Source organism: Diadema antillarum, unplaced genomic scaffold, assembly GCF_040938485.1.
Source record: "Diadema antillarum isolate AM-2024a unplaced genomic scaffold, OU_Dant_1.0 seq00000413_RagTag, whole genome shotgun sequence".
Classification (NCBI taxonomy): Eukaryota; Metazoa; Echinodermata; class Echinoidea; order Diadematoida; family Diadematidae; genus Diadema; species Diadema antillarum.
The window spans coordinates 661,305-949,662 of record NW_027271399.1 but is presented as its reverse complement, the minus strand read 5'-3'; the positions used below and the strand labels follow the sequence as shown (position 1 = coordinate 949,662).

Here is a 288,358-nt window from a genome sequence, read left to right as displayed (position 1 = left end):
GAACAAAAGCGTTTTCTTCTTTTGCATGTTAGCATGGGGACGATAGTGAATTAAGTTCACCAAGATTCAATGTTTGTAAACAAGAAAGCAGCGCGTAGCAAAGACCTCAGATCGTTGTTATAGCACACGTGCATCTATTGTGGTAACATTTTAATCAACGCACTAACACCATCTGAACATACTGAACCGTCATGCCACACAATCACTGTGAAGGGGAAATGTTCAGCAACAACAAGAGCACGAGTATGTAGCCTACCATATACTGTACGCGCATTCATTCCGTGAGTGCCAAATACAAGCTAGAAACACACGCAATAAAGAAACATTGCAAGTTCATGAACTGAGGGACCTTTTTCTTTTGTCTTATATCTTAACAAGATAAAGACGTTGTGATTTCGGGTGCTGTTCGTCATTCCGAAGGTTCGTTATTCCGAAGGTTCGTTTATCCGAAACACATAAATTCCCTAAACCATAGAGGTTCGTTAATCCGAAAACGAAAAAAGGTTCGTTAATTCGAACATTTGCGGCGTTATTTCGAAGGTTCGTTAATCCAAAAGTGACATAGGGTTCGTCATTCCGAAGGTTCGTTAATCCGAAAATGAAATAGGGTTCGTTATCTCGAAGGTTCGTTGATCCGAAATGATATAGGATCCGAAATGATATAGGGTCCGTAACGAACCTTCGAAGTAAGTCGAGCTTTGTTTCATTTTCGGATTAACGAACCTTCGGAGTAACGAACCTTATTTCATTTTCGGATAAACAAACCTTCGGACTAAAGAACCTTACTAACGAACCTTCGGAATAACGAGCTGTAACCGTGATTTCATATCCAATTTGTTTAATTGGACCTTTTAAAAGCTATGATTGTATCGAATCATTGAAATGAAATTTAACGGCCTTCTGTCCGCCGTATCAAAAGTGTGATGATAAAGGGGATGTGCGCATTGTCATTCGAAATACATGTAACTACATGTAACTCTACATTTAAGTAATTAGTCTGATTATTATATAGCAACTGATTTTGGGATTGATAGTCACTACTGACAGTTTTTATTCTCGTAAACGGCACCTGTCAATCTCACAGGCGTCAAGTCGAAGCACTCACACGTCATGAATTGACCATAACGTAAAAACGACAGAACTCTACACACAAGAGTTCTGTGATAAAAACACGCTGGGCACACAAGATGAGTATGTTGGAACCACATGGCGCACTCACTGCTGGCAGGGCAAGCACGTGCTTTGCTCATCGAACTGATCGTTTTTATAGCGATCATAATATCGCTGCACAGCAGAGATTCGTATTCCAATGCACAGTAGGCCTACTCTCTCTCTCTCTCTCTTTCTCTAAAAAAAAAAAAAAAATGAAAACATTCACACTTGAAGGGGTGGATACATTTAAAACGGAGTCAATTTAGAGTGAAATTGGAGTGAATTTTGAGTGAAAATGTTCATTTTCACTCGGAGTGACCTCCGGGATCACTCGAAGATTTTGGAGTGCTATTGATGTAGCGCGATTCCGCTGCTTAAATGCATTCAGTTTTGCTCATAATCATTAATTTCATCCGTCTTTTTTTTTCTTGGAAAGCAAGCACTCCTTAAAGAGGGAAAACCCCGATTGGACAAATTGCGACGTAAACATGCATTGACATAGTTATGTGATACGTATAAACAATTTATCATGAAAGGAGAGAAGGGTACCTACAGTACATGTATCCAAGATAAACATTATGCATGCACGTGTAGTACCACTTCTCGGGGACTCGAGTGAAGTTAAACGCAGCTTTGTTGATTACATAATGCCACTCTGGTGGTTTCGCCATACCCTTCTCTCTCTCCTACGTTTTCTTTGTTTTCTCCCTCTCTTTGTCTTTTTTTTCCCCTACAAATCGTGTACTTTAAGAATAGACAGACGGTGTTAAACTTCAACTCAAGTGGCTTCTTAAGATCTGCGCCTCTTTCATCCATCTTAGGGACCGTGACACTATTGTGAATGACACAATTAAAAGCATCACACAAGGACTTTCACGCCTCGTTAGACCTTTAAGACTCAGATCTTTTTCTTTCTTTTTATGTGTGTGTGTGTAGACGTGGGCGCCATTGGGAAATATCAAGCTCGAGACAATAAGTGGCCACTTACAATATAATGACCGACCGATGTTGAAGGTAGATTAAATCAGTAACTAAGTCAGAAATTGGGGAACCAGTAAATAAATAGGCAGCGATCGACACTTCGACGGTTTGCCAATCTAATGTGCAGCGATCGACGTCGAAAGTGTCAATCAAATACGTTATTTACGGTCGACGTCGAAGGTTGGTAAAATCAGTAAGCAGCGATCGATGTCGAAGGTTGATAATCGGATGGGTGCTGTTCGTAATATTCCGAAGGTTCGTAATTCCGAAGGGTCGTTAAATTCGAAACACACAAATTCCCTAAACCTACAGGTTCGTTAATTCGAACGTTTGTGGCGTTATTCCGAAGGTTCGTTATTCTGAAGATTCATGAATCCGAAAATGAAATTAACGGAACAATATACCTTCTGAATAACGAATCTTCGGACTAGAGAGCCTTCGGAATAACGAACATCGGAATAATAGCTACCGATGTGTAAGGTTGATGAAATTATTAAATAGCGACCAATGTCCAAAGTTGATTAGGTCATACCGTCCGACGTTAGTGATCGAGAAAACTATAAAGTAGCGGCTGATGTCGAAAGTTGATAAAATAAGGACAATTAAATCAAATAGGTATAGCGTCCATAATGTCGAGATCAAATAAAATTGAGCAGCAACGAAGTGTCGAAGGTTTATGCAATCAACTTGGTATCGCACGACGTCGAATGTTAAGCAAAATTATCTGATTTATCCGACATTTGTTTTAGCATTGTAAAGAGGCTAAAGTTACCGTTATTCATTTCTGATCGCAAAAGCAATCATCCAACATTTACTAGTATTTTGACACCTTACGGAGCCGAATGTTACCGTTAATCATTTTCAAATGTTAAAGCAAACAACCGACATTCATTTTAGCATCTTACGGAGCTGAATGTTATCCTTTTTCATTTCCAAACGTGAAAGCAAACATCCGCTATTTATTTTAGCATCTAACTGAGCCGATTGATACCGTTAATCAGTTCCAAATGTAAAAGCAACAATCTGTTATTTATTTTAGCATCGTTCGGAGCAGAACATTACCGTTATTCATTTCCAAATTTAAAAGCAAGCATCCGACAATCATTTTAGCATCGTACGGAGCCGAATGTTACTGTTTTTTCATTTTGAACGTCAAGGCAGACATCAGACATTTACTTTACCATCAAACGCAGCTGAATGTTATACTGTTCTTCATTTCGAAATGTAATAGCAAATATCCGACATTTATTTTATTATATGGAGCAGACTGTTACTGCTATTCACCTCCAAACGTAAAAAGCAATCATCTGCCATTTTCTGGGCATCTTCCGGAGCCAAATGTTATTGCTATTTACTTTCGAAAGTAAAAGCAAACACCCGACATCTGTTTAATCATCATACGGAGTTGAATATTAGTGTTATTAATTTCCGAACATCAAAGGGATCATTCGACATTTATTTTAGCATCTTCCGGAGCTGAATGTTATTGTTATTTACTTTTGAACGTAAAAGCAAACATCCGGCATTTATTTTTATCATCGTACAGAGTTGAATATTATTGTTATTCATTTCCGAACGTCAAAGCAAAGATCCGACATTTATTTTAGCATCTTCCGGAGCTGAATGTTATTGTTATTTACTTTTGAACGTAAAAGCAAACATCCGGCATTTATTTTTATCATCGCACAGAGTTGAATATTATTGTTATTCATTTCCGAACGTCAAAGCAAAGATCCGACATTTATTTTAGCATCTTCCGGAGCTGAATGTTATTGTTATTTACTTTTGAACGTAAAAGCAAACAACCGACATTCATTTTAGCATCTTACGGAGCTGAATGTTATCCTTTTTCATTTCCAAACGTGAAAGCAAACATCCGCTATTTATTTTAGCATCTAACTGAGCCGATTGATACCGTTAATCAGTTCCAAATGTAAAAGCAACAATCTGTTATTTATTTTAGCATCGTTCGGAGCAGAACATTACCGTTATTCATTTCCAAATTTAAAAGCAAGCATCCGACAATCATTTTAGCATCGTACGGAGCCGAATGTTACTGTTTTTTCATTTTGAACGTCAAGGCAGACATCAGACATTTACTTTACCATCAAACGCAGCTGAATGTTATACTGTTCTTCATTTCGAAATGTAATAGCAAATATCCGACATTTATTTTATTATATGGAGCAGACTGTTACTGCTATTCACCTCCAAACGTAAAAAGCAATCATCTGCCATTTTCTGGGCATCTTCCGGAGCCAAATGTTATTGCTATTTACTTTCGAAAGTAAAAGCAAACACCCGACATCTGTTTAATCATCATACGGAGTTGAATATTAGTGTTATTAATTTCCGAACATCAAAGGGATCATTCGACATTTATTTTAGCATCTTCCGGAGCTGAATGTTATTGTTATTTACTTTTGAACGTAAAAGCAAACATCCGGCATTTATTTTTATCATCGTACAGAGTTGAATATTATTGTTATTCATTTCCGAACGTCAAAGCAAAGATCCGACATTTATTTTAGCATCTTCCGGAGCTGAATGTTATTGTTATTTACTTTTGAACGTAAAAGCAAACATCCGGCATTTATTTTTATCATCGCACAGAGTTGAATATTATTGTTATTCATTTCCGAACGTCAAAGCAAAGATCCGACATTTATTTTAGCATCTTCCGGAGCTGAATGTTATTGTTATTTACTTTTGAACGTAAAAGCAAACAACCGACATTCATTTTAGCATCTTACGGAGCTGAATGTTATCCTTTTTCATTTCCAAACGTGAAAGCAAACATCCGCTATTTATTTTAGCATCTAACTGAGCCGATTGATACCGTTAATCAGTTCCAAATGTAAAAGCAACAATCTGTTATTTATTTTAGCATCGTTCGGAGCAGAACATTACCGTTATTCATTTTCAAATTTAAAAGCAAGCATCCGACAATCATTTTAGCATCGTACGGAGCCGAATGTTACTGTTTTTTCATTTTGAACGTCAAGGCAGACATCAGACATTTACTTTACCATCAAACGCAGCTGAATGTTATACTGTTCTTCATTTCGAAATGTAATAGCAAATATCCGACATTTATTTTATTATATGGAGCAGACTGTTACTGCTATTCACCTCCAAACGTAAAAAGCAATCATCTGCCATTTTCTGGGCATCTTCCGGAGCCAAATGTTATTGCTATTTACTTTCGAAAGTAAAAGCAAACACCCGACATCTGTTTAATCATCATACGGAGTTGAATATTAGTGTTATTAATTTCCGAACATCAAAGGGATCATTCGACATTTATTTAAGCATCATCCGGAGCTGAATGTTATTGTTATTTACTTTTGAACGTAAAAGCAAACATCCGGCATTTATTTTTATCATCGTACAGAGTTGAATATTATTGTTATTCCTTTCCGAACGTCAAAGCAAAGATCCGACATTTATTTTAGCATCTTCCGGAGCTGAATGTTATTGTTATTTACTTTTGAACGTAAAAGCAAACATCCGGCATTTATTTTTATCATCGTACAGAGTTGAATATTATTGTTATTCATTTCCGAACGTCAAAGCAAAGATCCGACATTTATTTTAGCATCTTCCGGAGCTGAATGTTATTGTTATTTACTTTTGAACGTAAAAGCAAACATCCGGCATTTATTTTTATCATCGTACAGAGTTGAATATTATTGTTATTCATTTCCGAACGTCAAAGCAAAGATCCGACATTTATTTTAGCATCTTCCGGAGATGAATGTTATTGCTATTTACTTCCGAAAGTAAAAGCAAACATCCGACATTTATTTAATCATCGTACGGAGTATTATTGTTATTCATTTCCAAACGTCAAAGGGATCATTCGACATTTGCTTTAGCATATTCGGGAGCTGAATGTTATGGTTATTATTTTACTTTCGAACGTAAAAGCAAACATCCGGCAAATTACTGATACTTTTCAAAAGATTTTCGCGGATCGATTTCAGCTAATTTCCTTCATGTAGCCGATGGTTGACGGGAGAGTTTGATTTTCATATCATTAATTCCGCGCTGGAGCGCTCGGGCAAATGCGGGTGTTTAGACGAGCGTGAAAGTGCGGGCGACTTCCCTCGTCTGTACGCGTCCAAACGCCCGCGTATTACCTAGTACGCCCGGACGAAAGGGCTTCCCGCATTTGCCCTAGGGGTTTTCGTGACGTTTCCCGCGGTCGGCACTATATATATATATATATATGTATATATATATTCATATATATATATCGCTGGGGTGACAAGACCTTTTATCTGCAATTTTAGGTGAAAATGACTTTTTTTAATTAATGGTTAAATAATGGGTTAAGTGATGTCCTGGCCAAATCCCAACTGTCTTACTTCAAAAATGAAGCCACCACAGCATGTCGAAGGAAAGGCTATTCCATTCGGTATAGTGCTTTGGCCGCCATGTTTTTTGGCTCTCCTGAACATTTGACATTTTTGTAGATACGAGGTCTTGTCGCCCAAGGGCGAGATATATATATATATATATATATATATATATATATATATATATATATATATATACCTGTATGTCTAAAGGAGACACTCAAGGGAGACGTAAAAAGTAACCATTAAAAGGAAAGTGGCCACTATGGCGATTTCACTGTATAATGTATGCATGTACTGTACACAATACATGTACACACACTTGTACTTGTTAACTACAAGCATAACATGAAAACAAAGACCAATAAAGCAAAATATAGATTGTATTATAATGAATTTATTTCAAAAGCATTGGGATGATTGACAAAATTCTTCAGAACAAACACCAAAAATCAAGTATCTATGATATCCAGTTACTTCTACAAAATGTCATCTTTAAATAAAGTTGTGAAGATACGTATGTATGAAAAATATGTATCTTTCACAAGGTGACAATGATAGTGAAAATGCTCTTTGAGAGCCTTTAAATATGACTGTAAATGCAATTTATGTATTTGTACACATAGGCATACCATCCATTGTACTGCACATCAATAAAAATGAACATGCAAAACAGTAACTGCAAATATGACTGCACAGAATTGGTTTGGTTCATTGTTTTGGGTGTTTGTTTTCTTTTTGCTTGTTTGTTTGGTTTTTATTTTATCTGTTTATTTGTTTGTTCTTTTTCTGTATGTCTTGCTGTGAGTGGGTACATGTAGGTTAGGTACATGAAATTATATTACCCAGAAATGTTGTGTCCTGAATACAGAAAGAATCACACTATTAAAAGTAAAGTTATATTCATGTTTCAAACGCACAGCATAAGACCTGCAAAAACCATATTTTGACACCCTTGGCCTTCCCATTAGCTTCTGAATCTGTTAAACTTCAGTTGAAGAAGCTATGCTTTAAACGATCAGTACTTGTGCAAACAAAAAACACATAAATTTCACTTTAACATAAAACTGGTAATTCTGATAATGATGAGGTCACTCAAAGGATGAATAATTATCACCTTCGAAAACATCATCATTCCAATAACTGTCATCTCCATTATCGATGTCAAGCTAACATTATGCAAAAAGTATCATACAGAAAGAAAACATCACTCATATACGATGAGCACGACCTGTGATGCAGTTATCACAGATAACATGAAGTCTTGCATTAAGATGATATGGCCACTCTGCAGTGTCCCATCAGAACTTCAAGCATTAATGAAACATGTTCAAATTAACGTTAATACCGGAGAAACTGGCCAACTTTCTATTCCGTAACAAAAAACAGAACTTCAACATCACTTGTTCACATCGGAGTGAATAACAAAATTGCAGTCCAATGAAGACCATGTACGCTGCAATTAGCATGGAAATAAATGATAGCGCTTATCAAACACTATAAATACATGTAAAGAGATAAAATTGTCACAGAGCAATTTGTTCCTCTACGACACTTCAACTGCATGCACTCTATGTCTCTATCGTGAGAGAAAATAAACATTATTTTGCAAGTAATTTGTTATCGCAAACACAATGAAATACACATACATTATCATAAGATGAGTTAACTACACAAGTCAATTTTTCATACAAAAATAAAATATTGTACACTTTATAGACCCATGACCTGAGGTTCATTTCATGAAATACATGCAACTACACATCAAAATATAATAAAAAGTATCAAATCTACAAATCTCTTCATTCATTCAGTAAATATAAAGAAAACATGACATTTCTGTCTAACACATCACATGTCTTTGGAACACGGTAACATTCTCAATAAGTATTTCATATGATATTGCAGGATACACTGAGTTGAACAGGTAAATACTGTTTGTCACATGTTCACTTCAACTCATGGGTGAACATGCCAATACTAACACATAAATACCTACTGTATCTAAGATAATTAATTGTGACATTGACATTTTTCACAATGTGCTTCCATTTCATTTTCTTTTTCTCAAATGCAGAGGAATTCTTCCTTTGTGCAAGCCTAAGACCTCTGCTACATACAAATGGAGGTCTGCGTTGTAGGGAAATATACAACTCTGTTGGTTGAATAGAAAGAAAGTGACTGAATAAGAAATAAAACCATGTGACATAAAACAGATATACAGAGAATGACTGACAGAACCTTTTAACTTGCAATTCCTTTTAAAGTGAAAACATAGTTTTGGTAAGGGTTTGAGAACCCGTCTGGCACCATTTCATATTTGCTTGCAATACCTTGTACATCGAAAGAGTGTGCAAAGAAACTTACCTGGCTGATGCAATTTGCCGGGATGATGAGTCGTTTTGGAGTATTTTGAGAAAAATAATAAAAGTCGGAAAACCGACTTTTATTCCAGAAGGATCCAGACTAACTCGGTCTCAGGGAAAACTCGACCCTATCACCTCAGTTGCTGAGACGCCCTGTCTTTGAAGTTTTTGTTGTTGCTTATCAAGCATCTTTGATTGTTTTTAGAGGTGCTTGATAGGCGCACACTAATTTTGCATGCGCGCCAAAGAGGATGCACGCATTTGAACAACTCGGACCATACTGCGAGTAGCCAGAACGTGAAGTGCAAGTTTAAACAGGCCGCTCCCATAGTACAACACTGTACAATCCAGAGGGACAACCAATACAACTCAGCCCGCCGTCAAAGCAAGGCCAAGTTATCCCCGAGTCCGAGTTTAGCCTGACCCCGTTCAGGTAAGTTCTGAGACTGAACCTTTTTGGTTAATATTTTCGACGTTACCCATCAAATATCTTGTTATTACAGCGTTATTCCGCACATTTCCTAGACATACGTTCACATTTGGGAGTGAAATTTGACAACTTTTGCAAGTGTACCAGAACTATGTTTTGGCTTTAAATAGCTACTAGTTCACTTCACTAATTTGCATTGTTTGTTTGTTGTTGGTAAGCAGAGCTACAGTATTTCAGTTACATCAATAATCTTGGGACACCAAATTTGATATAATAAAGTTGTTGAAAAAATGCCAATTCTCTGGTAAGAGCATCCTCGTGACATTTTTCAACTCTCAAATTTCATTTGACAATATTCATGTCCTTCTGACTCGTGCACAAACAGACACAAAAGCAATCAAAATAGTTATGTTCTTGATCAAGGTGGACCTGCTCAGTGCCATGAAGATGATGCAAGTAGAATATTGTATAAATTTATCCTCTGCCACACATATGGTGTCATACTTCATTCCCTCTTACAGTAACTTGTGACACTTTAACTTGTCTGTAAATCCTCTAGATGCCCAATAATAATAATAATAATAATAATAATAATAATAATAACAATTATTATTATTACTATTATTATTATCATTATCATAACAAGGTTCAAAATTTAAGCAGTCTTTGATAGCTACAGGGCCATGACCCTGGGCATCCATTGTGGCCATTAGTGCAATTTCAACAACTCAGCATCAACCTGCCTTTAAGATTCCCGTCCCTCTCAAGGATTTATGCCTATGATTTTTTTATCATGGCTACAATCAGCACTTATTTACGTGAAACATGCCAATCAGTTGCAAATAAAAACAACTTTATGCAGGATCTATTCATTTGAATACTAGTAGATACGCAGTACCTGCTGCTATATTAAAGGGATAAGAACCATCACTGGCTGTGAGACTGGTGGATATCATGCCTGTCTAGCAATCAGGAGGTCATTGGTTCAAGTCCCACCCAAGTAGGCAAGCCCATGATTTTTAATCATGGCTATTTTACTGCCATACAGAGTAATTAGTGCTCATTTGCGTGGATGTACACGTAGGGCAATTTGTCAATCAGTTGCAAGAAAAACAACTTGATTCACAAATCATCGATTTGAATAAATTCATCAGCTTCCATACAACAGTCAGGGATTTGATCAATTTGACAGGAGGGAACTTTCTACAATTTACTTCACAAAACAGACACTATTAAAACAAAACAAGGAAAATTACATCCCACTGTTACTGCATAAAATAGAAGAAAAATGCAATGCAAACATGAGACAGGAGGTTACGAACAGTGTTGAACACTGGATAAATGCAGTATAAACACTGCTAAAGGCATACATATTTTTTTGTTTCTGTGAGTGGAAGACGAGATTAAACTAAAAGTATACTGACAAGATATTAAAGGACAAGTTCACCTTCATAAACATAAGGATTGAGAGAATGCAACAATATTAGTAGAACACGTCAGTGAAAGTTTGAGGAAAATTGGACAATCGACGCAAAAGTTATGAATTTTTAAAATTTTTGTGTTGGAACCGCTGGATGAGGAGACTACTACAGCTTGTGAGTCATATGCGTACAACAGTATAAAGAAAATGTAAAAGAAAATTCAACATATTTTCACTTTTTTCGCATAATAAAAGAGCTCTTGACTTGCCTCTTTCTAAAGGCAGGGGGAATAATATTGCCCATAACATTTGTCGGTAACGAGTCAGGGGAATGTGTACTTTTTTCAAAAGATGGAATTTTGTGAAATTCTCTTTATATTTTCCTTATGATTGTTGTACGCAAGTTATTCTTACACTGCAGTAGTCTTCTCATCCAGCGGTTGCTGCACAAAAATTTTAAAAATTCATAACTTTTGAACGGATTGTCTGATTTTCCTCAAACTTTCAATGATGTGTTCTACTAATATTGCTACATTCTCTCAATCCTTATGTTTATAAAGGTGAACTTGTCCTTTAAACGCATGTTCCTATTCATTATCATTAATCTAAAGGCAGTCAGAACTGAACTTACAGTACTTGGAATGATTTCAGTAGTGACCACAAAGAGATGAAATTCTTACAAATCTGAGTGAACATTTAACAAGAGACCATACATAATCTCTCATGATAGCAAAATAACAAAAAAACAACACTTCGTCAGTTGAATTACAAACAAAATGCTTAATCCTGGCATCTATGTATTTTTTCCTCTTGAATGCTCTCTTAAAGATCAGCCTCCAACTGTCTCAGAGGATACATTAAGACATTTTGTCCTTTACTTGACATATTTTGACCAGAGTTGGAAAAGATTTGGAATGGCAATGAAGGCAGAAGGGCAGAGACAATTTGATATCAGCAATACTTAAGGTCAAATTGGACTTTGTTTTTTTAGTGGTCACCCATCTGTACATAGCTGTCATCTGCCATGTGTGGCCACTAAACAGATCCCTCGAAGAGAAAATCTATTTTGGAGATCAAGTGCAGAGCAACCATCACTTTGTATCTCATGATAGATTTCATCATTTCTCATCACTAGTATCAACTTGTCTGAATTCAATGTGATGTGCTCTCTCACTTTTTCTGCAATGTTGACCTTTCTCTCAAAACACATTGCAAGTACTGATGAGTTACTGTAGGTGGCCAGATTTTTTCTAAAAAACAAGAGCTGTGCAATAGCTTCTGAATACCTGGTGACTATTTTCCTTGGTAGTGAAAGCCCTCTTGATTTTGTTGAAGTTGAATTTCAAACTGTAGTGCTGAAGACATATGATGGGGCTTTTCCCATAGGTCTATCATACTCTGGGTGCATCATTACTCATGGTGTCGTCTGCGTGGGGTCTCGCATCTGCGCACACGTTTAACTCTTGTTTGTTGGTCCCTGCATCTTGTCCCTGAGCGCAACTCAGAAGTTCCCTGTCCAGTTCGTCTGGTCTTTCTCTGTCGGACACTCTACCTCCATCGTGAATCTCTGCATAGGTCTCAATTCCATTAGCAGGGGGATGCACGTTCGTGTGATTAATGCCCTCCCCTTGCTCCGGCGCCGTGTTGCAATCATGGTCTGTACGCAGTTCAGGTTTGGCGTGTGTGCCATCAGCTTGCACGTAGGGTATATCGTTACATTCTGCCAGAGAGATGAGGTGAATCTTTGTAAGTTTGCTGCATTCCCAAATGTATCAAGCTTACAATCATTCAGTATCAAGTTATATTTTGTACCACTTTTATCCTACCCTACATCATTCTCTGCTGGTCCCTCCCAATCACTTCTGTGTTATGCTGTTATCTTGTTTGTTGGCCTAAAACCTGCTTAACTCTTTATGTGCCACGTTCGCACGTCCGGCTCAGTCGACGGCGTGCCAACTTCGCATATTCTGCTCAACAAACAAAACCAACAAAACTGATCGATAAATCACTAATCCCGCGGTACAATCAAAGCGTTTCTCGCGCTTTTGTTCCTCTCACATACGGCTTGCATTCTATGTGGCGATTTAACTATCAAGCGGCGTTCCCAACTAGATTTGCGTGTACCTTCTAAGTTTATGTCACTATTTTATGTGCAAAAGTCATGCCTTTACAGTAATGTAGCAATTGGTAATTCAAAAGAAAAATTGAAAATAGAATTGTTATACATTGTATATGGAAGCAAAGTTTGGTATTCCTCTAAACCTTGCTCACTATTATGTCCAGCTTAACAGAAATTTGTAGAAGTTATACAGATTGGAAAAACAGAATTCTTTCTCAAAGAATGACTACCTTCATGTCTCAGAATAACGTGGCACACAGGGGGTTTCCACCATGGCACATAAAGAGTTAAAAAGAAAGACATGTATGCATACATTCACACTTAAAATATGTTTTGAAAAGGCTCTTTACGGACACACATTGTACTGTGACACTGACAGATTATATTAATACTGATGACATACAAAAAGCTATGTACATTAAAGCTCACAAGCTCATAACAAGCTTAAAAAGATGACAAACATTGCACTACTAAGTGCATTTTAAATCCCACTTTTTTTTCTTCAAGCAAAAACTACGATGGGTAGGCTTCATTTTTTGTCCTGTATGAGACCCTAATTGACTATAGACACACATGGGATACTATTCAAACATCAATGAACTCCTGAGAAGACATATCTGTGTGATAGAACTTCAAACTCATCAGAGTTCAAGTCAGGACTCACTTTTTCTCCTCTTGCCGATGGTGGACGGGATGAGAGTGGCAAGGACGATGAGGCTTCCAATAGCAGCTCCCCCTGTGACATATGTCACTATACCCTTGTAGTAGCCAGCACAGGCAGGGCAGCAGTGCCTACGGGAGAATTACAGCAAAAATAACGCGTAATGTGCTGCAACATCATTGCAGGCTTTTATGACTTCCCTTTCACACCAATTCTTCACTTACGCTAGCATACAATGAGTTTATATTTCAAGTTCAGTACTTGTGTTGGCACTAGTGTCGACTCCCAAACAAATGTATTAAATCAAACACTGACAGCTTAACAACGAGGGACATCAATCATAACTACCACTCCATGCGCTAAATTTTCATTGTGTTTGCCAATGAAGAAGCTTGTGTATCTCCAACACAAAGAGTGAAACTATGAGGTAGCACAAACACCAGAACTGTCAATTACAATCTATTACCCCATGACTTTATGATGTATTGCACAGAGATATAACAGAAAAAACAAGAAACAAAGAGCCTACAGAACACATGAATTTGAGATGTGCATATCAATGGATATCACTGCACTGATTTCTGAAATTACAAAAATCATCATTTGCAGATGAAACAGAAACCCAGCATTAGTGCTGTAAAATAGTTCTGAAATGTGAGTTTGGGATAGAAACAGCCACTGCAAAAATCTGAATCCATATAATCGAAGTTAAGGATTGTTAAATACACAAAATGTAAACAATGGTCATAATAAGCATGCTTCCAGACTAAACCGTCTACAGTTATGGTTTATTGAGAAAGATGCTCATATGATTATCTCCTTATATTTTAGGCTTCATTGAGAAAATTTTATAAGGTAGGATGTTTTGTGATACAACAGACCCACACATATGCATCAAAAGTGATATCTTACACATTTTTAAAATTACTACTCCCAAAGGTAAGCTGGACCTTTAAGTGACTTTTCTTTCACTCATTATATACAATTTGTACATCTTGATAAAAATAATTGGAAAGTGTACGTAAAAGAAACTGCTATCTTTGCTTATTGGGTAGGGATGCACAAACTTTGCTGTGACCAAATCCGTTCTCTGAGGCTTGTAAGAAAGGAAAAGTAGAATACAAAATGATGCTTAAACACAACAGATACTCACAAACAAGGTTGCAGGAGTTGAATGATCTCCACGGCTACACCATTTGACAATTTGTCTGTGAAACTCATGGCTCCATAGACAAAAGCTCCACTTTCCTATGATTTGTAGACAAAAGAATCCATAGAAATTGTATTTAAAGGGATGGTATAGTTGTGGTCCAAATAAAAGGTGGATCCCACCTTTTATTAGGACCACTTTGTTTTGAATGTCTCAGTCATTTCAAAGCCAATTTTTTGTAAAGTAAACTTTGAATTCCTCTTGGAATCGGATGCTCATTCACACACACACACACACACACACACACACACACACACACAAGAAAAATCTCAAGCCCCATCTCAACCAATACTATACTATCCATTTAAGTGTCTATATTTCAATTCCTCATTAAGCTCAAATAATTCTGAAGAAAATCAGCTATCTGAATATCAAAATAAAAAGATTCTCACCATCTCTGGAAAAAAAAAAAAAGAAATTGAGCTCTGTAACATAAAATTAAATTGTCTTCTTTTTAATTCTATTATAGGGCATTATATCTGGTTTGTACAGTTTGGATGGCTGAACAAAAAGGAAAATTAAGAGAGACAGCCACACTTGGCCACTACAAAGAGTCAAGACAAAAAGACTGCTATGATTACAGAAAGCGCACTACAAGTTTACAAATAAAACTCAGGAGTTCGAGTTGATATGAAAGTTCTTGTATGGAAGTAGGGCATGAAGTTGCACACTTGTGACTAACTCAGTTTTACATAGCAATTCCACTAGCAGACGCAAGCTGCTTGCACACACAAAAAGGGCAATAGAGGAAACATCACCATTCAGCATAATATAAAAATATTGACTGCATCAATATCAAGATGTGGCTGATTTGGTAGGCATGCCGGGATCTTACAGCCATGTTATGACTCCTTTGAGGGGATAAAATCTATCGTACCTCACAAGGCTGCTGAACGTTTCTGAATACTGTGAATAAAAGGGCAATCATTGGAGGTATCTATGTCCTTCATACCTGCAAAGCCTTTCCTCTGAATGTCTAGAAAAATCTCCTTAAATATTAGTTTTATTTGAATAAATGCAAATACTGACATGTAAAAACATCTTCCAAGAATAATAACAAATAATATGAACACTTGTAATGCGCCGGTATCCATCATGAATAGATGCTCATGGCACAAGAAAGAGGCAGAAAGAAAAAAACCAGTTACAAAGAGGTATGAGAAAAGGAATAAAGGAAATGTTTACAAAAAAGCTTGTCTAAATAACCAGGTTTTAAGTGAGCTCTTAAACTCACTTAGAGAGGACAGATTACGAATGTTTTGTGGGAGTCTATTCCATAGGAATGGGCCAGCATACAGAAATGATCGATCACCCCAAGAATTATGAGTTTGTATATATTTTTTTACAACATGTAATGAAGTAGCTTGTGCATTTTTCTTGTTTGTCTTTTGCATCATTTTATATTTGTTAATGTTTCTATCATTAAATGATATCTTTATGTTATCATTATTGTTATTGATCAGCATAAGTTGGGGAATCTGAGTTCAAATTGGCAGAAAGAACACCGACAGGGACTCACCGTATTACGTCCAATCAGGTCAGCAGTCAGAGCTAGGGAGGTAACCAAAACAGTGGAACCCCCAGCCCCCAGTAAGATGGCTGCTCCGTACACCTCCAGCCCTATGTTAGGAACAGCCATCCACACGCAGGCCCCGATGTACAGCATTGCCCCAAGGAAATACGTCAGCTGGTGAGGAAACAGCAAAGCACAGGAATATCGTCACATTCACAGCGACAGTCTGTAATCATCCTGTGATTGTACATTACGACACAAAAAAAAAAATTATTCTACATCATTTTCTGATTTTCAAATTGTTTCTACCCTCACTTCCTCTAATTCTACTACATTCACTAACATGCTGCCTCTATTCTAATCACCCACTGCTTGAAATTTAGTAGCAGGTCGGTATTGTTGTTGGACATTCAATACACATATTTTTAGTACTAGCACACAATAATCTAACAGGCTGCTTTCTTGATGGCGATAAGCTCTAATTGAAGTAGAATTTGAAAGCCCTATTACTCACAAACATATCACTCAATATGAGATATGCCGACATACATTTTACTGACAATTCAAGCAACACAGGTAGCAAAGCAATTCTAAGATTCGTCAGTTGAGCCAGATCATTCCTAGAACTTTACAATGACAACGTGTGTCTGAGGCAATGCATATTTAATGTATGCATGGCAGTCATATCTCTGCCAGGTAAAACCCTCCCTCCACAAGTAGAAAGTCAGACGAACCTTTTTGCCACAGTATTTGTTTATCGGCTTGGCAACAAATGTAGACAGAAACCCACTGAAGTATACGACGAGCGGAACAAGAGCCACTGATTCCTGTGGAATAAAGACAAGTCAAATAAAAGAAGAAAAATTTTACACTATTTTCTTGGCCAAACAGAAGAGACACAATTCAGTATTGAGGGTGGTCATTACTTAATACCCAATTACATGTACATTTCTGGTCTATCAATCAATTACCCTACAAATGCTTAGGATGCCAGTTAACACAAAACTGAAAACAGCACACAGTAATCAATCACTTCAGGTTTAGACTTACCTTGTCTAACATGAGAGTATCTGTGACATACATAGGAATGTAGATCTGGGCGATGTTGACCATGAGCCTCGTGAACATATACAGCAGGGCTACCTGTAACAAGAGACAAAGGTTATAGAGAATGCTGTAAAAGTGGAAATTTTCGCGGTGTTGAAATTTTCGCGCATTTCACGCAACCAGATACAAGCGCGAAAAGAAAAGCACACGAATATTTTTGCATGTCATATGTGCCAGGGGTTAATGTCTTTATTCCGCGGAATTAAAAACAGCCAAGCACGAAAAATTAGTCGCGCGAAAATATTTGTATATAGCCACTGGTTTAGTCACAAAATATCTGATTAGCATCCAGTCCTCTATCAAGTGAATTTAGAAACACATCATACAAACAGGAGACTCTTGCACTTGTGACATATTTGTTCTTTACATGTAAGACTTACTATGTACCACTGAAAATAAATCATATGTGCCTATGAATTTGTACGGCCCTATTGCAAATTTGACACATACACCTATTTTATGACATGTGTAACAATGATATGCTCACCTCGTCAAATGTACAAATGAAGCTATCTGATATTTTGGTGTTTTGTGAAAACAATAAGTCATTTCAAAATTCTAAACCTTACCTTGTCTGGTGTGATTTCAATGAAACTTTTACAGTCCTACTTGTTTGATATTATAATATGAATCATTGACATCTTTCACTAGGAGCATAGTTTCACTCTAAGTTACTACATAGAATTAGACTGTACCTAGATCTCTGACCATCAAAAGACTTTGCTTCAGATGGTGGGGGGGGGGGGGGCATTTGTTGGACAAATTTGCGCTCAACCTATCAGTGGCAGCTTTTAACAGTTTATTAATATATATATATATATATATATATATATATATATATATATATATATATATATATATATATATATATATATATACATATATATATATATACATACATATATATATATATATATATATATATATATATATATATATATATATATACATATCTGACAAAATGCTTCACGAAATAACACCCTGACTTGATGGATATCTTCACTTCTGTAGCTACAAACTTTATGGCCAGTTTTACATGGTATTTGGACAAGAATGGGCAGGGAAATGCTATATTACTGTAATCTTCATACTCCCCTTCATCATTTTGTTGTTACAGCTTTAATATTCATCTTCTTCACTTCATCCCTGCTACTCACTCAACATCCTCACTTTCCTCCTGCTACTCACTCACCTTCATCTATTTTTCCTGCTCCTCATTCCCTTTCATCACTTTTCTACTTGTACTAAATCACATTCCTCACTTTCCCCTGCAACTCACTTGCCTTCCCCCTGCTATTTTCTCACCTGATAGAACTGGTGCTCCTTTAGCCAGTCACTCCACTTCATGCGCAGCTTGGAAGCACCCCCCTGGATGCTGTAACTCGTTGAGTCCTCCATCTCGCTGGAGGAACTCAGTCTTCTCCTCCTGCCTCTCCTGGGCTCTCGAGTGCCGAAGTGGAAGATGGCGGCAAAGATCGAGCCAACCCCGACAACAATCAGCACCAGATACTGCAGAGGAAGATTTGCAAGCATTGAACAACATTCGATTAATAAACACTGCCGATTAAAACTAGAAGACAATGCCATGTGGTTATGACATTTGAGTCAAATGTAGCTGGCAAAGCTACATGTAATAGCATCCCCCTATCTTTCAACATTTTTTCCCCCATGAGCATATGCACCATACATTTAAAAAAAACACATGTTCTCTGTCATACAGGGATACATTTGAAGTAAGTAGGCACTAGGCTGTGGTATCTTCAGTTAGGAATACACAGATGCCACTCCAAGTTTGTTTGTTTGTTTGCTTGTTTAATGTTTTCCAAAATAACTTTAAAAAAAAGTCAAGATATACAATGAATGCAAATGACAGAATCAAAAGCACCTCCCAGTCCACTATACCATTGTCATGATGTCAACAAAGTAATAATCATGATAATATACAGTAAAATCTGCCTTAAGAGGCCATCTGTCTGTAGTAGCCACTGAAAAATCCCCCAAGAGCCCCCATAGCAGCCATGACCAGCAGTCACAAAGTTTGTTTCCCGCAGTAGATATCAAACTGTAAATAGCAATCGCAGACTCGCCGCACCAAGCCACAGCCGAACCAATAATTCAGCAAGCTTTTTTTCTTTTCTTTTCTGCTTCATATCCCTATTCCACAGAGATTTTTTCTCATTGGTCACTCATCAGATGCCAGTTTTTTGCTCCGGCCATGCACCGAAGTGCATCCGATTGCAGTCTGATGAATCCGACTGTATTGGTCGATTATCAGGCCAATGTCAGACATGTCGCATGTGATCCTCATCAGACGCTCTTGCCTCATTGGATCACCGCCCGACATGTCTCACACTGAACTGATAGTCGACAAACACAAGTCGGATTTATCAGACTGCAATCTGACACACCGGTGGGTGGCCAGATGCAGAAAACTTTGCTTGCGACGAGTGACTGACGAGAAAAAAATCTCTGTGAAATGGGGGTATTACAACCATGCCTGCCATGTGTGGTGAACAGTTCGAAGCACGCTCCAGGGATTACAGCCTGAAGTTGAGAGCCCTCAGGCTGGGCAATACTATCACCAATGCCTTGAAACACAGGGTGCGTTTGAGCATTCTAAAGCAAACCAAAGCAAACTGAACTATGCCAGTTTTGGAGCGTTTGAGCGCTCTGTTGAGAAAGCATACCTCACGAGTTATTTTTAGAGGGGGTCACGCATTTTGTAGCGAGAGGGTCATTCACCTGGCTCGCTTGAATTACTTACAGATATCCCGAACAAAGAGAATGAACTCTTTGCATTGTGATGTATGTGCATGTTATGCGCTTTCTCACATACGAACTTTTGATACGCTTTTGGTACCCTTTTGCAGTCAGACCGCAACACGGCTGTTAATGAGCTCAAATAAAAAATTTATCGTATGCGCAGGTTTTTGCGCTTGCGCATGTCCTTCTCAGCACCCGAGATTTTGCGAGATATTCAGAGACGGAGTGCATGGTTGGCGAGATTCACTTATTGACGACATGAAGATCTACTATCCGTGACTAATTGACATGGTTTGTGAATATTTGAAATAAATCAGACCTTTTAATGCTTACATCACATAAAATGACCTTATGCTACCATTATTCTTATCTCTGCATTATATCAATAATTTCAAAACAACCCTAAGACAAACTAGAAAAGCACTCTGAGAGCGCACACCTCCACCAAGCAGCTACTTTCCAGCGATGATCTTGCTCTTCCCAAAGAGATTTTTCTCCTCTCCACCACTGGGGAAAAGCTCTTTGGGCTCTTCCATAGAGATCAGTGATTTCCACACCCATAGGTATACATGCTGAAAAATCGCCCGATTTCCCAATATCGAAATCCTCAGCTGCGCAGCGCGCTTCGCCCAGCTGCAGAAACTGGAGCACGCACTATAGTGCACGTTTGAAAACCTCAAAAATGCGCAGCTTGAACTCCCAAGTTCATCCTACCTGTCAAAATATCAAAATCCTTCACAAATTCCCCTAAAATTCTCGGATCACTACCAAAATTTAATTGTTTGTTACTTGTGTCATTCTCAACCTTTCTTGCTAGTTTCATCCAAATTTGAGTTATTTTGCACAAGGACAAACAAACAAACAAACAAACGGTAACGAAAACATAACCTCCTCCCTTGACGGAGGTAATCATGACAAGGCTTTCTATTTATTGTTCACCCGACCCGTTCCAAGGTTGAATCATCTCATTACTGATATTCAACATTTTAGGAATACTTGTTATAATAGCACAGTAAGAACTGAATTGGTCCCAACTCAGAAAACTATAAAAAATTGAGTCTCGTCGAGTAAAAATCATGGTGTGGCAATTTGAGATACATGAATGATCATGCGCTCCCAGGGTATCATTAGATTAATTACTCAGCGATGTATAGTGGACTAATATGGAATAATTATTGTAATACAAAATAGAGAGCCCCAAAGAACTCATGTGTGCAAAGTAACTGTTAGACCTTTTATTATTGATTAATATGCTATTCATTAATGCAACAGTTACTGTATCTTGTTGAGTAAACAAAATCAAAGCCAAAGTTGAGCTGTCGACCAGAGTGGACTGTTGTTCTTGTTGTTTACGTGGAGATCTTAATTGCAGTTGCCTGAGCCCGAGCACGTATCATACAGTGTACATCATGCGCGCACACACACACATACGTAGGATTCTACACTGTCATCTGCACGCAGAGTATTACTGTCCTTCCGAGAAAGTTCGTTCAACTCTCCACTCAGAGGGAAACTTTGGGCTTTAAAAATGAAACCAAAAGAATCCATCAACAACAACAACAAAAATAATGACAAAAAGAAAAAATTATATAAAACAATTTTTTTAAAGAAGATATATCACAGTCTCATCACAGATCCTCTAACAACATCAAGAAGGCTTCATACCCTAAACTGAGGGATGTCATCCGAATCTAGAGACGTTGAGACTTGATCCGAGTCCTTCTCATCTTCTTGCATGTGCAGCAAGAGGAACGTCACAAGGTAGACAAATATGCTGGACATCACAGTAAAGGCATACCTAAATAAAATAAAAGCAAATGAAAATAAAAAGTGATTCATCTTGCGTGCTCTTACATCACAGGAAGATTAACACTGACATTTTAAAGGTATACTTTACCATTTTCAGATGAAAGAAAAATCCAGCTTTAGTGTTTCAAAATAGTTCTAAAATGTGAGTTAGGGATAGAAACAACCAAAAAGTCAGCATAATTGATGTTCAAAGTATTGTTAAATATACAAAATGTGAACAACTGTTACACTTAAAAAGTTTCCCGACTAGACGGTCCACAGTTATGGTTTATTGAGAAAAATAGTGATATCTCCTCATATTTTAGGCTTTATTGCAAAATATTTACATGGTAGGATGTTTTGTGATACAAATGAACGACACATATGCATCAAATGTGATATCTCAAACATTTTTTTTTTTTAAATCACTGCTCCCAGTGGTAAACTGTACCTTTAATAAGCTGTTACTCTGCTTTAGTACAATGTACTTATACTGCAACCCTTCTTGTGCCTATGCATTTACTTTCACTTGCTGAGCTTTGGTACCATTAAGTAAATCTCTCCAAACTTCATCTTATTGTAAGTTAACAAGCCGACTTAGGTGTAGCAATATACATTAGTCCAATAGGAAGGCCATGCTGACACAGAAGGATTAGAATGATTAGGTATTCTTATCACTGACAATTAGTTTAGCGACATCTGTGACGATCAGCAATACTCCAGGACATGTGCAAATAAGTAAACAAAGCACAGTTTTCCATGGGTTAATTGAGTATCACAGTAGAATTCTTATTCAGTGACATCATAGAAGCATCTAATATGCAAGGGAAAAAAAAAACACCTGAGTGAGAAAAAAAAGCCCCTGCCCCCCCCCCCCCCCCCCCCCCATGATTAAGAAAGAAAAAAAACACAAATGGTCTGGTTCTATGAAGAAAAATGAAGAAAACTTCCATCATTTTTTCATACAAAATAATTTCTCATTAGTAAATGTTTATGCTAAACATCCAGGGTGGGTTTGATGACAGAAAAAGCATTCAGCCCAGCAGGACACTGTGCTACATGAATTTCTAGTACATGATTATATGCAATCTCTGCACATAGCACAGATGAGCTCACTTCGGCAAAACATACATGTCGGACATGCAACCCCAATTCCGACTTGCCTTATTGCATTCAGCTCAACCCTCTCTCCATCCATTTGGGTTAGCTCAGGGATGAGGGAGAGGTGTGAGATCTGGGTCGCTGCCCAGCCAAACTGGAAGATGACGATGAAGGGGGCGTAGTAGATGAACCTCGCCCAGTCCTCCGAGTTCTCACCCCCAAACACTGGCTGGAAGATGAACGTGAACGCCGCCAGCACACAGATGGTGCCTGACTCGGTTACATGAGGGAAAGAAAGAGATATATTACAGCTTGAGCACCTTCCGTAAATCAATTTCGACAACTCATAGGAAACAGAAATAGATGAGAAACAGTACGAATTTCACAGTGATTATGTACACCTTCTGCATAGAGCCTATCTTTATCAACATGTACAAATATTGTACTATGTGTCCTGTCTGCACTAAAGCTTGATATAAAGTCAATGACCATCAATTACTTGTTTTTCACTTCACAGGCTTTCCGTTATATGGAATGATACAATTTTCCCTACTTTATTTCAAACAGTATGTGGGGGCACTGAGGCATAGAGGATAAGGCTCTTGATTTTCAATTAGAGGTCCCGCATTCAAATCTCCTCAAGTGCCTACATCCTTGAACAACCTGCTTTTACCCACCATGTCCCTCTCAACCCAGGTGTATATTATGTATGGGTACCTAATCATTATTAATAATATTATTATCATCATCATCATCATCATTATTATCATAACCATTATCAGTATCACTGTTATCATTATTATTACTAACATCATTATTACCATCTTAAAAATGGCAAAGAAAGCTGACCACCCCCCCCCCCAAAAAAAAAAAGATAGAGTTATGACAATTCACTCTGAAGATAAGACGCATTCAAGCACAACAGATATCTGCCACACAAGCACAACTGCTTGTTCCAAAGCACCATGGCATGTACCTCAGAATAAGAAAATGGCAAAAGTTCTCTTTCTAAAAATATCTACTGACTTTGAACTTTAGACTACAGTAATAGTTAGAACATCAAACTTTTATATAGTTGTACAAATATCAAATCTATTCTTTCAGACTTTTATGCAGCAACCTCCCATAAACATAATAAAGAAGAAAATTACAGAAGAAAATTGACTTTGCACCCAAGTGTATGAGCTATTAGCCATTCAGGCACAGTTCGTCAATTTGAAATATCTGGGCAAAATTTCTTTGACCTTTATTTCAAAACAATTTTAGACTTTGACATTTGGACAGCACGTGGTTAAAGCAGGAACCTTTTCCAGTTTTAGTATTAACAAACACGATACTGATTGTTTATGCCACAGCACCTCATTTGTTCTTTTTTTCTGGCTTTAATGCATAAACAGAAAGTTGGGCAACACTCAGAATGCATCAAATGGTACGCACAGAAGGTTGTCATGCAATACCATTTGAAAATGCTATTAAGAGTAAGTAGACCCGCTACATAAGTACAATACAGCTAAACCTAGGCACAAGCATTAAATGCACAAATGCAGACCTTGTGACAAACACCAAACTACCCTCAGCATGGTCCCTACAGTATGATCACCATGAACCCCTCCCCCTCCTTACCGAGCAAGTGCCAGGATTTCCGGCGACCATAGTTGCAGCAGCCAGTCTTTGTCCTATCCGACTCGTAGCCAATGAGGGGAGTGCAGATTCCATCGCTGACTTGGCCAAGGAGCAGCAAGCCTCCTGCCATGGAGTTTCTGGTGAAACAAAAGATTTAATTGTCATTGTCATCGTCAGAACTGTTTTGCTTTCGTGACATACTTTCTGCCATATGAACTTTGATAAAGTTCAGTTCTTATAAATCGTGGATCTGGCTTGAAAATAAAAACAAAAAACAAAATCCACCTCCTTTTATTTTGGTGAAGAAGATGATGAGGGAGCAATGTCATCCATGTTAGTCATACATTTTGGTATGATTCTAAAGTTTATAGTGTAAAAGATTAAGACTTGTGTCTTGTCACTCATCAGTACATGTAAGCCTGTACGTATCTTTGTCATACAACCATTTTTTTTTTTTTTTAAGTAATTGTGAACAGTTCAGGTAAAAATGGCTAACATATGATTTTTTTTAATTTCCAAAATATATGCAGAATTTTTAAACATCATCCAGGGCATAACTGTGAGTAGTGTGACTTAGGCTACCTGGTTACTGCATGTGTGGTCACATACGGTAGCAATGAAACCATAATTCGGCCAACTTTGTTTATAACATTATCATACACTGTATTGTCAATGCAGTGTATGGAATTTAAATGTACTCACATTCACATGCTTGTTATCATAAAGGCATCAGGAACAATGAAATGAAACTTCTACATTAACAAAGATGAGCACACCAAATGAGAGGAGATGCCTTTAATAGTCTTTTCAGCTGAAGTCTTTTATTGACCAAATATCCAATTGCCTCCAACCTTTGAACTGACTAACGTGATTGAATCAAAGTTATAAACCCCAACTTACATATGTCGGAAACGTTCCTGTATTGGAGCAGGACAAACACAGTTGGCACCAAAGTTCACATTTCACTGTCTATACGGAAAATTACGATACCATCACTTTTGTTTTTAACCCGTTGAGGACGAGCCCCGAGTATACTCGAGGCAAGTGTCTATGGGAAATGCGCGTTGCAGGAAAATCAGCCTGTCCGCAACGGGTTCATGTGCAGGTGCCACGTTCCTAGGTCTATAATACAACTGTACCTGCGTTGTGAACACAGCCAGTATAATAGCGTCAAACTAATAATGGAAGTATAATGGTCCTAGTTTATCATCATAAAGCCAACTACACACACAGATCTTAGACAAACAAATCAATGTGTGTTCAGCATTCAGCTAGTCATACATGTAAATGAAATCCTGAGACAAGATATCGCACATCACATGCTTCACACCTGATTCATGCTGATAGAGCTCAACATTTTTATCAGCTTGTAAGCTGCCTCTGGTGATTATTTCAACAGCAGATCACCCTCTGCTTTTCAGTGGTGTTATATCACTGAAAGTTTGGGCTCTGATATCACACATATACACAGCTAAAATAAACCTACACCTGTACGCTCTGTCAAATTGTAAGCCAAAACCAAGAAGAGGCTTTTTGAGATTATTTTTCAAAATTATATCTAATTCTGTTTGGAAAAACTCCTGTCCTTTTCCTGGAAAAAGATGTTGGATATGTTATTACAAATGTACACAAGCTGTGTCAGATTTGGTGATCCCTATTCAAAACAAGACCTCTCTACTCCCCATAGATCAATCCATATTTGCTGGAGGGAAAAAAAATATGCACTGTAAGTAAATAAAATGACATCAAAATGCAGCAAAGCCGCTCTGCAAAATACCTACAGAGAAATGTACGTCAGCATGACATGCATGAATACTTACGAAAAAGCCAGCACTTTGTGGAAATATAGGAGGAGGTAGCTGAACCACATTGATGCACACAGGTCGTTCAGTACGTGTCCAACACCGTATGAGAGGCGTTGCGTCAAGGGGAGCCTTTTGGCTGGCTTCCTAGCCGTTTCAACCTGGGGTTCATCTCCAGCCATATCTCTTCCTTTAATGCGTCACGCTTTTCCTTTCAATGAAAACAACGAAGAAAAGCTCAACATGCAACTTCATGGAACTTTTTAAATTCTTGTTGTTCAGATCAATGGTTATGTTTTCTCAAACATGGTAACCACCATCAAACAGAATGCTGTTCTGTCAAGACACTCTCATTGAGTATTAGAATTTTCACACTGGAGCCTTGCATACTTATACCCATCAGAAAACTGCTTGACACAGCATGATACATTACAAGCATACACTGTAGGTGGGCAATGACAGACCAACACGTGCCATTATTATGATGGCTCTTGACAAAACAAGTCCCACGTGACATACAAACATATGATTTTTGCCGGCATGCAGTGACAAGTACCACTGCCGGTTTCACCACTACCTTAGATTAAGTTCCTGAGTACTGCACAGTCTCTATCACTCTCAGGAAATTATTTACACCCGACCAACTTGCAATCGGATATGACTGGTTTTTCTTTTTCACATTTCCTGATCAATTTAACCTCTCTTGGGCAGGGGAGGGGTGGTAGGGACATAAAGTTATCATACTTTAAAGGGAGATTTTTATCTAAACAGGGAAAGTCGTGGGCTCAATAATAATTTCACTTGTCATTCAGGAAATAGGTTAACCACCACTGGCTGATACAGATTGAAAAAGCAAATTCACTGATCAAATGATTACCACATTGTGGGACATACAGTAAATGTTGTCATTGACAACTTACCCCATGTATCCTGACATACAGTGTACTTTCTCAGTCATCAAAAATATGAGATACTGCTTCGTAATTGCTTGATGTCATATTTTCATATCTCTCCTGGAAAGTAACAACAATCATTCCCCACCTTGCTCATTTTTAACATTACATTGTAGGTTGAGAATTTTATTTACCGGTACATAAAATAGATTTTTATGTACTTGTAGCCGCTCTCAAGGTTGCTCCCCCCCCCCCCCCAAAAAAAAAAAGTACACAATACTCCTCTGACACCATTATCATTGAATATATAAATATGGTTTGAAGGGATCCACTTGGGACCATAATACTCGTTAAATATGAAATACCATACAAGCAATATGAGAAATATACAATGCACACATACATTGTAAGAAAACACATTTGTTTTTAGAGAGTGTGAAAAACTTTTCACTTTAATTGTGTACATCATCTGCACTGCATCCTTGGAGCTGCACCATATGCAGCAAAAAGACACACATTCAATACAGTTCGTACAGAGACTCCAACTCTCCCGCTTTCAATGGGAGATCTCCCGCTGAAAGCCCATTTTTGCAAAATCTCCCATTCTCCCGCTTGACATTTGATTTCTCCCGCCCTGGCCCTATCTATGTCTCCCACTTGAAATGATTTCTTCCTTTGCACTAGTGTCATCGTATGTTGAAAAATAAGCCTGAGATAGCACAAGAAAGCATCTAGAACCTTAAAGCTTCCAGGGCCCTTAAGCGAGCCCTGGACCCTAGCCGCAAGGAACTTCGCGCACATCAAGTTGGAGTCTCCCGTTTGCTAGGGGTTTCAGGCGGGAGAATCTCCAGATCAGAAGGTGCTTGGGGTTGGAGTCTCTGTTCGTACAGGCTGTACAACTTGTACTGCAGTTCCTGTTCACAGAGTACGTCATTGGCATTCAGCCAGTGGCGGATCTACAGTGTAGGCGGGGGTGGGGGTGGGGTGCATGTACATTGGGGGTACTTGTAGCTTCTTTTTTCCTTTTTTCTTTTTGGGTGAAGGGGGTTTATAACCCCACCCCACCCCCCCCCCACCCCCCCGAGCTTTTTCTCCTTTTTTTTTCTTCTTTTTTTTTTTGCTTGTTAGCGGAGAAGTAGCAGCATTAACAAACTTGAAACTTTTTTTGCCTGTCTTGTCCCAAACTTACCCCACCCCCTCAGTAAAAAGCTAGATCCGCCACTGCAGCCCATTCAAGTGACCAAATCTAGTCACTGCAATTGACACTTACTCTGGCTGAGGAGGTGTGGCAGGGAAACTAAAAGACACATGGTCATTTATTAAAGCAGTAAGCAATTAGTGTAATAAATGTGCATTAGCAGTCCAATGTGACAAGAGGAATGAAACATTACTTATTATTCATTTTCTTTGACTATTGTGTGTATATCTGTTTGTTTGTTCATTTATTTTGTTTTGTTCTGTTTTTTGTTTCTTTGGTGTTGGGATTTAAACCCCCTCCACCCCCCTTGAGCTTTTCCTTGCTTTGCTTATGTTTGTTTTTTGTTTATTTTTTTTTTCTCTTGTTAGCAGAGTAGTGGCAGCAAAAAATGCAAAGACCTTTTTTGCTTCTCAGCCGATTTTGGGAGAGAATTGGCACCAGAAAAATGTGAAGACCCTTCTTTTTTTCTTCTTCTTTTTTTTTTCTTTTGCTTGACATTAGGCCTACTCCCTAGCAAAAAGGTAGATCTGATCCTGTTGCCCATTCAAGTGACCAAATCTAGTTACTGCAACTGACACTTGCTCTGGCTGAGGAGGTGAGGCAGGTACTAACTAAAAGCCACATGGTCATTTAGTTTGTTCAAGCAGTGAAAGTGCCATAACTGTGCATAAGTAAGTCCTATGAGACAAGGAGAGGAGTGACATTTCACTTTTTAGATTTCGCATGAAGGTTGAGTGCCACTCCCATTAAATTTGAGGACACTCTCTTTAGTGTTTTAAAAGTCACATGTATTCATAAATCATTACCAGGAAAAGTTGTCAAACATTAATTGCACAAAAATATGTCACTACATGTACTTTGGCAATATTTGCCTGTCATAATCACACCTTTTAAACTAGCAGTAGGTCTTGTGTCTACAGTGTGCACTTGTACACAAACTGTACAATCTGATGAGGAGCGCTGTGATTTATGTGGTAAGGCAAGATCGGGATTCTGGGGGTACTACATTCTATATGTACAGAGACTCCCAACTCTCCCGCTTTCGACGGGAGATCTCCTGCCGAAAGCCCATTTTTTGCAAAATCTCCCGTTCTCCTGCTTAAGATTTAATTTCTCCCGCCCTGGCTCTGTGTCTCCCGTTGGAAAAGATTTCTTACTTATTGTCATCGTGTGTTAAAAAATAAGCCTTAGATAGCCCCCGGCCGCAAGGAACTTTGCGCTTCGCACACATCAACTTTGAGTCTCCCGTTTGCTACAGGGGTTTCAGGCGGGAGAATCTCCAGATGAGAAGGTGCTTGGGGTTGGAGTCTCTGTATACATGTACAGGACCTGTGCTTGCATCTTCGACGTTCCACCTTCATCTACACACTTGGAATGAAGCAATGCTGTACTACTATTAAACAGCTTGTAGTTGAAGGTACATGAAGGCTAATCACCCGTAATCCTCATGTGAACACAATATGTGATAAGGTGGTCAGTAGTCACTGAATCTTTAACCCATCGAGGACGAGTCCCGAGTATACTCGGGCAATTCTCTATGGCCATGGGGAACGCGAGTTGTAGCAAAATCAATCCGTCCTCGACGGGTCAACAGTCCAAAATATCAGGTGATTTCTTTGTTATTGGTGGTGATGTTTTCTGTCTGTTGTTGCTGTTGTTGGTGGTCTTTTTTGTCTGTCTAACTTTCTCAATTGCTGCAGTACAAATTTCTGAATCTTGTAAACTATAGGACCCAATATTTTTGCCCACCATGGGAAGGGTCAAAGTAGCTTGGGCTATATAAAGTGAAAGAAATGATACATGTATATTGTGTATGTATGATTGTGTACCTGTAATAGATTTGTAGGGTGCTGTTTTATGTTCACTGTACCTTTCATTGATAATTGTGATGTAAGATGTGGAGTGTTTCTATTGTCATGATTATTTTGGTACAATGTAATGTTCATGAAAACAAAATTTCTATGTCCATCATAGACCAATTTAAAAGATGAATGAACGAATGAACAAACGAACGAACGAACGAACGAACGAACGAACAAACGAACAAACGAACAAACGAACAAACGAACAAACGAACAAACGAACAAACGAACAAACGAACAAACGAACAAACGAACAAACGAATCAATCAATCAATCAATCTCAGGCTCCTTAAAATGATAAACATGACCACTTGTGTTTCTGCTCGATGCCTGATTGGGATATCACAACTTAAAAACACAACTTGTATAACGTCACTGGGGCGACAAGACCTCGAGTCCTCGTACAAGTTGTATAGATCTAACAGTTACAAAATGTCAAATGTTAAGGAGAGAAAAAAAAAAAAAAAAAACATGGCGAATGGGATAGCCTTTCCTTTGACATGCTCCTTTGCTTTGGCTTCATTTTTGGAGTAAGACAGTTAGGATTTGGACAGGACATCACATAGGGCCTAACCAATTATTTGACCGTAGCCTGCGTAGGCCCCCCTAACATTTTATACTCAAGTTAGGCCTACCGGTAAATAAAATTTAAAAAAGTCATTTTCACCAAAATTTGAGATACAAGGTCTTGTCACCGCAGCGACGATAAATCAAGTGCACCTAGGTACTTAAAAGCACTTTGAGAAAAGCATTGAAAAAAGATGAAATAACAAACAAAACAAGGGGGAAAAGAGGAGCCTCACAATGTTGTCAGTGGTTCCACAAAGCCGGTAAGGCAATCAGCTCAGCACAGCACAGCACGCACGCACCAGTCCACCGCGTGTGAGCACGAACCGGAGCGCTAGACCAGCCCGTACCCGGTCTCTCGACAGGGGAGTCGCTGCGACGGCGGTGATGGTACCGGTGCACAGGCGACGCGGCCTTGGACTGGATACTACGATCACCTGACACCGATATACTACATAACTCAAAAGTCTAAAACAAGAATGCGATAGCGGCAGATAAACATTCCTACGTTAACTCATTTTTCTGTGATGAAGAGGTTTACAAATCAGCATGACAGTGTTTATTTTTCGCAGAAGGCAGTCTTGTAAGGAGCGACATCGCGTAACACCGTCCGTGTGTACACGACCGATTAGGCCATTCATCCGTAGTAGAGTTTACATGTATCACTCGGCCTATGGACTTTTCGATGCTCTGATCTAGATAGTCCTCTTACAGCTCGAACACAGTGTTTGGTCAAGCCAGACCAGCTTTCTCCTTGATCCCGGCCCCTTCTACGTTGATACAGTTGAGGCATGCATGATGTCATAATACAATACCTTTGATTAGGCAGGGCCAGGAAATACATGCTTGGTACAGGCCTGAGATGGATTTCCTGCTTTTGATTTTCGGCTTCTCGATTCAATGAACTGAAAGGCTTGATTTCATTATAATTGTGTTTTGTTGAATCGTGGAATCTGTAATACATGTGATTCGATTTATCGTTTATCATGAAATTGTATTGAATATGGAATCAATAAAAGATTATGGAAAAACAAAAAAAAAGAAAGGGCCTACTCACAGGGCTTTCAGTCATTCACGGTCTTTGAGCGTCGTTTGCCATCAAGGCTTCAGATGTAGTAGATTTTTTTTTTCAGTGAGATGAATTTAGCTCAGTGTCCTATCTTCACAAAGCCATATACCTCACAAGTAACTCTTTTTTTAATAGATCCCAGTGCAAATGGTTGCAAGATTGTAAGATTGTATTGACTCTAGCGACCCACTCTCGGGGTATGAGAATACAAATATATGTGAATACAAAAATGTAAGTGATAATATACAGTGTACATGTGACAATAAGAGATATAAATAAACGTGTTTACAAATCAAGGCGTAAAGGACGTTTAACTACTCTACCACTATTACGTGGACACACATTCACATCTATAATTTACTTTCTACAAAACTACTGTGTTTCTTCTTTGGTTTTGAAGAAAACTGAAACATAATGATTCTGACAAATTTGGCTACTTTTTTCAAATGGCAAGCATTAGCTGAATTGAATAGATTGGCCATAATGCACTTGGTCTATACTGGCCGTCAAGCTACTAGGTAACTACAATAGTCTCTCTTTGCAGAAAAAGGGACAAACAAAAATATAATGAAATTCATCCCCTATCTGCAGATGAACATAAAGTACAATGTAATTCATCTGTCAGGCTTGCATCAAACCTGCCCTTATTAACAGGTAATCCATTAGATCGACATCTGAATTTACTTATAGTAATATAATCTTTCTTACACAGGACCTGTTAATACTTCTCAAACATCAAAGAAATTATCCTTAAACATTCTATAATTTGTACAAATTCTATTTGACCATATAATTTATGGCTGCTCTCCACTCTTGAATAAACATATCAAAAAGTCTAACTTTTGAAGTGTGTGAAATCCATGCAGCACTAAATCCACCCCTTGTGCTAACCACACATTTTCTAGCCCTGCATAATTAAAAGTATTTGCGATAAATAATAACCATTATGATTTTGACGGAGAGTGTATGTCTCCTTGTAAATGCAGAAGAAATTTCAAAATTGTACAAAATGTTTTGTTTCTTTTCCTTTGATTAATCTCAACCAGAATCCAGTCATTCGACATTTAATAAGGTTCAAACTTTGATACGGTTAATGCTTGCCATAGAATGCTTTTTTGCCAGAGAACTTGAAGAGCCTGGTTCCAGTGTGATGTAAAAGTAGGCTAATTAGGCCTATGCCAAGTTGTGATGCATAACGTCTTGGCTTGGGCCCGCAGTGAGCGCATGCTTGTCTTTATTCTGATGTTTCTCAGGCACTTAGGTTTCTTTCATCGTGAACATGTTTTCAAAATATAGATTATAAAAAAGAATGAAGTTGTCCATCTTGATGGTGATGCACTGACACAGGTATAGCGACAATATTATACATTTGCGTCTGATTTCTGGTGACATCCACCAGACAGATAAATCCTCTAAGGGCACGTGAGTCTATACAGTGATGATGATGATGATGATGATGATGATGATGATGATGATGATGATGATGATGATGATGATGAGATGATGCGGGTGATGATGCCAATGAAACAGCAATTGTATCGCGACTATAGTTAAACAGGAAGTGCTTCCAATTCCATCGTAAATTCTTTCTCATGCCAAGCTAACGTGAATGAAAAAAGAAAAAAAAAAGAAAAAGAGAATACGTCGAGACCAAGTAACGGGCGCACTAGAAAACAAAAGAATCATTGCGGCACTAAGATAACGTCGTAATTAAAGCATAAACTGTACAATTTGTACATACGATAAGTTTCTATGCAAAAAGACGGAAGCCACTTGTCCTCCAGCATCGTACATGTACAAACTGCTTCAAGAAGTTTTCCTGGGGGCATTTCATGAAGCGTTTTGTCAGATATTTCATCTGACAAACTGTTATAAGCTACCGAAATACTTAGTTGCATCTGATTGGCCAAGAGAAAATTTGTCAGACAACTTTGTCGGACAAAACGCTTCATGAAATGCCCCCTGTTTTGATAGTTTTCAGTTAAATCCTGATCGATGTACAGGCTTTGACTCTGACTAATTATACTCAATTCCTAAAAGCAGCACGTAAATGCAACTACAACTTATCAACTCAATAACCCCATCGGGGTCACTCACTGATCAGTATTAAAGATCTGCCGTGAAAACAACAATCTAATATGGTCCAAGTCAACTGGTCATCTCCGTTCAGTGACGTAAACTCATTTCTATACGAAATAATGGTGTGAGTAAACTTACAAGTACCAAGGAGGTGTCTCACCTCCCTGCAAGTATACGTTAAACATTATATGCACAAGGTAAAACCAGGGAGGTGGTCTCACCTCCCTGGTAAAACACAAACATCATAGTACATGTACAGAAAGATTACAGGCACCGCCAGCAGTTTGTTCAAGCAGTCTATACTGAAACACGAACTCATAACTACTTGAGTTGTTATTTATCGATAGCAGCCATCATGGGTGAATGTTTTAATGGCCGAATATTTAGGGTCGAGCTGTGCGAGCGCCAGCTGTGATTACTAGTATCTTCCTCGTGCATGCATGGTGTCATGTGTTGTGGATAATCATGTGACAAGCTGATAGGTTATCTTCAAGGCACGTGACGTATTTAGCTATCATATACTTGTAGACCATTGTTCGACCTGAGCGTGTCCTATCTTTGTTTGTTTTTGTCCTTTTCTTTTCTCTCTCTCCCTCTCTCTCTCTCTCTTTTTTTTTTGCGCGCGTAGTGCAGCGATGCCTTGCTAATCCAATGAAACGTTGCTGTCATTCCCTCTATAGATATACCTATCATGACATGCAACCACATCCTCTCAAAGTTTAGTCTAAACTTGGCAGAACTGTGACTGAAATAATCATTCCCATGCAGTGAGTTTGCAAAATATTTCCCACGTCCCTAGTACTGTATATCCTATAAATAGTGCACAATCAAATCGGCAGAAACTGTACAATTTGAGTTGTCATGTCACATATAGGTCTAATTTCACTTTTTTTTTAATGAGAACCTAGTTAACATTTCCTCAACCTCATAGTCTAGAATGTTCTTCATAACAAGTTTATGCAAATAACATTGTTCTCCAGCCATGCCCTAGAGGAGATCAGTGTTCTTCTGATGTCATATTAAATATTTTCTTAGAAATTCCTTACATCTTTTAATGACTTTACCATCGTGACATTGTGGCACAAAATAAGCGTCTGGAAAAAGGCAGCACATTTGAATTAGCCTAAACCTTTAATTGAAAATTCACAACTGTTCAGCATAGTTGTTTGAGTTTCCTCAGATTTTCCCGAGTGTTCCGCAAGTATACTGGCATACCTTGAATCCACACACATGTTTTGGGGGCATCCCCATTTGATAATCTGAATGAGACTTACTTCATTCTATACAGAATAAAAAATGGCCTAATTGAAATGCAAATCTAGACAATTGATGGAAGTCTTATTTGTGTTTTAGCATTTTTCACTGTGCAAAGTAATTAGCCTAATTCTCTTTTTTTTCTGTATGAAATAATGTAAGCTTAATTCAGATGTTAGAATCTTCTACAGTAGATTTAAATTTTGAGTCTTTTTTTTTCTTTGAACAAACTAAAGACTAACTTTAATCCAGCCTACCATGTTACATGGACTTTTCCCCGTTCTCTTGCAAAACTATATATGAGTTTTAGATTTTTGATTAACACATCATACTCACTTTACAGTTGTGAAAAACAAATAATTTTAATGATTAAACCTGACTTGAGATATACATTTTCTTTATATAAAAAAGAGAGTCATAGGCAGTTTATTTCTCTATCAGCCTACAAAAACTCGATCTATCATGGAAATATATGATCTCATTTTCTCATTCAAGTCCTTATTATATGCCCAAGTTCTTTGATATCATTGTCTTCAGTAGAACCCCAGTCCCTTTAATCACTGAATTGTTGAACACTAAATGAAGAGGGGTAATTAAAGAACCTAGCATATTATACTAGTGTACAACAAACACATTTGACTGTTATGTGTATTGAGACTCCATTTCCCTGCATGCCTTACTAAACAGATGGAGAGTGTAAATCTGCTTCATACAATCCAGCACATGTCGATCGGGGACCATAGAATGATATTCATCACAGTGACAATTTATACCTCCTGCCAATTGGCAATATGCAGACAAAGGATAAAACAAATGAAAAAGGGACAAGCAATAAAAAGATAAAGCTGTGGAAAGAGAACCTAATACACAGAGATTGAATACGCATATTGTATTACAACTTAATAGTTTCAGTTCAGTTTTCAGTTTCAGTAAGTTTTATTTCTCCTCTTGTATAGAACAAAAATAAATATGACAATATCAAATATATTCACAAATCATGGACATATAAACAGGAGTTTTAGTGCATAATCATGTAAATAATACATATATTTCACGACGACAAATCTTTAAGTATACAAGTGGAGCAATAAGCAAATAGAATGTAATGTGTGGTATAGGCACCTAAAGGTATATGTGTGTATAATATATATATATATATATATATATATATATATAGAGAGAGAGAGAGAGAGAGAGAGAGAGAGAGAGAGAGAGAGGGAGGGAGGGAGGGATGGAGGGAGGGGGAAGGGGGTTAGGAATTGACAGAATAACAGTGGATATAATTATGTTCCTTGGTATTTTAACTGCCAGATTTGGTTCTTCTTGAAATGTGCATTAGCATATTATACTCCTCCATTAAGGATTTATAGATTTTTGATATTGCTCGTTTGTGCAAATATCTTAGCAACATTTAGATAAGATCTAAACATGTGACTTCCAACAGATAAGTCTAATGACTGCCAGTTATAATAACATAGATTGTTTGCTTTGGTCAGATGGCACACTTCAAAATATTCTACCCTCCTTGAGGTACAGAGTGGAAGATTGTGTACACATCTTAAAGAAAAGAGATGCATGTACGTACAACTGGTGATAGTATATTCACGTATGAATAGCAAATAAGAGATAACTGACACTTCAATATTGAATGAGTACTTGTTTGTTAAAGATCATGACGACATGTGAATGTAAATAATGAGTTGGATAAAAGCTAGTCCTTTCATCATATGAATCTTTTAAAACACACACTGGAACAGTGACAGTACTGCTCTATGCTTTGAAGCCTGGGAATGTTAAAGTTGAAGCAAATCAGTTTATAACACTTTTGAGATGTTGTTAACCAAGCTGAAATTATGCTACTATCAGCTACAGTATCGTTGACTTTTAATGATGTACCATTATTATGGGTATACGTCCTAATGGCCACAAATTTGTTTGATACTGTGACACAAATCCTTCACTATATCATTTTTTTTTTTGGTTATTCTTTTTGTTTTGTCTTCCCTTGGATATAAAGACATCTCTTTACTTTTGTTCCTAACCTCAGAAAAAAAAATGGGCCTTGGAACAAATAATTTGTGAGACAATGAAAGGCATTTCGAAATGGCCGACACTTGTTTTCAGTTGATTACATTGTCTGTGATTCACAAGCATGATTTAGATTTACTTTTTATTTCATCATACCATATATACTGTTGTTGTTTTGTTTTTTAAGGTGGAAACTCTGAGGGGACATGGGAGCAAGACAATCTGGGAACAAAAGAGAGCACACATAATCATGCTCAAAAGAATTTTGTTCCATGACTTGAATATCTCCTAATAACAAGAGTTTCATCCATTTCTGTTTAATTCTTTTGTGAATACTCAAATAATGATAGTTAGGCCTACCATTAATAATATATGCAGCAAGATCTTATGACAAAGATAATGATAATGATAATGATGATAGTATTATAATGATCATCATACAGATAACAGCAATGGCGATAATTATGTAAGGAAAAGAAGAACAAGATCAAGAACTATAGGAGAAATACAGAATGGAAGAAAAGATGAGATGATGAACCACACCAAGAAAAAAAAAGAGCGAAAAAAAAACAACAAAGAACACCTCATGGCATCTGTCATTGTGATAGCAGTTAAAATTTATTAGTGATAACAATATTGATAAGATGCATGTTTCCACAAACAATATGTGACCGTGCCCCACAAAACGAACAAAAAGTTTGGGATCATAAAATGAATAGGAAAGTGCATATTCGGCAGTTATTCTACAACCCTTTTTTGCAAAGTAGTGAGATTAAGTATGCCTTAGAGGCCCCTTTTCATTTCTTCATAATTCTTTGCACACTCTTCACTTTCAATCCTGATAACTTTTGAAGAGATAATGCTACTGCTTTGAAAGTTGGTATGGACAGAATGTGTTAATAGAGCATGCTCAATATCAAATTTATCCAATAATCCCTTCATTGTTGTTGCTCCAATGGTAAATGTCCTGTTTTTTGTCCCACTCATTCCACAGCTAGCACGGTTGGGTATTCAATTCAATTCAATAGAACATTTATTTCCAGATCAATTCCTGTAAAAACTGTTAACAATTCAGTAATGATAAACTGGAGGTGACAACTCAGGTAAAGATTAAGCACTTGAATAGACAGATAGACCCTGTACTTCACAGCCTCTTTTCTCGCTTCCCACTTTTCCAGAGTGTGTGCTTTCTAACCAATATTAAGATAGGTTAGGAGAGTCCATTTCAGTTGAGCTATACATCATTGTATAGTTTATAGAGTCTGCTCTTTCAGAATCTGCCCTTAACTAAAAATCCATGTCTGGTAGAGTCTGCTCTTTCAGAATCTGCCCTTAACTAAAAATCCATGTCTGGCGAGTTTTTGTTGGTTTTGTGATGCAGGGTTACATATACTGATACCAAGCTATAACGGACGATCATTCAAGTCTTCTTGAGTTTGACACAAGATCACACATCACTTCAGCATCTTCTCTTCACTGTCTGGCAAGCATTCTTTACATTTCTAACACACATCAACAGACTCATTCCTTCCATTACACAGCTTTCATAAAAAACTCAACTCTCTGAGAAAACTCTCATCTATACAGTGACTATAAATGGTTGTTATATTCTTATGGCACCATTTTCCACTGAAGGTCATTGTGCCTCACCTTATTAATTTCAAAATAGAAATCAGAAACTTCCTTTATGAGAGGTTTAGTTTGGTTTGGTTTGGTTTCATTTTCGATCTGATAAGATGGCTGGATAGTCCATATCCTGGATTCCGCTGTATGCTGGTTTTCTGTGGGGGTCTCCTTACAAGTACTTGGGGCATACCATTCCATTGGGTTATACACCCTGCTCTTTGTAATGACATAATGAAACGGTGTCTTTTACTTGCGTGGGTTGTCACTCTCACACACACAGAACACTCCATGCCTACATGATGGCATGCAAATTTAGCCACTAGTTGCATAAAAAGCGTCTAGCACAAAATGTCATTGGACTAATCATCCACACTTTTTCATTAAATTCATTTCAGTTTTGCCACTCCAGACACCATTTTCATGTGAGTAAATCTGTGTTCTATGACATTCTAAAAACAAAAAAATGCAAACGAATAAACACATATAATTATACTGCTCTTTGGCTACCATGAATGCTGAAATGTTCTTCTCTGGATGCCACATGTGCAAATTTTCAACTTTCAACTTGCAAAACTTTTTCAATACCCCCAACTCACATTAACACACAGATCAAGTTTTGCTAGAATTTGACTATCACAAGTAACATTCCACTCTTTTCATCTCATCATATCATGTACCAGCACACAATTTCTCATCACAAAACACACACATTACACTTATGAAATAAACTACTCAAAAGATGCGCTATAATCGAGATGACAGAGCGAATTCTCTTTGTACATTTATTTCTTGAAAAAGCTTGCACTAAAGTGCAGCACGTGGCACAAAACATCACTCGATAGACATTCTGCTAATGTCTGAAATAAAGAACAAGTAGGACCAGCCACTGGTAATAATTCCACTACAGAGTGGCTTCACCATCATTTAGTAATTACTGGAAACACACTCATGTCACAACATCATACAATTTTTTAATGTCAAACATAAAAGCTGTGTATGCCTATTCAACACTTTATCAGCACGACAAAATGACTGGCTACATAAAATCTCTGCATCAATGGATACACACAAATCTCCTACAGTTAATTTTTTAATGTCAAACATAAAAGCTGTGTATGCCTATTCAACACTTTATCAGCACGACAAAATGACTGGCTACATAAAATCTCTGTGTCAATGGATACACACAAATCTCCTACAGTAGGTCTATCCTTTCACTTATTAACAAATGAAACAGTAAGAATTGCAAAATCAAATAAAGTAGCAAACCAAGATACAGTCGTAAGTACAGTTTTAAGTAGTGTTTTGCTATGGCAAAGTGAAAAAAACAAAGTTGAGGAAAAAGAATGCACACTAACTTGAGCCATTGGGGGCTTCCTTCTACGCATCAGTGAATGTACTGTGGTTGATTGTACTCACTTCGAGTGGCAATGAAGCAAGCTACGGCTCCATTCAAGCATGGTGGGTCCTATTTCTTTGTCCCCTCTCGTGAAAACACTTAGGGTTTGGCCCACAGACTCATATCTCTCGCATTACAACCTACTCCTTTGCCTGATTCACCAACATATAGGTTAGCATCTTTCCACAAGTTTGAGTCTCTTTTTTCACAGCATAAATGAAGAATTGGAAAAAGAATATCTTGGGATGGAAGTACAGTATATGGGCTATTCAAAGAATGATTACTGAAATGTTACACACAAGAATGTATTTCAAGCAGGCTGTATTTGCTTCTGAAGCTAAATCATCAACAATATAATAAGTAGAAATTCCCCAAAAAAATTAGAATATCAAAATGTAATGTCATTTGTCACATCACTTTAGCCTGAATATGATTTCAAGTTTGTGGTTTTTCTGCATTTTTCCACTTTAATTTGGCTGTGTATATAATGTATATATTTTTCTTTTGTTTATAAATATTTGTGTCTAGGTAAGACATTTTTCTATCTATCATATGTCGAAGCTCCCTATAAAATAACATATGATAATGATATGGTCTTCCTCATCCATGGTAGCCTTTTTAGTCTTGCCACTGCTCTGCCAGAGGGCCCTGCCATTATCATGAGCCTGTACAATCACTAACCAAAACCCCTTGCATGTGACAGAATATTAAACACAATCATGAAAGAAGCACAGATCAGACAGAAACAAAAATTCTACACAACTTTCCATTTACAGCTGTCACATCAAAATACTTTTGGCAGCAGGTATTTTCTCTATTGCCTTCATAGAAATCTCTTACAGGACCTTACTATCTAATCCACGAGGGATGGCACAAATCACCGGAAATGTTATTTCAGTACAGTCCTACGCCCTCTGAATGACCACTTCACTTGGGGTACAATGACAATAATACAAATGTAAATGGTATTTCAGTGAGGTGCACATAGTTCAGTCCTAACATTCTCCCTTCTTCATTTTAGCAATTAAACATGAAATAATTCATTTTTTTTTCAGTTTTAGTGACATCTTTACATCCTGAATCCTGATCATTTAGCTTTACCAGAAGAATCTTTTTAGATCTGAATGTACAGAGCTATAGATCTTCGTAGATTTTCTTCGCATCTAAAGAAACTGATTGACACAAGAGGACACGCTGATTTTTGTAGCATACAGGAGGTTAGCTGCTCTTTCCCGTACACTTATTTCACAAAATGGAAAACTAGTTGATTTCTCATGTCACACCAATACTTCCAGAAGTGCAAAACAGTTCTAAGCAGACCTCAATATCACATTAAATTCTCTGTCCTTCCAAATAATGGAGAAACAAAGATAAAAGTGCTTGTGTTACATACTGAAAACATGAGGAATGGTTTTCTCAATACAGGTAATACTGATTAATTCACCATGACTTTTTCCTACTTTTATACACAACAGCAACGAATTTCCAGAGGAAAAACTCTTACCTCACAAACTCTGTGCCTGAGTCTGGAGTGAAGATAAAAGGAATTGTCATCAGAGCAGAAAGCACACTTACATTGACTGTTGTAAGTCTGTGAATATGTGTTAAATGTCATGGATTCAAAACATGGCACATTTTGGTTCCTGTAATCACTGACTGTAAGATCCCTACAAGCGTGTTGCCACACACTTCATACTATTTAAGGCTTCTTTCCTGATAGGCCATGTATGATTTTTGAAACTAGGCATAGAACTATTGAAAACTACAAACTACTTATAAAGTGACACTTTGGAAAGTAACATAATCTTGAAGTGACTATCAAGCATGTATTTTGATAAAAGCAATAATCGTGCAATCAAGTGGAAACAGCCTGTGGTTCTTTGAATTTTAACAAGCCTACAGGTATAAACTGCCACAGACAAAAAAATGTTTTCTGCAGTAAGCACTCTAGAAAACAGCTAAATGTGATTGTCATAGTAATGTTTCATTATGTTTTTACATGACAAAAAAAATCTCTATCTTCCCTTTAGATAGAATATGCTCAAGAGTCTTACAAAGTATGCAGTTCATCAGTATAGTTATAAATTGTATAATTCATACAAATGATATCTACAGTGTATATTGCATGCACTTACTCACGTAATTCTCAAGAGAATATCCTTTGACGTTACTGCTGTGAGCACATGCACTATTCAAAGTAAGATATTACTGTTCAGAAGGAGCTTCATGATTTCACTCTTTATTGGCATTTTCACAACACAAGGATTGTACAATTCATGATGCAGTGATATTCAAAGATTAGTCTATCATAAAAATATTCAATCGATTTTAAATTTCCTTACAACACAGTCTGCCATAGACTTACAGTTGAAATCAACTTTATAATCGATTTTAACTCTTCATGAAAAACAGGACCCTGGAATTTAAAATAGAAAGTCATTGATGCACAGTCCTATTTTTACATTAATATTCTTGGCTGCACTGTCTGGCTTGACTACTAGTAGTACTTGACCGTAGACTATGTGTTGCTATATTTTCCAGTGAGAGGCGTGATGATATACAGAAGAGGTTAATGTCATAGTAATACATTTGTTTTGTTTCTTGTTGTTGTTTTTTTCAACATTTCTGTGTATATTTACTTAACATGGAGGTTTTCAGACTCCACTGGATGCAATAACACAGATCATTCTTTTCCAAAATTTTCAGTGATGCTACATTTAAAGATGAAGACAAAAAGAAAAAAGCACATGTAAAGTAACTGCAGAACTAATACATGTAATGACCACACACAATGAATCCTTGCAACAATGTACAAAAGCCAGTGACCAATTTGAATAAATTTGTAGATAAATTCTAGAATTGCACAAATAAAGAGGCATACATTAATGAGCTACAGTGTTCACAAACATCAAACCAAAACATAAATGAACATTTAACAACCAATGAATATATGCTAATAATTTTTCACAAATGACTCAAATCTGTAGAAAAATACGTGTCACAAGTTAGCAACTTACACTTTAGAGCTCTAATCTGAATTATAAAAACACATGCAGAATTTGCTTGGAGCATACATGATATATGAATATATATTTCTCGTAATTCTTTCAAAGATAATTAAAATGTATTGTCATTACGTATATCAGGTAAATCAAAAAGCATTTTCAAATATAGTATTCAAATATTTTTTCTATCAACAACTAATCTGATTCGTTTGATAATACAATCTGTGATATATAAAAAAATTTTCTCTAGCCATTTCCTATGTATGATTTGAGAGTAATTCGTAAATGGAAATGATTATGAAAGACTTTGGCAAATTACTATCATCCACAAATGGCACCAATTCCTCCCATACAAACTCAACATCTTGCTCTTTTAAAACTTGATTCCACACCACAAAGTAACAATGTCATGTAATTTACCTCACTGATTGCATATCTTGTGCATACTAACTGCAGTGAAGATAAGAATTGAATAAGCATTTTTTTCCCCCTTTTGTCGCTATGTCAAAACCAGAGTTTTATAGACCTGATGGTAATTGCATTCTAGCTTAACTGTCATTGTCAATGATGAAAACATATGGAATAGAGGTGGGCTTGCAGTACACGCCATCTTCCATGACACTAAAGTCATGTTTAGTTTATACCCCTAGCTCTAGACCAGCAGTAGCCTGAAAGGCATATACTGTAAATGCAGAAATTTCCACAGTACATTAATATTTGCGTATTTTGTGCTACTTTTGGCTAGTGCAAATTCTAAAACCCGCAAAAATTTCATCACACTTTTCTCTGCACATTGTGAATGGGTTGACAATTGCGCAGCGCGAATTCAACAACCCGCAAAAATATTTCAGAGTCGCTGGGCGCGAAAAATTAATCACGTGAAAATATTGACGTTTTATACTGTATGTCAGTTTGGTGACCACAATGCTAAATCATGAAGACTTCAAGCATGATGATACAATTGAAGAGGGAGAGACCAACCCCCGGCTCATCAGCCCATGCGATCATCTTTGCCAGACATCATGACCCAAAAAAAAGTACTAACTTAAAGTGAACCTCAGGATTAGCTGTCTTTGCCCATACCAGAAGTGTGAGGAGCCCTTTACATTCCAAATGGTTATCGGGAGTGCGGAATCTCATTTCAGAAGCGTTCCATTTGCTACGACAACACCGATTCCACAGTAATCATCATGTCAAACATCCATATGACACATGACTGGATACCCTTTAAAGACTACACAGGGAATAACAGAATATTCAAGGAATGCAATTTTAACTCAAAAATTTTGACCAGAAATTGATTCCAAAACATGATGCATGCAATTTTCATGCTCATTTTATCACAGAGAGATGAAATATTGAGGCAGTCTTAAAAAACAGCTCGTCATACTGTGTAGGTTAAACCTGTTAACAAGCATTTCACACATCATATGGGACTGTTTGGTACAATGTCATACTGCAACACATATCCACTGCATGGAGTCATATGGAGGCATTTTTTGCTTTATGTTTTCTATTTTATTCATTCTATGCTGTTCTCTTTATTTTGTTTTGCTTTGCTATGGAATTGTTTTGAAAAGTACATAAAATTGTTAAAGAACTTAATAACGAACATGATGTTAGCCTTTCCATGTAACACATTACATAGGGTCTGACAACAAAAAAAAAAGTCAAATTTTGTGGCTTGATTTGATGGTAATTACTGGTCAATGAACTTGTCATTCAGAAGCTATTCTATGATCCCAATGGAGCACTAAAACAGAAGGGGAAATATCGTTTTCAAGAGAAGTATGTATGCAAAAATGTCATGGCCATTACACATAGAGCAAATTAATCTCACGTTACGAGTTGAATCTGGACACAGTATTCTCACTCAAAGTATCATTTTATTTAGACAAAATGTGGCAGAAACTGGGAAAACTGCTAACAAAGGGTTTTCCATTTTAGGTGTACAGATGATGATGATGATGATGATGATGATGATGATGATGATGACGGTGATGATGACGGTGATGATGACGGTGATGATGACGGTGATGATGACGGTGGTGATGATGGTGATGATGGTGATGATGATGATGACAATGATGACGATGATGACGATGATGGTGATGATGATGGTTATAATGATGATGATGACAATGAAGATGAGGAGAATGACAGTGCATGATAGTGACGAAGACAATGATGATGCTAATGATGTTAGTGTGAAGACAGTTGAACGGAATATCGGAGCCTCATGTGAACTGTCATAAGACATACATCCAAATCATATCATAGATAATATGAGATGCAATATTGGTACAAGACTTATTTCATGTATCGATGCACTGCATGTCTCAAGTGCAGAAATCATCGCAGTGATTATGAGTGGAGTTTTTCATATCAGAGTGCCGTGACCTGCGAAGGCAGTGCAAGACACTATTTCTATGACAGATAGAGAATCAAAAATGTTTTGGTTATATTACATAAAAGATTAATCTCGAAGATTCTGATTGAATGAAAACTGAAATTCACTATATCTGCACAGCAAGTATAGCACACTGCATCAATAATATTTGCTGTTTGTGACATTAGAATTTAAAAGTAAAGAATTGTGTAAAAAAAAAACAATTATCTTCCCTTGAATGGAATGACTGCTCACCGTGTCACAGAAACATTCATATAGTAACCACCCTTGATTACAATACTTATTTTGTATATGTATATCTACATCCAGTGAGTTGTGTATTTCAGAAGTTTTTCTGGCTAATAATGTAGAATTTCTGATTGCATACAACATTACAGCATACACTAATGAATAGTTAAGTAGCTCTTTTAACTTCATTACTGACTCGTATGTAAAATAAAGAGCATTCCATTATATATCTTTGCTAAATCTTTTTTAAGTGCAGCTGGAATTTAAAAATTATAAGGTATGAAACAGTTGGCTGGTAGGTTAAGGAAGGGCCATGCAGTATAATTATATATTTTGTGGTCACATGGCCAAACTCTTGTTACTAAAACAGGTAAACACGAAATGTGAATACAGGAGAAATCTTGTGCATTTGTGACCCACATCAGATAATTTCAGCAAACACAATTGATCATTGTTCGGAGGAGTCAATATTGCAGCCAGTCATCACAGCGAACATCACAGTATCTATTCTACTGAGAGCTACCGACTTCTCTAATACGCTGACAATTGATTCTACATCAACATATCTCTCTCTGGACTTGATTGAAGCGGTGCACAAGAATTTAAAAAAAAAAATGCACTTGGACCTTTTGTCTATAAGTAAGTGGCATTCTCTTCATTTAAGTAGGATGAACAGTATATACTTACGTTACAAACACAAAACACTTCTTTGAGGTTTGCTTCCCTTTTCTTTTTTCTCTCTCTCTCTTTCACAGCACATTAATTTATATGTTAACTTCTGTGAATAAAAAGAGAAATGAAGACATTTTCTTTTTCTTTTCTTTTTTAGGAGAATTTTACATCCCAGTCATATTTGTCCTGAGCATTGCCCAAATAAAAGAAAAGAAAAGAAATAAACAAACACTAACCCAACTAAGATTTGATGAATACACATGCAGCAGAGTGCTGTGGCGTCTGTGAATCAGGGAAGTACATGAGTGCCAAGCATTTGGGAATGCATGATGAAGTTGAGGTCAAAATATGTGCACAGGACAAAACTGATTGTTGCAACGTCTCTCCCAAGCCAACAATATTTCCAGAGTGTAATTTCACCTAATGCTGCTCCAATTCCTCCTACATGATTTGACCCTTTGTGTGTAATTTGCACAGAAACACCATGGCATTGTACACACTGTCCAAAGTTATGGCATAGAAAGGGTTAAAGCAAACACAATTTTCTCATCATATACACACAGGAAATATGATGACTGCAAATGGACACATGAAAACAAAACTAAATGTCTTACAGTTACAGTACTTAAAAATACTGCTCTAAAAGAGAAAAATGTGCATACTTCATAATATGATCAACTACTACACTACACAATGACTGTTGCTGTGTGCAGATTTTGAAGTGAAAAACAAAATAAGACTGTACTGAAGTTCGGCCAGTTCGCTGACAGCTTGTTGATTGAAAGGCCCCATAGATAAGTTTCACCACTTATGATTGTGATAAATGATTGTGATAAAATAGTATTGCACAAGAATATTTGTTGGCCATTTTTACTTGAAGTCATCATCTTCATATTTCTCTCACCCAAACAACACAATGCACACTTGAACGTAAGTAACTAAGGCCTGTTTGATGACACGACATGACAAGTTGTCTCGTATGTGACACAACGAGAACATCAAAACATTATGAAGAGGTATGAAAACAAAAAAAAAGCTAAATATACACACAGAAAATTTACTGTACGAGCATGTGAATTGAATCACTAAGACTTTGTGTATGATAACATGGTAGTAAGTCTTCTGGCTTTTCTGAGGGCCAGTTAGAGCGATCATTTCTCACAAGAAAGTCCATCAGACTCAGGCTGGTTTAGCAACCCCTACTCAATACTGTCCATCAAATGCTGCTGGTATGGTGCTTTCATATCATACTCAAATTACTGCCATCATCCATTTGTATTGCATTGCAAACTATTCTGATAGTACATTAGAGAGAACACACGATGGGCAAAATTGCTGATCGAATAATACAGAGTAGTAGCACCGGATGATTTTCCTCTAAGATATGGTGCATACAGTACAGTGAGAATGAATGATTAATCGATCATGCATTCTCAAAAACAAACAAACAAACAAAGACAAGATATGATCTCATTTGTCAGGCAAATATGACAAAATCATTAACCATCCACGGCGGGATTGCCGAGAAAAGCGTCCATTAAATACAGAGACAAAAGCTTTGTTTACTCCTCTGCCTCCATACTCTGTGTGACCCAGAGTCTCTGAACAGGCGTGGTGGTCCCTTGCATGGACTCTGTGACGATCGGTGGGATTGGTAGGTGATGGTGATGGTGGTGGTGGGAGGGGGGGGGGGGGGTGGAAAGGGCATATGTTGGATGAAAGATGGGCCCTGTAGCAAGGCCACAACCTTGGCTATAAGTCCTCCTTTAACCCCTTCTGTGGTGTTGGTGACGGTGGTGGGTTGGCCTCGCTAACTCTCCCAGGGGCCTCTGTCCCCCCTCCTCCTCCTTCTCCTCCTCCCGGATCACCTTGAGGCCTCTTGTGGAGACTACTCAGAGAGGATTGCACCTGGGCAGAACAGTAGAGGGAGCATCATCACATAGGGTCATCACATAGGGTCATCATCACATAGGGTCATCAGATGATATAGCTTCTTCATTCATTGCATGACATTACGCAGGCTCTCAGCATAAACAATGGCCGACATTAACAACAGACAGCTGTCTTGAGACATGCATTTCTCATAAAACTTGAGATAAATTTTCCACTGGATTTGATTATTTCTACACAGCTGTCTGATATTAAAAACTTTTTGTCACTACTGGTTTTTCATGATTAAAGGAAACATTTAGAAAGATTCAATCTGTCAATTACCTGCACTGAGCTTTTCTCAACAGATTAGCTCACCCATTTACTGCTTGCATTTTTTTTTATTCATTTTTTTTTTTGGAGGGGGTAGTTGGCATTTGGCAGAAGTGACATAAAATTGACTTTCAGTAAGAAGAAATTACATCCTCATGCACCTAATTGCACAAAAAATGGTGTGCATATGGGACTGTCTATTTGGTGTACCAAAACTTACTTCTGTTTTGTTTTTTTCTTTTATTGGTTTATTTGTGGTGGTGTTGGTGTTTCCTCCTTTTATTTGAACACTGATTTCTTATCACTGGAGGAGATGTTGATTGGTATGAAAAACAGAGCCTACAAAGAAGGTGTCTGACAGGTGGACATCTTATTCACAATCAAATATACCTATTGGCACAAATGCAAAGTATTTTCTTTTTCTTGTACTTTATACCACTTTTCTTGAGGGGTATTGTAACCACTCATGCCAAAGTCAACACATGATCACTAAATCTAAGTTTAATGATCTATACAAGCTTTAGGATTTACTGCATTGACACAGAACTCGTGACGGCTGTGGTCACATGCTCTTTTGTACACTAATCTGCTTTGTAACATGTCATGGTACGTCGCATCACAGCTCTCGGAAGTCGTTTGCGTTTTTACATTCATCAGCCCAGCCCTAGCCCTCCTTGACCACTGGGGGGAAGTGTTGGCGGGAAGCACTCACCTGTAGCAAAGCTTGGAGGTTTGCTGTCAGCGTGTCCTGTATGTGGGATACCTTCTGCTGGTGTTTGTGCTGCTCCGCAATGAACAGATCTCCCATGTTCCCCATGCTGCAGTTGAGATGAGAATAAATAAAAAACAGTGAGTGTATTGCCATGATCGAGGGAGTGGGCGGCATCAAGATTTGACACAATCAACCATGATGAAAACAGCGACTGGTGGTGGGAAAGGGGAACTTACAAGATATTCCCTCTGAAAGGTTTGAAACACTTTTTAGGGACTTGTTGCCTCCTTTTAGAGCAGCATTTCAAATCATGATGTTAGAATATTCTACATAATTCCAGGCACCATAGGTCACCATCTATCACACTGCATGGGCTAATATAGTCACAGTATTTTGAGAACACATACTCTCAACACCAACTTTCAGTGGTAGCCATCACATCTCCACTAGTCTCCAATACTTGAAGACAGTCTGGAGAAAATGCTTAATTTCCAACAAAAATCCAGCCCAGTGTGCCCAAAGCATTGCTCTTTGAGCCTCATATACTACATTCAAGACATGCTCCTACGATGAATCACATATAATTTCTACTGGCATCACTAATTTTCAGTCGCTTGGTTTATGACATTAAACAGAATACAAACAATCTTATCTTCTTTTCATTGAACTCATACATTGTATACGGTAACTGTTCTATTGTTTAAAATCATTTTCCATTTGTTTACAAACAAATTTCCTACAATGAGAGAACATTATGCATGTTTATCAAATCCCACACATGTACCTGACTATCTATACCCACATAACATATCACATTAAAGCATTGCCTATCAGAGTAGGGTACATCATGAACAAAATCTATTGGACTTCCAGAATCTCTTGAGTGGAAATAAAGATCTTTGTGTTGTTACATACCTATAGACTACAAAACTCCAAACTATCAATGATTACATAATACATGAATATACCAAATTTTTTCTCCTTTTTTGTGTGTAAATTCAAATAACAAGAGAAAAAAAATAAAATTTTTCATATTCGACAGTGGGGTACTTGTCGATGCAGGTACAAGAGCTCACCTCTCAAGGTGGACGGATTCGTGGGGCGAAGTCTGGGGGAGGGCAGTGGTGTGGGGCTGTAGCCGCCAGATCCTGATGGTCAGTACTGCTGCAGAGAAGGTCAGGCACAGGAGACTGGAGAGGACAGAGGCAAGACAGACAGACAGAGGGACAGACAGAAAGACAGACAGACAGACAGAGACACAGAGATAAAATGGAGGAAGAAGAGAACTACAATGAATAACAGAATACTTACACAATACTGTAGCACAAGATAAAAGAGAGAAATATTGAGCCATAGTCCACATGAATGCATGACAATTTTGTCAGTATCCTAGTTTCCATATTTCCAGTATTGATTCAATAATTTTAACAATCTATGCACTGTACATGTAGCTAAGAAGTAAAATTTGAGAGAGTTAATTTGAAAGTAATGTTGTGTGAGGCTGGGTGTGTTCTTTACTATCAAGCAAACTGAAACACTCTTTATCATAATACCTTTAATACTTCCCAAAACAAAAAATTGATCTGTTTATGAATTTGGCATAAAGATAATATGCAATGAAACTTCATATGTTAGACTGTACCATAGTTTGGCATTAATACCTAAAAAAAAAAAAAAACACACACACACAGTTTCTTTCTTTTTGTTTGACAAAATCTTGGATTTTGTCATGTTAAAGTTATCAGAAATAATATCTTTCCTCATTCAATTACTAATTGCCATGAGTATCTTAATCAACTGATGTCATGACATCAATATCAGTGGAAAAACTCTAATTGAATTACATTCACACACAAAAATATATATATCTTTTTTTCTTTTTTTTGTCAAATCGCATCCCATGAGCAGCATGTGTGAAATATGAAGAGTTCATACTATCTTGAATGATATTTTACAGCACTCAAATCCCATGCATACTTCTGACGGACAGCTGGCTAGTTGTATTGTATATAGATCGGCCTGTCATAATGTTTGCAAAATTCTGACAAATCTTTATGATATCTGAGGGTCACTATGACAACTACCAAGACTACATCGCATAAAAACCAACTGATGCATTTGCAACTACGATACATATTCATAATATGCAAAGTAAGCTGGGAGACGGTAAATTTCAATCCCAGTGTCCTTACCGTGAAATGTATATTGTGCTGACCTCAAGGTTGAGGTATCATCTTCCTGTACATTACCTTTAATGTCACAGCATATGATTTCACATGAGTCTTGCATTCACGGAATCCTAATGCAATTGCTACGTGCTGCGTTGGACTCTCTTTTGTCACTTTTCTCTATCAATCCATGTCATTTTGTACTTTACCTTTCCTTTTGTTTTTGTTTGTTTCTTCATTAGAAAGGCATGCACTCGTTTTGTAAACTTCAGGGGGATATCAAAACCATACATCTCTTTACATGTGGACCCTTCACACTACACTTGACGCCTGGCCATGTCCTCAATGTGAACCCAGGCTTTCAGTCATGAAAGAGTGAGCTTTAATTCTGCAGGTTATTGATCTCAATTTGCATGTGAACAACTTTATTGCACAGTACATTCAGATAGTGATCTTAACTTCAAGGACAAGCTTGTAGTAAAGTATGGGGTGCCAAGTGTTGCATGGTTTCTTTTATCACAAAATTATTTTTTTCGTTGACAGGTGACAACATCAACTTTGGTTAAAATAGTCATTTCATTGACAAATTGTAATTTCATTGGCAAAATTGACGTCACTTGTCAATGCAAGAACTATTTCGTGACGAAAGAGACCATGTGATACTTGACTACAAGCTTATCCTCAAAGTTACCTAATCCTCGAGGTTAAAGGGGATGGCTAGTAACTGATCAGTGGGAATCAGTGGGAATGCTGGAGGATGATTTTTCCAATCTTTGTGGGATTCATTTAAGAGTACATTATATATCTATTGTTGTGTGAAAATTATTTGCTTCAGAATGGTCTCATGTTCAAGTAATGTGCAGTTTAATGTTTCCAGGTTAGCGTGCCTGGTCAGTGACGGGGCATTAATCTGCATATTACTTGAATATGAGACCGTTCTGAAGCAAATAATTTTCACAGAACAGTGGATATATAAAGTACTCTTAAATGAATCCCACATGGATTGGAACAATCATCCCTCAGCATTCCCACTGATTTCCACTGATCGGTTACTCGCCATCCCCTTTAAAAGATCACCATCTGAACAGAACTAATGCCATGCGCAATGTGTTCTGACTTGTCGACCCGACAAGCAACAACGATATCCCTCATGTAGTAAACCACAGCGATACGGCAGAGACCACTTACAGGATTCCTATGAGAAGTAAGAAGGGTTGGTACTGAGGTAGCCTCTTGAGGGCGCCCCCCATTCTCATGATAGACTTGAAGATGCTGACTGAACACAGCACTGGGGAAGGAGAAACAAATGGAAATAACAATATTTCATTAAAGGGAGGAACTTTTAGGAATTTGTTTTAGAAGAAAGATATTGACAAGACCACAACACTGTGCCACTGTTAGCAGGTCACTCCCGATGACTGCTGCTGAAATATTTTGTTTGATAGGATTTATGAAGATGAAATACATGCATTTTAACACAGGAGATCTATACATACACACACAAAAACACTGAAAAATTATTATCATTATTATTATTATTATCACCGTTCTTATATAGCACAGAAAGATGCTACTAAATCATGACCATGGCAAATGATTACAACCACTGTGGTTTAGTATGATTATATAATGTCATTTTTTTTTTTGAACAGTTAAGGATTTACACATTTGGTAGTGAATGGTCAAATTTATTCCCAATATGTAAAGTTCTAAAAAGCAAGAGAAACAAGCAATACTTCCTACCAGCAAAACTATGGATGTGAAGGTGAGTTTTTCATCATCTTGAATTTGATATTTCATCATATTACTTCAAGCCACTGCTGTTGATACATCCACGCAAAAATACACTTCAGGATGGCTAATCATGATGAGAACATACAATCTGGTTGGCAAGCGAAGCCATATGTATTATATTCGTCCGGTAATAAGATGAAAAAAATGCAATGATTTGCGGATGATACAAAAATGGTGGAACCTTTTGGTATCAAATCATAACAGGAATAGGGAGCAGCAAAAACAAAGACTACATATAGACAGGATGCAAAACTGTAACTGCACCAGGAACTGCCACAAAAATAAACGAAGGTGACTTGTTCTGTTATTTCACACTCCTTTCAAAAATGTTTTTCTTTTCATCTGCCCTTCATCCCAACTGCTCTCTGTTGTGACCTCAAGTCAACAGTGAAACTGAAATCTGTGTGTCAATGCCACAGAACATATCACTGACGGATCCAAGGCACTGGCATGTGGTCTTCCACTCACTGTGAGCGAGATGGCGGTGGCTGAAGCGAGAGCACCGACTACGCCCTGCCAAATCTGCCATGGAATGTGGGAGGTCGGAGGTCAGGCGCAGTTGCCGCGGACTATTGTGATGAGAGGAGGACAAGTCGCTGCGGAGATCTGCATGGGCGGGGTGGAGGATGACAGAGAGAGGGCGAGGATGCGGGGTGGAAAGAGGATGGGAGGTTTGAAATGGAAGTGGATGTTGATTCATTACTGTGTATTATGTCTTCAATAATGACAAGTTACATGATCATAATGCCAAGTCACATGATCAGCATGCTTTTGTAGGAACATTATACCCTAAACATATTCCCGGTATGACAAACTGGGTCCCATTTCATAAAACTTGTTATCAGTGACAACTGCTACATTTCTATGACAAATCTGCTCTCAGCCAATCAGATGCAAGGATTTCAGTAGCTTATACCAACTATGACAATTTGACACTGATAACAAGTTTTATGAAACGGGGTCCACATTGAAAAGGGAAAAAAAACCCTTGATGTTATGATTACCAAAAAAAAAATGATATAAATGATATTAAAAAAGAGTGTTACTATAAAGCATGGAAATGACTGAACATGTTGATAGATTGATTACATGACTCACAACCTCCTGTGAAAATGAGATTAGTGATGAACAAGCCTCCCACCTTTCCAGGTCTCTCGATCTTTGGGCAAATGATATGGCAAAAGTGAAACATTTTACTTTGGACAGATTTATGAAATGCTCAAATAAAGCTGTCATGGCACTCTTGAAAAGGGAAATTTCATCCAGGCAGTCATTATGTTCCTTTATATGAAAACAGAAAAGAGAAGCAGATCAGTGAAAACTTGGGACAAAAATTGGACTCATGAAAGAGTAATAAATTGTTGAAAAGAGTATTTGGGATCAGACAAAACTTATCCTCTGGGGAGGATATGCCAAAAATTATTTCTCTAATCATAGACCATGAACAGGTCTGAAGAAAAATTCTCTCAAGAGCAAAATGAAAATTGGTGAATTTTTGAGTACAAGCCACATGGAGAGCCTCTTAACACCTAGATCACACACAGCTACCAATTTGTCCTACTCTCCACACTTTCAAAATATATATATTTTTTTACTGTATCTAATTTTCCCCAAAATTCGTACAGGTCTACTTCTCTGATTTTTCTGCCATCTTACAAAGCAACATGATATCAGGATGAACTTTCCCTTTAATCGGTCATCCTCGCATGCATGGGGTAAAACATGAGATGGACCCCCTGACTGGAGGATGATCCTCCAGTCATGAGGAGAGTGATTTGTAGCACCCCTTACCTGACCGCCTGGGAGATTCCCGTCTTTGGTGAGCGCCGACCGACGAGAGCATGCTGCCATTCTGGATCTCATTGGCATTGCCGTCTAGACCATCATCGCTCTGTGAACTCTGGAAGAAGCAAAGTGGAACATAAAAACAAAGCGAAAGAGAATTGAAATAGAGTTCCAGTACATACATTTTATTGAATAGAAGTGAATTTGTAACACACTCATATTTGCACTGTCAGCCAGTTTGGCGTACATTCTGTGCATGAGCAGATACATCACCTGAGAAAAAAAAAATAACATGAGACACAGAATTGTAATATGAGTAATGGCATGGACAGTGCCTGACTTCTACTACTGGTAGTTTCTCAATCTTGTAGTGAAAGAACATCTTTCAACATCCAAGGAAGCTTGTTTACATAAAAGCGAGTTGGAATACATAAATGGGTGATATCTACAAACTTTATAACTGTTTGTTTTGATGGTGTAAAATTTGGGGTCATTTGAATCATTGCTCACTGATGAGTGATGGAGTGACTTTCAGTTGAAGTTTACAAATTAAAAGCTGAAAGCCTTACTGAGGTCAAGTAAACAAGAATTCAGAAGTAGCTATATTGAATTGCAACTGAAATGACAAAAGGTTGAATTCAAGAAAACTGAATTCAAGCAATAGTCCAAATTGAGCAGCATAAAATATATACTGGTATCAGTTCAAGTTGTGGACCAAATGAAGTTGAGGTTAAAATGAAATTGAGTTATTGTTTGAATTGATAAATACTTTAAGCATTAGTTTTCACATACATGTCAATGAAGGTATTTAACAAATTTTGAATATCACTGAAATGGATGTACAAGATGTGGAGCAAACAATGTAGGTTCAACTAGTACAGTAAACCTAATCAGGGTGGATGTTTCAATTGAGGAAAACTGGACTTGAGTCAGTTATCTGGTCATGAACTTAGGGGTAGTATGGCATTTAATCATTGTTAATGGCATTACCAGTTCTAGTAATTCTGGAAAATACTTGCGTTATACCGACTATTTCAACCTATTGGGTGATTTCAAGTTTGGTGCTAGTGCTGGTATCAGTGTCATTGAAACACTAGCACCAACAATAATCCTGAACTGGAAATCAGTCGGTTTTAGCAGGATGACCTCAAAATTATGGTGTAGTTCCAGTGGCTAGCTTGACTCAGAGCTGAATGTCATCCGCTGAAAAAAGCTCCACCATACTTTTTCAAGATTTTTTTTTTTTTTCAAAGCACATCACACTCAACACATGGCCACACAAATCTATGCCTGGAAGGAAAAGTCAGTTTGTCGTATTTCAGAGATGTTACAAAATTAGTGGCAATTTTATTCTAATTTTCCCACATCACTTGCCTAATACAAAGCATTCATGGCTCTAGTTTTTTATATTTGACTAGAACCAAGTGCAGTCATTTTCAAATTGTGTAATTCCTACGCAACTTCACAGTGGGAGAAAGATAAGACTAGATAAGACTAGTGTTGGGACTCTATAATTGTGAGTGGCACCACTTGCATTAATATGACCATCTGTATTGGAGCTTCAATTTGAGGCAGTCGTTTGGAAGATAACATCAGTGCCAGCACTAGTACCGAACTTGAAACCATTCCACCTCAACAAGAGGAAAAAGAGTGACACTGCAATTTGAACCGGTACATTTGATACAGTCACGCTACACCTATCGCATTCCCATAACCTTTGGAAATGCCCAAAACTAACCTCGTCACAGTTATCAGGAATGTCGTCTCCATCACTCTCGCCTTGCTGGCTGGAATCGGGGGTCATCGACTGGTCGATCCAGTCATGCGTGGAAGAGAGGAAAATCAAACAATGGCAATTTTAACTCTATTAGAAATGTTTGTAATAATGAAACAAAGAATCTTAAACCACAAATCCTGAATCTGTAACCTGATTTTAAAACCACAAAGCTATAAAAAAAAATGTTCTGATAGATGTGTAAATTTTGCTCCATGCCAAGTTTGATCACGTTCTATTACTTATCACACTTCTGGAATCTCTGTGTTGATGAAAGGTACAGTAATGAGCATGAGAAGCAACATCATTTCCAGCTGGTTATTTCTGTGTACTGCAGTTGAGAATACTTTTTAATTCAGCAAAGTAAATACACAATTACACTAACATCACGCATAGCAGATTATGAAGAAATTATCACATATCACAAAATGCAATTTGCCTTTTTAATGTTTGTGAAAAAAACATACATACCAGCAGAGCATTTAATGTCATGGCGTTATATTGTACCATTAAGTTTGACCTCTGACCTTTGGATCAACCTGCCACACATGTAACAAGTAGTAAATTTGTCATGTATTACAGTTGAAGATCACACTTTTAAGTTTAATGAGATTTTGGCAAATGCTTCTTCTGTTGCAGTATACACTACGTATAAGAAAACCATGTGATCAGAAAACAATGAAAACCAGAAACTAGGTCCAACTCAAACCTATGACATTCTTCAGAGATTTTACAGAACTTTCTTCTCTCAACAGCAATAAAATGATTTCTTTTTCCCCCGAATGTATTTTTTGTGGTTTCTTCATGATTATAACATGGCAGATGAAAATGAAAATTGAAAAAACAAACACACCAATACCCGGTAATCTTGTTTCCCAACACTAATCACTGCCTTGCAGCAACTTTTTAAGTATGAATACATGCACTCAACCGACTAAAATCCAATCTCAAGCAGCGGGATGCCACTGTCTTAATTGCACCTTGCCAAGCCTTACTGTGGGCAGGACAATCTTTTTCCAATTACCTCTGTCTCTCCCTTGGCATTCTTCCAGACTCTGTACAGGAGTTGATAGGTGGAATGTCTCGAAAGTAGTGATCCAAATATATGCTGCAACAGAGAGACAATTTAGGAGAGAGAACCAAGCAAGAAAGAACAATCAGAACGGTAATCTTGTAGATCTCCACTCAGACACGCCTGCAGATGATTGGTTAAATGTATTGAAAGTGGCGATCTAAAAATACGTGCCAGCTGAAAAGGCAATAACACTAGCGGGACATTAAAAGACAAGCACAGTATTAAAGACGAGTCCATTCGAACATGTTTGGTGATATTAGTCGGCATCACCTTTTGTTAGGTGCTGGCCACCTAGATAGTTGTGATGTTGTGTGAGATCTTTAGCAAGATGGTGCAATCATATGTTTACAATGTTACCCTGATAGGGTAGCAGAGCTTTACAACAAAGGACTGCAAAAATTGCAGTGACTTGGTGGGGGGGGGGGGGGGGGGTAGAACTTGATACTCGATCCAGAATCACAAGTTTGTTTACTTTATTTAAATACATCTGCTCTAAATAAAAAAATTTAAAAAAAAATGTTATGCAGCTTGAAACTCTTATGGATTTTTTTTTCTTTTTAAGCATGTTACTAAACTGTCTCTTTGATTTGATCTCTATATGCTTATCTCGTCTCCTGCTAGCTTGGCTGAATCTTTGTTCTTTGAACTTACGCCCCTATTTTTTTTTTCTGATGATTGGATTGTTTTCTTTTCCTAGCATGTTCATTTTCTTTATAAAATTGGACACAACGTTTTTCACAGGAAAGCTAGAAGTATGGAGAATTCAAAATATTGTATCCAAATCACAACATCTATGCTCTATCAAACTATCATAGAATCATGACAAATCCACAGAATGTGGATTTGCCATGTGTCAAGATTTATATCTTGTAATTCTGAGAAGTGGCTGCAGGAGATCTTAAAGCGTGAATCCAGAACATTTTACATAACTTTTAATGAACACACAGTACAACTGTATAGCTGGAAAGGCAGAGTTTTAGGGAAATTGAACATAAGATAAGAAAGAAAAGGAGTTTTAAAGTTTTGCATGATCCTGAAAAAAAAAAAAATGAAACAAAAAGTTAGAGCTATTATCAGTCCTAACCAGGCATATATGCATGATAGATGAAATGATGACATTACCACCCGAGATCTCTCCCACTAGTGTGCACATTAAAATATCATTGAAGTTATGCCCTTGGAGAAAAACTTGGCAACTATATACATGTATAACCCTTTTTAATCATTGACTGTTGTCTTTCCCAGATTGTTACAACACAACAATGATTTTATGTGAACGATACAAAGTTTGTTTAGCTGTTCCATTCAAAGAGAAAACTTATATAACATGAAAATTCTCTGCAGGTCATTCAATGGAAAATCATGGGGCAGACATCAATCAATTCATCTAATATGCATGCATATTTGTGAGTAATATCACTGCCTTTCTAAAAGAAAATGTGAGAAACCAATGCAATTTCATTACATCCCCACTTCAAGTTTTTATGAAAATCTACCACTCTGATTGGACAGTTTCACTCTTCACAGAGTTAAATTTGCACAAGGAATGGAATCACTCTTCATGGTTACAATCTGCATACAGCTATAGATTTACGAAAAAAGGGGGGATATGCAAGAACATGTGGTGGGCTTACATTTACATTGCAAATGACTTTGATATGAAAGGAAAATGAACATAGAGAGCCGAGGCATACAGTCGGACAAAACAAACTACCGCGCACAAAGAGGTGCTTTCAAAGTATTCCATGAGCAAGCACAAACTTTATATTTAATCTTAAATCATTCTGTACAGGTTTGCTTTGTTTCATTTTGTTAAACAAAAAACATCAATCACCGATGTGCAAGTAAATCCTTTCAACTGGTATTTATTCCATCTGAATGCCTTCTGCTGCTTTATGCTAAAGATGAATAATAACTCCTGAGAAATTTTGCTGTCAGTTCTGATTTTCTAATAAATATCTAATGTCATTTCCAATAAATTTCATCAGATAAATAAGTCTTTCCCTCATTGTGTAACTTCCATTCTGTCAGAGACTGCTGTCCTCTGCATTTTTAATACCAGCTCTCGGCATTTCCAAGTAAATTTAATAACTTGACACATTAGATCGAGGGGGGGGGGGGGGAGAGGACATTTCATGATTTTGCTTGCAATTTTTCTCTCAGTATCTTGCTTCACTGCATTGATTGACAGAACTTAATGAAAATTATGATTTCATATGTTTTTTAAAAGAACAATTTCCCAGAATACCACAAAAGGCATCAATACTTTATGACAATGCACTGCCCATGTCTAAATGCATTAATTATTTATCTTTAAAAAGAAATAATCATCAAAGTGGCATTTTCAATACAAACTCAAACAGTATATGTTGCTGCAACCAACTGCCTAATACAGAAATCAAGGGAGTATTGTACGTATAAAGGTCTATGGGGATTTTAAAACCTGGGACTATTAAAATGGGTTTATAACCAAATGAGGAAAGAAAAAGGGCCAAGATTTAGTCATCAAACAACATATCAACGTATGGCTAGTTCATTTTCAATAACGTCTTTTTCAAAGAAATTGACAAGTCTTTCTAGAGAGTTGATTATATTAATTGTTATACCAATCTATCTTGGATCACATGTGCAATTACATATCACACACTTATAATGACAAACTCTGAATCAGAGTAATCACCATTATACTGGTATGTGGTGCAAGGTGAAAATTTTCTTAATTTTCATTGTGTAAGAGTTTTCTTCTGTAGAATTATATTAAATCCACAATTTGACATCTTCCTCTATAAATAATCAAACATAGAACTTTTTCGGGTCTATAAACTGACTATTCAAATATCTATGCTCCTCATATTCTTGTAACTTTAAAGGGACTTTACAGTACTGGTTGAGGTAGGGATTCATGTTTTGAACATTCCTAAGTGAGATAATGAAAAGCCTCCTATGAAATATGAAAGAGCATGTAATTTTAAGAAGGATTCAACGTTTATTTGATGAAAATTGGTTTTCAAATGGCTGAGATATCCAAAAAAAAAAGTGATCATAATAAAAGGCGACATGCCACAACTTTATTAGGATTTCTTTGTTTCACCTTGTTTTTGGATATCTCAGCCATTTCAAAACCGATTTTCATCGGATAAACTTTTGATACCCCTTAGAACTGCATGCTCTTTGACATCTCATAGAGTGGTTTTTGAATATCTCGCAAAACGTTAAAAGCTAAATCTTCACCTCGACCAGAACTGTACACACTCTTTAAAGCTTACATTCTCCATTATCGAGAGTTACATTATACGTAAAATTGTATGTATCTATCAGATTCATGAGACATCCATTAATGCACAATCTACATATGTAATAGAGATGTTTACCGATGTTTGCCATGCCCCCTCAGACAGGGTCAACAAGAGTTCAGAAAACAAAAGGACATTGTCAAATGCACATCTAGTTGTGCTCTGCATTTGAATAATTCTAGACACCAGTCATAAATCTTGCAAAGCAGAACAATCATGATGTTTACCAAGTCTTTTTCCTTCTCATTGCACCTCTATTGAATATACATTCTCCACACCGCAGTGAAATATTTGAAACCATTAACCACAAATGCACTACTAGGCACTTTCTTTCACACATGTCTATCTTTGGAACTGAAATCTTTGGGTTTAAAAGCTGATCAATTTTAATAATGGGGGATGCCTGACAGTATTTGTTATCACAATAGCAGGCTAACATCATTTTGCACACAGGCAATGTGGTGGTCTTTAGACCTCAACACTAATTTGAATTTTTTGGGATATCAACAATGTGTGCTTGTGTCCTGAATTTAATCACAGGGTGAAAATTTTCTGAGGCGAAATTTAATATCAAAACAATCAGAAACTATGCATAGCGATATTTCATGTTTGATTTCCTTTTTTATCATTATTTCTTGAACAAATAAATCTTTAGGTGACAGGGCCAGATGAGGAACTCATGCTTAATGAGATATAATGACATACCATAGAATAGCAAAAAGTCAATTGCAAACAAATTATTATAGAGTTTCATACTACACAATGACTCCTTCATAACAAATTTTCTCTGAGGAAAAAAAAAATGAGACAATTCAGCATAAATGGTCTAGTGTATTGTTCTGCTGTCTGCTATTTCTGGGTGAATTTGAGTTCAAAAATTCAATGAGTCACATTGAGGTCACACTGTTCATACTGTGAATCATTTAGAGAGAAAACTGCACTAGTCTGACACCAGATTGATTTCCTTTTTGACTGACTGTGGCCTGCAGCCTGTACGTCAGTTATCATGAATCAAAAGAAAACTGTGAGCCCAGATGCATAACATCTGTGCTATTACGTCTCTTTCATAATCTATAAGTTTAATATTCAAGTACCACATCATCAATGGATTTGAAAGCAGCCTCCTAGCAAGCAACAGCCCCTCTACCAAAAACAAACAAACAAAACAAAACTGTCTTCCTCTTTCATATCTAATATTCAACCAGGTGAATTGATCCTTTTTGATTCTTGATGGATTTATCACAGATGCAGTGTACCTCCCCAAACTGTTTTTGTTCTTGTAGCTGTTGTTATTGTTTTTGTTGTTGTTGTTGTTGTTGTTGTTGATTGTTGGACTGAAGTCCAAGTTCAATAGGTCAAAGGGACAACTCCAGGTCAAAATAATTTTGAGCAAAAGCACCCAGCAAAGGATATGAATGTCAGACTAAAAAGAGGAAGGGGAATGTGGAACTCAGTGAAAAGCTATGTGGGAGGTCAAAAAATGTACAAATTCTGGTCATCGATCAAATTCATAATCTCTCTCTTGAATCTGATCTTGGCAAGCCATTGCAATATTCCCCAAAGTTTCTTCTGTGGATAGTATATAGCTAGCATCAAAACAATACTGGTATATTTTCATTCATCAACTGAATTGATGAAACATGGGTGCACTCATTCTAATCATTCACTATAAATGTTGACTGTAGGCCCTGTCATTTATATTGATCTGCACTGCAGTGATGCATGTTTCCTCAAAAACACAACACAACTTGTTCATGGATGAAATAATCCACACATACAATGTATCTGTTTAACTTTTCATGGGGGAGGGGAGGGGGTGTCAGTGAAACCTCATTCATCCATGTTGCCTTATGGCTCATCACCATTCTGAGAGCTACAATTGTTGACAATTAAGGCAATTCAGCATGAGCCATTTGTATCATTGCTTCTTTTCAAACCACTTTCCCAAACACCTAGACAATAACCTTTCCCTTTGCTCTGTGGTAAACAAGTGGGTTATGGAAAGCACAGTGCGACAGCAGCATCTATCAGTGTCTATCTCGTTGTGTAGCAGGCCACTTTAGTTTTTGAAGGTACGAGTAATTATGGCATGGCTGCTCCTGAACCCGTGAGGACACGGAGAAACAATATTGGATATCCACGAGGGATGGGCGGAGAAGGCTGAATTATCACTCTCAGGAGTGTCATTTACAGCCGACTTTATACAAAGAGGTATCATTGCACACATACAGAAAGTGGGTCGTCAATATCTCATACACACAGTCACTCTAATTCTCAATACACAGCTGGCCCAGGGGTTGTGTATGTGATCAAAGCACTCTCATGTATTATAGTCACATGATCTGAAAACCTGTTTGCTTAGTTTTGTTTTGTTTTGGTTGGTTTTTTTTTTTATTGTTTGGTTGTTTTTCTTTGTTTGATTGTTGTTGTTTGTTTGTGTGATTGTTTTTTGTTTTTATTTGTTTGTTTGTTTGTTTGTTAGTTTTTTGTTTTTTGTTTTGTTTTATTTTGTTTTGTTGTTGTTGTTGTTGTTGTTATTTGCTTTTACATATGTTTTTAGACCCTCCAGTCAGGTGAGATTCTGAGTATCACATTACCCCTCCCTCCAAGGGCTGAAAATACATTTATGGGGTGAAAGTTTCTCATACCAAGTGTAAAAAGCAGTGTTCATGTTGATAGACACAGGCTTCACAGAATGCACTCATTTACAAAACATCAAGAGGGGATTCTCGGAAAGGGGGAGGGGCTAGGGTAAGAACAAATTCAAGGAAAGTTCCTAGCATCTGCAGCTCCTTATAAGGATACAAACACAGTTTCACTTCCAAACCATTTTCATTTTGAAGCATTATTTGAACTCATAAATCAGTCCCAAAGGCAACTGAAAAATAAATTTCATAATTTCTAGGAAATTATGGGAAAGTCAGTAACCACTTTTCTCTGTTACAACTGAACCTGACAGCCAGTATGTGGTTTAACTATCGCCTGCTATGTGGCATGTGCCATTTTGCCAAAAATCCGGTGGAATCTACAGACAGACATTAGTAGAACATATTTAGCAGCATTCACACTTATCACACACAAGTCACAACTTCCAAGGGGCACATGGGGTCATGGACAACTGCACATTAAAATTTGAAAATGTTTCCCTGAAGGTAGACAGGCAATGTCGCAATAACTGCTACTTTCACTCAACTGTCACTTAGAGGGATGTAAAGATGCTATTTGGTATAAAATAACAGCATTTGCCAGAGTTTAGCTTGAATGTAGAACTTTGTAGGGCAGATTATTCTGTTAAAATTCTTGTATTTTATTGGAGAGTCAAATGGTTCCATTTTTTCAAATATCATCTTCAAGTACATGTATATGTAGACAGGTCCACTCTATTAAATAGATATTGTCCCATAATGACAACAAATTCAACATTGCAAAGAAGCTAGTAATCACACTGATGCAGTGTCGGCATATTTCTCGTCAAATACTGCCTCTCCCACGTTTCGCCCATAGTGGTAATAGCTTTATAGTTCTCTTGACTAAGTCCATAACAGATATCTCTGAGTAAGTTCAGAATAGATATAACGACTCATCAAAATGATGAATCGCAATGTGAGAAGGTAAGCACATTAGGACAGTTCAGGCCAAAATCTGATAAAGGGCATTCTGATTACCAGGAGGGGAGGGCCATTATTTTCTACTGAAATACGATAGTTTTTGTATACCCACCTTTTCTGTATCTGTGTGGATTCCGATGGCATTTGGGACGACAAATGCAGTCCGCTCTTTGGTTATCCTTGAGATTGTTTCAAATCGCAGGGCAATCTGGGAAACAGAATCAACAAAATCATCTAATCAAAAACGCTCTACGGATTTCCTTCCATTCCCTCAGTAAAGTATGGAAGATAAAAGCACGTTCTGTTGTATTGTTTGTTTGTTCGTTGTTCACAGATAACTATCGAAATACATCCATTATGTTGGTGGAATGCTATTAACATAGGCACACATTGGACTGCACACAAACAGATTTGCCCTTTCTGGGACTCTGTATAGTGTAGCCAAGACAGGTTTAGATTTCATACTGTATCAATAGAAGACAAGGAAAGAATACTGTAAAAGTGGATATTTTTGCGCGACTAATTTTTAGCGCTTCACCAGATGAAAAGAGTTTTGCATGTTCTTAATTCCGCGGAATCAAGACATCAATCACTGGAACATACGGCATCCAAAAATATTCGTGCGCTTTTATTGTCACGCTTGTTTTTGGTTGCGCGAAATGCGTGAAAATTTCAACACTGCGAAAATTTCCACTTTTACAGTAAATGTGAGACATGTTAGAATCCATTTAATGTCATCAGTAAGGAGAACAAAATGTCGGCAAATTTTTTACTAATTTTCCAATCGAGCAAGCATGCACTGTAGGTAGGAGGGCTGAGACAGTATGCCTACCGACATACTACAGGTGTAGTTGCACCCTTCTGAGAGCTCATGAAGACTGTTGAGGTTTTCATTTTGGAACTAAAAACTTAAGGCTACAAGTGCATGACAAATGGTTACTGCAAGATATTTCACGACCCATGAATGGGTTATGTGATTGTTCTCTGCATACACCATGCAAACAGAGTCTTTTAAACTTTGCACCCTTCAGCAGTTTGCCACATTTCCCTTGCCTTTCATAATGAAATGGTTTTCCTACATGGAATGACACATGATGAGATACCATTCCATTACTTTTTTTTACAAACATAGTAATATCGTTCAAATTCAAATTCATCATACATCATACACAAAAGTTTGCTATGTTGTAATGATGAATCACAAAATCTTGTTGCACGTCCTGTCCCATGAAATTCAACAATACTGAAAAACACAGACCAATCAACATTAAACCTCCTGCACATTTTCCTCTTGTTGTTGACTCTAGATAGTCTTGTCAAAAGTCACCCATAAACATTATATTTTCCTCTGAGCATTGAATTTTAAATTTTATCACATATTGACTCTCTCTAACAAATGCAATGATCCCCTCCATCATCATCGACAGTGGAATAAATGCAAAGCTCTAAAGACGGATTCATTTTGCATGTGACGGTTTCGCCATACTTCGACATGGGCTTTAAAGGGGCACAGGTGGTCATAGGAGATGAGCAAGGGAGTAGCGTCCCTGCGCACAGGGGACAAATAATGGATGAGGGGCTCGATGAATAGATGACGTGGCCCCGGGGAGGGATGCAGAGGTGTGAGACCCGCATCTCTCCCTTTACACGTGGACTGAGCAGAGGACCAGGCTAGGAGGACTTTCTGATACATCAGGAGGATGTTTAATGAGGATGAGGGTAGGAGGTATAGAGAAGACTCCAACATCAAGGTGGAAAACAATGACTTGAAATATAGATGAATGTGTGCGTGTGTGTGATGATGTGTGTGTGAGTGCCATGGTGTTTGTGTGTGTCATGGTGTCTGACTCTGTGTATGTGTGTGATGGGGTTTGTGCATGCATGTGTCTTGGTGTCTGTCTATATGTGTCATGGTGTTTGTGTGTGTGTGTGATTGTGTTTGTGTGATTGGTGGTGTTGTGTGTTTGTAATGGTGTTTGTATCATAATGATTGTGAGTGTGATGGTGTTTGTGTGTGCATGATGGCATTTTATGTGTGCATGATGGTGCATACAGTGTATGTGATGGTGTTTGTGTGTGTGTTTGTATGAGAACTGTCCTATTCTTGAAACACCAGCTAGTATTACAGGCCAATCTTCGTGGTGGCTCATCTTTCTTTCGACCTCCTTGCAGGAAATCTCTGTCTGTGAATTTTGATCTTTTTATCCACCCAAACTTCTTCTTTCAAGTATAGTCCCGCACTTCAATATTGCAGTGGTACCGCATTTCTCGCATATCTTTCTGATATGAAAATCTCGAGATACTGCCTCTTCATTTCTCCACTTACATGCAGCACGCTGATCCTGACTGTAGAGGCCAGGTAAGCTGTACATATTTTGGGGGTAACCTCGAGAAAATGCAAGGTTGACCTCTGCTTTTGTTTCACAATCATGTGACAAAAAGCACAATATTACAGTCCTGCATGGCCAGATTTGAAAGAATATCATTACAGGACTGACATTTTGACAACTGACCTTCTTGCATATTAATTTTCTGTCATAACAGGGAAGCAAATACATTGTTCCTCCAACACCATACAAACATGCCATACTGACAAACAGGCATGTTCATTAATTTCAGCAAGAATTATTAATTCATTCTGATGGCCTCATCAGTCAAGGATATAATTCTCTTCAGCCAAATGGTTTAATATCTCGCTTAGGGGAAAAAATCTTCCATGATGATGAAGGGGTGGTGTGCAACTGCAAAGCCAAAACCATATTTTCACAAAATGATAGCACTGAGGGTTTTTTTCCCAAAGTGATTCACTGTGAATTTTTTAACAGCATGGATCACAATCTATATTTCAAAATGGCCTAAACACAAAAAAAAATATTGGAAGAAGGACAAGCTACAATGTATATCATTCATTATTGGTAGCTGGTAATTTTTGTCTTCAGGCCAACAGGCAATGCTCAATGGTGAAATTTATAGGACATATTTACTGCCAGATTAAAACTGTATTCTCATTTCCCAAGCTATCAAAAATAGGAGAAGGTGATATATGAATAGAGAGACACCTACAACAGATACATCAAGAGTGTAAGAAAATAAGTTAAGAGAGAGAGAGAGAGAAAGGAGGGAGGACAAGGAGATATTATACAGACAAAAAGAGAAAAAGAAAGAGAAAAAGAAACGGATGGCTATATGTGTTTATTTATGTGTAAGCAAGGGACAGGTAAAGATACACTGACAGAAACATGTGAACAACCCCTTTAGATGAAAATGAACTTCAGGTGTTTTTATGTGCAGCTGGTAGGTTGTTCTGGGCATATTCAGCAAAGCTTCCCATGACAGCTAAATTGTTGGTGCTTGAGGTTACACCTGCTACAAGCACAATGCGGGTTCATCTGCAATTGTGCTTAAAAAGGGGTGGATGTTAGTCTACAGTTAACTTGAATATTTTCTCCTATTCCCTCAGTAAAGTATGGAAGATAAAAGCACGTTCTGTTGTATTGTTTGTTTGTTTCTTGTTCACAGATAACTATCGAAATACATCCATTATGTTGGTGGAATGCTATTAACATAGGCACACATGGGACTGCACACAAACAGGTGTGCCCTTTCTGGGACTCTGTACAGTTTAGCCAAGACAGGTTTAGATTTCATACTGTATCAATAGAAGACAAGGACAGGATAAATGTGAGACACGTTCGAATCCATTTAAGGTCATCAGTAAGAAAAATAAAATGTCGGCAATTTTTTTACTAATTTTCCAATTGAGCAAGCATGTTGGTAGGAGGGTTGAGATAGTATGTCTACCGACATACTACAGGTGTAGTTGCTCCCTTCTGGGAGCTCATGAAGCCTATTGAGGTTTTCATTTTGGAACTAAAAAGGCTATAAATGCATGACAAATGGTTATAGCAAGATATTTCATGACCCATGAATGGGTTATGTGATTGTTCTCTGCATACACCATGCAAACAGTCTTTTAAACTTTGCACCCTTCAGCAGTTTGCCACATTTCCCTTGCCTTTCATAATGAATTGTTTTTCCTACATGGAATGACACATGATGAGACACCATTCCATTACTTTTTTACAAACATAGTAATATCGTTCAAATTCAAATTCATCATACACAAAAGTTTGCTACGTTGTAATTGATGAATCACAAAATCTTGTTGCACGTCCTGTCCCATGAAATTCAACAATACTGAAAAACACAAACCAATCAACACTAAACCTCCTGCACATTTTCCTCTTGTTGTTGACACTACAATGTAGATAGTCTTGTCAAAAGTCACCCATAAACATCATATTTTCCTCTGAGCATTGAATTTTAAATTTTATCATATATTGACTCTCTCTAACAAATGCAATGATCCCCGCCATCATCATCGACTGTGGAATAAATGCAAAGCTCTAAATACGGATTCATTTTGCATGTGAAGGTTTCGCCATACTTCGACATGGGCTTTAAAGGGGCACAGGTGGTCATAGGAGTAGCGTCCCTGCGCACGGGGGACAAATAATGGATGAGGGGCTCGATGAATAGATGACGTGGCCCCGGGGAGGGATGCAGAGGTGTGAGACCCGCATCTCTCCCTTTACACGTGGACTGAGCAGAGGACCAGGCTAGGAGGACTTTCTGATACATCAGGAGGATGTTTAATGAGGATGAGGGTAGGAGGTGTAGAGAAGACTCCAACATCGAGGTGGAAAACAATGACTTGAAATACAGATTAATGTGTGCGTGTGTGTGATGATGTGTGTGTGAGTGCCATGGTGTTTGTGTGTGTCATGGTGTCTGACTTTGTGTATGTGTGTGATGGGGTTTGTGCATGCATGTGTCTTGGTGTCTGTCTATATGTGTCATGGTGTTTGTGTGTGTGTGTGATTGTGTTTGTGTGATTGGTGGTGTTGTGTGTTTGTAATGGTGTTTGTATCATAATAATTGTGAGTGTGATGGTGTTTGTGTGTGCATGATGGCATTTTATGCGTGCATGATGGTGCATACAGTGTATGTGATGGTGTTTGTGTGTGTGTTTGTATGAGAACTGTCCTATTCTTGAAACACCAGCTAGTATTACAGGCCAATCTTCGTGGTGGCTCATCTTTCTTTCGACCTCCTTGCAGGAAATCTCTGTCTGTGAATTTTGATCTTTTTATCCACCCAAACTTCTTCTTTCAAGTATAGTCCCGCACTTCAATATTGCAGTGGTACCGCATTTCTCGCATATCTTTCTGATATGAAAATCTCGAGATACTGCCTCTTCATTTCTCCACTTACATGCAGCACGCTGATCCTGACTGTAGAGGCCAGGTAAGCTGTACATATTTTGGGGGTAACCTCGAGAAAATGCAAGGTTGACCTCTGCTTTTGTTTCACAATCATGTGACAAAAAGCACAATATTACAGTCCTGCATGGCCAGATTTGAAAGAATATCATTACAGGACTGACATTTTGACAACTGACCTTCTTGCATATTAATTTTCTTTCATAACAGGGAAGCAAATACATTGTTCCTCCAACACCATACAAACATGCCATACTGACAAACAGGCATGTTCATTAATTTCAGCAAGAATTATTAATTCATTCTGATGGCCTCATCAGTCAAGGATATAATTCTCTTCAGCCAAATGGTTTAATATCTCGCTTAGGGGAAAAAATCTTCCATGATGATGAAGGGGTGGTGTGCAACTGCAAAGCCAAAACCATATTTTCACAAAATGATAGCACTGAGGGTTTTTTTCCCAAAGTGATTCACTGTGAATTTTTTAACAGCATGGATCACAATCTATATTTCAAAATGGCCTAAACACACAAAAAAAATATTGGAAGAAGGACAAGCTACAATGTATATCATTCATTATTGGTAGCTGGTAATTTTTGTCTTCAGGCCAACAGGCAATGTTCCATGGTAAAATTTATAGGACATAGATATATTTACTGCCAGACTAAAACTGTATTCTCATTTCCCAAGCTATCAAAAAATAAGAGAAGGTGATATATGAATAGAGAGACACCTACAACAGATACATCAAGAGTGTTAGAAATTAGAGTTAAGAGAGAGAGAGAGAAAGGAGGGGGATAAGGAGATATTATACAGACACAAAGAGAAAGAGAAAGAGAAAAAGAAACCGATGGCTATATGTGTTTATTTGTGTGTAAGCAAGGGACAGGTAAAGATACACAGACAGAAACATCTGAACAACCCCTTTAGATGAAAATGAACTTCAGGTGTTTTCATGTGCAGCTGGTAGGTTGTTCTGGGCATATTCAGCAAAGCTTTCCATGACAGCTAAATTGTTGGTGCTTGAGGTTACACCTGCTACAAGTACAATGCGGGTTCATCTGTAATTGTGCTTAAAAAGGGGTGGATGTTAGTCTACAGTTTATTTGAATATTTTCTCCTATTTTTGCCATTTTCAGCCTGATTCTATGGGGCTTGGTGACTATAAGGTTCACAAGGCCGACTCATACTAAATACATTTAACATCTCCAGCTGATCGTAGCAGGGGAGCAAAAAGGTATCAACATAATGCTTGCAGGGTTGTACCTTACTCTTTTGGATTTACCATTACCGCAAACCAGAAAGCAGCCATCTAGGATCTGATAACTTTTGTTCTAAAGCAAGTCACAACATGCCAATATTGTCAGAGTGTAGCACTGAATTTAGAAATGTCATGTTCCAATCCAACAAAGACAATGAAATGACCCAGCTTTTTGGAGTATTTCAATCAAATTCAAAGGACAGAAATAATTTTTGTATGCCAATCAATCATAGCAGATATTGAAAGAAAGGAAATCTCATGTACACTGTAGGTGACAAAGTTCATTTTGAATCTTGCTATATTTACAGCCAGGTTCTTACACCCACATGAATGTCAGCAGTTGTGATAGTAGTATTGGTATAACCTACAAGAGAACATATTTTTCATTAGGTTTTGTTCATCAAGACAGTCCGGTTGGCTGGATTATGAAATTTTTAAAAATACATCTAATCTTTCCTCCAATTTCAATTCACGAAGAATTAACATCATACATACTTCAATAATTCACTTTCCATCATGTATTCTCTCTGTCTATTTTGGGCACTCCCGTCGATGAAACCCAATCTCTTAGGAAGTCAGAGCAGAGAAAAGTTTCAAGTGGCTGGGACGGGGAATGGTAAGGAACTGGCAGAACAAATCTACCTTCATTACCAGCCGCACTGACAGACAGCCGTAAGATGAGAACATTGAGAGAGTACAGTCACCCCCTACAGAGATGGGACCATTTCCAACATCATAAGGCAGGCTTTGGACCTGGCTAATGTTATGGAGTTGGCAACTAACATTCCAGAGAGCAGAGCCAGCGAGATTAACATCAGAGACTAATTTTGAGAGACAGTGGAATTTTGCTCTCATACCCGACATGGTATACAGTCAGTGGGGATTAAAAGAAGATAGCTGTGGATTAAGAGATATCTTTTTTTGAAACAAGAGTGAACATTAAATTGTGGAAATTCTGTACTGCACCAGAAACTGCTGACAAATGTGTATTGATTTACAAGAGATACTATCCAGATAGAAATGAATGACTAGATCTTGTCTGATCGCCACCAGGTCCCCCCCCCCCCCCTCCACCAAGATAATGACATTGCATCTGTCACTATGCAGTGCTCAGCATTTTTAAACTCTTCATACAAGTGTACTGTGTTCTGGCAAATCCTGACCTGTCTAAATAAAAAAATTTAAAAAAGGCCGTGGTAGTGGGCTCAAAAGCAAACCGAACAGTACCATGCATCACCATGCCAGATTGAGAGCATTTCAGCACTCTGTGGACATAGCGTATAATTCATGAGTTATGTTTGAATTGAAGTTAAGAGGAGTCACACGTGTACCGATGGGGTCAGGCACCTGGTTACTGGTGTCCTTAATATTAATCAACTCTTTGTACTATGACGTAGTGTGTGCTATGCACATATGGTATGGTATGCTTTTGGACCACTTAGCGTTCAAGCCCTCTCTGGCATGGTGTGATACGGTACGCTTTGTGAGCACATCCGGAAGTGGTCCACTTTTTTGGCACGGTTTGGTACAATATGGTACATTTTGGGAGCATTTGAGCGCTTCTCTGGCACGGGTACAAGTACGTTATGGCATGCCTTTAGGAAAGCGCTCATAAAACACACCCACAGTCTTACCTGCTTTTCATACATGAAGATGTTGGAATGGAAACACAACCAGTTCTCTGACACAAAGAGTCTTCCCTGGAGAAGAATGTCTTTGACTAAGGCACAGGAATACGCTGTAGAGGAAATCATAAAACAGACATAAATTCAGAGTCAAGTAAGATTATTAGCTACATGATTAGAAAACTTCAACGGTGTGATGGATGTAGTTGTATAATATAGCATTAACAATAGTTTATATATATCTTTCATATAAGTTTGATGCTATGGTATATTTGCATGGTGCTCAAACTAGATGAAAGAAAGTACATAGATACTTTTAATTACTGTAATCTTTTTAACTCATATATTTGTCAGCTAACCAGGATGAAGTATGATTTAAAGTATCAAGAAATCTTGTCAAAAATGTCAGAGTCTGAAAACAGAGGTCTATTAACTTTTAAGGTAAAATACATTTAGCCAGCTCAACTTTAATCAACTGTGCACACACACAAATTCAGAGAATTGAGATTGCATTAAAAAAAAATCACCTTAGCACCCATCCACAAAATGGCAAAACTCTTCCGAGTAAAGCACAAATGAAGACATGATGGGATAGAAAATGGCAATCATGCACTCAATGATTCATTCAAAGCCATGATGCTTAACATATTCTTCGTCTCACCTCATACATCACAAGCCTTTTGCAATTCAAATGCTTGCCACAAAAACTTATGATGCAATCACTATTATGATGCCCACAACTAACATGTGAAAATACTGAAATGTCTCTTGCATTTCAAAATGCTGTTCAAAGTTAAACATCACCTACTTGTGAATTCACAGCACTGAGGCCGGGGCCCCAGTTCATACATCACCCTTTATGGATGGCATGCTTTATTAATTGCCGTGTCCAACGCAACACCTAGGCAATGGCTTATCCTCACTTAAAATTTCAGTTGATCTAAAGATGCCTGCAGTAAGTGTCTCTACAATACAATTGCATTTCCCTCCATGAAATGAGGTCAGATATTTACTCTCATTTCAAGCCAAACTAATGCCTGTTAATGAAAACCCATAGTTTAAAAAATCAACAACAGATGGAACAATGCAGCCTGGTAAGAGTTACTGATAGTTTGTTGTTGTTGTTTTTTTCTCTCAGTCTCCCTCCTCAATTTCCACAATATTTCTTTAATAGGTGACACAGCAGAGACCATACATTCTGGCTCTATAAATGAAAAGAAGACAGACTACAATTATGTATTTTTACGTCGATCTCTCTCCTCAAACAGCCGAGACATTGCTTCATGAGCTCTCCTCGATGAAAGTGATTAACATTCTTCAAATCTTAAATTTGCAGATGAAACTTTGGCAATGGCAGACTGGCAGAAATTAATTCAGATTATTTCATCTCTCTCACACTAAACCCAAGCTGTCGGTGTGGGAAGAGAAGACAACGCAGCATCTCTTATCACTTCACCCAAGAAGACGATTTATCGGTGTCTGAACTCTCATTCTCAGTTTACAAGTTGGCCGTCATTTTGCAGATTATTTCTGATATTTACAGTCCGTCTTTGCGGGGCTTACAGAAACAAATTGATCAAATACCTCCACATGACCTTTCGAGTATAATGACTTGTGCTATTTGGATGGCTGAAGTCATTCGTGTGATAGCTACAGATGGGTCTTTTCTGAGCTGCGAGGCAATTTTCATCAGTAGGATATAATGGCAATGCTCACTTTTCAACTATGGGGTGAAATGAATCAATAACCATGGTTCCCATGGCAACAAAGAATGGGCCGCCTTTAGGTCACTCGGTGATCAAAGAGGCACGCTACATTTGTTCAGAATGCAAATTGACAGGTTAAATATGCAAGTCTGGAGAATCTGTGCATACAACCTGCATCAAATGAATGCAGGAGGGTTCCATTCTGTTTCGATGTTGATGTTGTTGTTGTTGTCTATAGAATAAAATTTATAATTGTCTGTACAATAAAGGTTATATATTGTCAAAAGAAGATGCTGTTGAGAGTTTATGTACAATGCATTGTCAAAACTTTGCTGTGTCTTTAAATAGCCACATGTCGTGTCTTTAAATAGCCACATGTCGTGTCTTTACATAGCACTTGTAATGAGGTCCCATCTCAAAAATTCCAATGATGGATAATTACAACTGCGTTCATTTGGAAATCGTGACTATGGGATCTGAATGTGATTCCAAAACCTGTTTGTTTGCTCTTTGAAGAATAAAACTGACAGGAAAAAAAATCAATATGATAGATGTATTTATCTGAACAAATAAACAAGGCATTGAGGTGAGTTGTCATCCTTTTTACAACCATCTCATGAAATGTGTATGTTGGAGAGATTAACCACCACAACGTCCATCATCTGGTCTGGATTTCTTTTTTTAATATGGAAACAAAATCAAATTTGTGGCCATGCATTACAAATAAAAAACTAATGCAAAAACACTGATGGTTCTTTTGGAATATTTGGATTTTACTTCAAAACTCATCAGCCTTATATAGCACAATACGAAGAGTACACTGAAGGTGACCTACTTTTGACAGCCAAAACAAGGGAGAATAATCGGACACACTCCAGAAACAGAATGCGCCCTAATTTCCTTTGCTCATAACACAGCTGCAAGTAATCATACAGTCCTGGCTAAAACACTTGTCCGAAGTTGCCTCTGACACGCAATGTGACAATATACCTGCCGCCGTTGTCGCTAGCGATGCAAATTTTGATAAAAAGTACCCTGCACAACTGGCTCTTGTTCATATCCGTCAACAACTGTTCAAGTGTTTGATGACATTTCCTGCAGGCCAATTTCCATATCAAACATCAGGTATTAATTCACTCTTTTTACCCAAAAAAAAAGAAAAGCACTTACTGCTGCCTTTTAGCTTACAGTGTATGCATTTATTCATTAACAAATCTGATCTACTTTCTTTTCTTTCTTTCTTTTTATGCAGGTCCAATATCGCTCCGAGACAGACAGCTTGAAATGGGTTTCAGAGTAACTGGTGCAATCTGGGCCAAAATTGATGCCAGAAACTGATGATTTGGTTGGTACAGTATTATAACTTGGGAAATAACATTTTGTTACGTGGAAGCTAGCCGATTAAAACAAAACAAAACAAAAACAAAACAAAACAAAACAAAACAAAACCACATAAACACAAAAGTATTGTAATTATAATTGTTTGTACTATGTCGGTACATCTCATTCACCAGCACCTTACTAGAAATTACTCTGATCTCCCTCTAGCTCTCTCTCTCTCTCTCACACACACACATATCATAAAATTTTACGTGTAAATATAGTATGTATGTTTGTGGGAGACAAAGAAAGATAAACAAACTACTACATACCATCTGATATATTGGGATAGTCCATTATCTATTCTCTTTTTTTACTTACAATATGTAAAAACTAGCTACAACCAAAACAAAAAAACAAGGAGACAAAAACAAACTACACTGTACAACAAAACAAGATGACAGAGTAAATACTTACAATTTATGACAGGTTCTGTGTCGGGAACACAGGGGAACAACTTGTGGAATTGTTTGTTGCGGCTATCATGGCCCATCTGTAGAGAAACAAGGCAAGAAGTATTGGTCAAAGAAATGCCTTTAAACATCACTCGACTGGAATTCACTATTCCCTTCAGAGCACATTGAGCGGCTCTTTGGGACTGTCTATATAACACAACTCCTGCTGGTAACTGATCTGATACATCAAGTCATCAGTATGAGTGGAAATGGATTGGTCAAAGCATGCTGAATAGTAAATGGATGTAACATTCAGTGAGTAGAAATGAGCCATTGGTTTCATCGCATTATGACACTGAATGGACCGCATCCTCTCCGTAGCTGTCTAAGCACGGATACATCAACTCTCAAAACACCATGGCACTGACACGAGCCTACATCACATCTCTAGCCACTAAGTAGGAACTGGGTGCATGTCTGTGTCTTGTCCACCAAGCTACATTCATCTGTTTCTCCGTGCCAAACTCATTGACCCATCCATCCATCTATCCATCCATCCATTCATCAATCCATCCCCTCATTCATTAATCAATCTATCTCATTATTTATCCAGCTATACATCCATCCATTCAACCACCCACTCATCCATCTATCTATATATTCATCTATCTACCTATTCACCCATATATCTATCTATCTATCCATTCCTATATCTGGATCTATATCAGTCTATATCTCTATCTATCCATCCATCCACCCATTAATCCATCTATCTATCCACATCTATCCATCCATCTATTAGTCTATCTCTCTATCTACCCATCTATCTCTCTACCCATCTATCTATCCATTCCCTATCTTTCTGTCCATCTCTCTGCAGTACACTTAGCCATATTTGCATTTATCCATTAATCCACTTTTAAACATTCTATATGGTATATTTGGAACACTGTCAGTTCTCAAAGAATATGAAAAAGAACTATCACATTGCATCTGGTCTGCTTGACTGCACACCATCCACATTTCTCAAGGTCTCCATGGCGACTTCATACCCCAGAATATGAGCCCAGATGATGACAGTATAAACATTTCGATTCCAATTCTACATACACAGATAATAACAAAAAGGAATCTACAGTTTCTCCATGCTGTGGACTTGACAATTATGCTTCGTCATCTTTGAGGTGTCATCTTCAGCTCTCCACACAGTCAAGCCCAGGATCTCTCTGACACCCAAAGCTTTTCAGCAAATAGACATCGAGGCTGCCATTAATTTTCTCTCACTGTTTTTCTATCGCTGGATGCTCACTTCTGTTTGCGGATGAGATTTACTCGCGTCATCCCACATTGATCTGTTAGATTGATCTGGTTTTTGTTGTTCGGTGGAAGCACAAATATTTTCAATTAGCTTCCATGAGCACTTCTAACCTTCACTCCAAAACACATCAGATCAGTATCCGGAGTATCCTGAGAACTATTTGCTCGTTTTTACTCTGAAATAATTCCACTCCCCATGGTCTTTTTGTTTTTTGGCATCAATTATAATTATAATACTGCTAATTACTACAGTACCACTGCTGGTATTACTGTCTGAAATATAAGCTAGCATGTCATACAACAGTGCAAGAATGGCAAGCTACTTTTAAACATCACAAAGGCTGTTGATTACAGAGTTTAATACACATTATTCTCAAGGCAAATGGCAGTTGAACTTGCAACTGATTGACAAATTTCCCTGCATTGATATTTGAATAAGCATCAACTATTCTAGACAGAAGTCGCCATGATAAAAATTCATACGCATACATAATCGGGTTGGACTCAAACTAACGATCTTAATAGACACATGCATGTACACCCACAGACACAGACACACACAGACACACACACACACACACACACACACAAACGGTCAATTGACCTCACTATATGATGCGGTATTTGGTACCCCACTGCACCAACTGAAAATTCACCATTTTGCTGCATTATCTTTTTTTTCAGTGCTCTACCCTAGATTGACAAAAAACAAAACAAAACTAGTGAAGGTATTTATTCTGCACTTTTTGAAAGGAGATTCAACTGTCATAGTAATCTCAAAGCAATAAAAATAACACCAATTTTTTTCCTCTCTTTCTCTGATTACTGTACTGAATGGTATTATGCAAAAGCCCTGCCACAAGAGTGGCAGCATAGCCTAAAGGCAGCGCATGTACGTGCAGCTCAGCAGCAACACTCAACAGCAACATCAGTACCACAGCAGTATGCAACATCTGTCCAACACCTGTCCACGTACATAGCTGGTGGATTTAATACAATGGTCTCTATCTGAATGACTGGCTGAAATTACAATAACACTTTCTGAAAAGATCAAACAATTATCATTATTGTAATTACATACATTACACAACATATAACAGGAATGAATTGTCATTGGGATCGCTACCATTAATCACTGCAATTTGGTTGCTATGACAGCAGTGGACAACTGTACATTTTAACCCCTTCCTTACTGAATTCCGAAATCCCCATAGACTTAATACACAAGCCACCAGGTTCCCGTATGGAACGGGTTAAGAAAAGGAGGTGGTCTGAGAACACGGTAACCAGGGGTACATCAGTAACCCGGGTTATTAGTATGCCGAATCATGGGTGTATTGTGTGCATGTACAATGTTAACTCTTTATGTACCACGTTCACATCCCCAACTCAGTCGACAGCGGGCCAAGTTCACACATTCTGCTCAAATGCACAAACCTAGCCAAACTGAGTGATAAATTGTCAAATGCCACAGTACAATAAAAGCGTTTCTCCCGATTCTGTTCCTATCACATGTAGACACTTGTAGCTTCCATTTTATGTGGTGATTGAATATCAAGCGGAGTTCCCTACTTAAGAGTGAATTCTAAGATTCTGTCACTGTTTTGGGTGCAAAAGTCATGCCTCTTCAATAATGTAACTATTGGACGATTGAAAGAAAAAGAATTACAGATTTATCATATAATTTACATAAAAGCAAAGCCTTTTCTCTACAACTTTGCTCATTAAATATCCACGGTAACAGGAATCATAAAAGTTACATAGATTTGAAAAACAGAATGTTTTCCCATTGAAGCACGACTACATTGGTGTCTCAGAATAATGTGGCACACAGGGGTTTCCACCATGGCACAGAAAGAGTTAAAGGTCTTTTGAGATCATGGCGGTGGTGAGAGGGTTAAACAGGAAGAAGTCATCTTACCTCCAGCTTGGAGACAGCATCAGTGAAAGCCTTGGACACCGAGTTACCGAACGACTTGGATCTGGGTAGCAAACAAACACAAGATAAGAAAAAAAACAACACAATGTAAGGCAAGTCTTTGATAAAGTGATGAATACTCTAGGCCCATTCTCAGTAAAAGCGTTCAAATGCGGAATTTTGGTGTCGCCGACATTCCATGACAGTTTGCGGTTCCCTGAAACCTATTAGATACTATTTAAATGTTTATAATATATCACGAGGACTTTATTTGTTAAAAATAAACACGATCAAATGCAGTTGTCTGCCTTTTTGTGTAGAATTTTGCTGTTAAACTTCGTTAAGACCCCTAAAACGCAGTGTCGCCGGCTATTTCAGAATTATGTTTTATTGCTCCTCTCCGTCCACAAACACATTTTCCAAATATCATTTTCATGGACGATGAGCATATCATATGTGCTAATCACAATACTCAAAAAGTTCCAAAATTTTTATTGACTTCTTTTTTATAGCCTTTTGAAACCTGTCGCCAAATTCACCGCCAGATACGTTACCAGTTTCTTTAGTGTTACAGCATTGCGAAAATAACAAGACTATGCAATGACCCTGTGTATATGAAACCCTGAGGATATACTTCATACATTGCAAGTACTTAGATTTTTTGTGCAACAGCTCTTTATTGAGAATACGGTACAATGTTTGAAATATCGATTTTCTACACTTTTATTTGGACAGATACGTTACATACTTTTCACGCCACCCACTGCGACAGATATTGCAATGTCAGACAAATTGCATATTATACATTACTCCTCGGAATGACGCATCGATTCAACATTAAAGTTTAGTACAAGTGAGAAATATTTGGTAGATATCGCTCTCATAATAATATGATCGACCATATACGTTACCACAGATACGTTACCCCAGATACGTGACCGAATTTTGCTCATTGGTCTTGTGCTTTCTGGGGATCAAATCTGGTCAAAATTCATCCCTACACATTACATGCTTCGTTTTGTTGGACCTCAGGATTATATTCTTACACCAAAAGGACAGAGAGGTGAAAAAGAGCAACACTTCCACATGATTTTTCTTTCTGCGTCAGTGTATCACAACTTAATGCCATGTTTTCCGACAGATACGTTACCACATAATCAAAATGCTGAAAAGAAATTGTAAATGTTTTTACAAACAAATCGTTGTGTGCTCATAAACTCCAAAGTTCTATTCTATAAAACCCAGCCACTTTCATATTCTATGCAACAACTTTGAACGTTTATTTTACAAGACGAAGCTAAGATTCAGCATATCAGTTTTTTTGCTTTTCAGATTTAGCAGATACGTTACGTATAATTCAGGGCACCCACGGTGACAAATAATGTTATGTAAAACAAAGTGTTCATAAAACAATTCTGCATAGAATGACGCTTCCATAAAAAAATTAAAGTTGTGTTCAAATGAAGAATATTCAGTAGAAATTGCTCTGTAACTTCACCGACAGATTCATTTACGGTACGCCAGATACGTTACCAAACTTTGAAAGAGTAAAAAGTAGTTTATGAAACGCTTCCGAGAAAAGTTTCAGTGTTCTGTTGCATATTTATTCTAGTGTTTTTCAACATATGAAGAACTACTCAAGATTCATTGATAAGTTGAACAATTATTTATTCATTTTCATTAAAAGGGATGAGCCAAATACGTTACCATAGGTCAAACAACTGTTTAGCATATCGAGTTCATAGAGACTGTACCTACTTCCTTCTAAGTGCCTGCAAAAATATATTTTTAAACCTTGCTTGCATTATCCATCAAAACTTAATGAATATTTATAGTCAGATGGATAAATACATTCAGACGTAAGATGCGAATACTCTGTGAATGAAGAACTCAGCTTTCACATTTAGGGCTCTTTTCCACTACATTTCATAGTTAAAATATTACGTTCAATGTTTAAAATGGTTAATTTGGGCTTACATCATTCGTTTTTACATCAATTCATGAGGTAAATAATTAAACAGGTGATATTTATTAATTCATACACAACTAAAATTATTACTTATATTTTACCAGATACGTTACCAAAGGTGATTCGATTTTTTCAATAGTTATTTCCCCAGGAAAGCAATTCATATTTGTTTCCTGTGGAAATTGCAGATCGGATCGTTCTCTTTGCATGATTTGTGGGATTCGAAATTTTATTTGTAAGCGAAATTTGCTAAAAATGCAAAGTGAATCTTAAGGTTATATTTCATTTCAGCAAAAAGCATATTTCAACCTACCACACAGAAATAATTTCTACCAATTAGCAAGAGATGACAACATCTTTACCTCTTGAAAACCCCCAATATCTTTAGGGGGGACAGATGTCTTTTCCTGAACAGAAATTGGATCAAAACAATCAATTTAATGCAGAGTTAGGAGTCCATTACAACATGTAAATTTGCGGTAACGTATCTGATTGGTGATCAAAAATCATATATGATGCTCTATTTCAATTCATTTTTACTCAATGAATGGCCATCATTTAGAATGTTCCACGTTTTGTTTCGTATTTGACCGGTTTTGAAGTTTCCGAAAACACATCTTTGAATGTATTACTTTGTGGTTGATTTTTCGGTTTTACTCACATGGAATTTAACACTTAATCTGAGAATGGCCCTCTAACTACACGTAGGCAATGGTATCGATGTTTGTCTCAGACCACAGACTGAAAACATCATTTCTCAGAATCTACATTGGAGGAAACTGAAAACACTTCACTGCAAAAATAATTTCAGTTTTCATATTAGTAGAAGCTCATCTGTATTTAGAGAAATATCTTGTATTGAGATCAAAAGTTAAACGACAAATTCAATTTCAGTTTTCATTGCATACTATCAAACATAAAAACAAAAACAAAAAAAGGTGCTGATCAGGGATTTTCATTGGCAAAATATGGCAAGGTCATTTATGATGCTCATGAAACTCACCCCTTTTGCAAACTACCATTTCCTGATCGTTATGTCAACAAAACCACCATTCAGATTCATACCTGAAAATTACCCATCAATTAATACCCATTTTTTTTATTTGAAACTGGATGCATTTCAAGTCATAGATATAGAGCTGATTCCACTTATGGATATACTCTATGCCCACAGGAATGCATGATTTTCTTTAAAACATTGAATTACAGTCACCAATGCTCAACAGGGAAAACTCAGGAGCAAGACCAGTGTCCAAATAAAGTGACTGTCCTCAATAACAATAACAGAAAATAAAAAAAAAAATCAGAAATTAATTCATCTACATACTCTGGTACCAAAATACACACACCAACACATCAAACCCAAAACTTGTACACACACAAATATCACTGACAATCCCAGACTGTGTATGTACTCATATGCATTCATCAAAGACAAGTGTTTATATCAAATCTATAAAAATGGCAAACTTTGCTTCAATTAATGTATACAATCATCAACGTTCAAAAAATATCAGCAGGGCAATTCCATGGGAATGTGGACATGGCACTGAAATTTCAACTTTATCATATTGCAAAAGAATTACTCATTATGTATTACCCATATATTGAAGTTAAAGAAACTCAAAGAATTATATCAATCGGTCAAATATTTCCCGAGAAACAGCTACAAATGTTGAAGACAATTTTTCAGTCATCCGAATTGCTAAAATGCATGCTTAACTTGATATAATTTTATTTTAATAGAAAAATTCTACTAGCACTTCAATTAATTTATTTTAAAGAAGCAAATTGGTTCTACTTCAGTCTCCCATGAGGAAATTTTTATGCCACCTTCAGAAAATTCTAATCACCACATGTGAAAGTTCAGCCCTTGAGCCATGTAACGCGAGTTAACGACACAAGAAATATTTTTCATTCTGAAGGAAGCAGTGGAGGTAATTTGTTGGGAATCATAATTTTCTAAATTCATCACACCCTGATACTGTACACAGGATGTTGACTTGAATAAACACTGTTATCACATTAAAAAATGTCAATGAAAAGTGTAACGCGAGTTACCATGTAACGCGAGTTACCGGCATGTAACGCGAGTTACCAACTATAAACACAAGTTTCCCCCAACATAAGCAAATTTTAGCACTTAATTGAGCTAGATTGTGGTGAAAACAATCAAATGCAGTGCTATACACACTATGCTGGACTGAAACAAAGGAGGGCAGCCTAATAAACTGTGATTAGCATCAAGGCCACTGATCACATGCCACATTGAAGAGTCTAGCCTGGCTTTCACTGCATACTGTACATGTATCCAGCAGTGAATGAGACCATTAGATTTATCTTTTGAATTGCCTGCATCAGTTCTACAGAATTTTTATTACAGAATGCTATAAAGCACAGCAAGTGTTGGTTCTAATCCTTGTTCGGTGGTCTACTGAAGATGACACCTGTCCGGAGATCAGGAGGTTGTGGGTTCGAATCCTGCTCAAGTATGTATGCCCATGATTTTTTATCATGGCTACTAATAAAACACTGATCAATTCAGTGAGCTTATTAATGTTGATGTAGGGCAATTTGTCAATCAGTTGCAATGAAAACATCTCAACGGAAGAATTTCATGAATTTGAATAATTACGCAGTACCCACTGCATGTTATAAGGATTAGAACCAGCACTTGCTGTCGGGCGAAAGCACGGTGGTCTAGTGGAGATGACACCTGTCCGGTGATCAGGAGGTCGTAAGTTTGAATACTGCTTGAGTATGTATGTACGCCCATGACTTTTTTATCATGGCTACTACTAAAACACTGATCAATTCAGTGCTTACTTACGTCGATGTAGGGTAATAAGCCAGTTCGTATACACTGTAGCTCATGTACACATTGGTACAAATGACCTTTCTTTTTTCTCAGTTGGTTCGGCACTTCACTTGTTTTCAAAGCAGCATAATGCATAAGCTTGCATGACATAACAATTCATGGAACTTCTGTTCAAAAAAAGAATGAACTTGCATTTTGTAGATCAGGGGATCAGAATACTCCCATCAGTTTATAATTTAGCAGGCATCCATTTCATTGTTTTGTATTGAATGCAGTAACAGCTTATTTCCGTTTATATTGCAAAATACCATTCTTGCTGTCAGGTGGATGTGCTGGCAAGCATCATTTAGATAAGGATCGCATGAATAATCATCGCATCACAGATGCTTATGTCAGTGAATTTACAAACCAAAATGCCTGTTCGTACAAATGATCTTTTTTTGTTCATGCACAAAGTGGAATTACGAACTGGTCTTTTTGTCAATCAGTTGCAAAGAAATGTACTAGTTTTCACTCCTCACAAAGATAGGATTTGAATTTTTGAAAGATTGTAAGCTGTTTCGTAAACTTGTATATACTGTAGGGTTTGATACTTTTATGTTTTGTTTTAAAAAGACTTTCAACATTTTTCATCTTTACACTCTGAAACTTACAATGTGATAATACACCTATATCATCTAGTATATATTCAAACATATTCAAGGTCTCTATGAGGAGTGAAGCTCTTATTAGTCTTAAACACACTCTTCTATTGGGTTTATTAGTAAAACATTTGTTTAACATTTATTCGTTTTACTATCTACACAAATAAGCATCTCTCAGATTATTCAACACAAGATTCAGTGCCATCAGAACAATTGTATGTCATCAATTTGTGTCACCCTGTGTTAGTGGACATAATGTAACGCGAGTTACCGTAACGCGAGTTACCGACATAAAGGCTCCCTACATTTTTCCAGGTCATTGTTACTCAACTTTGATATTGTTAATTTATGAGTCCTAACCCACTATCAATTCAAGGTAGGAAAACTTTTATCAAGATTGTCTAGTATGAGGAGACTTTCCAAAAAGAGGTCTTCATAGAATTGACCATGTCCTTTTTGTGTAACGCGAGTTACCGAAATTAAATGATTCAAGAATCCCAACATGTTTGTCCTTTATTTTTCTTTTTGGATTCATTTAGTTGGTGTATGTCTACATAACCCATGATGAAAAAAGTAACTTGTAGATCCTACCAATTACAAAGATATTGGCACATTATCCCCAAAATGTACCCATTATTTGTAACGCGAGTTACCGTGGAATTGCCCAGCAATATCACATACCAAGCCATCTCCAGACAAAAGGATTATCGGTTGTATACTCAATTCTGTCAGTTGCTAGTGACAATGTACATGACACAATAAATTTCAAAATGCATCATATTTCTTTGCCAGCTCTGTTATTGTAACGTACAGCCACTGTCCTACCATTTGAGCACAAGATATTATTTTCAAGACAGGTCGAACAGTAGAGGTACAGTACTTTATGCCAATGAGCTTGGTTGCATATGATGCATTGTACAGCACTGTGTTCTGGGCTACTGGCCAAATGGGCAAGCAGGCACAACACCTCTGAGCAAGCACAATTTGATTATTGAAATGAAACTATTCTTTGGCTCAGAGTGGCCCAGGTAAGATTTTGACTACTAACTGAAGAAGAGTTTTCATATGCAATGACACTTTTGATCACTGAAAGATATTCAAAAATGCTTTCATGTTCTAAACTTATCAATGTTAAATGCCATGTGACTGCATAATGCACATTTTTCTTCTAAAATTTTACACCATGAAGTACCAGTTTGCATCATACTGTGCGCTTTAAATGCAATTTTCTCATTAACTTGGGCCACTAATATGTTGGGATTACCAGTGGGTCTGAAAATGTTGCAAACTTCACTGACCCACATGGGTAAATCATTTCTAACAGCTAAAAAAGAGGCTGGCGATAAAGCTTATTCAGTCAGCCATACCTAAATACAGGATATCTCCGCAGGGTGCCACATCTCACCAAGAGAGGGCGAAAAGAAACTGCAACCCTGGGGCCGTGGCGGGGCAGGACTCCATGACTTTCAGGACCTCTCCTGCTACTAACGAACATCTACGTACAACACTTGAATAGTCCTCCAGGCTACTCCACAAATGCTGCCTCTCCAAAACAAGCTGACTGCACCAGTACACACACTACGGGGCATCCCCTCAATTCCTGCTAATTTCACTCCAGCAGTTCCACAACTAAGCTCAAATATGCAGGAGGGAGGAAAGGGCAAAAATGATCCACAACACTCCCTTAACACAGCCGCTCCATCAATGCTGTGAAGGTAGCATTGTCAGCCAGGGTATCACAATAGAATGTTGCACACAAATTAATCTTCGCTGGTTTCTGACAGCCCATAAATGCTGATGAAAATATACATAATGATGAGGAGTTCTCTTCCGCATGCTAAATATACGCATGACTGCCGCACAAATTCCTGGTACAGTTCTGTACCACGCATCATCCCCCCAGTGCAATATTGGCACAGTAAATAGAAGCGAGAGAGATGACTGAGCAGAACTGAGTAAACATGGTGCCAGTATTGACATGTGCCTGTATTTTGACAACCATCGCCATTCTATACGCTATCATACCAGTCTTACTGCTCGTGGAAGAAACAAACTCCCATCCACCCCACCCCCTTTGTGGGCAACTGAATATAACGGTAATATTTTTTTGTTCACTTATCAAAGCATGATTGCTAATCTACAAGAGGCACCAAAAGGAAATACAAACAGGTTCTTTTAATTAGCACTTCAACACTGACCCCATTTCTACCAGTCTGTTCAATTCTAGCAGCTAGTGCTGGATAGATTCATTACATCATCAAGTACCATGTATCTAAATTGTTAAATGCATCAATCTTCTTTATGCTACAAAGCTCTTTATAATTGTGACATGTCTTCTCCAGTGGGTTCAGTTATGCAAACAGGTAGTATGTATCAGACATGGGTTCTGACTTCATACAAGGTTCGGTTTTGGAGGTGAAATTTCCCTTCATAACCAAAACTAGTATGAGTACGAACCCTCCTGTGGAATAGTTTGGGATAGTCTATGTTTCATCCATTCAACAGGGATTTAATAGAGATATGTTTGGTTTATGGTGATCCCTGTATACTTTCTTGGCATGGTGAAATTGATCACTTTACCTCACACTCAGAATCACAGAGTGCCCCGCCCCAAGGGGTGGAGCGCACATGTGTCAGGAGTCTGCTTCATTATACTTTGTGTATGCCATCCCAAAACCATGGGTTACAGCATGTATCATGTGGAGATTTCTTTGAACTGCATTGAATCTTGTATATCATCAGAACTGCAGATTATGGGTATAACCAAGCCCATAGCCCAGCTCAAGCTTGAGATGAAATACACCTACCTTCAGATCGACCTTCCTTCAGATCCACCAAGTCAATCCCCAAGCAAAATCAATGTGAACATACTTCTATGCTTTGTTAAAGACAATAAGAACTACCTTATGGTAAGCTTTTAGTCTTTCTAAATGATGAAATGCCACAAACACTAACAGGAAAACAGGTTTCTGAGCATGAGCAAACTGTTCAGTACACCCAAACTTGCACACACTGTAGCTCTATTAGAATCATAAGTCCCTTTTCCTCCTTGACAAATAAATACCTTGTCTACATAGTCACAGCTGATCTTCTTCCCATTCTGTGTTCCCATCATGATAACTCGGTTCTCTGAAACTCCAGGAAGACATTATAAAGACATGATGTTTGTACATTCATTGTGCTCATTGGCACTCCACTTCAAGAGCACGTTGACCAACAAGTGTAAGCTGCCAGCTGCTTACATGCACACAAGCCTTGCGATGTTGCTTTGTGACCCTAGTCTAGGGTAAGGAGCATCCGTGTACCATGCCGATCCATCTCTTATGTAATCCTGAATCCACCCTGGACAACGACAGTGACTCTGCACTCTCATTGTGCCCCCCCCCCCCCCCCCCCAGCTCTGTTAGTCTCAAGTTCTAGACCTTGTTGTGCAATATCGCAGCATGGGTTCCCAAAGGCATGCTGTTATTATGGGAGAAAAAACTGTGGAATGCAGCCTGCTATGGCACAAAATGACAACAAGAAGGAATTAGGATGTGAAATCATGTGTTTTGTTTTGTTTTTGTTACGGTATGAGAAGAAGTATACAGTAAAACAGTTTCTCTGACAATTGTGCTGTCATATCACAGTACAAACTGATCAACATTTGTGGATAAATGACATTTTCTTCCCTACTAATTTTGTGACACTAAAAGAATTGAAGTGGTAAGCATAAGAAGAGAAAAAAGAGTCATAGGTGCTTGCATAATCCCTGAAATATTAGTCATAGAATTAAAAAGTGTTAGGTCTTAATCTCTTTAAAAAAAAATGGAACAGTTGTTTCATCAATTAGTGTTTACTCATTTGGCACTCTTCAAGTTTTTGCTAAACAACATTTTTTTTTTTTTTTTTTGCTTTTTACATATTGTTGTACTGAGTACGTACATGTTGGTAAATATCCTTGTCAGATTTTTCCCAAATATCCTTCTTTGAACAAATTTTCAAAAGAGAAACACTCAAAATTGGTCAATCTGTGTACAAATATGCCAATAAAGCAAATAAAAATCATTGTCACAGGAGCAGTGTAGATATTCAGTGACATTTACAAAGAATGTCATGATACATGCTTTACTGACATTCAAGAATTTGCAACTTGGCACTTTGTCTGATATGGCTCCAATCAGTGGTAGGTGATTTCACCAAATATCAAGATTGAGTAGGTCCTTCTTAGGTTCCATGACATTTGTTCCTTTGACAACTGCTCCCATGGAATATCTGCACGCTTAGCCAAACAGAAAACATACCCACAAATATAACCCTAACCCTAATCCTAATCCCTCACATCAAACTAAACCTAAAACCCTATAACCACCCTAACCCTAACCCTAAGTCCTTGAAGAAAATAACATTAAGAGCAATTGTCGCAGGAGCACATGTCATGTCACCCCTTTTTAGGACCATACTAACATCCAAGAAAGAATACATGGTATATGTGACCCTGCATCACAAGACATGGATTTTTAGTTATGAGGAGATTCTGAAAGAGCAGACTCTAAGCTTTAAAATGATGTATAACTAACTTTGTAATTCAAATGGACTCTCCTATAACAAAACCCATCTAAATATTGGAAAGAAAGGACACACTCTGGAAAGTGTGAATTGAGAAAACAGGCTCTGAAGTACAGGGTCTATTCAAGTGCTTAATCTCTACCACTGTAAGCCATGCTAGCTTGGGATGAATGGAACAAAAAACAAGATGTTGACCATCGGAGCACTAACAATGAAGGATTATCAGATTAAACTGAAATTAAGCAAGCTTCATCAACACATTCTGTAGATGATAAATGTCAACTTTCAATGCAGTAGCATTATTCTTTCTAAAGTTATTGGAGTTGACAGTAAAGAGTATGGACTGGGATTTTAAGAAATGAAAAGAGAGGTCTATGATAAACACCTAATCACAATATTCCACCAAAAAGTGTTCGAGAAAAACTGCTGAAAACACAAGTTCCCATTTGTTTTATGATACCAAACTTTAACATAATGTAGAAGAAGACTTGCTCTTTCAGAAAATATGAAAAACTAAAAATTGGTTAGGTTGACCCATTTCACCTATTTCCAGTCCTCACACACAATTACTGCGTGCGATTTTTTGTTTGTTTTGTGATGCACGGTCACATATCATACACCATACACAGTGAAACCACTCACCACTATTAAAAGAAATGGTCTACCACCGTGGAAACTTTCAAAGAATGTATGCATTACATACACATTGTTGGTTTATTTAGCATCAACTTTCAATAGGCCATTTGGCACAAGTTCTCTTATAAATCCAAAACATGACATGTTTTTGTAATGTGACTCTCTTAAGATAGGGAAAACTTCTGACATGTTTTCCCGAAAGGTAAGTTACACTGAATATGATATCATACACAGAATGCACAGCTTATGAGCAAGCCAAAGTAAACAGCTATAACACTTGTCATCACATAACTATGTACCTTTAAAAGGACTGACACAATAAGGATGTGTAGAGCTTTGAATCATGGATATTTTCCTTTATATTCCACATGCTAAGAATCTTGCAATAGGATTGGTCAAGAGCTGATCACATGATAAAACATAATTTTGCCCATCACATCACCTGAGAAGAAAAGTTCGTTACACTCTATGATGACAGTCATTTTGTTTCGCTGATCTCTTAGTCCACGCAGTCCTAACGCGTGATATAACTTACAATTTTGAGTACGCGGGAAATAAAAGTGCGTTGCACTGTGGTCGATCATTTGACCTGGGTCAAGTGATAGACCACAGTGCAACGCACTTTTATTTCGGTGCCACGCGCGGGGCACGGAGCAAATTCATTGTTTTGTCATCTACGCGCATACGTCTAAAGTAAACTACATAGCCTAAGCCCTGAGAATACCCTAAGACAGCTCAAATGGTTTCAGATGTGAAATAAATGGGAATATCTAGGACCCTAGATGTAGAATATGAAGCAAATAATCAACTTTTAGTTTCAGGCAATGAGACAAACTATCACTTCCTCGGCGATCTGAATGTGTACGCTATCTTTCCTCAGCTGCGCTTCGGAAGATAGCTACATCCAGATCGCTTCGGAAGTGATAGTTTGTCCCATCACTTTCACCAACATTGATTATTTGCTTACTATCAGTGTACCTCATGTTTCAGTAATATGATAAATTTTGTTGTGGTTACAACATTATGTCTTCCTTATCCTCATATCCTCATATTTTCAAGAGCCTTTTACTGCATATGTTGGTCGGTCCAGCAAACTCCTTGTGATTTTAACAGCATTCATCATCGCTGTTCTACTCTGACATCACAAATTGCTGTAGTCTTCCTATCCAACAACAGCAGTACCAAAACTTTAAAAATTAAGACCTTCTAACAGACTGTCAAATTTTCCTCAAACTTTACTGCTCCAATAACATTTCTGCATTCATTCAATCCAAGCACATATGCATGTACATACATATAATGGGTTTCACTCCCTTTCAAGTGTGACACGTACATTTGTGTGTTCATGGACCTGTGACTACATTGCATTTGTGTGTCAAAGGCTGCATTTATTATCTTTCCCGTGTTTGAAACGCGTTTCAATATATACCCACTATCAAAACACATTCACAAAGGCCTTTCGGATTGCGTTTCTCGAGTTGGTGCATTTATCATCACTATCATTAGTTGAGAGGGAGGCCTTGTCACTGCTCAGCTCCACTGCGCAGTTTGACCTGAGGAATGAAGATGTGTACATAAAGCAGTGGTTGGCTTGGGCAGGTCCGGGCTATAAATGCACTTCAACTACAACTTTGCATTCATCATTTCCACAGAAACACATTTCTGGCTCAAATGTGTTTGCGGTCATATTTTTTTTCTGTATTCTAACCCCATAATCAAATCAGCTTCGCATTTATTAACAACCCAAATCTTCCTGAAAATTGTTTGGGAACCTTAATTCTATGCCAACAGTGAGTTGATAAACGTACCCAAGAATCATGCATATAAGAGCACGCCACCAGTGAATCACTATAGGTCTAAGATTTGCCTTCTGAAGTACTTTGAGTATAAATAATATTTTTAAAATGCCAAATATTTCATGCCTACAATACTATGCAAATTGGGAGATTGTAAACCAATGTCACCAGTGGTTGAATTCATGATCAAATATCACACTGACTGAGCAACACATAAAGCAGTATCATTCCTCTTCAGGAAAAAAAAAATGTGATTTGTAACCTTAAAGACAAAATAAAGAGCATTTTTGTCACAGGAGGCAATATTTTCTCACTGTCTGATTTTGCTGAGATTTGATTTCACGTGCAGCTCTGTAAAAGAAATATTTTGCTTAAAATAATGCAAGTAAAAAAATTCAAAGAAAATGAAACTACAGCTACTCTCTGGCAGGACTCAGTCATTTTGTCAAAGATCAATTGCACAATAAATGTTCTCAACATTGACAACTTTTCTTTTAAAGATACAACTGAGCTGCAATAAATAAGTAACAGTCACACTCATTTTACTGTACCAATGTGTGACAAGAGTTCACAGAGCAACCTGCTTGCATTGTGTGTACGTGTGCCAACAAAACTCATACTCAGGTCAGTCATTCATGTACACCGGCTGGTTATGTAACAAAACAAAGAAAAACAGATGAGAAAAGGCAGTGATACATCAATAATTCACGTCCCACTCTCAGCTTTCTGCTCTGGTGTCTATTCATACACACAGGGTTGATTACAAAACCAAGGTGTCAGATAATGACAGTACAAAGCAATGCACAATACAAACTTTGCAATATCAAAGTTTTATGCAATGGGTCACAAAGGGCAAATCAATTTCTAAAATTAGAATATTGACTACTGGCTTTACTCTCATTCTATTTTGCCTATTAAAGTCATAATCTTGGATTGATCTATCTAATCCCAAAATATTTGATACTCTCAGTCAGATATCAGCAAAGCCTATGATTTGCACTAGTATCTTGATACTGAACACACACACACACACACACACACACACACACACACACACACACAAAATCCAGCTGGACAATAATTTGTATTTATTTGCATATCATATCCTCTATGTGATGGCATCTATGTGAAAACAGCACTGTATATCATGATCCATGTATGACAAGCTCCATTTTATTTCTCTGTACACATATTTTTTTTTCTCAATTTGTTTTGAAATAAACTGGACCAAATCAAATGCAATGAGGAGAATCAAATGACATGAAGATAAAGTAACTACATGTGTGTACTACACTATACAGGGTTCCCCTATGGGTCAAAGTACTATTTCCCTCGTTTATGAAAATGGACTCTTCGCACTCATCTTTTTGCACATCTCATCATAGCGGTCAGTAGAAACATGAAAAAAGCGATGAAACAATGATACACACTGCTGGCAATTTTGTCAATGAACCACTAATCCTAGAGATGAAACAAATACTGTATACGCCATACATTTGGCGAGTGTAAATTTTTGCAAATCGGGACTTCCCGACGATTTCGCGAGTGGTTAAATTCGCGATCATGGAGTACTGAACTGAACGGAGAAATGTATACCCGGTACATGTGCGTCACATTCATATCGACATCAGAGTCAATTTTTTTTCTTGTGACGAGTGACACATTGTGGAAGCCGGGCACCTTTGAATGTTTGTACGGATAAATGATGCCATATAAATGCTGTTTCATCATCATCAGAAACAATCGCAGCATGAAACTTTTGTGAATTGGAGCCAACAACCTTTTTTTGTGGCATGAAACTTTCGCAAATTGTTGACGATGAAAAAATTATGGGTATATTACATGTAATGGGTTGCATAGACAAAGACTTTTGTATGTACTATTTTACTTTTGTATATCTTGGCTCCTTTTGAATTTCGCATAGGTTTATGGATGTGAAAAATTTCTGGTTTAACAGTATGATGATTTGATGCATTAGTTTTATTGCTGCAACACCATCTCCAATATCTGACAGGGAAGCATGTCAGAACCAGGGAGGTAGAAGCCTGTCAGAACTATGGTTAATGTTTCACTAAAATGACCGTCCCCAAACTTCCTTGCAGTATGGACTTTGACATGTTACTAGCACCGTGAAGACGCCACACTGGTGTACAAACTTGCTGACTCACCCGAGTTGCGTCACAGACTCAAGTATCTCATGACATTGATGATGACATTGAGAATCATGGGATTAACAAAGACGCGAATTAACGGGATACAAATCTCGAGATGTGCATCGAAATCCAAGTCGCAGGATTTTTGCCTATGTGGACATAAAAATCCCACTGAATAGCATGATCAGCATTGCAATCCAAAGCCCCAGAAATCTTGCTATTATTTCGAATCTATTGCAATAATTTGAGAAATAGTACAATAATTAATGCACACCGTAATATGAGTGAACGCCAGAGCAAAATTTTTTTTTATTCTGTCATTCAAAACACACAAGACTGAATAGCGCACAAACACGAGGTCAGTTGGGTCACCATTTCAGAAGGTTTCAGGCATGCACAGTTTGGTCAACAAATTATGACAATTGGCAATTAGCAGGATACTTCTGTCCATCTGAATGGGTGCAAAATATCTTGAGATCTTCGGATTGAGTTTTGTCTGAGTGAATGCCACCATTAAAACCAAGCCAGAGACAGATACTTGACAGACGGGGTGATTGAAAGGGATACTCTACAAAGTGACTTCTTTGAACACATATCATTTTGCTTTAGACTTTAGACAAACAAAATAGATCATAAAACCTGGTAGGGACCAGTCAGACAGACCCCTCAGTCTCCAGTGATCCGTCAATCTGAATAACTACCATACAGACATACACTATGGATTTCTGCTTCACTTGTCAAACACATTATGACTATATACCAGCCACAGTCTTTATCACATAAATATGCTTACTAATGATTGCAAGCATTCTTCTTTAACCCATTAGTCACTGGAACACCCAAAACTGCCTGTCCATTCTATGCTTTACCATTTTCTTATTTTCATATAGATAGATATAAGTATGCACTTTGGAATTACCTATATGACATACTATTCTCTTGTTAAAGTCTTAGGCTTTCAAATGAACATAACTTATAATGGACAAAAATAAACAAACTATATAATAGAGAAAAGTAAACAGGCAGTGAGCAATTTCCTAATATTTAGAATGTTGTCGGAATGAGAGCAATATTGCTGTACTTTCCAGTGAACCATAGGCTTTTCATGTACAAAATCTTCAGTGGCTAAAGGGTTAAGTTCATGGATGTATTGATCATGCAGAATATGTGTACATAACATGTATGAATTTGCATACGGAAACTGAGAGGGACTTTGTTCCTTTTTTTTTTGTATAGAAAATGTTCATCTGCATACTGCAACAACAATAACAAATGATTTGAGTCAACTTAATAATTATTCATCAAAAAGGAAGTGTAATCTGATCATTTTTACAAGAATATTTGAAGGAATTTTTTCTTTCATTCTGATTTAGAAGCATTGAAACTAGATCATCTCTGCTTGATTTGTGCTAAAATCAATAACTAAACCATTCCTGGACCACTTCAGATGAAGAGTTTACTGTTTTCTTTGAATGAAGCAGGTATTGGTTGCTGCCACAAAAGAACCGGTTTTCTTTACATCTCTATTTAGTAGTATTAATACGAGGAAAACATACTATTCACACAGCCCCTAAAGCCCAGCAAGTATATTCACTCACACACACTGATTAGAAGAATCTTTCGTTGTATTCCCCAAGATAAATCATCTCCCCCTGTATTGTATAAATAGATTGACAATAAATCATTATATTTCCTTGAAAGGTGTATTTCATTCAAGACTCTGCTATACAGGCTGAAAAATATGTTCCGCATGTCTACAAATGAAGCAGGGTTTGGCATCTAATAGAGAAAACAAATGAGGTTTTTATAAGTGACATGGGACTACAATACATACATATTATGTGACCATCCACATGATGCTAAAGTAGAGTAAACGACAGTCAAGGGGGTAATGTGAATATAGATTTATTTCTTTCCTGTGATTACGTTTGAATGATGCATTACAAATTATGACTTGTACCCTATATTTCACTAATCTAAATGTACTGGCTTCCTTCGGTGGTATATCGTACAAATTTGTAAGAACAGAGAAGAGTTATCATTTAACAAACTATATAAATGCACAAAACTCATCTTGACAAGTGAACATGTTAACATATATGCCATTCTTTCAAGAGATTTGGAATAGAGCTCTGTAAGATCTTCATCAATGGTAAAGTTGAATAATCTTAATACACCGGTAGTAGTTATGGCTACTTCCTGTATGGGCATGTTTGTACTTTACAGCTTCCTCTTTAGCATCATTTTTGTGCCTGGGAATGCTCTCTACTAGTTCAATGCCACTGAAAACTGACAGGATTCCTCCACACAGGTGAAAGTGAATCCAACAAAGGGGATGTCTGCATCATGTTACAGTGCTCTGTTGTGAAGCAGCACAACAATTTTGTCAGAGCAAAAAAATATGTGGAATCTCCCTAATTATGCATAGATGCACTGTGTCAAGTGGGTACAGTTTCCAATGCACAGTACCACCAAAACAGCAGCATACACAGTAGCAGAGACTTCTGTTTCTTAAATACAAGTTCAAGGTCAACAAATCATTTCATACCCCATCCCGTAGCTTATGCTCTATAAACAATATGCTTAAGACAACAATGGAAATACATTTAAATCTTAGTTCAAGTTTGAGAATTAACCTTTTTTTCAATCAGTCAGACCCTGACAGGACTCAGTTTCTTCACTGATGTCATTTCTATTTGAAAGCTGATAGTCTGGAACGAGTGGGCTAAAGCACTTGATAAACTCTGGTAGGCAGACCCACCCTTCATACGGATACATCAAGAATTGAATATTCAGTTTGCTAGCCTTTACCAGACAGAGATAACAATAATTGATGGGATTAGTATGCAAATGGAGTAATGAAAATACTTGCTTTTTAGAGAAAAGCCTTTTCCGAAACCTCATGGTGTGCAAGACATCCCTATCACTGGGATCAAGCTTGCTCTTGGTGTACACTCAATGACCTCCTTAACCTGTGTGCCCAGGTAATCCCTCATCCATCAAACTTGCCAAGCTTTTTTTTTTTCCTATTAAAACATGCAATGAGTGTCCCTTCTCCCTCCTTGACCTTGTTTTAAGTAAGAGAGTTCATTCAGGCATAACATTTCCACCAGAAGACCACAGAGACAGGATAGGGGTTTAAGGGATTAGATTATCTCAGCCTATTCAATGACATTTCACAGATACCTCTACCAACAGGCAAAGACAGAATGCTGCTTCAGTGGCCAGGATGTATCAATTGGTGACTGATGTAAAGTAAGGGCAGTGGAGTATTCAAACTGGGTAGATAGTTTGATTTAGTTTTATTCTCTCTTTCCCTTCTTTCTTTTCTTTTCTTTTTTCATAAGAGCCAACTCCAATTGCAAAGGAGCTCAACTTCACAAGAGGCCATTGGTATTTTGGGGTAGGGGGAAAGATCATGGATAAACTGCCCTTTTTTCATGGCATCCATCATCCTGGCACAGCTTGAATCCAGGACCTACCAGTGAAACGACCAGGTTGTAATCAACCTGAAAAGAACTATCCTGATTACAAAACAAGTGCTTAATTTGGTTTTTCCTATCATGATTACCTACAATTAGGCAAGAATAACTCAGCAACAATGTCCAATTATCACCTTACTGATTACCCTTTGTCTATTGTAGTATAAAGATAGGCTTCATTAGCTTGAGATTTATCTTGAGATAATATGCCAGTCCATAGACAAAATTTGTCCCAATCGAATCAACATGGTGCCCATGCTCCAAACTTCTGGGATGATATCCCGATTGATCGTCGTTGAGCGAGTGAAGATGGATGACACAAGTTTCAAGATAACTGCTCTATCCCAATCAGATATTGTCTTGAGCCAGCAAAGCCTGACTCATCCTGATCAAGTTTGAATATACATCTTATGCAATGAATGCATGATTTGTGAAGCCAATCTCTGTACGAGACGAAAAGCTGGACATGAGAAGACAAAGAATTGACTAACATGAAAGCCTTAAAAAACATATCGAATACTCACAATCTCCATTTACGGTTTTTCTTGTGATTTCTGCCAGAATGATGACTAGTGTTCTGTACATCCTCATCATCCTCCATCATATCGAGGATATCCATATCCATGATGACTGACACTAATGGTCAGTGTCCAGCGGGCACTCTTTTAAAGGGACTTGGGATGAATATTGTATATATTCTGATATAAATGCTGCACGGGTCACATCGTCCACATGCTGATGGTCAGCTGGTCAAAGAAATTTGAGTGTTTGAAAGCCATTGGCATGTCTATGAGGTCGTGAAGATAGTTGGTAAAGCGAAGGCTGCTATGGCAGCAACATAGGCTGAGCAGACTGTCAAGTTTCAATCAACAGCTCCTGAAGCATAATATTCCCTGTTCAGGTGAGGGTGCGATGAGAGAATGGAACCGGATCAAGATGGAGATCACACCAAGCTTCACAATAATGAGACTACAAATGCGTCCAGTCAATGGTTGCAGACGTCTGTGCGACCCTCTCTGGAGGATCTCAGCCCCAATGGAATATTGCTCTCAGTAGAAATTAAACTAATCAAATGAGATTTTGGTGCTGATCATGAGCAAACATTGGAAGCTTTACTCTTGGTGTCAAGCAGCTATGTAAATTATGAAGAAATGATGAATCTTAGAAATGCCAGTAGTATTTGTGGAAGAAGCTAAACATTGTATAGCCAACTAGTATTGGCATCAAATCAATATGCAACTATTACTTGTCATATGAATGGACTTATTTGGCCAAGTTCACCCATTCTCTGAATTTCTTTGTCCAACGCTAAGTCAAAGTAAGATTTAAAAATATCAAATTCCAATGTCGAACTTGTAGAAGATCACTGGAACTTTGGTGGGGGGGGGGGAATGTGTTGCTCCTTGCACCTCTAAGTTCACTGAGTCTTAGAAAGGAAAGAAAAAGTGTATCACATCAAAGATGATGATATTCCTTCAAAGGTCTCCTGAAGATTGCACAAGGATGGCAAAGCAGAATTCAAAGTATTCCCAACTCCTGGCCTGACACAATGCTGCCGCACCTTGTTTTGGCTCTACTGTATATACTAGCTGCACTGGCAGCAGTGTGCCATTTGGCATGTCCTCTCAATGAAGATAAGTAACAAACTCTGCAACACCATTTGGATGCTACAAAATTAATGAGTTACTTATTGGAGACAGAAGTAAACTAACTGGATAATCCACTACAAGTATGATAAGCACTTCTGTTTAAAGACCCAGAATATGACAGTTGAACAAAGGTCATTTAGCTTCTACCAAGCCTCTCTCTCTCTCAATCTTTCTCTCTCTCTCTCCTTTTCTGCTCCTCCCAGAAATATCAATTTGATAAATCGGGTTAATAGTCAGCATGTAAATGGATGCGCTCAAAAAGCTAATCAGCAATAGCATGAAATATCAGAGTACTCTGATTAAATATTAATCTGCAATGATGCTAAAACCGTGCATATGGTCATTTTTAATGCGTGCCTTGGCACCCGCCAACTTAACTGCAGGAAACATTGCACTGCATGACATCATCACGACAAAAATATTTGTTATGTCAGTCCTTTTTAACCTTGTCAATATAAAGTATGAACTAATTTAGTATGAAGCATTGCTTGTTATTGTGTGTTTGTTTGTCAATACATATTGCTCATGTACAGCAATAGTACGATAAGGGCATTTGCACAAGACAGAACCAACCCTCAATACAATGACATTACCTGTGGGACCATGTGTGCTCAAAAATATGAGTGATTTCAGGTCTTATCCAGCTGGCTAAAGAGTCGATTTACTTAAGGAGAACATGGAACATTGAATGATCGCTTAAGACAAATTACACTATAGAGCATTTTTACTTGAAAATAATTACAATGTTGCCAGTCCAAATGAGTTACAGTCTGATAAGAAAGAGTAAAATATTACGACTTCAGCGGTATGATTTTGATCACAATCGGTTCCGCTTATTTTTGAGGAAACAGTTCTTGAATGGTCAATATGAATATGCAAATGGCAAAGTGAACATGTCATCCCCTCCCAACTTGCCACATAGTTTGTACATAGAATTTTGAAATATCCAGTTTATCATTCAAACGCAATTATGCCCAAGGCTCAAATCCTGATATATATCTATCTGATCACTATTCTGAAGTCATTTAACCAGGAATGAAATCATGTTTCAGACTTCAATGACAGAAACATTGAATTTTCATCATTTTTTGTACATGATCAATGGAAAATTATGAGGGTATGACATGGTCAACTCACTCATTTGCATATTCATATCGATTGTACAAGAACTGTTTTGCAGAACTCAACAAAACTTCAAAATTTCATAACTTCTTTATTTTTCATGCGATTTCAGTCAAATTTTTACCATTGAACTCGTAAGATATTATTATTCTTTATCAGACTAACTTATTTTTGGACTGGTTTTCCCCTTTAAATCCAGTGGGTTTTTTTTTTTTAAAGATTGTATGTGTACTATCAGCTGCCATTTATGCAAAAAAAAATACAACAACAACATTTCGATTTACTACAGTAAGGAAATCACAAAATTCTGCACATCCCCCCTCCCCCCCCCCCCCCCAAAAAAAAAAAATGAATAAAAAAATGGATAGAGCCTGTATAACCTGGTGATTTCTTTTCTTTTTTTATGTGTAGCATTGCTATTTTAGTTTGGCACCTCTGGAGTGAAGGCACACTAGATGAACAGCTCAATAGTCAGATGTGATTGGTCCAATAGCCCCCAAAACTATATATTCAGTTTATTAACATTGTTGAAATATCTATTTCAAACATTTTTTCTCATTAGAATCTTTACTTTGGAAAAAAAAAATGTAAGTACTTCCTTATAAATTTGAACCAAATCAGCTGGAGTGTTTATCATGCGCATATCACATCAATCAATCAAACTCGCTCCGGATATTTCATTGAGCGCAGTTCTGTGAAAGATTGCTTTTCTACCTACATTTTCATGGTTTTTAATGATAAATTTGGCTCACAATCACAGATATAGATCGAGCTACCTTATAGCAAAAATGCACCACCATATCATGCTATAGACTAAGGACTATAGGCCTAAACATTACCTCACTAAAACCTGGAAATCAGATTTGAAGCTTCATGCAAGTTTGATTTGCCATGAGTCAAAGTGGGCCAGAGTGCAATTACAATGCAAATGCTATACGAGGCATCCCTTAAGGCCCTTCCTTCTGAGAAGTCACTGTCACTCATTATCACATAGCACTGTCCCCCCAGTCCCTTTCTGATGTCCTTGTTCATATTACTACAAGCAGACGTTTTCGGTGCTCCAAATTCTCCACTGTCACACAAAGGGACGATACCTAGGATACATATAAAACGAGGAATGTTCGCCTGCATTCTAAGTTTGCAAATTTTGCGGGAGCCGAGTTTTGCGAAATTGAAATGCAAGCTTAAGATCTTGTACTACACTATATCCATTGAATGTTAGAGGCAACTCATACAAAATTTCATGCTGCAAAAAAGGCCATCGGCTCCCATTTGCAATAATTTCATGCTGCTAAAATATTGTTTTACAGCACCAGTTTCCTATTCACATTTCTGTAATAACATTTTTGTAATAATGGAGGCAATGTTGGTAACACTGTAACAAAGGTGCAGAGACTATGTGCAACCACCGAAATCAAACCACTCATGCTGCAGAAAGGGGCAATCATACGCGCTTTTTACGTTTGCTTCTTTGTTTCATCAGTGTAAAAATGTTACATCTCAGACCATCATCAACTTTTAATACTACGTGCAAGTGTGTGAAACAAGAGACCCGGGGGTCACGCGCTCACCCGAGTATCGCAATTTCATCTTCCATGCATTCTTGTACACTCTTACCTGAGAACATTGGAAACTTAGGTCTGCATATGGATCCCCCCCCCCCCTCTCAACTCCAGGGGGGGGGGGGGGGGCAGGCAGCCCTGGATCTGCAATGAACAAACTTGGAACTAAAGTCATCAATGTACAAACTCATGGTATTAACTTTGCTTTATCATTTCTGGTTCTAAGAGTAGAAGATTTTAAATATTCCTTAATGTGGGGGTGGGCCCCCTAGGGACCCCCCAAGTGGGACGTGGTGCCCATTTGAAGGAATCGAGATTCTATCCCTCTAGGGATGCTACCTGCTAAGTTTGGTCAAAATTCATCATGAGGTTTTCAAGAAGAAGATGGAACATGTACAATTCAGGCCCCATTAAAACTGTAGGACTCCTCCCCATCCCCTCTCCTGGGTCCCAAGGGGGGGGGGGGGCACCCCTGATTCCGCCAATTCCATGAACAAACTTGAAACTACAGTCATCAATGTACTAAATCATAGTATTATCTAAGCCCTATCACTTCTGGTTTTGGAGAAGATTTTTAAAGATTCCTTAATTTTAGGGGGTTTGGGCCCCCTGGGGGCCCCCCAGGCGGGGCATATATAGTGCCCATTTGAACAAATTGAGATCCTATCCCCCTAGGGATGCTACCTACCAAGTTTGGTGAAAATCAGACATGGTGATCTCAAAGTGAAGATGAAAATGTACAATTTAGGCCCCATTAGGACCCCTTCCCACCCCCTCCCCTGGGTCCCAAGGGGGGCACCCCTGATTCCCCCATGAACAAACTTGAAACTACAGTCATCAATGTACTAACTCATAGTATTAACTAAGCCCCATCACTTCTGGTTCTAGAGAAGAAGATTTTTAAAGATTCCTTAATTGTATGATGTTTGGGTCCCCTTGGGGGCCCCCCAGGTGGGCCATGGTGCCCATTTGAACAAATTGAGATCCTATTTCCCTAGGAATGCTACCTGCCAAGTTTGGTGAAAATCGGTCATGGGGTTCTCAAGAAGAAGATGAAAATGTAAAAAGTTTACGCACGACGGACGACGGACGATGCACGACGCACGACGCAAGCCGGACGAAGAGCGATCTCAATAGCTCACTTGAGCCTTCGGCTCAGGTGAGCTAAAAAACTGTTCAATTTACCACTAAATCTCATCTCCATGTGGGTTTCATTTTATAAAGCAACTTACAGTTCATTGTGATACACAACCACTGCAGTCTCCACAGTACAGCAAGGACCTGTCTTATAAAGACTTGTGATAGAAATCAATCACAAGTTTTTTGAGAGCTGCAATGCATGTTGCGATTGATTTGGGGACTTGTGATTGATTTGAAGGCTTTATAAGACGGGGCCCAGGTTGGTGGTAAGCAATATGAAGAAAGAAAAAATAATAACCACAGGTTTCATTCAGATTTGGGTTCCGTTCACCACTGCAGTCTCCACACTATAGCAGGTTGGTAAAAAAAAACAATACGAACAATTTGTTTAAAGGACTTTGATTCAGATTTGGGTTCCATTAAGTTTTGTTTTTGTGAATATCAATGGGCCTAATTTGCCAAACCAGTAATATGTGTGCCTTGAAACCCTTGGACAAATAACCTTTACCCCTTCAGATTCAGTCACATTATCACATACAGCATTGTTCATAATCTGAGAACTCTGTTGACAGTATACACCAAAGTTGGCCTTTAGCAGGGTCACTAAACTCTAGGTCTGCGCATTCACACAAGAGAATCATCAGTCTAAGGATATGGCAATGCATTAAAAAAAGTGTTGTTTACACACATGTGAGGCACATTATTTTGCGAGTTTCAACAAGAAAATATCAACATATAAGGTCAATTTTTGCAGATCATGACAGTTCAGGATTTTTTTTTTTTTTTTGTCCTTACAGAAGAATTATCAGTTTCTGCAGTGTACTGCAAATTCAATTCTTTATACCAATATATTCTATGCATACATGTAAACAAAACAAACTTCCAGAAATTGATAGTACAATTGATCTGAATTTAAAAGTATCTTCTTCTTCTTCTTCTTCTTCTTCTTCTTCTTCTTCTTCTTCTTCTTCTTCTTCTTCTTCTTCTTCTTCTTCTTCATCTTCTTTTTCTCTCTCTTCTTCTCCTTCTTCTTCTTCTTCTTCTTCTTTTTTTTTTTTTGGGGGGGGGGAGGGTGAATAGACCATCTGTTATTTAGTCTGGACTTACATGTCTTAATCCCTCTACGATGTTGTGTGGAGCAAAGGGCATTCATTTACATGTTTGTTGAATGCTGAGTTCAGTAAGCTTGCATGCTATAAACATGAGTATTGCCACCACCTTTACATCAAGACAATGCTCTACAGTGCAGTACCTGATTCACTCTAGATAGTTACGAGAATATAATTCTGCCCTTTCCTGTTCTATTACAGGGATATTACTGATACAATATCTTTTGAATAAAAGCAATGAAACAAAAGCAATTTCAAAGAGCAAAGTATAGACATCTATGCAAATTTTAGTTCACATCATAGCGGCAAATAATGGCACTGCTATGACAGTTCTGTTGTTTGTTGGTCTTCCAAATATGTCAGTCTGCTAAAACCTCAAAATAGTGATCCTGTTTATATTTGCGTGATGTTACTTGACTTGCTTTTGTGGCTGCTTAGCAAACTGTGATTACAGGAACAAACAAGTCGATGGGTTGATAATGCAGTGTATCATCACTGTGTGACCGGGGAAAGAGATATATCGCTATCATATCTCCAACTTCTGCCGCTGAAATGATAATGTCAACAACAAGAGGTGCGTGCACGAGATAGGGCGTCTACCCTCTCACCTCGAAAGCTGCACAGCCAAACTTTGTATGCCACTTGGTAGATAGAGAGGTGAACAGCCTTGCCAAGTCATAGTTTTGCCACGCATCACCACATTTCAAGATTTCAAGAGAAATGATTAGATATTTCTCTTTTCATTTGAATGAGAAAGCACATTGGGGAGAAGGAGGAAGGGTAGGTAGGCAGATGATTAAAACAGGGGGGGGAGGAGAACTCATATTGTTGTCTTTCAAAATAAGTATAATGACTTTGTTATTTGTCATCTTAATATAAAAGAAAAAAAATATGTACATAACATGTATAAAGTATAAATTTCTATTCTCTACCAAGAATATCATTTGTATTCAATTTCATTTGCATGGCATGTCATAATACATGATACAGTCCAATTTCCTTGTTTTAAAAAAAAATGTCAAAAGATTGGGATACAGTCAAATTTCCTTGTAAAAAAAAGATCTAATTTCAAGCATTGATGACTCTTTTCACTTTGGAGTCATTTGATTTATTTTGGCTGGAATTCAAAGTCCCTAGCTAGTACTAATAGTGAGGCACAATAAATGATTTCTAAGCAGTTTTCATAAAAGGCCATCTAACATGGTGACATTCTCCTGACTTTGTGAGTCATGGTTCTATTCACAAGACTGAAACTTGTTCCACTGCTGATTTGTCATCTATAGGTTGATGTTTTACCCACGCACACAAGGTACCTTTTCCAAGCAGTCTGCTTTTTTTTTCATGGGTATGTACAGGAAAATATACAGTGTAGGACAAGGTCACTGGATAACACACTCACACACACACACACACACACACACACACACATTTACATGCAAAAAGAAACATTATAGTACATACATTGTATATAACAGAACAACACTACAAACAATTGAAGAAAAAAATCATTTCTTTGGTTTTTGTTTTATAATGCTTGATCTGCCTTTGCCTTGATGGTATAGACAACTGTGGTTGAAATGTTGCAACTTTAGTAAAAATTAAATAAATATATCTAGATAGACACATACATACATACATACATACATACATACTTACATAGGTAGATAGATAGATACATACATACATACATACATACATACATACATAGAAAGATAAATAGGTAAAAAGATGAATTAATTAATTAATAGACAAAAAGAAACTACTGAGTTAAAAAAATGAATCTAAAAACTGACATATCATGACCAGAAAAAAAAAAAAAGTGACAATATTTGCCCGAAGAGTTGTTTCCTCTAAAACTCCTCAAATGAGATTATGAACCGGACATTGGAGATGACATTAATCAAAAGAATGCAGCCATTTCCATGTTGAGCATAGATACACCTTCTGTGAGCATAATATGATGTTTGGGGCTGTAGCAAGTTAAGAGGACAATGCTGAAAAGGCTCCCATCACTCCACAAAGGGAGGTGATTTGACCAGGGAGGTGCCCTGATTTGACTCAGTTATGAGCGCGTATGCCTCCAAACCCAAATGGCACGGGTTTGATTCCCGAATCTAGTTGAGCAATGTGTGTCATTATACCATCCCCTCTGGCACTGCAGATAAAACACTTGGTCCCTTGCTTGTTGGAAAGGACATCAAATGGAGGTTCCATGTGTGAGTTATTCATGACTCACGCATGTAAAAGAACCCACTTCATTCATTCATCACAAAGAGCAGGGTGCTAGCCAAATGAGGAGGTCCACCTACCTACCCACACAAGAAAGATGGGCGAATGACGGCAACCCCTCATGGTTCACCCTAGGTGACTAGCAATAGTCAGCAAAGTGTATCAACCAGGTACATTGTACGAAATAGAGAAGAAGAAGATTCTACAAAGATCCTGCAGAATATCAAGGTCATTAGTGAGAGCATCAGCAGGTGCAATCACATTGGACTTACCATGGTAACAACCCATTCCTCCCACAATTCTAGAAGAGCCTCCAATGCCCCTAAACAGGATTATTTTTGCAGGTGGACAGAGAATTACATACAGGTTGGTAATCCACCTGAGCAAATACAAAGTACTCAAAAAGTGCATGTATCCCCTTTCCACGGTCAACTCCATGTGCCATCAAACAATGCAAAATATTTAATCAGGCGTGAGATATGAATAGAGCGTGTGCTGATGGGTTCACAAACTCTTTTGTTTTACACAAAAGAGGCACCTGAATGGAGTTGGCGTAAGTCAGAATCAACTGAGCTCAAATTTGATGGCTATATATACATCTTCATACAAGTTTATTAGCAAAAGAAGTGCACACTACATTGGAAAAAAGGCAAATAATACTGCAATACATGCAGTTTTCAAACAGAAAGAAAATTGATATCAATAGAAGAAACTCTAATCTTTATATCAAAGCCATTTTCCTAGGCAGCATGACACAAATGAACATGAATTTAGGCCACAAATGCAGGCACTCTCGTCTATATTTTGGGAACCTGGTATACCAGATTCCTCAGTTGACGCTATGGTAACCTGGTATACCAGGTTCACGTAAGGAACGGGTTGAATACCGAGGTAATTTGTTATCACTGCTCTCATTGACAAAATATACCAAAGTAATTTCCTTGGTACCATTCTCATTCATAAAATACCGCAGTATTTCTGGTAAGCATTGCACATGGGCATATATCTCCAATGGGAATAGTAAGACACTATTAAAGTATGTCAGGTCACATAAGAAATACACCAATGGAACAATGTATCTCATGACAAGATTCACACTCAAATCTCACAAACATGTTCTGTGATGTTTGAATTACCACCCAAATACCACAGTATTTCACGATTTTTTTTTTAAGGTAATAGCATTCACACTATGAAATAATGCAGTATTTCACCCTCAATGTGAATGTATATAGTGATATCAATTCAAATCTTTTATTCTGCTGCTTTGCTGCAAGATCTCCAGGTTCTTTCAGATTTGTCATGAATATTGGATATGTCTTCTCAAAGACTTCCTCCTTTGTGTACGAATTTGCTGTTCCACACTATACAGGGAAGCACAAGAATTTCTCACCATCAACAACTAAGCACTAAATTCGGACACATATCATTCTGCAGAGAGCAAAACTATAATGCCGTTTTGTTTTCACTTTTCATCTGCAGATAAGCCTGAATAAATGCTCCTGGTGGCGAAGAAGGCAGGATTTACAGATCTGTGCATTGCTCTCAAAACATTTGTAACAATCTTGTGTAAATATCCCAAATGCAGTTGTATCAAGTCACAAGTTTCCTGAAGAATCTTAAGTTGCAGGTGCATATCAAGATACAGAAATAGAGCACATCCAGCAAAGTCAATGCCTAGGTACGTTTTCTGCCTCGATGCACACTCTTGATTTTGCCCTGCAAGAGAGGGAGTTTTTTCCTAGTAGATTGAATTTGAATAGAATTATTCATGATCAAGAAGCTGCTGCTTCTAAGATGTCACTTTGTGCATTACATGGACTTCTTTGGAAATGCATTAGACGAGTACCATCCCCTGGAAACACCTGCATGGCAGCGTGACAGCCAATTTTAAACATGTCTGTAAAAGAAAGTGATCGCGTACATTGAGTTGATACAAGTCCGTCTCCTCCCAATCTCCCCCATTAAAAAAAAAAGAATATCATATGGTATGTTACTTCTGAAAACCACCAACTTCCAGTGATCTTACACATCACAGCTATAACAAATATTTACGTTCTTTTCCAAAGAGTTGAGTCATGGTTTAGCAATGGGCATAGAATGCACTAGTAAATGAAGCACAGGCGCTATATTGATCAGTGTTTAACCATGAATAACGACGCAAGTCATATGTACACACATACAAACATACACACATATAAACAGATTCATACCAGAGCACTCGCTCAAGCTTTCGTAATATGAGGACCTGTGAGATGCACTTTTGTGCTGCTCTTCTGTATTACTTGTTTTGTTACCCATCTATTTTTTCTAAACAACTGAGATTACCTGTACATACCAGACATGCATTTCACTCATAACTATTAGGAGACGGTGCATCATATCTTGGTAAAGCTGGCATAAGGTCGAGACATAACATGTGTGGCACAGCCCAGCCAACTAGACATGGACCCAGAGTATGTTGTACATTTATCTAAAAGACAGCTATCATTATTTACTGAGGATGGGGAGGGATGGCACTGAAGAAAGGGATGTTAAATCCTTGAGGACGAGTCCCGAGAACACTCGGGCAGGTGTCTATGGGAAATGCGTGTTGTAGCAAAATCAGTCCGTCCTCAATGGGTTAAGAGAATAAAGCACAGTGGGGAAAAAAGTTGAAAAGGAGACAACCCATAAATAACAGACATACTACACTCCATCACTCTCTCTGAAGCCATATCTTGGTAAAGCCAGCAAAAGGTCAAGACACAGCATTTGTGGCACTGCAAAGCCAGCTACAAAGAAATGGACCCTAAGAATGTTCCACCTATATTACGTCTTGCCATCTACTTTTTATTACACCTCAGGCTTCTAGTTAGTCCTCACCATCTCATCCCTGGGAGAGGAGAAATATTTCATGTGCTACAACAGAAGAGAAAATGAGCATAGCCAAATCAGAAAACTTCGCACTTGCATTTAATTCTACAAATCACACTCATCTCACTGCCCAATAGAGTTTACACGTACCCTAATCAAAGACCCAGTTTGTAAGCTGTCTGCAGTGGGCACTCTTCCAGAATAACTTTTCTCCCTTCATTTTCATGACTAAAAGTTAAACTATCTATATATGCATGCAGATATTGACATACGTACAAAGGAACGAGTTGGAAGGTCCCATTTTCAGGGCCCTTCATTTTATTCTCCTCTCTCAGCTCTCAAGAACCTCTTGGAAAAGAGCTATACCCAAGAAATTAAGCATTTCCTTTGAAGACTTGTTAACTGTACCACAATGAACTCTATACCACATCAAGCCCAGTATCATCTTCTACCTGGACCACCATCAGTATGCATGAAACAGTCAACCCATTTTCTATGCTTCCTGAATCAATGCTAATTGAGGCTTCTCCATGGCATCCAGCAGCTGTCACAGTTCGCCTAAGGCTCATCCAGTCCAGCAATATTTCATTTCATTGATAATAATTATGGATGGCTTGTCTTTAAATTTGGTATGAAAATATTCAAATTCATTGTATATTTTACAGCGAAATCTATCCAGCGAGTGTATAACTGAATTTTCATATATTGATCTGTGAGTGTTTTTTTGCAAATCTGAGTGCCATGAACACTTTATAAGGGCAAGCCTCTCATAAATGATGAAATTTCTCTCTGACTGATGGATGCAGTATGCATATACTCAGCATTTCAAAAAAAGCTTCACAAAAACCTCTTTTGTCTGAATGGCTGGTTGCCATGGAAATTCAGAATCTTTGTGGTGGGAGAAAAAGAGCAATTTAATGCAAAATCAAATCCCATCAATTAGTCACAAATGGCACAAACCTTCCGTTGACCGGGAAACAAGCAGCCGACAGATCGGGAGAAAGTTCCTCCAGGCTGAAGGCGGTCGGCAGTCCTGAATTGTTGATGGCAGAGGAGATGGTGAAGCACGCCATGTCGGGGGATGTCGTCGCAAAGTCCAAGAGCACATCATGGAGGTCATTGACCAGCACAACCTCCTCATCCTCATCTTCGTCGCCTGTCTCGTGAGGGCGTGGCAGCTGGCTGTCGTCCGAGGCAGGGAGGGATAGGTGCGGGAGGGATCGGGGAGAGGAGATGTCCAAATCTGGAATGGCCGTGTGATCGATCATGGCTTTCAAAGTCTCACATTGTATCATCACTGATAGCACCACCAGCTCAGTACTAAATCATTGCTGTCAACCCTAATCTTCAAACAATTCACGCGGCTTCCACCATCCAGGAAAAGCTGTTAATGTTTGAATTCTGACAGAATGAGTCTTCTTACTTTTTCAAACAATTTAGCACTCACTTAAAATTCTGCACTTTTTGTCCAAGTAAGTTGATCTTCAATTCTGCTGACTCAAGATTGTAATCTGTTATAAACATGCCCGTTTGCTTTGTTATGACTCACATAAAACTCAGCACATACAGCTAGAGTCACAGTTCACAGTGATAAGGTACATGACGTCGCTTCCAAAGCAAATGTTACCCTCAGAAGCACATCTGTTCAACAATGACCTAACAGCTGCCTGAGCGCCGCCCTCCTGGGTGTGACCAATTCACTGCAACGAGTAAATATAGAACATGGCCTGATCCACAACAGAACACTGGGGTGCAAGATCAGAATATCTATGTTAATAATCCCACAGTCCAAGCAGTAACAGCCTCACTCTCGTTCTGGAAATGTATCATTTGATCACAGAATTTTTCAACAGAGATCAAATTAGTTCTTACCACTTTGAGCAGAGACACCTGTGATATGAATTATTTTTTGTTATCCTTCGGGGTTTCCACATTAATTAAAGCGTCCTCATTATTCATGACGTATTCAAAGATGTCATCAGAACCATGGAGTTGCGAGAAACGTTCCTTTTCCTCAGATACACATTCAAGCTTTCCTTCCAGTCAGAGCTGGCATGTAGTCCCGCTGTATGTGCTTCTGAGTAGTGGCAATTTGGTGTGGTGATCGAGCACTGAAAAAGTCCCTTCTACCGCAAATGTACATAAATTGCTCGGCCGAGTCCAGTCACTTCCTCTCCATGAACAGTGTAGGTTGGGAAACATTCGAGACCTTGCTTGCTGGTTTAACCCGCCACTTGCCAGCAGTCAATGATTTGTAGGAGTCGAGCGACGTAAACGGCCTAATGCAATACTTCCCTGCTTTCCTGCCTGCAGAGAGCCAGCGCTGTGCCTCAACCTGACGCTGTCTCATTGGGGTCTCTCTTCCTGCCAATATTAGTCAGCTACTGAAAGTGAATTTCAGCGAGGGCGACATCTAAAACTGCGCTGTCCTTTAAACAATGTTTTTCCCGTAACATTTCAACACAGTAGTATTGTTTCAAAGCCCTGCGATTAACCCATAAAGGGTGAAAGATGCTATTTTACTCTGTTGCTTTCCTCTTTTCAATCTATTCTTCCTTTTATTTTTCTATACAGCGGTACATGCACACCAACAAAGTCATGGCATGAAACATGAATTATTCTTGACAAATTTCACGCCGTGTTGTAATTCTCAGAGTGTAATGCATTAAGTTCTTAAACAAAGCCGGCACGAATATGTGGTCCTTGTCATCTTCTATCGACGGTGTGCAGGGTATAAGTTCGACACAAAAGAAAGTAAAACCAGACCCAATAATCCAATAATCACCAGTTGACCTTAAGCTCATTCCTTTCCAGTTTCCTTGTTTCTTTGCAGTATACGGAGATACTCAGTGACATTGATGACTAGTGCATGATCACTTCACTCGGCAGTCAAAAGGGTGAAAGGAATGGGGAAATCACATTGAAATGCACCTCATTGTAAGTTGGCATGGACGTCCCCTCTCACAGAAAATCCAGGTGTCCTTTTAACGGACTCCCACAAGCATGCCACTTGGCACACTGCCGATGCTTACATCTGGTTTAATGCTGCATTCACAGCTCGGTATTTGATGTTTCAAAATATTGCTCAGTGTCTCAAGAGCAATACCAATCTTAAAAACTCATTGTTATCACTGCGTCCGCCATGACACATTGAAAAAATAAAAGACCAAAGAAATTGATGACAAGAGAACCAGCGCATATCCACTTGATGCTAATTGAAGTAGAATAGAAGGCAATTTGTGGAAAATGTCAATGTATGAGGCTTTGCTCTGTCCTCATTAATGATGCAGCCCTACTCTTGCCTGCATTACATTTCTCTCTCCATTACCACACACTGAGTACGATGCTGAGGGTCTGCAAATTGAATTTTGTGATAATGAAATTATGGTCTGATAGCGGGTGTACAGGCTGGTGGGAGTGCACCAAACACACACATACACACATAGTATCTGTGGAAGCATCCACTAACTGATAATCAGTCGACACGGGAGATCAGCATGAGAGATCTAATCAATCACCATCTCTGATGGCTTGGCTTGGCTGCCTCCGTGCAGTGGTTCCTCATTTCCACACTGATCGTTGAATTTGACCGGCTCCCCCATGTGACACGTAGGGGGACGACCCCAATGCGCAGAATTCCTGGCATCGGCGTTCATATTTAATGGCGCGTGCCTGAAAAGCTTGAAGTGATGGGGGGAAGTTGCCTTCATCAGCTGTGTGGAGGTGTGAGCAGCAGCAAAACGAGCCAGCCGGGAGCAGAGACGTCGACTCTGTGTACAGACGAATGCTCACATATCATCAGCGGCTGATCCACCCTGCCCCCACAGCTCACAGCTGCACGTATCACGTTGTTCCTCACTCACACAAAATCCTCCCTAGAACTGATCATTCTCCGACAATATATGACTGCCAGAACTAGGGCAGATGAAATACAGCCGAGGCCCCCTACTGTCTGTTGTAACTAGGGGGTGCAACGGGGCATGCTTTACCTTCTCTGCTGACTTCTTGACAGGAAATGATGGTATAGAGCCATGCAGGGTTTCCCAGCCTGAATGTAAACATGAGTGCTGCTTGACCCGATGTCTAGCTAGCGTACGGACGTGCCTGCCTGTGCGCTGGCTTTCACCCACTCAAAGAAAGTTTGGGTTTTTTTCTTTTCCATGACAGCATGCAAATCGAAGTCCAAGGCACGGAGCACCTCACGGGGCTTTACACATGTTTCAAAACGATGGATGCTAAAATTAGCATGCTGCTCTCTCTCTCTGTTCGAGATCGTTAATGCATGAAATGGCCACAGCTAATCTAATTTTTTCCCCCTTCCACATCAATGCACTGAAAAATTACAATATTTCACACAGGTTGGTTTATCTCTCTTTTTTCCTCAGTGAGAATAGATCATGCTTGAACAGGTATATACCACATCTATTCCAACTTGTGTCCAACAAAATGAGAGACTGAAAGTTAGAGAGAATGCCAGTGAGCAAGAAATATGAGTCTTCTTCCAAGCCAATCTTAATAGAGCATGATATGTATGTACATACTCCTAACAAAGCACTGTCACTTAAGGAAAATGACTTAGGGTTTATTATTCTTCTTTCATCTCCCTTCTCATTTCTCACTTACCATACAAGGCCAAGATATACTGTAAAACATGATATATTCGCGGCATGAAATTTTCGCGAATTGGAGCTGACAGCCCTTTTCGTGGCATGAAATTTTCGCGAATTGCCACTGGTGTTCAATGCATGTAGTGTAGACAAAAACTTTCGCGTGCATTTTAATTTCGTGAATTTTGGCGCTCGCGAAATTCGCAAAATTAAAATGCACGCGAAAATTTCTCGCTTTACAGTACACCCTGGTCACAAAGTAGATGAACCCTTCCCTCCCCCTCCCCCTCCCCCTCTCCCCAACAGAGGTATAGTTGTACCCATATCCTTTCCAGAAAAGAAGACATTGGTTTTAGGGAGCAGTTTCATGGCTGAGAAAAGTCCCATGTGTGTGTATGCACATAAACATTCACAAGCAAGTATGCATACACTGTTCACACAGACAAAAATATTGTAAACATCAATACTTTCACACCTTCTTTTTATTTTTCACCAAAAGAGGCATGACAAATAAATAATTGTGGGTTGTTGAACTCATACTGCACAATTGTATGTTTTCATCCATTCACAGAAATGTCGTGCTGCCCGATCCATATGAATGTTACGGCCCGCACAGAAACTACGAGTAGTGCACACACACATGCCATAGGATACATGCACACATACACACATACACACATACACACACACACACACACACACACACACACACACACATACACACACACACACTCTCTCATACCAGAGATGCATTACCGACGAAGCCTAGATTCAATTTGTTCAAAATGTGCAGAGAAAATTAAGAAGATATTTTTGCCAGTTCTAGAATTCGTATTAGCCGAAGGTAGCGGGAAATATGCGAAAATTAACATATCGCAAAAATTTCCACATCAGTACCAGCTGACAGACACAGAACTCATATAAACACATGCATATGCCACCTATACACACATACACACATGTGCAATTGTCATTATCACATTACACATAAACCTTTTACATCATTCATAATCCTGGCACAGGGCAGCTGGCTGGCCCACCACTCATCATCAAAGTGTCATCAGTATCTCCCCCGTAGGGCCGAGCAACTGATCAAAGACCAATCTCATGAATAGCTAAATATTTGGCAACTCACGTCGAACACAGGCGCACACGAAAGGCTTCTGCTGCACTCCAAAACAATTGTAGCTAGTACAGCAATTTAATCAAAATCGTGACTTCAAACTCAAATATAGGCTTAGGTTGGTGACTTGGTCACATCAGTTATGATATATTTCTCCCTATAATTTATGCATTAAATTTGTTATTTCTACTACCAAATGAACAACAGGAATTATTTCAGTTGAGGTTTGATGTAAACGCACAGTAAGCGGGAAGATTACTCACTGCAGGTTTCTCATTGTAAGGTAACTTGCTAAATGTTAATTTATATCAAAATATCATACTGACACTGTGTGTCCTCTGCAAATATTCTGTTTCATTTTATTTTTGGTTTTCATTTAGAGGCTTGGCGATACGGTGCAATTAACCCACCAACAGCTTTTGTCCTCGCTACCTAATTTGCCCTCAGTAGACGTGGCATGTGCACATGTTACATGACACATTTTCTATTTTTTTTCTCTCTCTTTTTTTTTTTTTTTTGATTTGGCTACAAAGTAGTTGTACAGTTGTATGCAGAGCACATTTTGATTCTAATTTCAAATTGAAACAGGCTTTCTCTTGTAATAGAAAAAGATATCACAATTATATTTCTGTCCATTTGTTATTATTGACGTTATCACAGCAACTATCAACTATCATTATTATCATAAGATTATTATTATTATTATCATTATTATTATTACTATTATTATTTTTATTATTACCATCATCATCATCATCATCATCATCATCATCATCATTACTACTACTATAATTATTATTATCATTATCATCATTATCATTACTACAGTTCTGTTGATAAGCATGGCAATGCAGCATCAAAGTGTAGACATGCTTGAGATACAATTGCTTCCCACTGATTAAAGGTGTCCTTGATCTAGTCTTCCAGCAAGCTAGTTTCAGCTGACTGCTGAAGGTAACCAAAGGCCACGCGATAACACAGGACACGTAGAATTAGGCCACATTACATTTGATTGGCCGCTGGAAATATAGAGAGTGGCGTGAGACACAAATACACCATCCATTATCAAAGTGTGAGTTATGCAGGGAGCTTTCATTGACATTTATAGCTCTCTCCTATAACAACAGCACAAAAAGGTGTGCCAAATTTTATGAGCCCTGCTACTGTATATGATGATTGTCAGTTTATATGGGACTGTGTAAATGCACACATCCCTCTAATTCATTACACCCACACTAAATTCAGGCATCATATATCAAAATTCCACACAGTATGCATGTTATGGTTTTATCCCCCTACCCATCAGCTATAATTATAATGATTGTCAGTTTGTATAGGCCTATGTACATGGGACTGTGTAAATGCACACATCCAATTGTCAAATTCATTTCAGCCACACCGAATTCATGTCATATGTTGGAATTTGAAGCAGTAAAATGCATCTATGGAACTTCACCATCACAATGACAAATGAAACACTTCCACTTATTTTCATCTTTCTATAGATCTCAGACTACAAACTTACAGTCAAACATGCATCTCTGGGCAGCTTAAGCCATAAACATTACCTGTATCACATTAATCAGGTTCATATGTAGCAAGGATATCTCAGTACCATGTGTAAAATTAGTTCAATGTAAATCATTGCCTAACAGTATATACTAATCGATTAGGACATCTGAGAAAACATCATTTGTAACAAAAATATGCTTTATCACAAATATGTGAACTACCAGGTCGCCTCAGCTTCAGAACAGGGGCAGTGAAAGTCCTACTTCCACTCAAAACATCCATTCAAAATCGATTCGCCACCTTCGTCCCACCATTTGGAATTCACAGGAGCCCAGCATTCGAAAGTCACAATTTAACAGGACGTTCTAAAAACAATTGAAAATATTCTTCTTCACTAAATGCTAAATGTTAGTTTCAGTTTGTTTCACACTTGATCCGACCAACGGCGTAGCCAGGATTTCATCTTAGGGGGGCGGTTAGTGTGCGAGGGAGCGAAGCGACCGAGCCCGAGCGAGCGGAGCGAGCGAGGGGGGGGGGGAGGGTGTGGGAGGGTGGTGTCCCTCCTCCCACGGTAAGAACTTTTTGCATTTTGATGTTGTAAATGGTGCAATTTGATGCATGTTTTTGCGCGTTTTATCGACATGAAACAGTCCCCGCTTGTTTATGGTAGCAGTTTATTTTGATGTAGATTATTATTGAACAGTTTGCCTATAAAAGGGTATGATTTAGATACACTTCTTGTATTAATTCTTTTCACTGAATATCATAAACGCGACTGAACCCGAGCGAGTGGAGCGAGCGAAGGGGGAGGGGAGGGTGTGGGAGGGGGTGTCCCCCCTCCCACGATAAGAACTTTTTGCATTTTGATATTGCAAATGGTGCAATTTGATGCATGTTTTTGCGCATTTTATCGACGTAAAACAGTCCCACTTGTTTAAGGTATATAGCAGTATATTTTAGTGTAGATTATTATTGAACAATTTGCCTATAAAATGGTATAATTTAAATGCACTAGTCTTCTTGTATTAATTCTTACACTGAATATCATGAACGCTGTCTGTTCAGCAATCAAACAGAAAAAGCATGCACACGAGGGTGTATAGATAGGGGCATATCCCCTGCCACACGAAGGTGATTTTGCGTTTTCAGACCTGAAATTCAGCGATCTGGTGCAAATTTTTGGTGCAATACTTTTTCATCGAAGTGTTAAAATCACGGAATTTAGCTCTTATTCCGAATGTGCACCATCTGGGTTTATGTATAAAGTCTAGTGAGGTAGAGCTTAGGGGAAGGGGGATTCCCCCTCCCGCTCGTGGAGCTTTTGCGTTTTTAGAATTGAAATATAGCGATCTGGGTATAGCCACAGTCTACTTCTATGCATGGCGGGGGGGGGGGGGGGGGGCGAGCAGGGACAAGGCGTGGGCGAGTGTTATCTCCACCCTTCCCTTCCGATGGAGCTTTTGCCTTTTTAAGGTTGAAATTGAGATATCTCGTATACGCATATTTGATGGAATCAACATTTGGGAAATCACCCCCCCCCCCCCCCCCCCAAAAAAAAAAAAAAAAAAAAAAAAAAAAAAAAAAAAAAAAAAACCTGATGGGGGGGGGGGGGGCTGAGGGAGGAAAGGGTCGATTAAAAGGGGAAATTCCCCTTATACATGAGGGAACCTTGAGTTTTCGGAATATAAGAGATAAGTCTTGTGCACTCAGAATTATTCATAATTTTTTGTAAATCTAAAAAAAAAGTACTTAGCTAGGGAAAGAGGCACAGAGGGGGAGGGTTTGGGAGGGGGATACCCCCTCCCAAGCACGAGAGATTTTGCATATTTTGAATTGAAATTCAACGATCTGGTGCACACTTTGAGTGAAATATTAAAAAAAAAATCTCATTTGATGAAAGGTTGCAAAGGAGACCCGCTTCATGTGCATGCATACAGTATACACGCATTTTTTTTTCCGCCTCCCAAATCCCCGGTCCAAATCTTAGGGGGGGCGACCGCCCCCATCACCCCCCCTGGCTACGCCAGTGGATCCGACACCTATATGATTTACCCAACAAGCGTTGCAATTTCTGTCATTCTCATGTGCATTCCAACTCTTTAAAGCCAGTGTGATCCATCACTGCTAGCCTTTGAGGATTTTACAGGACACCTTATCTTTCACTTTACTATGCTTCTCTTTTCTTGTATTCTTTTTGTTATCTGATTTGCTACCGCCTTGTTATGATGAACTATGTCATCCCTTTCTTGTGTGTTACATGTGAATATGCTTCATTTTGTCTTTTTGAATTGCATATAGTGTAAACATGAAAAAACTAGAAATGTCGCTACAGCGACTGGTTATACCCCCGCCAAACAACATTTCATAAGCTTTAGTCAAAAAACTGAGGAAGTAGTTAAATCTGCAAGATCTTTCCTTGATCTTCTGCCATTAATATGCCGTTACCATGGCAACATACTTTCGGGTACTGTCGAAAAATGCGTCTGCACATCTACAACCAAAGGCAAACATCTGTACCAAGTTTCATGGAAATTGGGCAAAAACTGAGGAAGTAGTTTGCAACACAAAATTTTCCATCATTTTGGCTCATAATATGTGAGCTGTTACCATGGCAACATACTTTTTGTCACTGTCAAGAAATGTGTCATGCTGACCTATATCCTAAGACAAACATTCAATATGAATTCCATGAGAATTGGAAGAACACTGAAGAAGCAGTTTTGCCATGAAGCATTTTGCCCTATATTTTACCAATAACATGCCGTTACCATGGCAACGCACTTTTTGCCACTGCGGAAATATGTGTCTTGCACATTAACATATTCAGATGAACATCTGTACCTAATTTCATAAAAATTGATCAAAAACTGTGGGAGGAGTTCGCGACACAAGATTTGTACCCATTTTTGCCCATAATATGCCGTTACCACGGCAACGTACTTTTGGGTACTGTCAAAAAATACGTCTTGCACATCTACAACCCAAGGCACACATCTGTGCCAAGTTTTATGGGAATCGGTTGAAAACTGAGGAAGTAGTTAGCGACGCAAGATTTGCAACGGACCGACCGCCCGACTGACCGCCCGACCGACCGACCGACCGACCGACCGCCCGCCCGACCGACCGCCCGACCGACCGCCCGACCGACCGCCTGACCGCCCGACCGCCCGACCGCCCGACCGCCCGACCGCCCGACCGCCCGACCGCCCGACCGTCCGCTGATTCCTATATACCCCCTTCAAACTTCGTTTGGCGGGGGTATAAAAAGAAGGAGAGTTTTATGCTCTCAGTCTATATCAAATAATATCACTCATATTGCCTGCTTCTTCAGATGAAGAAATATAATTGTCTATTTTATATTGTTTTACATTTTATGCTGATCAGGCTACTCTGGATAAAGAATTGCAATAAATAAATAAACAAAAAAATAAATGACATATCACTTGAAATGGTAAGATGCTATATCACAAAAGTGTGAACACACTAACAGTTGCCTCAGCCTCAGAAGAGGGGCAGTGAAAGTCCTACTTAATATGACCTACTTCTTCAGATGATATATCACTTGAAATGGGTAAACGCTTTATCACAAAAGTGTGAACACAACAACAGTCGCCTCAGCTTCAGAAGAGGGGCAGTGGAAATCCTACTTAATATGACCTGCTGATTCAGATGATATATCACTTGTAATGGGAAGACGCTATATCACAAAAATGTGAACACAACAACAGTCGCCTCAGCTTCAGAAGAGGGGCAGTGGAAATCCTACTTAATATGACCTGCTTTTTCACATGATATATCACTTGTAATGGGAAGATGATATATCACACACAAAAAAAAATGTGAACACAACAACTGTGGCTTCAGCTTCATATTTATAAGAGGGGCAATGCAAGTCCTACTTAATGACTTGCTCCTTAACACATCATTTGCAATTGGAAGATGCTTTATCGTAAAAAATGTGAACACACTAAGCAGTCACCTCAATTTCAAAAGAGGGGCAATGGAGGCCCTAAATGACCTGCTTCAGGCTTGAAACTGGGCTCAGGAAATGGATGGAAACTCTTTTTCGTTTCCCGTCATCTGTCGATGTCTTCTTTCCCAGTTTGAATTCTCGACAAGATGAATACGGCCACAAGGCAAATGGAAATGTCAGAAGAGTTCATGAGCTCTATAAAAGGAAATACTAAACACACACACACACACACACGCACATACACTTTAAGGAAATTACATCATCTCCATATCTTTGACTCTCATTTTTGTTTTGTTGATTTTATCAGACCTTGTACAATACATCTCTTTTCTGTTTTACCCTACTTTTTGCTTCATATATCAACCTGGCTGTACCTCATTTTCCTCAGCAGAGATTCACAAAACACCTAGTATGTAACTAGTTAGTTTTCCTGGTCACTTGGAATTGCACTTCAATTCAGTAAACTAGCTTAAACATTTCCAGGCTTGGTGAATTATTTCATTATGTGTTGATTAATTCAATTTTAAGCAAACTCGCTCTCTAAAATAAAGAATAAAAAAACAAAAGATTTAAAAAAAACATGTAAGCTCCTTCTGAAAGCCCTAGAAAAGTTATGACATGGAAAGTGATTCGCATGCTTGAAAGATCTTATTACTATTACTGCAGCATGTACACTGGCACTGGAATGTCATTGGTGATACCAATGAAATCTGCCATTGGCTTTCTTGGTTTAAAAGCCAGTAACATTGGACCTGTTCAAACATAATATTAACAAAATGTGCTGTTTGGACCATGATACAGATGTGAATGTTTAGACTGAAGCTCACTTTCTACTACAGTGTGTTGTTTTCTAACATTCAAATGCAAGTTCAAACATCCATAGTCAAAACCTTTAACCTTTAAAGGCACTGTTTACCATTTGCATATGAAACAAAAACCCAGCCTTAGTTCTTCAGAATAGTTCTGAAACATGAGTTAGGGGTAGAAACAACCAGTGTAAAAAATTTAATCAGTATAATCAATGTTAAGTATTGTAAAATATACAAAATGTGAATAATAGTTATAATAAAATTGTTTCTAGACTAAAATGTTTACAGTTACAATATGGTTTAATGAGAAAAATAGTGATATTTCTTAAATTTTAGGCTTTACTGGAAAAATTTTATCTGGTAGGATGTTTTGTGATACAACTGACCTACACATATGCACCAAATGTGATAACTTGAGCATTTTTTAAATCACTACTCACAAAGGTAAACCGTACCTTTAAGGCATATGTGTGAATAGACCTAATAAGGTTATACGGGTATTAACCTAGGAGAACATCATTTTCTTGTTGGATGTGCCAAGTGGAGGGTTCTGGTGATCAAACAGCCTTTCCTCTTCACTGTACAAATACCATTTGCCCTGACGGGTTGGGAGGAAGAGACTGACGGAATATCATGGCATGAAGATATATTATTACAGCTCGCTGCCTCTTGATTATCCTATACACATCTTTTAAAGTTCATATTTCCAGTATGTGAGACTCAAATCTCTCTCCTTCATCTCTATCCATCCCTTTCTCCTGCCCTCTCTTTTTATCTATCTATCTATCTATCTATCTATCTATCTATCTATCTATCTATCTATCTATCTATATGTGATCCTCTTTCTTGCCTTGCTTTTTTTTTTCTTTTTGGTAATTGTACATGGAATGGTCATACTCTGTGATGCAGTATTTAGTACCTATACGTATAGAGTACCAAGTGAAAATTTGCCATTTTGTTAATCTTTTTTCCATTTTTTCCATGAGATGTGCCTCAGTTCCCCCCCCCCCCCAAAAAAAAAAAAAATAATAATAATAATAATCATAATAATGTGTGTAAGTTCATTCTAAAGCTTTAATGCAAGAATATTTTGTCATGTATAAAAGTGATCTTAACACAAAAAGAAATGAATGCTAAACATCAAATAAGTCCTGTAATCTAATCACAAATGAGATGTGCATTTTTAATCATACAGAACAACGTGTGGACAGTTTCACTCTAACTTTCATGTAACAAGACAACTGACAAGAACATTGGTCATAATTCATTTCATATCTTTCATAGATTGTGAAAAGAAAGGGCTTCTCCTCTCCACTACAACAGGAAAAAAAACACCACCAAAATTGATTAATAATCATCTCTCACTGTACAATAGAAAGCATTACAGAATCCATAGACTGCTACAAATAATGTATTACAGACTAAATAATTATAAGTGAAGATAAACCATCCATGGTCACTCTAAGTTTTCTTTCTGATATCAAATACTCTTCTATTGGGAAATAAAAGGCAATAATGCTACACAAAGTCCTTTAGGCTACCAACATGCTTCTAAAGTGTTGATAGAAGGACACAATATTCCTCAAGTGGTAAATCCACCCAATCAGCACTCAATCTATAATACACTGTATCCACTTACAATGATACTTGTCATAGGCTTGTGTAACAATTAAAAAAAAAGAATTTCATATCAATTGATCTAATATCTTCTTCTTGATGCATATTGCATTTATTCAAATGATTGGTTGGTCTCATCAGTGTTTGCTGGGATTATTGAAAGACTTCAGTTCCAAGAAAAAAAAATAAAGCTCAAACTAGGGAGCAATTTTTGTAAAGATTCTTCCTAGATATATACAAATACACCAGTCGGCCTGTGTAACTTGTCATATTCCTATATGAACTGATGAGCACAAAACCTTAAACCAGATGAGGAATATAGCATGTATTAGTCATAGGAAGAGTTAAAGGTCCTGTTTACCATTGGGAACAGTGATTTTAATAATTTTCAAGATATGGCATTTGATGCATATGTGTTGGTCTGTTGTACCACAAAACATCCTTTCATAAAAAAATTTTGCGATAAAGCCTAAAATATAAGGAAATATCTGTATTTTTCTTAATCAATCGTAACTGTAGACGGTTTAGTCTGGAAATATTTTTATAATAACTAATGCTCTCATTTTGTATATGGTCAGTTTTACAGTAAAGGGTGTAACTTTGATGTGGCAAGGGTCAAAAATTAAAGTTGTGTTTCCATTTTTATCTTTGCCTTTATTTCATATAGGAATGTCTATATTTTCAATATTTTGTCATTCCAGAGCTTAATTCTTAGGCTAAATATGAAAAATGAAGTGACTATTATGGAATTTTAGATAAATTTAGGTAAAAACAACAGGAATGTTTTGGTCACCCACAGCAACCAAATGAAGATAAATGGTGGATGTAATGCAACTTTTCATTTGCTGTGAACATATATTTGAAATATCAAAACACTTTTCCCCCAACAGATATTCGCTCTTGCAATTATTTGGATGTGAACTTCAAATTCCAAGGTAAAAATGGTACCTGACAAACTATTTTTAAGTTAAAAGAATGTTCTAGGAGCAAGAGCCACTCTAAACATAGCCCTAAATTATCTCTTGGTAACAAACATTTATCAACCCAAATCCCAAAGAAATTCGATTATTTTTGACAAAGTTGAAATTTTCAGACTTGTGAGTTTCGGAGGCTTCAGTTAACAAACTAGTGTGTTTCGGAGGCTTCAAAACTGCTAACACAAAGTTCTAGTCCTGTATTCACTTAAAATAATAAAACTACTGTAAGCAACTATCACTACATGCTAGAATAACAACAGGGCATCAATAAAATGTGAATAACAGTATACAGATGTACATTTTATGGCAGTGCATAATGTTTACCCTTCATACAAATTGTACTTATTATTATAAGGATATTAGCTTCCACAAAAGTGAATAACAAACTGTGTACACTTTGAGCAATGCTCAGTTCGAATTTATGACATTACATGAGGCAATATGATTCTAAAGGAAACTGCAACAGTAGCAATAAAAGTACACTGATTAGGAACATCTTTTTTTTTTTTTTTTGCGGCTTAAAGTTAGCAGCAACGCATGTTTCGGAGGCTTCATCATGACTGTTAACATGCAAAAATGGTCCATGTTAAGGTGATATGAAGTACATTAATGCAGCTGATTGTTTCCAAATAACTAACAATGTTGTAACATGTAAAATAGTATTTATTTGTATGCAGAAAAAAGACTTTCCAACATATATGTTAAGAGACAAAGAAAAATATTTTAAATCTTTATGCTCAGTTGTATACATACACTGTATTTGCATAGTATCCATGACTTTGGCAACGCAGAACATGATTAGGCTACACACATGTACAGCTGTATGCATTTGTCAAACTTTTCATCATAATGCAGTAAGAATTACTTTCAATGAGTTAACTGGAGCTATAGACTTAATGCAAAGATTATGTTTGCTTGCTTTATAAGTGCAGTTTGTGGGATGTATATTGATATAAACCACCCATCATAATTGTTTTATAATTATACATTATGTGAAATCAATTTCAACTGTTGATGAGAAAGGGATAGAAAATAGACTATGTGATGGCATGACGGTTAGATTACAACATAGCATTGTAAAATATAGAAAGGGGAAAAAAGGCTTATAAACATTCTTTTGCATATGGACCATGCCTGATATCCCCTACTATAGCTATCAAATGCAGTGACCATGGTCATAGAACAGCAATCTTAAACACCGATCAGCCATTCCATGTAAGGGTCATCATCAAACTGTCATCATCAAAATGGAGTTGGAATTATAATCAATATATTGGTGATATTATCATGGAGCTCACTAGAAATTGAAATGGTCAAGATCCCATTCATCTTTTTGAATCGCCTCTTGAAAAGATAAATGTACATACCCTAAATGAATTTGAATTTAAAAAAAAAATGTTGACCAAATGTATAGTTCCCTATAATATATGATAGTTAGAATTTTACTTTCTTTTTCTGTGGTATACAAGTCACCCCTGTTTCATATCATTTTTTTTTTAATTCTTCAAAGGCTTCTTTTTTTATAGTTATTTTGTAAAATTCCAGTTTGTGTGACTCCTGTGACAGCTAGGAGGCCTGTTTTTGAAGGTACGCATTGAGAAATTGCTAACAGAACTTTTACTGTTTCTAAAAATGACAACCTTTTTAGCAAAAAATTAAAAAGCAGCAAATGTGTTTAAATATCTAAGTTTGTTAGAAACCCACAAGTTTGTTTTAAATAGTATATGAACCCACAGACTACAGTTTTAACCCTTTGAATTTCAAAATAGTTAGGGGCTTGTAACTTTTTCCAGAAAAGCCAGGACTAAACAGATTATAAAGATTTCAATCATTTCAGTATTGTTCTTCATGAACATAACTTCTCCAGTCACCCACCCATGTAAACTACATGTACCCCATGGCAACAGGCTATTTAAGTAGAGGTCTATATGTCATTTATAAACATTCCTATCCCAACCATTACTGTCCATTTACTGCACTGAGAACTACATCCGCAAACATGTCATAGAGTCTCACACATGTATGCAAAGAGATGTTCGTATAAACACAAGTTACATTTTGTTTAATCAAAAATAGTCAAGTGGTCACTGCCAGCATGATAAAGCATGGAAAATAGGGTATAGTATCAAGATTGTGTTGCACCTAGCATGCATCAGATCTGACATACAGATTGACATGAAAACCTGTCTGAATGAAGTAATCAAATGTCAAAATTCCAAAACAGTACCCTGTGATCCAAGTCACACCACAGAAATGATAATCTGCAAGATGTTAGCTATTTTCAAATCCAATCACAAATTTATTGATTAATTACTTTCCTCCAAATAAGTATTGGAAATGAAAGCCAAAGAACTTGTTAAGAAATGGAAAGCTGAAAAAGTCAAGATTTTAGTATGGCAAAAATAAATGCCATGTGAGTAACAATGGAATGGATTTGTCAATGGGTTATAAATGAACACTAAATGTAAAAGATTGTGTTTCGAAACTATTACACTCAGATGATAGTGAGTCGAAAGTGTAAAAATCCAAAAAGTATTTTTCACCATTTGGTCTTGATCATGCATAAAAGATACAACCTTAAATTCAAAAGTAATATATTTCTTAGTTACGTGTATGCTTCCCTCTTGAATAACCATCTATTAAAGTCCTTGAATCTTCAGGACAGGAATAGTGTTCAGTTCTTTAAAAAAAAAAGTGTATTTAACACTAAATAATCAAGTAATTGTTTGGTCTTCATTAACAAAGTCTAACCAGTCAAAAGAGTGATACAAATATGGTCACAACACTTCAACTTCTCTCAAGAGTAAAAATGAGTTATCCAACTTAAGAACATTGATGTATCCACAACTACTTGCTTTGTTGCACTACTGTTGCATGATGTGGGCATGCATGCAAGCTGGAAGTCACTTTCATTACTCACAATATCTAGCCTGTTCCATTGTTTCAAAAGGAAACCTACAAAATAAATGCTTTTCATACATTTAAACAACTATCTACACCTTAATTGAGGAATCATTAAGTCTCATTCAGTCCAAACAGTTATTTGATAGACTTAGAATTACAAAATTGTAATCAAAACATTCCATTTACATGCTGTTAACATAAAATGAAGCCTCCGAAATATCTGGAAAATTAATTTGGTATGCTGTATGTTTTTATGAAAATCATGTATGTTATGTAGAAAGTGATGGGTAAATTGTGTCTTTTTTGGTTGATATACACTGTTTAAACATATTTGTGGGGCAACATCCTCATCTGCTAATATCTTGTTGCTGAGTGAAAAGGTGAGTTATGTGTGACACATCTGCACTGTGTAAGAAAAATAGGTAAATCGTATAGTAAATCTATATTGGTGAGTAAACAAAGCAGCCAGAAAACTTAATGTGATTAAATATCTTTAGATATGTCATAAGCGATCATTGGGTGGGTGAACAATAAATCTAATTTGATTTTGTCCAGAGAAAATCACAAAAATGGAGTGTTAACATCCTTTTGAAGCCTCCGAAACCACTTTTTCTCTATAAAGTGTATTAGCTCAAAAAATTATTGCAGTATCATTATGTTTTTATTATTTTTGTTGTCTGTCCATGTCTGTTGATGATTTCATGGCATAATTTGGGGCAAACACTCAAAGAATTTATCAGAAATGTCAAATTAGATGTTTTTGGTGTTTCGGAGGCTTCAATGCATCTCGGAGGCTTCACGTGTTAACGGAAAATTTGTATTGTCTCCTATTTTCAGAGAGTTTGGCGGATCTTAACTATTTTTGGTCTATTAGGTTAGGGCCCCATATCCTACATTTTGACATCTAGATTAGGTTGCTTCCCTTATCTATATTCATATTATTTGACCAAACACTTTGTTTCGGAGGCTTCAAAACTGCTAACGGAAATTTCACTTGATGGAATAAAATTATCACAAAATTTCAAATAGCCCTAGAATCAAGTAAACTTTGATGTAAGTCTAAAGTTTAGCTGCACCTTACTATTTTCAGCATAAAAGAAAGTAACCAAAACACATCCACTGATCATTACTGTCCATCAAAGTTTGTAAACAATTGTTAACGGAAAATGAAGCCTCCGAAACCTCAAATTTGAAGTCATAGTATTCTAAAATAAAGGGCCAGATACAAACCAAACTAATTTGGTCATTTCAATTGACCATACAACTATGCTTTTAACATAAAAAATTAGATCTCTGCAGTTGCTGTAGAAAATTATTAACATTTCAAAAATGTTATATAAATTTCAATGCCACAAAATAGTCATTTTTAGGGTACATATGTGACTGTCAAAACAAAACGCATCAATACCTGGACCTGATTATGCTACCCAAGGTGGCTACTCATAAGGTGACTCACATGGGAAAAAATCTTTGAGATCTATAAATCTATGTGTTCAGGGTGGGCCAAAAGGCTAAAAATTGAAAGTTACACCCTTTACCGTAAAACTGACCATATCTAACAATACTTAACATTGATTTTACCGATTCAAATTTTTACAGTGGTCGTTTCTATCACTAACTCACATTTTAGAAATCTTTTAAAGCACTAATGCTGGGTTTTTGTTCATCTGCAAATGGTAAATTATGCCTTTAAGGATGCTGTCAACATTCTATGCAATTACTGCCATTCCCCATGAATGTGGAACAGCATGGACCCTTATTGTGGTAGGTTCCATAGTGAAAGTTGTATGTCTTTGTCATCTGTGGACTAGAATGCCCGACTGATATATGATGACGTTCATGTTATTTTGGTGATCGATCATATACACTGAATGTCCTGAGCTATCCTCACACCAATTATCAATTCGAGCTGCAATAAATGTGCTGTATTCTCTTTTAAACCTGTCATATAAAATGCACTGCAAATGAGGGTTACTGCTCTAGATATGGTCTATGAGTCTTTAGTTTCATTATCACTTGGACAGTACAAAGACACTGGAAAGATCTCTGTCTAGAGCCAGTTTGCAACTGATCATGCAAGTAGGTGATTTTATACAATGTCCAAGTAGATCCTTGTAATTTGATTGGAGGATTGTTGGTGACGTGATATTCAATAAGTACTCCATTCAACGCGCCGTGCAATTTTGGTTCTATTTTTGCATGCAACTTGGTTCGATTTTTTCGTTCTATTCCACGGTTTGAGAAATTGTACGGTGTTGCATATTGAGGATCGCGTGCAGCTAACGCAGTGTACTTGAGCGGTACGTGCATGCGCGTACGTAGGCCTATGTAGTGCTAGTGTACATGTATGAGCGCTAGTATAGCTGTAACCTGTATCTACACTGATTGCACAAGCCAGAAAGAGAATCGCAGTGGATCCACATGTAAGTATGGCTATATTTTTCATACATATATAGACTTCTAGGCCTACTTAGACCTACCCAACAATCCTCCAACCAAATAAAGATCTACTTGGACGTTGTATATATCAAATAGTGTATGGTCTTTACTCGGATGAGGCGCACTATTCAACTCGGCTTTGCCTCGTTGAATAGAGCTCCTCTATCTTTCACCTCGTGCGAAATCTCGTACCATTGCATTCGTGACCATTCACTATTTGTATACTATTCCCCACGCAGCAGTTATCTCACAAATTTTGATCTGTACGTACAAAAGTATTATCATTTTGCATCTCTGGTAAAGAAACATAAACTTGCTGTGCACATCAATAATAACTACAGAAGTGATGACATCCGCAGCAGGAAAATTTATTTTGATGATGCAAGAAGATGATGATGACTATGATAATGAATACGTCCTTGATATGCTGGGGTCGTGGCTCTCTACCACTGAGAATATAGACGTAATGTCATATTTCTGAAACATTGTCCTACATGGAAAGGTTTTCCCTCTTGCATTTGAAATTCAAACAGAGCAGATCCATACTCTAAGGGTTCTTCTGAAATTCCACGACCTTGCCTGTCAGGGCTGAAGGTCACGACTACTGCACCCACTTATCCCTCCCTGACACTGTGTGGTGTGGAGACACCCTGTCCTGTCCACCCCTACCACCCCTCCCCTTCCAAGGGACCCCTTGCTTCTGGATGAGCCTCTCTCATTAAAAACACGAATATGGAGTGATACAAAGTTCAATACTCAGGAAGACAACATCAGCATGTGAGGCAGAGAAAGAATGTGATGACAGTTAAAACAGATGCCACATCATATGATATTGATGTGTTTTTGACACTTTCTTCTTGGCTGCTTTTCACACTTCAGGCTTTTTATAATTCATGTTTTCTTAACTAAGTTGAGAGTAAAAAAAACAAAAAAAAACATGATGGACCAAAAAATTCTTGTACACTTTTAAAAGCATTTGATAGCACACTTGAGGCCGATAAAATCATGATGTGGAAGATTAATGCGACATTTTTAGAACAGCACATTCTTGAGACTAATGCCACTGAGATGATGCATGGCTACTTTACCCCCACTGCATTCAAATGATATTTCCACAGTGAAGTAGGCCTACTATATAAATGCAACGAATATCAAATATCACACAAATCTTCTTGAATTTTTAAACCTGATGATATCATGAAATGTCAAACCCTTTGAGATCTATTTTGTTCAGAGAACATGATTATCATTTTTATTACTCTTAAAGGAATCATTCCTCAGACTCCTGATTACTATTCTTACGAATCACATCTTACTTACTAATGGGTCATTACTGTCAGAATAATAAAGAGTCACTATCATTGTTATCCCAACTGTCATTTTTATAAAGGCAATCCCATTATAGAAATATACACAAGTGAAATCAGCATGATGGCAACTGATGGTATTCTGTACCTCTGAAATCAATTCCTACATGTTGTTTGATAAATGTAGCACTGTGGCAGCAATGCAATGACCCTTAACTGTGGCATATGGTTCATTTCTATTTTGTTTTTGTTTTGTTTTGTTTTTTGCTTTATTTTCTTTTATATCTTTTTTGTTACTGTGATTTGCTCATCCTTATACAGTGACTTCACATCCAAGGTAGATAGCAGTCACCATGGTAACCTTTAATGCCCCCTCCCCAGAAGTGTAAGTTTTTTGTATGTTTGTTGTTGTTGTTTTTTCCTATACTTTGCTATAAATGTGGATAACTGAGCCATATCCTGCTCCAACAGATGACTGCTGGTACCCTCTGGCAATCATATTATGTTCACACAAACCACTTAGCTCATGCTAAGCATGAGTGCGTTTATTTGCTTCGAAATATATCTAAACATTGCAGAGTAGATTAACAAATCTATGTACTCCCCAACCCTTTTTCTGCTTAGATTATCGAACGAAATAAGTTAATGCTTCACAAATAATTCTCTATGCCAAAGTCAGTATACTTTCTTCTAGAAAATCTTTTCATCTTGTTTGAACTACCCATACCTGAGTGTAAGTGTTGTATCTGCAGCTGTAGAAAGCATTCACATTTACCCACGGTTGCACAATTGCTGACTACTTTTATGAGCAGGCCGAAATCAAGATTTGATGCATTCAATATTGTGTGCACATGAGCAATGATATGGAAGACAAAAACTTTAAGCCTGAAGGCAACATGATTGCATGATCATTTTGTTAACTCAACAGAAAAAAAAAGTTCCCATATTGCTACTTTTTATGTTACAGCATCATTTCATGTTATCATTCTTGAAACGCCATACATATTGCCAGCATAACATTCACAATTAAAAAATACAAGAAATAACATCTGTTCCAAGAGAAAACTTAATAATTCCCTTCTTCAGATATGATGTTCCACATGTTTGTATCAGTTGACTACAAAAAAAAGAGAAAATTACACCACTGCAAATATTTGGCATGTACAATATTGGTTAGATAACCAAAACAGGGGCTATACCGCTGGGGTATTTTGTTTGTTTGTTCATCTGTTTTGTTGCATTTGGTTTGAAGAGTAAGAGAAGTGAAAAAAAAAAATCAGATGCTAGTACAGAGAAGAAACAAGATTTTCTCTCTACAAATGTAGATGAATGTAAAAAACAAATACACAGAGTAGCACACACTCATTCTCAAGATCTGATCACCTTACATGTGCAATTCTCCAACAGGAAAAGACACACAGTGTGCAAAGTCACATGAGATATACACCAGATTACGATCGGCATTTATTTCTTAACAAGATTCACACTCAAATCTTGCATGCTTACGTGGCGCAAAGTTTGAATAACCACCGTAAATACGATGGTATTTCGAAGTACTCTGCATTTCATCTGTGTTCAAATTAAGGAATACACATTAAACTGTGGTATTTGGCCATACATGTGAGTGTATTATCGTTAATGTAAATGTGAATGTAAATGGGGGGTAGGAGCATTTGCAACAGCTCAGGAACACACAGTTAGTCACAGTGATGCTATCTTGTATGTACATTGTGCCTGCACTGTCGCTTAAATTACGGCAAACTGATGTGCAGTTCTTGTTACTGTAAACAAAGTCAGGCAGAATATATCAAATTCCTGCCTGTGTCAACAGGCTTTGACAAACATGACTTTTTCATGCAATATCTTCCGCATCAGACAAAGTGTGTTGACACTAGCAAATTTCAGTCCTTCAGATGCTTAACTTGATCTGTGGGTTTTTTAAATGTTTGGATATCAAGTATAGATAAGAGGTAAGGAGTAACACACTAGTGTTAATGGAGACTTCTAGATGTTTTAGTAATTAACTCTTTATGTGCTTGACTCAGTCGACGATGGCATGTCACTTTCGCATATTCTGCTCAAACACATAAACCCACCCAAACGATCGATAAATCACCTAAGCACAGTAAACTGAATTGTTTCTTGCGATTCCATTCCTTTTACATATATACATAGCTTGAATTTTATGTGGTGACTGACTAGCAAGTGGTGTTCCCTACTTTATTTGCATGTAAATCATAAGTTTTTTTAACTGTTCTGGGTGCAAAAGTCACGCCTTTACAGTAATGTAGCTACTGGTTATTTGATAGAAAAACAATGTCATACAAATTGCATCAAAATAAAGCTTGGCATTTTCTCTACAAGTTTACTCAATACATGATCAGCTTAACAGAAATCTGCAAAAGTTACATAGATTTGAAAAACTAAATGTTTTCCCACAGCATGACTATGTTGGCATCTCAGAATAATGTGGCACAAAGGGGGTTTTCCACCATGGCACATAAAGAGTTAAAGAGTTCATTGTAAACCTGCAGAGTTTTCCAGGACTATGTATCGATTGCTGTGCATGACAGAATTTCATAGAAGCACTGATCTCGGACAGTAGGAGACGGCTGATACATAAAGCAGCTTATTTAGAGTGCTAATCATCCAGCATGTGGATGAATCATGGATTCACGGTAATCAAAACCCTAATTACATGTCCCAAGAGTCCCTACGGGTCTTTCAGATCAAAAAATTATGAGGCTAATGTCTGAATTCTGAAAAAGGTCAGGTGAATTAAGCTGAGGAAAAATTATGTGTTCTCTGAAAAGATGAAAGTGGCTACAATGTGCACACACAGGTCTGACATACATTGTAGCAGCAAACAATCACGAGGTGCTGTATACGCAGAATATTTCGCGAGGTTTTTATTTTCATGCACTTCGCGAGTCAGGTGTTATTTGTGGACTTAAAGACACATGAATATATTTACTATAATCCCGACATGATTGTGATGTCCATGCATACATTTCTCCATTCAGTACTGCACTCCCCAATTGCACCTTTAACTACTCACAAAATTGTCAGGAAGTCCCAATTCGCGAAAAATTAGACTTGTTAAATATATGGCGCATACAGTAATATGATACCCAATCTGAGAGCTGCTTTTTCATATTATATGCTGCATTACAACATGTGATGTCAATGGAGTATGATTGATAAACACTGAGCCTGGTTATACCACATTCGGAATCATACGCGTGAAATAGATAATTCAGTATAATGTATATATGTTACTATGTGTAAGATGATGCAGTGAAACAAATCATGGACATTATACCAGAGTGCATATACACACAGACCAAAGAAATACAAGCATATCTTTCCACCAACAGTTAGAATAATTAAATGTGAATTCTGTCCTGATATCATGTTGCTCATGTATGAAAACAGAAAAATCAGAACTGTAGATCACGGAATATTTTGGGAGGAAAATAGAAACAAAAGAAGCTATGAACTTAAAATTTAGAGAGCAAGAAAAGTTTGGTAATGCTGTGTGGCAGAGATGTTGAGCAGTACTCAATTCCATTTGTAAACAGAAAGTCTGGTGTTTTTGTTGTTGTTGTTGTTGTTGTTGCTTTTTTCATACAGCGCAACGTATAGATCAGGATGGACTTTCTCTTTAAAGCTTGTAGATGATAAATAAATCTTTCACACACACACACACACACACACACACACCAGCACTGCACACTAATACAGGTTCAACGGTCCAGGACCATTAAAGAATCACTGTCGATCAAATAACTTTTATCAGGAATGGACAAGTAAAAAATGGAAAAACTGGGTACCTACTGGTCTGACAGACAGGTCGGACCTGTAGAAAAATGGGCTACGGGGTGCAGCCCTGCACATGTATACAAGAACAAACACACACACAAACACACACACACACACACACACACACACACACACACACACACACACACACACAGAGAGAGAGAGAGACACACACACACAGAGACACACAGAGACACAGACACACACACACAAACACACACACACTCACACACACACACACACGTACACTGATACAAACAAAAGAAGACCATATACTCTGTCAAATCAACGCACCTGTCCAGTTCTTGGTGCTGCCGTCTCATGTAGTGAAATGTCTTGGCCATCAGCAGATTGTCCTCCTCCAAGTTCTCATCTGGGTCCTGGTACTGAAACGGGACCGCATCACCAAATCCTCCATCTGCAACCTCATCAATCTCCCTGAAATGATATCAATGGGGGGAAAAGGGCGGGGGTGTAATGTATGCACCCACTTAATATCTAATGTATCTAATATGTATTTTAAGTCTTTCTGCTTTGGTGTAAAGCACCTTTAGCATTTAATCAGAATGGAAAATGAGGTTATAGACATTTAATGTATTATCATTACCATTATTATCTACTACACCATTTTTTAACACCATTTTCTAGTTTTCAATCCACCTAAAATGAGAGATTACCAGTATAAGTTTTCAGATGATATATTGACATGCAGAAGCACGGGTGTTGGGTAATATGTTAATCTTTGCATTAGATGATTGAAGACAGAAGTGGAAAGGCAGCGGTGTGTGTGGGGGACATTTACTGCCACATTCGGGAGTGTTATGGGAGATCTGCTGCACATCAATTAGAAAATTAAAAGCATGAACAAATTGAAATCCTTGATATCATGGAAATATCAGAAGACAGAATGGTGATCGGCTAAACCTATCAATTCATGGGGAAATTCTGCTTCAGAACTGATCATAATTGTCCTAATTGAACTTGCAACTGTGAATTATGCTGCGCTGGAGAAATGGTCGATTAACTGCATCTGCACAAAATAACAAGGACAAATGGATACTTCCAAATTTGAGAGAGAGAGAAAGAGAAAAAAAAAGAGAGTTTTAATTTTCTGAAATATTTTGTCAAATTTCAGAACTGGTTATAAACTTAGAGATTTAGGGGCTTGTGAATGTGATGATAATTCTGCAAAGTTGGCTCAAAAGAGAGACAATTTTGTATATTACCTAATGAAATACTACATGTAGCCATGATTTATGATCAGAATGGAGAGATTCATACTTCAACATGTGCTTTCTTGGACTTCAGTAGAACTCCAGTGCAGTGCATGATAGTGATTTCAGCTTGTGCATGGCATTGCTGTCAGTGACAGATGCACCTGGCATTTGTCGTGAAATAATCCACGGATTCAGCCAAACCAAACTCTGCCACGGAGCTTGAGAAACTTCCTCTTTTAACTTCCTCTAATTTGTGTGTGTGTATGCTTGCTCCTACCTGGGCAGGTGCACCCAGGCCAACAGGCATCAAAATCTCTCCCAGTCAAACGTTCAACAGTTACCTATAATACCTGGTAACAAATTTATGTAAAATTGTTTATGAAAGAGATACACTTCCTTTTAAGATTCCAAAAGTTTCTTCAGAGTGCACACAAAATGAAAGAGTTACTGTACGAGCTGAAATTTTCGCGGTGGTTTTATTTTCGCCAATTTCGCGAATTGCCTTTGAACTGAAAAAAAAATACCAACGTGCGAATAAGTAAGTTCAGGTAGACCCTCGCAACCGCGAAATTAAGAACACGCGAAAATGCCTTCCAAGTAGCAATTCGCGAAAATATCTGTATGCAAAAATTTCAGCTCGTACAGTACACTTTGTACGGTTTTGTAATAAAGTTAAAGGGCCAAAGAAACTACACTAAATATATTTTCACTCATTGTAAAGAGAGGCATCGTGGGAGAAGTTGGTTTGGCATGCATGATAACTGTGCACACATGATAACTTTAACTTGTTAACATAGCACTTTTCTTCATTTCACAAAAAAGACAAATATATTGAGTAGAATGATATAGACTCTTGCACAAATAGAAATGCAAACATTTCCACTTCTACCATGAGTGAGAAATGAGTGAAGAGTTAGAGTTTAATCTACAATGTAAATCTTAGCTTTTAATCCCTTTGCATCTACTACTGATGATAAGAAGTGTTCTTTGAATTTTGTTCACTTTTGCAACATATTCCAATGCACACAGGAGGATGTACTATAATCTAACTCTAGTGATGCTTTGTATTATGTAATCACTAGCACGACGTTCTGCATGTAACTGTTACTCTGCCACTACCTCAAAGTACCTTCCAATCACCAGGGGGAAAAGAAAATATATATTATTTTCCCCCTGTATCAATTGTTTAGTGGCCATGAATAAAAAGCCTTACAATCTTCTGATAATCTACCAACCGAGTACAATCACTTCATTTGCAATTGAGACCTTGTTGAAGGAGATGTCATGTATTACTTCGGCAAGATTGTTCTTCAACCCTTAGGCAGTAAGTAATTTCTTGCAACATAAACAGTCTATTCTCCAATAAGAAGAAATAATAAATTTCACAATACAACAGGAGATTATAGTGAAGAAGAGAGCAAAACAGGGATGATTATAAAAGACCCAGACAAAGAAACACAAACATTATATACAAGAACACCTAACTCACACACACACACACACATGTATATATACAAACATGAATAAGGGTAGGTAGGATGGCACAAGGACTAAAAGTAAGCGACGCTCAATGTAGTATGAACATTACCTTTAATAAGCAGAGAAAAATCAATCTCTATTGTGTGTTAAAGGCAGGTTACCAACACAAATTTAGTGTTGTGCAACCAGGACACATATTCAAATCAATCTTAAATTTCACTTTATTTTCAATTTTCTTCAACAGAACATAAAAGTAAAGAACTTTGGTATACATTGGTTGATGGCAAGATGAAGATTAGTTGAGGTAATTAACAAATTCACACATGCTATAGTGTTTGCAACTGATTGCTACAGTGTTTCAAACCTGTTTTGAATATTTCACATGCATATTGAATAGTTCAAAATATTCATTATATTACATAATTTGAAAATCTTGAAAAAGAAGTAAAAGCACTCTGCAAGCACTTGCTTCATTTCAATGCTGAAACTATCTGCGAATCGTTCAAAATACAATACCTAAAGAAGAATTGTCCTCTAGTTTCTAACCAAGAGGTCATAACAATGTATTGTAACTACAGCCAATAACAACTAGTAATTCTCATTTCAAAAAATTTCTTCGAGATTTTCGTTGGAAAGTGTTTACATTTTGACTCTCTAATTTGGGCAGGAGAGAAGAGGGGAAGGTTTATCAAAGTCCAAATAAAAGTCAAGATAACAAAACCAAACAAAGCGGGGAAATACACTAAAATGTGTGTCACACCCGACTCAGTCGATGGCGTGCCAAGTTCTCATGCTCAAACGCATCTAAACTAACCCTCGACAAGTCGTCAAATGTCACTATACAATGAAAGCGTCTCTTGCGATTCCATTCCTGTCACAGGTAGCTTGCATTCCATGTGGTAGTTGACTATGAAGCTGTGTTTCCTACTGGATTTGTGGGTAAATTGTGAGTTTCTGTCACTGTTTTTGTGTGGAAAGTCTTGCTTAGAACTACAAAATGTAGCAGTTACTAGTCATTTGAAAGAAAAACAATCATAGATTTGTCATACAATTTATATCAAAGCAAAGCTCAGCATTTTCTCTAAAACTTTGCTCATCACATATCCAGGGTAACAAAAATATATAAAAGTTACATAGATTTGAAAAACAGAATGTTTTCCCAAGGCAAGACTGCATTGAGGCAAGCACTGTCTCAGCATAATGTATCACACAGGGGGTTTACACCATGGCACATAAAGAGTTCAGTGAGATCTACTCCAACATACAGGAAATGGAAGGACTGATTTTGCCACAACACGCATTTCCCATAGCCCCCTGCCCGAGTATATTCGGGACTCGTCCTCAACAGGTTAATGTGATACTGGAATAGTTGGACCAATTCTTACTTCTTTCTGATAAGTTATACTAGCATTAGTTTGGTAGTATTGTGCATAGTTGTTTATCTGCATTGGATTAGAGAGAGAATTATGTGCTCTACAAATTTGAGTAATTTTCCTGTCTATTTTTGCAATTCTTTCTTGTTTTGACTAATGATAAATGTGTAGCAATATAAAGCAATGCATTAACATGTCATATTTTTCATGATTAAAACATATTATCAATTACTAATGCCATGATAATGGCATAATCTAGCCGCTGGATGATAGGTCGTGTCAACCCTTTTGTAGGCTTGGGTATTAATGTGATGGATTTATACGTAATGCATTGGACACTCCCTATATATAAATGTGAAAAAAAAAGAATAGATGTTGAACCTTGAAAAGTCCATTACACTAATTGCAATGTGTTTGTCATCTGTTTGATTTGAGGAGGCTTCCCAGAATACTGGCTACACAAAAAAGAACACTTCAGCCTTGGTTATTTTAACAAACACGTATACAAACACACACATTATCCTGTTTATTTTGCCAGTATGTTTGGAATATACTGACTTGTTTACGGCTATTTCACAAGTGGCCGAATACACAAAATAAGAACCACGGTGACAGAATTAGGAATAAGAAATATCCCTTTTCATGAATTAAAATTTGTCATTTCAAATGCTAGAAAAGATATACAAGCAATTGTGGTAAAGGAAGAACTGTTGGGGGGAATGTGTGCCCACTTGCACAATGTGTGATAATAGAAATATTGCAAAATATACCATAAATCCAGTGAACAAAATACTAACAAACATCCATAATCATTGCACTATCCACTACAACCATAGCAGATCATTATTATTCATTAACAGCAGTATAGTATATTCTAAAAATGGTTTCCCTTGACACGTTTTTGATCTGCAGGTAATTTTTTTTTATGCAAATTTCATTCTGATGACAACAATGGGCAATTATCAAAGAATTTTGTTTTCAAAATTCATATTTGCTGCAGAGTCTTGCACTCTCAAAACCTCAGGATCTCTAAAATGTGTTTTTTTTTTAAGTCTCATTCTAAGTAACAAATTATTTGAAGGCATAAATTAGTTCTATGATAGTTTGGGGTAAAACTTGAGTTTTTGGTAACTTCTTACAACTTTTCTAGAGAGTTGGCAGCTTTGATGGAAGTTTGTTTCATTCTCCCACTGATACTACAGCAAATTAGCAGTATACAGTTAAGGAGTGCTTATAAAAGAATGAACAAAAAAAAAAATTCTAACAAAGAGGCAACTGTAGAATGTAGACTGAAGTCCAAAAGGAAACATTTTGAAAGAGTTAAGAAAGCAATCTTCGAGGTGACACAAGTCAGTAAGTTTCATTTTGTAGAAAGAAGACATTCAAATTACCATAAACCAGTGGTACAAACATGTCAGATTATGGCCAATGTTTGCCAAGCTGTTGATGGTCTTTTGACAGCCTTGTATAACATTATCATCAGCTGATAAAAACAGACGGGTGTTATCACAATTTTGAGGGGTATTGAGTTATTGGTATCACATTGTAGAGCTTGGGTGTCAATTTTATATTATTTTCATTTTCACCAAATATATAAAAAATCAATACCACAAGGGTATAATTTCACTCAATAGTTAGAGCAATGCTTATAAATCTACTCACTTTTGATTAAGTAAACTTTTTGTTTCATGAAAATTGATTGTTTGTTTTTTATCTATACTCAAATCTTAGAATGCAATAGCGCCTTTCTGGCTCTCAGCTGACAATATCAATATATCATCTATCTTCAAATCTATTTTGGAAACAACAATAAAAAAGCCACAAAACTTACCTGTCATCCTGGGAGAATCTCTCTGACACGGATGAAAATTGGAACGATCCCGATGCCCTGGAATGAAGAATAAAATGCCTCATAAAGTCTAACAGAAAATTACATTCATTAACACTTCATGCCATGTGTGTATGCTTGACTCAGATCATAGTGTGTCCAGGCCATATATATGGTCTACTTGGACACTACAGTGCATTTTAAAACAGTTGGTAAACAAGAGAGGGCAGTACATCACAAGTGTTATGTAAAATGCTCATTCATGTTCACCGCACCTGCAGTGCGTGAAACAGCTGTGCATGCAGTCAAGCAATACTATGAGAAATATCATGCAATAAGAGATGTATGTATTATTGTGACAGTCCCACTGATGTAGCATTGACAGGAATTTATTTTGAAACACACACAGCTTACAAAACACGAATCAACAGCAAATGTAATAAGTGCACATACAGTATATTATGCTCGCATTTTGAAAATAAATAAAACATTTTTTGTTTGTTAAAATGTTAAAATGTGACATGTTTATCAAAGTTTAGATCAGCAATTGCAATCTTAAAATTTGTAAAGATGGTGATAATTGACAAAAAAAGGGGAAAAAATCAGCCATGGGACATCTTTTGTTTGGGGAGGGGGTAGGGGAAGGGGTCCATACAAAAAGTGGCAATCCACACTTCTCACAGCAAAACCATATGGTAGTCTGAGATACATACTTAAAATCATACATCTTCTGGTACATTTCTTGAAGCCCTAGATTGCTTGTGAAAGAGAGTGAAGACCTCTGGAGATAACCTAGTAGCTTCATTATTATAGTAGATTTCAGGTGAAAAATGTAGCCATTTTAGCCTTTACCAAGCAACTCATTTCTCACTTCATGCAGTTATCACTTTCAAATGATTATGTGATCATTATATGGACAGAAACAATGTTTTATTAAAGAAGTTAATTTAAACTTCTTGAAATCATTTTGAAGTACAGCAATATCGAGGCAATTCTACACTTTACTAAACCAGTTAGAAAATGATAATGTGCAAATACTGTTGGGATCGATGTAGTGGCATCTGACCAAATCCTTTGACCCACAATTTGATTCACATGCAAAGTTCACTGCAATTGGTCCCGATCCAAAATTTGATCCTACAAAGTTTTTATTTCTGCAGTAGTTTTCTTTCAAGAGAACACTACCTAATTTCACCAATGCTTGTTATACGCTCAGTCTTATGTGGTTACGTCAATCTACACATATCCCGAGCAAAAGATCCATTCAAACAGAAGAATATCAACCTTGACATCAATTTACTCAAATTTCTAAACATTGAAGAAAGTTGGTACATCGTAAGTCTGGGACTGGTGTTTAGAATTACAACACTATGCATGTTTTCCAGGAGAACACATACTACATGTACACGGCATACAGTAGATTTACAGGGGTAATGGCACCATCGGTTTCAAATTGACAAGTGGAGCCAAAGTCTAAGATGTGTTAGCACTCTAACAGGTCTCAACCCATACTTACAATAACTGTATAGAGTTCTATCTCATGAAACAGCACATGCACTGACTGTGTTTACATTGATATGCAATTTTATTGCTGGTTCATATATTTGCCACCATAAATTGATATTACGGCATATCTTTATTCCACATAGCTAACAAATATACTATTACGTGTTTCTGACGTGACCATGACGTACATGTACGAACTTGCTTCTTTCATCCAGAATAAGCAATGTACTATACCATATTTTGGGGAATGAGGAGGTCATCTAATAGACATTTTCGCCAGATGTTGTTTTCATGAATTGACACCGAGGATACCGTAATGCCATAGCACATGGTGTGGCGTTTTTTTCACATGTTGTTGAATTTGCAGTCTTAATGTGATTTGCAAAATTCACGAAATTACACCCTCGAGAAAATATTAGCAACAACGAAATTTTTTCAAATAATTATCAAAGTTGGTTACTTTACCTCACTTTAATACATTTTCATTAAGATTCTAGTCAAGACATTTTGAATATGTCTCCACCTGACAGAATACATCTATTTTTTTTTTCAAAGATTATAGAAAGATAGGTGAGTATGATGCTAACCCATTGAGGACGGGCTGATTTTGCTACAACACGCATTTCCCATAAACACTTGCCCGAGGATACTCGGGACCTGTCCTCAACGGGTTAAAAGGTCTTTTGTCGACTTCAACCATAAAGGGTACAGCTTTAATAGAATAAGTAATGCCATTTTACAGAATACCAATGGCATCCTTCACAGACGCCTATATGTAATGGAATATCAAGATACCCTGAGGCAATATGGTGGTAATTGTCGCATCTCATTCTTTCCAAAATACTCAGAGAATTATTCAGAGAAATGGTGCTCATGAACACAGCTTGTATATGTATCAAAACACAGTTACTGATTAATTGCTGATTTTCTTGTTTCTTACCTTCTCAGCCATGCAAAAATCTCACTCAAGGCTGGATGAGAAGACTACTATAGCTTGTGATGTCACATGAGTACAACGATATAAAGAAAGAATAAAGAAAATTTAACATATTTTCACTTTTCTCGCATAACAAAAGAACACTTGACTTCTCTCTTTCAGAAGGCAGGAAGAATAATATTGCCCTTAACATATGTCAGTAACAAGTCGAAGAAATGTGCACTTTACTCAAAAAGTAAAGTTTTGGGAAATTCTCTTTTTATTTTCTTTATATGGTTGTACGCATATGACATCATACACTGTAGTAGTCTTCTCATCCAGCAGTGACTACGCAGATACTTTAAAAATTCATAAGTTTTGAACAGATTGTCCGATTTTCCCCAAACTTTCACTGATGTGTTCTACTAATATTGCTGCATTCACTCAATCCACATGTATATGAAGGTGGACTTGTCCTTTAACAGTGATTCTCGTAAATACATGCAAATCCATGTAAACAGGGTGTAAGTACCACAGTATGTTCTTCATCAAAATGTACCAAAATAGCCAAACACTCAGGGAAGAACAAAAATAAAATGGATGATTTAAGTTACCAAAATATGAAACACACTGATTTCCAGGGACAATGCACAAAATAATCAAGAATTAAATGCATCTACACATATCATGCACTGACAACAAACTAAAAAAATGGCATCCCACAATTTATTACGAGTTTGAAAAATACTCACGCTCAACAAAACTCAAACATCAGAGACAAGACCATGCGTGCATTACTACCAGAAGCTTGATTATGACTGATCCATGTTCATGGAGGGACTATATACACTCTGAGATTCTGATCTAGAAGACACTTAAACGGCAGGCAAATTTACAACCCAAAATATGGCATGGAAAACAGAGACATATCAAAACCTGGTGGAGTTTGCACTTCAAGTTTCCTAGCAACTCATTGAGGTATGATAGTTTCAGTGTTTGCATTTTGAAAGAGAAAACACGAGAGACATCAGCAAGATGAGATGGTTGGAAAAGAAGTAGGTATTCAAACACACAGTATACAGCTTGGTCACATGACTTAACGCAAAGTGTGGTGGAATAGAAAGCCGGGGTTTAATGTTGACAGAAAGTCTAGCACACAAGAGGCATATAACCCTCTCTCATTTGCATATGTAAATATGCAGAGAGTTTGATGGAGCCCCTGTGCTCTCCTGATTAAATATGCCCACAATGGCCAGTTCATTTTACAACCACCAGTCACTATCCCTGCTGGAAGACTTGAGTAACTTATGTTCTTACTCTATACTTCATTAAATTACATATCTCATACTCTTCTTGTTGCATATCACATGATGTGGACAGAAATTCCTCCCATGAATGAAAAAAATCATTATGGCATACTCTGTACATGTATGTTATTCCACTTAAGTGCATACCTGACATTCAACCTCATGACATGTCGCTTTAATGAAATTAGATTATTAACCCATTGAGGATGAGTCCAGAGTATATTCGGGCAAGTGTCTATGGGAAATGCATGTTGTAGCAAAATCAGTCCATCCTCAACAGGTCAAAGTTGCAATGCTTTGGTGGCAGTTTCAAAGCTTAAAAGCACTTTATTTCATGCTTTCATATCAATATCAATATAATTTCTTTTATGTCTAGAGTTCCTTGAAATTCACCTGGGTATAGAAATCAATAATTGATGCCCATGAGAAAGGTATATGGGCAATTCCGCAGTTAGGTGGACATGACATGGATAAAAGAAATGTGCCTCTTTATCTTACTCTTTAATTTAGGTACCAACTAATGCCATGGATGTTCACCAATCATTAAGGTCTTTCAAATTCAGTAGATTTTATTTTTTGTATTTATTGATTTCGCGAGATCTAAAACCATCATTTAAAATGTACATGTGGGACTGGGGATGCTGAAATTCACTTAAATGCAAATTACAGTGGGTTCCTTTGAAATTTTTTCCTCAAAGTTTTGCTAATGGGTAAAAGATGAATACATTTAAATACTCCAGAAGTCATGTGACATTTTGTCAATTACAAAAGGGTGAAATGACCTGCGGAATTACTCCGGACAAATGTAACGTTACTAACCGTAACGTTACTAACCATGCTTTTGGGGGTCTAGCTAAAAAATAATTGGTCGAACTGCTCAAAAACTTTGTGTGAACATTCGTCATGATGCAATAATTAAAATTAATGCAACACTTTGTTTGAAGTAACTTGAATTTTTGCACACTTTTTGTTACAAGACATTGATTTTTTTGTCATGTCCTTTTTTCGTAACGTTACTAACCTGCCCTTTAAGCTGCCATAGCAATTCTAATATTTCATGGATTGTATTCATTCTTTTCTGTATCATAAACCTGGGAAGGATGAACATGTTTTTGACATAATTTTGACTTGAAATGAATAAATGGTAATTTAGTAGTAAAAACAAATATCTGAATTTGTTCAAATGTAACGTTACTAACCGCGGAATTGCCCATATGATCTAAAATCTAAAATGTTACTTGATTGTAACACATCTATCCTGGTCTTCTATTTCATGTAAAATAAAATTCTATGTTTAAGCTGATTTTCTCAAATACAACAAAATAAAAACAAAATAGAATGAAATAAAATCTTATGCCCAGGGGAAAGAGAGAGAGAAAAAAAAACCAGAATCCCTAACAAAATAAATACTAATACCAACCTGATTACAGGTTTCCTATCTTCACACTTACATCCATCTCTATAAGATATATTGTACTTTAGCTCTTCAGACAGCTTCTTATCAGAGCAACTGAATGTTGTCTGTGATGTAAAAATGAGTATGTAAAAGACACTGAAAAATGTACCTCATGTCTTCTTAAATCTCATCATGGAAAAAAATAGCAGCTCTCCTATATTTTATATGCATTAAAGGCATTATTTACCATTTGCAGATGAAACAAAAAACCAAGCTTGAGTGCTTGATAGTTTTAAAATGTGAGTTAGGGATAGAAACAACCAAAGTAAAAATGTAAGTCAGTACGATTATTGTTAAATGTGCAAAATGTGAACAGTAGTTATTTAACAAAACAAAAAAAAAACTGTTTCCAGAAGAAATCGTCTTCAGTTATAGTTTATTGAGAATTTGAAAGTGAGATTGAGAGTGATGTCTCCATATAGTTGAGGCTTTGTTGCAAGTTTTTTATATGGTAGGATGCTTTGTGATTTGATCACTTACAAACACGTATCAAATGTGATAACTTGAACATTTTTTTTTAAATCACTGCTCTCAATGGTAAATAGGACCTTTAAACCCCAATCAACCACTTCAGTCCCTCACAGTATTCAACTCACTCTGAGCCCATGGCAGCCCAGTTACCATCAAAAGAAAAAAAAAAGTAAAAGCTCCAAATTTTGAGAAAAACAGGAGATGGAGTAACAGAAGTACAAATACAAGAAGCTCCAACCCTGCACCATTTCTGACAGCACCAAGAAAACCCCCACGTCTTATCGCAATGAAAACTCCAGAGATGAAATATCAGGAGTACAAATCTAAAAAGGGGAAAAAAAAAGCTCAAACCCTCCATTGTCATGGCAACGTCAATAGAACCCTGGAGTCCGATAGCAGTGATGCGCTGTCACATGCTTTGGTATCGTCACACATCACATAGAAGCCAACTTCCAGAGTGCACCAGACGGCAATATTTCTTTCTGCCCTGTTGCGAGCACTCACTGAAGACAGAGACTGGGGATTCATGGCCACAAGAGGGGGCAGTGACACTTTTAAGAAGCAGTTAACTTTCAATGCCTTGCCTAAAGAAAATACAAAACAATACTCAACGGTATTGCAGTTGATTATCTTCTTGCAGACACACATATGCTATTTATACAAAAGGAAAAAAAATGAATTGCAAACAAATTAAATGTCTAAAATTGCATGCTGTGTGTCATATCTGTATAAACAAACTTGATCCACTCTAGTCCTGAATTACATTATTTGTGAGGATATCTAATTTCTTTCTTTCTTATTTTTTTTTCTGCTCAGAGGTTTTCATAGGAAGTCTGTGGTTTCATCATTCACAGTCTGCATGTGTTTTCTGAGTCCATACCAAAAGGAAGTCCCTCTGAATTGAGCAGACATACAATGCAGTACATAGCTTCAAAATGACTCACATTTTGTATAGGACTTACCAAGGCCAACCAAAGTTAACTAGTTCTAGTCAAGCTGATATTTTGATCTTCATGAATTTTCCACTGTCTATTCAATTATTGTTGACACCACAAGATCTCAATGGGGCTCAGGATGGTCCATTCAGTATACAGGTATGAGACATTCTGGGCAATCTTCCAGAATAGAAGGCACATGACTTGGCATATCCAAACTTGCCTACATCAAATACACAGTACATGAAATCTTTTATTGAAAGTGGGGTAGGTATGGTAACATCTCTCCTTGTATTATACCATCATACTAATAAAATGACGCTACAGATCACGTGGGGGTTGTGATTTGCCAAGGGGTGTTCACCAATGAATAGCAAACAGCCCCAATATCACCAGAAATAATTCTCATACAAATATTCCACACCCACAACACCAAAGCAATTTCCTTCCTAACTAATTTCTGACATATATCAAGAAAATGATCAACAAAATTAGGAAGATTTCTGAAGCACATACATGTCAAAGCCAGTAATTCCTGTTTCTGTCTCAAACTGAAATGTAACTCTGATCATACTAACATCTAGCTAATCTAAACACATAACTTTTGGTTACATTTTACCCAATGCATTACCAAAAAAATGTATATCTTAGATTTGTTCATCTATATCATTTTTTTATCAATATAAGTGTTTAAACTATATGTTAGGAGAATGCATCCAAAGAAGAGATTCAGTTCATAACATACACAGTGAAACCATGCAGCAACAGCTGATAATAAAGTGCAAATTTTTTATCAGACAATACATTCTAAAGGAGGGCAATTCAAGTTCACTGATTCGTTGCCAGGGGTCATATGATTGTGAATTATGGTTTTCATGGCACTGCAACAGCTGCTCTTATCACCCCATGTCTTTCCCACTGGCAGGGATATCCCTGTGCTGTGATGCGAATGCACTGTACACACCACACCTCCATTCCAATTTGTAGATGAAAAGAACAAGGGAAAGTGACCAGCGGACGGAACCAATTCCCACACAGACACACATGCATGCCCTTGGCAAGTCTGAGCGCACTGTTCAGGAATGGAAACACTCTAAACTGGCTGAACGTGACCAAAGCGTCACAGCTTCTACACTCGAGTCAATGAATGCATGTAGGTCGTATATAGTCCCACGCAACACTCTGTGATTCCTGTGTCCCATATGGTTAAATGCACCACTTCACACATTCTCTCAGTGCTTATTACTGGTTTCTGTTTCTTCTATTTTTCTCTGACAGGATGGTAGCACATGTGAGTCAGCTTAAATCTCCTAATTCTGATGAAGTAATTTGCAGGTTTACTGTTCACAGTTTCAATCAAAGACAAATGTCTCGAAAAGCAGCATTATCAAGCTAGATATCTTTTAATAACGGAAAACGTTTGGGCAAAGGAGAAAAATATTCATATCTTGTATGTGTGAGTAGCTCAAAAAAGATCCCTAAGCATCTGTCAGGTGATTTCCGTCATGAGACTGAAACCATACGCTAGCCATGAAATAAAGATTTTTTTTTTTTCATTACCACATTAAAAGGGGAATTCCAAACAATTTTCATATTTTCACATCATGTAGTAACTACAAATCAATAGTGCCAAATATAGATTTGTGGAGTTTATTGTGGTTCTTGAGCAGAGAAACCAATATCTGAAAAACCAAAAATATATCACACTGAACAAGGATGACATAGGAGACTCACATATTCCAGCAATGTAGCAATGTAATTCTATTACATTACACTTACAATACCACTTGCTTAACAACTTCACCTGTGTAGTATTCATGCATGCTTTCTTCTCTTGTTCTGCTTTTATAAGCACCCAATCCTGCATTGTAATGGTGAAGTTCCTATGCCATCATCCATGTTCAATGTGATTTGTTATGAATTTTGAAATTATTCTTATTCCATATCCCAATCACTATAAATTCTGTAACTCTGTACCCAGTGACACCAATTTATAGATGTTTCAATGCAAAAGTCTGAAAATCATACAGAGTTCTTCTTTAACATTACTTCATGCATACTTAGCACAATTCTCCTTCAATCACCTTCATATCTAGTAATAGAGTACCAACTGATGTGTGATATTATATTACTAAATTATTACCAGTAATTGGTAGGGACACTGGCTCTAAACAACCTCACCTGACCTGAATATTTGTGAACGCTATTGTTGCTAACCATCCTCGCACCTGGTTCCAACCCAAGCTATAACAAAAGAATGGGACATCATCACTTTGGTACTCTATACAGGTCATAACTGCTTATGATACATCAGAAACACAGCCAACAGGGGTGGATCCAGGAATCCACAAAGATGGGGCACAAAAATATTTCTGATGCCACTTCCTGGTTTAAATTAAATAGCTGACAAACAAACAAAAAAACCCCAAGAAACAAAAACAAAAAAACAAAACAAAACAAATAAAAAAACTGGTGCACCCTCCACCACTCCCCCCCCCCCCCCCCCCTCTTCCCGGATCCACCACTGGCAACCAATCAAGTATCGGTATGGTTCAGATCACCTGACTATATGTTAATGAGCTCAATATTTTTCAAAGGGTGCTGTTGGAGAGGGGGCCATTTATCATGTTTGTCATGCAAAGGAAGAGAATCAATGAATTTGTGATGCAAGAAATGAACAAGGAGAAACACTGGAATATACTCAAAGACAACCTTTATAAACTCAACAACAGGATGTGGTTAATATGACTTTTATACATTACAGGATCAGGACACGATAAATGCACTAACCTACAGTATATGATGTTATTTTGTAGTTGCTAACAAAATCCAATTACATAACGTCATAAGTTCATAAATGCAAATTGTATGTGTATCTATCTATATCATGCATCTGCAAAATATATTCATCACATTTACAGATTCTAAAGCTAGTACAATATTACATGAGGTTATTTGAACAGCCATTAAAAGGTAACAATCGTAATTTCCTTTCTACGGTCTAAGGCATATTCCAACAAAACTGCAAAATAAAATAAAGGTTATTTCCTGCTACCACAATGAAGACTTAAACATAATTCTTTGGTATGTCTTCTGCTTGGTTGGGTTGTGGTAAGTTTTGTTTGTTTTTTTCTCCCTGAGTCATTCAGACATAATTGTTAATGGTCTTATTTATACATCTATCACTTTTCATTCAAAAATTCATTTGACAACCACTGTTGAGGTTTTCAAATCTTTTATTTGATGTTTCTTAAACAAAGTCAACAAATAAGACACTGGATGAACTTTTATTCTTTGTTGTTGTTGTTGTTGTTGTTGTTGTTGTTGTTGTTGTTGTTGTTGTTGTTGTTGTTGTTTAATTTGAATCAGATTTAAAAAGTAAAGCTATTCATCATTAGATAAAACAATACATCAACATTGGCTACTCCTTTCCAATCTGTACAGGACATGTGGAAGGAAATCCAACTTTCTAAAAGTCATACTTTCATGCAAAGGGCTTTAAAGTTAATGGTATACTGTTCAAACTGATACAATCACAAACAAACAAACACATACACACCATTGTCACTCAATTTAATTGCTTGCATATTGCTTGCATATTTCAGATAAAAACACTGGAGGGATTATTGTATCCAAAGAACGATGAATTTCACAAGCTACTGAACTTTGTTTTTTAACACGTATACCCACTGCCGTTTATAAGGTCAATTCTGTGGTTTATTCATGAACTCTAACAATAATCGTGATCAGATTGTGATATTCTACATGTGAAAGTTAAGGTTTGGCAGTTATTCTTTCTTTCTTTTTCTTTTCTTTTCTTTTTTTGCTATTCTTAGTCAAAATCCAAAAAAAACTTGTAGTACTTTCATCTAGGCATCCTGTCTCTCTACTCTGTGTCTCATTGTCATTTACCCTAAATTTTCATCATTGTCCTGGGCAATGTTTTGCTGTATTAATATTGTTTGATTTTGTAGTGTTATACACCTTTCAATACTTTCATTTGCTGTTTGATTAAAGTCAATACAGTGATAATGTATTCACTTTAAAAAAAAATACTGAAAGCTGGAAATTGGCAAATTATATGGACATAAGATGCATTGCACATGATACTAAAGTCCAACAGGAAATTGGAGCCTTTAGGCTTTTTGTGTGTTTGGTGGCAAAAGGTCACATATAATCCTTGATTCTCCATTACCATGAGCAATTTTCTATCTATATTCCAAATTATGCTTGCGTTATCAAGCCTGCTACATTGAAGGTCATATGCGTGCACATGCATTTAAGCAGTGTGTTGATATGAAGCAGTGAGATGTTGAAACAACTGCACCAAGGATCCATAATATCACTAAATTAAACCTCCCATTATCTCCCAATTTAGACACTTAGATTCCTAGGGGCAATACTAATTTCTTGACTAAAAGCAAATAATGCAATAAACAAGCATGCTTTGTTAAATAAGTATACGTATAAATAACTCAACTCAGGGAGAAACCACAGACAGCAAAAACATTAGTAATTGAAGCCCTGAAGATGAGAATGGCCTAAGTTGAAATTTGGCTGTCATTTCTGGTGAATGTTTGTGAAGTAATGCAAATATTCTGTGAAAATCATTCAGATAACTGCTTTACATTTCAATCTGTACGCACAACACTACTTGAATAATTAGAAATATTAGGATGTTATTGTTGGTGTTTTTTAAGTTTCTCAGAATTCTCTCTGATGGACTTAGGTCTTTCTTACATTCAGGTATTCAATTGTATCGAAACATGCCATTACGGTTTATATGCTTGTGCACATTGCGTGTTGATGATTGCTTTTCTATATCATCCATCATTCTCCTTCATTCCGGCAGGTTTTGCTGTTTAATTGTTTGATTTGGCATCACTTTTCTGCTGTGTGAAACCAGCATTTTCATTTATGGTGCTTTTGAAAACATGACAGGGAACATAATGATATGATTTTGTTCAAAAGAATAGAAAGGGACATGAACAGAGAATGGGTTGCTAAAATATGTCTGACTACATCCAGACTATTGGCCACATTTGTACAACAATGACATATATGAATACAAATGTACCTGTGATAATGTAAATAAACAACTTTATAATCAACAAAAAAATATACAATTCAATCTGTACATCCTCATATATGCAAAACACACATTGTTATTCAATACCAATCAGCATTCAACTTCACACGGTTAGAGCTCACAAAGTGTCTAGGAAACACAACAAGGGCCTTAACTGATAGGCTCTTTGTACATCTTTGTATTTAAACAATAAAAAAACATATGACACAAACTCTAGATGAACTGTGCAAAATATAGATGACCATAGTGATAACAACAAAATTAAATGGGGCAAATCAGAACATACATTCATTTTCCCATGCTTAACTACAAGGCAGTATGAGGTTAAATCTTGCATTATAATCTGAAAATAAATAAGGTCTTCTAATGGAATAAGGTGGCTATAGTGCATCATATAGGGGAATAAAATAGGCCACAAGTCTAGAAGGTATGATCACATTGATTTGTTACAGCTTTTTATATTGACCACATACGGTTTCTAATTCTATAAGGCTGCCTGGTTACATTTATTCCAGATCTTTCTTTTTTTTCTAGATAGAAAGGAAACTTTGTACAATGCTTACATCTGTACAGAACACATCCACTCACAATTATATCATTAATGTAAGGAGACTCACAATATATTTAAACAAGCACAGAACACTATTTTAGATAAGTAGAGGTATATTTTACTAAAAAACTACAGAGTACACGTGAGATAAAATTGTGCAAACTTGTATAAGATTAAGTGTGCAATTCAAGCAAACCAAGGGGAACCTCTAATCCAACGACACAGAAGAGTTAAGTAATTTCACATCAGATCAAGACAAGATTTATTAGAACACAACAACAGCAGTCATTCACATTGCAAGACAAAAAGGAAATCTGATCGCAACAGGGTGGAGGAAATAGTTTGCGGAACGAAAAGAAACAGAACCCACGTCACGTCACGTCACGTCACGTCACTCTTTGAAGGGAAAAGCGCTAGGGCTTGTACTCACAATTTATGATCCACTAGCAGCATGATAGCCAATGTGTTGTTGACAAGGGAAGCCGCTACATGCTGGCTGTAGTTTGGATCTCGTTCGTCCTCAAGGACACCACTTCCACCTGTTAGTGCGTCCTTGTCACCAACAACGTCAGAGTCCCTGCCAACGTCCGATCCAGGGAGCCCGTCAGAGGGGGGACAGGGATCCAGCAGCAACTGGTCCGGGATGGGCGGCAGGGACACCTTGGTCGCCTCCAGCAGAGTGGGTCCTAAAAAGCTCTTTGTGTCATCCTGGTTCAGAGAGCAAGATTCCTGTTTCATGTCAGGACTAGGGCTTTCTTCATTGGGACTGGCAGGGTTGTTGTTATTGTTGTTGTTCTCTTCATTTGACTCTTGGCATGTTTCAGAGCCTACGACTGCATCTCCGCTAGTGTCTGCACTGGTTAATTCTGTCACACCAGAAAGTTCTGATTCTGTGCACTTGTTCATGGGATGGCACAAGAGATTGGTGTCTATGTCATCCAAGCTACACAAATAGGATGACGCGTGCCCCTCTTTTGCCCCCAGGCCAATGGTGTCATAACTGATGGCTGCCTCGTGTTTGTTTAATGATCTGAATTCATTATTCATGGTTTGGGCAGAGAGTGTAGATGTCAGCCCGTAGTTCACCAGCTGAGCCTCCTCTCTGCCGTCACCATCACCACCACTACCACCACTGCTGGACAGACCTGTCAGCAACTCCACATTGAGGGCAGCATAGCCTTTATCCATCACCTGGTCATTAAGTGCTGAGGGACTATCGTGTGTTGGCAGAACTTTGTGGGATGACGTATCTGGTGAATGTTTGGAGAACTTTAACTCCTCTGCATCTGACATGGCATGACTGTCAGTCTCAGTGTATTCCTCCTGACTGCTCTGGTGAAAGAGTTTTTGTGAGGCCAAAATACCTTCCTCATGAACCCAGTTTATTGGCACATCTGTCTCAAGTTCACTGACCTCTTTCTCAATCTCATCCACATCAATTTCTATTTCTGGGGCATAATTTTGGCTGTCCTCTAGGCCACAAAGTTCAGGAGAAGAGGATGCCGTCGAAAACTGGGATGGCATCAGGGGCGATGTGTCAGACGATGATGAAGAGGAAGACACATAGCGTTTCCTGGAATACCTGGTGTAGGACTGATCATGTGGGTAGCTTTCACGCTTCTTGAAGACCGCTGACAACTGCGTTTGCAGTTTTTTTAGCTTTCCCTGACTAGGAGGTTCTGGCATAGACATAATTCTGGTCTGTCTTGTATGGCGATTTCCATTTGTCTTCCACATTTCCAGATCTTTACTACAAACCTCGTACTGAGCTGCCATCTGTGAAGAATTCCTTGCCTCCGTTGTGTCCAATTCGGGATCAGACTTTATGGGTCTGAAGGCTCCTGCCGGGGTACGGTCACCACCATCCTGAGAACCAATCGAAGTCATTGTGCTGGACTTTGGTATGGTCAAAGTTAGTGGCTTGGCTTTTACAGGCTTGTCCTGCTTTTTTAATTTGTTCAGAGTATCTTCCATGCTGTCAACATATGTCTTGCCCCTTTTGAATCTACTTGGAGCCAGAGATGTCCACATTCTTCTCTTTTGCCCCATGTTTGTCACTAACGTTAATTTGTCAATCTGACAGAAATACTGATGAGTCCAATATTCATCTGCTTTCACGGGATCATACATATAAAATCCGGTCTGGATATCACAAAATGCTGGAAAGTCTATAGAGTCACAGCCTTTTTCACAGAAGCGCTGGCAATCACCATTGAGATCGAACAGAATGTCGCTGATCATGATGCTCAAACCACGAGACAAATGCCTTTTCATCGCGCCCAAGTTCTGAGGTAGCATTTCTGGCATGCACACTCGCGGTTCATCCTCACGGAAGGGATCGTACACGTGAACAGAGTCTGATGAAGTGTTTCTGTGCCAGACAGTGCTTGATTGAGCCTGGGGGCACACGGATTGCAGGCTGTCAGTTTCATCACCCTCTGGGTATTGCCGTGAGTAAGGCTCTTCTCTCCCAAGACTCATGCAGTCTGAGGGCTCTCTCTCCGTGGCGTTTTCACCCATACTTCTTGCCGATCTTCCAAAACTAGTCTCATATTCCAGACTTTACCTTGACAGCTTTTTTTCAAAAGATGAAATGCCGTCCCCGCTTCACACTTCTCTCACTGTGGCATGATCAAAGATAAGTGATACAAAACCTAAGAGTGAATTACTTGCCTAGGGTTGGCAACGTCACACACAGAATGCCAGCTCATTAAATGCTAAGCTTGCTGAGAAAGCAAATATATTCGCTTCAAAGCATAATCCCCAAAATTCTCCCTCCATAGGCAAATTTGCCAGCCACTTCTGACTTTACAGACTGCCATTGTTTTTATTTGTATCGTGAGCTTTGTTGACCATGCTTGTCTTGCATGTTTTGCAGGGTTGTGATCATATTACCTGCTCGTGAAGTTTGGCAGATGAATTGCAAATGAATTCTGTACTGGAAAACCCATACATTTTAATTGATATTAATGATAATACTGTGTTATCAACTCTGAAATATACCTCTATGCAGTTGAGAAAGAAGAAAGGAAAGATGGAATTCTAGCTGGGAATTAGTCTGAGGGAGCAATTTCTATACTATACCCTATTACTTGTAAGTAGGTCAAGTAAGCAGAGCCTACCCTCAATGCAGATCTGCTTTATTAGATGAAGAGACTGAAGATGCATGGTAATAGGTTATTTTCAATTGTGTGCAGTATAAGGAAATTCACAGAGAGAAAAACATTTCAACAAACATAAAACACAAATACATAGTACTGCTACAGTAGCAATTTTCATCTGATTAAGTCTTTCACACTCAGCTGAAGACGATGAACATCATGTGTTTTAATTTGTTCACTTCTGACATGCTTCTAGTCATTACATTAATTCATGTTGAAAAAAAAAAATCCCAGTGAACAACATAGTTGCACACTATTTTGGCATTACCCTAAATGGAAAAAAAAAAGAAGAAGATAAAATCTGACACTGCAGAATTCTGTACAAATATAAATTTTTAGTTTGTTTTTAAAGATATCATTAATTCAATAGAGGATAGCAATCCCTATATTTTAAAAAAAGAATCATGATTCCATAAAAAAGTGAAGACTGCTTGAGCAGCCATCATGATTGATAAATGATATGAATATCATACCAATAGCTTATACTTCTGATGTCTGCATGAAAAGATAAATCAGTCTTATTTGTTAGAAAATTTTTGTATCTGGAATGTCAGGCCTTTCAAACACTATGCTTTTATAACTGATTCAAAAAGAAAAAATACATTCCTGAATTGGAATTGTGTACAGACCCTAACAAAATTTTCTTTCCTGGACTTTAACATCTGAAAAATCAGGGCCTTTGCATCAACCTACACTGGATATGAGGTGAATACAAAATTATCTTCTTCTTCTATCTTCTTATTCTTCTTCTTCTTCTTTTTGTCAAAGGGAAGCAACAGATGCTTCATTATCAACCTCTAAATATTCTACTTTTCATCATTTCTATGTACAGAGCGTGAGAGTTGTGGGGTTTCAATTCTATCACACTCATGTAGTCTAATTTACATCACAATTTGCGGTCACTGTCATAGTTTTGGTAAACTGTGGTAAAACTTCAGAATTTGTCTAGATTTAGTAAAAACTCTCTGTGTTACATTTGTTTGGCTCTGGATGCATTTCTTTTAAATTAAAGCCATCATGAATACAAACAGCAAATTCATTTTGGTCATACAAAGGTATGCAAGATGTCCTGCTGGCTAAGTAATAAACAGTCTTAGCATTAACCTACAGGTGCACTTCCTGTCTTCACTCAACTACTCTCAACTCATCCACCTCCTCTCCCATGTGCCCCCCCCCCCCAAAAAAAAAAATGGCTAAAATTCCTTGCCAAAATAAATGTCAGTGCAGCCCTAAATCAATTTAAGAACTAAAAAAAAGTATGGAAGCTTTATTAGATTGCATCCTGTATGCCACTTAGTATTTCGTGCTAATGGACGTTCAATGCATTGTGAAGGGAAGCGAACACAAATTTATGTTAATGCACAACCTTCTTGCAGTTTGGACACTGGTCATACTTTTCTTCTTTGTTTTAGTTTTATCCTTCTTTTCCAGTAAATGCCTTTGTATAAAACCAAGCAAGCTACTTGCTTTTCCCCTTTACATGAATGCAATGCCAATGACTATAGAATAGTGGATCTACACACAAAAAAAATATAGAAGATCCCATAAATTAAATGTAATTAATTTTTTGGTCTCATCAAATTATGATTAAAAGGAACAGAAAAAAAAATATATATATATATGAATTATGATAAAATGCGCAGTTCCTACGATAATTTGTCTTCCCTCTGTTATTTTGCTTATGTAACAAGTCAGTATCACATCTAACAAACTATTAAATGCAGCACATATTCTTGGTTTGAAGAGCTCAATCTTATTTAACATTATATGTCTCATGGCATCAGGCAAGTAAATGTGAGCATTAAGCCAGCAAACATTTGAAAATGTTTTTTGTATTTGAGAAGATAGCCTGACATTTGATTTATACCATTATTTATTTCGGAGAGATTTACCTTGTTTTCACTTAAGATATCAAATAAAATTGACCCGAACTCAAATTTTAAAAAAAAGGTTCAACAAGAAAAAAAAAATGAGGCAGCATAATTTATGTAAGAGTGTGTCATCAAATCATTTGCTAAATATAATGCTTTAGTAATAGCATCCTAATCAGGAAAATGCTTATTCATTCACATTTCTGCATTTTGCGTTTTTCTACAGCCACTAAATAGAAAAAAAATAATATGGCATCTTTACATTATCTGTCATTGCAGTCATCTACAATTGAAGGCACTTGGATAAGGATGAATTAATTCCTGTATGTTGCAAAAGAGCTGAATATTGCAACAATGGAAACAGGTTGATAAATCATGTTAAGTCAATATCAATGAAATTACAAGATAAATTACTGTAAAACACGATATTTTCGCGGCATGCAATTTTCACGAATGGGAGCCCACGGCATTATTCGCAGCATGAAATTTTCGCGAGTTGCCTCTAAAATTCAGTGCATTGCCACACACCAGGGTGTATCTTTCTGCACCTACATCAGCCTTGTGTCAAATCACAAAAACAACTTCTCACAAAAATGATTTATCATGTGACTCCCTCATTTAAAAAAAAAAAAAAAAAAAAATCTGTATATAGCAATGAACATATTAGCTTTTACAGCAGCACAGTATATTGCTACAAAGGGAATATGCCAATAAACAGACCAGTTCAGTTATCGATGGTTCAAATGACCCCAAATTTTAAACCATCAAAACAAAATAGTCCTGAAGCTAGATATCACCTACTTACTTAATCCAGGTTGTTTTTATATCAACATGGTCCCGTTGAATTTTCAAAATGTTCTTTCACTGCAGCGGAAAGAAACCTTTCAGGCGCTGTCCAAGACAGTGTTCATTACAACTCTGTGTCTCTTTGTTTTTCTCTCTGCACCTTTTTCTACTTATGCACAGAATGTAAAGTTCTGGACTGGCTTACTGTAAAACTAAACATTTTTGCATGCATGAAACTTTTTGCAAATATTGCAAGGAGCCACAATTTGTGAAATAAGATGCACGTGAAATTTCTGTCTACACAAGTCAGTAGGCTACATGTAGTATACTCATAAATTGTCCATGGTTTGCAAAAGTTTCATGCTAAAAAAAAAAAGAAAAATCAGTTCCAATTCACGAAAGTTTCATGTCAAGAATATTTTTGGTTTTACAGTAGTATGTTGAGTCACTGCTTCTTGATATACCATCTTTATTTTCCAAAAAGTGATGCTAATTCATTCATTTACACTGACCAAATTCAAATTTATGCATTATTAGCAAGGAAGGTGATGAGAAGCGATTAGGATTGCATGTTCATATAAAGTTGTTAATTTTTTTTTTCCTGGGTTTTGTTCTGTTTTTTCATGACTGGCATTTTGACAATACTATTGTTGTAAATTATAGTTAAAAAGAAAATGCAAAATTGCTTATGTTACTAAAATTCTGTAACACAGTTTTGACTTCAATAGGCCATCAAATGCATCTAAGGCTATGGGAATTTTAAAAGAAGCCTAGGTAAAGAAAGTCAATTAATGATTAGTGCCTAGTGTTGCTGCCTCAAGGAATGTTGGCAATGATAGAAATGCCTGCACATACAGCTGTACATCTGCAATGAAAATGTTTGTAACAATCACTGCACTATTTGTAAACATCAAATTTACCATCCAGCCATGTTTCAATCCTTCATATGCCACATACAAATAAACTTGCCACCATCCCTCCCCCCCCCCCCCCAAACAAAGCCCATATTCATGTTTAAGAAACATACAGGGTACTACACAGTGTTGTGGCACCAGACATGTTTTCCCCACAATTGACAAAACAGCCATTGTCCATGCTCATTGATCATAGTGGATGGTATTGTATGCACAATTGATTCTTTCATACTCAGATCAGTCCAGGGTCATTTTCTAACTTGCAGCCTGAGAAGTTATCTTTTTCTGTCATCTGATGTCTCTTCATAACTTTCCTACCAGAAAACACCACAACCTATAACCCTCCAACCCAAAATAACCATATTTCCATCAACATCAGTGAAAGACAAGATATATATAACGCTGTAGAAATAGTTGTATGCATATGATTTCGTGTACCTATTGAACACACTCACTCACATTGTCTAATGAAGTCTTGAGTCGGCTATCACAGGTGCATTCAGGCATGGCGTCATGCTTGAATGCACACTGCCTAAATGCTTGGGCACATATGTCGCCAACGATTCATGACTTCCCGTATTTGATATTCATCACAGAGGACAGGGGATGTAAATAAGCAATGGCCGAGTGCAGATATGTTGGAGTCTGTATGGGATGGGGGGAGGAGGGAAGATGGCGCCATTTCTCTGCTATTCATCATTAACACCCGTTTGAACACGGGGTGTGATGTTTCTTTCGGTGATCAATCTTCTCGCAAGTCCCAAAATCAAAAAGTCATCACTATGAAAAGACATCAAGAAATGGGGAATCTACTGCCCAAAATGATTCATAATGAGAAATATACATACCCTGCATCTAATAGGGGAATAAAATAAATCATGACTAAATTATTTTTGAGCCCCACATTCTTAGATAAATAAATGACAGAACTTGGCCGAGACTTTACAATAACTCAAATGCCAGGGGATCTTTACAAATAAAACATCCAGCCGCTAGGATTTTTTTTTTCTACAATTGTCATTGTCATTGTCATCAATGTCATTGTCATTGTAGTTGTCATTGTCATTGTCATTGTCATTGTCATTGTCATTGTCATTGTCATTGTCATTGCCATTGTCATTGCCATTGCCATTGCCATTGCCATTGTCATTGTTGTTGTCATTGTCACTGTCATTGTCACTGTCATTGTCACCCTTTCATCTCATTTGCTCCTCTCATATCAGGAAAAGCTCATGAAGCAATGTTGGCCTGAAACCAGCAGAGAGAATATCAAAATTTTAACCTGACCACACATCCTTGCACATTGTAGCACCCTTTTGGCTGTTTGCATTTTGGTAATTTGTTCAGGACATGTGGTACAATGTAAATCATAATCCATCTTGCTCACTCAGACATTACATGTACACATTGATCTATTTCCAATACTTACAAAAAAGAGTGATCAAAAAATATCACAGCCCTTTGGTTTCCCTACTCAGTACTCATGATCATACTGAAAATGACAATACCTCTAGGTATATGTATCTTCAAGCAAGGACAAACGAGAGCAAAACTTTTGAATAGGTGGGTTGTTGATTTTTTTTTTTACAGTAAGTAACAGATTAATAGTCTAAGGTATAAATATACATTATTCTTTACTACAGGAGACATCCCTTGCAGAGATGTTTTATTGGGAAATCGACTAAATGTTAACTGATCATACAGTTTCCTAAAATCTGTTGTGGTGAATGTGGTCAAAATGCATTGGATTCAGAATGTATTAAAATTAGTATTAGTATGAGCACTGTGGCATGGTGGATAAGACTCCCGACTCCCAATCGGAGGAACCGAGTTCGAATCCCGCCCAGCGCTTACATCCTTGGACAAGATGTTTTTACCCACTGTGTCCCTCTCGACCCAGGTGTATAAATGGGTACCTGGCAACGCTAGGGTAATAATAATAGCAGGGCCCTCTGGTAGAGCAGTAGCAACACTGAAGAGGCTACCCTGGGTAAATAAGACCTTATTATTATTATTATTATCATTATTATGAGCAATGAATATTAGTGGATTATCACAGAGCAATTCACTTTCATGTGATCTTTCTTTTGGCAGCATTATGACTTCCCACAATGAAACAAGGGAGCACAAGGATGGAGAAAAGTCTCACATGCTATTACCCTGGCGAACCACTCTGAACATAACTTTCACTGACCCATCAGGAAAAGTGGTGCTATTCTAGACTACAGCAAGATATGCACACACACACACACCAAGAAATATGCACAGACATTATGAATCTTTCATGGTTGAGTCTGACATGTAATGTGTCCCAGTGTTCCTTTGAAATAAATCCCACATAATGGTGTGCTCATGTCCTCCGCCTACACTCTCCTACAGGTCTTCACATGGCAGCTGGACTGAATATTCATTATTTAATCGTATGTCATCCTAGACATTCTGAGATAGCTCCCACGCACTCCCGGGACTACTAACTGTCAACAAGTAACTGGTGAGTTATATATGCAATATTCAATCATACAGATGGATGTTCGTCTTTGTATGGACGACTGCAGCTTTGTGTTCACCTGCGGGTGTCACTTATGTATTGTAAATAATTTATGCACATTACTTGTAACAGATTCTTTATCCTATTGATTACCACAAAAGAAGAAGTTGTTGTGAAATGCTCAAGAGTATAATATTCTTTTTTGTCACTTCTTCTATATTTCACCTTAGTAGCAATAACATGCTTATTTCAACCCTGTAATGACATTACTTGCTTCAACCCATAATAGCAAACATAACAGTTTAAAACTAAAAAGGGGGATGATATTTTTCAATTAGAGAGATCATTATCTAATCAGTTTATATATTTGCAAAAAGAAAAGGATAGTAAGCACATATCTAATATTCTTTACGACCCAAATTCTGAAGAGTGATTTTTTATCATTCAAAACAGAAAAAAAAAAAAACCTTTGAAGTTTAGATGCAGCTAAGTGTGTGAGAAGTTGGGCACTGAAACACAACTGGGCAACTGGAAACACTTTATTATCATGCATACAGAGTGAAAGTTTTGAGTTTTACAATATTCCTTGGATATCAAGTACAGACAGGGGATTGTATCACGCATACAGACTGAAAGTTTCCAGTTTTATAACATTCCTTGGACATGAGGTATAGGCAGGGGACAATCAAGGTATGGATGTTGAGTCTTTGATATAATAATTTCAGCTATTCTATACACTCAGTCAAATCACTTTACTCTGCATTTTTCTCAGCTTGAACGTCTGAATCTTGATTGGGGTACATTGTATCTTGGTGATGAATTGTTATAGTACATGACTCTCTAAAGAGGAAATCCACCCCAAAAATGGATAAACTTCAAAAGAAAGAAAAAAAATTTCCTACAGTACAATACAAAAATGACAAAAAATAAGAAATAAGGAAGATATGACATTTTGAATTTTTCTTCAGAAAACATTTCTTAGCCAGCCCTTATGAATATTCAAATGAGTGAGCTGATGATGTCATAACCTCTCCAAATTCACACTAATTGTCATTTTTAGCTAATACCAGGAAAAGCATGTTCCCATACAAGATATATCAGAGGTAACACTTGTGCTCTTATATTTTGGGTGGTTTTAAGGCAAGTTTTATATCTATACCGCTGAAATAAGAGATTTTTGTCATTTCTGTATACGAAATGAATAAGAAATTGTGAGAGCAAGCCATCGTCAACTTGCTGATTTGAATATTCATAAGGATTGGTCACAAAGTGTTTTCCGAAAAAAATGTGAAATTTAAAAATGTCATATCTACCTTATTTCTTACCCAATATTTGTCATTTTTGTATTGTTCTGTAGGAAATATTTTTCTCTTTCTTTTGAAGTTTATTTATTCTAGGGGTTGATTTCCTCTTTAAAAGATGGCATTCACCATGCCATGTCTCTGAAATAAAAGCTGTGCCAAAAGTTATCATGTGTCACTCTAAAACATCCCCTCATCCCAACCCCTGGATGTCTTCCCTTTGACCTCCTTGCCTCTCCTTACAGGCATAATTGTTCATTCTGGACATGGATGCATCAGTCCACCATGGTGAATTAACGCAGAATTCATTTGCCCGTGCCATCTTCCAGATCCCCCATCAGGCACGGCTGTAATAGGCAACAGAGTGCAGCAGGAGGAGGAGGAGGAGGAAGAGGAGTCGAAACGGAGCAGCGGGGAAAGTTGCCTGAAAGTAATCAATCCTTACTAAAATATTTTTAAAAAAAGATCGAATGCAGAGGTTACCACTAACTGACTAAAATATGAAAAAGAATGCACAGGTTATTATGTATTCTTTGGGCACTAAGCCCTATGAATACAGATTTATCTTATCAATGAATTTGCTTTTGTTCTGTGCCCTCTTGAGAAATCATCTCCCCATTCATACCCCACTGCACATATTCCTTCTTATATCTACTGCTGACAATATCAACGGACATGAATACATGATGTCAGAATATGTACGTATTTTCTTGCAGGTTGGCCTCATAATTTAGCCTTCTTACACATTTATTGGTGTGCTTTTTTAAGTTTCTGTCATTTTTCAAGTATTTGGGCACAGATACAACTAATCAACCAAGGAGGACAAGCAAAAAGCTATTACTTTTATCATTTACCGAGAACAAGTGTGAAATAAAGGTACAATTTTCCAGGGACAAGAACAGAAATTGGTGAATTTTTATATACCAACCAAATGGCGAGCTGCAAAACACCTACTGTACATCACACAATCATCACACAGAGTTGACGATTTCCCTGGCTTACTTTCAAACATTGTACAGTTTAAAACTGTTTTTGTGTGTCTGATTTTTCAAAAATTGTTACTGATTTCATTACTTTTACTTTTCTGTTTTCATACAAAGAAACTTAATAATCAGAATGGAATTTCCCTTTCAGGTCTTTATCAAGATAAAAGTTAAGTTCAAGCACAGGCTAATCATCCATAGATGATGATCAATAAGAGGTTACCCCTTAGACTGCAATGAGCATCCACATGACACATACAAATAGTATTACTCTTTACGATTTAACTTTCAAGCTAAAGTCCCATTCAGTGACAAAAACACAAAACCAGATATGGCGCCATGACCCCAGTCCTAACACCACATGAAAATACATTTGTGCAACAGCAGCAATAAACAAAATGATGGTATTGATATCACAGTGTTCTGCACACAGGGCATGTGTACTGCATTTATGCTCTGGAGGTTGATCCAGAAGCTAAGGGGAAATAGGGTTGACAGCTCTAGGGGTCACACTAACTTTCAAGTTTGTTAAAAATTGTAAAACCAGAAATTTTTGCATGCATGTAACTTTCACAAATTTCATTTAGGGGACCAAAATTCGTAAAATCAGTGCAAGAGTGTATCTAATACTTAAACTAAGGCTTACCATTAGATCATATAAAATGTTGCATACATTCATAGGGGCAATTCCGCGGTTAGTAACGTTACATTTGAACAAATTTAGATATTTGTTTTTACCACTAAATTACCATTCATTCATTTCAAGCCAAAATTATGTCAAAAACATGTTCATCCTTCCCAGGTTTATGATATAGAAAAGAATGAATACAATCCAATAAATAATAGCATTGCTATGGCAACTTAAAGGGCTGGTTAGTAACGTTACGAAAAAAGGACATGACAAAAAAATCAAAGTCTTGTAACAAAAAGTGTGCAAAAAATCAAGTTACTTCAAACAAAGTGTTGCATTAATTTCAATTATTGCATCATGACAATTGTTCACACAATGTTTTTAAGCAGTTTGACCAATGATTTCTTAGCTAGACCCCCAAAAGCATGGTTAGTAACGTTACGGTTAGTAACGTTACATTTGTCCGGAGTAATTCCGCAGGTCATTTCTCCCTTTTGTAATTTACAAAATGTCACATGATTTCTAGAGTATTTAAATGTATTTATCTTTTACCCTGTAGCAAAACTTTGAAGAAAAAATTTTAAAGGAACCCACTGTAATTTGCATTTAAGTGAATTTCAGCATCCCCAGTCCCACATGTACATTTTAAATGATGGTTTTAGATCTCGCGAAATCAATAAATACGAAAGATAAAATCTACTGAATTTGAAAGACCTTAATGATTGGTGAACGTCCATGGCATTAGTTGATACTTAGATTAAAGAGTAAGATAAAGAGGCACATTTCTTTTATCCATGTCATGTCCACCTAACTGCAGAATTGCCCATAGACTACCTACTACAATTGTACTTCCACACTGCTCACACTGCTCACCTAGAAATAATCATAAGGTGCTGCCTTTGAGATGTTTGGATTCTTCACCACTATAGTGGACTAAAGGATACTGATAAGAATTAATATCAAACTTAATCCCTTTTCCCCTCCCCCCCCCCCCCGAAAAAAAGAAGAAGATAAAACAACATGAATCCTGTACTATCTGAGCTGCCTGTATAATGCTCTTTAGATATCTGAATACAAGATCTGACTGGTACCACATAACACAAACTAAAACAAACAAATGTACTTTAGATAGAATGAGCCTATGTATTTTGCAAACAAGTCAGAGTTTCTTAAGGTTTTTAGAATTTATACTAATTAACATATAGTGTGTTAAGTATGATGCTGCCCCTTATGCAACTTTTTAAGACTGGTGTAACTTATAATCTAGTTGAGCCACAAGAGCCCTGCTCGTTCACTTTGCTATATTTTGAACATTTCTCACTCCAGTACAATAAATCTGCCTTTAAAGATGGGCCATCCCTTTTGCATTCCTTCCCAAATAGCACAGAACATGATATATTCCACCAGAATGACAAGACTAATATTGTAAAGCTATAACACTTCTGTGATATTTGAGGGTTGTCAGCCGTTAAAATTCAAATAATGCACCAAATGCTCACCGTAACGTATTCTGTGTACGAGGCACAGCTGCATGTACTAATCCTCCTGTGGTTGTAATATGATACTTATACTTCAAACAAAAGATATGCATGGTAAAGCTGTCAGAAAGGAATAATTCACTAGCTTCTTTTACTTTGTTATCTATGGCAAATAACAACACACCACTTACATGAACTACATAAGTGCATCACACAGGTCTGTAAAACTAGACTAGTAGTTTAGATTTGTAATTTTTTTGTGGTACGAAAAAATTATTCGAATCTTAACGGTCAATTTAACTTTCATACAAATAAACACCCTCTTGAGTTCAACATTTACAGGAGGCTTCCAAATAGCGTTTTCTTCAATACCTAAGTGTTCTCACCAAATTTTCAAAAATTTGCATGCAAAAGGGATGATATGACTTTAAATTCAGTGAAGTCTTCTGTTGTTGTTGTTTTTCTCATATATCAAGGAATGCTTTATAAGACAGGGATTGGGATAAGGGTGCATTTTGCTGAGACATGGTGCATTAGGGTGCATTTTTCTGAGACATGGTGTATTAAAGGCAGCAACACCTGAGGGGTCCCGTGAATTCATTATTGATTGGATGCCAGATCAGAAGTAGATCTGAAAAGTGGCAAGGGACACTACAATTTGGCAGCCTGTGTTGACAATACTTTAGCTTGGGTCTACTGAATTCACGACACTTAATACAGAAAGCTGAAAAAAGAGCAGCATCTACAAGACTCAATTTTCAGCATTCTTTTTCATCAGATCAATCTCTTTTTTCTCTCTCCCAATCTCTACCCCCCCCCCCCCTCTCTCTCTCTCTCTCTCTCTCACTTCATATCTCTCTTTCCCCCACATTTCAATATCCCTCTCCACACTGTCGGACAAACACTTATTACTACTTATTACTATCTTGAACTTGAATAATCACGATCCGGTCAACTCTCAGGAGCTAGCGAAAAAGGTGGACCAAAATTCACTACAGTAGATGCTTTGTTAAAGGGTCTTCTAAATAGTATGTAACAGGTACTGTAAACGTCAATATTTTCGCGCGATTAATTTTTCGCGCTGAGCGGCTCGAAAACATATTCGCGGGTTCTTAAATTCGCGCTCCGCAGCGGGTTAAAACACAGTCGCTGTTTTCATCCAGCGATGCCAGCGTATGAAAGTGACGTAGCGAGCGGCGCGAGTGTGAGTACAAGCGCTCAACTACGTAGTACACTGTACACGTAGTTTACTCGATACATGTACTGTAGTACTAGTACTGTAGTCGCGGAGATGTAGCACACCAATCGGCCATGGGCTCGGTGTGTGCGGTGCGTGCGATGATACTGCTATATGCGTAAACATGTCTGTACTACGTAGCAGTATCATCGACGAAGCGCACGCAATTCAGGCCCGTTCAAAATGTGCATAGAAAATTGCGAAGATATATTCGCGCGTTTTTGAATTCGCGCTAGCCGAACGTAGCGCGAAATCCGCGAAAATTAATGTACCGCGAAAATTTCCACGTTTACAGTAAATGGCTTATCACATATTTCAAAAAATTTCAATTTCTTCATTGTCTCATTTACCATAAGTGATTCTCTTTGTTTTTGCTTTTTGAATATGAAAATATAATATACATAAATGTATTTTTTTTTTAATTGAGTCACCTAAACTATTACTCTCCCTTCCTCATATTCAAACACAGAACAAGTTACAAGGTTCTATGTCTTACTAGCAAATTGAATCTTCTGTTTTTAGCATTTCACATCAGTCTGTTTTATTTTTTTAAAGAAGCTACATAAATGCCATCTCACAACAATATACTTTCTTCCACGAAGCAAAACGTTTATTTTTACTTTTCTTCAGACCCCCCTCCCCCCTTATAAAATATAAGAAATAATGTTAAGACACCCAACTCTTTCTACTTAGGACAATTCTTTTTATCAAATCCTACACACATGACATGTGCACTGACTTCTCAAAGACTGATATACTGATATACAGTGTGAGTCTGAATTTTTAGACTCATAGAAAAATCTAACATGTTGCTTGGAAGTATGTTTCAGGTTTGTCTGTCCTGAGCTGTTTTTCCTTTTCTTTTCTTTTTTCCCCTGAGATAATGTTAAAAGCAGGTATCTTCAACTTATTTCATTGTCTGTGTTGGAGAGTGAGACTCATGCTCACAGGAAAAGGTCACATGTTCCGTCACCTTAGCCTCATGCAATTAAATGAAGCAGGCTGACCTTACCCAGGCAAGATGCAATAATCTCTCTAACGCCCTTCTTCATTTGCCTTCTAATTCTTGTGTATCTGGCTATCAATCTGTCCGTGTATTTATCACCCTCTGACATGGTGTTGATGCAAAATTAAATCCCAAAATAGCTTGCATGGTTATACTTTATCATGTTGGGCATGGAGGTAGCAGCATATGCATAAAGTTTACTATGCAAGAAAACAAACAAACAAATAAATACAAACATACACATTTAAGCAGCAGAAATACCATGAGTGCTAACAAAGGTAAAAATATTTTCATCAGATCCGCATTCTGACAAGGTATACACTGGTTAAACCTCCCGTTTTGGTGTTGCTTTGTTATTGGGCCATCAGTTTTATTCCAAGGGCACTTATGGACAGTTTTCATCTAAGTAATTAGTTTTTACTACACAGAACAGTGAGCACATTGGTGCTCTGAGCTATTGAACATGCATGCATTGAGAGGCTATGAGGCTACATCGCACTTGTAACGGGCATTTGGATACATGAATCAGGCATAATGTTGATTGATAAGACAACACATAGGCACTAATGAAAGTGGAAAATAGTTATGCTGTAGGAGGATATTCCATTAATAACATGTAATATCTAAAGTACTGGGTAAAAATGTTTCAGTGGTTTTACAAGTAACACCAAATGCCATTTTTTCTTCACACACAGGAGGAATACTATGGCAAGGCTACATGCCCACTCTCTTGGGTTTATTTATTTCTCACCTATTTGATTGAACTTAGACTGAACAATGGGGGTATATGGCAGATAAATTCATACATCATTTCCTTAAATGCAAGATGTCAATATTGTACAAGAGCATATTACAATTTATCAGGCTACTGTAAAACGAGAAATGTTTGCGTGTATTTTAATTTCGCTAATTTCGCAAGCGCCAAGATTTGCGAAATTAGAATGCACGCAGAAGTTCTTGTCTACACTATATGCATTGAACGCCAGTGGCAATTCGCGAAAATTTCATGCCACAATTAAGGCCGTTGGTTCCAATTCGCGAAAATTTCATGCAGCGAATATATCATGTTTTACAGTATGCTCCACAACTATTTTCGCTAGCAGTGCAGCCTTAGTAGAGAACAGAAATGGGGGGGGGGGGGGGTAATGGCAATGGTTATGTGTGTATGAGACAAGAAAAGAGACCTGCCCAGCATAAATGGATTCAAACCATTATTCTTTGGATAGCCAGAAAAGCACTCAGCCAATATATCACATGATCAACATGATTACCACTTTTGCTTAGAGTGGCATGACTTCCGAACTTAATGTTAATCGCTACTCTTTTGAGTCTGGAAATGGTATTTTAGGAAGAAGCAGAGAAAACATTGGAAAATGTTCTTTTTATGTTGCCTTTATGCGGAAAGGTAATTTGATAGAAGAAAATACTTAGGAACTGTTTGACATACATCTTAGTATTACCATCACTGTCGCTGAAACATTAACATGGATACTAAACATAGCCTTTTGTAGCCAGACCCATGTTAGTATCTGACTAATGTTTTGTTGCTTTAAATGATAAAGGCTAATCTGTAAAGAGGCGCTTTATGATGAACATATTTCAGAGTTAGTGCATTGAACTCGTGTAGAATGTATTTATAACAATCCTTTTTGCCGACTTTTTCATGAAGTGACCCGATTACCAAAATTGACCAAAAAAAAAGACTTTCCACACATCTGAGTAATCTAATTGCTATATCAAGATCTATGACACGACAAATTTTTTAAACCTCAATCTCAAGCACAGCGTAATAGTCAGATACAGGTCACTTTGTTGAAAAGCAGACTAAGCGAGTCTTAAAGTGATTTGATCGCATCTCAGTGATGGGTACATGCCGTAAATCAGCAAAAGGCATTATCTCTTTTGCACCGATCAACCGACCTTGTACGGTACATGCATTTTGTAAACTGGCCGTGGCCATACAAAGGATTGCTGTGAAACTCTTAAGGACGTCAGAAATCAATAAATTTACAAATTGTAAATTGGCACTTCATTCCTCTTTGTGTTAAATCCATATATCATGCAGTAATATCATATCAATATAATATTGACTATTAGCCATAAAGTTCATAATGACTGTATTCGACTCAGTCCTGGCTTCATACTCTCCATCAGTATAGTCCCATATTTCAAATTCTGTGAAATAGTAGGGCAGATATGTAGCAAAAATTGCTCGAAATGCTCACATCCGGCGGAAAGTATGAAATTTTGCATATAGGGGTATTTTGGGGCGCTGTTTTCAAATATTGCCGGATCCAAGAGATCTGACCACGGGGTCGGCCGCCATTTTGAATTCCAAAATGGCCGCCATCACGAGACAAATTCAAAGATCCCTATCTTCAGTTCTGAATGACCTGTTGCACCAAAATCTGGTATACAAGAGCGTTTTGACACATTGAATTTGATGACAGATTGATTTGGAGTGTCTGACAAACATCGAATGGCCGCCATTTTGAATTCCAATATGGCCGCCTCGACGAAATATCCCAAATCCCTATCTATATTTCTAAGTGGTCGGTGATGCTGAAATTAGGTGTAAACAAGTATTTTAACATACTGAGTTAAAATATTAACTGATGTGATATGTCTGACAAACACAATGCCTGCTATTTTGAATTCCAATGTGGCTACGAAGACAAACATCACGACTAACATTCACGGGCATGTCAAAAAGTGCAGTAAAAAGGAAGCATAATACACCTTTCACTTACGTCAATACAGAAGCGCTCACTCTATCAGTTACAAACGCGCGCTCAATCAGGTAGCCTAATTTACAAACCCGAGATAGAGATTGTCAACACTCCAACATAGCAACTTTGTATAAAAATTCAAATTGGCTGCCGTGCAGCTTGTCAGATATATCAAATAAGTCTGTTATTGAAGTCATCATATCACCATGCTTTTATGTATCAAATTCCAATGGCTAATGTCATTCAAAACTGAAGATAGGGATCTTTGACGGCGGCCATATTGGAATTCAAAATGGCGGCCGACCCCGTGGCCAGATCTCTTGGATCCGGCAATTTTTGAAATCAGTGCCTCAAAATACCCCTATATGTAAAATTTCATACTTTCCGCCAGATGTGAGCATCTTTTTCACATATCTGCCCCACTAAAAGTGGAGATGAGCTGTTCAGTTATACTTATTAAATATTATAAATGTTATACAGACCAGCAAACTAAATATGCAGTAAGGAAGGGCCTATGCTTTGTTTCTTGCCCAGCAATTGAATGATATGTTCTGCCATCCTATTTGGTGAAAATAAACTGTAATTGTACAATTTGAATACTTGTATTCTATTTGGGAATTTAAAGAGGAGTTAGCAGACAGTAAGGTTAGGATGAATTTCTCAAATTCCAGAATCTCCAAAGAGTCATGGAATTTCTAGTTAATTAGCTAATATCAAAAATTCTATCTGGTAGAGGAAAGAAGAAGGAAAAATGGAAGAATACAGAAATTGACAAGTTCATTCAGTAAGTGCCTGAGGTTTCAATTTATATTACAACATCTATGTGGAGCTACATGCAGGTAATAATATCTTATTTATGTCTCTAAACAGAAAATCAATCGGTTTTGCGGGCAATTGTACAAATGTATACATGTGTAAGTGCTTGCAGCATGGAAGGAGAAGAGTGGTGTCCTTCAAAAACATCGCTTTTGTCACAGCTCTGTATTTCATATTGCATTCCTGTGTTTTCATCATAGGCTTTTGCGAAAACAACAAGATACAAGCATACACTTCTTATTTCAATAAAAGGATGCGGACAGGCTATTCTCCAACACCTGGTTGCTAAATATAAATCTGTATATATCTCATAGGTCGGAACAAAAATCTATAAATTTCTTGCTGTAGTGTTATTTGCCTTTATGGCAACAAAGCCCAGAAACAGAGCGGAGTCACATATTGTGATGTTTTTACTGACGGTATGTTTACTGCATTTCAATATCATGGCTTTGGGGTTTTTCTAAAGAGTGGTCTAAGTATCAATGTGAGAATGAAAAAAAAAAAAATCCTAACACAAGTAATATTTTGTATACATACAGCATCCCAGAACATTATATCTCATGAAAATTGACAGAATGTGAGCTGAATCTCATTCAAAATTTGAATAGCCAAGATGGAAAGAACTGTGGCAAAATAATCATTTCTGTAAAATTTGCCCTATGTTCATATCTTACTATGACTATATTTTGATATCAATATTCAAAATTGATAACTACCTGTATGACTGATAGTAATATATAAAGGAGAAAAGCAGTGCAGTGCAAAATGTTTTTTGTTTCAGTTTGACACAAAATTTTAACAATACAGAAATTTTTCAAGATGTAACCTGTTTCTCTTTATATTTGTTTTCCTCTAGAACTGCACTATCAAGAAAGCCTGAAATTGAGGTAAAAAACTGAATTTGTCACAGAAGTTCACATTGACAGGAATGTAGAACAATCTATCATATTACAGTGTGAACATATGAAGTCTTCTTTGAGCCTGCACTTGTATCAGGATGACACATATATATTCATTGCTTTGATTTGTGAGAAATAATTGAGATTAATGTCAGCAGAAAGCGTAACATCCTGAAAACATTATACAACGATTCACAGTCTGTTGTTCTTTTTGAAGGAATATCATGGGGCATGAACTTCTCCTTGAATCTATTAACATCATTTATCAAAACTGAAATAAATCAGTATCAGGAAACAGCTTTCCTCTTATTTTAGTGCACCATCAAAAAATTTACATTTTTCCAAATTGACAAACCTCCATCAACATTTCACCTCTGTGTTGCATGTCTAAAAGGCATATCCCAAGTATGAAATATCAATCTCAGAAGTATAAAAGTGTGAAAATGTCTAGATACTCATAACAGCCTTAATACATGATGGTATCAAGGAAATCAATCTGTCTCATATTAATCATACAGTATGTATATGTAGTATGTATGCATTTTAAACATCATTTGCTATAAAGTGACAGCTATTCATGTATCTTATACTCCTATTCAACCCATTGAGGACAAGTCCCAAGTATACTCAGGCAAGTGTCTATGGGAAATGTGTGTTGTAGCAAAATCAAACTGTCCTCAACAGGTCAACAAAAATCACTATACACTCAGTGTAGACAGTTAACAGCAGGCCTATAGTCTATACTTTTTTCCTGTAGTAAGGTTCAGTCTTTTGTATTTCTAAGCCATATACATTCATAGTGCATCTTGCATGAGGCAAGCAAGAAGAACAGGAATGTGGGTAATTTGGCAATATAAGCAAATTGTTGATAAAGGTCATCCATGGAGTATATAAATGATATACATAATGGGATCATACTGCTCCCACAAGTATATGTGACAGAGAATGTTATTTGTTGAAGTCCAAAACAGTTATTTATAGTCATGAGAAGAAAAATAATTTCTATCAGATTGCTATCATGGTAAGAGGCCCGTCTACATCATACATCTTGGGTGAATTCAAGGTCTAAGCAAAGAAATCTTTATCAAGCTAACCCAAATTAGAACCACAAACACTGTACCTGAAATTTCACTTTTTAACCATGCTTGCCCAGTATACCCACATCCTGTTTGAAATTTTCAGTAAACATGGTCTGCGGAAATTTCCTCGTGATTTCGTTTCAATTTCAGCGGCTCACATGACCATGAAAGCAGTGGAATCTCTACAAACAGTCAACAGCCTAAGAAGAAACAGTCTCCTCTATCTCCCAGACTGTATTGAGATAATGCTGTGGCCTTCATCTCATCCTGTGTGTTACTATTCAGCACATACTATGTGATCTAGCAGTCACAATATAAGTATACAGAGTACAAGTGCTGTATAAGCTGTTATTTTCGCGTACTGATATTTTCGCGAATGAGGAGGTCTCGGACATTTTTATGAGATATCGTTTTAGTGAATTGAAATTGAGGCTATCGTACATGTACAATGTACTATAACACTTGCGCATGGCGACATTTACGCGTGTTGTTAAATTCGCAGTCCAACAGTGATTCAAGAAATTCGTGAAAATTAAACCCTCGCGAAAATAATATCTTATGCAGTATACAGATTCTTTAAAGCTTTGATTTAATTGAAATTGGTGGTAATATCATACAGGAAATGCACATAATATTGCATTTTTGACAATTACGTTGAGGTATCTGCTGGCATAGCACTCAATAAAAATGCACATTAAATGCGATTATCAACGACAATGAAATAGTCTGTTTTCTAAAATAGGATGTGCACAAATGCACCCATAAGCATTAGGATACAAATAGCATTCAAAATTCATGTGCTGACAATTTATTTGTATGCGCTACTTGTTCATTTTTTTTTCCTCATGATTGAGAAAACATCTGTGTGGCATTAGGACATGAAGTGCGACATTAGGGTACAAAGTGCGAGAATTTTGAAATTATGCAATGCCCCATTGCTTTCATAATCATGGTCTATTGCAGCAGGCCCTGTCTTCAACCTTCTGTAAACATTCTTCCCCTAACTCTCTCTTTTCCCCACTTTCTTTCTCCCTCACCCCCCCCCCCCCCCCCCCCCTCTGCTTGCAATGGAAAGGGTCCAGCTTACTCTTGGCAGTGATGTGTAATAATCCATGCTCCAAGGCAAACATGTCAGTCTTCTACCCTATTTCACCTCGTCCTTGAAGGTAGCCATATATTGCATGTCATATCTCAAATCAAACATGCTCAAAGAGAATGACCGTAACTACAGCTTCTATTGAGCAAGCAATGTTTCACTGCTACTATCATACATGTTTCTTGGCACTTTTCAAATGAACATCGTGAACAAAACCTAGTTAGAGGTGGGAGGATCTGACGACTTAAATGATGGAGCACATAATGAGAGTTTATGTGTAATTGGTTGGGGCAAGGTTTCAAACTGTCATTTATCCTCATCAAAGCAACAGATATGAGGCAATTACTTCCTCTAAATGCAATTGGCTCATCAGCTGTATTTAGGTCCACGACCTAATTTTATACAGCCATATGTCTCTATATTTATAATCTGACATGGACATTGCAAGCACAGAATTTGGTGAATTGCTTTCCAATGAAACATGATATCTGCTCACTCTTCAAACACATTTCAAATAGGTGCTCCATGTTACCTTATAGATTTAGCAATCTCACTCTAGTGCTTCCCAAAAGCATCAGATTGTTAGTTTCACTAGAAACAAGTCAATATTGTTTATAGAGTACCAAAGTGTGATGTCTATTCATCACCACGGAAACTGGCTCTAAACAATACAGCTTCTCCTTGAACAAATGTATGCAAACACTATTGTTACAAACCATGCTTGTGTACACAAAACCTAAGCTATAACAAAAGATTGTGACATCATAATTTGATACTTTATAACAGTACCATCTTTTGTAAATTATACAAAACTAGCCATAATTCAAACTTTGTGCAGTTACTGTTTTTGACCTATAGAGAGATGTGAATGTTGTACTGAAACATATCTACACAAGATACTACATACAAGGGATATCTACACTAGGTACCCTATAGTACTGGTAGCCATAAATTCTTTTAGACCTTCCTCTACCTGGTCTGATAAAGGAGAGCTTCTACTTATCATATTATTGAGATGAGAACTTTCACTTGATATCTCCTCTTCCTCCCATCCTCCCTCTCATCCTCCTCCTCCTCCTCCTCCTCCTCATTAAGTTTAGCTGGAGACAAGTGCTCCCAACTGCTCTGGTGTAAATCTGACATTTCAGTGAGCTGTTCAACAAACACTTGAAAGGCTTGAACCTTCCCTAAATAACCCAGTATGTGTTTTGAATGTCAGTTTAACATCGGTCCATAACCATCCAAAGGCTCCCACTGCAAATCAAGAAATTTGCACGTTCTAGGACAAAAAGTTATATCACACAGCGAATTCGCCCTTTGCACTGAGTGAACATGAGCAGCGAATTCACAGCAGAATGATTACTTAATATAAACTTAAGGCAGAGCAAGTCCAGTAAAAAGTTTTTCTCCCAAAACTTTGAGAAACTTGTGAACAGGGCATATCAAATTTGATGTCATTCTGCATGTAACTAATAAGTTTTATGGCACTTTTCTTTTCTTTTGGTAACAACAAAGAACAAAAAGTATGACTTCCTTGAATGACAATGAAAAAGCAAAAACACTATCTGCATTGAAAAACGTTAACATTGGTACTGTCGTGTACCTTGTTGACAAACATAACTACTTGGTCCATTTGATGAGTATACATTTATATCCAATACCATATAGAGCATGCAGTATGTCTTGCAGTGTTTCATGAATTAATTTCATGAGTTGACTTATATTTACAATTAACTTGAAATTATTACCTCAAATAACACAGGTGTGCTGTGTATTGTCACTGAGGTGGAAAAGCACTATTTCAAAAAAAAAAGAAGGAATAAATCATATTTCTTGTTCCATCGATGAAATTCTTGATCAGGAATTCAACCACTCAAAACATGAAGTGGCATATCCAATAACATGCAAATTACTCAGATGGTACCACAAAGCAAGAGACTTGAATGAGTATTACGCCATAAACATTGCATTTTAGTGAGTATAATTTTTCACGAATTAGGACTTCAAGACAATTTCGTGAGTGGTTAAATTCACAATCATGGATTTCGATACTATTAAACTGAGATATCACGTCCCATTTTGTGTCGGGATCAGAGTTAACATTTTCACTTGTTTGTAGATTCAGGATTGGCTCTCGCAAAAGTAACAAAAATGAAAACCTTGCAAAATATACGTTGTATACAGTACTGAGGGGCATTCTTAGTTTGGTTTGAAATGATTTATGTAAAAATAATTTTTCTATCTTTGTCCTCTTTCATTCAAACTTTTAGTAAATTGTAAATTTGATAAAATGGAAGTGCAAAGCCACCTCATGTTCAAGTTACTGTCAATTAAAAAAAAAAAGAAGTGAAATGAATGAGACAGAATACTAACATTTTTATCAAAATCAGACATGATAGAAAGTTATGGAATTTAAAGTTCCATGTATGTTTTTATGGGGAAGCGATACTGGTTGACACTGAGCTACAATTATGCACAGATTGCACAACTCTCCAAGTTTGGGCACAAAATATCACGGATATGATGTTTTTGGTCAGTGACTAAGTAGCTACAGCCCCTTACCCCCTACATGACATCATAGTTAGATTATTCTGACAGTTCATTAAATGTGATTTCATAGATGCGTTATCAAATTCTTTTTCATAAATTCCATGTATATGTGGGAAAGTTTTAAATGGCAAAGATTTTGTGTGCAGGTAATTGGGACACTTAAAGGTCCTGTTTACCTTTGGGAACAGTGATTTAAAAAATGTTCAAGATGTCTTTTTTGATGCATATATTCGTAGGTCAGTTGTATTACAAAACATTCTTCCATATAAAAATTTTGCAATAAAGCCTAAAATATAAGGAGATATTACTCTTTTTCTCATTAAATCTTAACTGTAGATGGTTTAGTCTGGAAACACTTTTATTACAACTACAGTGGTCTGTTCACATTTTGTCTATTTTAACACACTTAACATCGATTATACTGGTTCAAATTTTTACAAAGGTTGTTTCTATCCGTAGCTCACAATTTAGAACTATTCTGAAGCACTAATACTGGGTTTTTGTTTTATCTGCAAATGGTAACTTATGCCTTTAAAGGCCATGACATAACTCTGTCACATAATTCTGTACAATATACTTGCTACTGACATAACTCTTCGGTAAAAACAAATGGAATTTTAAAATTCCACTGTGATTTTATCGTGGGTCAAACTCTGACGTGACCTCTACCATTGCATTTGTCGGACTCTACTCTTATTATCAATTGACAGCCACTATTGATGAAGCATAGAACTGCATTTGATTTCAAGGACAATTCAAGCGCAAAGAAAGTTGGCCCAAAGGAAAGTGGCAAATCAATACTACTGATTGAAAATTGAACTGAATAAGAAACACATATATTCCAATAATGCTACAACATGTTCATGTGAGCTGAAACCATCATGACATTGTTTACCATCGCTCTTCCAACATGAGGCATATTTTAAAATTTGCAAATCCAATTAGTGACAGGCAATTTCAAATTAAATGATCTCCCTCTGATTGTGACTTTTAGATTTAATTTTGTCTTCAACTTCAAGAGTGCACACAGTGCCCTCTCATTTTTTTCAAAAGAGTTGTTGATCTGAAAGGCTCACATTATAAGATTATTACATCAAAGCATGCATTGACACATAGAAACTTACCAGTGCTTTACAATACTCTTTCCAATGATATTCTAACTTTAAAAAAAACTAACTAACTACAAGAGCTAAATTACTGAATAACTAACTCCATCCCTGAGTTAATACTGTATACCCCATATATGTCAGGCGAATTGGAACAAGTATTAAAGACAACTGACATTTAAATGCAAGCGGTTGAATTTGCGATCAAAAACCGCAGTGACAGAATGAGAAGCGTTAACTGTAATATGCCATATATTTAGCGATTTAAAGCAAGAAAAGCGTGCGCCAATTGTGTTTCCTACCCACTGTTTGTGCGCAAATCATACAGGCATTTTGGATGGAATGCAGTTGACCTCTACTTCCCAGGTCAAACAGCGCAAAGCAGCTGCGCAGTGACAACACTTGAATCTGGATTATAACGATGGTTAGATAAATGCAGCACCCCCAAGAATTGTGTTTCAAACCACTTTCATAAATACCATTCGAAACATGTATCATAACGTGATTACCTCTCTCGAGTTTGATAAATGCAGCTATCTGTGACTCACAAAATTTGCAATTTAGATGTGACCTATACTAAATAGGTACATTCTATCTATTAAATATGAAATGTAGTCTTCCTGGAAAAATATGTTATTTGCATTAGAGAGTTTGTCCGATACTGGTACAGATAAAGGGCAAAGAGTGCATTTCAATGTCTGTGATATCTACAATAAATTCCGCATTTTATACAGAGTGAGGAATGATATAGCAGTATGGGAAAGTGTCAAATACACGGCATTCTCAGGAGATTTATGAATAATTTGTCGTTTTCCTTTCTGTCGTTTTTTTTTTGTTTTTGTTCAGTTCAGCTCTATCATGCAGATAGTTTCAAAGAGTCAGGAAAAGGTGTGTTTACCAAATCTCACTTACAATGCATGATTATGATCTACATTTAAGCAATGAATGATAACAATATATTACAGAAGGAAATCAGAAAACTGTACATATTACAATAATATTGAGGCTGATAAGCATCAAGTAAGGCAGGTTTATGATAACATAGAAAATGTCATGATATCATGAGTAACAATTACCAAAGGACAGTAGCTGACTGAAACGCTCCATACGGAATTGATGTCTAAGCGATCCATGATCAGTAAAAAATGAACGCATGTCCAATCAATTCACATTCTAACCAGATGCAGAATGAAGAACAGGGCAGAATCAACCTTTCTCTGATGATTTGGAGGGGGAAAAAAACAGGTATAACAACACACAGGAAGATGCAGCAGACAATATCGATGACTCAACCTCCAAATGTGAGAATTATGCCTCCCAGCAGAGATACGTAGCACTCCGAGATTTTAGCTTTCAAATGGATGATGACCAGGAGCTCACAAACTTTTCCCCCCAACATCCCCGATCGGCAAAACTGGCCACTACTACTACAGCCGCTTGACCACTGGGCTGACTGAAATACACAGCCAGATGGACGTCCATCAATTAGTGAGGAGTGGTAAAAACAGGACCCGCTGGACACTTGCTGCTGTGAATCCAACTTTGACATCACAATCCTCACTCCACAATCGAACGAGAGACGGAGAGAGGAAGAGAGCTTACATCTCAGCCTCTCATGCCCTTTCACTCGTGTTTTTTTTTTTATCTCGCTGCTCTTTCTAGCACCACCAGCAATTGTGAACTCTCCGTGTTTTCCCCGTCTTTGATCTCATTTGGAGGGAAACGTGCTTCCAATATTTGCCACACCAGGCACTGGCATGATAAGTGCATACCTATGCCATGTGCAATGATGAAATAGAGATGTCAGCATTTTTGCTGGTATCCAAGTGCATGAAATTTTTAAATAAAAGGAGATGTCACTTCAGTGGAGGGGAATAGGAGGTGGTCGTGTTCGAGAACTCCTCAACACAAACCATAGAGACCATCCGAAATGATGAAAGACGTACGGCGAAGGGAGAAAACACGCAATTACCACAAGGAACAATGATGACAGAGCTCCTTCCTCTGGCAAGAAGAGAAAACAGGCGCACTTGTTTAAAGGGAGGAATCACTCAAAACAGCAAAGGCTGGATTCACAGCAACTCCCTTTCTTGCCTAGTGGAGGTCTGTACAACATTCCAGCATGTATGAAAATTATTGTGGGGCATTGAAGCACAAAATCAGAAGGAAAATGCAGTTGTTGAGAGATGATTCTGAAACTACACAGAGTACTAAAGAGTTCACTGGCAGTGTGTATGAACACACAGAAGAGAGAAAAAAAAAATTGAATCCAGCTCCAAATACGCGATGCAGCAGCACGGGTGTGTAGATCCAGCGGCCTCTTCAGAGTGTGAGTCAAACAAGCAAAGGCACGTGTCTCACAGAGGGAGACATTACAGCGAGGGGAGGGGGTGGGGGAGGGGGGGTTGTTGGAGGAAAAACGATCAAACTGAGTTACTCCACGCAGCAGTGCTCTATTACAGGAACAGCAATGGGGAGAAAAGACTCGTATGCAGGCACATACTCATTAATGGGTATGCGGCAGAGAGGCGAGATTTAACAACCTGCACACTTCTGTAATACTCTCCATAATGTGGGTGTCACTCACTACAACAGGAAAAGTCCCTATAACACATCTGAAACAAAGCTACAAACTTGTCGGTGATGCTTGGCATTACATATGCAGACTCCAGTACCCACAAGGGACTGATTATCACAGACTGTTGGGGACTTAATCATGCAATCAAGGAAGAAATTGATGGGAAATGAAGAAAAAACAGCAACAACAGCGAAAGCAAGAGACAATACTGTCTTGTGGTGTGGAAATGGCTATAGAACATACCAGGGTATAAAAACTCTGTTCATGCATGGCTATCTTGACAAATTTGGTTTCTGCATGCCATTTCAATGCATAACTTTTTTTCCTCTTCTGGAAACTGTCACAAGAGATAGGTCTTACCGATACAAAACTTGGCCAGCAAAACATGAACCTTGTAATATCTTTCGTGCCTGTTTGCTGGGGACACATGATTCAACCAGACCTGGATATGGCTGATCAATTCTGGCTTATTATTAAGGTATAATGAGGAACAGGACATAATCACTTGTCAGTATTATTATCCCTTAAAAGTGCAACCTCAGTTCACATTCATTTAAAGGTAATAGTGTCTGTTCCTTTGTTCTAAAACTCCTCAGATTTTGCCAAAATATCTATTTCCAATTGAAATAGGCATTGGAGTATCATGGCACTACACTTGTAAGTTACTGTAAAATGAGGAATTCTCGCGCACACTTTAATTTCGCGAATTTCGCGAGCACCAAGTTTCACGAATTTCGCGAGCGCCAAGATTCGCGAAATTAAAATGCACACGAAAGTCCTTGTTTATACTATATGCATTGAATGCCAGTGGCATTTCGCGAAAATTTCATGTCACGAAAAAGGCTGTCGGCTCCAATTCATGAAAAATTCATGCCGCGAAGATATCATGTTTTACAGTAAATATAGACCTTCAAATAAGATAACTTTTATTTCCAGCTTATATGTCATCAATTTTGAGCATATGGATTATTGAAAATCACAAAATAAGTCAAATCCACAAAATGACATTTGCCTAATAATCTAAACGACTTAGGCACAGTTCCAAGCTTGCTGTGAGTGCCACCCTTCAAATGACTACAAAAGTGATATTAATAATAATGGACAAGAACAAAATCTATGGACATTGACCCACTTGAACTAGACCTAGGTCACAGGAAATGTTTTATTAAGATAGCAAAATATATGAATATATATCTATATACTAAGTTTCATTAGGATATTGTTTGGCTTTGAGACATGAAAATACATAATTTCTATCATATATGCTCACATGTCTTCTCTTTCCCTTAATATTCTAATAAACAAAAATGTAAACAGAACAACAAGGAATTGAATTTGCGATGTATCAAGTTTATTTCACTTTCTACTTTGTGATTTCTCCATGTACCTGCGACATTGACACATTGAACATCACAGTACAAACCTGCAAAGGTCAAACTTCCTACAGGGTGTTTCTACATGTACTGTAGATGCTCGGATGTCATGCACACAGATCAAAATAATTACCACAACATGTTGAGCAATGTTCGAAAACCACTTGTGCATAACAATAACATACAATCTACTGTTATTGCTTGAGTATTTGCACTTCACATGAATTCTTGACTGTATGAATCAAGGGGTTGGCTGAGTGTGTTTTCTCTCTGTCATTACTGTATACGCCATATATTTCGCGAGCCTAAATTTTCGCGCATCGGAACTTCCTGATGATTTCGCTAGTGGTTATCTTCGCGATCGTGGAGTCCTGTACCGAATGGAGAAATGTATACGCGTATGTCACATTTATAGCTTGATTAGAGTCAATTTTTTCGTGTGTCTTTAATTTCATGAATAGCACCTGACTCGTGAAATTCGCAAAAATAAAAACTTCGCGAAATATTCGGCACATACAGTATATTGTAACTGCACAAAAAAGGATCCAAGCAACAACAACAACGAAAAAGTGTTGCCAGAAGATACGTTTATATTCTGTGAGTCTGACAGCAAGTATCCACTCTTTGTTTTTCCTTTGCAGACAAGAAATGCAAAGTCTCTCTCTCTCTTCCTGAGAGTGTCTTGATTGAGTTTTGTCAGTCTCTGGTTTGTCACACTGAAGTGTGGAGGAGGGAGACAGCGATATTACATCTTGTCCCTTTCTACCCCAATCTGAGTGATCATGGTACGGGCAAGACCTGACAGGCATGGCTAAACAAAGCGCGCAGAGTGTAAATTTCCTCCTGATCGCTCCACCGCACACACGGTACAGAGGAATGATGGTCTCGTAGATGGCACACACGGGTCATTTTGTTTTCACCGCAACATGATCACGGCCTTTGATAAGAGTTGTCCAATTTCTTCTTTTTTCTAATTCTATGAGCACGTAGGGATAACTCCGTTAAGATTTATAAACAAAAAAGAAAAGAAAAAAAGAACAATACAGAAGTGTCATAAAGAGCAGGTGAAACTTTGAATGGGATTTGATGAACGCACGAGTATGAGCTCTATTTAAAATGATAATGGTACTGTTGACATTTATGACATTGTAGTATATCCATTCAAAAAGGGTGTTCGAAGTGCTTACATTTAAATGTTCATGGTAAGATACTGTGTTTAGCTTTAACTGATGGAAGAGAGATAAGAATGCTCTGTTACAATCAGAAAATCACATGAAAAAGAGGAAGAAGCAATGGATATGGACAGTTGTACACTGGAATTCAAATTTGATGGAATTTTGGAAAAGAATGATACCAACAGCGGTGCCTCAGGCTAAGCAAATTTGGTACACGTACCAAAGTATCCAATGTATTAATTCACTCCATTCCTTGTCACCGAATCACACTTATTAATCAAAATTAACTGCTGGTATTCCAGGCATGCATAGAGACCACTGAATTTAACTACCCTAGGATACAATATGTACAAAAATCATGCAATATTTGCTACATTGGTTGACCTCATATTTTCCTGGTGCTTGCTGTCTTCAAGATGTTCATATCTTCATAAGAAAGTTTCCATGGGCTCGACCTTGCTTCCCATACACTCGAGCGCTCTGAAGTAGTTAAAGAGGCATCCCATAAATTTGTTCAAAGACACTGAAAATCTTAACAAGGCTCACTGCCTCACAACTTGTGCATTGACCATGTGTACAATATATGCAACATGTACGTGAAATAAAAACAAACTTATTCTTTCATGTTAGAACAGCTAATTCTGATTTGGAGATAAACACTAAAAATATGACAACCAGCAATACCTTTATTGGCTAGCATTTATTGGATTACTAACTTTTGTCTCTTACCTCAAGTATGGGCAGTGAGATACAATGTATAAAGTCAATCCAACAATGGTATTACCCCATCTTTGTAAATCACCTTACTCTCTGTTTTTTCATATCTGGTTGAAAAAACAAAAATACCACTAAAATTCATGCCTGTGTATTCCATGCCTATTAGATGTCAAACCTGGTTACCACCACAAACAACAAACCACCACACTGAAAAAAATTAAAGTCTGCAGTATTATGGCTGCACGATTGCAATACGAGTTCTCTTTTCCCTAGCTGTATCAAACATTAGTGAATGATGTATTTGTGAATTTGAATGTCTCAGGCAAAGCCAGGAATTGTCACAACCAGGAAACCAGGAATAAAAGTGCTCAGCAAAATATTCCAAATGAACATTTCATACAAGAGCTTGCTATATGATGGTAATAAATGCAGAGCATTCTAAATGAGTCTGCATGTTTTCATCATATTATTCATTATTGTGTGTACATCGCCACAATGAACATTTTAACACAAATGCTTACTAAATGATGGTGACGGATGCAAGACAGATTAAATGAGTCCGCATGTTGTCCTTGTATTACTGCGTTACATCAGACTTGCAAGGCAATTGCTGCGGGTTTGTGTCAAATTGCTGGAGATGCCAAAAATCTTTGCCCAAGACTGGTCACATTTGGTGAGCACTGTGAGAATCCTCCTCTGAACCGTGACAACAGGGCAACTTTGTAGTGATGAGATCTCTAGTGGAAGTGCGTACACATCCAGGTAACAAGCAAAGTCGCCCCTTTAAATTATAGTTTCAATTCCATTCCAGAGGTTGGTAGAATATAATCATCACGTTACCAAATTCCCTCGCATCTTCCTGTCGGCGGCCAAAGCCCTCATCATAAAGTGCATTACCCATACTCAATGATTCATCTGCACATGATGAATTGCATGATAAAATGTTTTGCGGGATGGGGGAGGGGTCAAGGCTTTGATTATTACTGGCACTAAGCTAATTAGCTAATTATGTGGCATACACGGATAATTCATATAACCTACTATGGATGGGACTACGGATGGGACTGTACAAGTTGTACTTGTTGTGGAGTTTACTGCAGTTGGTAATACAAGCTATGGTGTCAGGCACAATACGAGATATTACATCCCAGCTATTTCTATTCCCCCTTATGATAGGAGGACTTTTTCACTATTGTTGATATAGTAACTATGGTAACCATTGATATGGTAACTAGATGTCAAACGGAAGTATCATATTTTCACAGCATTTTGTATGTACAGCATTAAAGAATTTTGTTTGGTATTGACATGCTCGGGTTTAATGGCTGATACACAAAAAGGTCCTTGCTATTAATGCAAATGGCATAATTACAAATTAAACATATTTAAGAATTAAAAAGAAGACACAGAGCATAGCAAGTCACATAACCATGCCCTCAATACTAGCAGATGGCATATTATGTATGATTTATATTTCATGCATCCTAGCTCAACATCTAATACAATTCCTACAAAACTTTTTAAAGGACAGTCACAAGCCATTCTAGGGCAAGTCCAAGATAATGCGCACGTTACGTATGGGACATTCAGAGACTTTTATGACCTGAAAAATAGTGTTAATGGCCTTTGATCATATTGAACTTCATCATGGTGATTGATATCTAGGAGAAGTATAAACATGTAAAAAATTGAGAAAAATGACCTTGACAATTATATCCTAGAAGAAAAAATATGTGCCGTTACGTATGGGACCAGAAAACTTTTGTTTTTTTGAACATTTTTTTCAACCTCAAAACTCTCTGAAAGTATTTCATTCTACAACTTGTTACTCACTGTGATGAAAGTCACAACACTCAAGATTATCACAGGTAAGTTTCATGTCATTAGGCAAAAAGCTCTAATTACAGGTTCTAATTACAGACAGACATGACGTGTTACGTATGGGACAGTTACGTATGGGACAGTTTGTCCCCCATTCATTTAGTGTGTGAAGAACCATGTTTATGGGTATTTTGCATAATTGTTGTAGTAAAATCAGTTGAAACTACTCAAATACTGATCCAGATTGTCAAGGAAACATTATTCCCCGAATATTCACCATCATAATCATATTCAATCATATTTTTATATTCTTATGACCAACCTGAGTATGCATGCCCTTTGTCCCCCATTCGTTTAGTGTGTGGAGAACCAGTTTATATGGGTATTTTGCAAAATAATTTTGCAAAATACCCATAAACAAATTTTTGCATAATCACTGAGGTAGAGTCAGTTGAAATTACTCAAATGCTGTTCCAGATTGACAAGGGAACAATATTCCCCATATATTTACCATCATAATCATATTTAATAATATTCTATATTTTTTATGACCAACCTGAGTATGTATGCCCTATTTTTATCAGGATACTTACTACTGAAAAATTGACTAGTTTAAAGTGTTTACTTCCATTGATGAAGGGCAGTTTGCCATTTAGTTTCAATAAAAAATGACTTGACACAAGAAATATTAATTTTGATAAATAAGCAATACCTGCTGCATGGAACCCCTACGATCGAGTAGATATATGATGTCTGTCTAGCAGTCAGGTCATTGATTCGAGTCACACCTCAGTATGTACACCCATGAATTTTGTCGTGGCTACTATTGAAACTGAATAAACTGACAATTTGTGTATCACCTGCAATAAAAAAGAATTATTTTACTTTATATATTTTTTGTATATATCACAACCATTTCAAATTGGATCTCTGTCACATAAACTTTGAATTCCTCTAGTCTTTATAGGATTGTATGCTCTTTATAGTAATTCATATAATTGGTTTCCAATCATCTCATTAAATGTTGAAAACTGAATCCCCATTCCTACAAAAACTATACCATCCCTTTAATGCTGATTTTTCATTTTGTATTTTGCCATTTTCCCCTCCCCCTTTCTGAAAATTGTTCAGTCAAGTACATGCATTATTTCAAGTGTCTAAAACTCAAAAAGTAGCTACAATGTTGGGATGCTTTCTTCAGGATGATTTACCATTTGTGTACTGAGAGACCTTCCCAGCTAGCTACATGCATTCACATGCATTATGTATATGGATGTCCCATATGTAACGCATTTGTCCCATACGTAACATTATTTCAACGCCTAATAGAATATATTTCTTTTACTGTTTTTTTCTTTTTTCTATGGTATTTAATTTCTCTAAACAATAAATTAGAACTTTCCAAAAGGGCATTAAAATATCCGAAGCAATTTCAGAAAAAACCTAAAAAAATGACCTCAATTTGTTACGTATGGGACATCTCATGATAGGACACGAGCTAATTTGCATAATCATTTGCATAATCCCTAAATTTTTATACCAAGTTAAACTATTTGATGAACTTCTTATGTCCACATATTGATCACATATCATTTGCTTTCCTTTGAATTAATATGAATTTTTATAAATGTCCCATACGTAACGCTGTGTTTCACATTTATGCAAATGAAGCCCTTGAAATTTGCATAAACTTACGTAATATCATTTTTTCCTCCATGGAAATCAAAACTTCAACTCATAAGCTTCAAAATGATACCAAGCATGTCAATATTGAGCAAAGATGAAATTTTGCCTTCTGAGGGGACCTTATCTTGGACTTGCCCTCTAACAAACAAGCAAATTACAGTGATGACTGACCCATTTTTGACAAGAACAAGAAAAAAAAATCATTGTCACAAAGGGGAAAAGTGCTAAAAAAGAATAATGCAGAACATGGGGTGGGGAAAGAAAGAGCAACTGTCAGGTCATGAAGTCACCGGTGGTTACAGCCCCACACCTGCATGGTGACAAGTCCTCGGAGAATATCTGCCATTCCGCTGGATGCCCAAATTCATCGATCATGGCCAAGGAGAGAAGTGAGCACCCTTGGATGAAAGGAGAAGAGCATTCCCCATTACTTGTAATTGATGCATTTCTCTCCGCATCTGTCACTCTCTCCCCACTGTCTTTCCCTCTCTCTCTTCCATGCCCCTCCCCCCCCCCCCCCCCCCCCCATCATCCCCCAACCCTACTCCCCCTCACTTGTTTTGAGTCTATTTCCCCATGCTCATGGCACCTGCATTATAAACACGGCATCCAAGAACCTACCTACAGCTACACTCCTACATGTATGTCAAAGTTGTGTGTTTGCAACATCGCGATTTAAAGGGATATATTGGCCACAAATCCTTCTGACACATGTGAGACCACTGAACTTCCAGCTTCACTTCAAAAATACCAGCTACTTGAAACTTTCGGTCTAAACAAATAATGTCTCTTTAAATTTTGTTACCCTTTTATGACAGGAGTACCATAAGCAACAAAGGAATACACAGGTCAATAAGACACATTTCATCACTTTCCATATTTCGAGTATGATACAGATTAACACACACAGCTGCATACCTTTAAAACACCACTGATAGTGATTAATTTTCTTCTCATGTGGATACATACGACAACAGCAGCCCATCTAAGTCTTTTAAGAAAATGTAATTTTATTCTCCATGCATTATTGAGAACATCCGCCTAACTCAGGGTATCCTGACACATTAAAAATGAAAATCACCCAACTTGATCAGTCACGTCGTACTGGAGGAGGGGAACAAAAACAGACTATTCATCCCCCTTTAGCATCAACAATCAGGCCATTAGACCCCATTTTCACAATATCTTCATGGAGCTCTTCAGTTCTGCTAACCAATGTAAAGTGATAGCAAGATACTATGAAAACAAGTTCTAATCCGTGACATGTATGCAATTCAACTCTTCATAACCACATTAATATGCTAGATATGTGGCAGGGTGCTGCATTAAGCATCAACATTTTTATAGCCCAGCAGGCCAAGCCACAGTATGGGGTTACCAGTAGCTATGAAAAGAATACCCAAAATTTCTTCCTCTTTTTTTTTTGTGTAATAATAGCCATTATGAAAACTGGCAGTATGAAACTGTATACGTTCATTCAGATATCTTGAATATAAATGCTAAATTCTACACTCTCCACTCGCAGACAGAAGCACACCTAATCCCTTGTGATTTCAAAATCAGGTTGGATGATAAAGTTTACACCCTGACAATAAATGGCAAACATGTATGTAAGACATAATACATATCATCCCTGAGAACCCGGGGGGGGGGGGGGGGGGGGGGGGGGGTGCTATCACGTTCTACGGTTTGAGCATAAATAAAAACAAAACAATCAATTTTCATGGAGTAAAAGTTTATTTAGTCAAAAGTGGGTAGATTTATAAGCATTGTTCCAAGTATTGGATTAAATAGCACCCTTGTGGTTTTGATTTCTAACATTTTACTGAAAATAAAAATGATTTAAAATTGGCACCATAATGTGGAGAAGGTCGAGCTCTACAATGTGATACCAATAACCCAGTACCTCCAAAAATGCAATAACTCCCTTCTGGTTCTCAGTCAACAACATATGACCATTTCCTGAGGTTTCTGATTTGAAGCTGAACGGACACAAACAAAGTTTCTCTTTTCTCCATTTCCCCATCTTCCTCTCCTTTATCTCACTAAACGCAATTAAGCATTACTTTATTCCTTCCGCCACGGAAGGAGGTTATAAAAATGTTTTCAATGGCGTTGGTTTGTTTGTTTGTTTGTCTGTGTGCAAAATAACTCAAAACGTTGTGAACAGATTTGGATGAAACTTGCAGGAAAATTTGATAATGACACAAGGAACAGATGATTAAATTTTGGTAGTGATCCAGGAATTTTCATGGATTTTTGAAGGATTTTTGAAGGATTTGTGATCTTTTGGCATATTTGAGGTTTGCATGTGCGCTCTAAAGCGCATGCTCTGCTTGGACAAGGCACCAATCAGCTGGAAGCTAATGACAAAAACAAAAAGCTTCTACATTGGGAAACTGGGTGATTTTCAGCATGCCTGTATACGGGTGAAAATGAACTGCCTGGCAGAGGTATGCACTCTCCAAGTGCTTTTCTAATTCAGAAAGGTAACTTTAATACTATTCATTTATTGAAATGTTTTGGTAGACTACAATTGATTGGGTGCACTGCTGTACTCCTGTGCTACATAAAGCGCTTGTACACTTTTTATATTACTAGCTCATTTCTCTGTCCTGGACATATGGGGGGAGGGGGTTAAAAAAAACAAACACAAAAACCCATACCTTGACATCAGATGCTGCAAATGCCACTGACACAATCAATAATGCCTAATTGCTGCAAACCGACTCAGGATTAATGCATAGGTATACATGGCATGAAAAACAACTTGCCATATTGTGACAATTGATCGGTCAGCACTGCGGGTAGGGCCGCCCGCACCTGCATGTGAAACTGGAGTACCACATCATTGGTTACATCAAAAAAAGTGAAAAATGGGTGAGGACTCTATAAAGTGACACGATCAGTCTCATTCATCACTCTCCTCAAAAGGCTTGAGACTCAAACAAAGGCAGAAGAGAATCATTAACAAACTTAATACACTGTTCCCTTGTACATCTACATCAGAAGTAACTCTCTCCTCTCTCTCTCCCTCTCTTTCTTGCATAGCATTTTATTTTTGTTAATTTGTTAGTTTGTTTGTTTGTTTTTCATTTTTCTATCTGAGAAAATGGCTGGATAACCCTTATTCAGCTGCACTAGCTGGTCTCCCATGGGGTCCATTTAGGTGTGAGGCAGGACCACTTCTCTAGGTTATGCACATATTATGCTCCTGTTCTTTGCAATGAATGAATGAAGCAGGATCTTTTACATTTATATGAGATACAATGCCTGTCTGGCAAGCATAGATGGTTGGTTCGAATCCAACCCAATAAGGTATACCCCTGATTGTTTTATCATGATGGCTACTACCAAAATACTGAATAATTGGTGATTAGTTACATCAATGAAGGGTTATTTGACAATCAGTTAAACACAATTGTACCCTCTTATATGACCAAACTGCACTTAAGCATCAAAGTGTCAATAACCTGCTGTATGATTCTAAAGCTTTCATTAGTTAAGTGAGTATTTATGGTGACTCAGAAATTCTCTGTTAGGGTTTGAATAAAATCTTTTGATTTTGACATAACTGCAAATCATCAGCATGTAGTAAATATACTGTACAGGAGAATGAAAAAAAAAGTTGTCTGTGCAGATAATTGGACTTGTCATATATCTATATAACACGGTATTTAGATTTCCTCTCATGAGAATGACTAGCATTAATTATCAAGACATAACTACTGTATACGCTATAATTTTCGCGTACATAAATTTTCGCGAATTGCCGCTGTCACACATTTTCGCGAGTGGTTAAATTCGCGATTGGGAGACCAGAGAAAATATGAAGTGGCAAAGAAAGTGTGAATTTTCAACTTACTAGCAAATAAGAATGATACTAGTTATACACTGCATGAAAAAAACTTACCAAACTCTGCGAACTAGTAAGTTAGAATTCAACATTTTTGAAGTGGTTAAGTCCATCGCGCTAACTATTAGATTTCTGACGAGTGGTCCCCTTGCGATAATGGATTGGCTCTCTACAGTACAGTATTCGTAAGTAGACGTGGACGTGCGTAAACAAGCTTAGCCAGTATGGTCTATTCGGTAAGCCGTGACATGGTATACTAGTACTGAAATGTTCGTATCATCAAGGCAAGGGATTCATTTTGGAAGGTAATATTTTCGCGTGTTGATAATTTCGCGAATAGCTCCCGACTCGCGAAATTCGCGAAAATAAAACCCACGCGAAATATATAGCGTATACAGTATTGGATGCTGTTTGTATTTTTACAAAATATTATTTGCAAGTAAAGGCTTAATCAACGCTTCACACTGGCACTGGTCCAAGAGTCCAGGACCAGTAGAAATCACTGTTGGACCTGTAACTTTTTCAGGAATGGACTAGTAAAAAATGGAAAAACTGGGTACCTGCTGGTTCGACAGACAGGTCGGACCAGTAGAAAAAATGGGTTAGTGTGCAGCCCTGGCTTAAGTATGAAAGTTGATTGATTTCACAATCAAATTCTGTAAGTAAAAATAACATGTATCATTACTATCAACCTCACTTCATGCGAGATATTCAAAATTTTTAGATTTATGTTTTTCATTTCAAGTTCATTCTCACATTTTCACTATATTTCTGAACAAAAATGTACAGATTTCCATACTTTTAGCCGCAAAGGTATATTATGAAGACACATTCGTTGCATCAGTCTTTATGAGAAAAATGGTCTAGTTAACAGGGCTGTCAACATTCCCATATCAAGAGCAGGGAGATTCCAAAGACCAATCAGGAAGATAAGAGTTGTACTTATAGATCTGTATAATGCAATGTAAAAATGCCAAAATAATACCCACGGTTAGGGAGGCTTTTGTGAGTTTGTTAGAGAAGAAATCCACTCCAAAATGATATCAATTTCATAAGGAAGACAACAACAATACCTGCAGAACGGTGCAAAAATGATAGCATTGAAAGAAGTATTTAAGGAAGTTATAACATTCTGAAATTTCAAAATTTTTCTGAAAACACTTCTTGACCAGTTGTTTTGAATATTCAAATTAGCAGGTTGAAGATGTCATGCTCTGCAATTTGATATTCATATCATATACAAAAATGACAAATATCTCCCATTTTAGTTTGACAAAATTTGCCCTGAAACCATTCATGAAATATTGTGAGGGCATGACATCAACCACTCATCTGAATACAGTATACGTTGGATATTTTGCAAGGTTTTTATTTTTGCGAATTTCGTGAGTCAGGTGCTATTTGCGAAATTAAAGGCACGCGAAAATATTGACTCTGATCCCGATGTGGATGTGACGTACGCATTTACATTTCTCCGTTCAGTACAGGACTCCATGATCGCGAATTTAACCTCTCCCAAAATCATCGGGGATTCCTGATTCACGAAAATTTAGACTCGCGAAATATATGAGGTATACAGTATTCATAAGGACTGGTCAAGAAATGTTTTCAAAATGTTACGACCAAAATCACACTGAGAATGATCGCACAAAAGAAACAATCAACTAATGTTCAGGCGGTTTATTAACAGTAATATTGTGGGTACAGACTAGTAATCGGCGTCATATCAGTACAACAATGATCAATAGAAACAATTACAAATCGGTAATGGAATCACTTACATGCGTCCAAACTATCACAAAGTCGCTACAGTTCCCTGATAGTGTCCAGATACGATGTTCGATGCACAAATGAATGATCCGCGATGCACCGATGAATGATTCCTGCGACGTATATCCGGAGGCACAGGTTACAATAGTCCGCGTTATAATTCCAGGGTATATGTCCACAATAGATCCACAGTATAATGTTCCCAGCAAAATGCGCAGAATCCAACGACCACGTCCAGTCGATGCGTTGAATGAGGATTCACTTTATATTGTCCAGCTAGGAATCCAGCCCGTCACAGCTTTGCCGTAGCAATGTCCATTGACATTAAAGTATGGAGTCCAATGAAGGCACATTAATTCTCTGCAGGCAAAATGTCTCCCAGGCCTTATCTCCACAAACATAACAGGTCAGCAGGTAACACAGGACTGACTATAACAAGTCGCTTCAGAGCCAGAAGTGACGTAACTCTCAGAGCAGAGGTGTTGGGTACTCTGCCTACTGCAGAATTTCTCTGGCTTATATACTATCCATTCACCCCCTTCTAGCACATTCTATAACTCTCTCCAACCTACTAGCTAGTCCAAGTTCCAGGAATCCTGGATGACTCACTGCCTATCTATGTACAAAACATCATTGCCAAGAATAACTACCAATCACATTGGGCTACAGGGACAGTGCCTCACTCAGCCAAATATGTTAGCACTTCCCAGAACATTCTGGAATGGGTGAAATCATTCTGGATTGAGTGAGCTATAATGTATTTCCTGTTACATGCATGTACTGTATATCTACATTGTATACCACCTAGAAAATTCTCCACTGATCTGGTCAGCCTGTATGTACTATATCTATACCATGTAGAATGTTCTCCATGAATCTGGTCAACCTGTGTACATACACATTAAAACAGCCATGCATACAGTACATCATACATATATGTACATAACTACTAGTGTGTACATTTGTGACACCATCCCCCATGGGAAAAAGAAAGCCTTGCCGTAGCAAGGGTTTCTTTTACCTTCACAATTTCTCATTATTATCTATAGTGAATATGAGATAAAATCCAAGTCAAGCTACAATAATCACATACTATCACATGCCTTTTGGATAGCTGTATTAATTCCATGTTCTCTTTTCATGGATACCATTTACAATGATATTGCTTGGATTCTTGGAGCTTATACAATCATATCAAACTATTTTGCACACATTAATGAATATGCTAAACACATACACTGGAAATGATATGCGGTGAAAACCATTCACCTTTGATACTCTCTTCATGTTACACTCTTGACAGAGCGTCGGCAATTACATTGTTTTTGCCTGCCACATGTTTGATTTTGAGTGCATATGGCTGCGTCATCATGCTCCATCTGAACAACCTGTTGTTCTTCATTTTGAACTGGTCTAAAAAGACCAAGGGGTTGTGGTCAGTATAGACCGTGATCTCCCCTTTGCTATTTGTCAAGTACACTTCGTATTGCTGGAGGGCAAGGATGAGACTCAGAGCCTCCTTCTCAATTGTGGAGTACTTCTTCTGGTATGCATTCAGTTTTTTTTGAGAAGTAGCTAACTGGCCGTTCAGTGCCTTCTTCATCTTCTTGGAGCAAAACCGCTCCCACTCCTACATCGCTAGCATCTATTGCCACCTTGAATGGCTTTGCGAAGTCAGGAGCTGCCAAAACAGGCTCATTAGCAAGGACTGCCTTTAGTTTCTCGAAGGCTCTTTGACACTCATCAGTCCAGGTGTACTTTGCCTTGCCCTTCAGCAGGTTTGTTAGGGGGGTGACTACAGTGCTGAAATTCGGTACAAATTTCCTGTAGAAACCAGCCATGCCCAGAAATCTGAGCAACTCCTTCTTGGATTGGGGATGGGAAAGCCTAGTATAGCCTCTACCTTGGCTTCTCTTGGCAATACTTGTCCCTGACCAACTACATGCCCGAGATACACCACTTTGGCCTTTGCAAATTCACTCTTTGCCAGATTAATCACCAATCCGGCCTCCTGGAGTCGATCAAAAAGTTGCCGCAAGTGTGTAATGTGCTCCTCCCATGTGTCACTGTACACTAGGATGTCATCAATGTATACTACACAGTGGTCAAGTCCAGCAATGATTTGGTTTGTCAGCCGTTGGAAGGTGGCTGGAGCATTTTTCATGCCGAATGGCATTACTTTGCATTGGAACAAGCCATCTGGTGTAGCAAAGGCAGAAATCTCTCTGGCTTTGTCAGTCAAGGGCACTTGCCAGTATCCCTTTAGAAGGTCTATTTTACTGACATATGCAGAATTTCCGACCCTGTCAATGCAGTCTTCAAGTCTGGGAATGGGAAAAGAATCTGTTTTCGTCACGGCATTCACCTTTCGGTAATCTATGCAGAATCTTTGAGACCCATCCGGTTTGGGCACCATGACGATTGGGGAGCTCCAACTGCTTTTACTAGGTTCTATTATGTCATTGTCTAGCATGTATTGAACCTCTTCCCTTACTTTTTGCAGTTTGCTCGGGTTTAGTCTGTAAGGGTTTTGCTTGATAGGGTCAGCATCTCCTACATCAACAACATGTACAGCCAGAGGGGTGCAGCCTGGTTTGTCTTTACACAGTTCTTTGTACTCATGTAACAGACTAGTCACATCTTTCCTCTGATTTTCAGGTAGGTAGTTCAGTGCCTCATCTACTTTCCCTAACATCTCTGAGTTAGACAACCTGGCACTAGAGGGCTCACTTCCATGCTCACCTTGAGCTTCTCCCTCTTCCTCTACTTCCTCTTCTATCACCTGAGCTACGCCTACCGGCTGACCAGCCTTTCTCTCATAGTACTCTTTCAGCATGTTTACATGACACACCCTCTGATCTTTGCGTCTGTCTGGCGTACTGATCACATAGTTCACATCATTGAGTTTCTTTTTGACATAGTACGGGCCACTTAACTTGGCTTTCAGTGGTTCACCTTGTATGGGCAGCAGTACAAGAACTTTGTCACCTGGGTTGAAAGTTCGGGCTTTGGCATTTTTGTCTGCCTTTCTCTTCATAGAGTCTTGTGACACTTTCAAGTGTTCCCTACACGTAGCTACCTCACAAGCCTTTGAAAGCCTTTCACGAAACTTTGACACGTAGTCAAGTAGGTGGACCTCATCATCCTCCGTCATGAATTTCTCTTTAATGAGCTTCAGTGGGCCCCTGACTTCATGACCGTACACCAACTCAAATGGGCTGAAACCCGTCGACTCGTTTGGGGAGTCCCTCGTTGCAAACAGCAGGAAAGGGATGCCCTTATCCCAATCCTCGGGATACTCCTCACAAAATGCCCTAATCATTGTCTTTAGGGTCTGGTGGTAGCGCTCCAACGCACCTTGGGATTGGGGATGATAAGCTGACGACTTCAGCTGCTTCACACCCAAACGATACATCACCTCTTGAAATATGCCTGACATGAAATTTGACCCTTGGTCAGACTGCACTTCCTTGGGCAACCCATACCTAGTGAAAAACTGCACTAGAGCATCTATCACAGTCTTAGCAGTGATATTTCTCAATGGGATAGCCTCTGGAAACCGTGTAGACATATCCATGATTGTCAAGAGGTACTTATGACCCGACCTAGTCCTAGGCAAAGGTCCAACACAGTCGACTAGAACCCGACTGAATGGTTCTTCAAACGCAGGAATCGGAATCAATGGCGCCGGTTTCACTGAATGCTGTGGTTTACCAGCCACCTGACATGTGTGACAAGTCTTACAAAACTCAGCCACATCCACATTCAACCCTGGCCAATAAAAATGCCTCATGATCCGATCCTTTGTCTTTCTGACGCCTAAATGGCCGCCAACAGGTAACTCGTGAGCAATCCTCAAGATCTCACCGCGGTAACTAGGAGGGACAACAACTTGACGGACCACCGTCCAATCCTCATCAGCTGGCCTATGGGGAGGTCTCCACTTCCTCATCAAAATGCCATCTTTGACATAATAGCACTCAGGGACCTTTTCAGCCTCAGCCTCAGAACACGCCGTCTGAGACAAGCCTTTCAACTCAGAGTCTGCCTGCTGTGCTTCAACCAAGGAAGACTTGCTAAACAGCCCATCACTGTTAGCCTTGGAGCCTAATACAGCAACCCCATCATTCAAATCCTTGAAAAAGGTTTCTGCCAACCAAACACCGGAATTCTCCTCCACATCAACAAAATCCGCATCATCTTGAACAGCTCTACGAGCCTGAGACCTAGTCACAACACAATCTGGGAAAATCCCAGGAAATTCCTCCTGCAACTGCTCAGTTTCAGCAACCACCACTGGTTTATCTGAAACAACTGGAGACGCAACCACCTTGTCCCCAGCCAAGTCATTCCCCAACAGGAAATCAATCCCTGCCATGGGCAACTCAGGAACAACTCCAACAGTCACAGGACCAGAAACTAGGTCACACTTCAAATCCACTCTATACAGTGGCACTGACATATAACTGCCATCAACAGTCTGAATCAAGACTTTTGCATTCACTGCACTATCTGGTGGAAAAGTCATACCACCATCCACCATCAACGACTGAGAGGCCCCCGTATCCCGCAGGATGACCACTGGCTTACCTGCCTCACCAGAGGTACATGGGGTCACCTCACCATCAAACAAAAAGCTACGATAGCTCTCATCCACCTGCTTCAGCCTATCTTTGAATTTGGGAGATTGACTTTCAATGGCCTGTGTTTCACTGAACGGGACACTGTTTTCGGGTAGGACACTTTTTGACATAACAAATCCCAAGTCCTTCTTTGTTTTGTTTTGCAACTTCCAACACTGTGACTTTACATGCCCTGTCTTGTTACAGTGAAAACATTTGATGACATTTGCACTTGTACTGGACCCTTTGTCAGATTGAAGCTTTGGTGCCGATGAAGTGTCAGAACTCGTGCCTTTTTCAGGACCAGCATTCTTTGGATTGCTCGACTGATTTTTGTCTCTCTTATTTCCAGAGAAATTCCTGAAAGGTGGTCTGTTGTCATTTCTGTGGGTCAGCTCATACTCATCAGCCATCAAGGCTGCTTTATGCAAACTTGTCACTTTGTGATCATCCAAATGTGACCTCACACTGAAAGCAACACTCTTTTTGAATTCTTCCAAGAGAACAACCTCACGTAGGTTATCAAAGTCCTGATCCACTTTCAGGGATCTGTACCACCTATCAAACATCATTTCTTTTTCACGAGCAAACTCAACATGTGTCTGGCCTGGTTTGCGGTACGAATTTCTGAACTTGTGTCTGTACGCCTCTGGCACCAACTCATAAGCATTCAACACTGCTTTCTTGACTGTAGCATAGTCACGTGATTGCTCTTCAGAGAGAGATGAGTACACATCGGCTGCTTTGCCGACAAACACACTTTGAAGGAGCAAGGGCCAAAATTCCTGTGGCCAGTTCAAACTGTTAGCCACCTTCTCAAATGACACAAAATATGCATCAACTCTGTTTTCTTCAAACTTTGGCACCAATCGAATGTTCTTTGCCAAATCAAATTCAGAGGGAGCCCTTTCCTGAGTTCTTACAGTCTGTGCATGAGCCAATTCCATCTCACGCAATTTCAATTGTTGCTCAAGTTTCTTCATTTCAATTTCTCTTTCAATTTCTAATCTCATCTTCTCTTTCTCCATTTCCAATTTAGCAAGCTCAAGCCTCGTTTGATCTGAAATTAGAGCTCGATCTTGAATGTCAATTTCTTCTTTGAGCTCCATGTGACCAGCTACTAAGTCAAGGATCTCTGCCTTTCTTACACCTTGTGGAACATCAACATTTAAATGCTGTGCAACAGCGGTCAAATCACATTTGCGTAACCTTTGCAAATCTCTGAGGGACAAATCTGTCCTCTGAACAAATGCCTGAACATCCATTGTACTGATTGACATTGTCACAATGTATTACACACAATATACAATTGAACAATCAACTCAACTGGTATTTTGTCTGTACTAATATTCTGGATTCCGGAACGTTCCAAATTCTAAGTTTTGGCTTTAAATTCACTTCCCGGACAAGCCCCCAATTTTGTTACGACCAAAATCACACTGAGAATGATCGCACAAAAGAAACAATCAACTAATGTTCAGGCGGTTTATTAACAGTAATATTGTGGGTACAGACTAGTAATCGGCGTCATATCAGTACAACAATGATCAATAGAAACAATTACAAATCGGTAATGGAATCACTTACATGCGTCCAAACTATCACAAAGTCGCTACAGTTCCCTGATAGTGTCCAGATACGATGTTCGATGCACAAATGAATGATCCGCGATGCACCGATGAATGATTCCTGCGACGTATATCCGGAGGCACAGGTTACAATAGTCCGCGTTATAATTCCAGGGTATATGTCCACAATAGATCCACAGTATAATGTTCCCAGCAAAATGCGCAGAATCCAACGACCACGTCCAGTCGATGCGTTGAATGAGGATTCACTTTATATTGTCCAGCTAGGAATCCAGCCCGTCACAGCTTTGCCGTAGCAATGTCCATTGACATTAAAGTATGGAGTCCAATGAAGGCACATTAATTCTCTGCAGGCAAAATGTCTCCCAGGCCTTATCTCCACAAACATAACAGGTCAGCAGGTAACACAGGACTGACTATAACAAGTCGCTTCAGAGCCAGAAGTGACGTAACTCTCAGAGCAGAGGTGTTGGGTACTCTGCCTACTGCAGAATTTCTCTGGCTTATATACTATCCATTCACCCCCTTCTAGCACATTCTATAACTCTCTCCAACCTACTAGCTAGTCCAAGTTCCAGGAATCCTGGATGACTCACTGCCTATCTATGTACAAAACATCATTGCCAAGAATAACTACCAATCACATTGGGCTACAGGGACAGTGCCTCACTCAGCCAAATATGTTAGCACTTCCCAGAACATTCTGGAATGGGTGAAATCATTCTGGATTGAGTGAGCTATAATGTATTTCCTGTTACATGCATGTACTGTATATCTACATTGTATACCACCTAGAAAATTCTCCACTGATCTGGTCAGCCTGTATGTACTATATCTATACCATGTAGAATGTTCTCCATGAATCTGGTCAACCTGTGTACATACACATTAAAACAGCCATGCATACAGTACATCATACATATATGTACATAACTACTAGTGTGTACATTTGTGACAAAAAAAATCTTAAAGTTTTAGAATGTCATAACTTCCTTATTTCTTATCATTTTTTATCATTCTTGCACTGTCCTGCAGAGTATTGTTTTGTTCTCTTTTTGATAAAATTGATAAAATTTTGGAGTGGATTTTATTAAGTTTAAGAAGTAAATACATTGTCCAGAGAAATTTCAACTTTAGTTTTCAGTGAGCCTCTTGCAGGGAATCAGGAAGACTTGGCAACTCTACTATACCTTCATACTACAGGGGAAGAAAGAAACACACTCACGGTCACAAACACACACATGAAGACATAGTACATAAACTGTATCTATGTATTAACCCACATTGCGAAAACATGCATTTCCCATAGTCACTTGCCCGAGTATACTCGGGACTCATCCTCAACAGGTTAAAGGACAGGTTCACTTTCAATACATACATACGCATTGAGTGAATGCAGCAATATTCCTTTAGTAGAACAAATCACAGAAAGTGTGAGGAAAATTGGGCAATCTATTCAAAAGTTATGAATTTTCTGCACAGTCACTGCTGGATGAGAAGACTACTATGTGTACAGCGTATGATGTCACATGTATCTCTAAAACAGTATTAAGGAAAAAGAGAATTCAACTAAAATTCATTTTTTTTTTTTTAAAGAACACATTCCCTCAACTCGCTACTGACATATGTTAAGGGTAATGCTATTCCCCTGCCTTCTGAATGAGGTAAGTCAAGTGCTCTATTATACGCAAGAAAAGTGAAAATATGTTGAATTTTCTTTTTATATTTTCCTTATATCGTTCTACGCACGTGATATGTAACAAGCTGCAGTAGTCTTCTCATTCTGTGATGGCAGCACTGAAACTTCAAAAATTCATAACTTTTGAAGGGATTGTCCAAATTGTTTCTCAAACTTTCACTGATGTGTTGTACTAATATGGGGACTGCATTCTCTCAATCCTTATGAAGGTGGACTTGTCCTTTAAAGGACAAGTCCACCTTCATATACATTTGTACATGTGGATTAAGTGAATGCAACAATATCAGTAGAACACAACAGTGAAAGTTTGGGGGAAATCGGACAATCCATTCAAAAGTTATGAATTTTTAAAGTATCTGCGCAGTTACTGCTGGATGAGAAGACTACTCTAGTGTATGATGTCATATGCGTCGCCGTACAACGACATAAGGAAAATAAAAAGAACATTTCACAAAAATTTACCTTTTGAAAAAAGTGTACATTTCCTCAACTTGTCACGGACGTATGTTAAGGGTAATATTATTCCCCTTGCCTTCTGAAAGAGGGAAGTCAAAAGACCTTTTATTAAGCGAGGAAAGTGAAAATATGTTGACTTTTCTTTATATTTTCTTTATATCGTTGTACTCATGTGACATCACAAGCTATAGTAGTCTTCTCATCCAGCCTTCAGTGAGTAGAAACTTCAAAAGTTCATAACTCTAGAACGGATTGTCTGATTTTCCTCAAACTCTCACTGATGTGTTTTACTAATATTGCTGCATTCACTTAACCCACATGTCTGTGAAGGTGAACTTGTCCTTTAAGAGTGCTAACAGATAACATTTGATCTGACTCAGTGTGGATGGAGGGGAAAGCCCTTCATCTGTGCAGAGTACCTTAAGCGAAAATACTTCTTACAAAGAGCAAATATCATACCTTTTACAAGAGATGAGTAAACATGATACCTGATGCATTTAATAAAACGAGGGGAGTTTAAATGACAACTTTCATCATTTCTCCGCTCTTTGAAGGCAAAGCCCTATTAATGTGAAAGCCCATCCATTCTAGATTGAATGTGACTGCAAGATGTACCACTGTATGCTCTCATAATAATCAGTTATACCTTGACAAAGTACAATTCTTCTGCAATGATGAAAGTCCCTGATGTGGAATGAAAGTGCAAGTATGTCCTGATGCATGATATTTCATCATTGTACAGAATGCATCTCATACTCCTCAATCTGCAAAGTTGCATGAACAATGTACATCACATATCTAACAAGCAAGTATTGTAGCACATCTCTGTGACATTTGCCTAGTCATACATCAGCCAATGCACATCATATTCCAACAGTAGTCATTTTTTTAATGTACAAATGATACTGTTATTCAAGAAAACAATGTTTGAGGATCTGATGGCAAAACATCATAAAATCTTTATATTTCTGAAGAAAAAAAATCCAAAAAAAATGAGTATACTTGAGAGGAGATGATCATATAGTAGTGGGTTACAACAGCTTTTAAGCTCTTTGGATTTGTCAGTCAGAAATTAAACCATTACTTCAATGCCCCATCACATTGCAGAATATTCACTTCAAGTTGTCAAAGAATTTGCTCATGGCAGAGTCTGTGTTATGAAGTAAAGGATTCAATTGTTCAATAGTGAGTGATATCACTTCAAGTTACAAATAGCCTTATCTGTTAGACCCTGTGCAACAATTTACACATGAGGGCTACTCTCAGTTTATTTCACGCATATCAGTAATTGGGTAATAAGATTTGCAAATGATGTCTTCTCGTGTTCCCATCTGTGAGAAACCTAAGCCTCTAGAGGTTGACTTTTTGGCAGTGTTGCCAACAGACGTTGAAGGAAAAAACACCACGGTGCCTCAAAACTTCATCAGAATTGCTAACCAGCTGGACGGTCTAAAGTAACGCCACGCTGGCCCCATGAAATTCATAGCAGCCCTCTCTCTCTCTCTTCTCTCTCAAGAAACCTAATACCGGCTGAACAAGTGGTAAGCTCCTGAAGCAGAAAAATAATGCCAAAATATGCACAAATTTGCAGTCAACGCTCTGTTTCTTCACAGGTCTCAATTTCTTTGTTGTTGTTGTTGGGGTTTTTTTTTCATCTTGAATGGCACTAATGCTTCACATTCTCAATGGAGGCTCACACAAAAGATGAAGGGGCAATTAATTTGTAGTGCAGTAGATGATCTACACTGTGAGGCAAGCACATTCAATGTGAGTGCACAAGCAAAAGAATATCAGCAAAATTATATTCAATTGACATATAGATAAACTAATAAAGACGGTGTATTCCAGATTTTTTCAAAACCTTCACATTCTTTGAGAGCTCATAACATTTTACTTCCTATTCACCCAGTTGTTGTATTCTATGCTTTAGCTCATTAGTTATTAATGTTTTCTAGTTGATAGTTACAAATGTATCAATCCAGTGTATCTCTTACTGTTTTATGAAATTGACAGAAATTATAACAAAAAGTCAGTGCAAATGGCTACATGTTTAATGAAATATGCTGATATCATCACAGTACACTCATAAGTATAAAAAAAAAATACATAGAAAAAATACATAGTCAATTTGATTGAAGAATTTATTTTCTATAACAATGGAAATCACTCGTGATAGTCCATGGGCCAGGCCAGATATTGGTACCATCTGAGGTGGCAAAACCTTTTTGGTGTCATTTTGTTTGTCGGGCATAGATATGCTTATCAAGCTACATGTATGATAGCATTTCCAAATGAGTAGCTTAGTCATAGTAAATGAATTTTTAACCAATTTGGTCTCGTTGTTATATCTCTATACTTCTGAATCGAAACTAACCACCATACAAAGAAGAGCACTGTCTTCTGTATGTTCCATAGAGCTGTAAAATGCAGCTCTGTGGTATGTTCACAGGTGTTCTGTTGTAAACGCGGTGCGCTTAGTCTTTATTCAAGGCAGCGAAGGGAATATCCAAAGGTTATGATGTCCACAGCGCTTAGTCTTTATTCTAGACGGCGAAGGGAATATCCAAAGTGTATGATACAGTGTATATCCTTTTATCTAAAAACAACAACAACAACAAAAGTAATTCCTAGTGAATTTTACCGTATTTTTCAATCATTTATCATTTTCCGGTGAAAACGCTACGGTGAAAACGCTGATACCACGCCAATGTCGCTTTATTTCCCTCCAACAATATAAGATAATGCAAAAAAAACAATGTACCGGTACACTACGATACATTATAATGAATGATATTGTAAATGAACAGAGTGATTTTTGTTTAAAACTGATGTATTTGTTGATAGTGTAGTATAAAAACAGTATAGATAATCCCTTTTATGAGGAACTTTAGATATGATAATGGTACATTGGTCTAGATAAAGAACTAAGCGCACCGCGTGACAGCTGTGGACATCATAACCCTTTGGATATTCCCTTCGCTGCCTTGAATAAAGAATAAGCGCACCGCATTTACAACAGAACACCTGTGGACATACTTAAGGCAGTGCTCTTCTTTGTATAGCGGTTTAGTTTCGATTCAGAAGTATAGGGATATAAATACGAGACCAAATTGGTTAAAAATTCATTTATTATGACTAAGCTACTCATTTGGAAATGCTATCATAGCTTGATAAGCATATCTATGCCCGACAAACAAAATGACACCAAAAAGGTTGTGCCACCTCAGATGGTACCAACAACCCATTTTTCGGGTCTTGGCCCATGGACTATGATGCCAATTAGGTGATGCTGTATGATGAGTTTCATAATTCAATTGGTAATTTGATTTTGTGACAAATTTATTGCTCAAACATGCAACTAAGCCTCTGTCAAAGCAAAGCTTATGGAAGTACCGGCACACACTGATAATAAGCAACACTTCTACATGCAAGGCACAATTTGATCCATCAATCACATGAACTGGTTTGCTGCCCTCTATTGAAATAATCAGCTCAGTGATGCAGACTCCCGCCTGCTCCAGCACAGGACAATGCAGGGATTCCCTGTATACAAACAACACAGCTTTCTGGAATCTAATTCTTCTTGCATGTACTTGGCTCAACAAGGGCATGGCTATTACAAATAGTTAAGACACCAAACATTGATACAAGGAACAGCATTGGCAAGAATGGACTGCAACACGTCTGACAGTATAGGGGCTGTGACACTTTTGCATTACAGCACTGGACTACACAATACGTAACACGTGACAAGAAAATCTGAGAGTGCAGTGAAGTGTAGATGTGCAGGGAGAGACTCGAGAACAAAATATGACAATTACTTGTATAACAATTTTATGGAGAACCTGCTAAATAACAGTTGCTCACGGGTGCAAACACATCTTTTCCTTTAAATCTTATATTTGTGTTTCTCTTTGGTATTCCATTACATTTGAAAAAAACAACATCTAACTTGAACTTTGGTGAATTGCACCATGTAATGCAGCAAATGCAATGTCACAAAAGTAGAAAGTAACAGGTACACAAATCAGTATGTTGCTAAATGAATGCAAATATTTTAAATTCACTTCAGGGAGTCAGATATGCAGTGACTAGATGTAAATCAAAATCAGAACACACATTCACACACACATGCACACACACACAAAAAAACATGATTTACTTGAAGCTCTTATTCATGCCACTATCCTCTTTAATTTACATTAAACAATTTATGTATTCCATGTCAGCTTGGCTCATTACTTCCTGGATTTATCAAACAAAGAAACAAAAATACTGAAAAAAGTCTTTCCAAACTAGACATGTGATAAATGTTATGATGATGTCAAAAAAAAAAAATTAATAAGTCACATCATACCTTGATGATCCACTGGGTAGGTTACAAGTGAACTCAGCAAATGTGATGTCCATGTTGGGAGGTTCCATACAGCCACGGACACCACCTCACCTTACACGCAACAGCTTTAAAACATCCTACTGTTGATATGCACATTCACCACTGGCACCATCATCTGAATTGCAGGTTTCTATCGATCTTCATGCTGATGCCAGAACTGGAAATAATGTGAAATGATATGGAGAAAAGAAACATTACTAGAATATATTCTCTCTTTTTTTAAGGTCTATTTGGCAAGCAAAACTCCGTCACTGTAAAGTATTGGACATCTGAACATGTAGTACTATGCTACTTTTATGTCTGGTGAGTACAACAAGCATTACAAACAGAGATATTCACATTTGTACACATGTTTTTGCATCTTGTTATGTATACTTTTTAAAACTAATGATAATAATCATTATATGGATATCAATAGCACTAATAATTGGATAAAACAACAGAAAATATCACTGATAGTAATAAATCACCAGCATCAGTACCTATCGCCATCTGTTTTTATAATTATCATAATCATCACTGTAGTAGTAATAGTAGTAGTAGTAGTAGTAGTAAAAGCAGTATACTTATCACTAAATGTTATCATTCACAAACAGCAATAATCATCATCTTTATTTCATAACACTTCATACTCACTGGCACCTCTCCTTATGTCATAATCATCACCAGACACATTAATAATCTTGACAGCATTCATCAAAATTTAGTACCATTGCTATTTAAGTATTATCATCACCATTTCCCATTAAAAATAGTTGTTCATTATTAAGTTTATTATTACCGATACTTCCTGTAATCAACTGTAAAGATGTCAATCACCATGCTATCAATTTTCGTTATTTTGCATTTAATTATTGATAAGATATTTGTGCATACTGCATAACATAACCGGCGTAACCCACAATCACTGCGCTTTAAAAGAAAATCAGGTGGAAATTGGATATATTTATGACACTTAAGTTCATGTTACAATCATATCTAATTCTTCATGAATATTATGGCTATGCCCATACTCAGCCAATGAATGTTTGCCTCTTTAAAACATCCAGTCCTGTAACGTTACTGTTAGTGTTGTTGGAGGTAGAGTGCACACTCCACTATGTCTATGACTCTATGTGACAATCATTGATTCCCCAGAGAATCACTTTTTTTGCAATAGCAGGAAGCCCTATAGTCTAGTGACTACTTCTCAGAAGTAAACAACGAACAATTTTACGTACATTATGTGTCGACTCCATTTTTCTTACTTACGCGATCTTCAGCTGGTGGGACTGAGCATTTCCCTTGTTGGGTCTCGAGCTGCGAGGTCGAATATTATAGACTGTATCGAAGGATGGAAATCTGTATCCGTCAGAAAACCTGAACAAAAAGTTGCAGATACCTCTCTACTTCGTTTCTTGCGCCTTTAAAACTCTCGTTCTCTGGCAGATCTCATCTGACTGATCGCACAACACATTCGCGCAGTCAGACGAGCGATGTAATTAGAGTAGCGCAAGACCAATGAATGACTTTTCGGTGAACGAAGGGAAACTGAGCGAGCGGGGAGCGGAGGGAGGGATGATGTTATCCGTTACGTTACTTTTCCCCTGCGTGGGAAAAAAAAGGCCTATACACGAAGCACGGTCGGTACGAACTGTTGATCAATATCGCTTAGGACGCATCCTAAAGATCAAAATAGCTTTCCGCAACAATGTGTCTTTGTGTACTCGACACTCAAGGGAAAGTAAACGATTTGCAGCCAACCCGTAACTATAGTTTGTATTCTTTTGTTTGTTCTTGTTTTTTTTTTTAATTCCAATTCTTTTGGTGACCCAGGCGCCTCCAGCAATAACCATGTGGGGGACCCTCATTGATTGTTGTGTTGTTGTTTTTTTTTCTTTATGATTTTTATTTTTAATCTGTTCTTATGAGCTGTGATGCCCAACGATTGGCCAAATTTTGTCTCTTACGTCATGGAATGAAAGTATGCACTGAAATCAAATACAACAAGTTGATATATTATCTTTAATACTAGTAGTTCTTTAGATATCTGTTCGCAATTTCTAACTTTGCTGACGACTCGACAATATGGATCCCCGACATGATACTAGTACCTGCTAGACACTAGTGCTATATAGGCTTGTGGAGAATTGTCGTGCATAACATTGGTAATCTGCGTTGAGCGGTACATATGATTATCACAAGAAATAAATATGTTTATTCACCATAGTGTATAATTGGATAGTGGTGTTTTTTTTTTTTTTTTTTTTTTGGTTTTTTGTTTTTGTTTTTTGTTTTTTTACTATCTATACATGTTTGTTTCCTTCTGTCACCGAAAAGGAACAAAATGTATAAGTTGCAGATTGACAATAAATGAATATCAACCTATTTCATCTTCGAGTAATAATCAAAAGCTGGAAGGTAAGACATAATAAAGATATCTATCTCCAAAATGTAGGCCCAATTAAAATTCAAAATGATCATTAATCAATCTATGAGAGCGGATGTATGTAAAATGGAGGTAGACTTTTAAAAGTGAAGTCTTGCTTTTGTTTGACATCAACAGGTCTCGTTTCATTGTATCTATTAAAATTTGTGCAGGCCTTTATACTCATTTCTTCTTATCTACATCTATGTATTATATCACTCTAGCTATCTGCTGTATTTTTCTTTCCACTGAGCATTGATCTTAGAACTGCCCATGTAGGCCTATAGCACTTTATGCCTTTAAGTTTTCTGTCATATTCAAAGTTCTGTTAAATGTGGTCTTCTTCTTTTTCGTGTGTACTGTCCAACACCCCTTAGTAGGGGCCAACCGGACATTGGGTGCGCTGGTGTTAAATTGCGCGGAGAGAGAAGTGTGGGGTCTAGTTGCTTTGCTCCTGGATGTATTGTAGGGTTGCTGCTTTAAAGGAGTCCTTGTTTGTGATGTTGGAAACTGTTGATGGGAGTGAGTTCCAGTCTATGATTGTTCTTGGAATAAACGAGTATTTATATCAGTTTTTGTTCGTGGCGATTGGAATGAAGTTTGTAGTTGATGATTTCCGGAGAACCCGTTAAAACAAAATGTCAAAATTTGCACTTTCCAGAATGCCATGCGTGACAGAGATTAATTTCGATTCACTTCGTAAACGAGAACAAATAAATTGAATTGAATTGAAAAATTTGAATTGAGAATGTTTTTGTCAGACCACAGTCAGACCACAGAAAATAAGAACATGTTCTACAAGTATAGTACCGGTAATATTCTTGCGAGTCCGCACACTGTGGTCCGCAGACACGATTAGCAAAATGCCGCCATCACCGGCAGAACGAAGACATTGAGTACATAGCAAGAATTCCATAATGTCGGTCACCAGGGCTATCCAGGTAAGAGTTTCTACTAGCATTTTTCAGTTTTATCCGAAACTTGAAGTCTCAATCAGTCAAGCTGGTCCAAATACTACTTAACTGTGCAGCCTTTATGATCCTGGGATTTTACCAGTATGTATAATGTTGCGATGAGGGAGCTTTTCCTCATTTATCAGACTATAGGCTACTCTTCTACAACTCGAGTACAACAACGTCAGAAGCTGCTCAGTCCGATACGTTCAGATTCCTGCAAGGTCAGGATCCCCGACCCTTGTATATGACTCTGACTGAGTTCATTGCCTTGTTCAGACAGACTTTGTCTTTGACAGTTTGGCAGCTTAACTTGTTTTCTCTCCACTATCATCATGAGTGGAGCGATATGATTCAAGTATGGGCAGGGTAATCTTACATGGCATGGACAAAATAAACACTAGTGACTTAGGGCGTAGGCTTGACCGAAAGATCGGTCTGTATCTGTCCGTCGGGGATTGTTCCGCGGAGACTGCGTCTGGCTTCACGGATCCCCTCCGTATACAGACCGAAGTCAATGATTGCGGCTCCTGTGTGGAGCAGTCGCGCACAGATCAAACGTTACGATAAACCAAATTTCAGACAGCTTTTTTACATTCAAACAAGTATGACATGACATGACACATTATGCAGCAATATTTGGGATAAATTTCTCACATTGTGCAATCGAAATACTCACATAACCTCGGTTATAATGCAGAAATTTTATCGATATCGCAACATCGCCGTTCGCGAGCAGTAAGTCGCCATTTTGAATCTGTAACAATTGCTAAGCCAATCACATGCGAGGTACGTGTTTTAGTAAAACAAACACGTAGAAACTAACTCGCATGTGATTGGCTAATAGATTCGGAGTGTATGTTTCTGCAGTTTGAATGTGACGACGCGACAGGCTGTGTTTTACGTTGAAATTCTCCTAAAATGTTGTATTATTCATTAATCTGGTGAGTGTAACATATTCTTAAAAAAATAATTTCACCATACAAGCTTAAATTTGCCGACCTAGGGCCGTGAATTAGACGCAATCGAGAAGGGTGAGGTACCTCACCCAATTTTCCATAGAGACAGTGGTTAAGAACATCCACACAGCAATGGGTACTGCAACCTTCCGTCTGTCTACGGAGGACAGCGTTAATGGCAAAATATAAAAGAGTCCTCCGGACAGACGGATCTTTCTGTCTAGGCGTAGGCATGTTTTCAAGAAGGCGACTGAGTAAATGTTTAGGTAACTAGATATTAAATAACATAGCCATGTTATTGTTATCCTGTGGCTGTGCGTGTGTGTGAAGCTCTTTGACTTCAGCACCCATTCCAGTCTAAATCTCGAAGTGTTTTCTTTTTTTTTCAGCAAACACAATGTTAATGCTTGGTATAATCTGCCAGAGTCTTTAGTCACTTCTTCCATTTTAGCCATTTTCAAAAACATTCTGGACAAGTTTTAAACATTTTATTTTTGTCTGGTATCCATGCACAGACTTGACCGAAGATCAGTCTGTATCTAATCGTTGCAGATGTATTCCACGGAGACTGCATCTAGCTTCACGGAAGCCCCTCATCCTATACAGAGGAGAACCAATAAAGTAAAAAAAATGATAAAAGACTCCTCCGCACAGACGGATTTTTCTGTCTAAACGCAGACTAGATTGCTCAGTTTGTGTGGCAAGGAGACTAATGGACTATCCTTCCCTCCTGTCCAGAAGATAACAATGATGGTGATGATGATGATGATGGTGATCATGATCATGATCATAATCTAAACCACTTGTCTTTTTGTATCTATTTCTGTACAGGCTGTGATGCCGCACATACCCCTGATAAAATTCAGATACAGAGGAAACCAAGGAGGTATGTACACCATCTAATAGACCCCCAGGGTGTAATTGAATCACATCAAAAATAAATTTACAGTTTACTGAATCACGATATGACAGCAACATTGAATATTCAAAGTGCAATTTCACCCTATGTTCCAGCTGTCTTTACTTTAATGAGTAAAGTTAGAAAACGAGAATCATGGAGGTGTCATCAAAATCATGCATCAAAGACAGAAAGCTGAAACTTTTAAGTTTCATATGTCTTTAACAAGGCAACGTTTTTGTTGGTATCAATGCAGAAAAGAAATTTAGTAGGAACTTCTGAAGCAATGATATCATCACCCTATCCCATCTGTATTCATGGTTGCAATACTAACATAAAAGTTGAAAAAAAAAATTTATTCTGCTTACAATTTTTATGACACTTCTACCATCATGGCATGGTCTTACTGTACTTATTACAAGCAATGCAGTCACATTTGAAGTGGCATTGTACATAAATGTTTAAATGCTCATTGGACTCAATGTGCCTGATGGGGCAATGATCCCCCCACCTGGGGTGTAAAATTGATTGTTGGTCATGATATACCTGGGCCACATTTCATAAAAAAAAGTTGATATGTGACCCTGCACCTCAAAACAAACAAAAAGTCGCCAGGCATGAATTTTTAGTTAAGACCATATTCTGAAAGAGCAGACTTTAAGCTTTAAAATGATGTATAACTCAAATCAAATGGACTCTCCTAACCTATCTAAATATTGGAAAGAAAGCACAAACTCAGGAAAAGTGTGAACTGAGAAAAGAGGCTCTGAAGTACAGTCTATTCAAGCGCTTAATCTTTACCAAACCGTGCTGGCTGTGCGATGAATGGGACAAAAAACAGAAAGTAAACCGCCAGAGTAACAACAATGAAGGGATTAGCAGATTAAAATGAAATTAAGCATGCCTCATTAAAACATTCTGTCCATAATTAATGCCAACTTTCAAAGCAGTAGCACTATCCTTTCAAAAGTTATTAGAGTTGAAAGTGACGAGTGTGGACAAGGTTTTTCAGAAATGAAAAAGGGATTGTAAAGACACACCTAATCACACTATTCTACCAAAAATGTTCGAGATAAACTGCTAAAAAAAGACACTTTCCTGCCCGTTTTATGATACCAAATTTTAGCATAATGTAAAAGAAGACCCGCTCTTTCAGAAAATATGAAAAAGTCAAGTTCGGCTAGGTTGACCCATTTCACTTATTTTCAGTCCTCACGCAAAATCAGTATGTGCGACTTTATGTTCTTTTTGAGGTGCACGGTCACATATGATAGCAACTCTTGCTGGAATGGCAGTTGTCATGGTAATGATAGGAATCCAGCTTCCTGATTGGCTGTTACTATGGGAAGTTGCCATTCCAGCAAAGAGATGCTATCCTAACATCCTTTATGAAATGGGGCCCTGGTGTGCTGTTATGGTGATAGTTCCTAAAGGGGAGTGAATTGTCATCCCTTGCATTCCAAATCACTATACAAGCTGAAATTTTCAGCTACAGATATTTTTGCAAATTGCTGCTTGTCGAACATTTTCACATGTTGTTAATTTTGCAGTTACGAGTGTCTAATAATCATTACTTTCACATAATAAATAAAGATGAGTAACAGGTGGCAATACCAAATGTTATAATACTGTGGACATAAACAAGTGGTGTGTTTTTTCATGCAAAGTACTGTACATACCACAGTATAGTGTTTTGTCATTGAGAGCCACAACTAACCCAATATCTTGTTCACATTTTCACTTTCCACTCTGCAGTGGCTCCACCTGTGGCTATCAGGAGCACTCAGCCCCCAAGCTCCTCCTCTAGCATCAAGCCAGCCAGCTCCAGGAGGGGCGATGCACTAGAATTCTATCAACTTAATCCCAAATACCAGCGGGCGGCACTAACACAGGAAGAGATAGATTTCATAAATGTGAGTTTGTCAATGACAGATTGCTCTAGTATTCCCCAAAGATCTTGGTAAAGAAATGTTAACATCATTTCAGGGATGAAAGAACACCTTGTAAAAAAAAAAAAAAAATATATATATATATATATATATATATATATATATATATATATGCTATGAAAGTGCACTCCCCTTATGACAAAGACAGTTATAATGAAATTCTCACTACAACAAAATAAAAATCCAGGTCCCAAATATGATATCCTTGTTGTCAAGTACTTTATTGTTGGCTATAACAAAATTTTGATGTAAACAAAGAAAGCTGCAGATCTAAGGATAACGGGAGTCACCTATATCATAATTGTTTCTTGTCATTCATAGTCTTTACCTCATAAACGTATTCACAAATTGGGTTTGTGACCATTTGCACAAGCCAGTAATGAACTGGAGTGAAGAATTGTCTCATATTAATACAGTACTTAATGTCACAAAACTTCTGCATACAAGTGTAACCCTACATTTTTTGCACTTCACTATAATAGTCAAAGTCATCATGCTGGAGTTCAAGCATGTTTAAGCCTTGAAGTGAACTTGAACCAGAGAATGAAAATGAAAAATCTTTTTATTTTGTTTCATTGTAGGATTTGGCAGTGTCTCTCATGTGCATACATGTAGAATTGTAATGATTACAAAAACATGAATGCATACACTTCTGTCTAGAATTTGTTTACTTGCATCCCAGTAACTTTACTCTTTTTGTCCTCTTTTTCACTGCCTTTCTTTTACAAATATTCTATATTTGTATATGTAATATGGAATTAGATACACCGAAAGAAGGCTCATTACAGTTTTTTAGGACCACGAATTTTTTTTTTTTTTTTTTTTTTTTTTTTTTTAATGGGAAAGTAAATGGAGTTTTTGATTTTGTACAAAACGAAATCAGAAAACAGAAAAGCAGAACATTGATTGATTATTGGTCCGCCCGGAGTGTGAAGTTTCTATAAACGTCCGACATATTTATATATTTTAAAGAATTGATATAAATGTTATAATGATTGTTAGTGTTAAATAGTATTGTTGATACTGGCACATTAATCTTATGGATGTTATTTGTATTGTATGTTCAATGTGTACCTGCAATTATCTAAAGAGATAATTGACCTGGTTATGTATAAACATTTTCTTGAATAAAGAAATGATTCAATCAAAATCTCTCTCGCTTTCTGTTTCTTGCCATTTGTTCTGCAGAGAGGAGGCCCAGACTGAAAAAGAATTTGGGAAGCTTCAAGGACATCAAGCAAATCTACAATTAACTGTTGTTAGTAATATATAACCGTTTTATCCAAAACAAAATATATATATTTGAAAGTGATCTAATGTAGACTTTGAAAGTCTGTACTAGAGGTATGCGTGATGTGAAACAGTCAGGTTGAAATTCATTACTCTACAAATGTACCAATGAAGATATGTAATGAGTTTTGATTTCCCATAGTTGAAAACATGAGGAATGAGAAAAATAAGGAAGATGATATGCATGTGTCAGCCTATTAATTACATAAAGAAAATGCATATGAATTTTGTGTACGCAAACATTATGATACACTATGAGCTTATACATGTAACTCTTTTCTGATTTTTCTGTGCACTCATTTTCATGGTTAGTGACCCACTGAAGTGCATCAGGACCAATAACAATACATGTAAACTGACAATGCTTGAAATTCCAACTTTCAGACTTGAATCTAAAACTATTTATGTAAGAATCCTATGCAAGTTGAAGGGGGAGAGAAAGATATCAATATCAATAGACAAAATTTTATGCTCTCCTTCCAGGCAGAGCTACACATCTTTTAAGAAGCAGCCAAATTACATGGTAAGGTCGTAGTAATATAGGCAAGAAAATCTGCTCGACTACAGTTATAGTTGCCCAGTGTCTGCATTGATGTGCACGCTGTAGTTAGAGTTACAAGAAAGTTGCAAGAAAATTCGGCGTGTAGCTTAAATAGGAGGAACATACCTCACTGTGGACCTCCTGTTATCATGCATATTTTACTAGTGTTAAATCTACTTTTTTTTTACCCTGTCTACCAACTTCTAGTGTGTCAGATTTGTAAGATACATTGTACAGTATTGTTATCTGCTAATGTGTTGGCATATATATGTACATTGCCCAATGCACAATGTACGGTGTATCGAGCATATACTGTACTTGTGCATGTTCGGTTTCATTGTCTGAATATTGCGCTCGCCAATTCTGCACAGTAGTGGAGCGTCAATGTCAGTCTTGTTCAGCCAAAGATGTGTGTCGCATGCTTGCTCTTATATCTTGCCTCTGTGGCTCTATTGATGGAGGGATATGATTGTAGCAGTTCCGTTTCTTGCTGATTGTTCCTGGCGTGTACTTGTGCTACGAAACATGATAAAAGCAGTCACAATTTCTTCATGTTTTAATGTTCGAAATAAATTCCTCATCTGCACGTTGATCATCTGAGTATATAAAGTTGTATGCAGGGCCAGACATTAGCGGTGGCCTGGTGGCCCAGGTCTACTAAAAATTAATGTTGGGATATAAAATATATCTTTTGTTGGCATGATTGAGTAAATAAGATTTAGAATGGATTGTTACTTAAATTTCTGTTATTTCAGGCCACCCAAAATCTCAGCGCCAGGCACAAAAGTTATATTGTACCCTGATATTACATCCATTATACATAATATAAAAATACTTCTTCTATCTTTAAATACATTGTATTACTTATACCTCACAGGTTGTGGATGAGGAATGAGATTATCGTGATCTCCTGTATGCTGTAACATTGCCATGAAAGTATTTCTTTGTAGCACATACCAACAAGAGCAGAGGACACGACCATGAACTTGTGACTGTGTACATTGTTTATACCTTGGGCATTGAAATGTGATGTCACAATATCTTGAAGCAAATCCAATGGTTGATAGGTTGGACATTCTTTGTCATGGCACTGCTAGATTTTTGCTTACTTTTCTTGTGCAGAGTGAACTGTTCAGCTTAGTATTACTTCAAGGGAGAAATAAATGTTTCTACATTGTTTCGTTGTTTCATTGTAGGGTGTGGCAGTGTCTCATCCGCTTACATGCCGAATTGCAATAAATGTGAACATATAAAAGCATTTTGTATGTGTAAAATTATGTCTCATTGCACATGTATCTTGCCTACTCTTTTGCCTTCATTCCCTCTCTCTCTCTCTCTCTCTCTCTCTCCCTCTCTTTCTCTCAATGTTCAATTAACATGATACATTTGTATATACACTGAGTATATTTGTGTGTATGTATATCAAAATATGTACTTATATGTATCACATTCAATACATATTTGGTATATATACACACACTTATACACATGTATATGCATATATATGTGTATATATATATATATATATATATATATATATATATATATATGTATACTAATATTATACAAGGCTTGGCACTATCTGTTTAATTTGGTGACCAACATGGACATCTTCCCTTTGAAGAAAAAAAAAATCTGGTGGGCCCAGGCCAATGCTAATGTAGATTCCTGAATATATAATGAGAGATAATTATAGTCATACATGTACCATGTTTACCACTGTATATTACAGATAGACAGATGGACTGCTTAGTGGCAGTATTATTGTGTATGTTCATGAATGTTTTCATTCACATATGATTGTGACATACATGTATATTATGTCGTGATTGATTGTATTTGTTATGTCTAGCGCATAGAGAATTTGTTAAAATGTTATGCATTCTGTAAATGTGATTTATTATTACTATTATTATTTATTATCATTACTATAATTATTATTATCATTATTACTATCATCATTATTATCACTATTATCTTGCCATTCGCATGTATGGACGATTACAAGTGTATGAGCGTTATAGAAGATTTTTGCAAATGGCCAAAGTACTTATACACTGTATTTGAACGCGGATATAGGATCTCTTCGAGACCAAACGTTCTGTCGCGTGTGTTCACCATGCTTACTGTTATACATGGACACACGAAAAAAAAAAACGTACTTCCCCCCCCCCCCCCCCTTAATGAAAAAAAAGGGCGTTACTTTTGAACCAATAAATTTTGAACAAATTGAACTTACAAGGGATCATTCTGAATTTCATACAAAAGTTAGTCAGTAAATGTTGGGTCACCCCTACAAAAGCTATATTTTTCAAAACCTTTACATCCAAATTCTACACAATTTTGATCATGCGTGTTAATACACTTAACGTGAAATCGTGTTTTCATTGACCTTGAAAATACAATTCGAAGAAAAAGTTCTATCAGATGACTCTAGAGATGAAATGTTATTAAAGGGAAAAAATGAATGTGGATAAGGTGAAAACAGCAATATTAGTAGATCACATCAGTGAAAGTGATGAAAATCAGACAGTCGTTTCAAAAGTTATGAATTTTTAAAATTTTGGTGCCGTCATCGCCGAATAAGAATGCTACTACAGTTCATGACGTCATGTATGGACAATAATGTAAAGAAAAATATAAATAGAATACCACAAAACGTCCTTTTCCATGAAAATTGTACATTCCATCGATTTGTTACAGACATTGAAATTATGTTAAAGGTATCATCCCCCAAGTCAAGTGTAAGTCAAGTAAGCGATCAAGTGCCCTTTCATTATTATGGTAGAAAAGTAAAAATAATATGTTGATTTTTTCCACTTTTATTTATACGTGTTTACCTAGAGAGTGGTGCATGGTGTATCGTGAGGCTGGGACCCAGATGTAATGAATACAGTCATTTTGCCTTTCGCCACTTCCGGGTTTCATCAGCTAGGAAGCAAAAAAAAAAAAAAAAGGTCTTCAACATAACTTTGATTTCACCTCCGGGTTACTTCAGCTGACAAGCAAACACTAACCACATTCTTTTTGTCCCCGCCGAACGAGTTCGAGCAGGGGACTATGAAACGGGCTCCGTACGTGTGTGTGTCTGTGTGTCCGTGTGTCCGTGTGTCCGTCTGTCCGTCTGTCCGTCCGTGTGTGATCAAAATGTTCAAAATGCTACTCCTTCACCATTTCTAACCCGATTTTGATTCTGTTTGCTTTATATGATAGCACTACATGGGAGCTTTGAAACTTCTATACAGAATTTCAGTTGTGACCTTTGACCTTGACTTTTGACCTATATTGTACATTTTGCTTCAAAATGCTACTCCTTCGCCATTTCTAACCCGATTTTGATTCCGTTTGCTTTATATGATGGCACTAGGTGAGGGCTTCAAAACTTCTACACAGAATTTTGACCTTTGACTTCTTTGACCTTTGACCTTGATTTTTGACCTATATTGTACATTGCCTACAAAATGCTACTCCTTCGCCATTTCTAACCCGATTTTGATTCCGTTTGCTTTATATGATGGCACTAGGTGAGGGCTTCAAAACTTCTACACAGAATTTTGACCTTTGACTTCTTTGACCTTTGACCTTGAACATTGACCTATATTGTACATTTTGCTACAAAATGCTTCTCCTTCGCCATTTGTAACCCGATTTCAATTCTGTTTGCTTTAAGTGATGGCACTAGGTGAGGGCTTCAAAACTTCTACTCAGAATTTTGACCTTTGACTTCTTTGACCTCTGACCTTGATTTTTGACCTGTATTGTACATTTTGCTACCAAATGCTGCTCCTTCGCCATTTCTAACCCGATTTCGATTCCGTTTGCTTTATGTGATGGCACTAGGTGAGGGCATCAAAACTTCTACACAGAATTTTGACCTTTGACTTCTTTGACCTTTGACCTTGATTTTTTACCTATATTGTACATTGGCTACAAAATGCTACTCCTTCGCCATTTCTAACCCGATTTTGATTCCGTTTGCTTTATGTGATGGCACTAGGTGAGGGCTTCAAAACTTCTACATAGAATTTTGACCTTTGACTTCTTTGACCTTTGACCTTGATCTTTTTACCTATATTGTACATTTTGCTACTAAATGCTACTTCCGGCGGGGACATATATTACGCACCGCGTAATTTCTACTTTTCCTTGTTTCTTTTTTTTTTTTCGGATGCCACTTCCAGGGTCAAAAAAGTGTTGGCGGGGGTGGGCAAAGTGGTTACACCCGTTGTATTCCTGTGTATTGTGCAAAATAAGTGGAGGCCCGAGCCCCTGAGCCATTAAAACGTAATGAAAATCATGATGGGATTCTTCTACCCAATCCAAAGGTGTACACTCAAGTACCTATCTGTGATCATGAATTTATCGAATCATCGTCGGGAGAAGGGCAAAATGTATAGCGCCACCTACGGAAAAACTTTATGAGCTCATTGCAAATTGCAACATGCGTGACTTTTTCTTTTTTTTTTTTTTTTTTTTTTTTGCTGCGTTTTGGGCACATCATGAGCACTGGAACATCGAGAGCATCGTGAACGTCGTGACTGTTTTTTTTTTTTTTTTTCGTGAACATCGTGATGTAATGACAAAATCTACTAAATTAGATCCATTCATCATTCATTGTTCATGGTTCCCCAGAGAGGCGGAGTAATGAATGCTATGTTGGCAAAGTGGCGTGTTATCAATATTGGCATTTCGGTTTAATTGCCATCCAGATTACCATATAACATAATTCTAATCCCTCCAGAAAAATGATTCCATGGATACAATGCCTCAACGATAATGTCAAGTAGGTTGAATTTTTTTTTTAAGGGATCATACAGTTTTGGTTGAGACCTAATTTTGGGTTTCTAACATTTTTTGGTGAAAGAATGCGAAACCTCTTATGAAATATGGGAGAGAATGTAATTCTATGAAGAATTCAATGTTTATTTGATGAAAATTGGTTTTGAAATTGCTGAGATATCAAAAAAAAACAATTCTAATAAAGTGTGGGACCCACACTTTATTACGAATGCTTTGTTTTACTATGTTTTTGGATGTTTCAGTCATTTCAAACCCGATTTTCATCAAATAAACTTAGAATTCCTCTTAAAATGGTATGCTCTGTACTATATCATAAGTATTTTCTTGTTATCTCACAAAAAGTTAAAAGCCCAATTCTCATCTCCACCAATACTTTACTATCCCTTTAAGAGGGAGAAAATGTGTTTTCTCCTAAAAGACGAGACTCCACCTGAATTGAAATAAATGTTGTAATCCACAATATTGGGTTATGAGTTCATACTAATATATTATATATTGGGAGGGGGTGGGGACAAATTTTGCATTCGAGAATTGATTGTCCTGCTGAATTAGTTGCAAATGCAGTGAACAATGCGAATATACGATCTTTTTTTGGTCTTTCATGCAGAATTGATACGCATCGTTGCCTGACGACCTGTAAAAAGCTTCCATGACATCCGCCCGATGAAAGCGAATCTTTCAAGTATCAAATTTTATTAAGCTAATGCACTGTGTGGCGATGGTAACGAGGGACACAAACGATTACATTATCCCTCGTGCCGTCGGCCAGCACATTTCTGATGCCACTCAATGATTACTGTTCCCTGTCATTAATGTTGCAGAGCGGAAACAGTTCACTTTAATCTCCCGAATCTCTGTTACTTGCATGACTACCAAACATTTAAAAAAAAAAAAGTTTTACAAACTATCTATGATGTAAACTTTACCCTATTCACACATGATGTGGTGGTATAGGCTAGTAAGTGGAAGTCCATCGCTATTTTAAGTGAAACTCTTTGCCATTTTCACAAAACATCCATTTGGTAACATCAAGGTGAAATGCCATTCATCAAATTTACTGTAAAGACAAATCAAAAGTTAAGACGGAGTCAACATTTTCGTTACTTCAAGAGTGTTCAACCTGATGTGAATTGGGCCTTTGTAATCATAATGTGGTCTGGGTACCAGTACTAAGTAGTATGTTCGATGTAGCCACTCTTGTGTTTTTAATTATCACAAAAGCTTTCAAACGGAGGCTCGATGTTCTTTAGCATTGTTAGTCACCTCGTCAATTCAATCAGTAAAATGCTCTCCGCGGCGTAACGTGGAGAATCATAATAAAAATGTCATATCATTTTTGTTCCTGTAGGACTGAGAGATGACTTTATTGCCCAGAATATGTCGAATCAAAATGCGCTGATCATACAGAATAGCGTTACTTCGCTACGTTAATACAGAGCTTGATGTCGTTACTGCTGCTACACGAGACTCGCGCATCGTGCTTGTTGTTTGTTTGTTTGTTTGTTTGTTTGGTTGGTTGTTTGTTTGTTTGTTTGGGGTTTTTTGGGGTACCAGGTAAAAATGGCAGAGGTAAAAATGGCAGAGGTAAAAATGGCAGGGGTAAAAATGGCAGAGGTAAAAATGGCAGAGGTAAAAATGGCAGAGATAAAAATGGCACAGTTAAAATTGGCAGAGGTAGAAATGGCAGGGGTAAATGGCAGAGGTAAAAATGGCAAAGGTAAAAATGTCAGAGGTAAAATGTTAGAAGTAATGAGAGCGATTTCGTTGGAGATAAACGTATGAAGAGGTTTTGAATGATAACTCAGCCAGAGCAAACTGTATTCATCGAATTATCAAACCCAAACTGCAGATTTGAAGAATGTTTATTGAATTATGTTTTAAAAAGAATTATTTATTTATTTTTATTTATTTATTTATATTTAAAAAAAATATTCTGAGTTTGATACAGCATGACATTCTGATGATGCATCAGAAGCAAGTACACAGTGAATTGTCTTATGACTTTTGATAGTGAACAGTTTTTAATGGTTGCTCAGCAATGTGAACGCAGGAGGGAATACAGATCATTCTTATTGATACACAGAAAATGGGGAAAAGTGAATATGCTACCACTGGCAAATTACGTCCCGTAAAACCATACTGTTGGAAAGACATGCATTTTTCTTCTCTTTTTAATGCGGGGCGTGGACTTTTTCTTGTCTGTATGGTTGAAGATCACCTATTGGAAAGCAATATACCGTGAAGTACCTGGTTTAGCAAATATTTAATCACAGTTGATATAACTTTTGAGCCCAGCTATTAGTAAAATTGCATTTACATTGAACATCTTTAATTAAAAAAATAATGATGCGCAGTGTGGGGCACGACATATTTCAATCTGTCTTAACGGATAACGTACTATTATGTTTCTTTGGAAATATAGATATTTCTCCTTTAATCATGCTATTAATGAACATCTTTAATAATCATCACACAATGAAGGATTAAAACTCTAGGGCAGCTGGTGTTACTTTATCGGATTGTATACCATGTTGTTATCATGTTGTTCTCGGGGTGAAACCCGGAAACTGTGGTATCATAAAGTTTCATGAATAATGAATATAAGTTCATTTTGCACTACGATATATTCATAAGCATTATGCCCTTCAGCATGGTGTTGTGGAGTTTGCCTGTTATATCAAAGAGGTTCTCTCGCCTTCTTGATGATTATAGTTTACCTCCTGATGGTTACATGCCATCATCATAATGCATGGTGAATATCAGAATTGTATAAAATCCGCTAGGTTTGTTACATGCTAAATAATTCTGGACTTAGAAATTACTTATATCTGGCTTACGTTACAGTCAACGGGTTTTCCTACGAAAACATTCAGGTTTCGTAAGAGCCTATTAACTATTTATCTCACAAGGCCTGATCACGACATAATGTAGAAGTAAAATTACAAAACGCAAAAAAAAAAACTACAGCAGATGTATCGGCAGACATAAGTAAGCTCTTGCAAAATATTCATTACATTGTTCAAGTATCACATGGCGCAAAAACAAATATCTCGAAGTTTAATGAACACTTTGTGGTCACTTTACAAACTTATGCCTATTAAGACTGGAGACGAACTTTAGCAATAGACTGTTCAGTGAGAGTAAAAACCGATAGTTTGCCATGGGATTTCTTTCAATCATTGTTGAACGAATCCGCAGGCGAAAAAATGTAAATGTTTGATGCCTTTCAAACTTAGCTGTTGCCCCAAAGCATGGGCGTAAATCCAGGAACACATCAGAATCAGGTCAATAGCACCATGAGACCCAGAGATATTCGCAATTGTAGATTTCAAATGGCGACCATTTTGAAATCCAATATGGCGGACATAAAGAGAGAATTCCAAGTGGCCCAATATCTGAAAATATTTGCAATATGTTAATGTACATTTGTGCCAAATTTGGTGCTTGTATCACAAAATGCACGATAGGTTTCCTAAGCTGCCCCACTAAGAGTATTTAGTGATACCCCTTTATATATAAAACATTTTTGTGTAATTAATGATTTGTTTAACCCCTAATTTTGGGGGATTGGGACATCAAGCGGGGAGAAATGATATAGAGAGAAATTGGATAACCATCATGACCAAAGTAGGATTTACATGTCGCGGGGAGAAATGTAACAGTGCCCTATTAGATGGCTCCCAGTGGTAACAGAAACAGTAAAAGATCCCTGCCAATTTTTCATACCTGCATGTCTGTTATCAAGCAATTTTATTTTCAGAAGTTTGCACACTTATTAAAATGCCTATTAACATAGTATAGGACCTACCAGATCTATAGTAAGTTTGATATTTTACTGACTATACCTGTAGAGCTGTATAGTGGTTATAACATGTCCATTTTCAGGTGTACCGAGGCTCATCTTTTTACTGATATATAATTGGATTGTTGACTGGCCAAGCATTTTTCAAGCTACTTGAGTGTCCCATATTAAATTTTTTCCCCGTGTCCCATTTCTCCCCGGTCTTCCCCGTGCTTTATTTCAGAAGGCACGAAGAGCGCATATTGCGAGAAAGGTGTCAGAAACATGAAGAAAAAAAAAACTTTTACCTCGTCCTCTTGCATTTCAACAACTAAATTTTTATCAATGGCAATTTTATCTATAGCATTTTGACCACTGACATTTCGACCACTGACAACGTTAACTCTGACATTTTTACCACTGACATAATTATTTACCTCTGACATTTTTACCACTGCCATTTTTACCTCTGCCATTTTTACCTCTGCCATTTTTACCTCTGCCATTTTTACCCCTGCCATTTTTACCTCTGCCATTTTTACCTATGCCATTTTTACATCTGCCATTTTTACCCCTGCCATTTTTACCTCTGCCATTTTTACCCCTGCCATTTTTACCTCTGCCATTTTTACACCGAACCTTTTTTGGGGGGATTGGGTGCTAATTGTTGTTACTTTTTTGTTTGTTTTTGTGGTTTTGTGGTTTTTTTACAGGTACAGATTGCAAACATGAACGAAATTAGTCATTGCTTTTATTTCATTAGACTATATGCAGCCTCGAAGGCCCGTGATTCTGCGTTGGTTTTATCATTCCTCTTTAACATTGGACATGATAATAATTAGGGATCGAGAATGAAAGTGCACTCATAAATTCAATCAGCAATGAGCAATGACAACTTTGGAGAGAATAAGAATCAAAGAGATTTTTCCCATCCAGAATCGAGAATCAAGACGTGCTTGACGAGTTCCATCTCCCCACCCTTTTTCAAGGCTGTTGTTAGTAGGTAGCGCGAATAAGTAGATCACTGGAGCGAAGTGAGCACTGCAGAAGACACTAGATAATTTGCCCACGGACCTCCATGATTTGACTAACACCATCGTTCTCGAACGTTTTTTTGACTCTGGTCTCTCCATCTTTCCTCACTCTTCCCCTGTCCCACCCCCATCCCCTTTCTCTCCTTCTCAATTCAATTAAATTCAATTCATTTATTTTCATTCTTCTTCTTTTTTCTTTTTCAACAAAAACATAACACAAGATAGATCAAGTTTTACATCATAAACAAAGAACATTTGTCTTAATTAATAAATGGTATCAATAAACATAGGAGCGCATACTGGCAAAAAAAAAATAATACAAAGTCATGCTTCAGTTGAAAAAAAAAAGGAAGAAAGAATAGAGAGGTCCACTAAAAAGCAAAGCTTGTAGATTGTGAACCACTCCTAAAACCTATGAATTACTTATTTACAAACACTTGTGACGAATATAATATACGACAGGACGGGACAAAACAGAAGAAACACAACAACATGACACAACTTGCCAGAATAGATGAAAAGTATGGAAGAAAAGAAAGAAAAAAAGAGAGAATGAGAGAATACCTATGCGCTGAGCAAGGGAAATGGAACAGAGGATGGTAGAGAATGTGCTTCATAGAGTTGGTGCTGCATGCAGCTGAGCAAGGATTGTAATGGCTACTTCTTTACGTAATAATGAATTCAGTGTTTGAATGATTGGTAGGTGGATGATGAACCCTGAGGTTAACAAAAACTATAGCTGTTTATGGAAAAAAACATATCAGGGAGGATTTAATAAAAAAAGTTTCAACTTGCGCTTAAAAGAATGCAAAAATGGGGAATTTTTTATTTCACAGCTCAGTGAGTTCCAAAATCTAGGACTGGTGTATATAAATGTATTCTGAGCCAATAAAGTTCTCAGGAGGGGTAAATGAAACTCATTAGATTGTCTAGTAGGATAATCATGAAAAGACTGGTTCCGTGGGAACATTGAATTAAAAATACTGGGAAGTGCATTTACATTGTAATTAAACATAAACTGACCAAGTTGAAAAAAATACAAATCTTTAATTTTCAAAATCTCATGTTTAATAAATAATGGCTCTGTATGGGAACGTGGCGGGACGCCACAAATAATACGAATAACCTTTTTTTTTTTGTAAATAAAGTAATTTATCTAGTAAGTTTTGATGGGCACTACCCCACGCTAGGAGTCCGTAATTAAGATAAGGTAAAATTAGAGAAAAATACAACGTCAACAAAGAGGACAATGGAATATGAAACTTGAGTCTATTGATAATACCAATATTGCGTGAAATTATTGTACTAATGTTAGTAATATGCGGCCTCCACGAAAGTTTATCATCCACTGTGATACCAAGGAATTTTATATGAGAAACTCGTTCTAACAAAGTGTCATCAAAAGCAATATCTGTGTCTAAATCTTCTAAAGAATTACTAAAAAGCATATACTTAGTTTTCTGAAGATTAAGAGATAATTTATTAGCTCTTATCCACTGAGTTACTTTTTTTCAATTCGGAATTAACTATGCGTACACGAGTATCTGGATTTTGGTGAGAAAAGAAAATATGTGAATCGTCAGCAAAAAGTATAAATGAGAGTATGTCAGATGATCTGCAAAAGTCATTAATATAAATGATAAAAAGTAAAGGTCCTAATAAACTACCCTGTGGGACGCCACATTTAATGAATTCTAAACTCGAGCTGTACTCGTTCAGAGATACATATTGTTTTCGGTTTTGTAGGTAACTCCTGAACCACTCCAAGGCCTTCCCGCGTATTCCATAATGAGACAGTTTATAAAGTAATATTTCATGATTAATTGTATCGAAGGCCTTGGAGAAGTCCAGGAAGATACCAATAAGATGAGAATGATTATCAATAGTGTGCGCACTCTCTTTCTATCGGTAAGTGTATGAGGCTGAACAAGAAAGAGGCATTAGCTTGTGAAGCATATGAAACCAAGGAGGTACAGTAAAGTTATGTGTGTGTGGTTTCGGGCTTCGAAACGCAATGAGCAATAAAAATTTTATTATCAACCCATGATTATAATTTTTTGTATACCTTGTCATTAACAATGTGTGGAGTTTGTAGCCTAAGTAGTGAATGATAAGAGATCTTCTTTCATGTCCTACATCGCATATCTGATAGAAGTGCACTATAGGTCCGCCAGCGGGTGATTTGATATGCCACCAATCAAGTTATAATAGCAAGAAGACGAGGCAGATGTTTTTTGAGATTCAACTGTTCTGAGCTTCTGTACAATCATTTTTTTTTTTTTTTTTTGGGGGGGGGGGGGTTAGGTCGGGGGGAGGGGAGGTTGTATATTTTGGTTACTCATGCTGACATAGGTCATATCTTGACATTGGCTCAGCCTTACAAACGGTGCATGCAACACTCGTACACCCGTACTACATACGTACAGATATATCGCTCTTGCTAGCACGACACTCTGAAATGACGGCAAATTAAATAAAGACTGATATCATTACCATTCCTTTGTTATCTATTTATTCATTTATCTATCTATTACAATTACATAATGATAATTGTTATCGTTAACATTGTTACTTTTGTCATTATAATCATTGTTATCATTATTATTAGTAATACGATGATTTTCATCATTATGACGATGATGATGCAGATTACTGATAATCCTTGCAAGGCGTACAACTATTAACATTATTATGATTGTTATCCCTACGTTTATGACTATTATCCTTAATTGCTATCATCATCACCACAGCAGTTCCTTTCCTAAAGGTTGATGAAACAAAACAAAACAAAAAGATGTTGAAGTTTTCATGGTAACTAAACTTGGCTACAGTTAAATACATCCTGAACAATGTGAGAACAGCTTTAAATGTCTCCCCATTATCTAAACTTAGCAGAACTTTCGATCATTTTCTTCATTCAACTCAGTTCCTTTTTTAATCTGTAATTCTTTTCTGATCCCTCATGCGTTAATTTCACAAACCATTTTGCTGAACAGAACAGTGTGGGTGTAAAATGACTGATTAAAACTGAGACAATCGAAAGAAAGATTATATTCTGCTAATGCACGCGCACACACATGCACTTACACACACACACACACACACACACACACACACACACACACACGCTCACACACATAGGCACACATGACAATGCTTGTAACGAGGAAGTTGCTAGCTCAAAATTCATGCTCTATTAATCTTGCTGTATGGCATAACATAATGCATCTTATTTTTGTTCCACAGAACTGCAAAATGTATTGGATAATGTTTTCATTGACATGGTCCTATTCAGAAATGGAACAACGAGACGGGCATTAACATCACATATGAATTATGAGAGTGATTTTGCATTCTGGACGTCATGCATTCTTTATCGGATTTATGATTGCTTCCATCATAAAGGAGAACGTTTGAAACGAGCCGTGATAATTTCATGACAAGAAAAATCTAAATGCCGTGTCATATGCAAAATAGAGACTCTCGTATGAGACATCGGACAGCGATGGGGAGTTTATACTTTATATTGTTCTGTTGTTTATTGGTTTTTTTTTATTTGTTTTTACATTCCCTGTTTCGGCTGCTTTTCGGATAGGGTCATTATGATACACATGCACCAATGGTGATAGATTGGTTTCAGACAGTCCTCCAGGAAAACCTGATCGATATGTTGACGAGATGATGATGATGATATTGATGATTCTATGACAAACGTTAGCTATCCTGTAGACAAAAAGGAGGCAAAACATAAATTGTTTCTTAAACGATTATAAGCTTACGGCCTGAGTTGCAATATCAATTGACCAGGAACAGTTTACTTGTAATATTTGTGAGTCTTTTTCGTTTTACTTTGTTGACACGCGCCATCATGGCAATGACTGTGTTTTCGGAGACATAGGCCTAGTAAATAAAAGCTTTCAAATAACACGAGCGTCCTTAAAATCACGGCGCTAAAAACACTGTGATACTCTACTTCCTGTGGCCTTAATTAGTCGTTATTACGGGAGTAATGTACGAAAGATTTTAGCGACTGGGTCAGGGAATGACGAGTTCCACAAGTATGTCATTAACGCTTTTTAAAAGGGGTGGGGTGCTACGTTTCCATCGTTACGCTGCACACTTCGAGGTTTGATAATTCAGCAAAAATATCGACCCGTTTCATTATTCAGTTACACTATTTATTTATGTAATTATACGTAAGAGGGGAAATGCATATTGCAATTAATTGGTTATTGTCTCGCGCGACGTTTTCTACAGTATACAGAAATGGTGGACTCTCTCTTATTCGCTTTCTAGCTCGTTCTCCTCCTAATGCTTCCCCTCCACCTCTTCTTCTTCTTCTCCGACAATGCTTATCTTGCAATTTAGTCAAGAATTGAGAATTGTGATTTAGGGAGTGCGCATTTATACCTGTAGACAAAATGATAATAGTTACCTAATAAACTGTTCCTAACTCTTCGACACTTTTCCAAAAAGGCAGCACACATAGTATTATTTGTTGGTGTGTTAGTGTATTATAAATGTGAGTTTACATCTACATCCACTCATCCACAACCGTGGAAGTTATAGTGTCATCTATTTGTCGATCAAAAAGCTCAAATCAAAGAAATATGAGTGACATCTCAGCAAACACCTGACTACTGATGGTAATTGATACCTGCATTCTAGCCCTCAACTTTCACCACTTTGACATACTCATACTTCGTGCCATGTATAACAAAAAACATAATGCTATCTACAAACAACTCGAATGTCTAATTTAATTTGAGGGAGTGAAAGGGGGGGGGGGGGGTGTTCTGCCGAACATGGATACAGTCCGCGGCCCTCCTATTTCCTATTCATACCACTCATATCATCCATAGCCGCGGCAGTATAATACAAAACAATCAATTTGTGCGTGTACACAATTTATGTCTATATTTGCGTAGAGTGCCTGAGCGAATGCTGCGCAGGCACACGCATATTATACTGCAAGTGATGAGTGCTTTGAATGTTCTCATTTCGTTTATCATTTATATGTGTCTATGTATGTATATGTATACATATATATATATACGTATTATTGTAAAGACCTATATGTATTCATGCAGGTTTTGTATAGAAAAGCATTTACAATGATGTATTGAGAGTGCACGTACGATGTAGAATTTACATGATGGGAAAATGAAAATTTCTTTCCTTATGCCAAATGCAGAGCAAGTGGGGATGAATTTCACAGAACTGCCAATTTGTGTTTGACCGATCACTTCTCCAAAAATGTATCATAATATTCTCAGATTACATCCAAATTTTCTCAAACTTTCACTGTTCTGTTCCACTGTTTTTTAGATTAATTTCAAGGTGGAAATCTTTTTTTTTAAGAAAAAAGGATACACCACAACTTCTTTCTATAAGTACAGACTTCATCTTTATTTTAGATATATGCTTTATCCTTCTTCTTCTTCTTCTTCGGTTTTTGTGTGTGTGTGTGCAAACAACACAGTCACAAAAATAATAGCCAAAATTCCTATACGATTGCACGTCCAGCGACATGGCAGTGTCAAAGCTTGACCGTCAATCATGGTCTAATATCCTTCCATATATCGCTTACTCATCAATCACAAAAATTTCAGAGTGAGTACGAATCGTAGACTACATGGATTTGATATTTAAAATAGTATTTAACCTATTGAGTACTATAGTGTCTGCCGAGTGTGCCAAGCAGCAAGCTAGAGCAATTACACCTCGAACGTAACGGGGTCAACGGACTACTGTTGACGCTGCAAAGACTCGCCGCATTGTCTGTTCATTGTTTGTTCTTCTTGCCTGTCACATTGGATTTTACTTCATAAACGTTCGACGTCAATGGACGACATTAATGATGTTCACTCTATATTGAATGCAGCCACCAACAATGTAATTGAGAGAAAATATATTAAAACAGTGGCGGATCCAGAGGGGGGGGGGGGGGCGGAAGAGGCGCACGCCCCCCCCCCTTTATTTATCGTTAAAAACAAAAGAAAAAATGAAGTGAAACCCGGAAGTGGCACCAGAAATATTAGTTGCCCCCCCCCCCCTTTACAGAATTCCTGGATCCGCCCCTGTAAAATCATACTAATAATAAATGAATATACAAATAGATTAAAGTATATACTATTATAATTATGTGACATGCACCACAAAACCTTTATTGTGACTTTATTGTGGAAAAACGAATAAATTCGAACTTGAACTTGAACTTGAACCAACAAAAAGTCGCAAGACATGGATTTTTAGTTACGGCTAGATTCTGAAAGAGCAGACTTTACACTTTAAAATGTACAACTCAACAAATGGACTCTCCTAACCTTTCCTAATATTTGACAGAAAGCACATACTCTGGTGTGAACTGGGAAAAAAAAGACTCTGAAGTGCAGCTTTTAACCTTTACCAAGCCGTGCTAGCTGTGCGATAAATGGAACAAAAATCAGGCAGTAAACCATCGGAGCAACAGCAATGCAGGGATTATCAAATTAAGCTGAAATTAAGCTTGCTTTATCAACACATTCTGGAGATGATTAATGCCAACTTTAAAAGCAGAAGCCTTATCCTTTCCCAAGTTATGACAGTGAAAAGTGAAGGCTATGGACAGGGTTTTTAACGGGGACACTGTAAGACACACTTAATCACACTATTCTACCAAAGAAAAAAAGTTCGAGAAAAATGATAAAAACACAATTTTCTGTTCCTTTTATGATCCCAAACCTTAGTATAATGTAGAAGAGGACTTGCTCATGCAGAAAATATGAAAAACTCAAGACTGACTGGGTTGACCCATTTCTCCTATATTTTCAGTCCCCACACAAAATTAGTGCGTGCTACTTTTTGTTGGTTTTGTGATGCCCGGTCACAATATTCAATTTGATTATACTTTAATTCCATCAATAAATGGAAATACATTGTGCGGGGTGAAACATCTATCAACATGATCAATGCAATTACTAAACAATTAGGAAGTAATATACCAATCATTGTACAGAATGATATATGAATTACATATGCGAATGATTTAGATATATAACATATAAAATCATTCATATTCATAAAGTATATATCACATTATTCCAATGTGTGTAATGAGATGTATACATCAAATTAGGCTCAACGAAGCACCTGAGGCCCTTTAAAAATTGATGATTCTTCCTATTTTAGGCTCCAAAAGACACATACGCAGAAGGGGAAAAATCGTTCCGCCATATTTATTTTCGGGGAATGACATTACTCCAGGCACCGAGGCGAGAAAGGATCGTGCATTAGGTTGATTGGCTCAAAATGAAATGACGAGTGCCAATGTTATTTTCCCTTCTTCGCGCATATTGTGAAGAATTGGACGGTTGTGATCAGGGAAAGGATGGGAACACGCCAAACTTCGGCAGCTCCGGGCAATTAAAATAATGCGCTCTTTATGCCACCATAATTGAATTGAGAATACGATTCTGATTATCGTCAAAGGCTATCGTTGAAATTTCCGGTAAATGATCACAATAAATAGATATCGACGCCAACCGTCGAGACTATATAAAGCGAGTTCGATATTTCTCTTTACCTGGCCACTCAACCGCATCTTACCGGATTTCAGGAATTCATATACAGGTAGTAATCTGCTGGGACAAAAATTAATATCATCATCACTGCATGATTAAATGATTCTTGGAAAACGGCTTTATCGTGAAGATGGCATGCATAAATCATTCGTTATACGTGCATACGAGAAATAATTGTTGTGTACGAGTGCCGTATATAGTTACCACGTTAGACCCAGATGGACCACTCATGATGATAACTGCGACGGTTTTCACGTACGCACAACTAATCTAAAAGAGCGGAGTGAAGTAAGGTGATAGCTTATTATAATAGGATCACAATGAGAAGGTGATGGGCAAGGTGGAAGAAGAAGAGGTAGAAAAAGAAAGTCAAGACAAAAGCAAAAGATGAGGAGGAAAAATAATGGGAGAGTCAAGTACAGAAGGAGAAGTATCACCTTTAATGTCCGAGATATCTGGGACCTGATTTATGAACAGTTATAATTGATTTGATAGTTAATTTCTATCATAAGTCTATGGCAGCCTGCGTGTTAAGGAAATTCATAATCGATAAAGCTGGACCCTGGTGTGTAAAGGAGGAAAAAGAGAAAGGGAAGAGCTTGAATAACGACGAAATCAGACAATCAATGATATTGCCAGCGATCATTCCATTAAAAAAAAAACACGCACAAAAGACATGATTACAAAGTTTCTCATATACCTTAAATCCACACAACTATTGCTCTGACGTTGTACCAGTATTTTGTCTCTATCGCTTTCCGTTTTCAGTCTAAATTTCTATCATTGAATTGTGTCTATTTTTTATCTAGCTATCATTCATCTCTCTACCTATAACTAAATTCATAATCCTTCATGTCTCCCTGTCTATCTCCTATAATAGATTATGATCGATGGTAGAGAGACAAAGATTTGTCGTGCAGAGAAAGCTAACACCGTTGGTTATTAAATTCTGTGGCCGAGCATGAGTTGAACGATCCATTATCAGTGTCAGCTAAGGAGAAATACTAGGTGCACGCAGGTACCTATACAAATAGGGCCCACCTCATTGGAAAAGACGTCGCCGAGGCTGCCGTGCGGGCCGAAAGACCCCAAAATGGCTTGCGCTCCCACAACGAAGGCGACTCCAGGGCGACTTCCGAGACATCTCCAAACAACGTGATAACTTACTCATCCGACGTCGCCGCGACGTCTCCGAGACGACTTCTCAGTCGCGGAGACGTCTCCGCGACATCTTTGGTAGATCGCCAATGGGTCTCCGCAAGGTCGCGGAGACGTCTTGGAGACCTCGCGGACAAGATTAGTCTCTTCGAATTGGCCCCAACTAAAGGAGACTTCGCAGAAACGTCGCGGAAACTTCTCCGAGACCAGCTGGAGACTGGAAAAGTTCCCAAAACAAAAAACAACAACCACAACCGAACGTGTTTGATTCTCTCGCGACTGAGTCCCCGGAGACTGGCTGGATTCCAGGAGACTTTGCCAAGACGTCGCGGAGACGTTTTAGTACAGTCTGCTATGTCGAAATATTGGATCCCGTGAGATTTTCGTGCCAAAATTGATTTTTTAAGCTAACTTGGTCCATTTGGGGGTGCTGAATCCAAAAAACTTTGGTTCCATTTTTTTCGACCACGTCTTCAGCCGCCATTTTGAATTTCAAAATGGCCGCCATAGCAAACTGTATTTTGACCCAGTTCTCATAGTGTGAGCATCATAGAAGGTTCAAATTTGATGCAAAAAGCATGTTTATGATGTTAGACATTCTGATACACCATCTCCTGATATTGTAGATTGTGTTAATACAATTTTACGGCTGCCATCTTGAAATTCAAAATGGCCGCCATAGCCAAATGTATTTTTACCTGTATCTCAGGTTGTAAGCATTATGGAAAGTATGAATTTGGGACAAAAAGCATGCTTATGATGTCAGACATGCTAATATATGCATATTTGTTTTAATTGATGGATCATTTTGGTTGGTGGCCATCTTGAAATTCAAAATGGCCACCATAGCAAATGGAATTGGGCCTAAAGCTCATATCGTATGCATTGTGTAAGTTTCTAATTTGGAGCAAAGAGCATGCGTTAGCTATCAGACTTTCTGAAACATCTTTTTCTGAAATGATGGTCTATTTTGATATTATAAGTGGCCATCTTGAAATTCAAAATGGCTGCCATACCAGAATGTATATTTTGACCCATATTTCATGTTGTAAACAATACAGAAAGTTCACATTTCGGGCATGCATGATGTTGAACATTCAGATGCACTTTGATCCCCTCCCTAAAATTGCAGATCATTTTTGAGGCTGCCATTTTATCATTCAAACTGGCTGCTTTTCAGCTGATATCTGTGGTTACAAGCAACTTTTAGGCATATCAATGTTTATGGTGGTGTACACTGTACATTCTTTTTCAAACACACACACACACACACACATAATTATATACATTCTGTAATAATGGATTATTCGCATTGGCTGCCACTCTTGAAATTCAAGATGAATTTCGACCCATATTTGGTGCTGTAAGATATTTACCTTGCAAACTCAAGCATGCTAGAGCACTTTCATGTAGGGCCTATGTGTAATTCAATCACTTCAATAAATATTATTATTGTTGTATAAGCGGTGGGACTGCTTCCTGTAAGTACACTGCCATGTTGAAATGCAAAATGGCTGCCATTGGAAACATTCCTTTAAGAACATTGCATTTAGGCAAAACTTGTGAATGGGAAATCATGTGATTCTGGTGTCAAAGCAAATGTCTTTCAAAAATGCCTCAATAACTGTGTCTGAGTGACTAAATGCCTTCATTTAGACGATTTGGTTGTAGAGTTTAAATAAGCAATATTAGCTGTGTACTAAAAAATGTATGGGATATTTACTTAGTTAGTGTCTTCTCGGCTCATTCCCTGCATGTGTTTTTGAAGTCACAGCACTTGTATAGGACTGTACACAGGGGAGAATTGGTTCTAAATTCTTCCAGAAACGATGACTTTTGCATTTCTTGCCATATGAACATGATAATGAATTCTGTGGCTACCGCTGGTGTAGGAAGCTCAAAGCATTTAATCGCACTGTTTATGTATATCCGCTGGAAATAACTACAATGTACCATAACAGGATAAATTCACATAGGTCTGTAAGTAGAGGCACAAATTAGGTTGTGAAGGTTTACGAGGTTTGTTCTCTGGATGTGTTGTAGCAAGACTCTACGAGAGAAAGCGGGAGATTGTCCAGTTTGAAGTCATCCACGCCCAACTTCTGGAAGGCATGGACTGTGTCATTGCACATTCTGCATGATTCACCCAAGGCTTAGAGAATTCTTGATCCATCTGCTCTTTGAGACATCCTCAAATTTTCAACTTCAGCCTGCGCCATGAAAGGCATGACCAAGCAGACCTTTGTTTTTCGCAACAATTTGCAGAACATAATCTCTCAACAATGTCAATTGTACTTTATCATCTCCTTTTCCAGTGATGGAGCAGACAACATGCAATGCAGTATTAAAAGTAAAGCAAAGATCCATTTAGGAGAATGTAAATGTCAGCGTCTATACGTAATGATCATCAATGTCTCTGAAATTCCCTGTTGCTCTCGAAGTAGCATCTAATACATGAGGCTATCTGCTTCCTCGTTGTGATGGGTGACAGCTCCCATGGCATCTTTGATGAACCCTTTGTTTCTTTTTTTTTTCCGTGATGTGGTGTCTGTGTCAGATGAATTGACTGATCAGTATTTCAACTTTCAGGCTGATAATTTGGCTCAGTTTTGTGGGTTTCTAAGGCATGGGTATATGAAAAATGAACCTTTGTTAGTGAGAATGAGGAGAAGGCCATAAAGTTGTGAGATGAAGAGTGATTGTGGAATTACTTAGAACAGTAGAACTAATAACTTGCAATGATTGTATCGTTTAGTAATGGCTGGATAATGACAGGTCTATCAGACTGTTGTACCGGTAGTAGTGTTATAAGAAGGTATGAGTGGTCCTCTTCAGCTTAATGACTTTTGATCCAATCTTACACGGTGTATTTCAATTGCAAGAGCTAAATGCCTGGCCCTTCTCATATCATCCCAGACAGATTTTTTTATTTTTGAATTCTTTCAGATACAAATTTTTAGTACAGAACATGAAAACTTCCCTTTTCATCTCTGTCTAGAATATCCTCTTTGAATGTTTCCGATACCTGATTGCCAAACACCACATTCACCACTTTCAATGCAGTGACAATTTTTGAGATTACCCTCGTGTGATGGTGTTGTAAATTGTTGAGGAATTCTGATGCATCCAAAATGCCACAGAACTGAGCTATCATTGCTCCTTTGTAGTTTTATAATCATTGGTGGTACAGCAGTAAGCATCTTATTGGAAGTCTTGATAATTGAGGATGACCCACACAAGGGAAATCAGGAAAAACATACTCATTGATATTTCTTATTTATTCTGTGTTATTCCAGAAATACATCCAGCAAATATGAGCTCCTTGATGAGTTGTTTCATTTTGTGGTCAACAAGCTTATGAATGGGATGCCTGGTAGGGTGACCATGGCATTTCTTGCCATTGTTTCTTGCCATTGCGAGACTTTTCCTTGTTTGTCTTCATTCTCTCAAGGCAGCATTAAGTTTTTGAAGATCACCTTTAATCGTATCAATGCTTGCTTTTATACAAATATCTAATAACTGGGATTAAATATAGCTGTTCACGAGGTTCCACGACACCAAATAATGTATTGCCTGAGAGGCAAAAACAAATCACTTGTGTATTGAGTGCATAGCTGTAGCACGCAGTACGCGAACCACATACCCGCTTGGATATTATTGGATGTGGGATGTAACACTTACACGCTTGCCCACACTTATGGGAAGTGATATAGGGCCCCTTCTCCCCCCCCCCCCCCTTACGCAGTGTTTGCACCTCAGGATGGCTTGATGACGTCATTGGAACCTCGTCCTTACAGTCTGAATTTATTGGCGGCCATTTTGAATTAAGAGATGGCTGTCGTTCTGCGTGACCTGAAAATGAATTCGGTCTAACTAGGACAATTTTGGCAAATTCATCTAAGTATTATATGTTTTTCTATGGCCACCATCTTGAATTTCAAGATGGTGGCCTATCTAATGATCCACAATCTATAGGAAACAGCTGTACTGGAACATTGGACACCAAAAGCATGTGCATTACTGAAAATTTGATGCTACTACAATAATTGAATAATTGAATTTCAAGATGGCAGCCTATAAATTGTATCAAAACAATCCACAATATCAGAAAATGATATATCGGAGTGTCTGACATCACAACCATGCATTTTGCACCAAATTTGAAGCTTCCACAATGCTCACTGTATGAGATATGGTTCAAAATACAGTTTGCTATGGCGGCCATTTTGAAATTCAAGATGGCAGCCTACAAATTGTATCAAAACAATCTACAATACCAGAAAAAGATATACCAGAGTGTCTGACATCACAACTATGCGTTTTGCACCAAATTTGTAGCTTCTACAATGCTCACTTAATGAGATATGGATAAAGATACAGTTTGCTATGGCGGCCATGTTGAAATTCAAAATGGCGGCTGAAGACGTGGTCAGAAAAAATGGAACCAAAGTTTTTTGGATTCAGCACCCCCAAATTGACAAAGGTAGCCAAAAAAATCAATTTTGGCAAAAAAATCTCACGGGATTACATAGTAGCCTCTACTATTTGTTGTTGTTGTTGTTGTTATTTTAGTTTAAAGGCGTGTATCATTCAGTTTGAATATTAACGCCTAATACCTACTAAAATTTATACTTAAATCTTTTCTTTTCCTTTAAGGAACACAAATTCAAATTAATTTCGCTGCATTATTGTCGCAATTTTGGAGAAAAGCAGACTGTCATCACCCATCATGGTCACGTCTCCACAAAGGTAGCCTTTTGTCAAGGCACTTCTCACTGTACTAACGGGCGAGAAAAGTGAGCCAACATCGAGCGCGACCTCGCGCAACCCCACTCGGCTGGGCTCTCTTCACCATACAGAGAGAGGGCCTTGACAAAAGGCTACGACAAGGGAGACTCGAGTTAAAGTTATACACGCCATTAAAACCAAAAAGTGATACACGCCATTAAAACCCAAAACAACAACAACAACGAGTCCCCAAAAAGGTCGCAAACTAGTCTCCTGCCCAATGAGATACCCGTTTAAAGTGACTACCCAATTTGCATACAGCATGTACAGCTCATTATCAGAAAATAACCCACCAACAACCACAAACATCTAAAACATTAATGAACTAGTCATCTTGCTTCATTGACGTGCACTGAGTGGAGCAGCTGCATACCGTTTGAAAGTCTCTTCTTCAGACAACAACTACAACAACAAAGCGTCAGAAAGTTTTTCTTTTGTTGTTTTTGTTTTAAGAGGTATTTAAAGGTCTTCAGAGTGTAGACGACATTAATATCTTCCTTTTTTTTTTAGTTTCCTTGAGTTACAGGTGCATGCTTCCTGCAAAAAAAAAGACTTTGCATGGTTTGTATCTGCTTATATATAAGGATACCTCACCCCACCCTCACCCTAGATGTATATTGTGGTCCCCGAAGGGCAAGGCCCAGTGAAAGAGTAATATCATTTACACCCACTTCATTCTGATCACAGATTTCAGAAAGTGCACTGCACTTAAACGTGATAACGTGACGATGATTCGTAATGGAGTACCGTACTATGTCCCTAAGAAAAAAATTACAACGGGACCCTCCGCAATGATAACTTTTAACATAGTGTTAATCACTCCAAATAATATTTCAGGGTATATGAAACTATAACTCACTGCCCAAATCTTACAGAAAACCCCATTTGATTTGCTCCAGTGGTCAAAGAGAAATGAGGAATTTTGTAAAGCATATCGGGAATCTCTTCCCTCCAAGTTCTGTCTAGTGTGTTTACTCATTGATATGCAGTTCCAAGAGCATCCAAGTGCTAACTTGAAAGAATCAGACTCATAACATGCTTTACAACAATCCACATATGTAAACGCTTAACCAAACTGAATGAGGGTTTTTTTTTTTTTTTTGCCAAATAGAGCTAAGATGTTAGACCCTGAAGTAGCATTTGGACAGTTTAATCATATTGGGTGTTATCAATGCGAAAATCCGATTGTACTTGTATTAGGGGGGGGGGGGGACATACTGTAGAGCTAAATAAAAAGAACACACTTGACACGTTACTTTACGTTACGACTCTATTCTTCATGCCTTGGTTGAGTACAGGTGAGTTTCGTTTCTGAGTGGTGAAATGGACATCACTGAATGAGATTTCCTATTTTAATAATCTGAAAATCCCTCTGTATAATTATGCAATCACAGAATGTTGCATGAAATCCCCTCTACAGAAAGTGCGCATACACGACTACCTAATCTTCACGTGTTCACAACTTCTGAACGAACTGTCTGAGTTTCTCAGTTTTTTTCCTGCCTTTGTTGAATATATTTATAAGTTGGAGGAACTTCCCCTTTGAACAGTGATAGTGGGTCTTTCCTTTAAGGAAGTGACTGTTAATGTCTGCGCTGTTACCTGATGATAAAAACAGCCAAAACACAAATCGCCGAATGTGTCTGAACAATGCGTAAACTGTCGCAGTGGCGATGGGGACGGTATTCCTCGTGTGTACGTGGCGGCGCGAACATTTTCAAGGATGGTCGAATTTGAAAGAGCTTCTGGCATGTTACTGACTTCAATCGTACGTAACCCGTGTGGAAATGTCTGCACGTCCGTTATAAACATGCCCCCCCCCCCTTCCCCACTATATATTAATTGTTGGAAGTGTGATGTTATACTATTTATATGTCACATGGCTTACCTGGCCTCTCTTGATCACGAGCAGTTGACGGTAGACAACATACCTCACGAGTGACGGCTTGAAACATAGTAGTATGTCATCACTCTTTATAGTCCATATCATGGCAGCAAATAAGACGAGCAGAAGCAGGGTTTCTTCATTTTACTGCATACTGGCTTTAGATATAATCCTTAAGACGATCAGAATGATCAAACTGCATTGCCTGCTATATGTCATACATATTTTCTTGCTGCCGATGACTATATCATTCTGGAGTAATCTGCAGGATTAGAACTGGGTCATGAGAGTCAATTTTGACCTTTTCCCATCAGAATCGTGAAGAGCAGCACACTTTAGTCGTGTACAGAGCCACGTTAAGTAGCAATGCACTTCATTATACGTAATGATAACGAAACAATGCTATCATTATCCTAAAGCAAGGCCAAACCTGATTATGTACACCTACATGGTCAACATGAAAACTTTTATTTTCCCCCGGTATCAAAAAAAAAAAAAAAATGCGTCACATGACTAATTATGTTGATTACTTCACGTAATGACGTCACTTTCGAACGAAGTCTCCACATCAGATTTTGATTCAGATTAAACAAATTAAAGGGGCCTTGAGAAATTCATCAAAGTAAGGCGTTATTGCGTGACTCTCGAGTTGAGAAGGCGACTAGGTGGGAGAAAAATCGACACAATAAAAGTTTGACGAGCGAGCCAAGCATGACAAGCTTTATGACTTCGCCTGCTTGTAATTTTGAGGTCTTCAAAATGCATCCATTCATGATCAACATGAGGTTCGATTGCACTTTAATGTTTGGTACTGTTCGTCGTGTTTACCTTGACAATGACAGTCTCATGATATACGAACACCGTTTCACCTTCCATGCGTCTTAAATTTGTCGGTATTCTCGGAAGTGATAAATCTCTCCCTCTTTTTTATTCTTTTTCTTCTTCTTTTTTTTTCTGAGGGGGTGGAGGGATTGCTTCACCACGACTACTAGTATACCTCCTTGTTAAACGGACTTTGGACTCCTTATCGTTGAATTATTTGACATGATGCAGGATGCTAGAAGTCATGGATAACGGCGAATCTAATCCTTCGTTCGGAGAATACTCCCGGAACAGCGTGTCTAGGTAACATTTATGTGACGGGAGGCAATGGTTTATGGAAACTTGCGACTGATGAAAAGGCGAATACAATTTATTTTGATGTCTCCTTCGCCTGCCTGTTTGCATAATAAAGACGCATTTATCTCTCTCATCGCTTTTGGAGTTTGATGAAGACTTCTATTTCCATGCACAAGCAAGAAAGAACGACTGTTGATTTATGTATAGGCCTATGTAATTATAATGCACTTCAGTTATTGTTGTTGTTTTTGTTTTACTCAAAGGGTTGCATTCTTTCCAATCCGTAGGGCCAATACGTTTACCTTTCTTTTCTGCGATATACTTGTTAGATGCTACTGCTATAATAGTACAGACACTAATTATGATAGTATAGGTGACGGCAATGACGATATGAATACGAAATGATAGAATTGATGACCACAAAAACATTACTTAACATTTTCGTCGTCTCTATACACCTGACTATTGATATATGCATCATGCATTATTATGGTTTCCCAATTCGCATCGTCGAAAGGTATCCCACTGATCACGAATTTCATATATCGATCTCTAACATACATCCCTGAAGTGGGGAAGATATGGCACACCACGGTTAGTAATTATGACTGGGCAGCTAGTGAACAAGTGCAAGTGAATTTCCTTGCAGTATATTCAGTGCATAATCATGATCTTTAAAAACAGCGCACGTAAAGTACTTTCTGTGGGTCAACATGCAAGGTTTTAGCGCATAATGAGTACATAAACAGATATGCGTCACTGACGCAGATTATGAATGGTAAAATGAAAGAGAACGGAAGTATGATATACATACAATCAATAAATTGCTGAGAATTGAATTGATGAAAAATCGATTCGAATGTACATTTGCGGAAAAGGAGAAATGCAAACAATGGGTTTCTCGATAAACCATCTGACACCGTGCCGGTGATGACTTCCATGAACACTTCCTGACACCAGGGGCCTATTGTAGGAGTCATACAACGTAATGAGTATGCTGGCCAATTCGTTTCTACGACACACCCCTATTGAGCTCTCAGTGGCTCCTTTCCAAGCGGCGCTTTTTAATTAGACGGGAATCGCATCGATGGTAATTTCTCCCACTTCATTTCCTTTCGTCCTCCCATCATCACACGGCAAAGGTGGGGTAGAAGTGATTGGTAATGCAGATGTGTGCCTCGGAAATGGCACAACGAGGGAGCCGGTAGGAAATTACTGATCAATCCGAAAAGAAGGGGAAAAATGCAAAGCGCATTTTCGAATGCCGAGTTAGTTGATTTATAACGCGACGAAACGAACGCGCGTTATTACGCTGCTGAGGATGACGATGGATAAGGGTGAAGAGAAAATTGAGCTGATTAATTAATCATCAACTCAACGTTTCCTATTCACGCACTTCCAAGCCTAAGTAATAATATTTAATCTGGTTCAGTCCCACGGGGTATTGAGTATAAAGAGAAATGAGATTCGCCGTTTTGCGCTTGATAACCTACTAGGAAAGGAAGACAAACATTATCTTTATTCCAGTGCCAGATGTCAAGGATGTAATACTTTCTATACAGGCACGATGATAACTACAGGTTATACGTTACGTGATAGCTTCAAAAAGAGAAGCATTTACACATGTATATAGCTATCATTGGCCGAAGCACATTATACGATATACAGCAAAACAAACCCATGAATTACATGAATTCAGTGAAAACAGATTATTAGAAGAACACATCGCTGAAAGTTGGAGGAAAATCGGACAATCCGTCCAAAACGTATGAATTGTTAAAGTTTCGGCGTCGCAGTCTCCTTATCCACCGACGACGCCACCGAAATTCCATTAAAAAAAATCAAAACTTTTGAATCGATAGTCTGATTTTCCTAAAACTTTCACTGATGTGTTCATCAAATATTGTTGCTTTCACTCAATTCACATTTATATTTGGGTGGTGGTTTCCTTTTATGGATTCAGATGTTAATGCGTACGTAATGTATTATGTATATAAAGAAATATCGATGCATACAAACGTACTCAATACTATGTCGTGTATATGAATACGTACACACACATACAGATACAATGTTCAAAAGAGCAGGTGGATTTACTCTCAGTGACGTAATTCTTTTCACTGAATGCTTCTGTGCTTGTCATCGGGCACATTGTGCAGAAATGCGGATCCGAGGATGATCATAAGAATCATGTTTATTTGAGGAAAGGAAAGATTATCTGCATTGCAAAAGTGAGGTCATCTTATCATAAAACTTGTCAGGCCAGGTGTCACTACAAGATTGCAAAAAAAAAAATCATGATTTATTGATGAAGGGGTTCATTTTCTTTTTCATCTTTAATTTATCCCTCTATGTTTGATGTGGTGGGAGGGAGACAGGAGATTGTGCAAAGTTAATCGCAGTTTGACATCTGTGCTGAGTACTATATTACACTGAGTGAAAGTAAAAAATAAAATGTATATGTTGCTTGGTGAAAGAAGAAACCAAATTAATACAAAACCAACTTTAAAAAGCCATTACTATCATCAACGACCATCGCCCCGCCCCATACTCTTCCTCCACCCCCACACTTCTCTATTTTTGGCGTATGTATTTATTTATTTTTTATTCAAACAAGATACAATTAAAAGGTGAAGAGCTTCCTGACATATCACGTTTACGAGGTCAATATGACACTTCTGCAGTGCTTGATAGCACCGATGCTCCAACAGCCATTATAACTTTTACGTCACTGGTTTATATTCCTTTGAATATCCCATGAAGTACTTTCTGCATCATTGAGTTTTAATTAATTAATGAGGCGATACAAGTTTTATTGGGAAATCGTGCTTACATTTACTAAGTATATTAACAAGACCTTTATAAGTGTAATTTCGCGATTTATTCAGCTTTCGTTGGTAATAGTCAATGACGTCATGGTTTCACTGTCCTAACTTGCACTAAGACTTTTTTTTTATTCTCTCATTTGCTGTTGTAAAACATAAGACCTTTGCTTTCTGCAAACTCGTTAGCGACTTGGGCACTTTGTTTACTCCATTTCAATTCTACTCGTAAACACTCTTTCAGTCTTCTCGTAATTAGTGTGTTTTTTTTTTTTCATTATACTGCCTCCATTACTTCGCCGGTTATAACCGCCGAGCTTTATGAATAAATAAATCCCTTCTTCATTTCCACGACTGGTCTGTCACATGATTAGATCCAAATACGCAGGAGTCAGATGTTCTAGACAATAACACAACTCTGCAAGAACGTACATCACTATACCACCATCAGTGAGCACTAAATCTATTCCACTGGCGTTTCCTATATCGGATATGACGCACGCATTACATATTAATGCTTAATGGATAAAGTGGAATAAGATTCTTCAAGTATATATTTCAACCGAGTAATAACAATCAGACACACACACACACACACACACACAAACAAACACACAAACACACACACACACACACATACAAACAAACACACACATACACACACACACACATACACACACACACACGCACACACACACACACATACACATACACACACAAGTCGACGCCCACGTTGTCCACTTAGCTGGATATCACATCGAACGATCCCGAAATCCCGGAATAGTAACACATCTTCACAAGATAGTTAGCAGCTTACGTCTGCCGTTGCGTCACTTGCACACCGCTAACATTTGGGTTGCGGCTACTCATTTTGAAAACGCGGCGTTCAGGCGCCATCACGTCATTTATTAGCCGTGTCCACTAGTCCGGGTTGTGTCCTTCTTGGAATGGCTGAAAGGAATAATGCAACACTATGAGGATAACTGGTACTGGCGTATATCGTGTATGCACGTGTGATTTAATCGAATGGGATCAAATTGCAAAGTTCAAACTTACTTCTCGAAAGTTGATCAACACGTTAGTAATCACCATCACCAATCGCATCATAAACTGCATTTTACAGTATATCTACAATTTAGACAGTGTGTTGTCTTCTGTGGAATGAATTTACCTGAATCCATTTCTCCATGGTACCGAACAATTTCAAATGCAACCCGACCACCAACTTTATTATTTCCCCTGTCGTCGAACAGAAATGATTCCACTAATTAAAGAATATTATTTAGTATTCACTCCGTATCAACATGCAATACATTGATATCTTCCTCTAAAGGTATTGTCCTAATGATATCTGTGTAATTTATTTCATTTCTCTATAAATGAATTGAGAAATTTAGTGGTTCGGGGTCTATGTGTGTGTTGACGCTTAATCTGTTCTTTGAATTTGTCGTTTTGATTTAAAGTCTTGATTTACATTATCGATATGCATCATTGTACAGTAGCGACACTAATGGCCTTACACGTGCAAGATCAATACAGGGACTGAGAGTATGCCGATACTATCAATAATAAGTGGTCTTATTAACCAAGGCCACCGTCTTTAGAGTTAACAATAGTCTTCCATCAGAGAATTGTGCGGTAGCTAATCATTACCCCGGCATTACCTGGGCCCCGTTTCACATAAAAAAAAAATGTTAGGATAGATAGCTAATCATTCTACCTGATGATATTAAATTCATCAAAGTATACAATGCTTATGTTATTGCTATCTCCCAATAACTTGTCACATGTTTCATTTTCCCTTTTTTGTCTGTACTTACACAATGTATACTCTGTGACTTTTTTTTTTCATTTTTTCTGGCGTTCGTTTGTAATGATTATTTTGTGTTTTTTATGTGCATTCTCTTCATTGTATGATTTCTATGTTTTGTTATCATTTCACGGCCTTGCTGAAAAACACCTTATAGCTGATAGCAGGCTTTTTTACCGTGGTTAAATAAATAAATTCAATTCAATTCAATTCAATAGCGACTCTTGCCAATTCTTGCTGGAATGGCAACTTCCCGTGGCAACAGCCAATGAGGAAGCAGGATGCTTGTCATTGCCATGACAATTGTCATTCCAGCAAGAGTTAAATGCTATCATAACTATCAACCTTTTTGACGAAATGGGACCCAGGTGGATATTTATACACCTGGGCCAAGAGGGACGTTGCGGACAAAATATTTTGTTCCAAGAATGAACGTACCCGGCAAATTCTTTATCCTTTAACAAAACTTATTACGCATGGGCCGCTGTATCGATTATGTGGAATTATGTAGCAGTGATCTTGACTACTGGTATTTTTTGCTGATTATAGTCGGGCTGTGTCTGAGCAGTAATGTTTGGCTTTTTTCAGCCCTACGCATAAAGACTCCACCATGGTTAGCAGATAAAAAGAGATATAAATAGAATATAAGAAATATCATCAAATTTAGGCACAGAATAAGAAAGCTAAGAAATTGTACATCTTCCAGTTCTGTGGTTTGTTTGTGTTTTTTTTTTGCTTAACAATACTAAAATTATATATATATATATATATATATATATATATATATATATATATATATTTCCTTTGATGATTTTGTTTGACAGATACTTTATTTTCTGCAAATCAATATACATAAGTTACATAATCATGAACATGTGGGAAATATACAAAGTAAATTTAAAACAGAGTCGTTTGACTTGCATAAACAACAATATGATAGGAAATTTATGATATGATAAACAGTATGCATGTCTATGCAGCAGAGATTACAATAACAATTGTAGTTGAGAAGCGATTATGCCGAGGGCCGCCATTGTAAGCATTGCTTGAAAAGATGGCCGGCCCGAGGAAAAGGTAGGGACGTACTAGATTCGTAACAATACAAAGTCTGCTGCGAAGATAGCAGGGGAAAATAAACTCTGACGTGTGATGGTGGTGCCATGTGCGTGCAAGTGCTTGAAAGTGCACAAGGGCAGATAGGCTGGAATTTAGAATAATATAATTGGCTTGCTGAAAGAGGGAACGGTATGCGATGGAACGATATGCGATGATGTTGATGCTATGGAACTTTTGAACAAATGTTGTTCGAATCCGTCAAACTGCCCTGATGTGTTCAATAATACTCCATTTAGCCATGTGTGGTTAAAAAAATGATGTAGCAAAAAAAAAGCTGCTGAAAACTGCTTATCCAAAAAAAAAAAATTTTATCATTAAAAAAAATGATAATAATAATCAAACGAAAAGATGACTTTTAAAGACCGTCACTTATACAGGGCCTGGTTATAAGATACATTCATTCCGAGATACGTGCGTTATTACATGTCTGTACTGAAGTAGACCAAGACAAAGTGCAGGTTGCTGTCTATGGTACACCTCATAAACAGACTGTCTCAACTGAAGCACGTACAAGTATTGTAACTACCGCCTGAATGTGCATGTGAGACGTCCTTGGCCCTCGTTATTTACTATGCTTCAGTGCCGTTGAATTCGAGGTTATCTTGAATGAATTCGGTAATTCCCCTAAACTTATCTCGACATCGCCTCTTCCTCTACAGTACTGCACCTGGCACCTGCCTGTGAGAATAATTATAGTTCTGCTCTTTTGTCCTCGTGAGGCGCCGCAACGCCCTTGTGTATGAGACAATGACTCGATCCATCAAGAAGACATTGCTTATATTCTACGCCACATACACCGTAGACCGAGTATCACTCCTCCAGTCGCACTTCGTCAGTCGATGGTAAATGGTTCTTCAGCTCCTATGACAGCCTACCACATCACTCTTGCGCATTTTTCTTGTTCTTTATACATGACGTATAGTCACCATCCCCGACTCAACCTTCCCACGTGACAAAAAGCGAATCTACAAGTCATGAATATTCAAGATAAATAGCAAACCATAACGACATCTTCATCGGAACCATTCGCGGTGTTACTTCAAGCTGTTATCAATGTCACCATAAGCAGTTCTGAAGTTTAGTTGTGAATTTTAGGGATGCAATGCATATTCTCACGATTGTGTTTTTGCAAAAACTTCGACACGTACATAATATGTCCTTGTACAGGGGCGACAACCATATGGGTAAGGCTAGTGTGAAAGCGGCAAGTTTTGGCAACATTCACGACATGGACAGCTGCTGCAGACGCGGCATGCAATAAAGAACAGAACAGCATGCAGAATTAAAGGGATGTTATAGTATTGGTTGAGATGAGGATTGAGCTTTCAACTTTTTACAAGATACTATTAAACTACTAATGCAATGTTACAGAGGAGACAATTCTGAGACAATTCTAAGAGGAATTCAATTCCTATCTGATGAAATGGGTTTTAAAATCGCTGAGACATCCAAAAACCTTGTAAAACAAAGCGATCCTAATAAACAGTGCGTGGGTCACGCCTTTTATCAGGATCCATTTGTTTCGAATATCTCAGCTATTTCAAAACCACTTTTCATCAAACAAATTTTGAATCTCTCTTAGAATTACATGCTCTTTCATATCTCTTTTGAGGTTTCTCATTATCTCACGAAAAAAAAAATATGGAAACCTGAAGCTCCATCTTAACCAAAACTATACCATCTTTTTAAAGGGTTGGAGAAAAACCCAAAACAATAGACGGATTTCACAGAGAAGCTTGTCCTTCCTATCCGTGATGGGTCGTTATTCGATCCGCCTATATCGGTCACTTAAACCTTCTGCTGCAGTGGCACTAATCACATCACAAATCTGGCACCAACTGCGGTGGTGTCATCGTCCAAAGTTGTATCAGACCACCATGACATCGCTCCAAACATTCCTCTGACAGGAACCTGGAAAAACGTTTAAAGGCATAGTTTACCCTTTGCAGTTGAAACAAAAATCCAGCATTAGTGCTTCAAAATAGTTCTAAAATGTGAGTTAGGGATAGAAACAACCACTGTAAAAATTTGAATCCGTATAATCTATGTTAGTGTCGTTGAATACACAAAATGTGAACAATAGTTATAATAAAAACGTTTCAAGACTAAACCGTGTACAGTTACGGTTTATTGAGAAAAACACTGATATCTCCTTATATTTTAGGCTTTATTGCGAAAATTGTATATGGTAGAATGTTTTGTGATACAACAGACACACACATATGCATGAAATGTTATATCTTGAACATTTTTGAAATCACTGCTCCCAAAGGTAAACTGGACCTTTAAAGTAAACATAACGATGATTCACATCACGTTAACATTCTACGGCGGGTCACAATGGAAGTTTCCTCCAACGCGAAGCTTTTGTTTTGATTCTTTTCCAGATATAGACTTATTCTAGTCGGATGTAAAACAACAACAACAACAACATGAAAACTGGGCATCATTTAGTAATTTTGAACTCACCGTAGCACAGGGAGGACCTCCAAGGTTAAAGGCACAGTTTACCATTTGCAGATGACACAAAAACCCAGCATTAATGCTTCGAAATATTTCATAATTTGAGTTAGGGATAGAAACAACCAATGCACAAATTTGAATCAGTATAATCGATGTTATTGTTAAACATATACAAAATGAGAACAATTGTAATGATAAAAATGTTTCCAGACTAAACCGTCTACAGTTATGGTTTAATGAGAAAAATAGTGATATCTCCTATTTTAGGCTGTATTGCAAAAAAAAAAAATAATAATAATTATGGTATGATGTTTTGTGATACAACTGGCCTACACAATGCATATGCATCAAAAGTGATAACTTGAACATTTTTTTTAATCACTGCTCCCAAACGTAAACAGGACCTTAAAGGGAAGGTAAACCCAAAGAACAATGTGGATTGAGTGAAAGCAGCAACATTAGTAGAACACATCAGTGCAAGTTTGAGGAAAATCGGACAATCGATGCAAAAGTTATGAATTTTTAAAGTTTTGGTGTTGGAACCGCTGGATGAGGAGACTACTAGAGGATATGACGTATGAGTGGACAACAATACAAAGAAAATATAAAGGAAATTCAACAAAAATTCACTTTTCTAGAATTATGAAAGAACAATGGACCAACCGCTTTCAGAAAGCAGGGGGAATAATTGCTACCCTTAACATATGTCAATATCAAGTTGATGGAATTTGTAATTTTCACGAAAAATTGATTTTTGCAGAATTTTCTTTATATTTTCTTGGTATTGTTGTCCACTCATACGTCATAATCTCTAGTAGTCTCCTCATCCAGTGGTTCCAACATCAAAACTTTAAAAATTCATAACTTTTGCATCGATTTTCCGATTTTCCTCAAACTTTCACTGATGTGTTCTACTAATGCTGCTGCTTTCACTCAATCCACATTGCTCTTGGGGTTTACCTTCCCTTTAATGTCCGCATTGGTCGAGTGGCGTAGCAGGGCAGTAAAGGCATTTAAAGACCCAAATGATACTCAAACTGGAGACTCCCCATAAGGAAGAAGGCGCAGAAAAGAAGAAATTAATCAGTTAAAGGGATCATGCTGAATGACTCCAGGGGCCCGTTGCATAAAAGTTACAATTATGGTAACTTTGCCATGGAAACAATACTCAACAGCCAATCAAAATCAAGAATTCCATGAAAGTTACCATTGGATGGCAAAGTTACCATAATTGTAACTTTTATGCAACGGGCCCCAGATGGAGAGTCTGTCAGAAGACCCCAGAGTGGGAGCCAACTGATTTCTTCGGTAAAACATTCGATAGTCCTCGTCTCCATACGTAGTGCCGCAATCGGGAGTCTACTAGTAGGCCTATAACCAGCTTTGCTCTTGCTTCTCTACTAATAAACGTGTATTTTTTTTTACTGTCTGTTTGTCTGTCAGTCTGTTTCTCAACGTCCACTTCTCAATCTTTAATCATTTATACACCTCCACAGGATGGTCCACGAGGATTTTGAGCATGTGGCTGCAACATGCTCGAATTCGCGTGCAAAGTAAATATCCTAAACAGTTAGCAACATGTTGTACAATTAACATCCTCGAGAATTGGCGACACATGCTTGAAACAAAATGTAATCAAACATGTGAATAAACATGCTCTGTGCAAAACTTGAGAAACATCAAGCTACTATGAAAATTTGACATAACACACAACATCGAACGTAGACAGCACAACAAGAAATAGTCGCGAAATATCGCGGTCTACGCGCTCTGATATGCACTCCGCGCTCATAAAAATTTCCGCAAATATTCTCACGTTCAGAGCTTGCAACATCCTCACAATTCAAGTTGTGAACCACCCGTAGTGCCTATATCAAGAGTTCGATCTATCTCCACATCCCTGTTATGACATCCTGATCAAAGCTGGTTTGATTGTTGATAGTTCTCTCACGCAAGGGTTATTACTGTTCATTAGTACGCTCTTTTAAACGAAGGTTACTTTTAACGTATAGGCTGCTCATTGTTAATGCATGATGCAGATTATATTATTCGTTTCGCTTACTGAAAAGATGTATGTGTGTTTGTGTGTCTGTGTGTTCGCGCCTGTGTGTGTAGACTTGTGTGCACAGTCCAGCCCAGACGTATTATATTTACCAACTAATTTCCTACGCTTTATCAGTCTGCACAGCAGATATTAAGGATACCTTAATCACCAATAAGCAGTGGGTGTATTGCATTACTAAGTATATCGTACAATATGTATTATGTTTGTGTTCGAGTACGTATGTGAGTGCAAGCTTTTTCCCATTCGTTTATTTTTGTATATCTATGAGGACAATTTCGTTTCTAGTGTATTTCATATGTATCATGTTCCTGTATATAATCACGTTTTACGTAAAAATGTAATCCAATCTGATGCATATAATATTGTTCAACGGTATACAGTGTGTATACGTTTGTGCAATGATATGCACGCAATTCAACCCATTGGTGCAAAATAAGGAAAAGGGTGTTAATAAGAATCTGTTCTATTAATATTTCTTATCAACATTAAATGCATGTAGCCTAACCGGTGACAGGACCTAATGCTCCTCCGACAATTGCTCCGGTCTCATTTCCTCCGAGGACTTCGGGTTAGGGTTATAAGGTCCTGTTTACCTTTGGGAGTAGTGATTTTAAAAGTGTTCAAGATATCAGTTTTGATGAATATGTGTAGGTCAGTTGTATTACAAAACATCCTACCATAAGCATTTTTTTGCAATAATAAGGAGATATCAACACTTTTCTCATTAAACCATAACTGTTGACGGTTTAGTCTGGAAACATTTTTATTATAACTATTGTTTGCATTTTGTATATGTAACAATACTTAACATCGATTAAACTGGATCAAATTTTTACATTGGTTGTTTCTGTCCCTAACTCACATTTTAGAACTATTTTGAAGCACTAAAGCTAGGTTTTTGTTTCATCTGCAAAAGGTAAATTATGCCTTTAATAGGGTTGTGATAGGGTTTTAGGTTTAGTTTGATGTGAGGATTAGGATTAGGGTTAGGGCTGGGTTATGTTTCCGGTTAGCGTGCAGATATTTCATGGGAGCTACAATCATGGCAATATTGTCGCAGGAGCAAGCGTCATGGAACCAGCCTAACTAACAGCAGAATGCAATGTTGAGCATTGATTTTTTTTTTTCTGCTGAAATCATTATAAACGTCTTCATTGTGACTTTATCAACCTGATGTAGAGACGACTGACATATTGCCTGAGTGTATGTGTGTGTGCGTGTCTGTGTGCGTGTCTGTGTATGTGTGTGTGATCAACTCTCTAAAAAAATTCGAGTGAAAATATTCACTCTTAAAAGAGTGAATACAAAAAAGAGTGAATTTAGAGTGAATATCGAGTGAAAATGTTCATTTTCACTCGTTAGAGTGACGTCAGGGATCACTCCAAAATCTTCGAGTGATCCCTGAGGTCACTCCAAAATGAGTGAAAATACACAATTTCACTCTAAATTCACTCTTTTTTTTGTATTCACTCTATCAAGAGTGAATATTTTCACTCGATTTTTTTTTTTTAGAGAGAAGTACAGATCTGATTATGACATTTGTATGAGATTTTAGTTTATGGCAGGTTTCAGTGAAATGCTGCTGTGTATTCTTAAGTGAGCGGTGCGTCACATGAAATAGATATTGATTAATTTGATTGGGTTGATCAATGTAGGCCTACCTTATATGTGAGATTCATGAAGAACTTTATATTAATTTTGTGTACATGGTATTTTTGTCAAAAAAAGAAGAAGTTGTATTATGTGTTTAAAAATGTGATTCAGAGCACAATTCTTAGTGTTATGAAGCAGATATTGATTAGTTTTATCAGGTTGATCAACATAGCTTTTTCTTAGATTTAGGCAGAATTTTAAATAACTTTTGTATACCATGGTTTGATTTGTTTAAAAAAATATTGTATTGTATGTTTTAAAAAAAAAAAAGAATGTATATTCAGCCGCACAAGACCAGTGAGAAGAACAGCCGTTTACTATTGTTCTTGTTCGAATTAAACGTATTATTGTGAAAAAGAACCTGATATTGAATGAAATTCAAATAAAGAATATCATAAAAAGTGTGTGTTTGTGCGTGTATGCGTTTATTGGTGATGAGAAAGCAGGAGTGACTTGTCTTTTGACTCGTGTGTGTACTCTGTCCGCCTACGTGATATACTCCACTAACCATTTCCACGTGTGTCTTCACGTGTGAGGTACGCCCACTTCACCAGTAGGGCCTACCTACACCTCAAAACTCACAGACTGTTCGTCAGTCGCCGAGCATTCAACGATGATCATTAACACAACTTGAAGATGCCTCATAATAAAACAACAATAACTACAACAGCAAAAAGAAACATGCGCTGCAGAAATCATAAATTCAGAGTCTACCGGAAGATGATAACAAGCAAGTGTTCACATTGACACCAACACCAAGGAGGCATATAATACCTCCTTGCTACCCCCCGGCTGAATAGGACTTTGTTGTAATACACAGGGGCCGCGGAGGAAGGGGCGGGGGTATGACCCTTGCCCCCACCCCATCCCCCATCCCCCCAAAAGAGCAAAATAAAGCAAAACAAAACAAATGTTCCGCAGCCCCTGCGACACTATTGTGGTATTTGCCGAGCCTGATTGGGTGATTCGACGCGGACGATAATATCTATGTATCACACGTGCTTTTGTCTATAGGAGCCCATGCTCTGTTTTTCCCTTGCGTGCTTTTCTTTTTAGTGCCTATTCCTTTCCACGATACAGATGCATTCAATAGCTAACAGGGAAGAACCCTTGCCTTACCGCGATCTGTTATTCGTGGGAGTCAGACTATGTTGTTGTTTTTTTCTCTGATCAGTCATGAGGTTGACAATAAGGATTAGGGCGCGACGTGACTATAAATGTTGATGGCGTCTTATACAGTAGAAAAAAAAAACTCGATCTGACAGAAAAACAAGTTGCATAAAAGACTCAATAGCAAGACATTTTAGAGAGGTAACACACACACACACGCGCGCGCGCGCACACACACACACACACACACACACTCTCTGAAATGATACAAACCGTGTCGTAATTACGACTGCAGGAACAATAGATAAGAATTTCTGCCGCGGTCACTTATACAGAGTATGTATAAACTGTTTACAGTATGTTTTGCTTTCGTTTCTTTTGTGCCGATTAATCAATTAATTGTCCGCTACAGTGATAGTCGGTCGTTATGATAGTTTGGGTTTCTGGTATTAAGTAGACAGGTGGTTAATTGGCGGAGTAATTCGTCCTGGAGCTGGCTTTTATCGTAAACACATTAGCTGTGGAAACGGAAGTTGCGAGCGAAAATTCTCCTATACAGCAAATTGAACTGACCAAAAATGGAATATACCAGAACATACCCCTCCCAACCTACTCTCACACATCACACACAACACACACATAGGCACACACACACACACACACATGATGCATGTGCACCCACAACAAAACACAAAAATATGTGTCAACAGGTTTGATTATTGTGCGTGTGAGTGTGTGAATGTGCGAATAGGGATAGGTGTATAATATTTATTTACGGATGGAGAATTTGTCGAAAATATTGAATTACAGGAATAATTGATTTTCAGCATTCCAAATAAATGATTACTACGGGATTCTGCCAAACTGATTGAAGAGAAGAAATTTATTATATTAAGTTATATGAAACAAAAAGCAAAATTTGGAACACGTAAAAGAGGAGAATTAGAAAAGGTAATTAGGTATTTCAGAGATATACTGGTTGCATCTCCATATCTAGAGGGAAAAAAATTTGCGTCACGAAAGATGTAAAATTCTAGACAAGGCTTAAAAGTTCTCTGTATAGAGCTGAATGGCTCATTCAAGGTGAAATTATAACACTATATTTAGAATTGAAGTGAAGGTCTAATAAAAGAAGAGTACAATAAAGGAAATATATGATTGGTTGCTTATAATTTTCATTTGTTTCAGGTCCTGGATATGTTTGGTTTTGGTAATTTGTTCTGTTCCTTGGTTAAGGTGCTTATGAAGTTATCAGCAGTTGCGTTATGAACTGGAGTATTCTATTGGATATACTTCTGGAGCACCTAATAGAATATTGATAGGTACTGAATATCTGGCGAGGGGTTAGGGAGGGGGATCCTCCTGTCTTCGTAATTGTTGTTTTTGTTCATTATGTCGAAAACACAGCCACAAGTAGTAAGAAAAGATAACATTGTGAAAAGAAGGTAAAATCTGATTTTAGAGTAAAGGATGATTTGAATTTAGAAGAAATAGTTTTCTTTTATTGTACTCTTCTTTTATTAGACCTTCACTTCAATTCTAAATTTTAGTGTTATAATTTCACCTTGAACGAGCCATTCAGCTCTATACAGAGAACTGTTAAGCCTTGTCTAGAATTTTACATCTTTAGTTTCTCAATTTTTTCCCCTCTAGATATGAAGATGCAACCAGTATCTGATTATACGCTGTGTATCATAAAGATTTAATTATGTCTCATCATTTTAGTTGTTCCTCAGTAGATATTTTCAGAATTAGATAGAGTAAGCTTTGAATTTATATCGAATGGTAACGACCGTATGAAAATGAATAGTATGCTCCAAAACTATATGAATGATACATTTTAAGATATTTATTGTTTCAAAACACAACGTATTTTGCGGTTGAAAAGTTTATTGCATGGTGAGAATAAACCCGAATGGAAAATGTATTTCGACTATCGTGAGGAGGAGAAAGGTTGGTATCTTTATGTGACTATGAGCGGTCCAGACTAACCCTGACAAACCCAATCCCATACCTTTTTATTTAGAAGTTGTGGAGGCATGGCAGGAAATGATGAAATGTTGTAACTTTGAGAAAGAGGTGATATAACTAATGAAATAACAATAGGGGAAATGGTTTACTTCAAATATGTGATATTGTAATGGCATCCCGACATGGAAAAGTACGAACAGGCAGCATAAAATTTAAGCAGATTGATACATCGACTTATATTAAATTGAGGATTTAGCAAATATTGAATGGAAAATAATCTTTACGAGAATTTTACAGCTGCAATTTTATAGCTATCATTTGTGTGTATGTGTGTCTGTGCGTATGTTTGTGTCTGTGCGTTTGTTACATTGTGAATATGATGCTGATAATCTGTATTATCGAAAGAATTCGAATAAAGAGTACCAAAAGAAAAGTATTCATGTGGGTTTGTAACCTTGAAGGCAAAATTCTACCCCCCCCCCCAAAAAAAAAAGGTGTCTAACATGCGTTAGTGTGTTTTGCCGCGCTGCGTCCTGTGTTTGCGGAAGAGGAATTTATTCTCTGTTATCAGGTTATTCTTTCTACTTGGATTAAAATAACCTTATTACTTTAAGATGGGCATTTGAGCACATCGGTCGACAAAAGACAAACCTATCGTACTTTCAATATCATGGCGTAAATAAACAAAGATATGAGCGACGGGAGCGCGGACGGGGATTTCTCTATGAAATTCCCGAGTTTGAAACGTGTAGGCTGCAATTACGACATAATGCTCTCCCCTGAGTGGCATTACCTTACACGAAAGTATGGTCTAATGATTTGTGATAAATGCTTCGAAACATTTAGGGAAAGTCCAGTCCAAATATAAGTACGTCTGATAAGAAAGAGTAAAAACTTACAAGTTCAAAGGTAAAATTTTGATCGAAATCTGGCGAAAAATGAGGAAGTTATGAAATTGTGAAGTTTCCCTAATTTTTCAGGTAACAGTTCTTGAAAGGTCAATATGAATATGCAAGTGGCAAAGTAAGCATATCATCCCCTCACAACTTGCTGTATAGTTTGTTCATAAGATTTTGAAATTTCAAGTTTTTCATTCAAACGCAATTATGCCCGAGTCTTAAATCCTGGTATATCTAACTGATCACTATTCTGAAGTTATTCAACCAGGAATAACATCATGTTTCAGACTTCGATGACAGAAACATTGAATTTTCGTCATTTTTTGAACATGATCGAGGGAAAATTGTTAGGTTATGACATAATTAGCTCACTCATTTGCATATTCATATCCACTGTACAAGAACTGTTTGGCAGAAATCAGCAAAACTTTAATGTATCATAACTTCCTTATTTTTTATCCGATTTCAGTCAAATTCTTACCGTTGAACTCGTAAGATTTTACTCTTTTCTATCAGACTAACTTATATTTGGACTGGTTTCCCCTTTAAATGCTATTGAAATGGAGATGCATAGTAAATTTAACACAGGGACAAAAAAAAAACAACAACGACGACAGGTCGTGTGGCAGTACCGATGTGGGACGAATGCCCAAACAATGAAGATGACGCCATATTCACCATGAGTTGCTATACCTTGTATAACAACGTATTCAAAAGGCATTCTCCTTGGATCACGTTATATAAAATTCGCCCTGCATGGATAATTAATGTGTGTGTGCGTATATATATATATATATATATATATATATGTATATATATATATATATATATATATATATATATATTAATATAATTATATACCCTATATATCTATAATCGAAAGCAATAAAATGAGAAAAAATAAAATTCTTTTTAAAGAACCGAGTAGGAACTTTACGTTGCATTATAATTTCTTACAGCTATTTTTTCCTAATTGAAAGAATAATTGTACAAACGCATCTTAAATAGGTTATTTTTTGCTCATGGCTATGTAAACAACATGAATCTCCTCGAAGATATGCAAGAAGGAGGACATAAAAAGTGGGAACTTCACTACCTAAATCCCTTTCCTGCACGTACACAAAGGAGCTTAAAGTTTAATTCTCATTATCCGTCGGGATGGCTGGTGATAATCATTTCAGAGCTCTGTGGCAATCCTATTATTTGTGTATAGGCTCACCAGAACTGGGTGGTACCTCTCCTCTATGTCTGTACAGTAAGATCCAGTTACAACTGTAGAGTTTGATTCCGAGTGTGAAATTCAATACCCACGAGAATAGGAGTTACTGGTACTGCTGCTGCTTCGATAGTTGAAGTTCAGTCTTTCTTACATGTTATATTCATGCATCAGTTCTAAAAGTCCATCAAGAAGGCGTGTTCTTGCATCATCACGATTAAAACATACACATGTTTATGCGCATAATGTATAGGCCTATACACACATGCCATGTTAATACATTGTAGGCTATATAGCAGCAAATTTTTCTCATGAATTCTGTGACCTCGTTTAAAAGAAACTGTCCTCTGAAGTAAGAGCCGACCCATCGAAAGCCGGCTGAAACCTAGTATAGCAACATGTCATCGACACAGGGTAATGTGGCTTACAGTGTACCTGCACTTGTTTTGTAATAGAATCGTCCGATACCCAAATGTTTTCATCTAAAAATGGAATATTACAGAAATGCGCGTGCATGCATGCAGATTGATACAATTAGTTATCCCACCTCCCTGGTTATACACAGTATCTGACATCGGGAAATGATTACGTCATCCAGGAAAGTGGACTACAAAATAAATTCGCAGTGCAGGCAGCGCAAACCGTGTAGTGGGTTTGTAAATTTCGCGACTTGCTCGAACGTCCCACAAAATGGTGCGTTTATCACATAATATGTATCATCGTGTAGCCTTCACTGTTGATTCCTGATCTGCTCAATCATCACACGAGCACCGCAAGAATTGTTCCCCATATTTTCGCAACGGACCCTATATCTATTCTTCTGTCTCTCCCCCGCCCCTAAACTCGGTCTCGGAGTCTTTTTCTATACAATATTATTTCGTTATTGCTCTGTCTACGGCATATAGGCTATGCACATAATGCACCAGGAATGACAATCAACTTTTCGCTTTGTGTAGACCAAATAAAGAAAGGGGTACTGTACTTGAAAAGGTGCTTAGAAAACAACTTTTCCAAATATTGTGTGTGTGTGTGTGTGTGTCTCTCTCTGTTTGTGTGTCTGTGTGTGTGCAAAATTCGAATAAACTCAGACCAAAGTTTATACCCTTAATCTGTATTGTAAAAGTTAACATACAATCAAATATCTCTATAGCTTTGTCATCCGCATTGATTCTAATAATGATCACGGCACTTTCGTTGAAATACACGTAGTTGATATCAATACATATCACCATCGATATTACATGTACCACCATTTTTTTAAAACTGTCATTGATTGTTTAGCTGTAGTAATAGTGCCGGTAGTAAATACTGTACATGTGATAATATTACCATCATTACGTCCTCAGTGTAATTACCTCATCATTACTCCTTCCTCCACGCGCGCTCATCACCATCAACGTCGCGTTAACTAACAGCCTTGCCACTGGGTTTTGCAAGCAGGTCATCGGATCAAGCTTGATTTAAATGCAAATTGTACGGCCATGAGACAACTTCTTGAACATGTTGAAGGATAGGTGAAGGCAAAACAAGACAAGCATTTGCCATTCATAGGTGTCCTTTAGGCCTATGTCGGTTTACACCAACTGAGAGAGGGAGAGAGAAACACGATGATTGAATGGCTTTACGTCCTCATGATCATCATATCCAATTCAATTTCTCGATTCAGTTTATTTCCACAAATGTGATAAAACACATTTACACAATAGCATATCACAGCATACAGGCGTATGGGAACAAAGCAGTGGCTATAAGTATAATGATATTACGAAAAGTGGAGGAATCAACATTGGCTAAGACCAGCCATTCAAGGTTAATCCTCAAGAAATATATTCAGTTCATCATTATATAGACACGGTAAAATACACATCATAAAGTAAAACAGGAGACGCTCTAAGGTACGGAACGGGCTAAAAGGCAAGAAGACAAGGCAATATCATTATATGATAAATAGGTTTCCCCGGCCAATTTCACACTTTTGTCAGTCCATTTGATAAAAGGTTCATTCAATTTAGCAAAAGCACCTAGTTATCGCACAGTCTGTCATTCAAAATTGTAACTTGTGCTTTCAATTTAGCATTTCGATCAGTGAAATTTGCACATGTGGCTTTCAAATCCGTAAAAGGGCATTCAAGTTGGCTGGTACTCTACATTGTGTACGTTCATTCCAATTCGCCACCACTCGCCGAAAAGGTTATTTTAGTCATTCAATTTCGCGAACTGGCAGTCAAATTCCAAACATTTCCATTCAAATTAACGTGATGTTATTTCTTTTTTTGAATAGGTGAGAACATTTAAATGTGTTCATTTCTATGTTACTTTTTGTTCCATCCACTCACTTTTCAGCAGTAAAAGTATCACTTTCTGACCCGATATAACCAGAGTTTGTTGTTCTGTGACACCCCTTTTCTTTCATACATATAGGCCTATACATGTACCAATACTACAGATCAACTTCATCTTCTTACAGTCATAACAGCACAAGTTAGATATCTAAAGAAGACATAGAAAGAATTATGGGAATATTTGATGATCATAACTTTGACTTCCTAGAACTAGCCGACACACTCGGAGTCAAGCGCTCAACGGCCAGATAAGGTACTGTATGGCCACATGCACTATTTTCAGACTGGGAGACATTGAAAAAAAAAAGATAAAAGCTGTTGCCAAAATCTCCAAAATAAATATGAAAATATGAAGTGTATCATGATGCTTACAAAACGATAATGTTGTATAAAAGAAAGAAAGAACCAAGGCTTAAACATGTGTGCTAAATTGACTGCAAAAGATGTTAAATTGGATGCCCAAACACGAATTCGAATGAACGAGCGCAGCATATACAATTGTACGTGATCACGTGATCATATCATTCTAAACTGAATGAACGAATAACGAAATGGTTCTTGTTTTACGAATTTAAACTGAAAAAGTGTTCATTAGAAGGAGGTAAAAGGTAATTTGAATGCTCTCAAATGAATCTGAATGAAGAGATCATAAAATTGAAATACCAAACATGTCATCTACGCTAAATTTTGCTAAATTGAATGCAGCAATAAGGATAATAATGATGACAATAATACATATATATATATATATATATATATTGTATATATATTGATTTTTTTTTTTAAATCTCAGACAGAGAAGCATATAGACAGGGTATTCGGGTGACCGCTCACCGATGACAGAAAAAAAAATATCCTGGGCCCCAAACAACAACAACAACAAAAAAAACAGCTAAACCATCGACAAACCGCTTTTATCATTAGCCTCACTCAAGTCACCCCATGGCTCGAAATTCAGTGCTGACGTTCGCCCTTTCACGGGTGTGGCGTCGACGATCCTTTATCATCAATTGCATTTATGGCCAGTATTTCCCCAGGAGGCGGATTTCTACCAGGTTATCTTTATATCGACGGGAATAGCGCCGACGACGATGATTATCATGATAGAGCAAATAATGACAGTGCTAAAAATAGCAATAAATAATCATCAGAATGAAATGTTTGCAAGGACTACTATATTCGTTCAATCTCATGTACAGGTATAATAACATAAAGAAACTATTTGAGAAATGATTTTCTTTTCAATAGTATAGGGCCTACGTGTATTACAATTATGTCAGCAGTAGATTTCAATGCTTGCTCTACTTACATACATGTACAGTGTATAGTATTCATTCACATCCTCTCCTTTCCGCCTATTTTAACACAGCACAACAGGCTGGTTGTGCCCTTTGAGCATCTATAGAACACACATAGACACACACCCACATACACACATACAGACAGACAGACAGACACACACACACACACACACACACACACACATACACATACACATACACATACACAGCATCATGACGAAGATACTTAGAAATACATGTACTTGATCAGATAACCGAGGAATTTTTCCCCTCTGTTCATAACAATGTTACACTAAACAAGGGATGTCTCATTGCAACGTGCAAGTATTCGATGCTGGTGTTAAAGGGAAATCTGATGTTAAAAGAAAATTCCAGCACTGTTATTAAAAAGCAAGTCTGATAAGAAAGAGAGAAATCTTGTATGCGCGATGGTGGAAATTGATCAAAATAAGAAAATAAGAATTAAGGAAGCTATGGAGGTGTGAAGTTAAGCTAATTTTTCCAAAACACTTCTCGACCAATCAATATAAATATGCAAATGAATGAGCTGATGTCATCCCCTCACAACTTGCCCTTACACAAAATCTTGAAAATCTTCAAATTTCTAGGTTTTTGTTCAAATGCATTTATGCCCCAATCTAAATAGAATTCGAATACATGTGTCTGAGCAATCATTATTCTGAAGTTATTCAGCCAGGAATGATATAATTCTTGACAATTTTATGGCAGAAAAAATGCACATATTGGTTATTTTTTTGCACACAATCAATTTTTGGAGGTGATGACGTCATCAACTCACTTATTTGCGTATGGTCATATCAACCGTTCGAGAACTGTTAAATGCAAAAACTAGCGAAACGTCACAGTTTCATAATTTCTTGATTTTTTGTACGATTTTGATCAGATTTTCACTGTTGTGCTTATAAGATTTTGCTCTTTCTATTCAGACTGAATTGTAACTGGGCTGAAATTTCCCTTTAACGATCAACATGTAGTTCTGCAAAATATCATCTAAAACAGTTTTTGCATACATTATTGCACACCCTGCTTTGGCGTCAGAAATATCTCCCAACACACATGATAATTTGAAGAGTATTTTCTACCACGTAGCCAGACAATGTACTGCAGAAATATACGCAAAATAACAATCAGTTTCCTTATCTCTGAGTACTTTAATCCAAGAGATCAGTTAAGTTTTAGCATGCACATGTATACAATGTATTAGGAAAGACAAAACAATCGAGATGAGGAAGGCAAGAATTTCCGTTGTTTTGGAGTTCACCTTTCTCGTTAAATCATTATTTTACAGCTAAAAACTTCTACCCAAACCTAGATGGCAGTTCGAATCACTGTGTTTAAAAACATACAAAAATTATGTGTTCATTACATGTTTTAATGGCATATCGTTTCGTAATGAATTCAGTCAATCTTTCCTTTAGCATAACTAAAGTTAAACATTGTTCCGCACTTTTGAAGGAATTTTCTGGGAATGATAAAGAGTTTCTTTATATCTTTAGGGATCATGGTTATACGGGTAGTAACAACGTCTCATTCATCATACTATCAGACAGATACCCTTGAATTTTACGGGGAAAAAATCCTATAATACCTTGCACTGCGCTTACTTTTAAAGGACAAGTTCACCTTCATAAACATAAGGATTGAGAGAATGTAGCAATATTAGTAGAACACATCATTGAAAGTTTGAGGAAAATCAGACAATCCGTTCAAAAGTTATGAATTTTTGAAGTTTTTGTGCAGTAACCGCTGGATGAGAAGACTACTGCAGTGTATGAATAACTTAGATGTCACATGCGTACAACAATATAAGGAAAATACAAAGAGAATTTCACAAAATGCCATCTTTTGAAAAAAGTACACATTCCCCTGACTCGTTACCGACAAATGTTATGGGTAATATTATTCCCCCTGCCTTTAGAAAGAGGCAAGTCGAGAGCTCTTTTATTATGCGAAAAAAGTGAAAATATGTTGAATTTTCTTTTACATTTTCTTTATACTGTTGTACGCATATGACTCACAAGCTGTATGTCTCCTCATCCAGCGGTTCCAACACAAAAATTTTAAAAATTCGTAACTTTTGCATCGATTGTCCAATTTTCCTCAAACTTTCACTGATGTGTTCTACTAATATTGTTGCATTCTCTCAATCCTTATGTTTATGAAGGTGAACTTGTCCTTTAAGTCACTCGGTATGAACAAGAAGCGCGACTCTTACCACATTTTCTTCTTTCCGGATTTCTAGAAACATTATCTGGATCCAATAAACAAAACTTCAGCCTATGTTCTGCAAGTCCAACATTTGCCTCATTCGGTATGCTGATCTGGCAAGACAACATACGCAATGAAATTTAAGTTAGATATCTAGACATTAATTCATCTAATACTGCATGGCTACCAGCTAAAAACGTTTACGTTGTACAAGTAAATGCAAGACTTCGACTCGAGAATTGCGAACTCAATGTTTAAATGCAATGGTCGCATAAAAGTCATCGTAAAGCAACACTAATAACATTTCGAAAGACAATTTTATTATGTCCAGCCATATGAATACAATCTATAATAATATTGACTTTCAATAATTAAGAGAGTATGATCATAGAAATGTAAAAATGAAACAGTTTCATTTAACCCAATTTCGACACAATAATTTCCCAGGTTTTGCCGTATACAAGTACATGTACAGGTGTATTATGTACATGTAATCAGATTGTTATCTCTTTTTTCTCTGGCTCTGTTGTTGGTGTCGACGTTATCCAAGGCAAAGAAATCACTTTAGACATTATTAATACATGTACAACTTTAGAAGCTCGTTTACATGGGTGTGATTTTCAGTAAGTTTTTTCCCTTCATTATAAAAAGAAAATAGAATGTGCTGGAAAGATTACTGGTATCTGCGTGAAAAATAAGGCATTCAGTATAACTGGAAAAGACGCATCATGAAAGCCACTTTAGCCAATATATCAATAGCATGTAATAAAGATAATGACGTCACTTTTCTATAAGAAATGTTTATATTGCTTTCAAACAGCCATCACGCAAATGTCATGAATACTTCAGATTTGAAGAGTTATAATCTTTTACTGTGAGCAACCACGGTAAAGATAGCACCGACTGACCAATATCTTTATCTGATCTGATTTATAAAATACTTTTTTCTTAAACGGATTAAAATCTGTCGGGAGAAACAGTGGCGGATCCAGAAGGGGCGCACCGGGCGCGCGCCCCTCTTTACTTCTTGTTAAAACAAAAGAAATAGAAAGAAAAAATGGAATAAAACCCGTAAACCATAAATATTTTTTGCGCCCTCCCTTACGGAATTTCTGGAGCCGCACCTAAGAAAAATATTCAAGGGATTTTTTTTTATAGGTTCGAGACATGTGGTAAAACTTAAAGTTCAACAAAGTGAAAGAAAATTGTATATCGCTGATGAGATGATGTCCAGAAAGATGTGAGCGGCACAGTGTCATACATCATGTGTCATGTTTTGGTTCGTTGCTGCTGGATACTCAACGCCGGAAGATGACTGCTTTTGAGAAGAGCCACGATGTGAGCCACGATCAGATGTCACGCTGGGCCTACCGGCTCGCCCCTGAAGCATCGCAGGCTTCGTCGTAAAGCAGCAGAGAAGAGCAGCGAGGATACTCTTGAAGGCCTCGCGAAAGTCTCTGCTGCGATACGCAAATATCAATGGGTTCATCACCGAGTTCGCGTAATAAAACAGCGTCGGAGCCAGCGACAAGTCTGGATCATAGTCGGGTCCAACCTCAATAAAGATAACCACCGAAATGGGTAACCAGCAGATAGCGAAGGCCAGCACAACTATAGCCAGGGTCTTGGTTGCCCTTAGCTGCTTGGCGCGGTTCGTCGTACGAATGGATGCGGCTGGTACGTGCTTCTTCATCATGGACTTCATACGACCGCGCAGCTGGTGAGCTTGGTGAAGTACGTAGCCATAGATGACCGATGTCACAACCATTGCCACGAGTATCATTGATGAAGGAAAGTAGTTCCAGAAGATTTGAAACGGGATACCTTCGTCGTACGTAAAGTCATCGTATACGATTGTGAGATGGTACAGGACGACAATGACACACATATAAAGTATTATCACAGCCCATGCTATGGCTGAGCTCTTCTTGGCCCTACTTCGTGTCAGAAGCGATGGGTACTTCAGCGGCTTCGCGACGGCTATGTAGCGGTCAACAGACACAAGCACGAGGTGGACCACCGAACAGGCACAACACGTTCTGGTAAGAAAACGACAATAGAGGATTATCACATCATCACAGTAACTCACAAACCAGAAATAGGCGCAGGGTATGGAAAATAATCCGTTAATGATATCTGCCACAGCCAGTCCGGTCACGAACACATTCGTTGGATTCTGGAGACGTCTCTCACGATGTATGGCAGTAATGACCAACAAGTTCCCGGGTACGGACACGACAAATATAAGCGCAAATGGTATCATAATCAAAGCCCGGAGGGTTTGAAATTCACACTCCATTGGTCCTGTAACATTGGTGGAGGGCGTGGTGACATCAAACTCACCGAAAAGCATCTCCTCCGTGTCGAGGAGTTGTGCCGAGGTATCTCCCGCCACAGGAGCAGACATGGTTCCCGATTTGTCGCAGAGATGTCTGCCCGCTATATATGCAGCAAGACTACATTCGTTACAGCCCCCAGCATTTCGCTGAATTAATGAAGACTTCTTGTACCAGCATATTAAATTTGTCAGTCAACCAATCAACCAACGGTAAAACACGGCCCTTGACCTACATGCGGACTTCTGTTGGAAAAGTTTGCCTTTTGCTGTGTTGTTAAACGAATCAACATGCGACCGTCACAGAAACTGTTCCTTGCGCTTTTGCGTCATGGCGAGTCTGATCGATCCACTCCAAATCAATACACTCTGGTGCTATTGTCTGGATGCGCTCAACAAAGCCACGTCTTACGTCCCACAAAGTTGACAAACTGTATGCGATCCTGCAGTAAACACACGGGAATTTCAAAGGGGCAAATTTCCTTCAAACGGATGTTTTAGCGTGTATGCGTGAACGCGTCCTAGTCGCCGCCATAGAACCACTAGAGAGTCTTCTTTGGTGTCACTCACTTTTTATCAGTGTCTATAGTTACTGGCAATTAGAGCTGCCCGACGGGACGAGAGACGGGGCGTGTGCAGTAAACAGGCGTAGTCATCAACGAACTACCAGCGCGAGCGATGCCAACCAATCGGAATTCACGCACGTACGAATCAGTGTGCTGGGCTGCCCTGACACAACGGAAAGCTTGGCGACCTTTCCGTCGCGCTTGACATCATTTCCACTCTTCAAAACTGGGCCTCATCGCACGAAAAAAAAAAAAAACGCATGCGCACACGCATGTTTATGCATTCATAATGCACGACAGGGTTGTTGTTGTTGTTGTGTGTACTCCTTCATATGACGAATGAAAATTAATACATGGTCTTCTTTTAACTCGCGTTGTCCTTCACACTTGCAGAAGTGTGTATCTTTGAAGGAATAACTTAAGCCAGCAGTAATTTCTAATCAGTGTTTTTGGCCTTAAAAAAAGAACTGGGATCGAGGGGTGATTTAGCACCTATCAAATCCACTTTAAAAGCGACAAATCTTATTGTCTACTCCGATGGCCATTTTGGTACATAGACCATGATAAAAGCAGATGTAACAGAGATGTGATATGCTTTATGACAAGTCTCAATATACAATTCATGTCTGGTTTCGTGGCAGAAAAATTAAAAAGTATTGATTCAATACGGCTTCGTAAAATTTACAGTGACGTGAGTACATACATCACACCATATTGAGCAAACTGAATTAAAGAGCATGCAACCAAGACAAAGAAAAAAAAGGAGGGAGTTGGGATGGAGGGAAGAGGGTATAAAAGCGGAACGATGCTATTTTGTGTTTTTCCCCCACTCCTGATTGTCGCTATCAACACTGAATGAGTCTAGCTCTCAAAAGCAACTCTTTGAAAAGCTGAGATAGAGAGAGAGAATGGCAATAGGCCCGTGTATTGCACGCCGTGGGCTTTTCATCGTTTCCAAACGGTTGAGAACACGTCAGCAATGAGCATTATGAATGATAGCTATTGAAGGGGAAGATTCTGTTACGTCCCCTCTCTCGACTGGAAGTCAAAGTCATTCAGGCGTCCCAGTACGACAAAAACACATGGGTGAAGTCCACCAAAGCCCATAATAACCTGTCGAAATTGGTTTGTAGACCATACCCGCTGTTACAGGGGCGGATCCAGGAATTCCGTAAGGGGGTGCCTTTACAAATTAAAGGGGGGCTCACGCACCCCTCTCCATTTGTTCTTTTTATTTCTTTTAAAAAAAATAAAGGGGGCGACCGGTGCGCTCCCCCACCACCACCCCGATCCGCCACTGTGTTATGATGCATCTTTTGGGGCTCCATTCAGAACAAATCAAACAAGGAGTTACCAGGCAAGCTCGTCCTCGCTATTATGTAGGTTGACGATAATATTGTAGAAGGGAAGTGTACTATCCATCCTTTCTTCTCATTGTATTTTCAGCGTAATAGATTTACCAACAGACAAGGTAGGCCTGTCAGTGTTTGTCAGAAATGTCTTTAGGTAGGCATAATGCTACCCTTTAGCTCATTTTGAGAGAAGTAGATCTTAGATTTCAACGCGTGCTCTGTATTTATTGATCTCCAACAGGACAATTAACACGCAACGACAAATCAAAATTCTGTTAACCGAGATTTCCAGACGAGATAAGTATCCGGATATTGCTTTGCTTCGACCAGTGCCGATAGGTCAGAAGTTTCATATCTGAAAGAGAAATACCAATCTATTTTCCAGACCAGATTACATTTGATAACATTAGAGAAACATGCAGAAAATGAAATGACAGAAGTTTTACTGAAAATCTACAGAGATAAAGAAGCATACATTGTATAATCGTTTTATCACAAATCATTGACATAGGCACAACCATTAAATTGAAAAAAAAACACGAAAAAAAATAGGCATTGATGTCATTGCCTTACAACTGAAATAATTTTGCACGATCCTGCTGTAAACAAGCAGGTGAACTTGTCTTTTACTAATGGGAGTTGGTAACAAAGCCAAAATGATATCCACGCACTGCTGTGTAACTGATGATGACCAAATTTTTCATTTTTGCACTGACGATGTATACCAGATGTGTATGGCCGATGACCTGGGCCCCGTTTCATAAAAGTTGGTATGATAGCAGCTGTTGCTGGAATGGCAATTGTCATAGTAACAACAAGAATCCAGTTTCCTGATTGGCTGTTGCTATGGGAAATTCCAGCAAGTGTTGCCATCCTAACATTTAGTTTATTGTGAAATTGGGCCCTAATGCGCTCAAGCAGAATGCACTTTCCAGAGAAAAAAATACTTTATGAAGAGGATGAAGCACTCAAACACGCACGCACACACACACACACACACACACACACACACTGATTTAAGGAGAACTGCGCATGATCTAAGAACAAAAATAAAGTTACCGATGATGAGAGTGATATCTTCATCGCCTCCACAGACACACACACAAACAAATTCGTGGTCACGTGACGGCCTGAGGTTGTTTGTATGTTTTATGATATTATTATGTGGTCTCACACCTGTCAATACAATGTAATTCTTCACAGACACGGGTGTGGAAACGAATAGAAAAACAATCCGAACACTCTTAAAACATCCGAGTCAGAACTGACCCGGAACTGGGTCCTTTGGGGTCACACACCGTTCCGGGTAAAAAATGACTTGGAATTTGGTCATGAAGATCCCGAATGGGGTCACCCTGACCCAATTCATGACTCTGAATGGGTCAAATCTGACCCCATTCCTTGTCATTTCTGACCCGGAACGGTATGTGACCCCAACGGACCCCGTTCCGGGTCAGCTCTGACTCGGATGTTTTAAGAGTGTATAATACAGGAAAGATTCATTGTCTTTCTTGTTTCATATCCAAGTAAACGAATTTGTTTCACGTCTGTCCTAAAATTCGAACAGGGTGGTGATTGAGATTTTTTTCAAAAAAAATATTCTTCTATAGGTCCATAAAGAAAAGTGCTGTTTCACCACTCACAAATTACACTTGTGTTCTGAACCTGCACCGAAACCTGCGGTCCTCCCGACCTTAAAAGAAGTGTATTTTGTAAAGGGATTCACCCTTATCAACCTAACCTACTTATAGTTTTTTGTCAGGCTATTATGTTTTTTTTTAATAAAGTCCCCCGATTCATATCAGCATCTATTGAATGCGGCAAAGTGATGGGGCTTGGACTGATTCGTTTTGTTTATGGGTCACAGTGAGAGAATAAAGGCTTTTGCGGTCAATGTCGAAAGTTTGCATTATCAATTGCATTCGAGGACATTATCCCTGTACACAAGGAAATGATTTTGTCAAGACTTTTAATTTTCTTTCATTTTTTTCTTGTGTTTTTTTCATTCCTGTTCGTCTCATGCCTATTTTCACATTTAACAATTTTCAATATACTTGCACCATTGTGAAGACGTAAAAAAAAATGAAACACAAACCTTAAATCTAGCCGAATTTAGATGAAATGATCATTAATTAGAATGATATATAATTCAAATGGTATGATAATGCTACTATCTTGTACGGGCAATTGCAGAAGAACTTTTTGGCATGCAATTTGGAATGAGGAGATTTATGTGGCCAATAATTTTTCAAATTGGAATAAACCTTTCGCCATATGGCAAAAACAAACAAGCAAACAACCCTTGAAATATGAAAGTGAAGGCAGAAACAATTATCAAACAGGATGTAAAACCATATGTAAAACCATTAAAGATAGGTGGTCAAAACGAATGTTTCCCGGTATAGGAAGGACCATCCAATATGGATATCATTACAAGTGGGTCTATAATATGTATATTGTCATACAGTATAATGATAATAATGATGATTATAATAAGAACGATAATAATAATAATAATAATAATAATAATAATAATAATGATAATGATAATTATGATAATAACAATAATGATGACATGCATCTATAATGCACCGTATAGGCCCTATCTATCGTCTACGTACGATACTCGCACAAGAGCCTACATGGCAATTAAAGCATGCTATGTTATACACACAAAACAACAGCAATTAATGGTACAATCCTTGAAATTCAATGTTACGTGAAAAATGACTGAAATTACAATTAAACAAATGCAATTTGAGGGGGGGTTTTCTGAATTGTTGTGTGAATTTTCCTGCCGGATGTTGCCAAGGCGAGTGCTCCAAAGATGACGTCCAATGTGCCATACAGAGAATAAATAAATCAACTTAATCAAATCAATGTGTGAGAACGATTGGTAGACGGGTATAGATGTATGTAAGAAATGAACGTTTTTACTATTTCTTTTGAAGAGTGAGGGTTCGAGAGCAAACGTGAATCTGTCATGCAGAAGGCCAAGGACAAACCCCGGGATCACAATCCCTCAGCCTAACAGTTGGAGTGTTACCCGAGCATAAAATACAGTGCCTTGATCAATCCAGACAACACTTGCACAGACATGGGTGACGATTGATAATGTGATACCTCATTCTATATTTAATGTCAGACATCTGCGGGCTAATTGGAACGTTGCCCATGCGACGTATTAAGTATTATTATGATTTATGGCTCTCTAATTTCTTCCATGTGATGATAATTTATGGTGCAATATTACAGTAGGTCACGCAGAAACTGAGTCAGTGGATGGATGTCTCGTGTCTAGTGTGCAGAGGAACCCACCGACGGAGTAAACAATGGTAAATCTGGGGTTGGGGTCAAAACTATGGGTTAACCCCACCCCCACAACGTAGAATCTTTGGTTTCAGTGAGTTTGTACTTTTTTGATTTCCTTTTTTTTTTCTTTGTAGCCAAATCTGTTCTCCATGACGGTATTTTCCCTCAGCCACTAAAATGTCACAATGCATTTCACATGAGATAAAGCATAGAGTATTTCAAGCACCCAGGGTCAAAGTTGATTGTTGAATTCACAGCTTGCTATATGGTTAGAAGAAAACTAGTGAACGTAAAGATTTTGTTAACAATTTCTTTTCCCCTCTTTGTTCCTTGCAGAGCGGGTCAATCAGTTATTATAATACTTTCTTGTTATAATCCTATGGAATGTTTACATAAAATTATAGGTCAGTGTTCGCAAGAAGAGGTTGGACCTTTCGTGTGTTGGACCTTTCGGGTGTTTTGTTGTTGTTTGGATTGTCTTCTTCTTCTTCTTCTTCTTCTTCTTCTTCTTCATGAGAGTTAACTGTATTTATGAATAGTAGTCAAGATGTTTTTTGTTTGTTTGTGTATTGATGGATCTTTCCACTGAAAGTTTTTCAAACTTTGTCATGGAATTTGACGCTGAATTTATCTCCGCTATAGAGCCAAATACTTAGTGGGGCAGATATGTGAAAAAGAATCTCACATCCGGCGGAAAGTATGAAATTTTGCATATAGGGGTATTTTGGGGCGCTGATTTCAAAAATTGCCGGATCCAAGAGATCTGACCGGTGGGTCGGCCGCCATTTTGAATTCCAATATGGCCACCATCAGAACATTTAAAGATCCCTATCTTCAGTTCTGAACAACATAGGCCATTAAAGTTTTATACATAAAAGCATGGTGATATGACGACTTCAATAACAGACTTATTTGATATGTCTGATAAGCTGCACGGCAGCCAATTTGAATTTTTCTACGTATTGCCCTGTTGGAGTGTGGAAAATTTCTATCTCGGGTTTGTAAATTAGGCTACCTGATTAAGAGCGCGTTTGTAACTGATTGAGTGCGCGCTGCTGTATTTACGTTGTGACGTCAGTGAAAGGTACATTATGCTTCATTTTTGCTGCACTTTTTGGCATGCCAGTGAATGTTAGTTATGATGTTTGTCTTGGCAGCCATACTGGAATTCAAAATAGCGGGCATTGCATTTGTCAGACACATCACATTATTCTTTTTTTTTTAACTCAGCATGTAAAAATACCTGTTTGCAGCTAATTTCCGTGTCACTCATCACTTAGAACTTGATAAAGGGACTTTGACCTTTTCGTCGAGGCGGCCATCTTGGAATTCAAAATGGCGGCCATTCTATGTTTGTCAAGCACTTCAAATTAATCTGTCATCAAATTCAGCATGTTATAACGCTCTTGTGTACCAAATTTTGGTGCCACAAGCCATTTAGAACTGAAGATAGGGATCTTTAAATAATGTTTTGTGATGGCGGCCATATTGGAATTCAAAATGGCGGCTGACCCCGCGGTCAGATCTCTTGGATCCGGCAATTATTGAAATCAGCGCCCCAAAATACCTCTACATGGTAAATTTCACATTTTCCGCCGGATGTGAGCATCCCGACCAATTTTTGCTACATATCTGCCCCAATACTTCGTTTTGATACATACTTCGGAGGGAAAGACTCTATTAACTTCTTACATCCATGTTTTGCATGATTACGTATAGGCGACAAGGACATGAACACAATCATTGACTCCGTCATAGTAATTAAGTGATCACTCATTACAATACATACAACGCTGGGGTGCCATGTTTATCAATCATGACTCAAAACAAAAGACGCACAGTAACTGTCACTACATGACTCATCGTCTGTCTCAGTTTCTTATCTACTATTGTCTTCTGTCGCTGAACCAAGTTGTATTGAAACGGCCAACGTGACAAATATTCAAGATGCAAATTGATAATCAATATCGAAAAGTTTATGGAGAAAATAAGAGCGCTATACACTGATGTATATATATCCCTGCCTCCCCCCCCCCCACACACACACATGTATAGATGCATACATTATAATGATAATGTAAATATATATAATGTTATAGGATAGCAACTCTTGCTGCAATGGCAACTTCCCACAGCAACAGCCAATGAGGAAGCTGGATTCTTGTCGTTACTATAATGGATGGCAATTGGCATTCCAGGAAGAATTTCTATCATATAAAATGGGGCCCGGGTGCGTGTGTGTTCATGCCTTCTGGTTTTGTTTTCTTTTTTTGTTTTCTTTTGTGTGTGTGTGTGTGTGTGTTTGTTTGTTTGTTTGTTAAGTGAAGTTTAGTACAGTTTTACCGAAGAAAATTTTTAGAACCAGATCAAGTGATACCTCATCACAAGTAAGAACGATAATAAACACGGAAAAACGGTTCAGCTGACGAGCGGGCATTTCTTCCTATATTCTTCTTTATCTGTCGGATCGCCAACTGTCTGGCTGGCTGTGAAGCAGGATGTGAAGTGACTTATCGTCTGTACATACTGAGAGAAGGAAGGGGTACGTCGTAAGATCGTCCCTACACGACATCGTGAAATCTCGATATCATACTGCAAAGGGCTCACGAGATTTTTGCCATTAACTTTTTTACTAGAGATATGAATTACATTTTCACGTATTAATTGCTTTCATAAATTCATGGATTAAATATCGCAGAGTTGATCAACAGACAAACCGCCTGACTACTCTCTGCACTTTGCTTGTAATGTATAAGATGAATAATGACCTCGCGACTTACGCACTGACATAACATGAAAACAAGTTTGACACTAATTCAACAACTTGACGGAAAGACACGTCATCAAGAAGACGTTATCCCTTTCAAGTACTACATGTATAAAGAAATATTTCTCCGTGCACTCTAAACTCACGCAGAAGGGCATTATCATAATATGCCCTCCTTTCCACGAGTGTGTGACAGTGCATATTGTATTCCTTTCAGGGAGGTTTCATCTGAGGTATTCCCACGGTGAATAGCTATGAATCCCATGCATTGTTTGCTCTCTTTCAGGTAACAAGTTCTGCCGATACGAGCGAGGACGATTATTTACAGGTCCTATAACTATAACACGGCTCTCATCTAAAATAGAAAACAATGCATGCACAATGATAGTTTATCAAAAGCACCAAAGTGATAGGCTTAGACGGTGACGTTGTAAAGGTAAGAAAGTCATAAGCACAATTGCTCGATCACCACGCCCTTGAACTCTTTTGTGCCTTGAAAAAAAATGAGGGTTAAAAACACACTGTAGGTCACAATAGCTTGTTGTGATATCACTTTTCACACTAGATCTTGTGTAAGGCAGAAGTTGATACAGAGAGAATCTCAATGAGAGAATTTGCCGAATGATTTATTAATGACTTACATATAGCACACTGAGTCAATGCCAGTAAGTATTCTAACGCCGTGAATTTATAGGAACAGTGATCCCAAATATTGTAGTGCAGCAGTCTTGGTTACGTGAACCTGCATGAATTCGCTAAAATACCCATTCTTGATCTATTCAAACTGTTTGTGAAAAACAGGCAAACAAATACATTTGTGTTTTGTTTGTGTTCAGGTGTAAAGTTTCTCAATATTCTAGGACGTTTCATGGAAAAACGAATCTTTCGATTATTGCATTATGATATTCAGATAATAAATGAGCCCTATTCTACTTTTGCACGAGCGAATCTACAGCATTACAAGTTTTGAGTGTCCGAACAAAAAAAAAAAACGAACCTTGGTAAGAACGAGCATCAGCCAACACGTCGACATGCCGCGTTCCAACTACTTGTTCTCTAGACTGTATAAGCTGCATGCAGCATAGCCTACGTAATGACCTCGTTGTCAGCAGTGATATCATTTCTAATGGCCTCGTTGTCTGAAATGATATCATTTCTGGCTAATTTACGCTTTGAAGTTACATTCAGTTGCGAATGTAAATGAAAAAAGCAAGATTTCCTTGAAATTAGATTGCGACTTATATTCACACGGCTGGAGCTGACGATTATCTTGCCAGCTGTGGTCGACTTTTGCCACTTGTATATCAGGAGAACTTTAAAGGGGATGGCCAGTAACTGATCAGTGGGAATCAATGGGAATGCTGGGGGATGATTGTTCCAATCCTTGTGGGATTCATTTAAGAGTACATTATGTATCTATTGCTGTGTGAAAATTATTTGCTTCAGAATGGTCTCATATTCAAGTAATGTACAGTTCAATGTATCCAGGTTAGCATGCCTGTACAGTGTCGCGGCGATCGTTAACGGGCCGCTAAGTAGGGCCTACTTCGCGCCGTGATTTTGGTCAGTTGAGTCATACAACTACTTTTGTTATGGGAAAACAGAACTAAAAACTCTATCAATCCAAATCAGCTCTCCTTTGAACATTTAAATCACCATTGAGAATAATAAAACAAGAGGCTAAAAACAGACAGGAAGATTTAAACGACTCATCCCTGCCACTCATTCCCCTTTCATATCTTTTCACAGATGTTTGATCCATGTTATCCATGGATAATATTGATAGTTTAGAAGCAGAGAGGTGAAACTGTATAGTGACTCCACCTCTCTTAGTAGCCACGAATGCGTTTATCTGCTTCAAGTGCTGTGCACTTACAGATTGGGCAAATTACTTGCGGCCCGAAAAACGTGATTGTTAATGGCTTTGCAAATTACGATAGCCTCTCAGGACTTAATTGTAAAATCTGATCCTCCTGTTGTTTTCTTGTCCTCGGTCTGCGGTGAAATACACAATTACCGAAGCAGGACACGTATGTTTTATTTGATAATGCCTGCTCTTCCTTCCCCGATAATGCGTGATCAACCTTTTAACTCGACCATTAACAGATTACAGACTGAGAGCTCCGTGTTTTAACAGCAGCCAACGAAAAATTCAGCGTCAGCTTGTATAATATGCTTTCGCCATAAATACTCTTCATGTTCTTCACGCATGTCACATCAGTAGTGCTAAGCCCATATGGTATATTCTTTTCCCTTCGCAAACGGCCTTCACCTATAACATGCTCTCTAAAGAAGAAGAAGATGATGATGATGATGAAGAAGAAGAAGAAGAAGAAGAAGAAGAAGAAGAGAGGAAGAAAGGATATCAATTCAAGCTTAGCATGAGTTGGTGCAGATTGCGGCGTATATTGCTGGTATTTCTTCGGATCTACCTCATATATTTGCTTCCGGTCTTGTTATTTATGGCAATCTTCTTGTTTTTCACTTTGCTATTACTGTGTGCTTATTTACATATTACACTTGTACAGGCCCGTAGCCAGGATTTTTCAAGGGGGGGTGCGGTCACTAAAAAACGGACCTTCGGTACCAATACCAATGATGACACACACACACACACACACACACACACACACACACACACAATTATATATATATATATATATATATATATATATATATATATATTCTTTGGACGACCGAACTACAAAAGTTGTATAAGAATTTGCGCGCGAAGCGCGCCGCAAATTGTGAATTTTGACTGTTTTAATGACGTTTTAAAGTCTCGAGGAAATGTGTATTTTTGTCTGTTGCATGCAATCGCGTTACGGTATTTCATCTAGGAAATAGTAAAAACTAATTTTGCCAGGAAGTTGCAAAGTTTAATTGTGTTCGAGACTCTGCGCGCGTAGCGCGCCGCAAAATTGAGAATAATGATTTTCCTGGTGTTGTTTTAACTTTTATTTTTTCTATTGTATACCCGCGTTAGCAGGCCTGAAGCCAGGATTTTTAAAGGAAGGGGGGATTGCGTTAATTAACAAAACGGTCCTTTGATACTGTCCCGGGAGGGGTAGCGACAATTAAAAGGTGGACACCATGCTCATACATGGACTTTCAAAATGGCCCCTAAACGAGTAATGATCATATGATTTTTTCGGGCCTTAAAAACAAGTATTCCTTAAATGTTTCCTGCACCCTAAAGAAGTACTTCATCATGATTGAACAATATACCATTTTCCCAAATTTCGGCCTTTTTGATATCCTTTGATTATATACGCTCGTACATCACACTTTCCATCTAATCCGTGAGAAAAAACGACCCCTATTACGCGTTTTCTTTAGCGAGTATGGTCACGATGTCCACCTTTCAGTTGGAGTTTTCCATCCCATTGGATGCTGTTCGGAAGATGAAACATTCACTTTACTATACAGTATATCAGCCGTTGGTATGCGAGTTTGTCAAAAACGAAAACAAATAAGAAAATTTTTAAAACAAAATGGATTGTAAATGTGAACCATTTATATTTTGCCTCCTTGTGGTAGGATATTTCCAGCATTTCCGAACTTTCAAATAATCATTTTAGATTTAATAATATTAAAGGTAGTAGATCCGATTCGCAAACATCTCCAATATCAGTCAAATGTCATATTAACCATCATGCTAAGAAGGTTTTATGAAATTTGGAGGTCAGTGAAATTCAAAAATTAAACATCCGTTAGCCATTGGAAGAAGTTGAGTGCAAATTCAGACCTCAGGCTTAGTGCTCAGATGTTTTCCTATTTGATTTGATCTGTCTTACTGTGCACACTAAGATACATACTGGAATGGTTATTTCTTATTTATTAAATTATAGTAGCATATTTGGTTACTAGCTGTCTCTAGGCATTTTCGAATTTGGGCTGCAAAGAGATCCACTACCTTTAAGTTAGAAGAGAGATAAGTAAATAATGATAAAATAAACAAACAAAAAAGAATGAGTTTCTTTTGTAATACTATCTGACAAACTTTTTACTTTACCATTTTACTTCATAGCTCAGCACTTTCCATTCTCTCTCATACCCTCTTACCCATTACATTTAAATGAAATACAACTAAAATGAGTTTGCGTGCCTGCATAATACTCTTTGGAAATTATCAAGTGAGAATGTTCTTAGGTTTTGGCTCACTTTAAAATGAGAAGCAATAGAACTGTCACAACATGAGAAAATGTATAAGTAATAATCAACAGTACATTTCCGAATTTGGCCTGCAAAGAAATCCGCTACCTGTAAGTTAGAAAAGAGATTAGTAAATAATGATAAAATAAACAACCAAAAAAGAATGAGTTTCTACCGCCGTATCCAGAACAGAGCCTGAAACGGTGCAGGCTCAAGAAATCGTTTGTACTAATACGTCTTGAAGTACTGTGTGATACTGTTGACTCAGACTTCTACAAAGCTGTAAGTGAGAATTTTAACCCAATCCGGCTCATTACCTGTGTTTTTTATGAAAAATATGAATAAAGAATGTAAATTAAATAACGACGCGTCACAACGCAGTCTAACGCTCTCACAATGTTATCATACATAGGGTTTTTCCCTGACTGTTTTTACTCCGGAGCTCTTGCAATATTCAGGCTTTTGTAATACTATCTGACAAACTTTTTACTTTACCATTTTACTTCATAGCTCAGCATTCTCTCTCATACCCTCTTACCCATTACATTTAAATGAAATACAACTAAATTGAGTTTGCGTGCCTGCATAATACTCTTTGGAAATTATAAGTGAGAATGTTCTTAGGTTTTGGCTCACTTCAAAATGAGAACCAATCGAACTGTCACAACATGAGAAAATGTATAACTAATAGAGAACTGGAGTAAGACAGGCCTTTCATTTTGTTTTGTCTCTCCTGATCGTTCGTAAGAAATGCTAATTCATGACCACCTTTTCACAATTTGATTGGAGCATGCATTCATAATGGAAAATAGTTATGTACTTATATATACATGTACTATATCTTTGTGAGACGTAGATATAAAATGTCTCAGGTTTTCGATTATAGTAATTTCGAGGAAATTTCTTTAATTTTTATTATATATGTAAACTTGAGGCTATTAGATTTTCATCCACTTACCTCTGTTCCTGTGAAAAAATGCAAGTGTCAACCTCAATGTCATCCACGAATCGCACGTACTCGGGCGGCCAGTGGAAAAAAACAAACCACCGGTCACACGCGCCAAGGGCCATGGCATGCAGTGCCAATATAATAATAGCTCGCACAAATTGATACATAACATTTGTGTTTGTGTGCGTGGGGACGATCCGATGGTTCATACAACAAAAAGGTTTCGTACAATTATTTTTAACATTGTTAAACGTACTCTTCCACATTTACGTAGCATATAATGTGTCTTTATATTTATTTGGATTGTTATCTTGAGAATTGCTAAAAACCGTTATTATGAAAAAGTGGACCTTTCAGAATTTGGGGGGGGGGGGTGCGTACGCACCCGACGCACCCCCCCCCCCCCCCCCCCCCTGGCTACGGGCCTGCTTGTATGTATATTGGACAGTCTTCCTTGTCTTCCTTTTCGTACATGTCAAACTGAACATCTTGTTGTTTGTTGATGCTGGAGAACATCACTGACATTGGTAAAGCTTTGCCCTCTCGCCATACAGATAGATAGATAGATAGATAGATAGATAGATAGATAGATAGATAGATAGATAGATAAATAGATTGATAGATAGATCGTATTGAGAATAACTGAGCATTATCATTCACACTTACAGTATTTTTATCCAGACATGATACACGCAGTGCACTCTTTGCGATGAAAGTACATATAAGGTTGGTTAGTATACACCATCGCGCTCAGCACTGACAATAGTATGTTCATTTGTGGCTGTACAAGGAACATGTCACTGTTAAAATAAACCAGGTTCTGTCCCTTGTGGAAATACCGGCCTCTTTAAAGGACAAGTCCACCTTCATATACATATGGATTGAGTGAATACAGCAGTATTAGTTGAACACATCAGTGAAAGTTTGGGAGAAATCGAACAGTCCTTTCAAAAGTTATGAATTTTTAAAGTATCTGCGGAGTCACTGCTGGATGAGAAGACTACTACAGTGTATGGTGTCACATGCGTAGAACGATACAAGGAAAATGTAAAGAGGATTTCACAAAATTTTATCTTTTTTTAATTGTGCACATTTCTTCCACTTGTTACTGACGTATGTTAAAATTAATGTTATTCCCTCTACCTTCTGAAAGAGGCAAGTCAAGTGTTCTTTTGTTATGCAGGAAAAGTGTAAATATGTTGAATTTTCCTTATATTTCCTTTACATCCTACACAGGTGACATCAAGATCTGTAGTAGTCTTCTCATCCATCAGCAGTGTCTGAGCAGAAACTTCAAAAATTCATAACTTTTGAACAGATTGTCAGATTTTCCTCAAAGTTTCACCAATGTGTTCTGCTAATATTGCTGCGTTAATTCGCTTAAAGGAGTCCTCCGGATGATTTTCAGACTTTTATATTAATTTTGAACAACCATAAATTAGTTATTCTGAGGACAGAGTTTCAGAATGTATGATAATTGGGATGAAGAATAAGGATATTTTCGAAATTTATTACAAATTGCAATGAACAAGGATGATGACATGGCAGGGTCACCATCAGAATGCATGAGTTGGGGCTCAAGGAAGCAGAACAAAAGAAGAAAGCATGCATAGATTATACACAGGTGAACTCGCAAGAAAGTGGTATTGTAATGGAATTACACTGCTACATTTCTGAAATATGTGAGCCTCCTATGTCATCATCCTTGCTCAGTGTAATTTGTTTAAGGTTTTTCAAAGTATTGTTTCTCTATTCAAGAACCACAATAAATTCCACAAATCGATACCTGCTATACCTATACCTGGAACTGTTAATCTATGTACTACATGATGTGAAATTATGAAAATCATCTGGAATACCCCTTTAATCCACATGTCCATGAAGGTGGACTTGTCCTTTAAGTCGTGTCAGCATCAAGGATAAGAGGGCGACTTCCTCAGCTTTCCTGTCCCACATCCGCCACATGTGATTGCCATTGTCCACTTCAAAACTGTTCATCTATCCACTCTTTCATGTCTGTGCAGGTGTGTTTTTCGTTTATATTTCCTCCTAATTCTATATGACCCTGGCAGCAGTGTTTTTTTTTCCCTCGATATCAAGGTCTGTCATAGACCTATTATTAACATTCATAACCATTGGTTGAATGTGCACCGAAATGACTTAACCATTGGCTCTTCCTTGGGTTGTTTAGATCTAGAGGCCTGCATGGTATATACGGTAAATGGCGCACAGAAACAAACGATGTAAGTAATCGACACAACTAGGCCTATTATAATGTTTACGAATTAATATCTGCATGTATTATGTATGATGCTTGGAAGTTCATTGAAATAGTTGAATGACATTGCTGTACTTTTCTCACTGATTAAGATATGAGCACTTAAAACCAAGGGTCAGATAAGATCTTCAATATTATTAGCTCGTGTTGTAAAGATGATGGTACGTTGTTACACGACGAGGGATTGTTTGGTAACAAAGTCAGGTGCCCCCTCCCCCTTACTTGTCAGACCCGTGTATGTATGATACTCTTTTTTTCATGGACATGTCACTTTGCTAATTACAATGTAGGTCCTATCTGAACTTCCATTGATTGATTGATTGATTGATTGATTGATTGATTGATTGATTGATTGATTGATTGGTTGATTGATTGATCGATCGGTTGGTTGGTTGATGGATTAATTAATTGATTGATTAGATGATTGATTGATTGATTGATTGATTGATTGATTGATTGATTGAAAGAAAGAAAGAAAGAAAGATATTGAGAAACATACGTTCTTGACCAGGTCCAATATATACTAGGTGTTACAAAAGACATTTCCCACTTTTGATCCTTAATAGTTCAAAAACTATATATCAGATAACACTGACATTGATATGAGCGATAAGTGTACAATTTTTGGAGGCAATTTAAAACTGAAAGCATAAATCAGTTTCATTACATTCAAGATTTATTTCAGATTTTGCTCCATTTTCAACCCTCTGTACAAAACTTTGATTTTGCACAGGGGTAAGTTGGTGTGTATGGGAGTGTGTGGTTCACACCCAGACAATGGTCCCGAACAATGGCCAGGGTTTGAATGCTCTATTATTACATATTCATTAGAAATTCCACTATCACAGCTAGTCTTTATTCATCCTGAAATGTTGTGTATGTAGGGCACATGAAAACATATGCTTACTTTTTTTTTCATGTGCATACAATTTACCCTTTACCATGAATTAAGACTGGCATTGCCCAGGGCAATCCATCATGAATTTTTAATAAAGCAATAATGTGCCTTGGAGCAAGAGACTAGAAGCCCAGTCTACAGAGCTCTGAAAAGATGGTATTCGTGGTATTCATCATGTTCATGTATATTGTTCAGGGTCATTGTAAGCACACACTCACATACACATCATTGGTTCCTGTGTAAAGTTCGATTTTATACAGAGGGTTCAAATTTGACCAATATCTGGAACTCAACTTTGAAATTAATCATGGATTTGATGAAACTGATTTATGCTCTCGTATTCAAATCAACTCCAACTAAATTGTACACTGTTCAGCTATTCCTCATATCAATGACAGTGTTATCTGATGAATAGTTTTCGAACAATTTACAATTAAAGATCAAAAGTGGAAAATGTTATTTGTAACACCTAGTATTTGGTCATTGGTGGGCATATGGAGCTACAAGAGCAAAATGTAGTTGACATGATTACGTAATCGAACTCAAGTTGGTAAGTCCAGGATGTCCTGCATAACTGATGTGACTAAGAAATTATTATGAATCAGTTATCTGTACTTGAACAGTTAATATTCCCTTACAAAACCTTTTCGCTAGGATGACTGTTAAGAAGTATAAAGAAATGAGTTTATTTTTTAGTGTTCAGTCACCAAACATGAGCAACTTTTGTGTAGTATAGAAGCTACCTTTGACAATCTCTGAGAGGAGATTGAGAAGAAAATCTGCTATGGGTAAAAAGTTATAACATAAAAACATATCATATCTTTCGCGCATTTTATTCATGTAGATATGCAGCTCGATGTGAATTTACGTATAAAATGTAGGCCTAAATCCAACTGTATTCTCGTTCTTGATTCAACCAAGGAACCTGAAAGAGAACCCCGCCCTCACAGCTCACCAACTAATGATTATATTGCGATGTTTCAAAGAAACAATTACCCGAAAACATGGGCAAAACAAACAAATAAGCACTCGTTCTCGAGCTCCATGCATTTCCTCTTTACCAGGCAAATTGGTAGGCAAGGACGATATACGTTCCCATTACACATTCCTGGAAACTAATGTTTGCTGCACATGAAATGTGTCGGCACCGGATGGGGGACTGGGCGGGGCGCGGCCCGCATCGGGAGATAGACCGCCCCAAAACGGAGAAGGGGGAAAAGGGAAAACCCCGGAAGGACAACAATGCGTTGACACCGCTTCGTAACAACGCGCTTCAGATCTGCGACGCCAACGCTAAGACAACGCGCAGCCTCCCGGGTTGGTCATTGGGCCGGATGCATGAACGCTAGCAATTGCTTGTGCTAGCCTTTTACTCGAATCCGTATGCATAAAAACAAGCAATTGCTTGTTAGCAGAAGCTTTTGCTAGCAAGCACAAGCAATTGCTTGCTGCCCGCAAGCAATTGCTTAGAGACCAATCATTTGCTTAAAAACGTATGCATAAAACATACCTTTTACTAGTTCTTGCTAGCAATTGCTTACGCTTTTCCAAGCTCTGTAAAATGAGCTTGAGCTTTTGCTTATCTGGAACGTTCCCTTTTAAGTATGATTTTCATATTCATGAAAGAAAGACCACACTTGTGAAGGAGTGGTATAAATCTACAAGAAATTACTCATAAGTAGAGTAAGAAATTTTTCATTTCAACAACGGGAATGTCCAGTGGTTAGCATGCAAAATGTGATGAAAAACAGGTAGGATGTCTGACTTCGGTGGAGAGCAAGGAGACCTATCTCCACGTGCGATCTGGCAGATCCGGGCAACTGCAAGCAGTGATGGGAATCAGCCAGTAATGCGCGCGTGTGTGGTCTCTAAGCAATTGCTTGTACTTGCTAGCAAGAGCTTCTGCTCGCAAGCAATTGCTTGTTTTTATGCATACGGATTCGAGTAAAAGGCTAGCACAAGCAATTGCTAGCGTTTATGCATCCGGCCCATTGTTTCCGCACACACATGCCCTTTCAAATACCTGCTGCCACACTCGCCTTTGTTCTTGTGTTCGCACAGGCGTGACGTCCCTTTTGTTGAAAACGCAAGCAATTGCTTGTGCGGGACGAGCAAAAGGTATAAGCACCAGCAAAAGGTTATATCATATGGATTTAAGCAATTGCTTGAGCTAGACCTTTTGCTAGACGAGCTTGTGCTTTTGCTTGAAGCAATTGCTTACAAGCAATTGCTTGTTTTAAGCATTCGGCCCAATGGAAACAGCTGTCTTGCGCATGTCCAGAGCACAACTTTTGGTCGGATTAGCGTCATCATAGAGTTTGCGTCCCAGGTCTAAAGCTAGACCTCCCCGGCGCTTGGAGGAAACAGGGAAAACACCGGAAGTAGTTTTGAAACACATCATCTCCGATTAGGTCTATATTACATGCACTGCGAAGTTCTGAGACAACCGTGAGTAGTGGTGAATAGCATTCACGGGGGGGGGGGGGGGAATTATTTCCGTATGCTTCCTTTGAAAGAAAAAATTCGGTTAAAGGTTAGGCTATCACTTCACAAACAACGAAAATCGAAATTTCAATCGCGATCCAAATTTCGATTTTTTTTTTTCGACCGTTCATACACAGGGAAAAATCGCACTTCGCAGCAAGGAAAGAACGATCAGTGGCCAAACACAAGGGAAAAAGTGCGATTTAAAAATCGATTTTCTTATCGCGATCAAAATTTCGAAATTTTTTCCAGTGTGGACAGAAAAATCTCACTACTTGCCGCGATCCTAATCGCGATCCAACTCGCACTATTAGTGCGATTTTTCAGAATAATCGCCACTACTCACGGTTGTCTCACAACTTATATGGTAATAATTCGTAGTATTGCATAACCCCTCGCAGCAGATTTAATCTTTACTTCTATACATTCATTCGTTTGGTTTATCTCGAAACTAGACTCGGAGCAGGGCAGGTGGAATGGAACAAACGTCCTACCTATCAAAGCTGCCCACTCATAAGAAAATTTTAAGAAGGTGTTCGAAGCTCATCTTTTTTCCAAGACTATATTAGAAACAACGTTCACGTGTGTGTGCTGGAAACAATTAGTTATTGCATGTACTTGTTTAAAAGCGGTGAATATTACAGTTTCACTACATATAGCATCTCGAAATGCACAATGTTAATGATAATGACACAACTTATAATTTATAATTCTATTTCCACATTGCGCGAAGTGGCGAGTGCTCGTCAACCAACAGGTGAGAAACAGGTGATAAATCATTCACAAAATAACTAAATTGTGCAGAAGTAATTTGAGAAAGGTTATTCATCCGAAATTATGTTCAGCCTGGAAACGTGAAATACAGTGTACGTAGAAATTGTGATAAATCATGATAATAACGATTAGTTGGGCTTTCCAGGAAATCCTATAGCCTCCCTCCTTCCCCACCCCACCCCCCTCCCCACGCCACATCTCCGCGACCTCAAGCCGTGCACCATTTCGTGGTAGTCGTCCACCCACGCGTGTCACTCTCCAGAGAAAAGGTCACACCCCATCCAATCACAGAGAAACAGAACGAACCCCCCCCCCCCTCCCCTCTCCACACTGACACACACATACACACACATACACACAGACAAGCACGCGCACGCACTCACGAACGAAACCAAAGCAACGTCAACTCCCTTGCCTCCCGCGGTCTCCCATGCTTCTGGTGTACATATCTTTTTTTTTTTCTTCTTCTTTTTTTCTTTCTTTCTTTCCTTCTAACAACCCCTCTTAGCTTTGCAAGTTCAAATCTTCAAAAGTTCAAAGTTCGCCAAGGATAAAAGTAAGACCGAGGCAAGAAATTTTTTTAAAAAAAATCAGGGAGGTGAAAGGGGGCAGTTTTCATCGACGAGCGTTCTGTCTCCATGGCGACTTGTATATACACTAAGCGTGTAGTGCAGTCATTGTTTGGCTTTCGTGCGTTTTGTTTTTTTCTGCACCAGGATGTAGCTCTTTGCACAAACATCCATAACTATTTCACAGAAATTTCCGTCCACTAGAAAATTGTGTACAGTCATTTCATGCACATTCTACTTTCTCTCTCCGCCGTCTGTCAAACGTCTTCTGGAATCATTGATGTCTTTATTGATGTCTTTATGCCTTCCTGCGGGATTTAGATGTCGAGACTAGGTTTTTTTTTTTCGTATCTGGTCCGTTTAAAAACAGAGGGAGGGGATCTGATTCAGATGCCTCATTGATTTTAAATAGAGGCCTTAGGCAAGTGTGAGGTACATTGTCAATAAAGATCCCATCTGAACCACTCTTGTATGATAATTTATGTTGGCCATGATCACTGCAATCGTAAGTTTATGGTTGAAGAAACTTTCACAAAGAGAGTATTAACTACTACCCAGATGGATGATGCTGCAACTCAATCGCTGAAACAGTCATAATGGAGAGCCTAGTACCGGAAGCTGAAAGTATCCATAAAATCTGAATGGGAATCACACTTCAATGCCTTGATTGATCAAAGCTCAAAGGTCGGAGAGAATCATGTTTTACCAACCTTTCGTACATCCTCTACTTTCTTTTCTTCCTGTGCCTCCTCCTTGCCATTGCTCTGGTGCAAAGTCCGTTTTATAATTTCCACTGAATTTCATATCACAAGGTAATCGGAATAAAAAATTGCTACAACTACTACCGCTATTGCAGTGTCAATGATTAATATTACTGTATGATCACAACTACTGTATCACAATTACTTCTATCGCTTTAGACACACAAATACTACCTTACACTGCAGCTACAAGTAGTGCACATGTCCCTATTCTTCGCTTAGTTACCATTATTACTACCACTATATTTCACGTACT

At 37.7% G+C, this 288,358-nt stretch overlaps 4 protein-coding genes across 4 annotated transcripts; 1 reads left to right on the top strand and 3 right to left on the bottom strand.

Moving 5' to 3' along the window:
- Positions 1–12,101: 12,101 nt before the first annotated feature.
- Positions 12,102–31,336, bottom strand: LOC139732306 (major facilitator superfamily domain-containing protein 12-like). The gene is made up of 12 exons (XM_071643176.1): positions 31,154–31,336; positions 26,416–26,608; positions 24,596–24,732; positions 23,035–23,242; positions 21,749–21,881; positions 18,626–18,829; positions 17,264–17,356; positions 16,948–17,040; positions 16,220–16,387; positions 14,644–14,738; positions 13,494–13,621; positions 12,102–12,430 (listed from the first exon to the last, which is right to left on the bottom strand). The coding sequence occupies exons 2-12, from the start codon at positions 26,577–26,579 to the stop codon at positions 12,102–12,104; spliced, it is 1,752 nt and encodes a 583-aa protein (XP_071499277.1). The 5' UTR covers positions 26,580–26,608; positions 31,154–31,336.
- A 17,103-nt stretch (positions 31,337–48,439) lies between these two features.
- LOC139732305 (uncharacterized) lies at positions 48,440–208,257 on the bottom strand. The gene is made up of 16 exons (XM_071643175.1): positions 208,033–208,257; positions 206,743–206,938; positions 140,686–140,742; positions 135,080–135,223; positions 79,986–80,046; positions 76,770–76,845; positions 73,276–73,379; positions 65,211–65,306; positions 58,147–58,230; positions 57,087–57,155; positions 55,355–55,463; positions 54,032–54,169; positions 52,958–53,057; positions 50,678–50,791; positions 49,602–49,707; positions 48,440–48,595 (listed from the first exon to the last, which is right to left on the bottom strand). The coding sequence occupies exons 2-16, from the start codon at positions 206,808–206,810 to the stop codon at positions 48,440–48,442; spliced, it is 1,482 nt and encodes a 493-aa protein (XP_071499276.1). The 5' UTR covers positions 206,811–206,938; positions 208,033–208,257.
- Positions 208,258–210,098: 1,841 nt separating this feature from the next.
- On the top strand, positions 210,099–217,028 carry LOC139732329 (alpha-ketoglutarate dehydrogenase component 4-like). The gene is made up of 4 exons (XM_071643196.1): positions 210,099–210,129; positions 211,932–211,986; positions 213,754–213,911; positions 215,136–217,028. The coding sequence occupies exons 1-4, from the start codon at positions 210,106–210,108 to the stop codon at positions 215,151–215,153; spliced, it is 255 nt and encodes an 84-aa protein (XP_071499297.1). The 5' UTR covers positions 210,099–210,105; the 3' UTR covers positions 215,154–217,028.
- Positions 217,029–262,286: 45,258 nt separating this feature from the next.
- Positions 262,287–267,880, bottom strand: LOC139732336 (adenosine receptor A2b-like). The gene has a single exon (XM_071643207.1). It carries the CDS (start codon positions 267,307–267,309, stop codon positions 266,158–266,160), a length of 1,152 nt encoding a protein of 383 aa, XP_071499308.1. The 5' UTR covers positions 267,310–267,880; the 3' UTR covers positions 262,287–266,157.
- Between the last annotated feature and the right edge of the window lie 20,478 nt (positions 267,881–288,358).

Bases quoted from the DNA above. Each gene is read 5' to 3' on its own strand.
- LOC139732306 (XM_071643176.1), bottom strand. From the start codon at position 26,579: ATGGCTGGAGATGAACCCCAGGTTGAAACGGCTAGGAAGCCAGCCAAA. The intron at 23,243-24,595 runs GTAAGGAGGGGG...TAACCGAGTCAG, and splicing joins GAAATCCTGGCACTTGCTCG to GCACCATCTGTGTGCTGGCG. The intron at 14,739-16,219 runs GTGAGTCCCTGT...TACAAATCATAG, and splicing joins ACCTGATTGGACGTAATACG to GAAAGTGGAGCTTTTGTCTA.
- LOC139732336 (XM_071643207.1), bottom strand. From the start codon at position 267,309: ATGTCTGCTCCTGTGGCGGGAGATACCTCGGCACAACTCCTCGACACG.
- LOC139732329 (XM_071643196.1), top strand. From the start codon at position 210,106: ATGTCGGTCACCAGGGCTATCCAG. The intron at 210,130-211,931 runs GTAAGAGTTTCT...ATTTCTGTACAG, and splicing joins CGGTCACCAGGGCTATCCAG to GCTGTGATGCCGCACATACC. The intron at 211,987-213,753 runs GTATGTACACCA...TCCACTCTGCAG, and splicing joins ATACAGAGGAAACCAAGGAG to TGGCTCCACCTGTGGCTATC.
- LOC139732305 (XM_071643175.1), bottom strand. From the start codon at position 206,810: ATGGAACCTCCCAACATGGACATCACATTTGCTGAGTTCACTTGTAAC. The intron at 80,047-135,079 runs GTGCGTTGATTT...TTTGCTACCCAG, and splicing joins CAGCACCAAGAACTGGACAG to ATCCAAGTCGTTCGGTAACT. The intron at 76,846-79,985 runs GTAAGATGACTT...GTTTCTCTACAG, and splicing joins ATGCTGTCTCCAAGCTGGAG to ATGGGCCATGATAGCCGCAA.